This window comes from Rattus norvegicus, chromosome X (genome assembly GCF_036323735.1).
Source record: "Rattus norvegicus strain BN/NHsdMcwi chromosome X, GRCr8, whole genome shotgun sequence".
Lineage (NCBI taxonomy): Eukaryota > Metazoa > Chordata > Mammalia > Rodentia > Muridae > Rattus > Rattus norvegicus.
This window is the reverse complement of record NC_086039.1, coordinates 107,515,758-107,804,115: the sequence shown is the minus strand read 5'-3', so window position 1 is coordinate 107,804,115 and position 288,358 is coordinate 107,515,758. Positions and strand designations below refer to the sequence as shown.

The following is a 288,358-nucleotide window of genomic DNA, read 5'->3' as shown; positions in this document are numbered from 1 at the left end:
TTTTTTTTTTTTTTTTTTTTTTTTTTGCTTTGAAAAACTGGTTTACTTGACCAGGCTTCAATTACACAGTAAGAATGCATGCTTCATGTTTCATGCCGTGGAATCCACAGTCAGATTCATGGCTCACATTGGGATTGAGCTGTATGTTTTTCTGATGCATAAGTCTATATAGATGCTGATGCTGTACATCATTTTTTATTTAGCTATGTGTAAGGCATGTTCTTAATTAGTGATTGATGGGGAAGGGCCAAGCCCATTTTGGGTAGTGCCATCCCTGGTTTTGAAGGCATGAAGTGGTCATGGGAAGCAGCTGAGGCTTGGCACCGTGGTAGGCCATTGGTGACGAGGCAGTATTGAAGGGGTCAGGCAGAGAAATTGAGGTTTGGCAACATGAAGAGAACCTATGAGACACTATTGGTGAGAGGGCAGTCCACTAGAGCAGAGAACCCCAGCAATGTGGGCGATTTCAGTGCCATGGGATGACCATCAAGGACAGCAGCAGTTGAGTGGAGACAGCTGGAGCCTCGAAGACAAGCTGTGTGCTGTAGAGTGTATGCAGTGCAAGTGACCCAAGCCTCTTGGGGGAACCCAAAAGATGGTGAGTGGATACTAGACATTAGAAATTGTGCTGTTTGTACAATTGAAGTTTGCTTTTGCTTTTATTTCTTTGACACTGTGCCTTGATTCTTCTCTCTTGAAGTAAGAAGGTATTTGACAACAATATCAACCAACAACCCCCCCCCAGAACTCCCAGGGACTAAATCACCAACCAAAAAGTACACATGGAGGGACCCATGGCTCCAGCCACATATGTAGCAGAGGATGGCATTGTTGGTCATCAGTGGGAGAAGACCTTGGTCCTGTGAAGGCTTGATGCCCCAGTGTAGGGGAATGCCAGGGCTGGGAGGCAGGAGGGAGTGGGTGGGTGAGTGGGTGGGTGGGGGAGCACCCTCATAAAATCAAGGGGAAGGAGGACAGGATAGGGGGTTTCCACAGGAGAAACCAGGAAAGGGGATAACATTTGAAATGTAAATAAAGAAAATATCTAATTTTTTTTTAAAAGCACCTCTGCATGACCTCTGCATCGGCTCCTGCCTCTACATTCCTGTCCTGTTTGAGTCCCTGCCCTGACTTCCTTCAATGGTGAACAGCATTAAGGAAGTATAACTCAAATAAACCCTTTTCTCCCCACATTGCTTTCTGTCATAGTGTTTCACTGCAGCAGTAGAAACCCTGACTAATACAGAGAGGAAAGGGTTTATTTTGCTCATAGTTCCATATTAGCAAGGGCAGGAGCTGATACAGAAGCCATGGAGGAGTGTTGTTTGCTGGCTTGCTCTGCCTGTTTTCTTATCTCATAATGGAGTAGACACTTCCTCATCAATTACCTACTAAGAAAATGTCCTGCAGGCTTGCCTACAGCCCAATATTGTGAAGCATTTTCTCAACTGAGGGTCCCTCCTCTCTGGTTCAAATTGACATAAACCTAGCCAGTACATATTATAATCTCAAATTTTTTTTAAAGTAGAATTTGGGCTAAGGAGATGGCTCAGTGGTTAAAGTGCATAAGCATGACAACCTCTCCACAGAGGCCCCACAGAAAGCCTTGTGGATATGCTGGGGAGGCAGAAACAAGATGATCCCTGAAGCTTGCAGACAGGCAACTAACCTAATCAGGAAATTCAGGCCAGTGAGAGATCATGTCTCAAAAATAACATATATGTCTTTAAAGGAACAATATCCAAGGCATATCTCTGTCCTCTGAATGCATATATATGTGGGCATACACTCACACATGTATACACACACAATATTTATTTATCCAAGGAATGCAATATTAGTAATGATGTGAAAACATGTTAATGTAAATTGACAAAATCTAAATTGGAACAAAATTCATATCAGTCTGATTTCACCGTTAATAATCTCTTTAATTTTTATATAAGATGGATAATTGAGTGGATTCCTTTTAGACTCCTGAATCTCAAACTTGTCCCAGAAACCCTGAAAACATTTTGGGTTATGACAACCAAGAAAAAAAGAGAGGAGCAAAAGGAATAAAAAATAAAAAGGAATCAGCACGGTCATAAATTAAATGAGGAACATTGTAGCACATTTTACAAATAGTAAAAGGACCCTAAGAAAGTAGCATGAATATTTGCATGACAGCAAATGAGAACAGTTAGCTAAAATATTAGGAAGCAAAAATGAATAAAAACACTGAATAATAAATAAAATGAAACATGGACACTAATAATTAGAGGCCCCGAATAGGCAATCAAATCATTTCCCAAATTTGGTACATTATTACTACCGATAATGTAAAGAAGAAATAACATGGGTATTTCTCAAATTCTTTAATAAGGAAGAAAGTATGAAACACATTCTAATTCAGTCTAGGAAACCAGAGTTACTCTGATACTGGGGCCAAGTGAAGGTATCAGGAAAAGAAAGCAATATTGCATAAATGTACATATGAGAATCACAGCATAGTTACCAGCAAGTGTAACCCAGCAGGATACAAACAGGATTTGTATCTGAGTCAAAAAGAATTTACCACAGAAATAGAAGGATGGTTCATTGTTCAAAAACTGATCAGTACAAAACACCATTAATATGAGAAGAAAAGGCAGGGTGTGGTGGAATTAAAGGATTCCAGCACTCAGAAGACAGAGTCAGGCAGATTTCTGAGATTAAGGCCAGCCTAATCTATATACTGAGTTCCAGGACAGCCAGGTAAGATGTTGTCTCAATAAAGCTAAATAAATAAATAAATAAATAAATAAATAAATAAATAAATAAAGTGGGAAAAGAAAAGCAAAAACACCACATAGCTATCTCCATTGATACAGAAAGAGCTGGACATTATCGATCAATCTTTCTACATGAATAAGAAAAACAATATGCAAAGTAAGAATGAAGAGAACTTCACAGCATTATGGTCATTCATGATCAAATCACACCTACCATGATATTGAGTGTTAAATGTTTTCTTCTGTTTTATTTATTTTTTCATACAATGTATTTTAATCGTATTCTTTTCCCTCCTCAACTCTTCCCAGATCCTTCCAACTTCTTTATTAACCCAACTTCTCCTTTTTTTAAATTAAAAGTTTTTTTTAAAAAAGAATGGGGGCTGCTCAGATTTAAAGGCACTACTTTCCTTCACATCCACACCACATGGGTCACAACCACCTCTAATTCAAGATCCTCAGGGATCCAAACTTTCTAGCCTTTCTGGACACCTGCACAGACCGCAAAACACACATACACATATTTGAAAATAATAAAACCAATTCTAATGTAACACATTAATTAACAAAAATGCTTCCTTTCATCAGTTCTATTTTAAAATATATTGAATATTCTAGTCATTACAAGTAGGCAATAAAACTAATTAACAGGGTTTAAATTTTTAAAACCTAAAATTCAATTTTACTCTATGTGTGGGTAAAATGGATCTTAGATATGCAAGATTCTAAGTGGAAGAATAGTGCCCCCAATATGTGAATTTGTTTATCATAGTTTTCCATCTTGGACATGAAAATCAAAAATTTCTTCCTCATCCCAGTCAGAATAAACACTACCAAGAAACGAACCTCATGAGTACTAGAAAGTGAGGAGGGTATGCGGAGGGTACACAGCGCCAATGAGCATGTAAATTAGAATAGCCACTATGGGAATAACTGGAGAAATTACTACATGCAAATTAGAAAAATATTTTTGTAAATCTTACCTGTCTAATTTCTGGATCTATGCTCCCAAAAGAACACAAATCATTGTACAATGGAGGGAACTGCACATCTACAGTTACTGGCAATTTTCACAAAATCAAGATATACCTTGAAGTCTAAAAGTATGTGGATAGCTCTCTGCTCCCAGACCCGGTGAGAGAGAGACCCAACCGCCTGGTCAGGTGGGCACTCCTGAGGCTGCAGAGCGGAAGAGACCACCAACACTGCTCACCCCTACCTACATCCCTGGCCCAAGAGGAAACTGTATAAGGCCTCTGGGCTCCCGTGGGGGAGGGCCCAGGAGCGGCAGGACCCCTGCCTGAGACACCGCCGGACCCTGAAAGAAACAGACCGGATAAACAGTTCTCTGCACCCAAATCCCGTGGGAGGGAGAGCTAAACCTTCAGAGAGGCAGACAAGCCTGGGAAACCAGAAGAGACTGCTCCCTGCACACACATCTCGGACGCCAGAGGAAAAAGCCAAAGACCATCTGAAACCCTGGTGCACTGAAGCTCCCGGAAGGGGCGGCACAGGTCTTCCTGGTTGCTGCCGCTACAGAGAGCCCGTGGGCAGCACCCCACGAGCGAACTTGAGGCTCAGGACCACAGGTAAGACCAAATTTTCTGCTGCAAGAAAGCTGCCTGGTGACCTCAAGACACAGGCCCACAGGAACAGCTGAAGACCTGTAGAGAGGAAAAACTACACGCCCGAAAGCAGAACACTCTGTCCCCATAACTGACTGAAAGAGAGGAAAACAGGTCTACAGCACTCCTGACACACAGGCTTATATGACAGTCTAGCCGCTGTCAGAAATAGCAGAACAAAGTAACCCTAGAGATAATCTGATGGCGAGAGGCAAGCGCAGGGACACAAGCAACAGAAACCAAGACTACATGGCATCATCAGAGCCCAATTCTCCCATCAAAACAAACATGGAATATCCAAACACACCAGAAAAGCAAGATCTAGTTTCAAAATCATATTTGATCATGATGCTGGAGGACTTCAAGAAAGACATGAAGAACTCCCTTAGAGAACAAGTAGAAGCCTACAGAGAGGAATCGCAAAAATGCCTGAAAGAATCGCAAAAATCCCTGAAAGAATTCAAGGAAAACATAAATAAACAAGTAGAAGCCCATAGAGAGGAGACACAAAAATCCCTGAAAGAATTCCAGGAAAACACAATCAAACAGTTGAAGGAATTAAAAATGGAAATAGAAGCAATCAAGAAAGAACACATGGAAACAACCCTGGATATAGAAAACCAAAAGAAGAGACAAGGAGCTGTAGATACAAGCTTCACCAACAGAATACAAGAGATGGAAGAGAGAATCTCAGGAGCAGAAGATTCCATAGAAATCATTGACTCAACTGTCAAAGATAATGTAAAGCGGAAAAAGCTACTGGTCCAAAACATACAGGAAATCCAGGACTCAATGAGAAGATCAAACCTAAGGATAATAGGTATAGAAGAGAGTGAAGACTCCCAGCTCAAAGGACCAGTAAATATCTTCAACAAAATCATAGAAGAAAACTTCCCTAACCTAAAAAAAGAGATACCCATAGAAATACAAGAAGCCTACAGAACTCCAAATAGATTGGACCAGAAAAGAAACACCTCCCGTCACATAATTGTCAAAACACCAAACGCACAAAATAAAGAAAGAATATTAAAAGCAGTAAGGGAAAAAGGTCAAGTAACATATAAAGGGAGACCTATCAGAATCACACCAGACTTCTCGCCAGAAACTATGAAGGCCAGAAGATCCTGGACTGATGTCATACAGACCCTAAGAGAACACAAATGCCAGCCCAGGTTACTGTATCCAGCAAAACTCTCAATTAACATTGATGGAGAAACCAAGATATTCCATGACAAAACCAAATTTACACAATATCTTTCTACAAATCCAGCACTACAAAGGATAATAAATGGTAAAGCCCAACATAAGGAGGCAAGCTATACCCTAGAAGAAGCAAGAAACTAATCGTCTTGGCAACAAAACAAAGAGAATGAAAGCACACAAACATAACCTCACATCCAAATATGAACATAAAGGGAAACAATAATCACTATTCCTTAATATCTCTCAATATCAATGGCCTCAACTCCCCAATAAAAAGACATAGATTAACAAACTGGATACGCAACGAGGACCCTGCATTCTGCTGCCTACAGGAAACACACCTCAGAGACAAAGACAGACACTACCTCAGAGTGAAAGGCTGGAAAACAACTTTCCAAGCAAATGGTCAGAAGAAGCAAGCTGGAGTAGCCATTCTAATATCAAATAAAATCAATTTCCAACTAAAAGTCATCAAAAAAGATAAGGAAGGACACTTCATATTCATCAAAGGAAAAATCCACCAAGATGAACTCTCAATCCTAAATATCTATGCCCCAAATACAAGGGCACCTACATACGTAAAAGAAACCTTACTAAAGCTCAAAACACACATTGCACCTCACACAATAATAGTGGGAGATTTCAACACCCCACTCTCATCAATGGACAGATCATGGAAACAGAAATTAAACAGTGATGTAGACAGACTAAGAGAAGTCATGAGCCAAATGGACTTAACGGATATTTATAGAACATTCTATCCTAAAGCAAAAGGATATACCTTCTTCTCAGCTCCTCATGGTACTTTCGCCAAAATTGACCATATAATTGGTCAAAAAGCGGGCCTCAACAGGTACAGAAAGATAGAAATAATCCCTTGCGTGCTATCGGACCACCACGGCCTAAAACTGGTCTTCAATAACAATAAGGGAAGAATGCCCACATATACGTGGAAATTGAACAATGCTCTACTCAATGATAACCTGGTCAAGGAAGAAATAAAGAAAGAAATTAAAAACTTTTTAGAATTTAATGAAAATGAAGATACAACATACCCAAACTTATGGGACACAATGAAAGCTGTGCTAAGAGGAAAAGTCATAGCGCTGAGTGCCTGCAGAAAGAAACAGGAAAGAGCTTGACAGCACACCTAAAAGCTCTAGAACAAAAAGAAGCAAATACACCCAGGAGGAGTAGAAGGCAGGAAAGAATCAATCTCAGAGCTGAAATCAACCAAGTAGAAACAAAAAGGACCATAGAAAGAATCAACAGAACCAAAAGTTGGTTCTTTGAGAAAATCAACAAGATAGATAAACCCTTAGCCAGACTAACGAGAGGACCCAGAGAGTGCGTCCAAATTAACAAAATCAGAAATGAAAAGGGAGACATAACTACAGATTCAGAGGAAATTCAAAAAATCATCAGATCTTACTATAAAAACCTATATTCAACAAAATTTGAAAATCTTCAGGAAATGGACAATTTCCTAGACAGATACCAGGTATCGAAGTTAAATCAGGAACAGATAAACCAGTTACACAACCCCATAACTCCTAAGGAAATAGAAGCAGTCATTAAAGGTCTCCCAACCAAAAAGAGCCCAGGTCCAGACGGGTTTAGTGCAGAATTCTATCAAACCTTCATAGAAGACCTCATACCAATATTATCCAAACTATTCCACAAAATTGAAACAGATGGAGCACTACCGAATTCCTTCTACGAAGCCACAATTACTCTTATACCTAAACCACACAAAGACCCAACAAAGAAAGAGAACTTCAGACCAATTTCCCTTATGAATATCGACGCAAAAACACTCAATAAAATTCTGGCAAACCGAATTCAAGAGCACATCAAAACAATCATCCACCATGATCAAGTAGGCTTCATCCCAGGCATGCAGGGATGGTTTAATATACGGAAAACCATCAACGTGATCCATTATATAAACAAACTGAAGGAACAGAACCACATGATCATTTCATTAGATGCTGAGAAAGCATTTGACAAAATTCAACACCCCTTCATGATAAAAGTCCTGGAAAGAATAGGAATTCAAGGCCCATACCTAAACATAGTAAAAGCCATATACAGCAAACCAGTTGCTAACATTAAACTAAATGGAGAGAAACTTGAAGCAATCCCACTAAAATCCGGGACTAGACAAGGCTGCCCACTCTCTCCCTACTTATTCAATATAGTTCTTGAAGTTCTAGCCAGAGCAATCAGACAACAAAAGGAGATCAAGGGGATACAGATCGGAAAAGAAGAGGTCAAAATATCACTATTTGCAGATGACATGATAGTATATTTAAGTGATCCCAAAAGTTCCACCAGAGAACTACTAAAGCTGATAAACAACTTCAGCAAAGTGGCTGGGTATAAAATTAACTCAAATAAATCAGTTGCCTTCCTCTATACAAAAGAGAAACAAGCCGAGAAAGAAATTAGGGAAAAGACACCCTTCATAATAGACCCAAATAATATAAAGTACCTCGGTGTGACTTTAACCAAGCAAGTAAAAGATCTGTACAATAAGAACTTCAAGACACTGAGGAAAGAAATTGAAGAAGACCTCAGAAGATGGAAAGATCTCCCATGCTCATGGATTGGCAGGATTAATATAGTAAAAATGGCCATTTTACCAAAAGCAATCTACAGATTCAATGCAATCCCCATCAAAATACCAATCCAATTCTTCAAAGAGTTAGACAGAACAATTTGCAAATTCATCTGGAATAACAAAAAACCCAGAATAGCTAAAGCTATCCTCAACAATAAAAGGACTTCAGGGGGAATCACTATCCCTGAACTCAAGCAGTATTACAGAGCAATAGTGATAAAAACTGCATGGTATTGGTACAGAGACAGACAGATAGACCAATGGAATAGAATTGAAGACCCAGAAATGAACCCACACACCTGTGGTCACTTAATTTTTGACAAAGGAGTCAAAACCATCCAATGGAAAAAAGATAGCATTTTCAGCAAATGGTGCTGGTTCAACTGGAGGGCAACATGTAGAAGAATGCAGATCGATCCATGCTTATCACCCTGTACAAAGCTTAAGTCCAAGTGGATCAAGGACCTCCACATCAAACCAGACACACTCAAACTAATAGAAGAAAAACTAGGGAAGCTTCTGGAACACATGGGCACTGGAAAAAATTTCCTGAACAAAACACCAATGGCTTATGCTCTAAGATCAAGAATCGACAAATGGGATCTCATAAAACTGCAAAGCTTCTGTAAGGCAAAGGACACTGTGGTTAGGACAAAATGGCAACCAACAGATTGGGAAAAGATCTTTACCAATTCTACAACAGATAGAGGCCTTATATCCAAAATATACAAAGAACTCAAGAAGTTAGACCGCAGGGAAACAAATAACCCTATTAAAAAATGGGGTTCAGAGCTAAACAAAGAATTCACAGCTGAGCAATGCCGAATGGCTGAGAAACACCTAAAGAAATGTTCAACATCTTTAGTCATAAGGGAAATGCAAATCAAAACAACCCTGAGATTTCACCTCACACCAGTGCCATTGGCTAAGATCAAAAACTCAGGTGACAGCAGATGCTGGCGAGGATGTGGAGAAAGAGGAACACTCCTCCATTGTTGGTGGGATTGCAGACTGGTAAAACCATTCTGGAAATCAGTCTGGAGATTCCTCAGAAAATTGGACATTGAACTGCCTGAGGATCCAGCTATACCTCTCTTGGGCATATACCCAAAAGATGCTTCAACATATAAAAGAGACACGTGCTCCACTATGTTCATCGCAGCCTTATTTATAATAGCCAGAAGCTGGAAAGAACCCAGATGCCCTTCAACAGAGGAATGGATACAGAAAATGTGGTACATCTACACAATGGAATACTACTCAGCTATCAAAAACAACGAGTCTATGAAATTCGTAGGCAAATGGTTGGAACTGGAAAATATCATCCTGAGTGAGCTAACCCAATCACAGAAAGACATACATGGTATGCACTCATTGATAAGTGGCTATTAGCCCAAATGCTTGAATTACCCTAGATCCCTAGAACAAACGAAACTCAAGACGGATGATCAAAATGTGAATGCTTCACTCCTTCTTTAAATGAGGAAAAAGAATACCCTTGGCAGGGAAGGGAGAGGCAAAGATTAAAACAGAGACTGAAGGAACACCCATTCAGAGCCTGCCCCACAGGTGGCCCATACATATACAGCCACCCAATTAGACAAGATGGATGAAGCAAAGAAGTGCAGACCGACAGGAGCCGGATGTAGATCGCTCCTGAGAGACACAGCCAGAATACAGCAAATACAGAGGCGAATGCCAGCAGCAAACCACTGAACTGAGAATAGGTCCCCTGTTGAAGGAATCAGAGAAAGAACTGGAAGAGCTTGAAGGGGCTCGAGACCCCAAAAGTACAACAATGCCAAGCAACCAGAGCTTCCAGGGACTAAGCCACTACCTAAAGACTATACATGGACTGACCCTGGACTCTGACCCCATAGGTAGCAATGAATATCCTAGTAAGAGCACCAGTGGAAGGGGAAGCCCTGGGTCCTGCTAAGACTGAACCCCCAGTGAACTAGTCTATGGGGGAGGGCGGCAATGGGGGGAGGGTTGGGAGGGGAACACCCATAAGGAAGGGGAGGGGGGAGGGGGATGTTTGCCCGGAAACCGGGAAAGGGAATAACACTCGAAATGTATATAAGAAATACTCAAGTTAATTAAAAAAAAAAAAAGTATGTGGATAAAAATGTGAGATACACACACACACACACACACACACACACACACACACACACAATTGCACCATGAAAGCAGAGAAATGTAACTAAGTTTTTAAAGGTCTGCTTCTTTTTTCAGATCTGAAAATGTTTTTATTTTTTAGAAAATGGATTCCACGAAGGTTAAAAAGCAATACCAGAAGGCATGGGTGCAGAACTAGATGTATGTAGTCATTCAAAGCATCCAAGTAAGAATATGGCAATATAAATATCCAAAATGCACCTCTTAGGTTTTCAAAACAAAACGATTAAGTAATTCCTAACTAGTGAGCAGTACAGCATTTCGTAGACAGGAGAAACAGTTAACAGTAAAATCTTGAAAGCCTTTTCCTTGGTTAGTTACATGTAGACATTTTGGCTTTCATCAAACTCCTTTAAACATGGATAACAGTATTACACAGGTCCACTGTTAAAACAGACAACATGTTGCAAATTACTTGTGGTATAATATGTTCCAATAAAACTTAGGAAATAAAGACGTCAAGTTGGCTTTGGACTAAGTTTAATAGTGATCTCCTCTGCTGACAACTTCTTTTTTTTTCTTTTTTTCCCCTCCATCTTTATTAACTTGGGCATTTCTTATTTACATTTCAATTGTTATTTCCTTTCCCAGTTTCAGGCCAACATCCCCTAACCCCTCCCCCTTCCCTTCTATATGGGTTCCCCTCCCCATCCTTCCCCTTTACCACCCTCACCCCAACAGTCTAGTTCACTGGGGGTTCAGTCTTGACAGGACCCAGGGCTTCCCCTTCCACTGGTGCTCTTACTAGGATATTCATTGCTACCTATAAGGTCAGAGTCCAGGGTCAGTCCATGTATAGTCTTTAGGTAGTGGCTTAGTCCCTGGAAGCTCTGGTTGCTTGGCATTGTTGTACATATGGGGTCTCGAGCCCCTTCAAGCTCTTCCAGTTCTTTCTCTGATTCCTTCAACGGGGGTCCTATTCTCAGTTCAGTGGTTTGCTGCTGGCATTCGCCTCTGTATTTGCTGTATTCTGGCTGTGTCTCTCAGGAGCGATCTACATCCGGCTCCTGTCAGCCTGCACTTCTTTGCTTCATCCATCTTGTCTAATTGGATGGCTGTATATATGGGCCACATGTGGGGCAGGCTCTGAATGGGTGTTCCTTCTGTGTCTGTTTTAATCTTTGCCTCTCTATTCCCTGACAAGGGTATTCTTGTTCCCCTTTTAAAGAAGGAGTGAAGCATTCACATTTTGATCATCTGTCTTGAGTTTCATTTGTTCTAGGCATCTAGGGTAATTCAAGCATTTGGGCTAATAGCCACTTATCAATGAGTGCATACCATGTGTGTTTTACTGTGATTGGGTTACCTCACTCAAGATGATATTTTCCAGTTCCATCCACTTGCCTATGGATTTCATAAAGTCATTGTTTTTGATAGCAGAGTAATATTCCATTGTGTAGATGTACCACATTTTCTGTATCCATCCCTCTGTTGAAGGGCATCTGGGTTCTTTCCAGCTTCTGGCTATTATAAATAAGGCTGCTATGAACATAGTGGAGCACGTGTCTTTGTTATATGTAGGGGGATCTTTTGGGTATATGCCCAAGAGAGGTATAGCTGGGTCCTCAGGTAGTGCAATGTCCAATTTTCTGAGGAACCTCCAGACTGATTTCCAGAATGGTTATACCAGTCTGCAATCCCACCAACAATGGAGGAGTGTTCCTCTTTCTCCGCATCCTCGCCAGCATCTGCTGTCACCTGAGTTTTTGATCTTAGCCATTCTGACTGGTGTGAGGTGAAATCTCAGGGTTGTTTTGATTTGCATTTCCCTTATGAATAAAGATGTTGAACATTTCTTTAGGTGTTTCTCAGCCATTCGTTATTCCTCAGCTGTGAATTCTTTGTTTATTTCTGAACCCCATTTTTTAATAGGGTTATTTGCTGACAACTTCTTTACAGGTTGGGCGCAGCAGTATGATAGGTGCAAACACTTGCTGTGTATGATCCTTTAATGTCACAGAGTGGTGGATATGGATCCACAATGCCCAAGTCACTCAGATTCTTCAGAGCCACTAATGATTCAGCCACCTTCAGCAGAAGGCAAGGGCACCAATGTTTTCGTTGATGACATTTAACAAATGTTTTGTTCTTGGAAGTCTTATTGGCACATACCCCACATCAAAATTTTTTATGTAGTGTGATCATTCCATGTGGTCATGAATCACGCCCTTCCCTGTGCTATCAAAGATCTCAATGGCATACACTTCTCCTTCCTCCATTCGTGTAGCTTCCCCTCCTTTCACAATGGGCACTGTTTCTCCAGCGTGAATTCTATATGACCCAATTGAATGTCCACTTAGGTTACATATGGTTTTCACTTGATATGCCCTCCCATCTATTTCTACTTCATAGGAATCCATAACTTCTTTTTTTTTTTTTTTGGTCTTTTTTTCGGAGCTGGGGACCGAACCCAGGGCCTTGTGCTTCCTAGGCAAGCGCTCTACCACTGAGCTAAATCCCCAGCCCCAGAATCCATAACTTCTTGAATGGCCTCACTGACATCATAGAGATGAACGTCAATCCCAGCACACTTTGTTCCAGTATTAGTGGCATTTTTTACAGCTTTTAATAATATGTCATATTTGGGATTAAAAATAACAGTAATAGCACAATTGATTATTCTACCACTTATATGCATTCCAAAGTTGATCTTACAGATGTTGTTGTACTGTAAGACTGTCGTGTCACCAGCATTGGGAGTGTAATGTGCAGCACAGTTGATGAGAGAACACACAGTGGGAAAGGCCAGGCCTGCATTTAACCCATTCTCCTTTATGAGCTTTCGGGAACAGTCTTACAACTTCTCACATATTTCTAGCATTGTCATCCCAGGCTTGATCCAGCTCATGACATATTTCCTAACTTGCTGCTGTGCTTCCACAGCTTCTCAAGTCACTCCTAATCTCCTCACTAGCCTGATCTAGCACCTTTTTCTCTTCACTTGTGGTTCTCCAAGCAGCTGTCCACCCATCTTGGGTGGGTGGGTATTCACACTCTTGTCCTTTGGGAAATACACCATTAAGATACAGATCACATATTGGAACTGAGGGAAGGTTTGTTTGAACTCTTGGTCCTCTCTTCTTCTTTTTCTTCTTCTTCCCAGTTGCACCATCAACATCAACATCTCCATCATCTTTCTCTTTCTCCTCCAGTGCTTGTCTCTCCAACTGTTTTGCTACTTCATCCACCGAGGTTCCTAATTCTTTATCAAGTTCTTGTTGCCCTGCTGACACAGCCCCTTTGACCTTCTTCTTCTTCCGTCTTTTCTTCTTGGAGGCTTAATTGGCTGTGCTGGAGGTTCCCTCTCCCCTGTCGTCTGGATCCAGGTCACCATTCAGGTGGCCTCCAAAGGACACTGCCTCCTCCATGCCTGCTATGTTGCCCAAGAGGTAAAGGGACAAAAAGAGGGAGTGAGAATGAGCAGTGAGGGCCTGCTCCTTCTTCACCTTCCTCCACCAGCGATGCCGGAAGCCATGCTCGATGCAAGGTCTGCTTTTAATGATGTTTAACCCACCACGTACAAAGGTAGCAGAAAAGAAATGATATGGGGTAAGTGGACCTATTTAGAAAGGTTCATTGGAGCAAATTCTATCTGTATTGTCAGGAAATTAGCAGTTCAGTTCACAGGAGTCAGCAGCTGCAGCTCCAACCATTTACAAACACTTCAACAATGCACCAGCATTCCAGTTTGGTAGAGTCAGGATAGCAAACACAAATCAGCAGAGGTGACACTACCTAGCAGAGACAGTCAGGCCTCAGTCTCAGCATGAGTCAGCAGGGAGGATCAAGAGGAACTCCAGGAGAAGTTCTCAGCTATGCCTCTTTCAGGGAAGCCAAGATCAAAGAAGATGCTAGACCAATCAGTGTTGCACAGCCAGCTCTATAAACAAGCCTAGCTCAGGCTCTTATTACTGTCCATTGAGTCCTATTTATACTTGCTCCAATCATCACATGTCCTCCATGGGTCTTGCCTCAGCAGTGTCTTGCCTAATCACACACATCTGTTTTAGCTAACGTCACTCTGCCAATCAGCTCAAGTCCGAGGAAGCAGGAAGAAACTGCAGCAAACCACCAGAAGTTTTGGGTGTGTTTCTTTCTATGATGTCCCAAGAAATGCTGCTTAACTACTGCAATGTACAGTGGACCAATTAGTGAAGAATCCTTCAAAGAGAGGAGAGGGACAGAGAAAGTGGGGAGGAGATCAGAGAGCACAAAAGGGGTGATTATTGGCAATGTAAACTAGGAAAGTCCATTCTTTTGTATAATCCTTTACTAACTAATAGTGATTAATGGATGTTGGGGAGATCAAAAGGTCTCTTATGCTGCTGCACAGTAGGGCAACTATAGATAACAGCAATATATTGCCTATTTAAAAATGAAGTATATTTAAGGTTTCACCAGAAAAAAAATGAGAAAGTCTTAAAGAATTAGACATGTTTATCATGACTGGATTATTATATAACCTATTTCTACCATACTACATATAGTATGGTACATATTAAGATACACAGATTTTATGCTTTTATGTAAGGTGAGAGTACATTTTTTTTAGACAGAAGAACGCCCATTTGTCCTCTGACACCAACAATGTAAAAACAAACTCTTAAATCTGAGGCCACTTGTGTCCTGAGAGCAAAACAGTCCATAGTTATACATTTGACTGTGGCTTTTTTTGGTGTTCTTATTTGAAAGTGGCCAACCAATGTCATAGCATGCAGGTACACTACAATGCCAACAAGCCTTTCCGTTACAGTCACCTGGAGGCTACTTCTGTACTTTTGCCACCCCCCTCTCGCGCCTCCTGCACTCCCCTGACCTGTGTATCTCTCGTGCTGTGTCCACCTCTTTTAGGACTCTACCCTATGTGGCTTGTGTGGCAAAACTGGGGGAGGTGAAGGACGAGACTGGACCACGAATCCCTTGGAGAAGCTTTGGAGCCTTTGAAGTTGCAGGTCATCGTATTCGGTGTCATGAGTTTCGCTGAAATGGTCACGAACAATTTTTAATACTGTTAACACATGCAAATGGCCATTCTCTTTCTGGTGTGAGTTTGGGGGTTGCTAATATTGTATTATGTTTTCTCATGCTAAAAGCCTGTGTCCCTCCAGCTACAAGCTGTCCCTAAGGGACTTGGGGGAAAGCAAGCTAGTCCCCATATTGAAACACTTTACAGCAGATTCATTGCCATTAGAGAATCAGAAGACAATGCGGCCTTCCAGGGAACTACACCACAGCCTGAGAAGACTGGTCACTCATCGAGTTTGTGACTTGGGCATGACTATTTTTCAACCAATGAGCTTAGAGCTCTTGAGCCAGCCTTTGGTAACTTGAAGTTTCCGCCAACTGTCACAGCATATCCGGTGTTTTCCTTATCTTCTCCACCTCCAGGTGAGGACATAGTCTCAGAAGTTCTTTTTGTACTCCCTGCACAGACTCCGTTGCCCAAAAAAATTCCTTTTGAGACATGAGGCCCCCACCTCTGCCCTTCCCAGAATACCCTGGGCCAACACCGTGCCCCACAATCCCCAGCGCTGGGTTAGAGAAGGGTGCTGCTCTTCTGTAACCTACTGTTGGCTTCAGCTTTAGTGCAACCCCCGCTGTACCACCAACTGACTGGACATGGCCTTCACCAGCAATCAAGACTCAGCTGTAGGTGGCTTATGCAGCAGAGCAAATATTGATGGAGACTTGAACCTGAGGGAAGAATACCTCATAGTAGTTCTGTTGTCCCTTGAATGGCTTGTCTTTGTAGGATTTCTAGGTTTCCTGACATGCCAATTTGGCTTGCAAAATATTTGGAAAAAAGAGGAAGGGCAGGAGGTTGATGGCCTTGTCATGGTACAGAAGCCCCCCCGTCAATGGAAATCTGCAGCAGGAAGATGAGGTAAATGAAGATGAATTGCATAACTATGCAGAAGATGATGGATTTGAGTTCAATTTCCATAAGGACTTCTATGAGGATTTTGACTTCATGGAGTATTTGACCGAAGAGGACAGCGAAGAGGAGGAGGAAAAAGAGGAGGACGAGGAAGATAGCATCGATGATGACAACGATGGCTATGGTGACCACGTCTGTGATGATGACAATGATGACGACAATGACGACTCAGGAACTGCAAGTGTCTGTGAGTTATGGTGATATTTTGGACCCCATTCTAGATTGATAGAATTTGTTTTTCACTGTTATCTGATAGACAGACCTTATTCTTATTATGGTTTAGCACCACAAATATCACGTGGTAGGCAGAACGGGAAGATGACTCACAGTAGAGGGAATCCCGGGCTCCCATGTAAGACTCCGCAGACAGGGCAGCATCAGAGAAGGCAGAACAGCGGACTGCCTAGATTGAGGGGAGGTGGGGGACAGACCTGCAGGTGGCTGGAAGCAGCTAATCCAGGTTTGAACAACTGCAGGGTCAGAGTGGCTCTCAATTCCTCTACCCTTGCTCCTGCTTGTATGGTTCACATAAAATCCAGGCTCAGAACTTGTTAATCCTGATCAAGTGATAGTCCAGGCCCTGGAAATTTTGGGGCCTACTGTGCCCAAGTAGAAGCTCAATTTAAGAAAGACCCTCTAGTATGGAGAAAAAGCATGTCTTTTAACTAACCACTGTGATAAACCCATGAAAAATACACCTAGAGTGCTTAAATCTTTAAGGATTGAGAAACTGCAAATTTAAGGTGATTTTTCTTCTTTAACTTTACAGCAAATGAACTTTCTTCCTCTTCTTTTTTACCCTCCTTCCTTTCTTCCTTCCTTTCTTTCTCCTTCCTTCCTTTCTTTCTATTTACATTTCAGAGCCTCACATTGATAAGCGCATGTGGTACCACTGAGGTATATCTTCAGATTTTTAAATTTTTGCTTTTTAGTAGCTTATATATGTACACACATAAGAGGCCAGAGGACAATCTTGAATGTTGACTCAATTACCATCTATCTTTTCATGTTTTTGTGACAGTGTCTCTCACTGACTTTGAATTTGCAAATTAGGCCCAGATGACTGGGCAGCCATCCCATGTGATCCAATCTTCTGTACCTGCCTGACCTTAGGATTACCAGTGACAGCACCAGGCACCCCCTTTTTGTCTGTACTGGGTAAACAATCTTTCACAGCTTTTTTCATTCTATTGAAAGAATTTCTTGTTTTGTTGCCCCATCTAGCCTTGAACTCATGGCAATCCTCCTGCCTCAGCCTCAGGTGTATAGTTTTTACATGAAGCTCTGCTAAGAGTATACAAAATGGAATCAGACAATTTGATTCTGGCTCTCTTTCTTTCTATGGTCCAGGAATAACAATAATCCTAGTGCTGGGAAAGATGGTGAGATTGGTCACCGTGAAAACTTACCCAAAAAAGTGAGAGCAATAGAAATATTGTAGGAGCTACTAAGAAGGATTCAGGCAGTCTTTCATTTCTCCTCACATTTCTAGTCTTCAGGTTTTGCTGTTAATACATTCCTGAGTGAGGAAGTTAAGTATACGCTGTCTTATTTCTTTCGTGGTCTTGACGTTCTGGATTCACATTCACTGGTCACCGATGAAGCAATTGCATATGAAACCTCAAATAAGGCCTTTGAAGGAACTGAAGATGAGGAACCATGGGGAAAGAATAAAACTGGAGACTTGGAAGCATGGCCTTACAGTGACTGGGACCACAAGGACTACTACTTCCCTGAGGAATGCAGGTATAGGCTTAAAGCTCTTAGTGTTAATTAACCACTTCGGACATACCCCTATTGTTCAGAGATTTCATGTTTTAAAGTATTCTGTTATAGTTTAATAACAGTTTGAAGTTAATAATGTATTTATATACGGAAGTCAATATATTTTATGTCTTTTATTCCCGATGGCAAGCCCTTTATCTTATAGCTCTAAGACTACTACAGGTGGGGATTAATTAGCCCTAGTAAGGAAGACCAATAGAGAAAGATCACCAAGGGAAGCTTGGCCTTTGTTTCTTGGCCATAGAAATATAGTCTTTCATACTAACAATACTTGGGAAGGAGTGATTGTTCACAAAATACTGAAAAGTTAAGGGATTCAGGTGAGACTGCAGTTCATGATAAATGTATATTAGTTTAGCTGAGATTTTTATAGTTCATGGAATAGTCAAATAAAATTAGGTTGTTTCTTTTTTTTTTTACTACTGAATTAGGAATTGAGTCTTATATCCCCTCTATTCACCTCTGTCTGCCTTGCTCATTTTTAGTGTTTCTATTAAGAAACATTTGATGGCATAAAAATATTACTTGTTAGCAGCCACATTTTTATTCTAAAGACAGTGAAACTGAGGTCCTGGGAGTTTGAGGGAATATATATGGTTTGTTTACTGATCATAGGCCAAAAGCTTTATTCAGAGTGGGCTCTAAGAGAAACAAATGAATATTTGTAATGATGAACAGAAGGGCAATGAAGTTGATGTGACAGATGCCCTCAAGTGGTTTTTTACTTTTTATATTCTAGAAGGTTATATAATTTCATGCAGGTATACAGAATACTTGGGATACATTCCTCACATACTCCTCCAGCCTCTCCCTTGTCCCCCCTTCCCCTTTCCAGAATTCGTTCATTTTCTTTCCAATATGGTTTTATAAAGCCTTCCAAGTCTTAAGTACTCTGATAGTAAGGGTCTGTTTCACAAGAAGGAAATTTTTTCCTTACTGAGTGACCATAGTTATACCAGAACTGATAAGATTTAGAAGTCAGCAGTGTCTTTTGATGGCATAAAAATATTGCTTGTATCTCATTTCTTCCTACAGTCACAAAGCCTAGAAGAAAGAAATGTGTGCAGAAAGAGAAAAAATATTTTTCATTAATTTTCCTGGGTTGGATAGCCCAGAAGATTGACATTGTTCTACAGTTCATCGCAGAAAAGTGCTGTCAGCTGACATCCACCTTTGCACTAGCTTTTCAGAGATGCTCATGTTAAAAATAAAAAAGTTTGTTTGCATTGCATAAGCTCTAGAGCGTTTATGTGAACAACACCGAGTCAAATTTATTTTTAATATCTCTTCTTTCTAGTTTGGCCTCACCTGGCTGGCACTAAAATGAATTGTTTTCCACTCTTGACAGTGAGAAATGAAAGTCTAGTTCTCAATGCATTTCACTGAACAAAAAAACAAAAAAACAAAAAAAAAAAACCACCTAGCTTACCGGACCCAGAGTGATCTAATAATGAGTTGGTGTGAACTGCTAGCAGCAGCAGCTGGAAATTTGATAGAAATATACACTCTTGGGCTCCACTGCAGACCTGCTGAATCATAGATCCTTAAGGCAGACCTTCATGCGGGTTTCCTAAGTGCTCCGGATCTCTGCGGAGCAAACACACTGTGAGCAGTGTATCTGTTCTGAGATGCTTCCTTTCTACTGAACAGAGTACAGATGTGCTTTTATGATCTAGAATATGCACTGTTCCTATTGATGTGCCCCTATCAGATGCTTGCATATGAAATATACAAACAGGCATAGCAAGCAGCATTTTTATATATTTATAGTGAATCGCCATAAATCACTATGCACTTAAAATGAAAGGCATATACACATGGCATACTACAAATGTGGCATTTAGAAAATATATGTGAAATAGATCAATATGTTATTTAGGATAATGATTGAAACTTATGGAGAGAAGGGAAGAAGAATTCAACTAAAGGCATTCATATGCACTTCAATTCTACTGGTAATAATTGTATCTTCTTAGGGTGGGTGGTGTGTCCATGGATATAGCAGACTCTGGGAAGTACACATACAGGTATGTCTTTGTGACACAACTAAACTCAGATGCAAAACGTGGGTATTCCTGTTAAGAGTGGGGATTCTGAGAACAGACCTCTTGGATTTGAAGTACAGCCCTACATCTTCATCTGTTTTGTTTTGCTTTGTTTTGGCAACAGGGTCTCACTGTATATCCTTGGGTAGCCTATCCTTCGCTGGCTTGGAACTCACTATGTGGACCAGGCTATCCTCAAACTTACAACCATCCACCTTCTTCTGCCTCCCAAGAGCTGAGTTTAAGGATATGCATCACCATTCTTGGCCTACAGCTCTATGCCCTACCAGATGGTAAAAATTAGAGCAAATATTTAACCTCTGTATGCCTGGCTTCTCATATACAGTTTGTTTATAATAATTGTCCAACTATAGTTGAAGAGGTAAATGGGAAAAATTTAAGTGTTTAGGTACAGTGTCTAGAAAATAGCACAGTAGTTATAAAAACATGGCTCAATATATTAAACAGTTCCCTAACACTTCATAAAACATGGACGAGTTGGCCAAATTCTCCCATTCCAATCTAAGTCAATTAGGTTATGAGGAAGGAGCACATTCGAATTGCTATACCTTAGACTGAGGGCTTTAATGCAACTTGTTAACTAGCTAATACCAGTTGTTTTAAGTTGAGGTCTATTCTAGTCTTTCTTGACATAATTCCTGGAGTAACTCAGTAGAGGTTTACTTGGGCTATGGTTACAAGGAGGCAATCCATCATAACAGCACGGAAGGGAGAGCTAACATGAATTGGTATGGTAGCAGGAGCATTTGAAGGATTTCAAATGGTGGTCGGGCAAGAAAGCAGCTTGGACTGGAAGTGGGACCAGATCACAATCCTCAATGTCAACCCTCAGGAAACCCATTTCTTCCAACCAGGTCCTATCTCCTAAGGATTTCACACACTCCCTGAAAAGCACTACCACCTCGAGACCAAGTATTCAAATACATGAGCCTGTCAGAGGCATTTCACATCCAAAACGTAACAGAGCTTTTGTTCTAAACATGTTCTATGGGAGCAGCTGGAGCCTGGGAGCAGCCAGATCAGGGACACCCTCACTGCCACCACTGCCCCCCACCACTGGCACTACACCACTGTTGTGCACCACTGCCACTGCTGACCAGAGACTGCCGAGCCAGGTCCATGTGCCACCACCCACTCTGGACACAGACTATCCAGTTATGGATGAAAATGAGCTGGTAAAGAAGGCCAAGCTGGCCAAGCAGGCAGAACGATACAATGGCATGGCAGCCTGCATGAAGTCTGTCACTGAGCAAGGAGCCGAGCTGTCTTATGAGGAGAGGAACCTTCTGTTTGTTGCTTATAAAACTTGTAGGAGCCTGTAGGTCATCTTGGAGTGTTGTCTCAAGTATTGAGCAGAAGACTGAGGGTGCTGAGAAAAAGCAGCAGATGGCTAGAGAATACAGAGAGAAGACTGAGATAGAGCTGAGGGACATCTGCAATTGTGTACTGTCTCTTTTGGAAAAGTCCTTGATCTCCAATTCGTCACAACCAGAAAACAGTCTTCTCCTTATATTTTTGGTTGTGAGCCTAGCCTTTAACAGCTGAGCCATCTCTCCAGCCCAAGTCTCCTTGAAAATGAAGGGTGACTACTAATGTTACTTGGCCTAGTAGTTACTTGTTGCTGGTGATGACAAGAAAGGAATTGTGGACTAGTCACAGCAAGCATACCAAGAAGCATTTACAACCAGCAAAAAGCAGATGCAGCTGACATACCCCATCAGACTGGGTCTGACCCTCAATTTCTCTGTTTTCTACAATGAGCTCCTAAACTTCCCAGAGAAAGTCTGCTCTCGCAAAAACAGCTTTCGATAAAGCCATTGCTTCAGAGTCATACAAAGACAGCAAACTAATAATGCAGTTACTGAGAGACAACTGGACACTGTGAACATCAGATACCCAAGGAGACGAAGCAGAAGCAGGAGAAGGAGGGGAAAATTAACCGGCCTTCCAACCTTTGTCTGCCTCAGTCTAAAAGTTACAAAGTAGACCATTTGTCATCATGCTGTCCAGCAGATAGTTTTTTGCTTACGATTTATCACAGGTCTACATTACATCTATTTGAATTTTTATATTTCCTATGTGGTTTTTATGTTTTAATATTAGGGGAGTAGAGCCAGTTAACTTTATGGAGTTACTCCTTTTCATCTTGAGGTGGCCAATATGGGATGTTGAATTTTTACATGAGTTACACATGTCTGGCATAGTACCTTTGGTATGTTGTGGCTTCAGAAGGGCCAGTGTTAAAATTGCTTCCATGTCTAAGTAAAGAAAACTGCCTACATATTGGTGTGTGCTGGGGGGAATTAACAGGATAATGGGTTCCAGTCATGAGTGTAGTCTGTGTGGGTACTGTAAGGCTTGGAACACTTGGGAAGCTGTGACACAAACATCCTGTGGATGCGCACTAGGATGTGTCTGCATGCACACCCTTGACCACAGCTCCAGAAGTTGTCTCTAGACAAAGTTGTGACCCAATTTACTCTGATAAATGGAGAAATGTCCTGCGCTCGACTTTCCGCCGGCAAGAAGCACGCGAGACATAGAAATTCTTGCTATGACTGATACTTTATTCCTATCTCATGGAGAAGCCCCGAGCGCCGGCCAGGTGCGCCTATTTAACCCTCGAGCATGCATCCACACCTGATTGGTTGCTTACTCATGATCTCATCAGGCACGCCCCGGAATGGGCAAAGACCTGGCAGGAAGGCACTCTTGCACATGCGCACAGTTAACTACCTGAAAGGGGGGGCCGGCTGGCGCGGCGAAGGTTGGAGCCATCTTGCAATGGCGGAGTCTATCCTGACCTACCACGTGGGGCGCAGTGGAAGACAGCGCCAACTAGTGGTTGCGAATGTTATTGCGGCCCTCTACAGAGAAACGGTTCATATTCCATTATTTATAAGGTTACCTGTTGTTTGCTTTCATTACTTTTGCTACACCAAGTAAAGATGCAGTACAAACAAGTTGCTTCGTGTTCCCCACTCCATACATATGAAGCATAGCAGTAAACAAAATCCCATGGATTTAACTTTTTTAAAGTGTTTCTTTCTTTTCTTCTTTTTTTGCTTTTGTGATTTTTTTCTTTTCTTTTTTTTTTTTTTTGATACTTGCCTAACATGTATGTGCTGTAAAAACAGTTAACAGGGAAATAACTTGAGATGACACCTAGCTTTGTTTTAATGTCTTACGAAGTTTTAGTGAACAATCCAAGCATAATTGTTAAGAATACATGTATTAAAGTTCATGTAAGTGGAATAAAAAGCATGATCTATGGATGCTGTCTATTCTAGAACCATACAGGGAAACAGAAATGTAGCCATTTAAGGTGGGTTTTGAAAACAGCTAGCCACACCTTACTAAATTACCTCTTGTAAAAACATGAATGACCCTCAAACTTTTATCTCTAATTCTAACTTTGTAATTTTACTTTTCAGTCATGATCCCTATAGAAGCATATATCTTTCTGGGAAAAATTTGAATTAAAAGATCATTTACAAAGGTGTGGCCAAGGCTTAACAAAACCATCAAGGTTTCCCAGAGCTTTTTAACTGCTGGAGCCATTTATGTGTTCCCTTGGTTGAAAGGAACACTATTAAGAGGGAAAAATCGGGGTTGGGGATTTAGCTCAGTGGTAGAGCGCTTGCCTAGGAAGCGCAAGGCCCTGGGTTCGGTCCCCAGCTCCGAAAAATAGAACAAAAAAAAAAGAGGGAAAAATCACTAGACTCTAAAGGAAAATGGTGGCTTCCAGATAGAAGTCAGGAGAATCATTAGATGGGTACCATGAACCTTTGGAAAACTGAAGGCAAGTAGCCAGGGAAAAACACACTCTATCCTTGGTTTCTTCTGACCCCTTACCCTTATCTCATGATTGGTTGGAAGCACTGGATGATGGGGGCACATTAAAGCAGTCCATAGAGGCTGGCTCAGAGTAGAGAAATGGTAATGTAGAAGGGGCTGTGGAAGCCATTCAGCACAGATACCCTGGTTAAGGGTTGGATATACACATTGGAAGTTCCCAGAAAAGTTTAGTCCTGTTGTGAATTTGATAAAAGCTGCAGACTCTCAAAGCAACAACAACAACAACAACAACAACAACAACAACAACAAAATAGGACTAAATATAAAGAAGTGACTTTCATATAACTTTGTATGGTAGTTTCCTCCCCGGTGGCTTCTCCAGAGTGTACCTGTAGGAGCTCCATAGATGTCACATTAAGAACCACTCACAACAGACAGCAGTATATGGGGAATACATGGCATCCTTCCACCGTTATTTCCTTAGCTTTTGCCCTAACTTTATTTCCTGTAACTTAGTCATCCTGGCGTGAAGCTAACACCTTTGACCAACTGTAAGTGAAGCAATCACACTCATTCTTTCCTCAGCTATGCTCAATCTTAGCTATAGTGTTGAGTCTGAGGAGCAGACTGAAATTGCTGCCTTGGCCATGTGATAATGTGTTGCTTAGCAACGCTGGCTGGCAGACTTCTGGAGCCTTTCAGCAGAGAAAATTGGTTTTAAAAGTGCGTGGGTGTGTGGTGGTGGTGGTGATTCAGAGACTAAGGAGAGATTTAGGTAATAAATAAACTATGATAATATAATAGTTTAAAGGCAAAGGACAATGAAGAGGAGTCTGAGAATGTGCTCTAAGAGAAACTCAGTTGAAGAAAGGGGAAGTGGGTAAAGTGAAATTGCCAGAGGTAGTGAGGGGTGATGGCGTCCATGGAGGCAACTGTATTTTGCCAGATCCCTTCTTAGATAGCCATTCTGCTACCTCTATTTCACACCGAAAGTCATGCAGCCTCTTTTTCTAATTAATATTTTTCTTGGAAGTAAAAACCCCTCAATTTTAGCAGCAGAAAGAAGCGGTGACCACTTCTTAAGCACTACGGTACCCATACCATTACTCAGGCCAGTCAAGAGCGTTTTACTATAACTACAATAACTTATTTCTTGAGCATAGCTCTTGACATCTGCCAGGTTCTTTTAGCCACACAATTAAAGCCCTGTTGTTTTTTTTTTTTTGTTGTTGTTGTTGTTCGTTTGAAATCATTCACTGTCAGTGTTAAGAGGAGATTTATATTGTAAGAATTTCTGATGATCATTTGCCTGTAAATAGGCAAAGATGGGGTATTCTCACTTCCCATTTAGCAGCCATTTAACTCTCCTGTGCTGTCCCAAGCCACTTTCAGCAAAAGGCCTATCAATCAAAAAGCTAGCCATACTACCCTTCTACTACCAGCAGTCCTGAACACGTCAAATCTGCTTTGAGACAACAGTCAAACAATTATATCAGAGTGCCCAGGGTCCTGGAAACAGACATATATAGGACAGTTTGAAAGAGATTCTACTATACTTTTTTTTCAATCACATGTCTTGATGAACCTTTTCCACCTCGGTGGAAGTGGCATTCCTTACTTCACCTGGTAAAGGGATGTCCATGTTTCGTGACAATGCTGTGGCTTGTACAAAACACAAGCCATAATGTTTGCTATTGATACAAAATAAATGGTTGTGGCTGGTCAAATAAATTGCTGTATTTGTTCCAAACTGATCTTCTGGGCCAAATAAATGGGCTGCTTGGGTTCATTCTATCTATGGGGAACACAGGCCTGAACCACCTCTAGGGTGTAGCACCATCAGGTCTAATAAAGACTTCTCTCCAATGGTCTTTGCTTGCTTTACAGTAGCACGAGCTAGGCTGGTAACCACAAGGACAGCCACAAAGACCATGACTTTAAATAGCAGGTCGGCTTTAGACAGTGATATTGGTCAATATGTAATAGTTTGACTGCTGAAAAGGACCAACCTAGGGATGTATCTGGATAGCTGATGAGGTTGCAAATACCCGGCACGAACCCCATTGTATGAGCACCTTGCATACTACCCAATGGCTTAACAACCAAACACTGACCTCTGGGCAGCAACACCAGCTTTGACAGTGGCTTGATCCCATGGGTGTCACAAAAGTTCAATAGCACAGGCACCTAATGAGCCATCCAGTGACTTGACAGATTTATGCAGGCAGGGGACACTGACTGGCATCATGCAATGATTCGGCACCACCTGGTTTCTGGGTGCCAGGCTTCTCAGTGCCAAGTGGTAGTAGTCACCAAGGGACAGTGGAAGAAGTGGCAGCCCACAGAGGTTTAGTCCTAGCTACTAGTGCCCACAGGCTGAAATCTAGCCTGCAGCTGCCGGTGTGATACCAACTTTAGAAGGCCTCCCCAGAAATCCTTTCGATGCAGCAGCATCCCACCACCAACAGAAAGGGATCCCTGTGGTTGGGTGATCCCAGTGATATGCAGCACTCTGTTCCTGAAAAATGTCCCCAGGTGCCCTGATTTGTGAGCAGCACTGGGTGCTCCAGCTTCACTCAGGCTCCAAATTGCTTTCATGAAACATGCAAGGAGCCCAAGTCCATGCAGTGAGTTCTGGCCACCGGAGGTGCAGTTGCACAGTTCAGTTCAAGGGAGGAAGTAGAGTGGGAGAGAAGGGAGGACACACAGCAGAGAACTAATAAAAGGCTATAAGAAGCCACATAAGAGAATCTGCAGGCGTGTTCACAAAAAAAAAAAAAAGTTCCAAAATGTTGTCAGAGTCTTTGATAAAGAGTCCCAGACCCCTGGGTTGAGAACTGTCACACTGGAGAATGTTAAGAGCCAAATGACCCAGTCCCCAAGCCCTTCATCTGAATTGTACCTTTAGTGCAACTTGTCCCTTTGACCTATCGCTGCTGTCAAGCACTGAGAGGAACAAAAGTTGCGAGAGACCAGCATTTGAAGGGCTTCTTACCTACTCAGAATTTCTATACAGCTAGAGTGAGGGATCTCTCAGCTGATTGCTGAGCCTTTCACAGCTGCCATCTCAGGACCACCTGCCCACAGTGGAAAGGGAAGATAATGACTCTCCTTCCTCTAGAATCCATCAGTCGCTAATAGTTGAGCAGAGAGGCCTCATAAACCCCTCTCCAATCTATGGCTGGTCATTAACATGTTCAGTCTTCTATAGGCCCAGTGCAAACAACTGTGGCTTCTGGAAGTTCCTGGTAGCAGTGGCTGGGTTGTACCCAGAAGATAGCATTTCCCCATCCATAGCCCCATCTCCAGGCTTACATTCTTTTCACCTGTTCTTGTGTGATCTCCAGGAGCCTAAGGGGAGCAGCTTCATACCTACCTATTGTGTAGCTGACAGTTCTTAAACTGGATGTATGTATAATATAAAATCTGGCAACCATGAACGGCTTTTGGCTCTGCAAAGATAAAAATAAATACAAAATCATCTATAATGAATCTAGCTTGTTTCTGGCAGCACTCACCCATGCCCCCCCCCCCCCAGTCTTGGTTCTAAATACACACCATATAGCTACAGGCATACCAGCCTGAATGTGCTGATCTCTTTTGAATACACAGCATGCACACATGGCACTGTGCATGCCAAGCTTCCCACACAGCAACAAATGCTTCCTGAAACACTATGACTTCGATTCAAGAGTATGGTGCCGCAAATTGCAGTGTTTTCTTTTAAACAACATACACAATATTTTTGCTTCTATAATAAATGTAAGAGTTTGATTACAGAGACTAAAGTCTTTTAGCATTTCCCTGCCATTTCTTAACAAGCAATTATCAAAGTAGTATGTCTTTGAATTGCTTTCTATTAGCATATATGCTTTAAAAATTGTTTCAGTTGCCACTTTGAGTTTCATTTAAACGTTAAGTAAAATTTTGCTTGGCATGACCACAGAATTCCCAACAATGTCTGAAATGACCTTATACATACTTCTGCCACTTTACATAATGAATTCACCTGAAATAGCCTTCTTACCACAGACAATTATAAAATCAAAATATAGATTAATTCTGAAAAAACTTTGAAGATGCTGTAAGTTCTGCTGTATCAAACATTCAGCCAAGATTCATTTCTTTCTGTAAAAATAAACAACCATGTCCATTTCATTAGCATCAAAATATGCCTTCATCTCCCTTTGCTTTCATCTTTGATAAAGGGTAAAATTGTAAGTGTATCAAAGAATCGTTTTAAAATAAAATTATCTCTGATTTATTATCAGTAAGTATTTTATTTATATACCTACTTCATGTTCATACATAACCAGAGTTATATAAAAAATAAAACCTTAAAAGGAGAAAGTTCCAGAGTCCCTGCTAGAGCCCAAGTGTCTGATCAAAGATATCAAAGATAGCCATGTGTCACAATGAGACCCTCATACCAGCATTCTCCTCCTCGTGAAATCCCTTCTACCTTCTAGGGAAAAAAAGCATTTTCCACAAATTTCTCCACATAGGATAGCACTTGGTTTTGTAATGTGTAAAAATGGCTTAGCCAAAATATGTTTCCCACAATTTCATGTGGCAGAAGATGCTCATTTTATAGCTCATAAAATTTGTCATGTAACTCTTAGCTTATGTTGCTATAAGGAAGTAGTCAGTCCTAGGATTACCCCCATCTTCCTCCAAATGATAGTGTAGATTTCTAATTTCTAGATCAGCATACACACTAATTTACATAGAAAAAGGACCTAAACTGACCCCCCAAACACCCAAGGATGATCAATAACATAGTCAAAGTGGAAAAGGGTTCAGTTCATCTTGTGAACTCTAGAACATGTCTGAGAATCTCATCTGTCATGCACTTCCCCAACCTAAATTAACTTTCCTTTCTATGTTGTGTGACCTGTGGATTTTAAAGATCCAATACCAGCTTTACAGAGTCTGATTAACAAGTTCTTCCAATGTAAAGTCCTTAAAGCAAAGCAATCGATAAACCATCCCTTTGCAGTGCTGTTTCTCTGATAGACTTGAATGTCAGCTTCTGGATGATACGGGGGAAGCTAAGATTCCATCCTGGGGTTCTTAGTCTCAGAGGTAAATTAAGAATAGACTCAGATAGAAGATTGCAGACAACATTAATAGACTTTAAAAGAAAAGAACCGAGCGCATGCAAGCTGTACATCTCAGCAGCTGTTTGGAGAACAATAATGAAAGAAAGAAAAAAAATAGAAGATGGTATGGAGGTCAAAGTCATAGTCAGATAAACAGTTACATAGTGGGGAGGGGAGAAATATAGACTAAGAGTAAGGGGACCCTAGTGTTGAGATTATAGGCATGAGCTAAAACATCTAATTCATCAGGTCATGATTATTGCTTCTTCATCTGTGTATCCATGTTTTAAGTCATTCAGTAACTGTTGATTTTGCTGAGCAAATATTATGTGCCCAGAGCTATGGTAAATGGTAGATAAGTAGCCTCAAATATCGGTTAAGTTTTATTTTCTGTTTGACCTAAGCTAGTGTCACCTGGGATTTGCCTCTATCAGATTGGCCTGTAGGCAAGTTTGTGGGCACATTTTCTAGATTTACGATTATTGTGGAAGGGTTCAGCACACTGGGGACAGTGCCGCCCCTGGTCAAGGTGGGCCTGGGTTTTATAGGTAAAGCAGGGTAAGGAATCCATGAAGAGCAAGCCAGTAAGCGGTGTTCATCCAAGGTCTCTGCTTTTGTTCCTGCTTCCAGGTTGGGTCCCTGCCTTAAGTTCCTGTCCAGACTTCCATCTGTGATAGACTATATAGTATAAACTGAAATAAACTCTTTCCATCCCCAAGCTGCTTTTAGTCATGTTTATCACAGCAACAGAAAAGCAAACTAGAACAGCATCCAAAATAGCAACCTGACTTCCCTAGTCATTCTCTCCAAACCCTCAGAGCTCAGAAGTAAGTGTCCTTTGTTGATCTTGGGCATCTTTAGCTCCTAGAATCTGTCTGCTAGCTTCCGTTCATTGTGATTGCTGATCTTCATTGTCTACTTGATCGGATTCAGAACCACTAGAAGACAGTCCTAGTGTGTCTGTGAGGGCATTTCCTGAGATGTTTAACTGAGGTGTCAAGACCTGCCCTGAGTGAAAATACTTTAGATCCCACCATCCCAAGGGCTGGGACCTAAAACTAAATAAAAAGGGGAACCAGAGCTGAGCACCCGCATTCATTTTCTGTGGTTGCTGATAACGAATGCAGTGATCTTCTGCTCCTATTACAATGCCTTCTCCACCACGGTGAATTGTATCCCATGTTACAATGTGAGCCCAAGCACCTTCCTTTAATTACCAGTGTTAGCAATGTTACTATCTTGTTGTTACGAGTAGCTTCAACAACGAGAAAAACAATAGGCATCTCAAATGTAGGTATCCCATCCAGGGCTGTGATGTGGGTACCCAAAGGAAGAAAGAGAAACCCTAAGAATTTGAGAAGCCAGTTTTTTCTTACCTTACCTCACAGGTTTGACCATGACTAAGACAGGAGGATCTGTAGGAATTCCAGCCAGCCTTGGGTATATAGTGATTCCTAGACTACCCTAGCCCAAAGAGTAAGCTCGTACTGCTCACATATAACCCTCAAATCCTAAAAATAAAAATAGTGCTTCTCACTGGGAACCTAGTTTTCATTCACAAGAAACTATAGGGCTCATCAAAGTTACTAGTTAGAAGGCTCTTTGGTGAAAATTGAGAGCAAAAACTACTACTTTCTAAGAAGCAAAGAGGGGAAAGGACAGTTAACCCTTCCAACGATTCGCTACTTTACTTTGTTCGGCCTTGATTTTGAACATATTATGTATCAAATTCTCAAATACATCTATCTCAATTTTAAGTGATGAAAATGATACAAAAGATTTGTATCTTTAAGTGCAATTCAAAGAGATCAACTCCTATCTCTGAAATGATGTTACAGCTCTAACTATTGACAGAATTTACACGCAGACAGAATCTTACAGAGTCTAATCAAGAGAGCAGCAGAGCCAGAATCTAAATTCCAGCTACCATTCACTAGATGTGAGATGTTGGACCATCCATTTTTCTTTGCTCTGTAGTTCTATGGTCTATAAAATTTGATAGGAGATCAAGCTAGTAACATACCTAGAATAGTTACTGATGGAAAAGAGATGAGGAAAAACTGTATTTATTACACATCTAAGAGGAATAAGGTCAAATTTGCTGGGCATGCTTACAGAGAGACTGTATGAATTTGTAGTAAAAACTTTATGGAGAGATCACAATGTTTTTGTGAGCTTACCATTGAAGTCCTTTCCAATCTTTAGTTTTGTAATTGTATGAAACGCAAGAAGTAGAAAATGCAGAAACAATTGCTGTTGCTTGAGATCACGGTGTGAACAGTGGAGGTCTAAATTCCCAATAAGGGCTTTTTGGAATCCTGCCAAAGGTAGAGTACATGTCACCTGAGCGACTATGGAGACAACGCACAGTGGTATGTCTGATTTCAGAGCGCATCGTCCCCTCTACTGCCCGTTGCTGCCATATTGGCCTCCTGCCTTGGCTGTGCATGATCTTCTACAGATCAAAGGTGCTGAAGTGCCTGCATCTTTATTTTTTTCCTTAACACAGTCACTTGGGGCTCCCAATCCCGGTCTCTCCTCCTTTTGTGGTTTTAAAACACTTTGCTTTCATTTGGGGAGAAGACTTCTGAAGTTCACCGTGTTCCTTGATTATGTAGTCTTTCAAGCATGGTTTACAGATGCCACTTTCAGCTTGTCCTCCAAGTTTATCCAGGTTTGGTGCCACAATGCTCCTTCCCACTGTCCTCTCTACTCTGCTACTCCAGTTCAAGCTTCCATTACAGATCTACAATTCAGCTGTCTCCTCTCTGTCCTTCCGGTCAGGCCTGCGATAGAGCTGGCTTCATGGAGCCATTGAAGTTTTCATGTGCAGCCCTAGAATACAGATATTCAGTAATCCCTCTACCAGAATCTCATCTTTTCAAAGCAAAGACGGTGCACTTTTCTCCCAAGGTCACTTGTAAGAGCTGTAATTTTATGTCAATGTATGGCTCTTCCTGTGCTCAGACCACATAGTGGCTTTTGCTAGAATTCTGTGTGCTTCTATCTCATTTCCCAAAGAGTCTGAAAGCTTTAGTAGTTCTCTCATCAGTACCTGCAGTCTGATTCTCATTCTCTCTCTCTTTCTTTCTTTCTTTCTTTTTTTCTTTCTTTCTTTCTTTCTCTCTCTCTCTCTTTCTCTCTGACACACACACACACACACACACATTTCCTCCCCCCCCCCCCCGCTTCTTGCGACAATTCTCCTGTCTTACCCTCCCTAGTGCCAGAATTGTAGGCAGGAACTAAAACCCCAGGTTAGACTTTTTAAAGCAAACATTTTTTCCAGGTATGATTTAGCACTTGAATCTCTACCCATTTTTAATAAATAAAGCAACATGAGGTGGCTGTGTTTGGCCTGTGTTGCAAACTAATATTGACATTTAACAGCTTAAAACAGACGAGAGTATAGTTATTTAGTTCCGCCCACTCTTATATAAGGAGTGCAGTCTATAAAAGGATTGCCTTATTGCTGTTTTTAAAAGGTCAGATTCAATGTTGCTTAAACTTCTTACTTGATTCGTTCTGTAGTTTGTGGGTTTAGCAGACTTAACGTTGGCTTGCTCTTGAGAACTTTGTAATTTTAAAGAAATGAATAATTCTCTAGGACACTCTTCAGAATGTGGACCCATTAAATCCCTTAAATGTATAGGTTGTACTGGTTTGGAATGCACTGGTGAATATAGGATTTGTTTAGGTAGGGTTCATTTTCAGTAACTCACCAAGCTCTTCTGATACCTACTCCTCTTGATATTGTCTGTGAGAACATTGTTTCCTACAATTAATTGCTTCCCCTACATGTTCTGTGTTGGGTTAAAGTAGAAGATGCCTTGGTGGGCAAACAGCAACCAAGGTTATGTTTAATAATACTAAGGTGACTTACATTGGACAAAGTACATTGAGAACAACATGCACAAAGATTTGAGTTCATAAACCTATTAAAAAACTTACTGCATCCAGGAAAGGTTTGCTGTAAACTTACAAATTCTATTTAGGTGTCAGCAATGAAAATGAAATCAGATTGGGCCATCTTATGTTCACTCGATTAAAAACAAGCTCATTAAAAGAGGTTCTTTTCACGGAAATGCATTATTTTTCCACTCTGTTTATGCAGAACTTCACTTCGTGTCTATTGAAATAATTGAAAATGCTTGTTGCAGCTTGAGGACATGTCTGGAACTTGAATTGCAAAATCACCAAACGATCATCCTATCCTGGCATCTCAGAATAATTCAATCTTCAAAGCAGCTTTGAAAAACAACTATAAGCGACTTCTTTCTTCAGTAATAAGGAGAAGCAATGGTCAAAGACCCAGAGGTCTGAAGTGCTTGGATTTGAATCCCAGCCCTGTTTCTTGTTACGGATTAATTGTGTGATCTAAAGCAAGTTACCGGACCGTTCTGTGCCTCACTTGTTTCATTTCCACAGTGAGATAATAGGACTTCATTACATGGTAAAATATGTTAATATGTGAATACACCTAAATCTACTGAGCCCACAATTGATTTAAAAATATTGGAAGTTATGGGACCATTTTTTTTTCTATGCAGTTGGAGAATGAGAATGGAAAGGGCTTACTGGAGCATGGCTGGATCTATAGTCTCTGGATGAGTTACGTGACTCTGGTTGGGAAGGACAGGGGCAGAATATGGATATATAAGGGTTGGAAAATGCAGTCTAGGGAGAGTGAGTGTCTGGGATACGTCTCAAAGACATCTGTCCCTGCTGGCACATCATGGAGATCAGTAAATTGAGGGGAAAAGCCATTTTTTACACAGACAAGGAGAATTTAGAATCCCAAGAAGTGAGCAAAGCACTAAGCTCAATCAAAGCTAATTCATTTTAATACTATTTGCCCTCTTAATATAGATGTAGTTGTTTACAAAACAACCAACCTCTCACCATAGTTTTACCTTGGCAGTTACAAAGCATAGTCACCAGTAGAGCTAATAACAGAGAGAAACCTGAGTCATGAGGGGCCACCCTGTCACCTTACTTTGTAAGTTCTGATTGAAATTTGGTGTCTTGTTGCAACCTCTAAAATTAAATGTATTTTGTTCAAAGCCCTCAGTCCACACCATACAAAGTAATCATGCCTTCTCTTTACCTTTTGGTCTTACTCATAGGCAGTGGATCTGAGGAGTTGCCTTCCTGTGCATTCATAACTTCACGTTAACAATTTTGTTTCATATATTCATGTGACTAGCTCATTCAAAGTAGAGCCCAAGACAAAATTCAGGAGCTCTAATTTGCTAAAGTGAGGGATAAGTACACTTGGAACAATTGTTCCTTGGAAAGCTGGTGACAAATTTATTGAATACATCACATTGGCTTGAATAAAGCTTAATTGTATGTCCCTCCTTTGTAGTTGGATCCTGAATACAAAATGAGTGTTGCTGCTGTCTTCTGGACATGACATGACTGCCACACTCATAAATTCACAGCAGCTGTGCTTACCTGCACACAATGCATGTGACCTACTCAAAGTTCTACCATGGGTGGGGGAGGGGATCATGAAGCTCCAACCCTAGCTGAAGAACTCGATGTCCAGGGAAGGGGAAGGGGCATTTTCCTCAGTGAGAAGTTTCGGTGTTCCAGTAAACAACAGCAGACCCATGTTTACATAAGCAACCCTAAAGTAACAAGAACAACATGAAAAAGAGGGACTTGCTTGGAAGAAGGGCTCAGAGGGAGTGGGAGCAACAGTGGAATCCAAGTGTAATGGGGCGAACCTTATCAAAATGCATTATTCACATGTGTGAAATTATGGAAGAGTAAATTAAAATATTAAAACCAGGGGCTTCACAATGCACAATGGGAGATGCTGCCCCATCCACCTTTGTGAGAAGCAGAGAGTTCTAGGGGTCTTTCAGTGCATGGCACTCCCCAGCCTTCTGAGCAGGTGAACTGTGCAGAACCCAGTGTCCCTCCATCTAGCCTTATAAACAATATTTATTAGCAGAACAGCATTTGCCAGGCAGGTTGCCATGCACAGCTAGACACATGTTCTACCCTGGGGATGTGATAATTTAGCACAAGTAGCGATGATGAAAGCAGCATAGCACATTCAGTACACTGCTGCTGGAGAAACGAGAGGGGCTCCTAAACCCAGTGGCACAAGAAAATTGGTTGGCTGGGTAGGGCTGGAAATAGGTGGTAATCTCGACACTTTCGTATTTTTCCTCAACCCCAAGAAAACCTTTAGGAAGCAAGTCCTATTTTCAGAGAAAAGTAGAAATCTAACTACTTTTCAGTTCCTTTGCTTCTTTTGGTCTAACCCCCACACCCCCACTCAAGGTCACCATTGCTTCTGAGGTAGACTATGAAAGTGGTCTCCTAACTGGCCTCCTCACTTCTGGAATATACTTTTGTGGTCAATATAGATCACTGGTTTTGACTCTGTTTAAACCTTAGTTGTCACAAGCTTTGTTCTATGAGAGATGGTAAAAAGCTAGATTGCTTTCCCCACATACCTTCATGGCTTAATTCAATACACACTTTAGCTTTGAAAGGTTAAAAAAAAAATTCATGGCATTGCTATGAATGAATGAGGGGGAGTTCATAATTTCTAGAATTTCTGGGTTCTAAGTAGTGAGTGTGCATTTGGAAGCCTTTGTTCCTTTCTTTTTTTTTTTTTTTTTTTTTACTCAGTAGCATCACTAGTTTATTCTCAACTCACCAAAAACTTGTATTGTATTTTACTCTACCTTACTTCCCCATATAATCAACAGTAAAGAAGACAATCCTGTAACCTGGAACAAATGTTGCCTTTTTACCTGTGTAATTTGCCACTTTAGATTTCCTGATTACAAAGTGATACATCTTATGAGCTCACTTTTTCTGTCAGTTAATTTTTGGTACTAAGAAAGTATGTGGGAAAGCCTGAATTCTACTGCTGTTTCTGTTTACTTTGATGAGTTTTCATTATTCTATTATAAATATTTTTTTATTAACTTGAGTATTTCTTATATACATTTCGAGTGTTATTCCCTTTCCCGGTTTCCGGGCAAACATCCCCCTCCCCCCTCCCCTTCCTTATGGGTGTTCCCCTCCCAACCCTCCCCCCATTGCCGCCCTCCCCCCATAGACTAGTTCACTGGGGGTTCAGTCTTAGCAGGACCCAGGGCTTCCCCTTCCACTGGTGCTCTTACTAGGATATTCATTGCTACCTATGGGGTCAGAGTCCAGGGTCAGTCCATGTATAGTCTTTAGGTAGTGGCTTAGTCCCTGGAAGCTCTGGTTGCTTGGCATTGTTGTACTTTTGGGGTCTCGAGCCCCTTCAAGCTCTTCCAGTTCTTTCTCTGATTCCTTCAATAGGGGACCTATTCTCAGTTCAGTGGTTTGCTGCTGGCATTCGCCTCTGTATTTGCTGTATTCTGGCTGTGTCTCTCAGGAGCGATCTACATCCGGCTCCTGTCGGTCTGCACTTTTTTGCTTCATCCATCTTGTCTAATTGGGTGGCTGTATATGTATGGGCCACATGTGGGGCAGGCTCTGAATGGGTGTTCCTTAAGTCTCTGTTTTAATCTTTGCCTCTCCCTTCCCTGCCAAGGGTATTCTTTTTCCTCATTTAAAGAAGGAGTGAAGCATTCACATTTTGATCATCCGTCTTGAGTTTCGTTTGTTCTAGGGATCTAGGGTAATTCAAGCATTTGGGCTAATAGCCACTTATCAATGAGTGCATACCATGTATGTCTTTCTGTGATTGGGTTAGCTCACTCAGGATGATATTTTCCAGTTCCAACCATTTGCCTACGAATTTCATAAAGTCGTTGTTTTTGATAGCTGAGTAATATTCCATTGTGTAGATGTACCACATTTTCTGTATCCATTCCTCTGTTGAAGGGCATCTGGGTTCTTTCCATTTTCTGGCTATTATAAATAAGGCTGCGATGAACATAGTGGAGCACGTGTCTCTTTTATATGTTGAGGCATCTTTTGGGTATATGCCCAAGAGAGGTATAGTCATTAAAGGTCTCCCAACCAAAAAGAGCCCAGGTCCAGACGGGTTTAGTGCAGAATTCTATCAAACCTTCATAGAAGACCTCATACCAATATTATCCAAACTATTCCACAAAATTGAAACAGATGGAGCCCTACCGAATTCCTTCTATGAAGCCACAATTACTCTTATACCTAAACCACACAAAGACACAACAAAGAAAGAGAACTTCAGACCAATTTCCCTTATGAATATCGACGCAAAAATACTCAATAAAATTCTGGCAAACCGAATTCAAGAGCACATCAAAACAATCATCCACCATGATCAAGTAGGCTTCATCCCAGGCATGCAGGGATGGTTTAATATAAGGAAAACCATCAACGTGATCCATTATATAAACAAACTGAAAGAACAGAACCACATGATCATTTCATTAGATGCTGAGAAAGCATTTGACAAAATTCAACACCCCTTCATGATAAAAGTCCTGGAAAGAATAGGAATTCAAGGCCCATACCTAAACATAGTAAAAGCCATATACAGCAAACCAGTTGCTAACATTAAACTAAATGGAGAGAAACTTGAAGCAATCCCACTAAAATCAGGGACTAGACAAGGCTGCCCACTCTCTCCCTACTTATTCAATATAGTTCTTGAAGTTCTAGCCAGAGCAATCAGACAACAAAAGGAGATCAAAGGGATACAGATCGGAAAAGAAGAGGTCAAAATATCACTATTTGCAGATGACATGATAGTATATTTAAGTGATCCCAAAAGTTCCACCAGAGAACTACTAAAGCTGATAAACAACTTCAGCAAAGTGGCTGGGTATAAAATTAACTCAAATAAATCAGTTGCCTTCGTCTATACAAAAGAGAAACAAGCCGAGAAAGAAATTAGGGAAACGACACCCTTCATAATAGACCCAAATAATATAAAGTACCTCGGTGTGACTTTAACCAAGCAAGTAAAAGATCTGTACAATAAGAACTTTGTTCCTTTCTGCATCAGCAATGATGAAGGTCTCGGGGTACAATTCCTGGTTTTGTGGCCAATAAAAGACCACAGTGCATCTGTTTAGCTTATAGAGATGGAGGTGTGGTCTTACAGATGAAACTCCCAGGCTGTAGAGTAGCAGTGTATGCGCAGAGCCCGTGCCCTCCTTACACTTCCCACTCTGGACTATACCAGTTCCTACTTATTATTTGAGGAAAAGGGTTTCAGTATCACTGCAAGAACTTCATTCCTCTTTTCTATGTCAAGGGGTTTCTGGTCTATGATACTAGTCCACATTCTACTGACTACTAGGGATAAAAGAAATCTTTATAAAATCAAAACATATATTTAAAAAATTGATGTGTATGGACAAATACATGTATGTAGTTGCCCAAAGACGTCAGAAGAGGACATCAGATCTTCCGAAGGTGACATCCGAAATGGTTGTATGCTACCTTATGTTGGTGCTGGGAACTGAACTCTGGTCATCTGCAAAAGCAACCAAAACCTTAACCAAAGAACCATCTCTGTAGTACCAAAGAACTCTTTTGGAACTGGAAACTGGGTTCTATATCTTTGAACAAGGAGATTCACTGACCTTTTGTGCTGCTTATGGTTAAAGTCAACCATCATAACTTCCTTCCCACCTTTTCTTAGCATGCTTCAGTGAAGTTCCACCTGCCTTCTCACCATAAATCCTCATGCTCGGCTCCCTTGCTTCCTTCTGTTCAGTCTGGACCCCAGTCTGTGGAATGCTGCCATGAACATGTAAGGTGAATCCTCCCATCTCAATAAACCCATTTCTAGCAACCCCTTCACTGATATGACAAGAGATTTGAATTAAGTGATTCTTAGTCCCATAAACATCAATTATCAGATACCACGTGTCCATACTGCCAAGGGAGGGGGGGTAAGTGACTACAGGTAGAAATCTTTGAATCTGGAGTCAGGCATGGTGGCACACTCTTTTAATCCCAGCCTTCAGGATGCAGAGGCAGGAGACTCTAGAGCTGAAGGCCAGTAAGATCTACGTAATGAATTTCAAGATAGCCAGGAGTATTTAGAGAGACCCTGTCTCAAAATAACAAGCAAAAATTGAGAGTCAAAATAAGCCTCTTTCTACATTTAAGTTGTTCACTGTAAACATTTTTGGTAGCAGTTGAAATCTGACTAGTAACAATGCTACTAGTTAACATTCTGAAATAGAAACCAAAAAAGTTCTATTTCCAATAGTATCAAAAGATCTAGAAATAGTTTTAGCCCAAAGGATGAGTAATGTCAGTAATAAAGATTATAAAGTGTGGATGAGAGAAATTGATGAGGACATTCGCGAAGGAAAATAGAAAAGCACAGCATGTTCCCAGACAGGAAAAATCAATACTGTTAAAATGTCCAGAACGCCTATGATAGCTGTGAATTCCCTATAATCCCCACAAAACACCAGTTACACAGATCAACAAGAATGATTCTAAAATGTGTATAGAGTACTAACCAGCAACAAAAATTATGCACTGAACAGTTAAAGACCTCTTGAACACAAATGGTGGAACAGGCACCATAATATACCACAAAGGATGATGTTGAGATTAAAACAGTCACACAGACAACTGAAAAAAATACAGATGAAGGCAGTAAATCTATGTATCTCCAATCAGGTAATGGTCCACAATGTCCCAAGAAGACACAAAAAGAAAGAAGAGTCATATCAATGAATGATGTCAATAAATCTAAATATCAGCATGATGATATAAGCAATTTGTAATATTTTCAATATCACTGTGGAAATCACCATTGTCATTCGGAAGGATAAATGTTGTGCCTTAAAGATGTTAAACATGATGCTGGATACATGCCCCGGCAGTTAGGAGTGCATAGTGCTCTTTTAGTTTGGTCTCAGTACACACACAGGACAGCTCGCACCCATCTGTAACTCGAGCTCCAGGGAGTCTCACACCCTTTTCTAGCCTTTGTATACACTTGTGCACATGTGCATAACTCTGTGCCCCCACATACACATAATTAAAAAAAAAAACTTTTTTCGAAGAAAAGTAATTGTGTGGGGAGACAGTATGCTAAATCTGAGTTAAACATTACATAATGTACATGTGTGTCTTCATAACACAGAGTGCCTAATAAATATGTACATGATTGTGTGCTTATATATTTAAAATTAAACTCAACTAAAGTAAGGGAGTACTTCTCACTGGGGGGGGGGGGGCATGTGTTACCATACAGGGTATGTCCTGCAAACTTCCAGGAGCTACCATTTAGAATTTATGAAAGACCCTTATTTTTGCTTCTGGGAATAACACCAGAGTCTGAGAGTGCCCAAACTCCAGGCATTAGTACCCTGCTGTAAGGCCTAGTTCCCTCAGCTGCTAAGATCTGAGAATAGCAGTTGTAGTTCATCTATGCATTAAAAATCTCCTTTTTTTGAAAGGAGGGATTCTCTACTCTCTACGCTTGTACCCTTGAGCTTCTGAGAAAAATTCCTTCTGTAAAAATCAACCCACCTTGCCTGTATTCAGGGAAATTATTGTAGATTCGGTCAAGAGGTCTTTTTTAAATAAATCAGGACAGCTGAGGCCCTCTGGTGGCTACATATAGTAACAGCAGCCTTTCAAAATGAGCTCTTCTAGAAAGAAACCTGATAGAGAGAGAAGCAGGTAGGTTATGTCTCACAGCCAGGAAATTGAGTCAGATAAATCTTCCCTTCTGTCAGAGTTATTCTATTCAAATAGGCACTATTATCACATTCATATTTCATGTGATGAAGCTGATAATCGGACACTGTGGCGCTAGCTCTTCAGATGTGTGGTTAAATGCTATCTGTGGTATGCAAGTCCCTATAACACATACCTTAGACTTACTAGTACATTTTCTTAGCCCCAGCCTTTCTGTGGCAAGGGAGGAAAACACTTCTAGAACGTGGTGCATATGTGAAATGGTCAATTTTTTTTCGTAGTCTCTGGGAGAGAACTATGACCTATAAAAATGGGGAGTCCCTGACAAAATTTAGACAAGCACTGGGAAAAGAGTCAGGATCTATTCCTTCAGAGACAGTGAGCTTTTGAAAATGTTAGCAACATAGTAAAACAGATGAAAATGGTTAGGTCTTAAGCCCGGATTAATGGCTAAAGTGTGTTAAGTACATATCAAAGCAGAGTCTGGTCGTGAGGTTATGGCTGGCATATCCCACTCCCTACCCCTACCCTAAACTTGTCCAGTCCTGGGCCTGGGTTGCCCTTCTCTATATAAAGCAGCCATTTTGATTTCTTGGTCCTTTTGGTCTACCCTTTACCCTCTTGATCAGTGTCTTCTCTCCCCTCCCCCATCTCCTCACATCGCCCAGCTCAGTGTGGTCATATCCACACTGGACTCGCCCAGATGTTCCTGTCTCTGGCCATGCTCTCCCTTTTATCTATAATAAACCTCCTCCTCCCTTTTATCTATAATAAACCTCCTCCTCCACTATACCTAGGCGCAGTCATGTCCTCTCCTTTTTATTTACTTATCTTTCACTCAAAAAGCACATAACAGTTTCATTGTTAGACAATTAGGATAGTTTGTTTTCAGTCAACACACACACACATACACACACACACACACAAACACAGAGAGAGAGAGAGAGAGACAGAGACAGACAGAGAGAGAGAGAGAGAGAGAGAGAGAGAGAGAGAGAGAGAGAGAGATGGGGGGATTCTGCCTTCTCCATGTCTTCTCTTTGAGACAGTTTTCATCTAATATTAAACAAAAATATTTGTGTGTGCACATGATGTGTCTCTCTGTGCATGCATGCATGTGTAGATGTGTGTGTGCTATGTATGTAACACAGCAACATGTGTGAAAGTCAGAGTACAACTCCGTGAAATCAGTTGACTTGAACACAGTTTGAAATGTTGGCTTATGGCTGTTTTATTTACAGATACCTAAAATAATTGTCTTTCAAAACAGAAGAATGCCTGATGTAGTTTGAGGGGGGAAAAAAACCCCTTGAAATTCTCTTTGAAAAATCAAAGAGAGCTGCTTTCAGCTTAGATTGCTGCCTGAAAATTTGAGATTCAGGGGATTAAAGAGCCCACAAAATAACAAATGACATGGAGCAGAGTGGCCATTCTGAAGTGGCCATTGAGTGTTTGTACGAAAACCTCTCCATAGTAAAGAGCTCCCTCTCTCAAGTGAGACTATTGCATTTTTCGCTTCTTATCCAAATATAAAACTCTGTGGGAACTAGACATCAGTTGAGCATAGAGACTCCAGGAAAGTGAGTAACATGGTCAAGACTGAAGTTGTGAAGTTGTAGGAAGGCATCATGGAAACCATAAGAGCATAAGAATTATAAGGTGGTAAGAATAAGAATAATATGAGCTGGGCATGGTGGCACATGCCCATAGTATAAACACTCGGAAAGTTGGGCTAGGACAATCAGCTTGGGGTGTGTGTGTGTGTGTGTGTGTGTGTGTGTGTGTGTGTGTGTGTGTGTGTGTGTGTATTCATGCTGCAAAGTGTATGTGAAGGTCAGAGGGCTACCCTCAGGTATTTCTTCTCTGCTGTTAGTATGTGCAACCCTCAAAGCATGTTCCTTTATCCACTGAGCCTAAGGAAGCAGTAGCACTACCCGGAGATTCTACCATGTAATTGTTATTATGCTTAGGACTTGAGGTTCCTTGGACTTCCTTGGTAGTGGGGCAGCTAGCCAATGAATTCATACAAGGGTGGGTGGGCTCACCGCTCTTCCAAGGAGGAGGCCACCCAGAGTCAGAGCCGAAAACAGCTACAGATCTAAAAGATATGATACTCATGTGGCCCTTGAGCTACAACTTCTGTTCCTCTTGTGCAGATGCTACAGAAATTACAGCCCAGTTTCAGAACTCGCTTTTCTGGAGTCAGCAAATGCCTTTAGGGAAAAGAAGGTTTCAGGGCTGGAGTTTTCTGGCTTTTATTATTTAGTTCCATTTAACGACTTCTTAGTTTTTAATGCATTTCTTTTTATACTTTGTCTAGTTTTTAGTTATATTCACTGCAACAGTTTATCCAAATTAGCTAGCCTGAGACTTCAAAGGCAATTCCTGTGGTGTTCAGCGAACCTCTGTCTTTTCTGGAGTATCTCTCCTTTCTAGTTGCTTCTCCACAAAGCTGCTAAAGTCTCTTTCTAAGATACCACTAAGAAATGCCATGTTCAAGGAACGTGTAGAAATCTTTAAAAGTGTGCTTTTAGCTTTAAAATGGAAATCAAATTCTTCATTTTGGGTGGTTGGACCACTAACTCCCTTTCCTGCTATATTGGTCCACATAATAAACATTTCCCATGTGTGGAATGTGTGACTCTGGCTAGCTCAGATAGTGTTTCCTGTCTTGCCTCTGAATGATTTTTATTTGTTGTCTGTCTTAACTCCAACTTACTCATTAAATTTTAGTGCCCATTGTCTGTGCAAGAATGAGGTCAGAACGCAGACGGGAGAACTCCTGTACCAGTTCTCTTTTTTTTTTACACCATAAATCAAGACTCAGATATGTCTATTCAATTTGGATATCCTAATAAATTAACTAGACAAAAGCTGAACTCCTACAAATTATACTGGCATGTTTGTATTTCTCTCTGTGTTTGAGGCCATTTGCTATGTGAATTTGGGCTACGAAGTTTTGAAATTGAATTTATCCTTGTCATCTATTTTGGGGCAATCTTCATTGTTACGAGGGCACTTGAGAGTAAAAAAAGGGGGGCTTCAGTTAGGTTTTTCTAATAAATGTGGGTCTGATTATGGAATGTGATTTCAGGAGGCTTGGAACAGCCTGGTTTCAAACAAATCTACCCCCACCTGCTGGAGGTTTCATGAAATACTAGCCAAAGATGAGTTTGACTGAAGTACACATAGTAATTTTGAAGTCTGCTGTTTAGAAATCTTGAGCCAATCTTTTTTTTTTCCTTCTCTAGGCCTCAGTTTTCTCCATGTGTGTAACTCGGGTACTTAGGAAAATGACTTAAAAACTTTTCCACTTGTAACAGACAAGGCTTCTGTGTTCAGTGATGCCTGCATGACCAGGAACCAGGAACATTAGAGACAGGGCTGCCTAATTCATTCTTGTGTGGAAAAGCACAGTGGGAGTAGCTTGTGGCTGCAGCTACAGAAGCATAAGGCTGTTCACTGACGTCTGGGAGAATCAGGAATCAGACAAAGGGAGATGCTGGAGTTCTACTCATTTTCTTCTCTGGAACTCGAGGCCAAGGGATCCTGTCACTCACATTCTTGGGAGGTCTTTCCGCATCAGTTAAGGAGCCTCTCTAGAAATTAATTCAAAGTGTGCTTAATTAACACCCCTGGCCATTTGTGTATATGACATGTTTTATTTTTAAATTCTGTGTGTATAGGGGTATAAGCACATGAATGCGGGTGTCTCCAAAGGCCAGAGGTATAGTGTTACCCTGGGGCTGCGGTTTGTAGGTGATTGTGAGCTGTCTAACACGGTCACCAGGAACCTTACACAAGTCCTCTGGAAAAGCAGTATGTGCTTTTAACCAGGAAGCCATGTTGCCATCCTTCGTAGGCATTTCTTATTCCAAATAAACTGACAATTAAAATTGGCCATCAAAGCAGGGCACAGTCAAGCCTAATTACTCCACCCACTACTGAGCAAAAAGGAGAGAACATGTTACTGTTCAAACAGTTGAGCTAACAGGAAACAAACATTAAGTCCACTAGGATTTCAAGCCTTCCACACACATGCTTTAGGAGGTTGAACGATAGTGAACACTATTGGTCTCTAGTGTTCATCATTCATTTATGCAAGGCTCTGGAAAGGCCCCTTTCTGAATTGCTTTGCGATTGGGGGAGAAAAAAAAGAAAGAAGAGAAAACAGATTTTAGAATTAAGGGGATCTCTTCATCCTCTGCTCCATGAGGCAAGAGTCACAGTAGTGGCAAGAGCCTTCTAGTTTGTGACCTGTAACCCTTCCAGAGGCACCGAGTGGTGTGTTTCCTAACTGTTTACATTTCCTCAACGAGAGCCCCCAAGAAAGGGAGTGTTATAAACAAAGAAAGCTGAATTGTGGTGGACTCTTTAGGTTCCTTTGTAAGTCAGTCTCACTGGCCTCTGTGTCTGTCTGCCTTAGTGTTTTCTATGTGATGTCACTCTGGAATGCTGCAATGCATGTTAGGCTCAATGACCTAGGAACTGTATTTAAGTCTTAAAATATATATATATATATATATATTTTTTTTTTTTTTTGAGATGTTCATGCAGGTAGCCAGTAGAATATGATCATACATACTCCTGTCCCCCCTCAACTACTTCCATACACCCCTAAACAAGAATGCGTTCATACTTTTAATAATACCGTCTAGCTAGTGCTGCTCATGTGTGCATGGGTGTGGGGCCATCCGCTGGAGTACAGGAAACCTACCAATAGCCACATCCTACATAAAAAACAATCCTTCCTCCCCCAACAACTGGGAAGGAGAGGCTACCTGAACCTTGGGGAGGGTGCCCTCAGAGTTTTGTAGTTCATGACATCATCTACTTCCTCCTTGGAACTATAAAATACTTGCGTAATCCATTTATAGAGGAAACCATGTTTATCTAAGCTCATGTTGTTAACGTGAGTGAGTTTGTGTTTGTAGAGCATATGGTCTTTTGTGTTGCTTCATAATAAACTGTTGGGTTTTTTTTTCAATATATTTTTAGTGACAGATAAAAATGCCAGACTTTCCCACGTGATGGGGCTAGAAGAGCAGAACATTAGAATGCCCAGGATTGCTAGGTACTTTCTTGAAGAACCTATCTATTGACCTTTGCCTTCCCCCACTCGCTCTACAGTGTTAGTAAAGAACTTTGACTTCAGTTTTGCACCTCCTGGAAAAAAGATAAAGTTTCATCCCGGCGGCGACCATAATCATTGAACTTACTCTACAGTTCTCCAAGTTTTGTCTTGGGGATGTACACTTGGGGTAAAAAATAAAAGCAGTATAAGAAATTTTAAATTTCAGAAGACTCTTAGGCTCTTGGAGCCCAATTTCTGTCCAGATGGAGAATTCCTGCTGAGTGAAATCCTTGCCATAAAACCCTTTGGTAAGCTTCCCTAACTTCCTCCCACCCCCTGCGGTGGCAAAATGCTTAGATTTGCTAGAACCCCAGGGAGCTGGGAATGGCTATAAGAGGCATGCCTCCTGGCCCCACAAAGTGCTCTGGATTTCAGTAAGTAGATGGAGACATGATTTTGAAATAATTGCACTCCTTTTAAGCACAAGAAACAAATTGGCAAGGGCACATGCTGTTCCAACAGAAAAGCATCTCATAATTCTGCAGAACAGCACAAGGCACCCTCAGTAGCTTATCCCCATCTGAGCCTTCTAGTGGGCAAGGGGCTGGAGCTTTGAGAAAAATACTGAAATCTAAAGGAGAAGAGAGCAATGGAATATATTTATGCAGCTAGGCAGTAACAAGTGCCATCTACCACTTTGTGTGATTTCAGGAAACCCACCAAACAGGTTAGTCTGTCCCGGTTCAGGTTGAGTAAAGCCAGGCACTGTTTCTTGTCATTGTGTACCTAGTTGCTACTTGAAGGGGATGGGGTGACCCAGATGCACTTTCACCAAGTTGACATGTCCTGGGGTTATTTTGTGCAACTGGATGGATGAATGCTTCTTGCTGCACCCTGACTCTTTGAGATACCCAGACTTCCCGGCTCATTCTCTCAGTGCTCTTTCCTTCTGGTGACTCTGTGGAGTAGTTTTTGTCCTCCAGCTAGGTTCCTTGCACTTGGTGCTAGCTACATAGTTCTTTCCATGTTGTTCCCAGTCCTAGGTTATGGGGCCATATGCTCCCTGAGGCCCTAGGCACCTGAGGCATACTTAGAGATGTGTTCTTTAGACCTGACTGATTGTGAACAGTGTAAACCCTACTTCAACCTCAAATTTCCACTTTGGCCTTATTCTTTGACTATTCTTGGTTGTCAACTTCAGTATATCTGCAATTAACCAAAACTAAAATGGTTAGGGATAGCCACCAGGGACTTTTCCTTAATTAAATCTTAACAGTGGTAAGACTTACATCCAATCTGGGTCTTTGAGGTGGGGTAATACACCTTTAATTAGGACCATTCTGTCTGGCAATGCCAGCCTACATAGAAGAAGAAACCTTTTATTCTTTGTCTGCTTGCCCTCACTCACTGTCAAGCCTGTTTCTTCACTGGCATTAGAGGCTACTTCTTTGGGATTCCAGCCTAGACTAAAGACCAGTTGAGACATCCAGCTTTGTGGATTCAACAGCTTTTCTTTCCCATATACCTTTTGTTCCTCTAGAGCAATGGTTCTCAACCTTCCTACTGCTGTGACCCTTTAATACAGTTGCTCATGTTGTGGTGACTCCAGCCATAAAATTGTTTCCTTGCTACTTCATACTGTAATTTTACTATGATTAGAACTATCATAATATAAATATCTGATGCAGGGTATCTGATATGTGACTACCAGGCGGAGAACCGCTGCTCTCAAGAACCCTGACCAATACAGATCTCTACTTCTTTGGAATATCCTTTTCCAGACTTCTTCTGTTAGTAGACAGACCAGCCAGGATGTCTTGTGTAGGGAGGACTAGCAACAACTTGGAAGCGTGGTGGGGAACTGTCCAAGGGATATACTTCCTGTCTGTCAGTCCCCAGAGGGGTTTGGAGTGAGAGTACTAGTGCCAATTTCAGACAGTCTTGGGCTTTAGCCCAATTTTCATTACACTACAACTGTTATGTTTTTACCCCAGAGTCCCAGGATCTATCCCTTGGGACCAAAGTGCTAGACAGTTTTCTTGTCCCTTATTCTGGACTCTGAATGTGTAAGATGGGGTTGTGATATGATGCTTAGGGTTACCATGAGCTATGAAGACCTCTGGGGTTTGAAACTGTCAAATGTCATAATCACAAGTTCCCTTCCAGCTCTGCTCCTGGATAAGTTCCCCTTGCCAAGGAGTCTTCCTCATCAAATTGACCAGGTATATTTTCTTTGATCTTAGTCTTGGTTTCAGTGCTCTGGCAGCCCACGGAATTATTCAAGCAAATAATCATATCCTGAACTGTAAGGCAGCCCCACTTAAATTTCTTTCTTTATAAGAGTTGCTGTGGTCATGGTGCCTTTTCACAGCAATAGAAGCCCTAGCTAAGATATGACGGCTATATAGGATAGTGCATGATCATCATGAAGTCTGGTCAGCTTTATGTGCCTGCTCCATTGCTAACTAAATTATTTCATAATAGACGAGGTTACCTGAAATGAAATTACCAACTGTTGGTGGGCACATGTTTTGACTTATATGGCACTTTCTTGTCTTTATTGTATGTTGAATTGAAATTAATTAGACCCTACTGTGACATGCCATCATGCTTGGCCTAAATTTGACACATGGCCTCTGAGGCTCTTACCTGTAAAGGCATAGACAACACGTTCCTTCTTTTCCCTGTTTCTTTTTTAAAATAATGTTTATGGATTTATTTTATGTACATGAATGTTTTACTTGCATTATGCGCATACCTAGTGCCCACAGATGCCAGAAGAAGGCACTGGGTCTCTTGAAATTGGAGTTACAGATGTTGTAAGCTGCCGTGTGGGTGCTGGGAATCAAAACCAGGTCCTTTGCAAAGCAGCAAGTGCTCTTAATCTTTGAGCCATCTCTTCCACTCTATTCCTTTGTTACAAATTTAAAATATGTCATTTTGAATTATGCATATATGCATGTCTGTGTGTGGATCTACACAAGTACAAACATCAAAACAGGTTGTTGGAACTCATGAAATTGGAGATTGCAGGTGCTTGTGAGCTACCCAGCATGAACCTTTGCAAGAAGAATATAGGCTCTTTAACTGGCAAGCCATTTCTCTAGCCTCCAGGCAATACATTTCTTTGCCTGCCATTGAGTGAATCCTGATTACTGTGATTCCGACTCCTGATCTTCAGTAGATATCTACTGGGTCTAACCTTAGGTCCATGGCTGACTGCCTTTTGTTAGATTTCTGTAAAAGGAGGTATTACCTTAGGGAGAATTAACCATAGCATTTTGGTTTTCTAATAGTTGTTCAGATAAAAGTAGTGGTGTTTCCGATCTGCTGCGCTTGTGCTTCCTGGTTCACTCTTATGCACACTCTTCTGGTACCAGGGCTATTGAAGTTCGTATCCAAGATGACTTGTGATCCAAGTACTAATAAGAAAAGAACAGAGAAAAACAAATTTGGTAATAAATTTATCTTCCTGTGAAAACCAATTCTGTTCAGTGCACTTTGTGTTTTTGTGTTTTCACTAGTAAGTGAAAGGGTTAATCTTCAAAACAGCTTAATGGATTCCACGTAAGCCATAGATAAATGACCTGTCTAGATCTGGACCCTACCTTGGAAAAGTTAGTTGTCATTCCATGGAGGATACAGTTACGAAAAGCAGACTATTACAAACCTAATAATACTTGTTCTACAACTACCCAGAAAGTCTGTACCAGGTTTAATTGACTGGAGACAAACACCAAAGCCACAAATTTATTGACTAGAAATACCATATTATAAGATATCATAGAGGAATCTTTACTTAATTTTTCATAGCACGGCCCTAGAAGGAGGTGGCTTCAGTTCATTGACCTGAGTTCAAGACCCAGCAACATTTCACTATATTACTCCACTCCCTAGCTCCTGTTAGAACAATCCTAGTTCTAGGGAAAACATCCATGGCATCCCTGAGGCACAGCAATGTGGTTAAACCAAGCACTTAAACCTCTCAGAGCACCCACTGTAGGGAAGGCTTCTAATCCTGAAGATACCGATGTGAGGCCCATGGATGAGGACATATATAAGAATAGGCAGGGTAAAGAAGCTGTCTACCCTGTGAAAGATAGCCAATAACTAATGACCAAGAAGAAATGAAAGAAAGTAACAAATCAGAATCTATGAGGAAATGAACCTTGCAATAAAACCCAAAGTTCAAGATTTTATCTAACTGGAAACCCAAAATTTGCTAAAATACAACAAAACATACATTTTTAAATGTGTACGACAAAGCGATCAAGCATGTTTTCTTTTCTTCTTCTACAGCCTGGTTTCATTAATGAGCATCTGCTAAGATACATCAACTGGCTTTAATCAACATTGAATCTAAATTAACTGTATCTGGGGGATCTCTCTAAATTGAAACACGATCCTTTTCTATAATATTATGCAAGCTACTAAACATAATTTACAGGGAAAATAGTTATATTTTACGTTAATCTTCAGAACTATTGTCTAAAATCTTTGTGTCCATAATACATATTATCTTAAAATATCCCACAGTGGGTAGACACTTGTTCTCAATCAATAATAAATTAAAATTAGGTCCTGACAAATTGCTTAACAAGGCCACATGAACTCCCAATTAAAACAGTTGATATGGCCAAAAGTAAATTAAAACCAATACCTTCAAGGACTAAAACCTGTTATATAAGATTCAATGAGAGCAAAGAAGTTATTAACCCCATTTAATAGTGCAGTTCATAATTCTGTTCTTAATCCTAAAATAAATGAATTGTGTCTCATGGTTTATTATAGCAACCTCAAATCTTATAGTTCCATCCCTTAAAATCTTTGAATCCAATATTATATAGATTACTGGATCCATTCAACATGCGCATGGAAATATCTTCCCATTGTCTATTTGGCTAGTGTATTCTGTTCACTTACTATATAGACAGTCTTGCAGCTATAGGTTGTCTTCACCTCTAAATGGAAATGCTAGCCACATATCATGGTTTCCCATAGACTCTCTCAGTGGTTCTCTAATTGCACAGTCTTTGCTGGGCATGATCATAATTGTATCCAATCCCCTCCAGGGGCTGCTATGAAATGGCATGAATGTCATCCTCCTCCAAAAACACTTGTTTGACCTACTCATTAAGTATTCTCAGAGAGAAAGTGTTTATCATTGCCCTGAACATAATGCAGGGTCGTGCCACTGCTGGTAAACTCCTTAAACTAAGCTAGTAAAGCAAGGGGTGTTGCATTCCTGCCCTGTAGAAAACCCGATCTTGATCTTATTGCCCATCATGTAAATACAAACCAACATCTTTTGCTTCTGAGGTTCTGAGGCCAATAGAGTCCTCATTAACCATTTTTAACCTCACTGACTTCACCATTACAAATTGGCTCATCTTCAGTGGGTCTCCCTCCAGCAAAATTTATCTCAGATATATATAATCAAAGTGAGTAGATGTTCTATTAATGTATCCAAATTAGTCTTCTCTGATAGAAACTTGGGTGTCCTTCGCCCATGACCCCAGGGGTTTCTTGGCCATCCATGACTGTTGACTGTGGACTTCCAATAGAGGAAACTATTCTTCTCTGCCCTATGTTGTATAGTAACAATGATAGTCTATATATGAATGTGTCACATCACAGATATCTGTACTTGTATAGTAATATATTTATGGTATATTTGTCTTCTAAATGGTTCCTGTGTGTTATGAACTAATGAATTTTAAACTATTTACCAAGATATGGGTTAGTCTTGTCATAACATTTTAATCAGTCATCAGTATGCAACTTTATTGTATATTTGTTTCTTTATAAAATACCTTTTAAAATGTGTTTTATTGCAAGGCAGTGGTGGCACATGCCTTTAGTCCCACGATGTGGAAAGCAGAGGCAGGCAGATCTACATGAGTTCGAGGCTATCCAGACAAAGCAAGTTCTGGGACAGCATGGGCTACACAGAGAAAAAAAAAACCCTATCTCAAAAAACATGTTTTCTTTGAGCTAGAGAGATAGTTTAGTAGTTAAAAATATACTTGTTGTTCTTCCAGAGGACTTGCATTCAGATCCCAGCACCTACATAGGAGAGCTCACGATTGCCTGAAATTCAAACACCAGGGGATTTGACACTTTTTGAGTCTCTAAAGGCACCTGCACACATATGGCAGACACTCACCATAATATGCATACATTCAAATAAGCATTTCGGAAACATACATTATTCATTCACCTCCAGGTCGTAGTCACACACTGTTGTTTTATTGTCATTGAACCTATGGGTAACAGCATTATGACACATCTGAGATATTGTTATATGTGAAGGTGATAACAACCTTTTCTTGTGCTTCACAGATGTACATATTTTACCTTCCAAAGACTTGGCTTCCAGGTTCTCCCAGTATCCCTCAGTCTCTGTCTGGCATACACTGCCCCACAACCCTGAACTTTCCAGCCCTTTCCTCATAGGCTCCTCCCTATATAATCCAAACATTTTGATCTCTCTCTCTCTCTCTCTCTTTGATCTCTCTCTCTCTCTCTCTCTCTCTCTCTCTCTCTCTCTCTCTCCCTCCCTCCCTCCCTCCCTACCCCCCTCCTATTCATCTTCTCCTTCTCCTCCTCTTTTGTCTGCATTGGGTTCCCCTTTCTCTCCCTCCCCTACCCGTGCCCTCTTTTCCCATGGCAACTTCCCTGGCCTTAGTCCTTGGGGTCAGTGAACTCACTCAGGTGTAGCTTCCCAATAAACCTGCCTATAATATAATCTAATCTGGCTTGAAGTGGCTAATTTCACCGATGGTGGAGAAATAACCTATCAACTATCACTGTGCATATGGAGAATTTCAAGCAGTAAAATAAAATCATTAACAAAAGCCATGGAAAGTGGCCAAAATCCAAATATGAACAGGTGTCTCCTGCGTGCTCTGTGCCTGTGCTGCTCTAATCACCTCTGATCCATCCCATGGGGTTAGAGTTTGTACAAAGGAGAGGAACATCCAGCTATACTGTCCCAGGCCCTTTGACTCCTCCTTATTAAGTAGACCAAGCATAGTTTCTCCTTATCCTGAATGAAATTGCAGCCTGTAGTCTTATATAAGTAATAGAATAATCCTGACACATTTTTTTCTCTCCAAGAAATAAGGTGCCTTATTTTCTTGGTATCACAAAATGTGCCTTTCCCCTGCAGAGGTGGACTGTTCATTGTGTTCCTGAGGACATCATATGTCTCAATGTGGTATGCCCCAGAGCTGAAGGTGCCATTGGTTTTGTTTGCCCTGGACTGGATAGCAAGTGCTGGTGGGTGATGGGAAGTAAGCAGAGTAGTGCAGTATGATGAGTAATGCACAAAATCTTCAATTGTTAATGATTTTATTTTACAGGAGGAGGTACATGTTTGAGTCTGGACTTTGACTTTTAATGGGGGAGGTAGCAGTTTTTAGACTGGGTTCTTGAGCTAAGTGAGAAGACAAGAGATTGGAGCACAAACAGACTTTTCTCAGTGCTCTATGTTTTTGACTTTGGCTATAATGTGACTTGCTGCTTCAAGTTCTTACCATTTTGATAAACTGGACCCTGAAATTGTGAACCAAATAGAGCCTTTTCTCTCTTAAATTGTTTTGATCAGTGTGGTATGCAGTTGGGGATCCAGCTGTGGTTCCTTGTCTTCCTTTTCCTCTCTCAGGGTGTCCAGAGCCCACCGCATACCGAGCTGGAAGGATGAAGTGGAGTCTGGAATGGGTAGGGTTTTGCAGGAACCCAGTCTGGCTAGGGAGTGAGTGTAGGGAGAGGGGAGTGGTGGTGGTGGTGGAGGAGGAAGGCTTTCTGCCATGGTCTTCTATGAAATAGCTCTCTTAAGACAATCTTATACATATACACACATACACTTTGGAGAATGGAAAGGAGTTCTCAGGGTAAATGAAAATCATTGGCTTGAGTTTCCAAGTTCTGTGAATGCATGGAGAGGCATTCCAGGAATCCCGGGTACCTGCTGAGTGGGTTCTGGTGGGGGGGTGTTGTTGTAGGTCTGCAAAGGACTACTCAATCGTCCCCTGGTAGAGGCAGTGGAGGGTCAGGCTCCTCAGACAATGGAAGCTCTGCTGGCAAAGGGAGTCCTGTTTTATGCAAAGCTGAGAAGAGCTATCCAGTCATATTCTGCAACCTTAATTAGCATTAGCAGGATTTCACCTACAGCTGGGCAAGTATTTTCTCATAACAAGAGGATACTGAAGCAAGGCCTTCAAGTACTCTGGAATATTTGTGTGTGTGTGTGTGTGTGTGTGTGTGTGTGTGTGTGTGTGTGTGTGTGTGCGCGCGCACGCGCGCATGTGTTGCTTTGGAGAGAGAGAGAGAGAGAGAGAGACAGAGACAGAGACAGAGACAGAGACAGAGAGAGAGAGAATATCTATGTTAGGTGTCCCACCTAATCATCCTCTGTTCTATTTCTTGACACAGATTATCTCACTGAACCTTTGGTTTATGGATTTGGCCAAGCTAGCTGGCCAGCAAACTCTCAGATTCACTTGGCTTCAAGGTCCCAACAGGATTACAGGCAAATACAATAACCATGCCTGGATTTTACACGCATGTTGGGGATTCAAACTCAGGTCTTCACATTTTACCATAAGAGACCTTTTACCCTTTGAACCATCTCCCCAAACTCCTTGCTTCTTTGGATTAAAAATAAAATGTTATGTTAAAGATAATGAGGAACCTGTTCATATAAGGCACACCAACATGAACCAAGAACAAAATAGGTAGTTGGACAAGGTTAGAGCAGATTTTCCAGGTCTGCAGTTATATAGGAGACTTTTAGTGATCTCTCTCTCCCCTTCCCTCCATCCCTCCTTCTCCCTCCCTCTCTCTCTGAGACCTTGGCAGCATATTAAATAAATTGTGCCTCCTAGTAATGCTCAGGGCCTATTCTCATTCACAAGCTGCTCTTTGGGAGAAAACAGTACTCATAATAAACTTGAATATTTGGAGTGCATAAATCAGAACTCAGAATAAACCAGTTCCCTGGCACTATCACTGGGTATGCACATACGACATTATCTATGACATTTTCAGCCTAGAAACCATTGATCAGTAAATGCTAATTCACTGAAAGCATGTCTTTGTGAAGACAGTCCTCAACCTCAAGAATCTAAAATCCCTTTACTGAATAAACATCATCCATTTCTGCTATGTGAGCAAGATGCTCTTTCTGCATCTTAGGCCACATATTCAACCCTGCGAAGAGATGTGCTAGAAGAAGGCTTAGATGGAATTGACACCTCATACAGTTAAGATAAGGCTAGGGCCATGTGGCTTTGAGCAGAGAACATAAACAGTATGGCTCAACTCAGGTCACTTTACAGTGGGCTACTTTTCTTAAACAAATCAGGTGCCCCTGGAAATAAGATCCCACTAATTTGGAGAACTTGTTCTTTTTGATTTCATGTTGTGCTCTTTAGGGAGTTGAGAGTTTCTCTGAGGCTCCTACCTGGCTGCTCCTCCCCTTTTACTTTTTAAGACTGTGTGCTCCTGTAGTGGCTAGCCCTGGTGCTGTTTGTATTCTGATGCTAATTCCACTTCCCCTGGTAGCGAGGCCTGGGACAATGAGTCAATCACGAACTCAGGTGACTTCCTGAGAACCTTCACTGACCAATCACTGGGTGAGGAGTAGGCAGGACTTCCAGGTCAGAGACCGGAAGAGAGGAGGCAGGAAAACGTGACGGTTTTTAGAGAGGGAGGGTGGAGAAGACGAGATGTAGTGAACAAGACCCCCACCCCCGTTTAAATGGTGGATCCATTAGGATTTGCCACTGGAGGATCTATCTAACTATGGCTTGCAAATTAGGATATAAGTTGTTGTTGAGCCCCGCGATTGTTACCTGTTGATTCTAAACTAAGTTTGTGTCTTTTCCTTCACGCAGGGACTCAACTTTTGAGTTCCAGAGAAAGGTATGGTGGCGGGGCACCCTAGCCAGCCACGGGAATTGGGAGGATGCGTGGGGCTAGCATGGTAGCGACCCGCCATGAGAACTTAGCTAGTCGGGTGGAGAGATTTCAGAGCACTCCAGGCCCCGCCCACCAGTGTCCTGAGGTGATAGCGTGGGTGCTTGGAGGCCACGGAGGCAGCGAGACCACTGGGACCGGAGAGTAGCCTGAGTTAACGTGGGATGGTGCATTTTTTCCCACAACATCCCTCAACACCACATCCTGTCTGGTAATGTGCACCAATCACTGTTTTTTGTCAGGAAAGAGGCATGTGTGGGAACACCAATTCTTCCTGCTAGCTGTTGCTTCTAGCTGCGGCAGCAATGGAAGGGAGAAGTAAAAAGGCAAGCTTATGCCTGACTGGGCTGGTCTATGTGTCTGCAGGAGGAGGCCTTTGGAAGTTTATGCTTGAGATGTTGCTATTTTCTGAGCAGTAATAGGGCATTTCCTGATGACTTGTGACTCTCATGTTAAAGTAAAAGCAAGGCTGCAAATGAGGCTGTGGTTCATGAGATTTCGACAGGTGCTGACACTATACGGTTTCCAACTGAAAGCCGATTTCAAGTCTTCTATCAGCCAGAGACTTGAGGCCATCGAGCTGACACAGTAAAGCATTTCACTCAACCTGACCAGCTGCACTCCCCAGGCACCTCTGCACCTGCAGACAGTGGAGCACACCCAGACATATGGTCTCTAGGCCTTTTGCTTCACCCCTAGAATTTCTCCCATACCTCTGCTTTCATACGTACAGGTCTTTAGCATTTTCTCTTCTCCTTGTGAAGGTACCAAGCCAAAAGCTTGTGTGTAAACGGAACATGCAGACCTAGGTATGTAGGGTACTGTTCTGAAGGTAGAGGTTTCCGCTCCATTTGTTCTGTGCTATAGGACAGGCCCTTGGGCTCACAGTTTTTCACACCCTAGAACAACCACTGACTGCTCAATGCTTAATGAGCTGCTATTTGGTGGGAACTTAGATGCTGCTGCTAAGAGTGGTAGAGATGATGGAGGCAAGGTTTGTAAAGTTTCAGAGGGAAGTGTAAGAGTTCCTTAAATACTATCAGGTATGTCTGACGTTTTGAGCAGTAAGAATCTACGTTTCAGATCAAACAGGGTTAAGAATTTGTTGTGGTCAACAAAAGACCAGATCCATTAAAGTGAAACCTTGGAAATGCTGGTTAGCTAGAGCTGAAGAATTAGCAGGGGTTAAAAGAGGCCAGCCATCATTGAGAGCTGTCATCCTGAAGGATTTCCATCATGTCAGCACAAAGAAACTGTGTGTGTGGGTGGGTGGTTAGGCTGCATTTCATGGGGGCAGCCAAAGTTCATAATATGTAATAGTCTCCCAGGTGATATTGCTTTTGAAGGCATGAAGGTGTCATGGAGATCAGCTGAGACTTGGAAAGTGAAGCCTCCACAGCAATGAAAATCCCAGAACTGAAGGGGTCATTGAGAGAGGCTGAGACCTGGTAGCAAGCGACAAGTTCACAGTTCCCCAGAGTCCAGGAGAAGTTAGCGAAAGTGTGACCCAGTTGCAGGTGTTACTAGGTGCTTTTATTTTTCAAATGCAATAACAGTATGTCAGTACCATGGGATAACCAAGAATAGTAGCAGCTGCAGAGTGGAGCTAGCCTGAGCCTAGAAAATCCTAAGTGAATCCTGGATGCCTGACATTGAGCTGCTTTTTAAAAATACTGTTGGGCTTTAGTTTTGCTTTATCACCATAAGACAATGCAGACGTTTCTCCATCTTGTATCCTTGTTGAAGCCATTTCAGGTTTAACAGAAAATCCCATGGAATATTACTCAACTCTATTCTAGGAAACCAAGGTCAAGATGCCATAGCTAACTCAGTTTCTGTTAACTTGCCTGCTTGTTGCAAACCACTCCCTCTAGGGCGTGTATATATTAGCTTGTTAAACTGCCTGCCTGGGTAGAACCCCCTCTGGATAACTGCTTATCTTAGCTTGTTAAACTGTGTGCTTCTGTGAAGCCCCCTTGCAGCTGCCTAGCCAGATGCCAGGATGTGGTTTTTGCCTTCGAAATCCCCATGCTGTCTCTACATTCAGGGTTATACTGAGGTTGAGTATCCGAGTGCACCAGCTAGCTGGAATAGACTTTCAACTGACCGTAAACTGTACCTGAGTGGTCAGTTCTGGTGGGCTCCCCATTAACAATGATTTTGCCCTGGTTACTTCTGTCCGATCCAAGAAAAACTGGGGACAGATGGCTAACTATGACGCCTATTAGCATACCAGGCTCCCTTAGCACCCATGGCTCCTCAGAGTTCCTTTCCCACTGACCTAAACCTCCCCAGTCCGTGATCCATGCTTAGTCTAGTCCTCCCTCCCTGCTCTGGACTATTCCGGATGCCTCTGGTCCTATTCTTACTCACATCTACAGTAAAAACCTTCTCTTCAACCATACCTTCCTTTCATTCAATTTCCCCTTGGAATAACAGAGTATTTACTTTTATTTTGGTTTTACAAGAGACCACAATAAAAGACCCTGGAATTTTGATATTTGGCTATTTTATAGAGGCAAACTTTGAAAGAGACTTTGTACGCTTTAAGGAGATTGAACTTTTAAGCTGTTTAAATGTGTAAAGACTGGAGCACTTTTAAAACCTGGAATGTTTCACATTGTGGTATTATTACTACTATTGAGATTTTAGGGGTGATAAAGAATGGAAATGTATTTGTATGTCAAGTTGAAATATGTCAATGGATTAAATTGTCCTGGCTAGTTTTTGTCAACTTGACCCAAGCTTGACCCATTTGGAATAGAGCACCTCACCTGAGAAAATGTTCCCACCAGATTAGCCTGCAGTGTACTGTTTTGATTCTTGTGTAGTGTACTGTTTGTAGTTCTCTGTGTGTAGTGCCATCCCTAGGATGGTGGTCCTGGGTGCTGTAAGAGAGCAGGCTGAGCAAGCTTTGGGGAACAAGCCAGTGAGCACCATTTCTCCATGGCTTCTGTATCAGCTCTTGCCTCCAGGTTCCTGTATTGAACTCCTACCCAGAATTATTTCACCTTGCTTGGAGACCACAGGCCAATGCCTTGGTGATTGTCCTTGTCATGTTCAAATAGAATTGAGAAGACGGGATGGACCAATGGGTAGTGGAACAGGGAGGGGAGGAAGAAGTGGAGCTGGAATAAGAAAGAGAACTGGGTTGTTACAAGCTCTGAAAAGCAGCTCCCCTAGGCTTCACTTCTAGTCCTTGGTATGACAGAAAACACTACAATTTTGTAGAGTGAGGGATGCTTCATGTACCTACCCTTTCAGCACTGGCACTTTGATGGATGGCAGGGAAGAAATTGTTCTTGTATTGCCCTCTTAAGTTCCTCGGGGAGAACTGTACTATTAGACTGAAGCCATCCTTCCAAAGATGACATCTAGGTAATTTATCTGGAGGTTTCCATTCAATTATCCCATTACTGATGTGGGAATACTTTCGTTATTAGCTAGCACAGAAGGTGTGTACTCTTGTTAAGAGAGTAGCTTTAATGCCCACATTCAGAGTCTGAAGGTCTGGAGAAGTGCATGTCATTTCAGCTTCCATTTGCTCCTTCATCTGAGAGCCTTTAAGCCAGGGCCGTGTGTTTGAACTTTAAGGTCACCAGAGCTCCACCAAAAGGGACCACAGAGTTCTTTCTTAAATGACACAAAATGATCTATGATAAGAAGCCTGACCTTGGGATTGGGAGAGGAGCGCTGGCAATTTAGTCTCACTTATTAACTGCCAAACATAGCTACAATTCTGTAAAGCCATCTAAGGTGCCTCCAAAGTTATCAAGACCTGTGTTGCGGGAAACCCTTGTAACTAGATAGCACTTCTCGAGCATTTGTTTACAATAACCCTGAATACTGAAATCTGGTTTTCCCCCTCACATAGAGAAGCATTAACTTCACAGGACTCACTCAGACACTCATGTCCAATTGCACTTGCTTTCTGAAGCACTGTACTTGAAATAACCCATTTGTGTCTGTAGCTCAGCTTCTGACGGTCAGCCTGCAGTGAAGCCAGCAGGCAGTCATGAGAATCATGCAAATTTCCATAGCAGCAGTATGATGAAATACACAGCGAAGAATGGCTTGGCTTTAGACCTAGTGATAGTCACTTTGAACTGTCAAAAAAAAATAATAAATATGCACTGTGAATTCGCTTTATGGCTTTATGCATTTTAAAATCTGTGGTCATATCTTGAGACCTATCACTGAAAAGCAGTATCACTGAAAGGCAATAACACTGGAAGAACAACTTCTAAAGGAAGGATCACTCAGATTCGATTCCTAGATATTCAGTCACACTCGCATATGGAAACTACAACACACAGGAACAATAGTCATAGATTCACTTACATATGAACACATATACTCACATACTTGCACAAGTCATTCCATATTGATTTTCAAATGAATATGTTCATTTTAGTTTAAATATATGAACATGTACATGTCAAGATACATGTACTAACAAGCTTTTTTATATGCACAGATATTTGCTCAATGTATTTGAATTAAACATGCACACAAAAATTATAGTTATGTGAAAATGCCCATACAAATACCCAATTTTTTCATTCATGCATACAAAACACTCAAACACTCATATGCACATGAAGGTATAACATACTTACATATTTGCAAATTAACTCACAATTTTACCCACTCTTCTGATCCCTTCATTCCACTTAAAATTGTGCATTGTCACACTCACACAGATGAGCTGCATACAGTTTTGAAAATACTTTACTTACATTTATAGAGTGCCTATAAGAAGTCAGAAAGGTGCATTGGAACTAGAATTACAGGTGACTGTGGGCTACCATGTGAGTGGTAGGAATTGAACCCAGGTCATCTGCAAAGGCAAGCTCCTTTTTTTTTTCTTTTCTTTTTTTTTTTCGGAGCTGGGGACCGAACCCAGGGCCTTGCGCTTGCTAGGCAAGCACTCTACCACTGAGCTAAATCCCCAACCCCCAGGCAAGCTCCTTTAATCCCCTTCACAACTCTCTAGCTTTGAGCTTGTTTATACATCAATGCATAAAGAAACACTTAGAATATCTATGCATGTCTGAGATGAATGAACATACTCACGTATCACCCAAAAAACTATGCTTACAAGTCAATTCACAGAAACATACATAAATAAAACATGAATGCTCCTATTTTTATCCACACATGCTTGCACTCACAGAAAACTGATCACTAACACATAAAACATACTAAATATTAATATATAAGGCACAAGAAAATCCTCATGCAATCTCTGAATGAAACGCTGGTCTGAATTTTCATCCATATATTATTAGACTTACACTGCTACTGTGTATTCCTTCACACATGTAAGCTGGTTAATGTACAAATATATCAGTAATTTGGGCATGTACCCACCCAATATTTACTATTTACTCACAACCATACATTCACATCTATATTTGCCACCACAATTCTTTTGAATCAAGAACATATTTACATGCACAGGAGAATTTGTGTAGGGAAGTTTATATATTCATAAGTTTTTATGTTTATAACTACACACATATACATATTGGAATTTTAAGACACAGAACAATGCACATTTACTCAGAAACATGATCGTGACTGCATATTAACACACAGTACTGTTCATTCACATAATCATTCATCCATAAACATTCACACCACTTCTATGTTTATTCCCTTTCCACATACACATATTGTGTGCTTAAACATGCTGTTGTTTACATTTACTTACTAATATAATTGTACACAAACCAGCTTACACATTTATCCACAAATAAGCACATACTAGGATCAATATACATGATTAGAAACTGACTCACACACATACATTGACTCAAATATGATCACATATTAACAATACACAAAACATGTTAATGCTTACTCATAGACAAAAATAGCCAAATCTATGTTTATATATTCATTCATATACACACCTCCATAATCACACTACACCCATTCATACTGGAACAGACCCACTTATTTTACAGCATGAACATTAGTCTATAAAAGATACAAAGGACTTCTGCATATTTTGTTGTTTTCTTTTTCACAGCAAGCTGGAAAGCTTTAGTGCAAAAGCTGGCTGGCACCAAACTCAAATTTTACACACTCAGTTGTTTTAAATATATTCAAAATAAGCAGATTTTTAGTTACCGACTGCCTGATTTGCATTCCTAACAAAACTGCACCCGACAGCTGTTACCCATAGATAAGTTAAAGTCTACAGTTATAAAAGCCCCCAATTACACTTCCGTGCTTTTGCATTCCTTGACCCAGAGACTTCTCATCCTGTTGCCAAATTCCATCATGGAGACATCTAGGTCCACTCTCTGATCTCCTGAAAGGTCTTTGATTACATAGGATATCCACCTCATGTAAAGCTGTCAAAGTGTCCTCTAAGTCAATATCCTTGCATGCTATTACCACCTTAGACTAGGTCCTATCTTTTGCCTCCATCAGCCCTAAATCCCTTAAAGTCAGCACAAGTGGTGCTGAGGAAAGGAGAGAATTTTGGTGTTAATCAGGAAATTAATCAGCCAGCAGAACAATCAATTCACCGATTTCTCCTAGGTGGTGTTATATGGTTGGGAATCAACATTTGGAATGCTTCCAGGTCAGCTCGGCATTGCTCCATGCTAGCAACTTTGGATTTGCTATGGCCTCCTCCTGTGCCTCATTAGCCTAATGAGGCAGCAGCACTGGCATTTTAGGGAAGCAATGCTACTGCAACTGATTGGGAGTCAGAGACATGGAGCTTCAAGAGAATGTCAGCCTGCCCTGTGGGCCCAAATAGAGAAAAGGAAGGGCTGTGAACCTCTGAACTGACAGTAGGCTATTCTTGACTCCCTGAATAGTTGTAGAGAAGACGTGGTTTTTTTCCCTAGGGATTGCAGTGGCATGTAAATAAGACAACAAAGCGCTTTGTCAGGCTAAAGCTTCTCTTTAATCATAGTCTGGAGAGAGATTTGTATAAACAGTTGGTGTCACCTTGTTGTTGTCTAATTGGGATTTGCTGTGTCAAGAAGGCATCACTCTAAGGATCCTTGGGCTAAGTCAGTGACTAAATAAAAGAAAATTTATATTTTTGTCCCTCTCAGCCTTCTGAATTAAGTCATTTATCCTATTGAACATGTGCTCTAAACCACCAGACCTATTCTGGGCTTTGCTAGGTGTGGTATGTAACTAAAGGGTTGCCAGATAGGAGGTAGGAATCCAAGAGCCTGAAGGTGTTAAAGACAGTGGAAAGGATTCTGATGCCCTTCAGAAGCAAGGGCAGTAAAGTATAACTATGGTGTGGATGAAAACAATTTGCCCTCCACTTTCTTGGGCCACTTAAACCAGAACATGCAAACATGAACAGCCAAAGATGTGAGGCTGTATCTTGAGTGGAGGAGGAAATATGTTTTCTTTTGCTGAGACCAAATCTGTCCTTAAGGACCTAGCTTCAGTGCCTGATGAACTTCCTGGCTTATCAGCTATATAGAAGGTACCTGTTGGGATGCAAGCTTCACCTAACAGAGACTAAAATGGAATAATGCACTGCTATCATATAACATGAAAAGAGATATCAGTCCTAGAAGATTCCACACAACAGAGAAAGTAGGAGTCAGAGAATTTGGACACTGAGACACACACACACACACACACACACACACACACACACACACACACGTTGATGTGAATTTTTATGTCTAAGCAGGGTTCACATCCTATGTTAGGCCTCCTAACAGCTCTCAAAAAGACAGACAATGGAAAATGTTAGCTTCCCATTGGCTGAGATATTGGGAATGGGCTTATTAAGTCAATAGATGTATACACCATGGTAAATTGGCAAGTATGGAGAATGCTGAAATTGAGCTGAGTCCACTCAGTTGTTTCTCTGGGGCTTCCCAACAACTATAATCCTTTCTTTCTGGCAGTGATGCCTAATGCTAAACAAGTCAAGAAATCACAGTGCCCTGGATTTAGCAGACTTATGGAAGACCAATCAAAGGCTTCTGGTTAATTTACAAACATGGCCTGCAACAATAAACACTTGATTCACTTCTAATCTTTATTGGCCCTATATACTGTGTTACCCACGTCTTCTGCTTTTCCGTGGGTACCAGAGCAATAAAGAGGCACTAGCTCACTGGTTCTCAACCCTCCTAATGATGAGACTCTTTAATACAGCTGTGGTGACCCCGAACCACAAAATTATTTTCATAGCTACTTCATAACTGTAATTTTGCTACTGTTTTACACTGGAATTGCAACCCCAAAAGGGGCTGTGACTCACATGTTGAGAACTGCTGCAGACAAAGTGATCTAGTTCTCACTTTGACTATTCCAGTAATCCTCAGCAATAATCAGTTCTACTACGACTCCAAGGCTGCCTGCCTGGATCCTCTGGACCAAATGGACAAGTAATCTTGAACCCTCAGACACAGCCAGATGACACTTTTTCTAGAGAAACCAACCTCAGGAGACATATTGGGCACTTACTCTTTACCAAGGAAGATCCAATGGCCCTGTGACTGATACTCCTATTACCTCCCAAGTCATGGAAGAGCTCCCCATTCATTTAGATTAACAGCAGAGGCCTCTTCATTAAAATGGAAATGATATCTACTGGATCGAAGAGAACTCAGTCCTAATTGACTGTCACAAGTACATGAGAAAATATGCATGGACTCTGCTATTGTGCTGAACTTGCCAACCCCTCCCAGCAAAAAGGTTCTGCCTTTGGCAACACTCAGAAAGAAAAGCAATGGTCTCTTACCTATAGTCCTTGCACAGGGTATAAAGAAACAATCCTCTTAGGTCTATTAAAGAAAACCCTCAAAAATTCCAGTTTGGAGAACTTAGGAGGCTAAGGCAGAAGAACTGCGTCAACCTTAACATCAGCCCGGAGGTTTTATACTGGTAAATTGTTATGCTGTTTGAGCTCATTGAGATACTGGCCCTGAGAGTTTCGACTGTGGCTCTCTATGCCCAAGCATGTTTATGTCAAATGGCTTCTGAAGCCTGGTGTCAGGAGATGGGCTGGCGCCTCTAAGTCTGTGACAAGGAAGAGAGAGATGAGTAGAGCAGCCTAAGTGTGAAGATACTGTGCTTCTGAGAAGAGCAAACTTTCCCATGGGTCTTAGCTCTGTTTTCCCCTGTGGTGGGAGAGTGCTTGCAGTGGTGTGGGGAAAAGGAGCTGAGCTTCAGACAGGATGCAAAATCTAAGGCAGGACTTCCAGCTGCCTGACATTCCCTACTCAGTTTCTTCTGGGTGTCATGAGGGCTTGATTTCTTGACGTTATTTTATTTGTTGTTTTACTTAGGCGCCTGCCTCCGCTGTGCTCTGCCCATACACCAAATCCCTCTATTGAGTGCTCCAGCTGGTCATCTTAAAGGGAACTCTTCATTTGATTCCTGCTGTTTTGAGGCTCCTGCTTGATTATGTTTTGTACTCTTTCTATGTAGTATTTTATGTTGGCTGGTTATATATTTAATAAACTGGCTCATTCATAACAAAGTGTGGCTATTGTATGGACTGCAGAGAATCACTACCTAAAGGGAAATAGGCCAGTCAGGGAGACATAGAAAACTGTGTTTACAAAAGCAAACACATAATCAAGAAAGAAAAGAAAATCGTATATGAATGTGTAATTCATGAAAATAAGGTAAAATTGACAATTTACCTGGAAAATGTACAAATGTAACCGCATCAGTAATGTAAAGCCACATTGAAATAATGAAAAGGGCCTGGAGAGATGGCTCAGTTGTTAAGAGCCCTTGTTACTCTTCCAGAGAATCTGGATTTGGTTCCCAGTACCAACATGGTACCTCACAGCCATCTGTAACAGCATTTCTAGGGGATTCTACACTGTCTTCTGACACCTGTGCGTGCTGCTCATACAGGGTACACATACATACTTGCAGCAAAAACACTCATACAAATACAATACAAACAAACCTTAAAATAATAAAAACAGGAGTGAGGAACTAATTTCCGTTATTAGCATGTATGTCTATACTATTGCAAGCCTTTCACACCCTCATGTTTGTTTACTCATAGGATCATGTGAACAAATTTGCTCACTCACAATGAACATGCTTTCAAAGTCATAGAGCAGACAGACTTACACACACACACACACACACACACACACACACACACTCAAGCTACTATGATCACAAACATGTTCACAGTGTATTAGTAATTTTTCCTCAGTGCTGTGATAAAACATTTCACAAAGGCAAAGAGAGAGAGAGAGAGAGAGAGAGAGAGAGAGAGAGAGAAGCAGTCTGTATTTTGGCTCAGTGTGAGAAGCAAGGATGGTTTCGCTGGTCACACTGCATCTGTAGTCCGGAGCAGAGCCTGAAGGCTGCTGCTTGACTCTCATTGTCTTTTTCTATTCCACCTAGCACCCCATAAAATGCTGCCCACATCTAGAAACACCCTTCCAGGTCTGTGCAGAGACTTGTCTGCTAGGTAAGTCTAGATCCCAGCAAGACTATAATTATTAACTAGTTTACATGATTATTGTACACAACTTGAATTATTCAACTTTCAGAAACCATTCACATACTCATACATATACATACACTCAGTAATACATAGACAGTTGTCATATATGTACAAACAATTTCAGGCATGCTACCAAAACACACATTCATTTAGGAACATGCTCCCAAATTCATTTCCACACAGAACAAACCTATATTCTTGTCAAAACACATAAGTACTCACTCAAACACTCCCTGACTAACACTCTGTCACCTCTGATAATTTTTAGGTGTAGTTGTTAGGAAATCTTAGTTTGTCACTCAGATATGGTTTCCCTTTTATCTAAGACAGAAACATATACCATGGTGGCTGTACTTGCCTGTCAATCCATGCACCCAGTAGTATGAGCTGAAATTTAAGGCCAGCCTGGTGTGTAAGACCTTGTCTCAAAAAGGAAACATAATTTACACACATACCATTATTGAGTCAGGTATCATTGCACATGACTGTCATCCCAGCATTTGGGAAGGTAAAGCAGGAAGACCAGAAATTTGAGCCCAGCCTGGGCTACTGAGTTTTAGACAGTCCTGAGATACATGGGGAGACACTGAGTTAAATTTAAGGAAAGAAAGAAAATAAAAACACATGAACAGAACACATATCCTTGTTTATATGTGAATGCTTTACATACAGAAGAAATTGTACTTTGAGGGGTCTCTTAATTTGATTTTTACCTGAATTTTAAAATTACGTGTGTGTCTGGATAGATGGCTCAGAGGTTAAGAGCACTAGCTGCTCTTCCAGAGGTCCTGAGTTCAAATCCCAGCAACCACATGGTGGCTCACAACCACCTGTAATGGGATCTGATGCCCTCTTCAGTCTGTGAGCCATCTCTCCGGCCTTCATATGTCCCTTTTAAGGTGAAGTTTTTTTCTTGGGAAAATAGCTATTTTGACTAGTTTTATGGTTTATGTTTATATATATGTATATATAATATGTATATTATATATAATGTATGTATATGGTTCAGTGCTGCTTCAATGTGGTAAGCTCAATATAATATACACACATAGAGTTTGGGTAGCAAAAAAAAAATCAGGTCTAATTTATTTATTGCTGGTAGAAAACTGAGATTAATTCCATGAATTTTCAGTTTCAAATAACTATGCCATATCACCTATAAAATGATCTAACCTAAATGAGAACTAACCTTTAGGAAGAAATATATGCAAGTGAAACATGATAAAACATACTAAAGATACGAAAATCACTATCAGTCCTGAAAGCATTTTACAAAGTGGGTTGGGGCCAGGAGAGAGATGGCTGAGCAGTGAAGAACACAAACTAGTCTTGCAGGGATAATCCAGGCTGGACTTTGAGCACCCATTACTGGGCTCCCAACCAACCTTCTGTAACTCCAGTACCAGGGAATCTAATGGCTGTTTCTGAACCCCGCACTCACTATGCAGACAAACCCTCAAACACATAAAAATCAATAAAATTCTTTAAAGTGTGTGTAAAAAAACTAATGCTAAAATTCTCCTGAACTGTGCAAATACAGAAATAGGAACATTTACTAAATTACTACAAAGTAATTTCATAAAATGTTTCTATGTCTGAAAGAGCTTCTGCCTCCTTTTATGAAATATAGTTTTGTTGAAGCTGTAAAATTACAAAGCTCACAAATTTAGGAAGATCAAATAGCTATGAATTATAACTAGAAGCCAAGGAACACCAGGCGTAGTGGCACAATCCTGTCTTCATGGCTATTCTGGAGGCTAAGGCAAGAGAATCACACATTTGTGAGTCGTCTGGTCTTTAGAGTAAGCTCGTGGGCAACCTAACTAACTTAATAAAACTTTGTATCAAAATAAAAAATATAGGCTGAGTATTTATCTCAGTGGCAAAGCATTTATCTAGCAAGTGTAAGGCTCTTAGTTTAATCAGAAAAAAAAGGAAACCTTGCTAAATTTCCCTGGGCTTATTACCCTGGATCAAGCTTCCTCTGTCTATTCTATATTACTGTCCACTCTTGACAAATGTAAGTGCAAAATTACACAAATTCCACCGATTTGAGTCTTGATCCCTGGAGATTCTTGCACCATATAAAATTTACACTAATTTGTACACTTTTATTTCGATAATCTATGTGTTGTTGAGAGTGTGTCTGTTAGCCACGAAACCAACGTGCGTTGAGACGTCTTTTCTTCCCTACAGCTCCTCTGCATAAAGGCAAATCTGTTCCATTTGTTACAAGCTACCTCTGCTGGACCTGGTGGGACAAGTCTAATCACAGCTACTCAGATGGCTAAAGCTGGAGGATGGCACATTTTTGGGCAGCTGGCTAGAGTGAGTTCCAGGCCAGTCTGGAAACAACGAGACCCTGATGAAGCTCAATGGAATAATAGCACATGCCTGACATGAATGAAGCCTTCCATTCAATTTTCTGGACTGTGAAAAACATTTGCTCTCCCTAGAATGCACCTGTCTTCTATAAGCCAAATACTCGATCCTCACTACTCTCTCCTAGATTCCCATCATGCACCACAGTTTATAACTCCAACCACATCCATTCTTTCCCCAGTTGGCACTCAAGCATCATTAACATTACCTTGTTCTTTCCTACCTTGTGTGTTCATATCCGTAACAACCTAACTGACGGACCTGGCCTCCTCCTGATTACTTTCTACCACACCTTACACTTCTACTAAGATATTACACTTCTCAAAAGCTGCTGACCTACTTTATTTTGCTAACTGTAAAACAGGGGAATCTGGTTAAGAATTGGCCTTCAGAGATTCCGTTTACTTATGTTCCCTTTTTAAAAATTCCCCATAATAAAATATTTGGAATCCTACCCTCTAAGACTCTCCATCATGATGCCAAGCACGAGAGGATAAATTTAACTATAAACATTTTCAGTTTTTTTTAAACCACTAATGTTTTCACAAGTGAAAAAACTGAAGTCATACACCTCACTGCCTGGAAGACAGGAAACTGTCCCTCCCTGGGGTAACCAATTCTCAAAGTTAATAAAGGCCCCACCAAAGCATGCCTTTTAATACATAAATTAACCAAGCAGTAAGTTCTCTCTTCCTTTCTTTGACTTACATCCTAGGAGGAAATATTCCTCTGCCCTAGTCATCCCAGAGCCAGGTACCAGATAAATGCGAAACTATTGAAAATAAACAATGCAGAGCTTGGGCTGGGGATTTAGCTCAGTGGTAGAGCGCTTACCTAGGAAGCGCAAGGCCCTGGGTTCGGTCCCCAGCTCCGAAAAAAAGAACCAAAAAAAAAAAAAAAAAAAAAACAATGCAGAGCTTTTCAACCTCCATCCGCTACTTTTCTTGTAAAAAACTCAAGTGAAATTCTTAACCTAAGAGCTCTTTCCTTCCTGTCTTCTGCCTGTTGACAACTTTAATGTCTTTCCTAGGTACTCCAGCATCGCCTGGCATGTATAACAGGATCTCCTTTACTTATGAAGGGCTTTTAAAGATTTATTTTATTTTGTGCCGTAGAAATGGCTCAGTGGTTAAGAGCACTTGGTAAAGTCCTTCCAGAGGACCTGAGTTCAATTCAGGGCACCCAAGTCTAGCTGCTCATGATGATTTGCTTTCTTTTATGCGAATGAGAGTTTACCTTCTTGTGTGTTTTGTGTACCATGTGTGTGCCTAGTTACTGTAGAGGAGGAAGACAAATACTGGGTCCCCTGGAAGTAGAGTTACAGCAGCTTCTGAGATACCTACCGCATGGTAGGTGGGAAGCGAACCCAGGTCCTTTGCAGGTGAAGCAAGGACTCTTAAAATGTTGAGCCATCTCTTCAGCTTCAAACATTATGAAATTTAAGGGTGACTGTTAAGAATATAGACATTCTTGCCCTCAAATATAGTCCCTGTATCTGGGGTCTATGTATGCTGCCCTAGTAGACCAAGGCCCCAGCATCCAAGAAGTATTCAGGATCCTCTCCATTGATTCAGTCCAAATGCTAAGATAGCAACCTCTAAGAATATGCTCCCTTATTTAAGAGGTTGGGCCCCTGCTATCATTAAGGTACTTAGAAAACAACAAACCACATCAAGGCAAAGAGAACAAGCTCCCGTATTTCCCAGAGCCAATAATCTAAGACCTGCCAATAGGGCCAACTTCTTAAACATGTCATCATTTCCCCTAAAAACATTAAAGAGTAAGGATTAAACCTTAAACACACAGGCCTTTGGTATATACTTCAGATTCAAATTATAGCAACACAATGGGAATGGCAGTTATGAATTCAATAACATCACAAAGGAAGAGCTGCCTGTTATGTCTAAAAGGAACCTCAAAATGACAAGTCTTGTGCTCAGTTCAGGCTGCAGTACAGGACTGCTTTGTTAACTTTTATCATTCCTCAGGAATCTGTAAAAGGATTCTCTCTTCCAGGAAAAGCCACTTCCTTATTGACCATAGCACGCAAAAGTCTCTGGGCTGTGAGTCCCTCCCCCATCACCTACACTTCCAGGCTATTTCAGTTCACAGGATTCCTTCATCTCACTTTGCAGCTAGCAGCTTTATTTTTTTTTTTTGAACCCAGGAAGTTTTTTCCCACTGCTGCTTTTTCTCTGCCCGTGACAGTGCCCCTCTCCTCTGCCCCACAGAGGGAGCCCTAGCTGCTTTGTACTTCCCCAAACTGCTAACTCTTCTGTGTCTCACATCCCTAATAAAAACCTTCTTACCTATGGATTGGTCACTTTGGTAGATTTTCTGCTCCCTTGCTCACACTGCCTAGATTTAAATTTTTCTGGTTACTATAAGATAGATTTTAGCTTTATCAAAGAGGAGAAAGATGTCAGGGATTCTAAAAGTTCCAGTCTCTAAAGACACTGATGGATGCTAAAGTTAAGGAACATCTATACAAAAACCAGACGATTGTCGAGCACTTCAAACACTTCCTTAAAATAAAAATGAAGTGCAGTTGGACTAGAAGATACACACAAATTCATGTGTAATCTGAATCCTTTAGAAGTTCACCTTCTATGGAGTGAAGAAATAATCATATATAAAAATTAATATAAACTATGATATGAAATGTACTGCTATTTAACATGTGAAATGCTATTGAAGGTGATAAGCAGTAATCTAGGCAGCCTTAACTAAATGTAGAGGCTAGATTTCTTTTCAAGTACATGATCCTTACCTTCTCAAATCCTTTACTCTGGTCAACTGCGTCACTCATTTTCCTGAGGCTGGCTTCTTAAGCAGACTTCTCTTACATTTCTTCTTTAATTTAGAAAAGGTTCCAAGCCTGTAAAAAAAAAGTAGGGAGAATATTATAACCATGAGCTCATTATCCACCCTAACAGCACATTTATAAAAAGAATTAAAATTCACTTTGCATGTCCCCAGGTGAATTCTACCCTTTGTTCCACAAATCTTAACCACTGTCTTTCATATGGTGCTTTATCCTTTTCATAATTCTTTCTGAATGTTTGTAATACACATATATTTGCTCATAAACACATGCATATTTATGCACACATTAAATGATACAAACAATATTCACAAGGAATTATGAAAAAGATAAACATTATATAAAGAAGGATACACGCAAGCGTGTTTTGAGTGTGTCCATGCCTTTCATTACAAATGTAGTAGATTGTTTTAGTTTTTCTATTCTCTGTATTTCATGGTCATCACCCAATCTTTGTACCTTTGCAAGACATTGCAGAAGTTCCTCCATCTTGTAATCTTATTGAGACTACTTCAGTTTTAACTGAACTTTTATCTCCTTGATGGAGAATTCTAGGGGAAAACATCTAACTCTATTCTGGGAACCTGAGGTCAAGACACCCAGCTAACTTAGTTTCTGCTAAACAGCCTGCTTGAACTGAACCCTCTCCAGATAACTGCTTATCTCAGCTTTTGTTAAACTGCTAGCTTGTGCATAAACCTCTCTCTGCAGCTACATAATGAAATACTGAGGACATGGCTTTTGCCATTAAAAGCCTCTTGCTCTAAATGCTTATGGCTACACTTGGGTCCTTAAATATCTACCTGAGTGTAACCCCTGCTGACTAGAATTAAGATTTCCAAGTGCTTATGAACCATGTCCTAATAGTCATCGCTGGGGCCTCCCCTAACACCTTAATGATTTAAATGGTTTATTACAGATATATGCTATCACAGGTATATACTATAGGGGCAAGAATTAGACTCCCTAGATGTGATCAAAGACCATTTACATATATAACGTTAAGATGAAGTAATAGGGGATAAAGATGGACCCTTCATTCACTGACTGGCACCCCAATAAAGAAGAGTCCTAGAGACAGAGATCCAAAGCAAAACACTATATGAGGATGGAGAAAAAGATTAGAATGTTACATTTGCAACCCAACTGTTGCCAAAAATTGGTGTCAACCTCCACAAGTCAGCATAGCGAGAGGAAAAGACAAGATTCCTCTTACCACCTCCAGAAAGAATCAATTCTGCTAACAACATAATCGTAGATTTACAACTTTCAAAACTCTAAGCAAATGAATGAACATCTATCATTTGAAGCTACCCAGCTCATAATTGTGTTACAGCTGCCCTGGGAAATAAGCAACATCCTTTCAGCAGGTCTGCACTTGCTGGTGACAAGCCATTCCACCAGGGAAGGAAGATGTAGTGGGTTGAACTGCCTTGGCTTATGGCAGCAAGGAAGCAAAAGCAGAAGTGGTCAGCGTTCTGATATCTCCTTCAAGGGCGCGTCTCAAATGTACTAACATCTTTTCAAAAATGTCCCACTTACTATTCATTCCATCACCTCCCAACTGGTCTAACAAACCGCAACATCTCAGCCCTTAGTTAATATTCAAATCACAAGCACAACACCTACCAAGTTAATGAAGGCTGGCTCTGCATAGCCTTTCCCCCTGTTGCTGCAAACCAGTGGTGCTCCAAGGTTCAAGTGTTCAGAGCACTTAAGAAATCTCGACTGAAAGTCCACTTTAAGGATCTCTGACTCAATACGTCTAGAGTAGAGTCTGAGAATATACACTTCTAGCAAACTTCCAGCTGCTCCTGCTGCTGCTGCTTCATACTTACCCATCAGCATTAGCTTAGTGTCCTGGTAAGCTAGCTGCTTTTCCTTTGCAAGATGAGGCAAAAGCACAGAGATATTTAAAAATGTGGATTGATGTTAACATGAAACAACTGTAGTGTATGCAAGTCAAACTTTTATTTTTAACATGAACAAAAGTAATCCTATGTATCTATATAAAAGTTCATCATGTAGTCAGATGTCTGTTGGTGATATCTGTGTATAATGAACTTTAGAACAAAATTAATTTTATGGACTACTAAAAATTAGACAATGAATGGAAAAAAAAACCACTTCTTCTTCCTCCATCCATTTCTTTCTTCTGGGCTTTGCAACTGTAGGAGGAAATAAGAGATAAGCAACACTTGTATTTCCTTAGAATGTACTCCTGACACTCTTGTCAATTCTATGTATTACCATTGTCTCTCAATATTTCCCTGCTGTTTCCCTAACAGATCCTTAGGTATTAGAGTATTCAAATTTCCCTGCTGTTTCCCTAACAGATCCTTAGGTATTAGAGTATTCATGAGTTTGGTAGCTTCCATAATCTGATTATATTGACCTCACTATCCTACTGGTAACCACTCGTCAAGGCCTGGTGTTCCTTTCTGACTGATTCTCAAAGAACAAATTTTCTTATGGTTATATACCAACCACACACATTCCCTAAGCCTCCCAGTTACTCCACTATCATCTCCTCAAAATGAGACTTTCATCTTTTTAAAAAAGACTTTAAGAAATTTAAAAATTAAAATCGAATTACAATTTTAATCTCATTTTAAATGAAAAACTAAAGTTAAAGAAATTAAATGAAGGGGTTGGGGATTTAGCTCAGTAGTAGAGCGCTTGCCTAGCAAGCGCAAGGCCATGGGTTCAGTCCAGTCCTCAGCTCAAAAAAAAAAAAAAAATTAAAAGATGAAGAAAATTTTAAGAGATTTTCATCTCTTTAAAATCACAGATCTCGAAATGGAAAAAAACCAGAAACAAAAAGAGAGAAAGATGAACATGAAGATATAATGGCTGATTCCCAATTCAGTATAAACAAAATCTATTTTTTTAGTTTCATGTCATTTGAAATATTAAAGTTAGGCTGATAATTTACATATGAACCACAGCATGTGAAATTTCTTCAAACACTTAATTTGCCAGCTGTTATCACCTGTTTCAAAGGTACTATAAGAACAATATGTGATACTATGTGATTTCCATGGCCACATTTCACTGCATGATCCTTTACTGGTCTCCACTACTAAGTCTAACAACTTCTCATCTGTACTAAGTAATCTAGTTACAATCTAAGGGACAAGCATCTAGATACTATTAACTCTTGTTTAACTTATGGCTATTAAACTGCTTACTGTATTAGTCTAATATTTAGTAATACAAAAAATTTACAAATGTTTAGCTAACCAATAGTATTTTTAAACAGATGATGCTCTTAGCTACAGGAATGTTAGGAATGGTTAGTTAGTAAAGCCAGTACCTGCATCCCTAAGATTAGGGGCCATCTGCAAAGTCCAGATTATTTTTAGGATCTCCATCCAGGTTTTCAATTTCATCGTCATCATCATCGTCATCATCTTCTTCCTCCTCCTCCTCCTCTTCCTCCATTGCAACCTCTTCATCAGCATTTTCACACCCACAGCACATGGTTGCCTTAGAGTGCACTGGTATAGACATTAGGAAATTAGGGTGCTGTAAGAAATAAATCACCTTACATTTCATTTCGTTCTTCCTTAAATGAGAGTCAGGAAAACCTGGAGAATATGAATATGTGAGAAAGAGTATTTTAGCAATGCTGTGGTCCCAAGTGACAGCCTAAAAAAAAACAAAACAAAAAAACCTTCACTTTAACCAAGCAAGTAAAAGATCTGTACAATAAGAACTTCAAGACTCTGAAGAAAGAAATTGAAGAAGTCCTCAGAAGATGGAAAGATCTCCCATGCTCATGGATTGGCAGGATTAATATAGTAAAAATGGCCATCCTACCAAAAGCGATCTACAGATTCAATGCAATCCCCATCAAAATACCAATCCAATTCTTCAAAGAGTTAGACAGAACAATTTGCAAATTCATCTGGAATAACAAAAAACCCAGGATAGCTAAAACTATCCTCAACAATAAAAGGACTTCAGGGGGAATCACTATCCCTGAACTCAAGCAGTATTACAGAGCAATAGTGATAAAAACTGCATGGTATTGGTACAGAGACAGACAGATAGACCAATGGAATAGAATTGAAGACCCAGAAATGAACCCACACACCTATGGTCACTTGATTTTTGACAAAGGAGCCAAAACCATCCAATGGAAAAAAGATAGCATTTTCAGCAAATGGTGCTGGTTCAACTGGAGGTCAACATGTAGAAGAATTCAGATCGATCCATGCTTATCACCCTGTACAAAGCTTAAGTCCAAGTAGATCAAGGACCTCCACATCAAACCAGACACACTCAAACTAATAGAAGAAAAACTAGGGAAGCATCTGGAACACATGGGCACTGGAAAAAATTTCCTGAACAAAACACCAATGGCTTATGCTCTAAGATCAAGAATCGACAAATGGGATCTCATAAAACTGCAAAGCTTCTGTAAGGCAAAGGACACTGTGGTTAGGACAAAACGGCAACCAACAGATTGGGAAAAGATCTTTACCAATCCTACAACAGATAGAGGCCTTATATCCAAAATATACAAAGAACTCAAGAAGTTAGACCGCAGGGAGACAAATAACCCTATTAAAAAATGGGGTTCAGAGCTAAACAAACAATTCACAGCTGAGGAATGCCGAATGGCTGAGAAACACCTAAAGAAATGTTCAACATCTTTAATCATAAGGGAAATGCAAATCAAAACAACCCTGAGATTTCACCTCACACCAGTGAGAATGGCTAAGATCAAAAACTCAGGTGACAGCAGATGCTGGCGAGGATGCTGAGAAAGAGGAACACTCCTCCATTGTTGGTGGGATTGCAGACTGGTAAAACCATTCTGGAAATCAGTCTGGAGGTACCTCAGAAAATTGGACATTGAACTACTTGAGGATCCAGCTATACCTCTCTTGGGCATATACCCAAAAGATGCCCCAACATATAAAAAAGACACGTGCTCCACTATGTTCATCGCAGCCTTATTTATAATAAATAGCCAGAAGCTGGAAAGAACCCAGATGCCCTTCAACAGAGGGATGGAAACAGAAAATGTGGTACATCTACACAATGGAATATTACTCAGCTATCAAAAACAACGAGTTTATGAAATTCGTAGGCAAATGGTTGGACCTGGAAAATATCATCCTGAGTGAGCTAACCCAATCACAGAAAGACATACATGGTATGCACTCATTGATAAGTGGCTATTAGCCCAAATGCTTGAATTACCCTAGATGCCTAGAACAAATGAAACTCAAGACGGATGATCAAAATGTGAATGCTTCACTCCTTCTTTAAAAGGGGAACAAGAATACCCTTGGCAGGGAAGAGAGAGGCAAAGATTAAAACAGAGACTGAAGGAACACCCATTCAGAGTCTGCCCCACATGTGGCCCATAAATATGTAGCCACCCAATTAGACAAGATGGATGAAGCAAAGAAGTGCAGACTGACAGGAGCCGGATGTAGATCGCTCCTGAGAGACACAGCCAGAATACAGCAAATACAGAGGCGAATGCCAGCAGCAAACCACTGAACTGAGAACAGGACCCCCGTTGAAGGAATCAGAGAAAGAACTGGAAGAGCTAGAAGGGGCTCGAGACCCCTTATGAACAACAAAGCCAAGCAACTAGAGCTTCCAGGGACTAAGCCACTACCTAAAGACTATACATGGACTGAACCTGGACTCTGACCTCATAGGTAGCAAAGAATATCCTAGTAAGAGCACCAGTGGAAGGGGAAGCCCTGGGTCCTGCTAAGACTGAACCCCCAGTGAACTAGACTGTTGGGGGGAGGGCAGCAATGGGGGGAGGGTTGGGAGGGGAACACCCATAAGGAAGGGGAGGGGGAGGATGTTTGCCCGGAAACCGGGAAAGGGAATAACACTCGAAATGTATATAAGAAATACTCAAGTTAATAAAAAAAAAAAAAAAACAAAAAACTTTCACAGGACCGATTTTTCCATTTCTCACCTCTAGGGTCTCAAAATCCCTAATCTGTTTGTTATAGTTTTTAGGGGAATAGCACTAAATGCTAATTTGTCCCCAAAATAAAACACTGGTCACTAGTTTTCAGACTCTCCCACTTTGGGCAAGCTCTGAGCATGGCCTACAAATATGTAAAAGCAGCAGCAAGGATGAAGAACTTTAACACTCTCTCTCTCAGTACCTAGGGTTACAGGCGCCATTTGGCTGGGTTCCAACTATCAGAACCTGGCCTTATCATAATCCAGCCTTTCCTGCTAACTTTGGGATTTTGCTCTTTTTCTTGCCTCCATGCTGCTGAAGGACCTCCCATTTCCAGTGCACAGGATATCATAAGGCCTGGGGGCAAAGGGCAGGATGGAAGGCCAAAAGGGTATGTGAAATGAAGATCAAAAGGGTAGAGGGCACAGGGGAAAGGGAAAGGAGGAGTGGGAGGAGGGAGAAGCAAGAGAGGGGACGAGGGGAGATAGAAGAGAAGCCGATAAGGGAGAAAGGGGGAAAGGGAAGAGGTAAGAGCACAGTGGGAAAGGGAATTGAGGGAGAACAGAAAGTGGGCATGAAGATAAGAGGGTAATGGAGGAGGTAGGGTGAGAAAGGGGGAGGAAGCAAAGGGAAGAGGGGACAGAAAGGAAGGGGAAGATAGATAGGAAGAGGGACACATAGGGGAGAGTGAAAGGGAAGAGGGACTAGGGAGGTGTGGAGAGATAGACAGGGAAAGGCAAGAAAGAGTGAAGGGAAGCATGGAAACTGGGGTTAGGGGAGGAAGTACAGCAGGCAGGGGAGAGCAGTGAGATGGAAGGGGTAAGGGAAGCAGGGAGTGGGAGGGGCTAAGAGGAGAAAGACGGTTGACAGGCTGGAGAAAGGAAGGATGGGAAAGAGAGGTGGGAAGGGAGACAGGGAGCTAGGAGCAGGGAAGGAAATGGGAGCAGTGTTCTGAAAGGTACACAAAGGCGAACAGTGAGGGAGAGGGGATCCTGGAAAAGAAGGGCATTAAAAAGTTAGCATCGAGGAGAGGAAAGCTGCATGACTGTGAGCAGGGAGAGGAAAGGGAAGAAAGGAGGGGTACCTGGGGCAGGGACAAGAAAGGCAAAGGGAAACTCGGAGGGGGGGTAGGGGATCCTGGAGAACAAAGTTTAAGGGGGTGGGAGTGAGGGGGAGAAGGGAGAGGTAAATAGCAAAACGGTGAGTAGGAAGGTGGAGGGGAGCCAGGGAAGGAAAGGCACAAAAAGGCCAACAGGGGAGAGCAGCGAGCAGGGAGAGGTAAGGCTGCTAAAATGGAGCAAGGATGGGGAGGAGGGTAGGGAGAGGGAACACAACGGGGCTAGGAAAGGTACACAAAGGGAAACAGGGAGCGGGAGGGAGTCCTGTAAAGGAAAGGTACAAAAAGGGGAGCAGGGTGGAGGAGGGGAGCGCAGGAAAATGGGAATAGGGAGGGGGAGGAGGGAAGTGCTAAAATGTAAGTGCAGTGGGGGAGAGGGGCAGGGAAAGGTAAGGCGCTAAAAGGGAAACAGGGAGGGAGAGGGACTCAGGGAAAGAAAAGGTGCGAAAAGGGGAACAGGAAGAGGAGGGTTTCTGGGAGAGGAACAAATGGGGAAGCTTGAAGGGGGAGGAGATCAGGGAAAGAAAAGGCGCGAAAAGGGGGAACCAGAAGGCCGGAAGGGGAGGGTTTCAGGGAGCAGGAAGGGGAGGGTTTCAGGGAGCAGGCAGCAGGCGTGAAAAGTCGAGCAGAGGGGGAGGGGAGCAAGGAGAGAAAAGGGGAAAGGGGGAGGATGGACTGAAGTTAGAGACTAGCTAGGCAGGAAAAGGAAGGACAGGAGCAAGGAGAAGGGGGATGGGAGGAGGCAGCTAAGGACAAGTTAGAGAGGAAAGGGGATAGACATGGGCAGGAGAGATAGGAATCGCTTCCAGGAATGACCCCAACTGCAATGTAGTCTTTACTACAGATGTGGGTAAAGAATACACCCCACCTGAATCTAGAGTAACGACCACAGGTTAACTCACCTGTACAGGTACCTAAGTCAAAGACGCAGGTAGCTCCAGCACTCATTTCCATGCCCATCTCATCTTCTGATTCATCATCCATTAGGTTCTCCAATTCCTCATCATCATCATCGTCATAGAAGTCATCGTCGTCGCCATCTTCATCGTCTTCATCCTCATCGAGAGGGGACCTGCACTTGCTTTGCCTGGCAATCCAGGCCACATCCCTTTCATACTGCTCCTCATAAATGGCATCTACGATTAACTGGAACGCCAGAAAACCTGTCGTGGCGACAATTAAGATAAGCCACTCCAGATAAGGCATAACTTCTTCCAGGGAGTGCCGGTCGAATAAATTGGACCTATTTCCATCACCTTCACCACCTGAGCCATTGTGAGCCTTGTCTGGCTTATTGTTATCAGACATGGCACAAAAGAACACCAACTGGGAGCTGTACTAAGTGAAGATAACTGCAGAGAGTCGCAAGCGAGAAACCCACCCCTTCGACCTGCTCAGGGCTATGGCGATTACACAATGCATGCTGGGAGAGCAAAGGTGGGGGGTCCTCCCTCCTTCCTCCGGAAGACTTCTGTACTCAGCACGGGGAAGGGGGGAGGGGTAGGGCGGAGTGAACTCTGGACTACTTTTTTACGCGGAAGGGTACAAATTTGAACACCAATGATATTCTAGAGTTGGCAGAACTGGCAAAAATTCCTACCTAAGGCTCACAACCCCCCACGAGAACATTAAGCTCATTGGCTGAGAAATTAACATCCGGAGAACTCGCACACCCAATGAGTGATCAGGATCTTCACACATCTAGCCTCTTTTTGAGTCTCGGGTTCCTTCCATTCTACCGTGGCAACAGAGCTGTTGAATAGTGTTACTGCACCGCAGATTCTTTGGTACAGAGATCGGCCTGTTTTGCCTAGTCTCCTAGGGACAACTTGTAACAGAAGGGCTTTTAACATGAGAAAACATAGCGATATGTTATTACCAATCCCCAAACTCACACCAGAAAGAGAATGGCCATTTGCATGTGTTAACAGTATTAAAAATTGTTCGTGACCATTTCAGCGAAACTCATGACACCGAATATACGATGGCCTGCAACTTCAAAGGCTCCAAAGCTTCTCCAAGGGATTCGTGGTCCAGTCTCGTCCTTCACCTCCACCAGTTTTGCCACACAAGCCACATAGGGTAGAGTCCTAAAAGAGGTGGACACAGCACGAGAGATACACAGGTCAGGGGAGTGCAGGAGGCGCGAGAGGGGGGTGGCAAAAGTACAGAAGTAGCCTCCAGGTGACTGTAACGGAAAGGCTTGTTGGCATTGTAGTGTACCTGCATGCTATGACATTGGTTGGCCACTTTCAAATAAGAACACCAAAAAAAGCCACAGTCAAATGTATAACTATGGACTGTTTTGCTCTCAGGACACAAGTGGCCTCAGATTTAAGAGTTTGTTTTTACTGTACATATTAATGACGTACTATGTTTAATATAGTACATGTATACATGTTTTCTTTCAAACACATGGTAGATTGTGAGTGTGTGCGTGTGTGTGTGTGTGTCTGTGTCTGTGTCTGTGTCTGTGTGCGCGCACGCGCGCGCACGCGCGCGTGTTTAGGAGATTCATGATGGAGGAAAAAAAAGTGACAGACGTTTTTAAAAAAAAGGAGATTCATGAAACCAGAAAGAGAAACATGCCATGGTTGACAAAAATTTTTGTTTTTGTTGTTTTTTTTTTTTTTTGAGACAATTTCTCAGTACAGCATTGGTTGTTCTGGAACTCAAGTCTACAGACCAAGCATGCCTTGAACTCAGATATACCTGCTTGCCTCTGCCTCCTGAGTGCCGAGATTAAAGGCATGCACCACCCACAATCCCTGTGTGGGTGTCAAAATCTGAAATGGGAAAGAGAAAGTCTGTAAGACATAAAAACAGCAGTGGGCTAGTGAAGAAATAGGAAGGGGGCAAGACAGAGGTAAATGGGGCCTCTGGGGCAGAAAGTCAGAGAGGAAGACAAATATGATCAAAATATGAATGGAAAACACTTAATATACTGCATTACAAACCTAAGAAAAAAGCAGAATGGTGGTGGTGTAAGCCTTTAATCCCACCATGCAGGAGGCAGAGGCAGGTGAATCTCTGAGCACTAGGGCAACCTAGTCTACAGGTGGACTTCCAGTTCTCCTGAGGCTACACAGCTGAGGCTACACAGATAAACCCTGTCTCATGAAAAGAAATGATAATGATGACAAAGACATGAAAAGAAATGATAATGATGACAAAGACGACGACCAGGACGATGTTGATGTAAAGTGAAAGCCAGGAGAATAGTACTTGGAGTTGCCTGACATATCTTCCAGGGGAAAAAGGTCAGAAAAGAGATTCCGATGCCAGGGTAATCCTGGAATATTGCTTACCAGATAATCTCTGAGGAGATTTGATACTTGAAGGGAGCTACATCTGAGTTTGCTCTTAATTTGTCTGTTTTATTTATATTCATTATAATATTTATTTATTTTCCTTTGGGTAGTTTTAAGCCCAGCTTCTCATTTTTAATCTTTTAATTTTGAATTTTTGTTTAGAGATACCCCTCCCCCACTTATGCTCCTCTTATCAGAGTAACAATTAGCCAGAGTGGCCTCATACTCAATAGCAAAATAAGATAGTCTTAAACCCCCAATCCTCCTACTTCCCAACTGTTGAATACAGGCGTGCACACAAGGCTAGAATTATTAAATGTATAAATGCATTTATTATGTTATCATAAGTAAGGTAAATTTTAGAAATAGAATTTGTCAAAGCAGAGAAAGAGTATTACGTTGCTCCAAATAGCATATATCATTTATATACATAATCATAATTAAATTGTTTACTTTTTTAAGTGTGGTTACCTACAGTTATTAGTTTCCCTCTGAATGCCACAGAGGAGAATTAGTTGTATTTTTTGATTCTTCACAATGCATTTTAAAATTTTTATTTTCTATTGCATCTTTTACTCATTGTCAATGAATTTGTACAAGTTTGTGTCTGAAGCCACAATAACACACCTGGCATTAGGGGTGGGCCTGAAGCATTAGTCCCTGAACTGACACCTGGCATTGACCTAGAGCACAGGGTCAAAAACCTGACAGTGCTGTATTGAGCACTAAGTGTTTGTAATCACTGGATCTGGGAAGACTCTGGGTTCCAGGTACATGCTTGACGACTAAGATGCAGGCTTCAGCCTGAAAAATAAGTCAAGCCGATAGAGGTCCAAAGAACTAAACAGTGTGCAGGTGTATCCACTACGAATGGCCTGGCCCTGCAAGAGAACTTCAGCATGACTATGAATATTATTCTAATATTATGGATAGCCTGTCAGCTAAGACTATTGCTCTTCAATATCTAGTTCGTTGAGTAGGTTCAATTTAAAGAGTGGTTTGATTTGTATTATTTTGAATTTTTGAGATCTTCATGTGGTTTTGTGTGTGTTTATTGTGTACAGATAAACATGTGGAAGTATTGCATGCATGTGCTTACCTGTGCATTCGTGTGTGTGTGTGTGTGTGTGTGTGTGTGTGTGTGTGTGTACCTGTGTTGTGCATATATGGAAGACAGCCTCACACAACTTTAAGCATCATTCCACAGGAGCTATTTATCTTTCCTCTCACCTGGGGTCTCTTACTGGCCTGGAACCTATAAAATTGGGTAGAGTCTGTGACTCCTGAACCCCGGTGAGTCTCGGACTATCCTTCAGTGGTAGTACGAGCATGTCCCACCATGCCTAACTTTTTTTAAGGTTGATTTTAGGGATTGAACTTCAATTTTCATGCTTGCAAGGGAAGACTATTATTGACCACGCCACCTTGCTACCCTTCATTATTGAAGATTTTCTTTATTTATGACTATCATAAATTGTATTTTATTTTAGACGGTACCCAGGATAAACAATCAGGAAAAAAATAAGATTAAATAAAAAGGGGTGCATGGATCAGACTGTGGTTTCTGAGAGTAGAAACATCCACATCTTTTTAACAGTTTAGTTTTTATATACACCAAAGGTAGTGTGAGCATGCTCAAAAGATCCAGCGCCTTGTGATATGCTAATTTTGCGAGGATAACAGATGTGTTTGGAATGGACCTATAGTCAGAAAGTCTGCATGTATCAGAAAAGGATCCTGACCAGTAATGTCAGAAATGCTGAGGACCAAATGCATGTTTGAGAGCCCTTGATACATAGTCTTACTCAGAAAATGATACATACAAAGATAACAGTGGGATAAAATGAGAGCATACACCTTGAACACATTATGAGAACTCCGTGTCACAAGGCAAGGAAATGTTCCAGTCCCGAAGCCCATTTCTATACTGCTATGTATAGCCCTACAGACTATGAGTTTTGTCACAAATTTATATTGACAGATTTTCAAATGATCACTAATGTTATGTTCCTAGGATAAAAACCACTTATTGTGAGTGTGCCTGCATACATGCCTGTGTGTAACTGGGTGCATGCATAAATGCCTGTATATGTTTGTGCACGCATTTCTCTCTCTCTCTCTCTCTCTCTCTCTCTCTCTCTCTCTCTCTCTCTGTGTGTGTGTGTGTGTGTGTGTGTGTGTGTGTGTGTGTGTGTGTGTGTGTGTTTGGGATCCATCTGTGGTTCCTTATTTTCCGTTTCCTCCCTCAGGGTGTCCAGGCATTGGGTGCACATCAGGCTGAAAGGATGAAGCAGAGTCTGGAACAGGTGGGGTCTGCAGGATCCTGGACCAGCTTGTAGTGAGTACAGGCTGGGGGTGTATAGTATGGGGGAGGGGGTGGATGGAAGAGGTGGGAGTGGTGGGGTGAGGAGAGGTGGGGTGTGTGGGAGTGTGGGGGTAAGGCCTTTCCAGTGAGGGAATTATTGGCATTTTCCTACTTCCCTATATACAAAATAATCTTAAACTTTTCAGCATTGTATTCTCAGACATATATATTATTTAACACCTAGGGAATTTTTTGTTTCAGCTTTTGTCTAAGTGTCAATGAAGAGAATGGATAAAAAATACAGCATAATATTATTTGGACAGCAGGGGAATGGGGATCCGTTCATTTGTGTTAATGTATGCATCTGGAAGATATTATGTTACATGAAGTAAGCCATGTAGTGAAAAAAGACACATATTGTATGATAGTAATAGAATCTATTAAAAATAAAGTATAAGCTATGAAACACAAAACCAAAAAACCCAAAACAAATGACTTCAAAGTAGGAGAAAATAGAAGCATTGAGGCAGCAACATGTCTCAGTTGGTAAAGACATTTGCCACAAAGTCTGAAAATGTAAATCTGATTACTGGGATACTTGTGATGGAAGGAGAATATTAACTTCTGCATATTGTCCTCTGACTTCTATATGTTCACATAGTATCTACACACACACACACACACACACACACACACAGAGGGGAGGGTTAAAACAAAGAAGGAAATAGAGGTTAGCCATTATTGGCCAAACAGGAGGAATATACTCAAGAAATATATTGCACAATGTAATGACTATGACTATAGTTAACAATAAAGCTTTTACATGCTGATCGCCAGTGGAACCAGCACTATTTGTTGAAAATGTTGTCCTTTTTTCCACTGGATGGTTTTAGCTCCATTGTCAAAGATCAAGTGACCATAGGTGTCCTTCAACAGAGGAATGGATACAGAAAACGTGATACATCTACACAATGGAGTATTACTCAGACATTAAAAACAATGACTTCATGAAATTCTTAGGCAAATGAATGGAACTAGAAAATATCATCCTGAGGTAACCCAGTCAGAAATACACACATGGCATGCACTCACTGATAAGTGACTATTAGCCAAAATTCTCGAATTACCCAAGATACAATCCTCAGACCACATGAAGCTCAAGAAGGATGACCAAAGTGCGGATGCTTCAGTCCTTCTTAAAGGGGGGAACAAAAATATTCACAGAGGGAAATATGGATACAAAGTGTGGAGCTGAGGCTGAAGGAAAGGCCATCCAGTGACTGCCCCACCTGGGGGATCCATCCCATCATATACAGACACCAAACCCAGAGAATATTGCTGATGCCAAGAAGTGCATGCTGATATAGCTGTCTCCTGACAGGCTCTGGCAGAGCCTGTCAAATACAGAGTCTCGAAACCAACCATTGAACTGGGAACAGGGTACCTGTTGGAGGAGTTAGAAAAAGGATTGAAAGAGATGAAGAGGTTTGCAACCCCATAAGAATAACAATATCAACCAACCAGACCTTCCAAAGCTCCCAGGGATCAAACCACCAACCAAAGAGTACACATGCAGGGACCCATGGCTCCATCTGCATATGTAGCAGAGGATGGCACTGTCAGGCACTAATAGGAGGGGAGGCATTTGGTCTTGGGAAGGCTTGATGCCCCAGTGTAGGGGAATGTCAGGGCGAGGAGGCAGGAGTGGGTGGGTGGGTGGGGGAGCACCCTCATAGAAGCAAGGGGTGGGGGAGATGGGATAGGGGGTTTCTGAAGGAGAAACCGGGAAAGGGGCTAACCTTTGAAATGTAAATAAAGAAAATATCCAATAGAAAAAAATAAAGGACTTAGTATTGCAGAGGAGATGATAAACCATTTTTGTTATGTTAAAAATAACCATAATGCTTCATCCCTGGAAATTGCTAAGAGTAGATTTTAAGATTTCCCAAGTAAAAAGTGATGTTTTAAGCTAATTAATGCATTAATTGGATCAATTTGACCAGTGTATACCCATTTCAAAGTATCATATTTACATGATAAATATATACTTTTATTTTGGTTTGATGACAAATTATTTAAAAGGAAATTAAAAGCCTGAAGGTTGAATGGACAGACAATAATACATTGATGGGCACTAAGACTTACCTAGAGAATTCAGACAGAAATTTGGTTTACATTAGCCATGAACAACACTAAAGCTAAAAAAAAATCTCAATAGAACATTAAAATTAATAAAATACTTAGGAATAAATGTATCAAACAACCCAATGTACATCCACTAATGAACAATATACTTATTGAATCAGCTTTGTAAAGTTAATATGTCCTTGCATGGCATTGGACATATAACACAGAGACATAAGCTACATATGCTGTGTTTTGATTCATGAGAAATATTAACAAGTAACAAGTGTGCATAGTTAGAAAAAATGCTAGGAAAAGGGATTGAAAGTGGGCACAAGAGATAATTTTGAGATACCAGAACTGTTATAAAATTGGGTAGAATGTGATATTTGCATGAGTGTAACTTTAATAAGACTATAATTAAAGTGAAATGTTGTTAATTTTAATTCAATATATGCTAGAATTATCTTTTATGAATGATGATTTTTCTGCAGCTGTGGTATTCTGAGAGTCAACAGGCGATCTCAGAGGAAAGATAATGATATTCTCACATACTACCTAGATTCGATGTCCTCATTAGTGTCATGTCCAAGTCCAAGTGCCTAATGTATTCTGTTCTGTCTCACCCATTCATTAGTGTTAGCACTGCGAGTCATGTGTGAGCCAATTAGCTATGATGCAAGCTTATGATACATTTAAGTTGTCATAGAAAGAATGTGTTACTCTTGCAGAAAAAATATCATCTGTTGCTATTAAGTGTTTACACATGGTTTAGGGGGCTATATTGAGTTTCAGATCCCTTTTGCTACATGTACATATTGTTTTCTAGTTCTCAAACAAAGGCAGAAACTGTTAGTGGTGCAAGAAAAAAATCAGAGTGATTGATTATCCTTTTTGTCTATTGAACACATCATATTCACATACCACTCCCACCGTCTTTCTCTGTGTGTGAGGTGCATGTGCATCTGAATGTTGTAGGGGCATGTGTATATGAGTGCTGTGTGTGTATGAATATATGTAGAAGTTAGAGTTCAGCTTTGGATGCCATCCTTGATCACTGGCTACCTTATGTTTTTCTAATACTGTCTCTTACCGAACTTAGGGCCTTCCACCTGGCTAAACTGGATAGTCAGCAAGCCTGAAGGATCCTCCCGTTTTCACCTTCCTAATACTGAGATACTAATGCTTGTTGCCATATCTACATTTTAATGTGCATTCTGAAAATCGAAAGTCAGATCCGTATGTTTGCACTGCAAAGCACTCTGACCTATTGAGTCACCTTGCCTAGCTATCCTTTAGAAAAACAAACCCCCTAGTGATTATTGTTTAAGGATTACTGACGTAATCTTTTCAACACTAATCTATGTGCGCATGTGTTCACTCTGAGGATTTATATGTATGTTGCAGTCTGCAATGAATGATAATGCCGAGGTGATTATTATTCTGACATTCTGGTTTTTATGATAACAGGGGAATGCTATAGCATGCCCAATTCTATAGCAGTCCTATTGAAAGCCTACAATTGCTTTGATTGCATGTATGTGTGTGGGTGTGTTTGAAGAGTTTATATTTTATTGAAGAAATTGTGTTGATGATCTCCTTTGCTTCAGAGAAATGGTTAGCTCCCCATGGGTAAAGCTTGAAGTATTTGAGTCACCAGTTACTCATTCATTTCTCTTGTCTGTGTGCCTTAAAATAGCCAGGCATTTGAGTGTGGAACGCTCTTTAGGCTGTGACATTTTTCAATTGGATTCAATTGATAGACACAGAATAAAATTTGTAACTGAAATTAGAAAGAACATTGAAGTACTCTCATTTCAGAAATAAGAGATCATTCTTATACTGATTTATTTTAATGTGCTTTCATTTTACTAAAATGAATTTATTTTATTTAATAAATATACTAAATACTTATCGATGCTTAGAATACTTTTAGTTTAACAGTAAGTACTCAGATTCTCCCTTTAATTTGACTATTACTTGTTGGGATAAAACTGAAATATTTTCAGAGACCTAAAAATTTGTCTTTTACATGAAATATATATATGTATATATATATATAACTATTAAATTTTACTATTAATATACAAGGCTAATCCAAGTATTCATGCTGTATCCGTAAGGGGCCAAAATTGCCGGAATAATTTTATTATTAAAGTCAATTGTGATTTGTCCTTTTATTACTAAAGCATTATCTTTCTTTACAAATTTTAGGGGAATTTATATTTTTACAAGTCTTATTACAAGAAACCTCAAGATAAAAGTTTCAAATATCTATTGGAGTCCAGGAATAAAATTGAGAAAAACATTTTTCATGTAACTATTATTAAGAATCATGTTCTTATTTAGGGAGAACTCTATAGTTAACTTATTTTTTTTTGCTCTAGGCACAGGTTAACTAACACCTGGGTGGAGAATATCAAGATATGGCATCCAAATGAACACTTTTTACAAGTTATGTAAATGAAACGTATGCTTTCTTTAGTTATTCTCTTTACAGTGTAAATGGTAGAGAATAGATCTTTATTTTTGTTAGAGACATGGAAATGTAAAACTCATTATTTGTACATTTGGCTTTTTGATGGAAAAAAATAGAAACCATTTAATTTATTGCTCCTCAATTTGGACAGGTGAATAGTCATTGTTTGTAGTTTTTTGAGGGATTAGAGGAAGAACTTAATAAGCCTGAGTTGCTTAAGCTATGCCCTTTTTCTTATTGATGCTTGGCTGGTTCTTGGTAGATAACCTCTGAACTCCTCAATTATTCTCTCTGATACATTTGTTTCTGTATTTCTTAGCCTTTGAACCATTCCAGTTTTGTTGGATTGCTTACACTGATTCTATCAATGGGACTTGGTATGAGTGACAGTTTCTTTCCTGGAAAGGGGACTAGAATCTCAGTCATAAGTGATATTCCTGGACTTCAAGGATCAGATGACTATCCCTGGCTCTTATACATCATTTCTAATAAAATGAGATGTGTTCACGTGTGACTTCTCTGGGAAAATTGGAAGCTTGAACCTGGCTTCTCTTGCACCTAACTTTATTCATGTCTCCTCCTTGGTGGTAATGATTTGCATTTGTTTAATATAATGAATCATAACTTCGTGTAGTATGAAAGCTTCCTTGAAGTCTTTGGGTTCTTCAGATACATCTCTGACCTTAAGTATCGTCTTAATGATACTAATCCTGGAGCAGAATTGGGATTTTTCAGAATGTCCCTAGCACACTCGGTGAGAGAGTGCCTTCTTGCCGCAAAAGGAAAGCTATATACACCCGCAACATTTCAATAATAAGGTGTGAACAGTTCTGGTATCAGTTGACATCCCAACATGCACAGGGAAAGTCTCACAGGACACCATACCTAGATGACTAAAACATGGGCAATTAGCTACTGCTGAGAGAGGGAGTATTACTGTTTCCCTAGAAACGTACATAGCCAGGCAACATTGAACAGATTCATCAGGTTGTGTTAGGTATTTCTGTGTGTGTGTGTGTGTGTGTGTGTGTGTGTGTGTGTGTGTAACAATATATATATATATATATATATGTAACAAAAATGTTTAAGGAAGAAGAGGCAATGATTTTGTATGGGACAGAGGGTTGAACATAGGTAGGGTAGGATGAAATAGACGTAGCGAAATGGTGTAATTATATTTTAAATCTTAAAAATTAAAAATCAGAACATGGTGAGTTCATTGTTGAGAAGTGGACAAGAGTGACAAAGGGTAAGGATAAGCTTCCAGTGCCCGGATAGCTACCAGGCCACTCATTGTATGAGACAGATGTTGTTATGTGGTCAGTTGATGGAGGTAAAAGTTACATGATTAGAGTCAATTAAAAATTGATTCACGGTAGTTGATGATCTGGATACAAAAGGAAATGCAAAATATTGAATAAACAGTCTCAAAATACAAACTCTTAGTTATTTTTATCCATGATAGATAAAGCAAAGGGGAGGAACCTAGTAGTTCACTTCACCCAGTCTGATCAGAATCGTTATCAAAGGCACAGATTATATTAGAAAACAGATGGCACTCTGTGGTCACCAAGAAGGTACTCCCTGTGGTAGGTGGAAGCAAATCAGGAAGTCATGGAAGTGAAACGATACGATGTGAAGTAGCTGCTTCCTTTGGAAAATCAAAATCATTTGATTCCCAAAGAACCCTGCGCACAAATAGATTGTGAGGATGAACAGTCTCTTTGGTTTTAAATATTATAGAGCTACTGCTTAACATTGTGGTATATGATGTAAACATACATCAAATTCTTCCTGAGGGACAAGCCAATCTTGAAGACTGAATGAAAGATACTTTATAGTTCATTTGCCCTGAAAATAGAAATGAGTTTTTCACCTTCTTTGAAAGCTGCCTGGAGACACTGGAGAGATGACCTAGCAGTTCAAAGCACTTGTTGCTATTGCAGAGAATGACTACGTTCCAAGCACCCAAACAGCAGTTTACAACCATCTGTGACACCGATTTAAGGGGACCTGATAACCTTTTCTAAAGTTCCATGGGCACAAGGCATGCATGTGGCACACAGGCTTACATGCAGGCCAAACATTGATAAACATAACAAAAGTCCTAAAAATGATAACTGGAAGTGCCCATCAGGATGAAGCAGCTGATGTGTGGAATATAGCATCCATGCTGGATTGGCTTTACAAAGACTAAATGTTTACCCAATTTATACCTCTCAGCAAGTTCAGAGTAAATGCTGTCATTTCGTGACACATTTTGCATACTTACTCCATTCAATCTTGCAAAAATCAAGCAGTGCTTTAAGAAGCTGAATCAAATTGTTTAATTCAATTTCCTCCAGGGGTCTCACAGATGCTACAGAAATGATAATGATTTGCTTTAAAAATAGATAAAAATAAAATGGAATTGTCAAGAGATTACTCCAGTGAAGTGGGAATCTTGAAATAGTTATTAAGGAATGGGTTGAATAAACCAGCAGCGATAGGATTGACACTATTGTATTGGGAGCATATGAGGATATAATTACTGTTGAAATTAAGGTTAATGTTTTGATGAAAATTGAAATGTTTGAGCAGGTTTTTATGTGAAGTAGCTGTATCTTCTTTGTATGTAATACTGAAGTGAATCTCATGTCTCGAGTGAGACACTTTTATCTATCCAGTGTAGGAATACACAGAATTTTCCTGAGCCAACCCTGGTTCAGTAACAAAATATGTTAAATAGGAACCTATAGAATCTACTTGGGATTTCAATTAAAAGTGATAACGAACATAATTCCTAGTGGAGAAAAATAGGTAATTGCTTTAATTAATGATGTGAGAGTATTGCCTCCAGTAAATTCTTGGTGTGCTAGTGCTGTGGGGATAGTGACAAGGCTCATGGAGGCTAACAACAAACAAAGCTACATTATCTGTACATGTATGTATATATCCCCCATGACCAACTGCTCCTCACTGCTCTTGCCTTCCTGCTGAAACCATTTTCCTTTCCAGCAGGTCCCTTCCTACTTAGACCCGTGCTTGCAGGAGCGTGGGTGGGGGATTCTTTGAGCAAGGGTAACTTCATAGTGAATATGCTACCACCTTTGCTCCCAGTCTGGCCACACTATCAGCCCCCATCCAGCTTCCCTTTTGCTCTATCCGCCTTTAGCTCCTGGAAGTGACTGAGCTACCAGCTTCCTTTGAATCCTCAGACAAAACCCACACACCCAGTTTGTTCTTTTACAACTTGCCTTCCTGGCATAATTGCTGGGCACTGATTATCTCCCACCTGGAGAAGTGTGTCCTTACCAATTTATTACTCAGTCTCTCCAACTGCCCTAAACTTCAGGGGCTAGTCAGACCTAGCCCTTGTCAAACATTCCTGGCCACCCACCTGTAGTAGTGGCCACAGGCCCAAGCTCCTCCTGAGACTTCACATGGTTGCTGTGTTCTCCCTCCAAAGCATAGCAGAAACTCCTTTCCCCATCCTTGAGTCTGCCTTTGTGTAGATAACCTCTGTTGCTGTGAGGTCATGGGTGCACCAACTATGTTGTTTCCAGAACTATTTCTATTTCCCAGATCAAGTCTCTTATATTCTTTGACCCCTCTTCCATGATGTTACCTGTGCCTTGAAGGGGTGACATCAATTCTTTGTTTAGGGAGGAACATTTATTAGTCATGGAGTGTCAGCACTTTCAGCAGTTAGGATTCTGGGCAATTATTTTTGCTTGTCACTACTCATAAAACAATAGCTATCATTTTTTTTCCTTCATGTGGGAAAGATCCCAATTTACAATGATATTCTTATTCTTATTCAAGGTCATTCAGATTCATTTAACTTACTCAGAACCTGCTTAAGGATGACTTGGATTTGATGCAGGTATGAACTGTAATAGTATGTTACATTGAGGATGTCAAGATCCTATCAGCAGATGAAGAGCAAAATACCTGAACTTATCCAAGTGGATTGCTGACACAAAGGCTGGCTGAAATAGCCAGTAAAAATTAAAGAGCATATAAAGAAGATATTTTAGGAATAACATGAATGGCGAGCACTGATAATATGTTACACCTGCAACTAAAATTAAAGTACTATTGTTGCCTACCCTTAGAAATTAGTAGCTTGCTCTTTTAGGTTTTTGAGGATGTATAATGCATATGTGAGAATTCTGTTAACTCCAATCCTAATAAAACACAAGAAGGTAGTGTTTGAATGGAGGCCTGAACAATAATAATAACCCAAATCTGATTTACAATACTTGATTATTCAACAATTATTTTGGATTCCTGTGATCCACAATAATGGTATTGCTTGCATTAATTGCAGGTGAGAACTAATAGCAAAGGCCAAGGAAGGAACACTGCCTAGCAAGGACTGCTAGAATTTTGGAACCTAAATGTTTACAGATACAGCAGTATATTATATATTGTTGAGAAAATTGTTCATAATTAGTACTTAGTAAAGCTTCCATTAAGTCTGGGAAACAACATAATCTGGAAAGCATTATTTAAAATATTGTGAATAATGTCTTATAAGGAAGGACTGTTCAGAAGATCACCATAATACAATGGAGGAACATGCTAATTTATACAAACACATTCTATAGGAATAATGCAGAGGACATTATAGTCAGTATTAGATATGTGTCCTTTCCGTATTGGTCCAACTTTAAAATCACCTGGGCATATGCCATACTCTATTGTCACATGGACGTTTCTCTGAGCGAAGCTCTTAACTGTCTAATAAACACAGCCTTGGATTATGAATTATATTTCTAAAGTAGATGGGGGAATATTCCATTTGGAAGAATTAACTATAATTACTGTTGAAAAAATTGACTCCAGAAGGTTAACAACATTTTTATTAATTTTATATTCAGTTAATAAGAATAAGCTATATACATGCACACACACATTTAGATAGATTTCAATACATACACAAAACAAACAAACCTTTTTATAAAAAGAAAATGGGAATGTAAGTGATCTGTGATGTTAAGAGGTGGGAATTCTGGGACTTATTACACTTATCCTGTACCTTGGAATGTCCCTCAGAAACCAAGAGGCAGCGGAACCTTTAAGAAGTGCGGCTTAGTGGAAACTTTTAGATTATAGATGTTATATGTTTTCTAAGGGGGTTGTTGGGCTATTGCCTTTTCATCTTTCTCTTTTAGGTCTGGTGATGATGGAGATGGGCTTCCCTAGCCACATACTGTCACTCTGATAGGCTCATAATCATAGAGTCAAATGATCTCATTTGGACCCGCTAAAACTGTCAAAATACAGCTCTTTTTTTATATTTTTGGTTGTGAGCCTAGCCTTTAACGGCTGAGCCATCACTCCAGCCCAGCTCTTTTTTTAAAAGCAATTTATCTGGGGTATTAGTTACACCAATAGAACACTGACTAACATAGTTTGAGTAAAATCAAGTAAAGCATCCATGAGAGGATGCTAGAAGTTTCTTTTAAAAAATAGGGGTAGAGAGCACAAATGTGAAATACATAGACATTTTCCATAGTTTTTGCCTCCTTAGGATTCTGCCAACAAGAAGGCTATCAGTAGAACTAATAAATCTTCTTGTCTAAAAGTTTAACGAACCCTCTTTTACTAATAAATTTGCCTGCATCCAGGATTTTATTCTAGTAATGAAAAGCTAGCTTACTAATATGCTCAGAATACCCAGAGGGGAATGCCCCATATAGAGATGGCACACTAACCATATCAGACAATTATCAGTATCTCTAGGAGCCTATAAATAGTTCCTGACAGGAGCACTTACTGTGGGCTACATCTTGCATATTCAATAAGAAAGGCAAGTTCTAAAAATGCTGTATTGATTTTTCTAATACATCCTCAGAGACCTTCAGACAGTGTGAGGGTTGTTGGCATTTTTAAAAAGGTTAATAAGTAGAAATATACATATTTTCCTTTTGTTTTGAAAAGTGTTTGTAAAAAGAAATAGACGTGGCCTTTTATTAAGTTAAAAACCAGAGCAGAAGATGCTACACTGATTTAGACCACTGAGTTATAATTCTTCAGGCCAATGATCAGTCTTTATAAACCATATGGTTCAACAGTAGCGAAAGAGAGCACATCAACAAGTCATATCATATCTTTATTGTCCTTAGAAAAGTGATTTGATAGCATATTTGAGTGGGCAAAGAAAGTTTATTAAAGGGAATGAAGAGACAGGTGAAAAACACACCTTCACACACACACACACGCGCGCGCACACACACACACACACACGTACACACATGTGTGTATTCATGTTTAACAGGTGAGGATTCTCTAAATTAGGTCAATATTTTTGTATTTCTAGAAGATTTTGAAAAGGTTACAGGTGTGTGTGTGTGTCTGTATGTGTGTATTGCGTGCCTGTATATGTGTATATGTTTATATATGTGTGTATGTTTATATATGTGTGTACGTGTGTCTGTATGTGTTCATGTCTCTATGTGTGTATTTGTGTAGATGTGTGTGTCTGTATGAATGTGTGTGTGTGTGTGTGTGTGTGTGTTTTGTGTTTTCATCCCAATCTATTTTCCCTATCTATCTCCATGGGCTAGAACCAAGGTTGCAATCACAGTTGCCAGTACCAGGGGTATCCCTCAGCAAGATACTAACTCTATTGACCTTTAACTCTCTGCCAGTATTGTTAAGACTTCCTGAGATAGTTTTCCCCTTCATGCCTTCTGCCAAAATTAAACGTGACAGAATACAGCTGTATTTATTACGCATTTAAAAAGTCCACTCGTTCTCCCTTCACCTGGTATTAGTCTATCTGAAAGAATTAATTGAGTTTCTCCTCTATTAACTGTTGATAATAAGGACTTGCTAGAGAAACTGGACCAGCACAGTGACTGAAATTAATATCTTTTTCAAAGGAAAGCATGCAAACCTGGTTTGTGTCCTGTGGCCACACAAAATGGCAACTAGTCATGCCTGAATGGAGCACTGGTGATGTGATGATATCTTTTCTTTTTAACATAATATTTTTATTGATTATTTAGGAATTTCACATAATGCACCCTGATGACTCTTACCTCCCACTTTTCCCCAAGTCTACCCCCATCCTTGTGGCCTCTCCCAAAAATGATTCAGGCAAAAAAAATCCAATTTGTGTTGTCCATTGGAGCATTGTCAACCTCCTGGTGGCCAGTCCCTTGCAGAAAGATGGGTCCTTCCCCAACCCCACTCCCTCAGTACCCTCATATTGTGGAGAGCTATACTTCAGCATCCTCGTTACAGTTTTTAAAAGTTCTCTTCAATGGCTTCTGCCTAGGTGGTTATTTTTGGGCAGAAGGAGGTCATCACGGAAGCCTTCTATGTCTCTCAGTCAACTGTGGGTCTGCAGTCATCTATAACACTGCGAAAGAAGCTTCCTTGTCCTTTACGGTCAGCAGGAGCACAGATCATGGAATTCTACATGGTGTCTGGCAACAGCAGGGAGTATGGACATCTACCAGGCCTCCAGCATCAACATGTGCCATGGATCTTAGCATGGTCTCTGGTGGTAATACTGGCCATGGACATGAACAGGGTCCCCAGTGCCAGCCTGGACCACAGACATCAACGTGGCTTCAGAGAAAATCAAAGACCTTAGTCATAGCATGGCTTTTAGTGGTAACATGGTTCATGCACATCAATGCAGCCCCGAAGTCCAGGAGGACCATGAATCCAGGCATGCCCCCCAGAGACAGCATGGATTACAGATATCAGCGTGGCTCTCAGGCTAGTCTCTGATGGCAGTACAGATCACAGGTATCAACATGACCCTCTTCAGCAGCATGGGCCATGAACACAGGCAGTGGTCATCAACATTGCCTTTGGGACAACAGGGGTCATGGACTCCAACAAGATTGCCTTTGGTAGCATTATGGACCATGGACATCAACAGACTTTGGGGGGCATCACAGGCTACTCACATCTACGTGGCCCCTTGGCAGCATCATGGTTCAGGGGCATTATCATGGCTTCATGCAGCCGCACAGACTACAGACATCCACTTAGATTTCAGTGCTCACATGGGCCATAGACATCTATGCAGCTGCTGGTTATAGCACTGCCATGGATGCAAACCTACCCAGACATTTCCATGGCCTTCAGTGGTAACACAGGCTACACAGAACATGGAAACCACAACAGGACACAGACCCAGACATGACCACCAGCAGCAGCCAGGGCCACAAACATCAACATGGCCTCAGGCAGTAGCCACAAAGTCTAACCCCAAATCTTTATAAACTTTCATGAAAAGTTACTAACTAATTAGAAAAAACATCCTACATTAGATTTCTTTCCAAAATGAAGTGTTCACATGGTAAGTGCAACTTAACTTAGGGAATGTTCCAAGTTGGAAAATCATTAGGTAAATACCACAAATAATAGTGATATTCATGACCAAATTTATTGGGATACTGACTTAAAGACTTACGAATGTAGAATACTGACTTGAATGAACTGCTATAGGAAGGGCTTCGTTAACCATCTATAGGCGAGCTTTTGTGTTAAATAGTTTTACATAGGCTTATTACAAGTTAGAAATAATACTAAGTCTAGGGGGAAACCAGTAATTAAATAAGAGCAAAATATTACATATATACTTTCTTGGTAGGATAATGATGCCTTTTTTGTGACATCTGTATTCATTTGTGCTTATATTTTTTACATATATTGTTATTAATCCTTGTAAAATTTTATAAAATATGTTTTGATCATTTTCACTCTTGTGTACTTATAGATTCTTGGCCCAACAATGGCCCAGTTCTTTTAAGTTCTTAATTGAAACTTAAAAAATTATGTATGTACTGTTTTGCCTATATGCTTGACTATGCATGTGACACATTGTGTGCCTGTTGCCAAAGCAGGCCAAAGGGAGCACAGGATAACCAGGAACCAGTCTTCCAGGTAGTTGCTGGGTATTGTATCCAGGACCTTGGGATGACCACACAGTGTTCTTACCCACAGAGCAAACTCTGAAACCTGCAGTTTGATTTGACAATTATAATATGTTTTAAAAGTACAGAATGGTATCCAATTTCTGGCCATTAGTTATCAGCAGTGAAGGTATTGTTGTATATGCTCACTGGCCATTGATTTGTTGTATCCCTATTTGGAACTGAGGAGGCACAAAAGGCCCATTTTGTGTTCCCCATGCATCCTGGGACAAATGTTACATATGCATGTAATTATCTGGAGGCAAATTAAATGCTCACAATTACAGGCTCGGATCTCCCTCCTATAGACCAGATGTGGCTCCTGTAAGCAGAGATTACCTTCAATTTTTGACCCAGGTACTTATTTCTAAATCCCAGGTGAACCAAGGTGTCCCTTTTGTCCTCCAACCAAAGATAACATGGAGGCAATGTTGATATTTTGTGTGCCTCAGAAAAGTGGAGTGAGAGACAGGGAGGCTGAAGAAAACACTTATCTCCATTCTCCCCTGAAGTAGCAGAGCCATGCTTAATCCCTAATTGCCAATCGAAATTTTTTCTGGTGGGAAAAGTGCAGGTCCTAATTCTTCCAGACCCACCCCCACTTAAAAATAAGGATATCAGAATAACAGTTGTAGGTTCTCCTCCTGAGGCTTATGACTCGTGTTCTCATAGGTTCTTGAACAAACAATAGTGGAGTTCCGGGGAGCTGAACTGCTACTAAGCACTGAGGAGAAGCTGAGAGGCAGGATGGCGCTGGTGGACCCACCTCGTTTTCTGTCTACAGACAAAGGCTGGTAAGTATTATACACAAGTATACACCACGCGTGATGGGAAAGTATTGTTGACTCTGTTTACATACAAGGTGCTGTCCTGGGCTGGGTTTCCCGTGTATCCCATGAAGAAGGTGGTAGAACCTCCTGTGTGGTAGTTACTTTTCTCAGTGATGTGAGCAAATACTTGACAAACTGAAAGCATCAGCAGCTGAGGTACTCCCCAACAGTTAGTGAAAAGGAGAGGCCATGATTTGAGGAGGATGGGGAGGGGTACGGGGAAGGTTTTGAGGAGGAATGGGCAGGGAGAATTACAGTGATTAAATTATAATCTCAAGAATAAAAGATTACGATAAGAGAGGAAAGAGATTCATCCTCCCTGGGAGTACAGAAGAATTCTATACACTGTGGTAATGAAGTCACAGCAGAAGGAGCAGCAAGGTCTATGCTGCAGCAGGGGAACAAAGAAGTGTGCACAGCTGGCTTTTCCCTACTCCTCCTCCTCTCCCTCCTCCTTCCCCTCCCCTTGCTCCTACTCCTCCTACCCCTTCTCCTCCTACTCCTCTTCCCCCTTCACCTCTTCCTCCTACCCTTTCTCCTACTCCCCCTTCCCCTACTCCTCCTCCTCCTTTTCCACCTTTCTCCTACTCCTACTCCTCCTCTTCCTTCCCCTTCTCCTCCTTCCCCTTCCTCTGCTCCTCCTCCTTCTCCTCCTCCTCTTCCAATTTCTACTCCTCCTCCTCGTCCTTCTTCTCCTTACACTTACATTCTTCTTTTTCTCCCTCTGTATTTTTTGGACACTGTTGTCTTACTAGACAGGGTCTCTTAATCTGTAGCCTTGGCTGGCCTAGAACTCAGTGTGAACCCTGTCTAGTCTTGAACTCATAACAATCTTCCTCTCAACTTCATGGCTGATGGAGTTACAGGTATGAGTCACCAAGTAGTCACACAGGGCCTGTTTGCTCCTTTCTTGTGTTTTTTTTTTTTTTTACTGGAAAGAGGTGATAAAGTACTTCATGTCAGCCTGGTAGGCAACATGGTCACTATGTAGCAAAGGCTGGCCCAGAACTCTCCATCCCTCTGCTTTCTTTTGCCAATCTTTAGAATTACCACGTTTCATGAGGCCAACCTACTCTCTCCCTAATCATTCAGACTTGGACTGCATCCAACAGTAAGTGCCTTTCACACTCAAGAGTTGCTCCCCTGTCCCACCCCCCAGTTAAACATCTCTCAAAACATTCTCCAGACACCCAGTGACTCACTAATGCCAGAGGCAACTTTTAATTCAATCAAACTGACAGAGTTCTCCATCATAGGCAAGAGAGGAATAACTAGGACAATCGTCTCTGCTCTTGAAATCTGGGAGAAGTGGTTCTTAAGTCTACACTGAATATACTCATGAACACAGATGCCTGCCTCCCTGCCTGGTGCTAGTACTGTAAGGATAAAATTAATGCCATGGATAAGAATTTTCCACCTTGTAACTCAGGCTATGACAATTTGTCCATCCACTGCCTCACTGATTTGTGTCAGGATCTGCACAGCCCAGCAGTGAGCAGAGCGAACTGGATCTGCTGTGTTTGATAGGCCATTGCCACGTTTCCCCTGACAAGTTAGTCAGGAGGAGATAGGTTCTGCTTGGCCAGTGGTGACAAACAACAGACGTCCCTTGTCCCAGTAATCACTGAGGCACGGAATAAAGGGAATGTCATACATTACGTTTTGTATTTCTTTGGCATCCTCGGATCTGAGTGTGGGCTATGTCAACCATCAGCACCAAGTCAGAGCTTAGCAATGCTGTTATCATTTTACTCTCAATCAGGGAGAATGTTGGGGGCAAGTCCTTCCCAGGAATGAATTTGAAGGGCTATAGGAGCGTATGGGCAATTCTAAACTGACTTTATATAGTGTCTGAAAAGTCTTGTCTCATAAAAGGCCACAAAATACATATAACTCCTGTATTCCTTTGTGTGGTGCCTCATATCTTGACTCGGTACTGCTCATATCTTGCCTTGGTACTGCTCAAGTCTTGCCTTGGTACTGCTCATGTCTTGACTCCGTACTGCTCATATCTTGCTTTGGTACTGCTCATGTCTTGACTCAATACTGCTCATATTTTGCCTTGGTACTGCTCAAGTCTTGACTCAGTACTGCTCATATCTTGACTTGGTACTGCTCAAGTCTTGACTCAGTACTGCTCCTATCTTGACTCGGTACTTCTCCTATCTTGACTCGGTTCTGCCTTATGTTTGACAGCTGAGTAATGATTCTTTCCCTGAGAAGGAATTGCACAGACCCCTCAACCTGTACTCACAGTGCCCTAATGGAGGAAACACACAGCAGATTGGTGTTTATGCCGGCTCTTTATGAGGCTGTGCTCTGAGAACTGGATCAGATGTGTTTAGAGGAGCAAACTTTTAAACAATGAATCAATTACAGACCTACAGGGAGTCAGTGATGTTATTGTGTCTCTGTGAGTCTCTTTTTGACAATTGGCTTATGAGTTTTCAGATGCAGGAGCTTGCTTCTTCTTGTGTGGGAGAGAGACTCTGGCAGCTCCTGCTGAAAGCAGCCTGAAAAGGCTGAGTCACCATCAGTGTTTTCCCTTGCTTGATTTTCTGAGTCAAGGTGAGAGAACTACAATGTTCAGGAGCCTTTGAGTGTCTGCTTTCATGGATCAGATCTTTCTAAACATCTATATGTTTATCCTTTATCCCCACAAGGGTTTATTTTCTTTTCCTGTAGCATGTATAAAATGTCAGAAGGCTCGGGTGTATCCACTAGCAGAGTGCTTGCCTAGCATGTGTGAGTCCCTAGATTCATTCTTCATTCATGAAGAATACTACCAAATTGCAGCATGTCACTGAAATTACAGTAGGTATAATAATCCTCACGACAGGTTCAGAAACCACTCATTCTTAATGTTCCACTGGAGAATGTGGCACACTTATCAGTGGTACACCAGATAGGATTTATTCCTATCTTCTTAAAATAATAAATTTTAAAACATTACTTTAAAATTACATATTTGTCATTAATACTTTCTTGGAAAGGATAAAATCAGTTTCCCCAATGATGTGTCTCTGCATATATCAAATGCTCTAACCTAAGGCATAGTTAGCTAACACCAAAGGGACTGGATGATTTTTGTGTACTTTTAGATTTGTTTTGATGTTTTTTGTTCTACTAAGATTCTTTTTAAGTGTGCTTGTATTTTTATTTCTTTTTGGACAGCAGAGAGAAAGAACATGAAGTTTGGTAGATACAGATCTAGGCAGTATGGGAAAGAATATGACCAAAATATATTGTATAACAAAATTAATTAAAAAATTACGGTAAGCAGACTCAGTGGGTTTAAGGACAGCACATAGGCGTTCGAGGCAATTGTGGTGCAATGATTGGGGAGGAATTTGGTGAAAGTGAATGGAGTGAAGGTTTGCTAAAACGCACTGTAGTAGGGCATTTTTACAATGTTCTCATGTAATGTATAATGTACCTTGTTCACAAGTCCCCCTTTATACTCTTATTCTCCTTCTACAACCACAAAACCCTTCTTACTGAATCATTCCTCATCTATTTTCATGTCTTTTCTGTGGCCTGCTGCATTTGCTTTCAGTTGCATGAACATAGGTGGATAAACTTAAAGGTGACTGTATCACCAGGAAATATGATTCTCTCCCCACCCCAGTAGCCATTAACTGGCTGTTCTTCAGGGATGCTTAAGGCATGAGCCTCTCCCTTATCTATGATGGAATGATGGTGGCTCCACAGCTAACTACTATGACTGTGTGTTCATGAGCACAATAGTTACATGATATCTTGAATACAATAATTCACAGCACTCCTTCCTGAAATACCTATATGGCCACTTTGCATTGGAATTTGTTTCCTAACAGAGGTTTCTGAGAGCAATATTATCTCTACACAGAGGGTACTTCCCTTCAAATAGAATTATTCAAATTGTGTTCCTAACTTGCCTATTGCTTTTTAAAAAAAGTCGTACATTTCCCCCAATTTTTCAACTCCGCCATAATACTGGCAGTATATAAAAATAGAAATTGAGGATCACTAAGCTCCAATACATTTCTATTAGGGAATAAACCGTGACAATCCAAATAGCACACTCAATTCATTTGTTGACTTACGTTGTAAAAGATTGGATGTTAAAACATTTGTGAATTTTGTTGTTAGCCCTCTTCCTTAGAATATTCCAATCATTGTATTTATTTATTCTGCCATTGTAGTGTATGACTTTGGAAAGTAGAGTTCTGTGTGTTTTCTAGTCACTGAATTAGACCTTTCTATGACATTTCTGTGCTTGTAGCATTATAGGTTTCTTGGGAAAGGATCTTTTGTCTTAGTTTTCATGAATGCCACCAGCTGTTCTTAGTGATAGGATTAAGACTCTCTGTCCCTTGTGGTCTGTACATAAACTATGCTACTGACAATCAGGTATTAGTGAGGACATATTTGAATATATAAATCCACTATTCCTCTCATGTTCTGCTGCCTCATCTTGGCTTCTCATGTCACCATTTTTCCTTTGGCTGCTGCTTCAGTTTGATCGCGAATGTTATAGGGAGAGTGGAGCCGATAACAGGTCCCTTCCTGCATCTTTTTTGCTACTGTTGCCATCTCAACCAAGGTGCTCTCTGCACCAGGCCAGTGCTGTTTAATTGAGAACCTGAAAGAAAGATCAAAAGCATTTCTTCGGACTGTGGTGCTATTTGCTGCATTAAAAAAAAATCTCTATATAAAGAGTGGTACAAAATTTTTAACATGTCTGTATGTTTTATAAGTTTACGCTTAAATTTTATTTTATCTACCATCATAATATTTCTACTTATGTATTTCCTTTCCATTGTGACTCCAAATTTTTGGCCTACCTCCATATGGTTTCTGGAAATTAGGTTCCAAGGCATTGGTAAACAATGCCCAAGTTTACTTTTGTGGTATTATAAAATATTAATCAAAACCAGTTTGTTTGGAGAATGAGTTTATTTGGCTATAAGCCCATCACTGGGGGAAGCCAAGGGAGAAACTCAAGGCATGAACATAAAGCAGAAAGAAACACAGAGAGGCTGCTTATAATGACTTGTTCCCACTTTTTTTTCTTGGATATTTTTTATGTACATTTCAAATGTTATCGCCTTTCCTGGTTTCCCATCCATAAGCCGCCATCCCATACCCCTGCGCCTTAGTCTATGAGGATGTTCCCACACACATCCACCTACCCCTTCCTGCCTCCTCACCCTGATATTCCCCTACACTGGTGGGTCCAGCCTTGGAAGGACCAAGGGCTTATCTTTACAATGGTGCCCAATAAGGCCATCCTCTGTTACATGTGCAGCTTGAGTCATGGGTCAGTCCATGTATAGTCTTTCGATGGTGGTTTAGTCCTTGGGAGCTCTGGTTGGTTGATGTTGTTGTTTTTATGGGGTTGCAAGCCCCTTCAGCTCCTTGAACTCTTTCTCTAAATCCTCCAATGGGGACCCCGTTCTCAGTTCTCTGGCTGGCTGCTAACATTCACTTCTGTATTTGTCAGGCTCTGGCAGAACCTCTCAGGAGACAGCTCATGTCAGCATGCACTTCTTAGCTTCATCAATATTGTCTATGTTTGGTGGCTGTATGCATATGGGCTGGATCCTCAGGTGGGACAGGCTCTGAATGGCCCTACATTCAGTCTCTGTTCCCACTTCTTTCGTACATCTACCCTTCTTATAGAGTCAGGGCCTACCTTGTAGGCTTGGCACTTCCCACAGTGGGCGGGGCCTCCTATACCAATTAGTAATCAAGAAAATCCCCTGTGGACATGCCCGCAGGCCAGTCTCATGGATACCCTTCTTTCATGGAGATTTTCTCTTCCTAGGTGTGTCCAGGTTTTATCAGGTTGACCAAAAAGCCAACTAGCAAAACAAACATTTTGAAATAGGCCAATGTGCTCTGTACTGAAATAGAGAGTTGTTCTTCGTTATTAGGTAAGAGTGGGACACTGAACACAAGAAGTGCATTGTAACTATTTTGGAAGTTAGAGTTGGTATTCTTCCCTGTGGGTCCATATGTTATTTAATTTGGAGAAGACACCATAGAGAATGGTCTTCTAGGTGTACATTTTAACAAAAACTCTGGCTTCCCATTCAAATGCATTGTGATTTAAGACAAAATAAAGTAATATGTGGAAAGAAATTAACTGAATTTGTGCATGACTTTTTTAGGAACAGAGGAGACAGAACCTCTCATTCATCCCTGACTTAATCATGGGGGAGTTAACAGTTTGTTTTTGAATAATGGAACAAAGGCAAGAACTGTGCATATGAAGATTTGATGTCAGTCAGTCTCAAATCACCAAAACCAGGAGAAATTATTTATGTTGCTGGTATGTGCCAGGGGTCTCATGGACTGTCAATCATTATTCCCAAAATTCATTTCCTAATCCCTTAGTCTTTCCAGTCATATACATATGTACATATACATATATATACATACACACTATACACATACACCTACATATACATATATCATGTCCCCTTTGGGGATCACATAGCAGACATCTTGAATATCAGATATTCACATTATGATTCATCACAGTAGCAAAATTACAATTCTGAAGCAGCCATGAAATCACTTTATGGTTGTGGTTCACTGCAACATGAGGAACTATATCATAGGGTCACAGCATTAGGAAGGTTGAGAAATACTGCTTTAATACGATAGCTAGCAGCTTCAGTGAAAGTGGAAAATGTATTTAGTAAACGGAATTTCCAAAAAGAGTTGTCCATTACCCCATTGTAAGTGGTGACAGACTCTAAACTTCCCTCTTAAGATCAAAACAAGATGTCGATATTTGCTACTTCTTTAATAGTTTAAATAGTGTTTACTATGAGTGTGTGTCTTCCAGTACCGTCAGAAGCTCCACTCATAAAATCTCACCAACATAACTGCCCAAATAGAAGGTAGACAAGGATGACACCAATGGACATGCCACAGTAGACTGGGAAAATTCCACAAGGCCTCAGCTCTCCACAGATAACTGCAGGCAACTGAGATAAGCAAGAATCAGGAAGGAGCACACCATTAGTTTGTCCAGTGCTCAGTGGTATGCCCTGTAAACACACATATGAGTAGCATACAGGCAGAATGGGCTATATTTAAGAATATATATGTAAATGCACATATGCATGCAGTATTAATGAAAAAGAAGAGACCATGATTTTGAAAGAGAGCAAGGAGGAGCACATGGGAAGGTTTGGAAGGAAGAAAGAGAAAAGAGAAATGTAATTATACTATAATCTCAAAAATTATTAAAAACCATATATGAACTCAAAGGGAGATTTCTACGGCTTTTGCTAGACAGTTTATGGCATTTAGTTGGAGCACTATTTCTCCAAATAGCATATTTCATTTAAACCATTTATAGACATATATACATGCACTTAAATATATTATCCATATTAAATATATATTTAAGTAAAATGATACGTTTCCTTGGGGCATCTTCAATCATTCTTTGTGCTCTTTCCCTTCTTCTCTCTCTGTACTGCCTTCTTTGCCTCTTCAGTTAGAGTTCCCTGTTGCATGTAGCTTTGCTACCCTGCCTAAGCTCCAGAAAGAGGCTGTGCTACCAGCCCCCACCCAGCTTTCCTTGAATCCATGGAGAACAGATACAGACACCCACAGTTGTTCAATTTCAACTTGCCTTTTGACACAATTGCTGGGTATTACTTATCTCCCACCTGGAAAAGTGTGTCCTTATTAGTGTTCTTATCTCTGCACCTCTCTACCTGCCCTAAACTGTAGTTGCTGAGTTACATGTAGTCCCTGATCACCTGCCTGTGGGAGTGGCCTGTGTGGCCACTCCATTTGAGATCTCACTTGCCTAGTCATCCTTTCTCTATCAGAAGGATCATGAACTCTGCTTTCCTTTCTTTGTGTTTCTCTGCTTGCCTCCAGGGACGTAGAAGTCATCCCATCTATCTCTTCCTCCCAGCAATTGGCTGTGGCTTCTTTAGTGACAGATCAAGAACCAATTGGGGAACAGGACAATAACATCAGAACCACCCCTACAGTTTCCCCCACTTTTCCCATTTCCTTTCCAGTAACATTTGTGTCCTGCTGTCCCATTATCTTAGAGATCTAACCCCATGGTCCCATTTTCACTTTCCTGGTTTCTGTGGTTAGGTTATAAAAATCACATCTAAAGTTTCACAGCTAGAATAGACAAATAGAAACTACTTCCAGGCTTTGTCCTTCTGCGCGTCTGGGTTTCCTTTTGCTGTGTCATTTTCTAGTCCCATCCATTTGTCTGTAAATTTCATCATTTTATTTTTTCTTCATAGCTTTGCAGAATTCAATCATTTTGGAAGTCCAAGAGATGCCCCCCCCCAAATAAACTATGGCCAATGTCCTTGGTTACCTATCAGAACCTGAAGGTAAGACCTATTACTTAATATACCACACACTTCAGGCAAAGGACTCAGAGGAGGCAGAATGAAACTAACCTGGAAGTTTCAACCCTGAAGACAAGTTCTCATAGAATCCAAAGGTGCTTTGTAATGTGCCATGGGAGAATAGTCAAGTTTCACAAAGCTGTATAGCCTAGGACCCATAACAATGAATAGCATGGTAAAAACATGCATAAGTAAATACCACTAAGGGTAACAAACAGCTGTCTAATGTGACTTAAGGAACATTTAATTGCATGTAATTCATGTCTTCTACTGTAAATCTATCCTTGGCTGGTAAGGTCATAGAACCTGCCAGTACCTCTCTTCTAAGCCAACATAATTGAGAACTGTCTTCTAAATACATATCCTTATCTATACAGATAAATATATCTTTTACCCCTCATTGAAACTTACAAAAATCCATAACTGGTCAAAATACAGAGAACCAGAGACCATGGAGTGCCAACCCTGCTTGATCCAGCTACTATTAAAGCGCAAGAATCATTGAGGGAGTAGGAGCAGAAAGATAAAAGCCAGAGGACCAGGGCATTTGCAACATGATAGCATCTTCTCTATATGATAAGGAGTTGCACCCACGAAATGGTAACACTATGATAATCTAAACATGACCTGCACAATGACCACACCAATTGCCACATCAGTGTGGATAGGAGACATCTCACGAAGCCTCAACTCTAATTGAAGATTCATAAGAAATTAATGGCTGTTAAGAGGGGGAGAATCAGTTTTCTACATGGATGAGACCCTGGATAGATTATTCATCCCCAAGTGGTCAGCCTCAAGCATATTTACATACAAAAATCCCTGCATGGACCCAGTAGGTTAATTTTATATATCCATGTTATGATAATAATTTAAAAAGAGAGATCATGAATTTGGGAGCCAGTGAGGGGCAAGAGGGGAACAAGAGGGAGGAAGCAGCAGAAATGGTTTAAGTATAGTAGTCATTTGTGGAATTCTCAATAAATATATAAAAAATAAAAAATAAGAATTTGAAGAGTAAAAAAATAATGAAAAGAATAAGTCACACACTTCTTATAGCATGGAATTCAATGTTAATGAATTACATTATTAATGTAATAATTATTTCAGTAATGCATTATTAATTACATTAATGATGATGAATGCAATGAAGTACAATGAAATTCAAGTTAACTGATATTTCTTGCTACAGGATCAAAACTATGCATTGCTAAGAACAGAAACTGTTTAATGAGGAAACAACACGAAAAATTGATGATATTGGCAGCTTTGTACAAGTAAGCTTCCATCCTATCATGCCAGTAAAGTCACTTGATCAAATACAATGAGAGAATTCTACACATAGAGAATCCCAGTGAGATCCCTTAACCTTAGCTCAGCAAGTCACCCTCAGCTCCCTAATCCCACATACCCATTCACCAAGTCTTCCATAAGTTATATAAATACATTCTTATGAAATTTGGCTAATGTGAAAGGGAATTTTACACACAGAAGTTTGTTTTCATAAATGTTCATGGCCTCCTCTTAGAAAATGCACTGCCAATCTCTGGCCTCCAAGTGTTATATATGTTAATAATATATAAAGATGCTGCTACCATGGCTAAAAATAGGTAACTCCAATGTCATGAGAATAGTTTAGTAAATATTATGAAATTTCTTGGGACCCTTATTCTATTGATGAACCTCACTAGCCTGTGAATTTGCAATGGAAGAAATGCTTGCAGTGAATTCTGACCTTACTATTCATTTTTGGATTGTTCGAGTTTGTATTTTAAAAATATTTTTAAATGCTGGGTAGTTTTATAAACTCAAGGACCTCTGAGAATTCGGGGATGGATTTAAACTGTTTGAGCCATGTCCATTAACCTAAACATATCAACTTGTACTGAAGCTCAAAAGGAATTGCAAAATGAGGTGACAGGGCAGCTTCATGGGATGGTTTGAGAGAATCCCCTGGTGCTTGCCAATCTTTGAAATGGATTAATCTCTTTTGTTGAAAAACATACCCTTCCCTCAAGTTACCTTTTCCACAGCTCCTGAGTGTACCTTGTTTTAGTGTTTAGTGATTCACCCTGAAGAAAGACAAATGAGAGTTCCTTCAGGTTGGTAAATGTGGTATGAGCTGGCTTTAAATGATGACTCACAAACTTCATAAAATAAGAGTATGGGCAGAACAGAAGACAGGAAGAGAGAAGTTTGTTTACTATAACTCTGTAGAGCAAAAGTTAAAATTTTGAAGGAACCTCATTCTTCCCTGTTTGGGAAAATGAAGAGATGAATATGTCTATATAACTTTTGAGGGGAGCTGTAACAGTCAAACCTTTTCAGCATTGTGGCAAACACTTGAGAAAACAGCTAGCAAGGAAGAATGATGTTTTGTGGCCCATTCTTTCAGAGGTTTGATCATGAGGTTGGCTCAGATCTATCACTACGGAAATGAGGCAAAGCTAATCCAATGAGGGTGAAAGCATGTGACTGATGGTGCTTTGGGGGAACATTGGGCTATAAGAAACAATTTATGTTTTACACAGGTTGGAGACCTGATATGAAACAAATGTTGAAGTGGAACGTCTTGGGGAGGAGGCTCTTGGTCATTACAAAGTGGCTGGCAGCAGATGTTCTGAGAATCCCCAAGGTAAACAGTGATGTAATCTGTCATATAGCTATTTCTGGCAAAATCCTACCTTTATGTGGGTTTTATATAAATGTGACCTTAAAACCATGAGGCTTAGGCTTAGTCTGAGCTTTAGTTTTAACCTTTGCCCTCCCAGCTTGCCTGTATGTCTGTTTCTAAGCCTGTGTGCCAGTTTGCATGTGCATCTATGCCAGCATGTATGTGGCCCATGTGTGTTGGCCATATGTGTGGATACCTGCAGGCCATTGTCTGCCTAGCATCCCATTCTAGGAAATAAACTGTGTCCTATCTTCATGTAGCTCCTCACAATCTCTTTGACCTTCAGCCTCCTCTGACCCTCCTACTTTCCTGGCACTGGAACATGGAACTCACAGCTGATAGCATCATGAAGACAGAAGACATTTTAGGAAGGGGCCAAGGACAAAATAATTTTCTACAAGCATGCCCACAAGTGACCCATTTCCTTCAGGTAGGCCCCATCTTTAAAATATGCAATACTTAAAATTAATTCCACCGAGTGAGGCCAAGTCCTTAACATATGTGAGTTTGGGGATCATTTTATGTTCAAACATCAACATAGGGACACACAGGCACAAGTCAGCCTTGTACTCCATTAGTTACTCCAGAACATCTGACTGGAGAATATTCCCTGATTTATCTCTGGTTTCTTGTTAAACAGGTGATCCCTTCATATACTCCCACAAACCCTCAGAAAGCAGGTTTTTAGAGGAATGCTCATAATATACTCTATGGGGTATATAGTGGAAATATGTGCACATGGATGCACACAATGGAGGTGAGCCCAGCCTCTAAAATGTGAAGTAGAGCACCTTCAATGATGTGAAGCTTCATGAGCAAACTAATTCAAGTATGAAATATAGTTCAAGCTATTATCTAGGAAAATCACCATGCAGATATGGTGATACACATAATTGCCTTATTCTTTTTCTGTGAGCAGTATAGATCCTCTGAGTCACAGGGTTGTGATTGTGAACTGTTTTGGTTGGTGGTTCTTGCCACCTGGATATGCTGACTGGACTTCTCACTATGATCTATTGCTGTGTGTATTATGTGTATTATTATTGTGTAGAAATGTCAAATCTATTACTGTGCTTTCCAGAAAGAAATGTTAAGAGGTAGTTGCTCTTTGGAAGATGGATACTTTGACACAGATCTGTGACCACCTTCCTGAATTACGTATCAGTTTTTTGTTTATTTGTCTTGAAATATTTTGATATGAAGAATCCCAACAGTTTTTACTTATGCAACTCCTGTCTGCATATCTTTGAAAATAATGTTATTTCAAATCTATTCACTCACAATAGTAACTTAAATCCATTATAATTCAATACAAAAATTATGTTATCAGAAAAAGAACTCATGGTTAATATTCATTCCTTCATGCCATTGTCATTCAGTTTAACTTACTGGATTATGACGTTTTCTAGATCATTTAAAATCGCTGAGCTTATGGAGCAGTACTTGACAGACTCAGACCTGCATATTTTTGTCCAGAATCTCTTGATCTCTTGAATATTAAGAGGTTAACTATCCCTTCCTTAAACTGGAAAATCTCATGTTGATAACATGTGATTTGCTCTGAGAGCCATCCATTCCTGTTGATTTCATATAGCTATATATTTAATCCAGTATGACCTTCAGTGACATCGATATGTAGTTTGTTGAGCTTAGTAATTCACAGGCCCATTGTATAAAGAATATTGTATTAGAGTTAGCGCAGAGAAAAACTTATGCCCAGACCCCGTGGGAAAGAGACCTCACCGCCTGGTCAGGTGGGCACTCCTGAGGCTGCAGAGCGGAAGAGACCACCAACACTGCCCACCCCTGCCCACATCCCTGGCCCAAGAGGAAACTGTATAAGGCCTCTGGGCTCCCGTGGGGGAGGGCCCAGGAGCGGCAGGACCCCTGCGCCTGAGACACCGCCAGAACCTGAAGGAAACAGACCAGATAAACAGTTCTCTGCACCCAAATCCCGTGGGAGGGAGAGCTAAACCTTCAGAGAGGCAGACAAGCCTGGGAAACCAGAAGAGACTGCTCTCTGTACATAAATCTCGGACGCCAGAGGAAAACACCAAAGGCCATCTGGAACCCTGGTGCACTGAAGCTCCCGGAAGGGGCGGCACAGGTCTTCCTGGTTGGTGCCGCTGCAGAGAGCCCGTGGGCAGCACCCCGCGAGCAAACTTGAGCCTCGGGACCACAGGTAAGATTAAGACCAACTTGTATGCTGCAAGTGACCTGCCTGGTGAACTCAAGACACAGGCCCACAGGAACAGCTGAAGACCTGTACAGAGGAAAAACTACACGCACGAAAGCAGAACACTCTGTCCCCATAACTGGCTGAAAGAAAACAGTAAAACAGGTCTACAGCACTCCTGACACACAGGCTTATAGGGACAGTCTAGCCACTGTCAGAAATAGCAGAACAAAGTAACACTAGAGATAATCTGATGGCGAGAGGCAAGTGCAGGAACCCAAGCAACAGAAACCAAGACTACATGGCACCATCGGAGCCCAATTCTCCCACCAAAACAAACATGGAATGTCCAAACACACCAGAAACGCAAGATGTAGTTTCAAAATCATATTTGATCATGATGCTGGAGGACTTCAAGAAAGACGTGAAGAACTCCCTTAGAGAACAAGTAGAAGCCTACAGAGAGGAATCACAAAAATGCCTGAAAGAATTTCAGGAAAACATAAATAAATAAGTAGAAGCCCATAGAGAGGAGACACAAAAATCCCTGAAAGAATTCCAGGAAAACATAAATTAACAAGTAGAAGCCCATAGAAAGGAGACACAAAAATCCCTGAAAGAATTCCAGGAAAACACAATCAAACAGTTGAAGGAATTAAAAATGGAAATAGAAGCAATCAAGAAAGAACACATGGAAACAACCCTGGATATAGAAAACCAAAAGAAGAGACAAGGAGCTGTAGATAAGAGCTTCAGCAACAGAATACAAGAGATGGAAGAGAGAATCTCAGGAGCAGAAGATTCCATAGAAATCATTGACTCAACTGTCAAAGATAATGTAAAGCGGAAAAAGCTACTGGTCCAAAACATACAGGAAATCCAGGACTCAATGAGAAGATCAAACCTAAGGATAATAGGTATAGAAGAGAGTGAAGACTCCCAGCTCAAAGGACCAGTAAATATCTTCAACAAAATCATAGAAGAAAACTTCCCTAACCTAAAAAAAGAGATACCCATAGGCATAAAAGAAGCCTACAGAACTCCAAATAGATTGGACCAGAAAAGAAACACCTCCCGTCACATAATAGTCAAAACACCAAATGCACAAAATAAATAAAGAATATTAAAAGCAGTAAGGGAAAAAGGTCAAGTAGCATGTAAAGGCAGACCTATCAGAATCACACCAGACTTCTCGCCAGAAACTATGAAGGCCAGAAGATCCTGGACAGATATCATACAGACCCTAAGAGAACACAAATGCCAGTCCAGGTTACTGTATCCTGCAAAACTCTCAATTAACATAGATGGAGAAACCAAGATATTCCATGACAAAACCAAATTTACACAATATCTTTCTACAAATCCAGCCCTACAAAGGATAATAAATGGTAAAGCCCAACATAAGGAGGCAAGCTATACCCTAGAAGAAGCAAGAAACTAATCATCTTGGCAACAAAACAAAGAGAATGAAAGCACACAAACATAACCTCACATCCAAATATGAATATAACGAGAAGCAATAATCACTATTCCTTAATATCTCTCAACATCAATGGCCTCAACTCCCCAATAAAAAGACATAGATTAACAAACTGGATAGGCAACGAGGACCCTGCATTCTGCTGCCTACAGGAAACACACCTCAGAGACAAAGACAGACATTACCTCAGAGTGAATGGCTGGAAAACAATTTTCCAAGCAAATGGTCAGAAGAAGCAAGCTGGAGTAGCCATTCTAATATCAAATAAAATCAATTTTCAACTAAAAGTCATCAAAAAAGATAAGGAAGGACACTTCATATTCATCAAAGGAAAAATCCACCAAGATGAACTCTCAATCCTAAATATCTATGCCCCAAATACAAGGGCACCTACATATGTAAAAGAAACCTTACTAAAGCTCAAAACACACATTGCACCTCACACAATAATAGTGGGAGATTTCAACACCCCACTCTCATCAATGGACAGATCATGGAAACAGAAATTAAACAGAGATGTAGACAGACTAAGAGAAGTCATGAGCCAAATGGACTTAACGGATATTTATAGAACATTCTATCCTAAAGCAAAAGGATATACCTTCTTCTCAGCTCCTCATGGTACTTTCTCCAAAATTGACCATATAATTGGTCAAAAAACGAGCCTCAACAGGTACAGAAAGATAGAAATAATCCCATGCGTGCTATCGGACCACCACGGCCTAAAACTGGTCTCCAATAACAATCAAGGAAGAATGCCCACATATACTTGGAAATTGAACAATGCTCTACTCAATGATAACCTGGTCAAGGAAGAAATAAAGAAAGAAATTAAAAACTTTTTAGAATTTAATGAAAATGAAGGTACAACATACCCAAACTTATGGGACACAATGAAAGCTGTACTAAGAGGAAAACTCATAGTGCTGAATGCCTGCAGAAAGAAACAGGAAAGAGCATATGTCAGCAGCTTGACAGCACACCTAAAAGCTCTAGAACAAAAAGAAGCAAATACACCCAGGAGGAGTAGAAGGCAGGAAATAATCAAACTCAGAGCTGAAATCAACCAAGTAGAAACAAAAAGGACCATAGAAAGAATCAACAGAACCAAAAGTTGGTTCTTTGAGAAAATCAACAAGATAGATAAACCCTTAGCCAGACTAACGAGAGGACACAGAGAGTGCATCCAAATTAACAAAATCAGAAATGAAAAGGGAGACATAACAACAGATTCAGAGGAAATTAAAAAAATCATCAGATCTTACTATAAAAACCTATATTCAACAAAACTTGAAAATCTTCAGGAAATGGACAATTTCCTAGACAGATACCAGGTACCGAAGTTAAATCAGGAACAGATAAACCAGTTAAACAACCCCATAACTCCTAAGGAAATAGAAGCAGTCATTAAAGGTCTCCCAACCAAAAAGAGCCCAGGTCCAGACGGGTTTAGTGCAGAATTCTATCAAACCTTCATAGAAGACCTCATACCAATATTATCCAAACTATTCCACAAAATTGAAACAGATGGATCACTACCGAATACCTTCTACAAAGCCACAATTACTCTTATACCTAAACCACACAAAGACACAACAAAGAAAGAGAACTTCAGACCAATTTCCCTTATGAATATCGACGCAAAAATACTCAACAAAATTCTGGCAAACCGAATCCAAGAGCACATCAAAACAATCATCCACCATGACCAAGTAGGCTTCATCCCAGGCATGCAGGGATGGTTTAATATACGGAAAACCATCAACGTGATCCATTATATAAACAAACTGAAAGAACAAAACCACGTGATCATTTCATTAGATGCTGAGAAAGCATTTGACAAAATTCAACACCCCTTCATGATAAAAGTCCTGGAAAGAATAGGAATTCAAGGCCCATACCTGAACATAGTAAAAGCCATATACAGCAAACCAGTTGCTAACATTAAACTAAATGGAAAGAAACTTGAAGCAATCCCACTAAAATCAGCGACTAGACAAGGCTGCCCACTCTCTCCCTACTTATTCAATATAGTTCTTGAAGTTCTAGCCAGAGCAATCAGACAACAAAAGGAGGTCAAGGGGATACAGATCAGAAAAGAAGAAGTCAAATTATCACTATTTGCAGATGATATGATAGTATATTTAAGTGATCCCAAAAGTTCCACCAGAGAACTACTTAAGCTGATAAACAACTTCAGCAAAGTGGCTGGGTATAAAATTAACTCAAATAAATCAGTTGCCTTCCTCTATACAAAAGAGAAACAAGCCGAGAAAGAAATTAGGGAAACGACACCCTTCATAATAGACCCAAATAATATAAAGTACCTCGGTGTGACTTTAACAAAGCAAGTAAAAGATCTGTACAATAAGAACTTCAAGACACTGAAGAAGGAAATTGAAGAAGACCTCAGAAGATGGAAAGATCTCCCATGCTCATGGATTGGCAGGATTAATATAGTAAAAATGGCCATTTTACCAAAAGCAATCTACAGATTCAATGCAATCCCCATCAAAATACCAATCCAATTCCTCAAAGAGTTAGACAGAACAATTTGCAAATTTATCTGGAATAACAAAAAACCCAGGATAGCTAAAGCTATCCTCAACAATAAAAGGACTTCAGGGGGAATCACTATCCCTGAACTCAAGCAGTATTACAGAGCAATAGTGATAAAAACTGCATGGTATTGGTACAGAGACAGACAGATAGACCAATGGAACAGAATTGAAGACCCAGAAATGAACCCACACACCTATGGTCACTTGATTTTTGACAAAGGAGCCAAAACCATCCAATGGAAAAAAGATAGCATTTTCAGCAAATGGTGCTGGTTCAACTGGAGGTCAACATGTAGAAGAATGCAGATCGATCCATGCTTATCACCCTGTACAAAGCTTAAGTCCAAGTGGATCAAGGACCTCCACATCAAACCAGACACACTCAAACTAATAGAAGAAAAACTAGGGAAGCATCTGGAACACATGGGCACTGGAAAAAATTTCCTAAACAAAACACCAATGGCTTACGCTGTAAGATCAAGAATCGACAAATGGGATCTCATAAAACTGCAAAGCTTCTGTAAGGCAAAGGACACTGTGGTTAGGACAAATCGGCAACCAACAGATTGGGAAAAGATCTTTACCAATCCTACAACAGATAGAGGCCTTATATCCAAAATATACAAAGAACTCAAGAAGTTAGACCGCAGGGAAACAAATAACCCTATTAAAAATGGGGTTCAGAGCTAAACAAAGAATTCACAGCTGAAGAATGCCGAATGGCTGAGAAACACCTAAAGAAATGTTCAGCATCTTTAGTCATAAGGGAAATGCAAATCAAAACAACCCTGAGATTTCACCTCACACCAGTGAGAATGGCTAAGATCAAAAACTCAGGGAACAACAGATGCTGGCGAGGATGTGGAGAAAGAGGAACACTCCTCCATTGTTGGTGGGATTGCAGACTAGTATAACCATTCTGGAAATCAGTCTGGAGGATCCTCAGAAAATTGGACATTGAACTGCCTGAGGATCCAGGTATACCTCTCTTGGGCATATACCTAAAAGATGCCCCAACATATAAAAAAGACACGTGCTCCACTATGTTCATTGCAGCCTTATTTATAATAGCCAGAATGTGGAAAGAACCCAGATGCCCTTCAACAGAGGAATGGATACAGAAAATGTGGTACATCTACACAATGGAATATTACTCAGCTATCAAAAACAACGACTTTATGAAATTCGTAGGCAAATGGTTGGAACTGGAAAATATCATCCTGAGTGAGCTAACCCAATCACAGAAAGACCTACGTGGTATGCACTCATTGATAAGTGGCTATTAGCCCAAATGCTTGAATTACCCTAGATGCCTAGAACAAATGAAACTCAAGACGGATGATCAAAATGTGAATGCTTCACTCCTTCTTTAAAAGGGGAACAAGAATACCCTTGGCAGGGAATAGAGAGGCAAAGATTAAAACAGAGACTGAAGGAACACCCATTCAGAGTCTGCCCCACATGTGGCCCATACATATACAGCCACCCAATTAGACAAGATGGATGAAGCAAAGAAGTGCAGGCCGACAGGAGCCAGATGTAGATCGCTCCTGAGAGACACAGCCAGAATACAGCAAATACAGAGGCGAATGCCAGCAGCAAACCACTGAACTGAGAATAGGACCCCCGTTGAAGGAATCAGAGAAAGAACTGGAAGAGCTTGAAGGGGCTCGAGACCCCATATGTACAACAATGCCAAGCAACCAGAGCTTCCAGGGACTAAGCCACTACCTAAAGACTATACATGGACTGACCCTGGACTCTGACCTCATAGGTAGCAATGAATATCCTAGTAAGATCACCAGTGGAAGGGGAAGCCCTGGGTCCTGCTAAGACTGAACCCCCAGTGAACTAGACTGTGGGGGGAGGGCGGCAATGGGGGGAGGGTTTGGATGGGAACACCCATAAGGAAGGGGAGGGGGGAGGGGGGAGGGGGATGTTTGCCCGGATACCAGGAAAGGGAATAACACTCGAAATGTATATAAGAAATACTCAAGTTAATAAAAAAAATAAAATGTAAAAAAAAAAGAAAGGAAACCCCCCCCCCAAAAAAAAACATATTAGAGCTGATTTTCTGTTGAAGTTTCCAAGTGAGGGTCTAGTGCCATTATCTTCGTAGCTAAAATACAAACAGGTAGTTGACAACCTAGGTAAACAGTCCAAATCAGAACTGTGTGCCACTGCTTCTGAGGACTCTTTATTTTCCTATCCTTGTATAGGACTGCCCACACAGGAATGGCATCTTAGCTTATACATAGCAGGAGGTGCCGTGTCACAATATGTCCCTAATGTGAGTGACTATGTATAACAAACTCTGGGCTTGTTTACGCTCTATCTCTGCAAACATACTGATTTGTTTTTGAAGTTTTTAATGTAGTTTTATAAATATGAGTTCTGAAAACATTATTCAGTGATGGCATGTTTTTAGTGTAACTAGTTGAGCAGATTCCCAAGTATGATATGCTCAGTTTCACCTGTTTATTACTCAAGAGCACAGTGTACTTTGTCGGGCTTGTTTATGCTCTCAGCAACCATTTTGTCCCCACAAACTTTCAAAGGAATATCTGTCCTATTGCAGCCTCAACTTTCTCTGGCCCTGGCAAAACTGCTTGTTGGTTTTTCTTCCTCTGAGGTCCACACATTTTATCTTTATATTTTTTTCTTCAAAAATACTTTTATTTGTTTCTTTGTGTACACAGGTGAGGGTGTGGAAGCCAGAGGACAACGTGATGGGGTAGGTTTCTCTCCTTCCACCACGTAGGTCCCTTGTCTGATACCCCGGTCCTCCAGCTTGGCACCAGAGAGGTTACTGATCTCCCAGGAGAAAGACTTGCCATTTCTCTCTGGTAATTTGGGCTCAAAGGTAAATCTACAGGTGCATATTTCATGTCCTTTGTTTTTCTGTAAATTATAGCAAACTATAAAACTGCTTTAGGCAAGGTATAGCAAAACTAAGAATGTCTTTTTCCCAATTCTTGCAAAAATCTAAAACAAAAATCTCCTTTGCCTGCGTCTTTCTATATATCGTCATTTTTTTATAAATGTAGGTGAACATTTGAACTCAGAGCCTGACCTTATGGCTTAGGACTCCAGTAAGATGAGGATTTATGTGAATTTCCTGGTTTCCCTGGAAAGGTAACACCAAAGGGAGAAATTTTAATGAAATTCTGGTTTCTATGGCAACCAGGATATGTCAACTTTATACTCAAGGAAGAAAGGTTTAACAAAGCTGTTTCCAGGCTAGAAAGGATAAACAGCAAAAATATGACCTAATGAGCTGTGTGTGTGTGTGTGTGTGTGTGTGTGTGTGTGTGTGTGTGTGTGTAAGTTATATTTTTTAGATATTAGAGGATGTAAACCTTACTGCTTTGTTGAATTGTCTGCAAGTTTATACCACAGAGAGTCTGAAGTTATGAGTCACCTGCTATCTTTTTCTGTTTCTATGTCCTCAGATAACTCCTACCATGCAAGAGTATTATTTTTTGAATTCCTTAAGAAATATCAAGGTTCCCGTGTCCTGCTGTTTCCCTGACTTTACAGCTCTCCACCCCCCTGTGGACCCTTTTTAGTTTGTTGGTTTCTGCTGTTGCTCCAGCTTACAGACTAACATCTCCAAGTAAGTGCTAAGAAACCCAAATAAGAGAGATATATAGCATTATTCGCAGTCTGAGTTACCTCTCTTTGTTTTACATATGTTCGATTTCCATCTATTTCCCCCAAAACTTCATTATTTCATTGTTCTTTCCAGTTGATTAGAATTCTATTGTGTATGAGTACCACAGTTTCATTATCCAGCCACCAACTGAAGGACATTTAAGTTGTTTCTCTTTTCTAGCTATTTTGACTAGAGTAGCAATGCACATGGCTGAACAGGTTTTGTGGAGTAGGGTGTCAAGTCCTTTTGGCAAGGAGTAGTATATGGGGACTTTAACTGGGAATCGAGTATGGAGAGGAGCTTTAACTAGGGAGTGAGGAGGGAGCAGAGCTCTAACTGGGGAAGCAAGAAGGCTGGCAAAACAGAAAAAGAGTGAGAGAGGAGGGATCAATAACAACTAAAGATGGTTGAAAGAGACATAGGGAATCACTTTTATATTAGAGGTACCTAATATAATATATTATTATTATTATTATTATTATTATTATTATTATTATTATTATTTCCCAGTGCTGGGATTAAAAGCATGTATCCCATGCTCAGCATATATATATACATATATGATATTTATGTTTGATATATATATATATATACATACATATATATATATATGGAAAGATCTTTGAAAAGTTGTCCAACAAGGCTACTGGGTACAGGCTTTGAGGTTTCAAAAGACTCCAAATAATAATATTTAGCTTTTAATGATTTTTTTTCAAAAAATGGAAGATGGTTAATCATGTCTGATTTTGACTTTGTCCAGGTTTTTCATTAGACTTTGATTTGTAGGAGTTTGGCTATTGTGTTTGCAGGTAGGTATGTTTAGGAGACATGTATTGGTTTCTCTCTACCCGAGTGAAAGTTACAATTGGAAATTTTGCTATTGTTCATTATTGTCTCCCTTTAAAGATTCTGCTTCTCCAGGCTCTCTCCTGGCACTAATTTGCATATCACTTTTGTGATTAGGTACACAATCAGTGATCAATGTGAATTATTAATGTAACAGTGTTTCAAAGATCTTTCCTCACATGCTCTTTTGTGTGATAGAATGTTTTCATGATAACTCTACCTTTATAAACTTACATCTGGTGTTTTATAGTTCCTGAAACTATGTCATAACCAAAGCATACACATATGTAAATGCATTTCCCTTCATAGTACTGAGGGTTAAATCATGTCTGCTTCATTGTCCACTTCCATATTTGCTCCCTTCTTGTTTACTATGTATCTCTGATCATATTTTTATACTTTTCAGGACACTGACATTTTTATGTTGGATTAATAATATATAGCATTGTCTTTCATAGGTATCTTTTATTTTACAATAGGATCTCCCTATGCAGATCAAGCAGACCTGGAATTCACAAGAGATCTGCCTGACTCTCTCTCACCAGTGCTGAGATTAAAGGCATGTATCCCATGCTCAGCATATATATATTTGTTATTTTTATTATATATATACATATATATATCAGAATTTCCCCCTTCTTTTCCTTTCTTTACTCCCTCACATGTATCCCCTTGATTTCGCTCAAATTCATGACTTCTTTTTCTTTAATTGTTCTTACACACACACACACACACACATTTACACATACATATCCTAAATATATAAATATGTTGTCAGTCTATATAATATTGCTTTAATGTGTTTGATTTCAGAGCTGACGGGCATATAATCTACATTATATATATTACATTGTTGCCTAAATTGAGTTTTAAGCTTTTAAAGTTGCATATTTTTAGTATACTAAGACCCACATTAATCTTTGACATTGATAAATAACTTCATATTGGTTTAGAATAGAGATAGTTCAGTCTGTCTCATGCATAACAGGTTGGTTGTATCTAATTCTTTGTTCTTATGATACATTACAATGCAATGGCTTATTATATTACAGTTTATCACAACAACACAAGTTTATCATTAAATTAAGAAAGAAATATGCTGTTTTCTTTCTTAATGTTAGTCACCTGAATGTTAGCAACTGCGGAGATCTCACTACTGCAAATATCAGTTACCATTACCTCTTAATCCAAAGTACTGTGTGCTTTAAAAAAAAGATTTAATTTTATTTTTATCTATGTATAGGCGTCTATGTGTGCAGGTGTCTTCAAAATACAGAAGATGTCAGTTCCCCTTGAGCTGGAGTTACAGGCAGTTGTAAGCTTCTGCTGTTGGTGCTAAGAAGGAAATCTGGGTCCTCTAGAAGAGCAGCTCGTAACTGCTAAGCCGTATCTCCAGTCCCCAGAACACGCAATTATTACAGTTACAAGCAATATTTGATACTTCCACTGTTAAAAAGTACTCCAGAGCAAAAGGTAAAAATAACTTTGAAAGAATGTTGGCCTGTAAGACTGGAGAAATAATCCTAAGTGTGATAGAGTATTGGCCTTTGAAGTAGAGATTACTCAGGATAATTCAAGAAACAAACTCCCTAAAGGTGAATTGTGAATTAGTCTAGTGATCCGGAGTACTCTGCGTTTCGTTTTCTAAGAGGAAAGTCCTTGCAAGTGTGTACTAGAAGAACAGGTTTGTTGACTCAGTTTAGTGCAACTCAGCAGCTGAGTATTGAGAATTTGGTCATTTGAATATGTACTTTTATGGTTATAGGATATAATTTGGGAAAGTGAAAAACAAACTTTTTTTTTATTCTCTAATCTTTTTTTATAGTCCAGTCGTTATCTCCTTCCTAGTCTAACCTCTGACTGTCCCACATTCTATACCTCCTCACCCAGCTCCAAGAGATTGTCCCCACCCACCTCTTTCAAGGGTTAGGTGCCTCTTCTCTCCCTGAGGCCAAACCTGACAGTCCTCTGCTCTATATGTGTCAGGGTTTCATATCAGCTGGTCTATGCTGCCTGGTTGGTGGCTCAGTGTCTGAGAAATCTCAAGAGTCCAGGTTAGTTAAGAATGCTGATCTTCCTATGGGGTGGTCCTCCTGCTCAGGATCTTCCAGACTTTCCCCAACTCAAGCACAGAGGTTCCTAGCTTCTGTCCATTGGGTGGATGTAAGTATCTGCATCTGACTCTTTCAGCTGTTTGTTGGGCCTCTCAGAGGGCAGCCATGCTAGGCTCATACCTGTAAGCATGTCATAGCATTAGTAATAATGTCAGACCTTGGAGCCTCCCCTTGAGCTGGATCCCAAGTTGGACTAGTCACTGGACCTCCTTTCCCTCAGTCTCGTCTCCATTTTTGACCCTGAAGTTCTTTTAGACAGGAGCAATTCTTGGTCAGAGTTTTTGACTGTAGGATGGCAACTCTGTCTTAGAGTTTTAGTGCTGTGAACATATATCATGACCAAGGTAATTCTTATAAGGAAAGCATCTAATTGGGGCTGGCTTACAGGTTCAGAGGTTCAGTCCATTATCACCAAGGTGGGAACATGATCCAGGCAGGCATGTTGTGGGAGGAGCTGAAAGTTCTGTATTTTCATCAAGGCTGCTAGCACAATACTGACTTCCAGGCAGCTAGGATGAGGGTCTTAAAGCCCACACCCACAGTGACACACCTATTCCAGCAAGGCAACACCTCCAAATACTACCACTCCCTGGGCCAACCATATTCAAACCATGAAAAACTCCCATTCTTCCAATTGGTGCCCTGCCTTTCTGCTGGAGGTGGACTCTATGAGTTCCCTCTCCCCACTGTAGGGCATTTCATCTAAGGTACCTCCCTTTGATACCTCACCTCTCAGGTCTCTGGAACATTCTAGAGGGTCACCTCCACCTCCTCCTCCCAAGATTGCCTGTTTCCATTCTTTCTGCTGGCCTTCAGGTTTGCATTCCTGTTTCCCCCTCCCATTACCTGATCCCATTTCACTTTACCTCTCCCTGTCCTGTCTCCCACTCAGGTCTTTCCCTCCCTCTGTCCACCATGATTGCTTTCTTCTCCCTCTCAAGTGGGACTGAGGCATCCACACTTTGGCCCTTCTGCTTGTTAACCTTCTTGAGTTCTGTGGATTATGTCCTGGTTATTCTGTACTTTTTTGGCAAGTATCCACTTATTACTGAGAACATACTGTGCATGTCCTTTTAGGTCTGAGTTATCTCACTCAGGCTATTTTCTAGTTCCATCCATTTGCCTGCAAAACTCAAGATGCCCTTGTTCTTAATAACTGAGTAGTATTCCATTGTGTAAATGAACCACAGCTATTCTTCTCTTGTGGGACATCTGGGTTGTTTCCAGCTTCTGGTGCTCACAAATAAGGCTGCTATGAACATATGCCCCTGTGGCCTGCTGGGGCATCTTTTGGGTATATCCCCAAGAGTGATATTGATGGGGCTTCAGGTAGATCTATTCCCAATTTTCTGAGAAACCTCCAGATTGATTTTCTGAGTGGTTATACCAGTTTACAATCCCACCAGCAATGGAAGAGTCTTGTTCTTTCTCCACATCCTTGCCAACATGTGCTGTCACCTGAGGTTTTAATCTTAGCCATTCTGATTGGTGTAAGGTGAAATATCAGGGTCATTTTGACTTGCATTTCTCTGGTCACTAATGACTTTGAACATTTCTTTAAGTGTTTCTCAGCCATTCGAAATTCCTCTGTTGTGAATTCTCTGTTTAGTTCTATACCCCATTTTTTTTTTGATTGGGTTGTTCGGTTTTCTTTGATGGTTAGCTTCTTGAGTTCTTTATATATTTTGAGTAATTAGCCCTTTGTAGGATGTGGGGTTAGTGAAGTTTTATTCCCCAATCTGTAGGTTGCTGTTTTGTCCTCTTGACCGTGTCCTTTGCCTTACAGAAGCTTTTCTGTTTTATGAGGTCCCATTTATCCATTCTTGATCTTAGAGTCTGAGCCATTGGAGTTGTATTTTGGGAATCCCTAGCTCCCATTCCCCGTGCCAGTGAGTTCCATGTGCTTTCCCATTTTTTTCTATTAGATTCAGTATAACTGCTTTTATGTTGAAGTCCTTGATTCACTTGGACTTGAGCTTTGTGCAAGGTGACAAATATGTATCTATTTTCATTTTTATACACACAGACTTCCAGTTATACCAGCACCATTTATTGAAGATGCATTCTTTTTCCCATTGTATATTTTTGCCTCCTTTGTCAAAGATCAAGTGTCCATAAGTATGCAGTTTTATTTCTGGGTCTCCAATGCTATTCCATTGATGAATCTGTCTGACTCTGTACCAATACCATGCAGTTTTTATCACTATTGCTCTGTAGTATAGCTTGATGTCAGGGATGGCGATTCCCCAACAAGTTCTTTTATTGCTAAATATTGTTTCACAATTCTAGGTTTTTTGTTTTTCCAGATGAATTTGAGAATTGCTCTTTCTATGTCTTGGATGAATTGTTTTGGACTTTTGATGGGAATTGTGTTAAATCTTTAGATTGCTTTTGGAAGGATGGCTATTTTTACTATGCTAATTCTACCGATCAATGAGCATGGGAGATCTCTCCATTTTCTAAGATCTTCTAAAATTTCTTTCTTGAGAGACTTGAAGTTCTTGTCATACAGATCTTTCACTTGCTTGGTTAGAGTCACACCAAGGTATTTTATATTATCTATGTGACTATTATTTATTGTGACTATTGTGAACAGTGTTGTTTCCCTAATTTATTTCTCAGCCTATTTATTATTTGTATAAGGTAAGGCTACTGATTTATTTGAGTTAATTTTATATCCAGCCACTTTGCTGAAATGGTTTATCATCTGTACAAGTAAACAGCAGGATATAGTCAAACTCAGAGCCAAAATCAACCAGATAGAAACAAAGAGAGCTATACAAAGAATCAACAAAACCAAAAGCTGGTTCTTTGAGAAAATCAACAAGATAGATAAGCCCTTAGCCAAACTAATTAAAGGGCACAGAGACAGTATTCAAATTAACAAAATCAGAAATGAAAAGGGAGACATAACAACAGAAATTGAGGAAATTAAAAAAAATTATCAGACCCTACTACAAAAGCCTATACTCAATAAAACTGGAAAATCTAGACGAAATGGTTGATTTTCTGGACAGATACTATGTATCAAAGTCAAATCAAGAACAGGTAAACTATCTAAACAGGCCCATATCCCCTAAGGAAATAGAAGAAGTAATTAAAAACCTTCCAACAACAACAACAATAACAACTAAGCCCAGGGCCAGATGGCTTTAGTACAGAATTCTACCAGACCTTCAAAGAGCTAATCCTAACACTCCTCAAACTATTCCATAAAATAGAAACAGAAGTAACACTACCTAATTCATTCTATGAAGCCACAATGACTCCGATACTTAAACTACATAAGGACCCAACCAAAAAAAGAAAACTTCAGACCAGTTTGCTTATGAATATCAATGCAAAAATGCACCATAAAATTACTGCAATCTGAATCCAAGAACACGTCAAAATCAACATTCACCACCGTCAAGTAGGCGTCTTCCCAGGGATGCAAGGTTGGGTCAATGTATGAAACAAATTTTAAAAATATTCTCAGTATAAAGCTGATGCCAGTTCTATAAAATGTCACTTAAATACTCTTTACAAAAGCATTGCTCCAATAGTGAGGACTTCTTTGATGACATATCTTTTATCAGGGAGATATATTGTAGAACAACAATGCTAACCAACTAGAGCTTCCAGGGACTAAGCCACTACCCAAAGACTATATACATGGACTGACCCTGGACTCCAACTGCATACGTAGCAGAGAATAGCTTTGTTGGGGCAGCAGTGGAAGGGGAAGCCCTTGGTCCTGCCAAAGTTGGACCCCCAGTGCAGGGGAATATGGGCTGACAGTAAGGGGGATGGATGGGGAACACCATTATGGGGGAGGGGGAGGAGAGCGGGGCTTATGGACAGGAAACTGGGAAAGGGAACAACATTTGAAATGTAAGTAAAGAAATATATCTAATAAAAAAGCAGTTTTATAAACCAATTTATTTTAATAAAGGATACTTCTGACTCATATTTTAAAAATACCTTTTAGAGATTTAGAAATTATGAACCCCAGAGCTTAAAAGAAGCTATAATAAAAAGCTAATAATTGTAGAGAAAGTGTATTGGGGTCAAAGTGGAAAAAATGAAAATTATCTCAGGAGGATGTTGTAACAAGGTTTATATCAAAAAATTATGGTATTTTAAAAGTTTTTTACTTTTGAGCTTATATAATTATAACATTTCTCCTTTGTCTTTCCTCTCTCGAAACCCTCCCATATACCTCTTTTTATTGTCCTTAAAATTCATGGCCTCTTTCTTTAATTAATTGTTAGTGGATGTATTTCTGTTTATTTATCATCTATCTCTATCTGTCTGTCTGTCTTCCAAAGTATAACCACTTGTTCACTTTATATATTGTTACTCATATATGTTTTAAGGGCTGACCATTTGTAACTAAACAAGCAATTGGTGTGCTCGTCTCTGAGGAAAAGCAACACTCCTGCTCCCAGCATGCCTCAATTGCTCATAGTTCTTTATATCAGGCTGAAGCCTTGTGGGATCTTCCCCATTCAGTTTGACATGCCCATTGGTGCTGTTTGTGTTCACCTCGTTTCTGGACAATCATGTTGATAAGACGTTATGGGTGTAGTTCCTGACATTACTAGGAGACAGTCTCATAGCAAATTTAGGGATTGTGCAAGTTTAGTAAATTAGAGATGATAGATTCTCCTCCAATAACCATGACCTCACGAGCCTTGAGTAGTTAGCAAGGTTTCCAGTTCCAGGCATGAAGGATCTCTTATCAAGTGGGCCTTATGTCAAATTAGGGAGCTGTGGGCTACTGCCAGCACTGTACCCTGTGTGTTATTGTGCCATGCTGGTCATTGATGTAGTTCATAGGCATCATAGCTAGGTAGAAGTGTTGAGTTCTTCCTTCCTGTGGAAACTTGCAGGGAACTTTCCGGTGTCATGAAGTCTAGTTCTCAGGAAGGTGGATTTCAGGTCAGTTCCAGTTCTGGAGCCTGTGGACCCTGTTTCTGAAGTGCATGGTGTCTTCAGCAATGGGGATTTATTCTCCACATCTGGGGAGTGACTAAAGGCTAAAGTAATGGGATGCATTTTTAGAGGTCTTTTGGGCAACCCTGGCCAGCGACTCAAAAAAAGATTGCTTTTCTTTCCTTTCCTTTCCTTTCCTTTCCTTTCCTTTCCTTTCCTTTCCTTTCCTTTCCTTTCCTTTCCTTTCCTTTCCTCTCCTCTCCTCTCCTTTCCTTTTTCCTTTCCTTTCCTTTCTTTTCCTTTTCATTTTCTCTTTAAATGATATAAATCATCACTTGGGAAAGGAGCTAACCACTTTGAGCTAAAATCATTTCTCCAGAGACTGTGGCTGTTACTTGGAAAATCAAAATTACTTTCTATATAATTACTTGACTCTTTCATCCTTCAGTTCGTGAGTAAATGTCATATACCCAAAGTTAACAAGAACTTTAACCTGAAAACTATTTAATTTGAAAGGCGTATTAATAAATACATTTGGTATTTTGAGATAATGTCTCAGTGTGGCCTATGCTAGAACTCACTATGTTATGCAGGTTGAAAAGTACCAGGCCTATAGATGTGAACTACTTACTACACATGCTTTGAATCAATTTCTTTATGGTCTACTATTGATTGTTATGCTCTAGATTTCAGGGTGGACAATAATTCCATTTTATAGATGCCATTTGATTTGATTCTAGACACAGATATTCAAAGTGTTTTTATACACATGATCTTTGGAGCAGTTGAATGTCTTATGGTTATTGCTAGTTTTTTTTCCTTCTTAAGCTTCCTTTGTTTGAGAAAAAATGTTTGGGATTTTTAGATGAATGGGTGGAAGTCGAAGAGATCACATTGAGAGAGATAATCCCGATCCAGAAAGGCCAGGATCTCATTTGCTCTCATCTTTGACTCCTAGTTGCAAAACTTCAAGTGTGAGTATAAAACCCCATATAAGCTCAGAAAGCCAACAAGTAAAAGGGGCCGTGGGGACTGGAAAATGGTAGTCCTATGAACTTGACGAGATGTAGAACTGCCTCAGAAGAAAGTCTGCATGAGCAATCATTTAGATCAGGTTGGCCTGTGCGTATGTCTTCAGGGAATTGTCTTAAATACTTTTAACTGATATGAGAAGGTCCAGCCTAAAACCTAAAAAACCTAAAATCCTGTGCCATCCCTTGGGTATGGGTCCTGGACTGGGCAGAAGGGAAGAAAGGGGGAACATGTGCATCAGTTGCTCATTTCTTTATGCTGAGGACATAATTTAATGTGACCCTTTCCCTCAAGCTTTTGTTGCTGTGACTTCCCTGATATAATAGACTATATCATGTTTATTTTGTCACAGGGTATTTTACTGCAGGAATGTGAAACAAAACTAGGAAGCATGGTGTTGTTAATATATATTGATACTAGTTAATATAGTATTGAATAATATAGTAATGATAATATTTAATACAGTGTTGATTAACATAGTATTGATACTATTGTGGAAAGTATGATAAATATTTGTATATCTTTAGGCCCCTTTCTATCATCCATATCTATTTCTCTGCTTATTTAGAGGAAGGAAAGAGGTATTTCTACTAGCACAATATATAAAAAAAATTCTGTAAAATTTTATTTACTTTTGTAAGGGAACAGCAAAATTATATGGTTTAGTATACATTTTTTGTGTTTGTTTTTTTCAAACACACATTGCTTTTTTTCATCAGAATTTAACCATACTATACGTGCATATTAAACTTACTGGGAAAATATGGAATTAAATATTAATATTAGCAAATATTAAATATGCATAATTTTTGATGCCAATTTGGTATTTGTTTAGAAACACATAGGTAGAATTAAAATCTAGAGACATGTAGATTCAATTATTTATAGAGAATCTCTGATTCCTGAGCTTACAATGATTAATTTATTTTTTGAATAAAAATATTAAACATAGTTTTCAACTTTTACTTAATCATTAAATAAGTAAATTAGTAAATGTGAAAACATCTTTTATACTGGAAATAGAAACATTCAAAGTATTGTATATATGTAATAGTCATAGAATACAGTCATCAATGTCAGATGTCATGTTTAACCAGGATGATGGTGTACATCTACAGTTCAAGCTGTATCAGAGGTTGACAGAGGATAACACAGTTGCGGCCAGTTTGGACAACTTGGTGAGACTCTATCTCAATGTTTTAAAAAAATTAATAAAACAATCAAGTAAATTATAAAATTACAAAATGGGTCTGAATATGTAACTCTGTGGTAGAGAGCTTACCTAGGATAGATGAGGCCTGCCATTTTCCTGGAGCCTTAGGTGTCAGGGTTGTGTTGTGGAGGTATTGTGGGGTGTTCAACACCCCACAATAACTTATTTTCTGTATTTTGACAAGTTCCAGATCTCTGTAATGGTCTCCTTTTCTGTCACAAAAAGATGCTTCTTTGGTGAAGAGCGAGAATTGCATTTATTTGTTGTATAAGGGTATTTAGAATTCAGTTAGAAATTATATTGGCCTAGGGAAATGGTAACAGTAGGTTCTCCTTCAAGATCTATGACCCTGGGGAGTTGGCAAGATTTACAATACCAAGCATGAATTTCCTGCTATCAAATAGGCCTTAAATTCAACTCAGCAGCTTTTGCTTACCCACAAAATAAATACATCATGATGGCACCATTCAGAATATCCTGCTGGGCTCATCATCATTCTTGTAGTTTATAGGGGTTATAGCTGTGAGGGAATATTAAGTTGCTTGCTTTTCCATTTGCGACTGACATAGTACCTTTAGATGCTGTGAGAGCTGGTCCTCAGAAAGAAGCTTCTAGTCAGTTCCAGTTTGACTCTTCCTGTGTCCTCAACAATAGGTTCTGGGAGGCAACAACAATAGCTTATCCATTTTGGACTTGTCTTGAACTCTGCTGAGCAACACATAGAAGGAAAGTATGTTTCTTATGCCAGCCCTGGGGATGTTGTTTTTGATAATCTATGAGACTTGGGAGGGACATTAGCACCCTGTGGAGCGTATCTCTAATTATACTACATAGATGTGTTATAAAATAATGTTTTCTATGGTTTTTAAAAGCATCCTCAGCGTCGTATATTTTTCTTTTCTCTATTTCCCTTCACATTGCCTTCCTCCCATCTCTCTAGTTTATGTCCTCTCCACTTTCCCCATGTCTTTCTCTATAGAACTTGTGCTGTACTTTCTCCTTCTGTAATGCTCCTTATACAAACCTCCTGCCATGGTCCCTTTCTACTTTCTTGGCTCTACAAATAAGGGAGAACATGCAGCATTTTCCTTTCTGTGTCTTTTTTTTTTTTACCTCACTCAATATAATGTATTTTAGTTCCACCCATTTATGTGAAAAGTTCTTGTTTTCACTTTTTTTTATTTACAGTCAAATAGAATTCCTTTGTGTATATGTACACTATTTTCATTATTCAGTTAAAAGAGGCTTAGGTTCTTTCCATTTTCTATCTGTTGTGAGTGGCAAAAAAAAAAAAGTGGCGGAGAAACACCTGTACAGTAGGATGTCTAACCCCCTTTGTTTTATTAGAATCCTCCACACTGGTTTCTAGAGTGGCTACCACAGTTGGCAATGTGACCAGTAGTGCACCAATGGTCCACTTTACCTATATTATCACTATCATTTGCTCTCAGCTGTTTTCTTGACCTTAGTCATCATGACTGGGATAAGATGAAATCTCACAGTAGTTGTAAATTCATTTCTTTAATCGCTAAGGATATTGAACACTTTTAAAGACATTCCTTAGTCATTTTTATTGTATGTATTTCCTTTGGGAACTCTTGCTTCAGGTACACAGCCATTTTTAATTGGGTCATTTATTTTTGATAACTTGTTATTTATTCATTTTATGGCTTTTCCATTCTCTGTGTAGTCTAGATTTTTATCCTTTACCAGATAGTTAGCTGGCGAAGACTCTTATCCTTTCTTAGCTTCCTCTTTATGTTCTTGGATGCACAGAAGCTTTTTAGTTATATGAAGTCCTCCTACTTGTCAATTTTGCCTTCCTTTCTCAAAGCAAGGCAGCCCTACATAGAAAGGCCTTTAGAAAACCTGTATCTTACCCATGTTTTCTTTCAGTTGTATCTGTATTTCATATTAAGTTTTTTGATCCTTTTGGAGTTGATTTTGCGGCACATGATACATATAGTTTAATTTCATTCTCATACGTATTGACATCTATTTTCACCCTCACCGTTGTCAACTATCAGATGGCTGTAATTATATGCACTCATGTATGCCTCTTCTGTTTTCAAATGATAACTTTGTTTTTTTAGTATTCTTATACAATGGGCTCTTTTATTCAAATATGTGTGCTCAGTGATAGTACCAATGTAATGAAACCCAAGTTTCTGAAAACATATGGAGATAAGACAAGGTAGTCTGGGTTACAACGCCAGGAAAAGCAGGGCTACAGTGATGACAGAGAAATTAGCACAAGTTTGTAAAACAAATGCAGAGATGTTACAAAATTCTATTTTAAAAAACATAGGTATTCTCTTTACATCCATATCACAGCCCTCCTCTTCACATCTACCCCTCACACAACCCCTTTCCCCATACCCTTCTCCTCTGAGATGCAGGAGATGTCCCTGGAGTCACCCTAAACCTGGCACATAATAGATTTTACAAACAAAGATTTTTAGGAAATCAAAGCATACCTACAGTAACCACATCGGTCCATTTACTGAAACAAACTATTTTTGTGTGACTCAGAGACAGGAAAAGAAAGGCAAGGAAAGTACTTCTCTAGATAAAGTTATAGGAGGTATGCCCCAAAGACCTGCCAACACAATGGAAATTTAAAGATGTGAAATTGGATTCCAAGTAACAGAAAGGGATAGAATGGAAGAAAGAAATATCAGAGAATAGAATGGTACAGTAATATTCCTCAGAACTATGGGAACTGCCTGTCACAGACCTTAGAAGCCATCTTGAACAGCAAAGGCTGATCTACTCAGAAACATATGTGTGCCGGGGAGGTTGAGTCTTTGACAACTTGGATGCAGTAGAAGGAAATGGATCACAACTCTTGGGGAAAATAGCCAAGTTTCAGTGAAAGGACATAATCCATTTACTTAGAGCAAAGGTGCATGAACTAATGGATTCCATTTGAATGAGCAAGGTAGAGGGAAAGCCTGGGGTTTACAGTAACTCTGCAGAGAACACAGAGACACAAAGTCATAGAAGCAAACAACAGACAAGAGGTCTGTTAGACCTGAAGCAACATATAAAGGGATGGTGATAGATTCTCTAACGACCTTCTCCCTGAGGAAGCATGGTTTACTGGCTGTTAGCGAGCCTCAGGATCTTATAACAGATTATCCGAGAGGCTGAGTTCTGTCTCTGAGGAGAGGAAGATCCCTATGTGCTACTGCTGTTGGACTATCTGTGAAGACTGGAAGCACAGGTTCCCTGGACATACACGCAGGCATCCTCACATCTTTCCTGTGCTTATGGGAACGATAGGGCAGTGCCATAAAAAATGTTTTTGTCAGAAGTAGCGTGCAGCCAGTAAAGGAAAGCAGGATGGGAAGTGCAGTTTCCCTGTTAGGGCTCCATTGCCCCGTGGCATTATCACTGAACAAACTGAAAGAGTCAGGGGTCAAGTAGAGAGGGTGACGTGGGAGGCAGACACAGCATCTGAGGAATGCTGAACGAATCTATCAGATAACCTTTTCTTCCGAGAACCATCTGGTTCTCATTAAGCATATTTAGTACATAGCCAACAGGACAATGCGTTCTTACCACCATCCACCAGAATATCTGCTGAACAGGAAGAGCCTCTGCTAGGAATCCTGTACTTTATGCCACAAGCTTAGGAAAGTCACACACAGAGCTCAGTTTAAGCCTGATAAACTCACAGCATGGTGTCTTTTTTTAAAAATGAACTTAGGTTTTCAAAATGATAAATCATAACGTATTGGAAAGCAGACGGTTACAGCAAGAATTCTCCAAATATTTGGGTACCTAATGTTTTGCAAGCCCTAATATTTTACAATAATGCTCAATAAATGATAAACAGAGTATTGTCTGGCTGCCACGTGTTTTATTTTTTCCCTAACTGAATAGATTGGAGCCCAGTGGCAATATTCTTTTTTATCTTTATATCTTTTTCTTAGCGGCCTTGGCTGTTTTATCAGGTATTATGGAAAAGCTAAGCAAATACGAAGGAGACTATATCATTTTCAAAAAGTGAATAAGTCCTAGCTGCCGCACTACTAGAAAGTATGCCAGCTTCTGGTGTGTACCATTAATTAAAAGGTGTTTCATAACCTGACATAAGGATTATCATGCCTACTGAAATGTCAGTGACTTATGATTCGATTTAGTTGCATTCTTCATTAATGAGGAATGAATCTAAGGTCACACACAAGGTAGGCAACCAGTGAACCACTGGATCCACAACAGCCTCATGACACATCCTTAAATGTTTGTTCAGAGACCTCTGATCCATGAAAGCAGACACGCAAAGGCTCCTGAACATTGTAGTCCTCTCACCTTGACTCAGAAAATCAAGCAAGGGAAAACACTGATGGTGACTCAGCCTTTTCAGGCTGCTTTCAGCAGGAGCTGCCAGAGTCTCTCTCCCACACAAGAAGAAGCAAGCTCCTGCATCTGAAAACTCATAAGTCAATTGCCAAACAGAGACTCACACAGACACAATAACATCACTGACTCCCTGTAGGTCTGTAATTGATTCATTGTTTTAAAGTTTGCTCCTCTAAACACATCTGATCCAGTTCTCAGAGCACAGCCTCATAAAGAGCCGGCATAAACACCAACCTGCTGTGTGTTTCCTCCATTAGGGCACTGTGAGTACAGGTTGAGGGGTCTGTGCAATTCCTTCTCAGGGACAGAATCATTACTCAGCTGTCAAACATAAGGGCAGAACCGAGTCAAGATAGGAGAAGTACAAGAAGTCAAGATAGGAGCAGTACTGAGTCAAGACTTGAGCAGTACCAAGTCAAGATATGAGCAGTACTGAGTCAAGACTTGAGCAGTACCAAGGCAAAATATGAGCAGTATTGAGTCAAGACTTGAGCAGTACCAAAGCAAGATATGAGCAGTACGGAGTCAAGACATGAGCAGTACCAAGGCAAGACTTGAGCAGTACGGAGTCAAGACATGAGCAGTACCAAGGCAAGACTTGAGCAGTACCAAGGCAAGATATGAGCAGTACCGAGTCAAGATATGAGGCACCACACAAAGGAATACAGGAGTTATATGTATGTTGTGGCCTTTTATGAGACAAGACTTTTCAGACACTATATAAAGTCAGTTTAGAATTGCCCATACGCTCCTATAGCCCTTCAAATTCATTCCTGGGAAGGACTTGCCCCCAACATTCTCCCTGATTGAGAGTAAAATGATAACAGCATTGCTAAGCTCTGACTTGGTGCTGATGGTTGACATAGCCCACACTCAGATCCGAGGATGCCAAAGAAATACAAAATGTAATGTATGACATTCCCTTTATTCCGTGCCTCAGTGATTACTGGGACAAGGGACGTCTGTTGTTTGTCACCACTGGCCAAGCAGAACCTATCTCCTCCTGACTAACTTGTCAGGGGAAACGTGGCAATGGCCTATCAAACACAGCAGATCCAGTTCGCTCTGCTCACTGCTGGGCTGTGCAGATCCTGACACAAATCAGTGAGGCAGTGGATGGACAAATTGTCATAGCCTGAGTTACAAGGTGGAAAATTCTTATCCATGGCATTAATTTTATCCTTACAGTACTAGCACCAGGCAGGGAGGCAGGCATCTGTGTTCATGAGTATATTCAGTGTAGACTTAAGAACCACTTCTCCCAGATTTCAAGAGCAGAGACGATTGTCCTAGTTATTCCTCTCTTGCCTATGATGGAGAACTCTGTCAGTTTGATTGAATTAAAAGTTGCCTCTGGCATTAGTGAGTCACTGGGTGTCTGGAGAATGTTTTGAGAGATGTTTAACTGGGGGGTGGGACAGGGGAGCAACTCTTGAGTGTGAAAGGCACTTACTGTTGGATGCAGTCCAAGTCTGAATGATTAGGGAGAGAGTAGGTTGGCCTCATGAAACGTGGTAATTCTAAAGATTGGCAAAAGAAAGCAGAGGGATGGAGAGTTCTGGGCCAGCCTTTGCTACATAGTGACCATGTTGCCTACCAGGCTGACATGAAGTACTTTATCACCTCTTTCCAGTAAAAAAAAAAAAAAAACACACACACACACACACACACAAGAAAGGAGCAAACAGGCCCATACCTGTAACTCCATCAGCCATGAAGTTGAGAGGAAGATTGCTATGAGTTCAAGACTAGACAGGGTTCACACTGAGTTCTAGGCCAGCCAAGGCTACAGATTAAGAGACCCTGTCTAGTAAGACAACAGTGTCCAAAAAATACAGAGGGAGAAAAAGAAGAATGTAAGTGTAAGGAGAAGAAGGACGAGGAGGAGGAGTAGAAATTGGAAGAGGAGGAGGAGAAGGAGGAGGAGCAGAGGAAGGGGAAGGAGGAGAAGGGGAAGGAAGAGGAGGAGTAGGAGTAGGAGAAAGGTGGAAAAGGAGGAGGAGGAGTAGGGGAAGGGGGAGTAGGAGAAGGGGTAGGAGGAAGAGGTGAAGGGGGAAGAGGAGTAGGAGGAGAAGGGGTAGGAGGAGTAGGAGCAAGGGGAGGGGAAGGAGGAGGGAGAGGAGGAGGAGTAGGGAAAAGCCAGCTGTGCACACTTCTTTGTTCCCCTGCTGCAGCATAGACCTTGCTGCTCCTTCTACTGTGACTTCATTACCACAGTGTATAGAATTCTTCTGTACTCCCAGGGAGGATGAATCTCTTTCCTCTCTTATCGTAATCTTTTATTCTTGAGATTATAATTTAATCACTGTAATTCTCCCTGCCCATTCCTCCTCACAACCTCCCCCATACCCCTCCCCATCCTCCTCAAATCATGGCCTCTCCTTTTCACTAACTGTTGGGGAGTACCTCAGCTGCTGATGCTTTCAGTTTGTCAAGTATTTGCTCACATCACTAAGAAAAGTAACTACCACACAGGAGATTCTACCACCTTCTTCGTGGGATACACGGGAAACCCAGCCCAGGACAGCACCTTGTATGCAAACAGAGTCTACAATACTTTCCCATCACGCGTGGTGTATACTTGTGTACAATACTTACCAGCCTTTGTCTGTAGACAGAAAACGAGGTGGGTCCACCAGCGCCATCCTGCCTCTCAGCTTCTCCTCAGTGCTTAGTGGTGCAGCTTCCTGGGTAACCTTTCCCTCCAGAGAACCATTTGGAATGGCAATTGGGGATTAAGCATGGCTCTGCTACTTCAGGGGAGAATGGAGATAAGTGTTTACCTCAGCCTCTCTCTCTGTCTTTCACTCTGCTTTTCTGAGACACACAAAATATCAACATTTCCTCCATGTTATCTTTGGTTGGAGGACAGAAAGGACACCTTGGTTTACCTGGGATTTAGAAATAAGTACCTGGTCAAAAATTGAAGGTAATCTCTGCTTACAGGAGCCACATCTGGTCTATAGGTGGGAGCATCCGAGCCTGTAATTGTGAGCATTTAATTTGCCTGCAGATAATTACATGCATATGTAACATTTGTCCCAGCATGCATGGGGAACACAAAATGGGCCTTTTGTGCCTCCTCAGTTCTAAATAGGGAAACAGCAAATCAATGGCCAGTGAGCATATACAACAATACCTTCACTGCTGATAACTAATAACTTGGATACCATTCTGGATGTTCTGTAGTGCAATGCTGAAAAATCTGAAACCTGTTCCCTAATACTTGTCTAGAGTCTTAAGAATCCCTGTGGGGAATGAATTTGCCAGGCTTCACGTTTATTACAGGTCAGAATTGAGGAACTCCAATCTCTATTTTTTATACATAACTGAATCAGATACTCAACATTTCTTAAAAATTCATTATGCATTCATTCTTTTAAAACTTTATCTTCTAATACCTCTGTGTTTTATTGTAAATTATTACTCAATCTTTTTAAATTACTATTTTCTTCTGAAAAATCAAACAATGATAAATATTGCAGTTAGAGTTTTCAAATTAATTGAAATCAATCATAGACCTTGGACCACTGAATAGCCTCGTTTCTATGTACCTTTATTATGTACATAGAAAAATCTTCATTTTTGGTGTGGTATTTTGAATGAAAATGCCCTCCCTGTAGGCTCTTGCATTTGAATACTTAGTCATCAAAGAGTGGTTCTACTTGAAACGAATTAGGTGATGTGGCCTTTTGAGAGTATGTGTGGCCTTATTGGGGGAAGTGTGTCACTAGAGGTGGGCTTTGAGATTTCAAAAGCCCAAGCTGTGTCCTATGTCTGTCTTCATTTCCTGATGCCTGCTAATTTGGATGTAGGACTCTTAAGCTACTTCTCCCCCCTCACCTACCCGCCGTGTCATCCTGTGAGCCACCATGCTCCCTGATATATGATCTAATGGACTAAACCAGTGAAAGTGTGAGGAAGCCCCAATTAAATGTCTGCCTTTATAAGAGTTTCTGTGATCATGGTGTTTTCACAGCACTAGAGTACTCACAAGACATTTGGTAAGAGATACAGAGTTTTGGCGAAGCTTAATGAGAATCTTCCTCTAATGTCATTTTATTCCTGCCCTGAGATTTCGTACTACTGTTCATTCTTTCATTTACTTGTTTGTACATTTGGCCTTTACTTTATTCATTGCATAGACTGAAAATTAATTTTGCTAGGCATATTTTGAAGTGTAGACATATGACTGCATGCTTATACTATCCTATTATATCTCACATTTTACTAAGTTAATATCATCTACATGAATATGCAGAGTTATAAATAAAAAACACAGATAGCTTGAAGTATTTGTGTACACAAATAGATGACAAGGGAAATACACCCATGGAATGACAGGACAGTTCCATTTTAAAAAATTCATTTATTTACGTATTCATTTTGCATACTAATATCAGCCACCCCTCCCAGTACCCACTCATGCAGATCCTTGCCCATTCCTCCCTCCTCATGCTCCTCTGTCACATCGAGTTCTGAGAGACAAGGTGAATCCTCTCCACCGGAAGCCAGACAAGACAGCCCAGTTAGAGGAATGGGATCCACAGGCAGGCAGGCAATGGATTCAGGGACAGTTCCATTTAAAAAAAAAACTTAAAATACTCCCTCTTTCTTTCTCTCTTTATTTGTGTATGTGTTGTGGCTTACGAAAGTGGAAGAAGATCCTGAGGAGGTAGTGATCTTAAGAGAGAAGGCAAAGGGAGAAATAGAAAGGCTAATGGAACACAGGCGAGAATGACGTTAAATCAGAATGGGGCCCCTATTAACAGACATCCCCACAGATGGAAGATTATTATTGTCATTTTTTCCCTATAGTTCATATCATTTAAATCATTATTTTTACTATATAATCTTTGGCAAGTTAAGAATGGCCACATGAAATTTATGCTTCATGTGAGCAAGTACATTTCTTTATTATAATTAATACACAGTTCATAATGATATCACGTGATTAAGAAATATGCAGACTATGACACTAGAAGCCTGTACCCACCTCAGAATAAGGGAAAGGCACTTGAGAAATAGCAGCCACAGGAACATTGGAACCAGTCACTTTTTTTCTGCAGTCAGAAAACTTAACCTTTTATGTCAGAGCTATACTCTTTCTACCAGCAAAACCAGCATTCTTCATTGAGGAATCACAGCTAAGAGAATTCTGTACAAACAGACCCTATTGAAATGAGTCTTATCTTCCTTCATCCAGCCCACATACTGGTTACCTTTCCAGAACTGTTTCGCTCTGTTTAAATATAAAAACAGTTAAGGTTTTTTTTTTTTTTGTCACTTCCTTCAGTCTTTGTTTCTTTATCAAACTTTTGATAATGATTTTGGCCTCGGATTTCTAAGACAGCTTAGGGAGAATTTAGGGCTTTATTAACATTTTCGTTTTTCCTCAGTAGTCACCATTTTGTTAGGGGAATTTTAAAACCAGAATGCCACAATGTTAAATTTTACTGCAAACATTCTTAAAATTAGAAATTTCATCTAACACCTTTTACATTTTCCAAAAGTATATTCCGATTCCAGCCAGAGTCCAATGTCGAGAGTCAAAGGCTAATTAGGCTTGCCCTGCACAGGTGTGGGATTATTTTAGGACACAGAAGCAGGGGAAATGGCTGAGTAACTGACAGCTCTGCGGCCTACATTTCTTCTCATGAATGGCCAGTGTTCCCAAGTTACTCAGCTAGAACAGGGCTTGGGACATGAGGGAAGGGATCAAAATCAGATTTGCCAACAAAATATTCCACTGACTCAAACAAGGAAAGGCAGAAACATGGATATATATTCTTCGTCTCTCTCTTTGTCTCTGTGTGTCTCTCTGTCTCTTTGTCTTTCTCTGAGTTTGTCTGTCTGCTTTGTCTCTGTCTCTCTGTCTCTGTCTCTCTCTGTCTCTGTCTCTCTCTCTCTGTGTCTCTGTCTCTGTCTCTCTCTCTCTCTCTTTCTCTCTCTTTCGGTGATCATTAGATACCAAAAAGTTGTTTTAGATGCTTAATAATATCCTTGCAAACTGGTTTTACCTCTTGACATTAGAGAGCATAACCTAGTTGTCATAGCAACCAGAGAGGAAAAAAATAGAGTTACATTAGCTTTCCATTGAAATTAAGAAGTACAAATTCATCCTCAGAATAATAGAACAGATCATATTGTCATTTCCCAAAACATTTCTTGGAATGAAATAAAATGCTCTATAAACAATGGGATTAGTGTGAAAGAAAGGCTGGTTAACCCTCCTTTCAGTCCCTCCAAACCTGGACTCAGTCAATCTCTGTTTCAGATCATGGTAGAATCTGAAATAACTGATTTCAGTGTTGAAAAGAATCTCAGAATTAATACATCTGTTTCAGAACCCACAATAACCCATTCGCAGGAATGTAAGGACGCTCACAAGATTAACACATTCTTTCTATGGCATGTGAAATTCATCCTGTGGGTCAGGAATTTCCATCACAGCTCAGTGATTCACATATGACTCATGATGCCAAAGCTAAATAAATGGATAAGGTAGAAACTTAAAAAGTTAGAATTTGGGCATTCATGGTAATTATGTGCTTTGTTTAATATGTGAGAATGAGATTTCCTCTTTTCTGGTATCTTTGTTGGTAATGGACCATTTGCTGATAGGAATGACCAGGAGTATAATGATGCTATATTTTAGGGATATTTGCTAATTAAGGAACAATAAAGAAGAGAAAGCTTAGTATTAGTCCTCCTGATACAGTATTTGGGCCACTAATTGCTGAAAACTTGTCTGGGCTAAGTATCTTGGTGCATTGTTAGCTAAATCTTAATGAAATGATATGATTACAATGATTTCAGAAAAGATAAACTGACATCTAAGTATATGACAAAATGGTGTAAATTCACTTCCTTCTTTCTTCTCCTCCTTCTCTTCCTCCTCTTCCTAAATACCACCGACATAATTCAAGAATTAATCATCAAAGGACTCCGAAGTGGATGGATGAAATTGTCAGTTCAAGGAAATGAAGACACCACCACTGTGAGTTCCTCAGAATTATCTGATGTGTATTCATTCTTGCCTCAGTTCTAAAAATTCCTATATCCAGGAAGTACCAATAAGTATAGAAGATGAATAAAAATGTAAGGGAAGTTTTGTCTTTTTGGCCAAAGGAAACTAGACAAACAGGAAACACAACAAAGACGTAGTGGGGCAATGTCTCTGACCCAGTGTCATCGGACAGACAGGAGGAGGCACCTTCTAAGATCAGTGGGAATTTAGTGGAGACAGAACACAGTGAGCGAGGTAACACTGGCCAGAGTTCTGAGCACTTATCTGTCACTGAAGATCAAGATCACAAAGATTGCCTGAGACCTTCAAGTTAGGCCCAAATAGAGAGGCTGCCTATTGAAACTAAATGTCACTTATATGTTAAAGAATGTCCAAACATGATGTTTAAAATATCTAGGCTTAGAATACAGCAAATACAGAGGCGAATGCCAGCAGCAAACCACTGAACTGAGAACAGGACCCCCGTTGAAGGAATCAGAAAAAGAACTGGAAGAGCTTGAAGGGGCTCGAGACCCCATATGTACAACAATGCCAAGCAACCAGAGCTTCCAGGGACTAAGCCACTACCTAAAGACTATACATGGACTGACCCTGGACTCTGACCTCATAGGTAGCAATGAATATCCTAGTAAGAGCACCAGTGGAAGGGGAAGCCCTGGGTCCTGCTAAGACTGAACCCCCAGTGAACTAGACTGTTGGGGGGAGGGCGGCAATGTGAGGAGGATGGGGAGGGGAACACCCATAAAGAAGGGGAGGGGGAAAAATAAAAAAAAATAAAAAAAAGAAGGGGAGGGGGGCGGGTTAGGGGGATGTTGGCCCGTAAACCGGGAAAGGGAATAACACTCGAAATGTAAATAAGAAATACTCAAGTTAATAAAAAAATTAAAAAAATATCTAGGCTTGAGTCAAGAATCAGTCTGGAAGACAAGAATGGTAGTACATAACTATTGTCTCAGAATTTGGTATGCTTGGTAGAAGAGTCACATGTTTGAGGTCAGATTAAGATACTTAGTAAGACTCTGTCTCAAAATAGAAATGACAACAAGAAAAAAAATCACTTTTCATACCAAGATCCATAGCAAATAATTAGAATAAGCTAAGTGAAAAAAGCCACAGACAAAAAGTTAAATCTTATATGCTCTCACTTTTATAACAAAGTTGTTCTCATGGAAACAGTAGCTTTCTTACAAAGGGATAAGGGCTGAGATAAAGGGAGAAATATTTGTCAAAGGGTGAAAAAGATTAGATTATACTATGAAGATGTTCTGCGGATCTTATGGGCAGAGTGGGTGTTGATGGCTATGTTAATCTGTAGTAATTTTTAATTGATGTATATTTGTACCTTTTATATCTACAATGTTTTTTTATTTTTTAATTCAATTTTTTTCACAAAATGGATAAGATACATCACTGTGCTCTGATACAAGAGAGCTTATGAAAAAGGTAAATATGATCTTATAATTTTAGGAGCTTGCCAGTCCATAAAAAAATGATGAAACCTACGTGTACTATAGATTATCTTTTCATAGGCAAGTGCTTACAGCAATGATATGGTAGAATTTCTTTTACACAATGACATTTTGGCATGTTTATGATGACTACAGAAACTTACTACGCAAACACTCATTGTTTTTAGTAGTACATGGTTATTCACGTTATAACTTTATTTCTTGGAAACAATAAAAGATACTCTTGTAAGAATCACAGAAGCAGCACGAACCTATTTTAAACATTCTTAAATCCACAGGGTGTAGCAGGCAGGTTTGTAAATATCCAAATATGTGCATGTAGTGGCTAATGGTTAACCTTAAGACTAATTCATTCCTCAGGGATCATTCACCTTGCTTTTTGAGACAGGATCTTTTGGTAGGGATTTTACCAAGCAAGCTGGGTTGACTGGCCAGTGAGCCCAAGAACCCACCTGGCTCTGCCTCCCCAATACAAATACAGGTTACAATGCTTGGCTTTTTCACATACGATCTGAGGTTGGAGCTCAGGCACTTTGATGTGCAAGGCAAACACTTACTAACTGAAAAAATGCTTTGACATTCCTTTCCTTGAGAATAAAATGGGGGAAGAAAACAAAGACAGACACTGCATCCTTTGTATTTTATGACAAGAGATGGTTATTGGTAGTATTGCAAAATGGTCAGTTGAATTTCAATTTCAAACATACAAAAGACATTCAATAAGATATGCTCACATTAAAATCTGTTAATCCTTGCACTCAAAGATCAGGGAATGTGTTGAAAGCAGGAAAAGAATGATTAGAAGAGCCAGAGGACTAGGGTGATTGCTGTGAAATAATGTCTTTTGGACACAACAAGGAGGTGGCACCCATGAACTTCCAATGATATAGTTACCTGCATAAGAATATATCAGTAAACAGTCCAGTATAAACTGAGGAAGGGCACAAAAGGGCCCACCCTTAGTTGGAGAGCTATAGGCAGTCTATGGCTGCTGAGGGAGGAAGACTCAGTTTTCTTCAGAGGACATGACCCCTCATAGGTTGCCATGCCCAAGTTATACCTATACTCAGATATGGCCAGCACTAATTGGACCCAGTACAGGATATTATATATAATATAATAATATATTACTACATAATATATTATATATAATAATGTTTAATATATAGCATATAAAATATATAATATATAATTAACATATAATACATATTGTGTGTATGTATGTGTGTGCACATGTGCATGTAACTTAGAGAAGAAAAGGACAGGAATTTGGGATTTGAGAGCAGTGTATGGGGGATACAGAATGAGTTGAGGAGGAAGGACGAGTGGATATAATGAAAATATATGAAATTATCAATAAAAGAAATTAAAAATGTGGTATGTCTGAAATTCAATTTTACTTGGGTATCTTATATTTTTTCTCTCTCATTGGGGTCATCCATAGCTGTGCATATTAATCAGAAAGATAGCTAGGAATATGTGTGAGGCTCAAATCCCAGCTTTGCCATTTAGGAGCTGCATTATTCTCAGCGAATCCCCACTGTTTCTTATTCTTTGTTGTTTCACTTACAGGCTTTTTAAAAAAATATTTCATAGAGAATCTTTTCAATTTAATAGGCACTTTAAACTGTCCTCTCTAGAAAACTCACGATCAATCAACAACAATTCTATAGGCCAACACAATTTTTTTATTCTCTTTCATCTATTCAACACGCAAAAAGTCTTTTATTATTCTCATTTATCCATTCTTTCGTACCTGATAGACTGGAGATTTCATGAAGTCCCTGTGATTTTAAATGACTAAGAAATAAGGTCTGGAGTCCAGAATCTAATGGTGCATCTTTGATGACAAAGATCCTTTATAATGAGAAACTTGTAGGTATATGAACTGGCTGTGTGATTGTTTCATCATCTATTAATATCTCTATGCTCTGCTCAAATATTTGTCATGAGATTCTTTATCATATTAATTACTAATAATGCATCTGAGGGGGTAGAATAAAATAATAGGGAGTCTAAAATAAAATGAAATGTAAGTCAAGTGATCAACTTAAATGGACTTAAATATGTTAATATATAAAGATAAACTAATCAGATGAAAAATTAGATTATGTATCAAAGTTGTAAAATTATATCATTTCTATTTTATATACACAGCAAGTAATAAATATACTATATTTTTCTCTAAGGACTTTGAGACATATATATATATATATATAGCTACAGAAGATCTCATATACAAAATAGATAAAATTAATTTAATAAGAAATAAGTTAAGAGAAAGGGTATCCAGATGATGTTGAATAGAGACAATTAAAGTATTACAATCAAAATTATGGAATTTAACTAGAAGAATACATTTCTATTTGACTCACACACATAAATAATATTCTTTGAAAAGCAATCAAGAGCTATGAAATATGTATATTGAGAATATATCTAAGTGAGTGACAAGTCAGTATTAACACAATGCTAAAGAGAATTCCTGAAGAATACTTTTCATTAAGAATTTAACACGTGCATATAATGGATTTTGATCAAATCTATTCCACATTCTGTTCTCTCCAATTACTCCCATATCTCCTTAATATTTTGCCCCCCCCAACTCCATGTGCTCTGTACCAAATGGTCAGCCCTGACAACATACATACAAGTTATATTATAAGGACCAAACAAATTGTATTTAGGAATTGTCTTAGGGTTTCTGTTGCTGTGAAGAATCACCATGACTAAAAAGCAAGTGAGGAGGCTTACACGTCCCTATCACTGTTCATCATCAAATGAAGTCAGGACAGGAACCCTAACATGGCAGGAACCTGGAGGGAGGAGCTGATGCAGAGGCCAAGAAAGAGATTTTGCTTATTGGCTTGCTCCCCATGGCTTGCCTGGTCTACTTTCTTATAGAATCCAGGACTACCTGCCCAGGGATGGCCCCACCTACAACGGGCTGGGCTCTCCCCCATTGATCATTAATTAAGAAAATGCATTAAAGCTAGATCTTATAGAGGCATTTTCTCAGTAGAGGTTCTCTCCTTCCAGATAACTCTAGTTGGTGTGCCAAGTTGACATAAGACTAGCCAGTACAGGAATATGTCTACACACACACACACACACACACACACACACACACACACACACACACACACACACAGAGAGAGAGAGAGAGACAGACAGACATAGACACATACACAGAGAAACACACAGACATACAGAAACACACAGTCGCAAAGACACACACACACAAAGACACACACACACACACACACACACACACACACACACCCCAATAATCCATGGCTAAAAGGGCAGGGATTTTAAAGAAAGAGAACAAACAGGGGCATAGGGAAGGCTTGAAGGGAAGAAAGGCAAAGGAGAAATGATGCAGTTATATTATAATCACGGAAATAAAATCAAATTAAGTCTTTAAGAACGTACATTTTACATTGATCACTGCAGCTATTCATTGAGAAATCACACATAGCTAAAAATGTAGGTCAAATAAAAATGTCAAAACTAATAGAATTACATAGAGATAATAATACATTCAAATTGGTAAAAATGCACTGAAATGTAAAATATAGAATTTGAGGGTTTTAAATAACAAAGTAAATGAAGTGAATAGAACAATGTATTCTAGAAAAAAATTGTGCTGATTAAGAGGCTGATGAGATGGCTCAGCAGATAAGACCACATACTGTCCCTTACAGAATTTTGTTCCCACCACCCACCTAGGGCGGTATACAACCTCTTGTAAGTCTAGCTTCAGGGGACCTGATGCCCCTCCAGGTCCTACAGGCACTTTCTCTCCCAAGGACTAACACTTCATCCTTTATATGCACACAAATAAAAAGAAAACTTTCAAAGAAGGCACAGAGACAACTTGTTCTGCCACAAGATAGTGTAAGAAAAAATTTCCAGGACCCAGTGTAGAAAAAAAAAAAAGAGGAGGAAGTAACAATCAAAGTCAAAACAAAATTTAAAAGGCTCAAAAGGGGGGCTGGGGATTTAGCTCAGTGGTAGAGCGCTTACCTAGGAAGCGCAAGGCCCTGGGTTCGGTCCCCAGCTCCGAAAAAAAGAACCAAAAAAAAAAAAAAGGCTCAAAAGGCTCAAAGTGTCTTCCAAAATTGATGCAGAATGTCAGGCAACACACTCAAGAAATGATATTGTAAAGTCAAATGGACAAGTATGGTAGGAATAAAGAAATGCAGTGTGATACACGACACTCTCAGAAACACAGCGTGTGGATCAGAGTAGAGTAAGGAAAGCAGACTACACACTGTAAGATTGTTTAAATAGAGAGACTTGGTTAAACAGGCTTGGAATGCCTAAATGGACGTACAGAAGTGATGGACACCTTGGTAGACAGGGAAAGGTAAACTTTCTTTTTACCCCCGAAGCAGGGAAAACAAAGGAAAGACTGTATGTTAAGTGCTCTAAGGGGGTAATTTCCCCCCTCAAGAAAATGCTTAGTACTCTGAGGAAAGGAGGCTTCCTACTGGTACTTTTAAAATATTTATTTATTTACTTATAGGCCAAATGCTACTCCTCCCAGTTCCCCGTCTCAGAGTCTCTACCGCCATTCCCCGTCCTCTCCTCTGAGAGGGTAGCCCCCAAGAGCATCTCCCTGCCCTGGAACTTAAAGTCTCTGCAAGACTAGGTGCATCCTCTCCCACATGGCAGCCCTGTTGGGGAACAGATTGCACAGTAAGGCTACAGCTTTAGGGACTCTCTGCTCTAGTTGTTAGGGGACATTGGGACTGAGCTGCACATTTGCTATGTGTGAAGGGCCTCAGTCCAGACCCTGTAGGCTCTTTGGTAATTCAGTCTCTGAGAGCTACCAGGGATCCAGATTAGTTGACTCTGGTGGTCTCCCTGTGCAGTTTCTATCCCCTTCAGGGACTTCAGTCCTTTCCCCAACTCTTCCATAAGAGACCCTGACCTCTGTCCAATGTGTGGCTGTAGGTGTCTGCATCTGTCTCAGTCAGCTGCTTGGTAGAGCCTCTCAGAGGACAGTCATACTAGACTCCTGTCTGCAAGCATAACAGAGTGTCATTAATAGTGTCAGAGATTGGTTTTACACGTGGGATGGGTTTCAAGTTGGGCCTATTGTTTCTCAGAAGATTGGAAATAGTTCTATCTAAAGACCCAGCTATACTGCTTCTAGGCATATACCAAAAGATGCTCCACCACACCACAAGACCTCCTAGAGAGACTCAGAGCAGGTAAATCAAGGTCAAACTCTTATTTCTGTGCAGTGTGGAGCATCGTGTCTAGTGTGAAGCCTCTAAATCTCAGAATGTAGATCTCATCAATGTAGATCCTGACTTCTGAGGAAGGGTGATCTTACTGAAGTAGTGCACACAGCTTCCTCAGTAGACATAATTCAGTACCTTGGAAACCCCTGAAGGGAAGAAACTATGAAGAAAGTCAGGGGGTATGATCTTCTCTGTGTCCCTCTCTTTTTCCTTCTGAATTTCCTTTTCACTCCCTTCTTTCCTCCTTACTGATCTCCTTCCCTGCTTCCCTTTCTCAACATTCTTTTTTCTAATCTTCCAACTGTTTGTGAATTACCAGAGACTTTATAAATTAGAACAGGAAATTCGATCATCTCTGTGTGTGTCATGTCAGCTTCCTAATGCCACAGGCTAATTGTCCTCCCCCCCCTTTTCTGTCCTTACTATTTCAAATCAAGAAATAAGGAGGTAGTTTGAAATTCGCTATTTATAACATTAAATTGACTGATTTTACAATGGCTAACAAAATTGCTTTAGTCATTCTGATGAGAGTAATACAATAGTGGAATACAAATTTGGGACTTATATTCTACTAGACTTTATACCAAGTAGAGGCTTTGCATGTGCCTGAAAGAAAAAAAATCCAGGCAACAAACCTTTCACAGGATTCTCCCTAGCAACACAGAGGCCAATTGGCAGAAAATTATTCTTGTAATGAATTCGATAACTATTAGCCTCCACACAAATTACAAGCTATGTCTCTAAATCATTCATTCCAAATGGCACAGTATTTGGAAAACTGAGGCTGTATATACATATATCTCCTAAATATAGCCAAGTTATTGCATTATAATATAGGAGCCACTTAAAATATTCTGGCATAATAATTATTTTAGCTATTCAGTTACCTTTTGAGCTCTAGATGATGCTTGTGAAAGCTTTTTGTAACCACAGTGGGTAATTGATATTCAGTTGGCTCAATAATGAGTGTGTAGAGAAATTTAGGCAGTTGTATAAAATCAGAAGGCCTCTAAAAGTGAGATAAAATGTGGAGACTGTGCAGTATGAAATAACTGATTTTAGTTTTTAAACTTTACATAGAGGTTTGGGGAATATGTGGGGGGGTGGGTATTGCAGATGTAGGATAGTGGTGGTTAGAACATGAATTTGGATAAGGCAGAATTTTGTCATGTTAGAAAACAGATTCTGCATTTAGTCCTACAGCCTACTGAATGTGTAGAGAAACTTAGATCTCCTTCAGTTGTCTTATTGTGTTGTCTGACACTTCAGTGACTAGATTGAATAGGTAGATATGCAAAGCATGAACAACTTTTTACATTTTTTAAGTCCTGATTTTCATGGATTTGCTGTGATTTTTCCCTCTTTTTGATGTTGGCTATATGCTTGATATTAATTATTTTTATAATGTTTAGGTATATCCATTGTATCCACAATTTCTCCAGAACTTTAATAGTAAAAGTGTTGGATTTTGTCAAAGGCCTTTTTTTTTGCATCTAATAAAATGACCATGTGGGATTTTTTTCTTTCAGTTTGTTTACATAGTGAATTACATTGATGGATTTTTTGTGTACTGACCCATTCCTGCATCTCTGGAATGAAGCCTACTTGATCATGGTGGATGCGTTTTATGGATTTGGTTTTCAAGAATTTTATTGATTTAATTTTGCATATGTATTCCGAGAGAAAATGGTCTGTTGAGTTATTATGTGGTTTGGATATCAGAGTAACAGTGGCCTCAAAATGAATTGGGCAATGTTCCTTTTCCTTGTGTTTTGTGGAGTACAGGTTTTCAAATTATGTCCTCATAATTCTTTAGATTTCCTTGGTATCTGTTGTTATTTCCCTCCTTTCATTCATAATTTTATTAATTTGGATATTCTATCTCAGTGCTTCAAATTGCACCTAATCCCTCTGGAAGAGCAGCCAGTGTTCCTAATCTCTGAGCCATCTCTCCAGCTCCCAGGAAATCAAATATAATAAGGAAAATTGTGTAAAGCAGATTCTGCTCCCTTACACAAGTGGTCATCGTTCAGTGTATTGGAGAACTATATAGTATGAAACACTAAATAAAAACAAAGTCTTGGTCTCAGTTTATATAAGCTGGGGCACTGTTCTCACCTTCAGACTTGGGTTCTAATGGGAATGCTATACCATCCTTTCTTCAGGATTTCAGACTTTGGGACATGGACTTCAATTGCACCAACAGATTTCCTAGGTTTCTGACTTATCTACATCAAGTCTTGGAATTTTCCCTCTTAATTCTGTGAGACAATTCCTTATCTAAAGGTGTGCTCTCTCTCTCTCTCTCTCTCTCTCTTTGTGTGTGTGTGTGTGTGTGTGCATGTGGTGTGTGTGTTATAAGAAACAATGAAATACCATAGATGTTGATAATGAAAATTATCTTTCACTTATTATATTTTATATAAATAATTGTGTTCATATAGGCATCTAAATATTACTTTTCAATATCTGTTTGGAGATAGGAAGTGGTATAATGGATATAACTAAATTGATATCCTAGAACCACAACATATTATAAGCAAAATACTAATGCTTTTTAAAAATAGATTTTTTCATACAATATATTCTGATTGTAGTTCCTCCTCCCTGAAGTCCTACAAGGCTATCCCAAGCTCCCAAACTCCCCCCTCCAAATCCACATACCTACTCATACAAAAAACAAAAGAAGAAAATAAAATGAGAAAATATAAACATAGACAAACCTGAATAGGACAAAAGAAAACAAAAAATGAACAGAAATCAAGCTTTAAGGTACACATATAGACACAGAGACACTCACATTGGCAAACGCAGAAATTCCATGAAAAACACAAAATTTGGAACCCCACTATATAAGCAAAAGACCTATAGGATAACAACAATAACAAAAATACCATCGAGTTCATTTTGTGTTGTCCATCTACTGGGCATGGGGTCTGACCAAATAATTGTTTGTATACCCAGTGAGACTCTGTTAGATAACAATAATTTTTCTTTTATGAGAAGTGGTTATCAATTGGATATTATGTGGAGGTTAGGCATGGAGGCTTCTATCTACCTCTACTTTTAGCAGTGGAACCCCATTTGGCTTGGAAGCCTTGTGTATGCTGCCACTGTCTCTGTGAGTTCATATGTGCATTAGTTCTGCTGTACTTAGAAGGGCTTGTTTACATGGTGTCCTCCCCCTCTGGATATTATAATCTTGCTGCCCTTTCTTCTGAAGGGTTCCCTGAGGCCCGAGGGGAGGGATTTGATGGTGACATCTGATTTAGGACCAAGTGTTCCAAGGTTTCTCAATCTCTGTACATTGTCCAGCTGTGAATCTCTGTTATGGAAGGAATCTTTCTGATGATGGCTGACCAGGACACATATCTATAAGCATAATGTCATTAGGAAATAGTAATATTTGGTTTCATCTCATAGAATGGGGGTTAAACCCACTCAAGGATTGATCAGTTAGTCCCACAAGCGTTGTGCCACTATCGCAATAGCACTTCCTGTATGCTAGCCACCATTGTAGATTGGAGATTATGTAGCTGGGTTGATTTATACCTTTTTCCTTTGGTAGCATGCAGAGTACCCTCCGGTACCCTGAACACTAGTCAGCAAGGTGGAGGCTCTTTGGAGGCACCAGCTTATTTTCTCCATATTCAATGAGTTGTGTAGGTGTTGTCCAGCAAATATCAGCCTTGGCACTAGCCAAGGGTCTTCCCATGAGTCTTCTTTGACCAAAACCTCAATGAAACATAAACCATTCTTAGAACTGGAGTCTTTATTTGGTGACAAGAACTGTTCAGTTGGGGCTCCAACTCTCCAGTTATTTTGTGATTCTATATAGATCATCATTATGTGTCTATATTTTAGGAAGCCTTTTCTGTACTAGGTTTCCATAGACCCCCAAATGGATTGTAGCCTGCTTATGGCAACAATGGACGTGACTGAGCAAGTGTCTCTATAGTAGTATGTAGAGTCCTTTGGGTATATGATCTTGAGATACATCTATCTACCTAGAGTTCTGGAAAACAACTACACTGATTTCCAAAGTGGCCAGAATTTTGAACTCCAACCAGCAATGACAAAGTATTCCTCTTACTCCACATCCTGGCCAATATAAGCTGTGTTTTGATTTATTTACCATGGCCATTCTGACCAGTTTAAGATGAAATTTCAAAGTAGTTTTTATTTGCATTTTCCTGTAGACTAATGATGTTGATCATTTATTTAAGGGATTCTCAACCATTTATATTACCTCTTTTGAAATTAATCTACTTAGATGTATATTCCACTTTTTAAAAATTGGGATTTTTCATGTCCATCATATATTTTAGATATTAGTCCTCTATTGGAAGTAGAGTTGGCAAAAACATTTTTCCATTCAGTAGGCTGCTGCTTTGTCTGGGTAATAGTGTCCTTTGTCCTACAGAAGCATTTCAGTTTCATGAGGTCCCATGTACTGTTGATCTTAGTGCCTGTACTATTGGTGTTCCATTCAGAAAGTTGTTTCCTGTGCTAATGAGTTCAAAACCATTCCCTACTTCCTCTCTTATCAGATTCAGTGCATATGGTCTCATGTTGAGATTTTTGATCCATTTGGGGTTGAGTTTTGTGTTTTCCATAGGTATGTATGTATTTGCATTAGTCTACATGCAACCATCCAGTTTGACCAGCCCAATTTGTTGAAGATGCTATTTTTTTCCAGTGTATATTTCTGGCCTCTTTATAAAAATCAGATGCATGGCTAAAGGAAACAAAGGGGGTAGGATTCAGTCTTAGGAAGAAGGAAATACTGACTTATGACAATGAGACTGAACTTACATGGCATTCATTATCTTAAGTGAAACACAACAAAAACAAATATGTGTTCTGAAATATATAGAGAGGCCAGAAGTAGTTAAACACACAGAAGGAGACTAGAAAAGCTGTTACTACAGATCTAGTGGGGGAAATAAAGAGATGTAGGTCAAACTTTCAGTTATAAGATAAATAAATCCTGAGGTCTACTGTGCAGAATATTTATCATCGTTAAAAGTAATATTATGTGTACTTTGAATTAAGAACAAATATTTCTATTGCTAAAATATTTTATCCCTTTTATTTTTATTTTTTAGTTTGCATTCAAAATATTGGACTTCATGATGGTATTTTATAAATGAATGCCTTTATCATATTTGGGCTCTAAGATGTTGTCCTTGTTACTCTTACCCAATCTGATAGCCTCCTTCTTACCCACCACAGATGCTATATACAAGAATTTTTGCATCTGTGTTTACAGGGGAAATTGGTCTAGTAATTCTTTCTTTGTTGGGTCTTTATGTAGTTTAGGTATCCTGGTAACTGTGAACTTGTAAAACAAATTGGGTAATGTTCCTTATGTTTCTGTTTTGTGGAGTAATTTGAGGATTATTGACATTAACTCTTCTTTAAAAGTCTGGTAGAATTCTATGCTAAGACAATCTGGCCTTGGGCTGTTTTTGTTTGGGAGACTTTTAATGACTGCTTCTATTTCACTGGGGTTATAGGTCTGTAGAAATTGCTTATTTGGTCTTGATTTAAATTTGGTAACTGGTACATGTCAAAAATTATTCATTTCTTTTAGATTTTTGAATTTGGCAGAGCATAGATTTTTTAAGCATGCCTGTATGATTCACTGAATTTCCTTCCTTGTGTCTGTTGTTATGCCCCTGCTTTTAATTTTAATTTTCTTAATTTAGATCTTCACACCTTGCTTTTTAATTTGGACAAGGGTATGTCAATCTTAGTGATGTTCTCCTATATCAACTCTACATTTCATTAATTTTTTATATTTTTGTTTCAGTTTTTTTAATTAAAACCCAAGTTTAATTATTTCTTGTCATCTACTCTTTTGGGAATTATTTCTTCTTTTTCTAGATTTTTTAAGTGTGCCATTGTTGCTCATAAAAAAGCTCTCCAATTTTTTTACTTCATGCTATGAACTTGCCTCTTAGAACTACCTTCTTTGTTTCCCTTAACTTTGCGTATTCTGTGTTTGCATTTTCTCCTAGTTCTAGGCAAGATTTAATTTCTTAATTTTCTCATGATCCATTTTTATTCATTAGTGAGTTGTTCAGTTTCCATGAATTTGTAAGTTTTCTGTTGTTTCTATTGTTGTTGATATTCAATTTTAATCTGTGGTGGTCACACAGGATCCAGGGTGTTATTTCTGTTTTCTTGTGTCTGTTGAGACTTCCTTTGTGTCCAAATATGTGGTCAGTTTTATAGCTCCATGAGCTCAGCAGTTCCATGAGCTGCTGAGATGAAGGTATACTCTTTTGTATTTGGGTAGAATATTCTGTTAACTTCATTTAGTTTATTATGCCAGTTAGCTCCAGCATTTCTCTTGAGGACCTGTCTATTGGGGAGAGTGAATTATTGAAGTCTCCCACTATCATTGTGTAAGGGTCAATATTTGATTGAAACTATAGTAGTGTTGCTTTTAATGAACTTGGGTGCATTTGTATTTTGTGCATAGATGTTTAGAATTGCAATATCTTAGTGGATTTGATGAGTATATACTATCCTTCCCTATCTCTTGGGATTAGTTTTGTTTTGAAGTCTAGTTTGTCAGATATTAAAATAGCTACATCAGTTTGTTCCTTAGGTCTATTTACTTGCAATATCTTTTCTTCCCTTTTAGCCTGTGCTAGTGTCTGTCCTTGATGTTATGGTGTGTTCCTTGGATGCCCCAGAAGGATGGTTACTATTTTGCATTCACTCTGCTAGTTTGTATATTTTATTGGTAGAATTGAGATCACTGATGTTGAGAGATATCAATGAGCATTTCTGTTGATTCCTGTTATTTTGTTGTTGTGATATGGGTTTCACCCCCTCTTGATTTGCTGGTCTGAGATTTTTTACTCTTTGTATTTTCTTGAGTGTGATTTACCTCTTCAGGTTGAGGTTTTCCTTATAGTGCCATCTGTACAGCTGGATTTGTAATTAGGCAATGCTTAAATCTGGTTTTATTATGGGATATCTTTGATTTTCAATCTTTGTGGTTGACAGTTTTGCTGGGTGTAGTAAATTTGGCTGAGGGCCACACCTTCTAACAGGTGCCACCCTTTGGGCCAAGCATATAGAAACCATCACAGTGATTTTCACTGTCTGTTCCATTCTTCAATTCTAATTCCCTAGTCTTATTATTTACATTAGCAGCTTATATAGAATGAGTAGTTATTCAGATAATTTTCAGGGGGTATACAATACAATACAATGACCTGACATGACAACAATAAAATTATAAAGGTGGGGCTTTTATGGGATACTTAAAAGATAAAGGGGGAAATTATTACATGTCTAGAGTTTGAAATGGGAAGCCCTTAAGTTATGGCTCAAGGAGAAGGGGATGCCCAACATTCTGAGAGAGTACAGACATTTTTCTTTTTGCTATACTTCATGTCACACACAAAATTTTATTAAAAAGCATTATGAAATTAAGTGTTCACCCTAAAATTATAGAATACCTAGAAATAGGTTGGAGGCCATCTCTGTGGCCAGTTTTTTTCTAGGATCTGATAATAAAAGCATGGGTCATAACAGAAAAAATAGATAAACTTCACATTGCCAAAATTACATGTGTCTTCCTCAAGGGACAGTGTTAAAAGAATGAAAAAACAAGGGACAGAAAAACTATTTTGAAATCTTAACTTATAAAATTTCTCAATTTGCCCATAATTTCCATCTCAGGCCTTATGTAGATGCCCTATGAATTTTGCTCAATTTCCACAGTCAGCAGCAGAGTCGGGGAAATGTTCTTATTTCATATTTCCAAGAAACTTGCAAACATACACATAGCATAGTCCACAAAGAACCTCCATTGTACCAGAACTGAATTTCTGTATTTAGACCTGGAAGCAAATAACCATGGCTGCCACAAGATGCCAGAAATTGTGCTAAGTAAAGATGTATAAAATATTGTCCATTATTTAGGAGCAACCTCAGTTCATGCTAATTATATTTCATGTAATTCTATGTAAACAACCATTTCACGTTCTAATTTTAAAAGAGGATTTAAAAGCATTATTTTGTGTAATTTATCTTTGTGCTTGTGCTTGTTAGTTTTGTCAAGTTTCTAGAGTCACCTGGGAGGAAGGAACCTTTATTGAAGAATTGCTTGCATCAGATTGGTCTGTGTGTGTGTGTGTGTGTGTGTGTGTGTGTGTGTGTGTGTGTGTGTGTGTGTGTTGGGGGGCGTTTTCTTGATCTATGGTTGATGTAGAATGGTGCTCCAAACTGTGGGCAGTGACATCCTGAGAAGGTGGTCCTACTTTATATACGAAAACAAGATAGCCAGGCATGGTAGCACATGCCTTTAATCTCAGACTCAAGAGGCAATGGTAAGTGGATGCTTTGTGAGTTCAAGGCCAGGCTGGTCTACATAGTTCTAGGTCAGCCAGGACCGCATAATGAAATTTTTGTCTAAAAAGAGAGAGAAAGCAAGCTGAGTAAGTCATGGAGAGTCATATAGTGAGCAGCACACATCCTCATCTCTGTAGCAGTTTCTCCCTCCATGTTCCTGGCTTGTCTTCCTGTTTTGTTACCTCACATGATAGTGATGTGGAAGTGAAAGCGAAACAAATCCTTTATTCCCCAAGTTGCTTTTGGTCATGGATTTTATCGCAAGACTAGAGAAGCAAAGTAGGAGGGCTCCTTAAAACGAAAAATAACACGAAGTACTTCTGCGTTGGCTAGTTTTATATTTACTTGACACAAGCTAGAAGTGGGCTCCTTAGTTGAGGAAAATTTCCAGCAGACTGACGCATGGGCAAGCCAGTTGTGCATTTTCTTATTTAGAGATCCATGTGGTAGGGCCTAGCTGATTTTGAGTGGTACCAGCCCTGGGCCAATAAATGGTCCCGGATGCCATAGGAATGCAGACTGACCAAGCCAGGGGAGCAAGCTGTTAAGTGGCCTCCATGTCTCTGCATCAGTTTCTGCCTCTAGGTTTCTGTCTTGAGATGCTGCTCAGGCTTCCCTAGATGATGGACTACAAAGTGTAATATGAAATAAAACCCTTTCCTTTGCAAGTTGCTTTTGGCCATGATATTTTATCACAGCAATAGAAACAGAGAGCCAGCTTCCTTGCAATATATTGGCATATTTATTGAAAAGGGACATATAAAATGCATCTGAAAGTAATCACTGTCAAATGGGGTTTATTAATATGTATGTCATCCTTTTGAAATATTGGATTCTGTGATTTTTAATTTACTCACAATGTTGCACAAACCGCCACTATCAATTTTTAAGTACAAAAATAATTTCATAGCCAATTATAGTCAGACACCTGTTTCTTCTTGTGTATCATCTATCTTCCTATTAATCTATGTAAAACTTTTGGTCTTTTGATATTAGACTCTTTTTTATTGTGATTACTGTTGTTTTGATACTATTCTTATTATTCCTAGTATTAATTCTTCTCTCATATATCTTGATCACCATTCCTCCTTGTTCCCCTCCTCCTAGTCCCTCCCTGCACCTGCTTTCTCCCCCAGATCCACTACTCCTCCTGTTTACCTGCTCAGTGAAGAGCAGTCCATCCAGTGATATCAACTGAACATAGCATAACAAAATTCAGTAAGACTAGGACCAAACCCTAATACTAAAACTGTCTGAGACAACCCTGTAAGAGGAAGAGGGTCCCAAGAACAGATAAAAAGGGACAGAGACATCACTTCATTGTGACTAACTGTCAGAGTGTCCCACTGTTAGGAATCCACAAGAACAAATTATCTTTTGCTCAACATCTTTCTGACTTCTCTCCCCTCCAAACAATAAAACCCCTGGAGCTCCTATTCTCTTCTCTACTTCTATGAGATCAATTATTATCCTATTATACATATGAGTGAAATCACTCATTGTTTACTTTTATGGTCTATGTGAGCATGTGTGTGGGGGTGGGGTGGAGTTTGGAACTTTTGGAAACCAGAGGTAGAATTAGTTTGTCTTCTTCATTTTTATTTTTGCCACCTTCATTTTTGAGACCAGGTTTCTCATTGACCCCGAAACTCATGGCTTTGGGTAGATAAATAGCCACCAAGTCCACTTGTCTATGCATCCTCAGCCTTGAAATCACAGATATTCACCAGCACACAGCATTTTATGTGGAGACTGGGCGTCAAACTCAGGTCTTCATACTTTTGTGGCACATCATAGCAAGGTCTTTTCTAATGGAATATTATATTACCCCAACCCCTTTGTCCCCAGAGCTGTTTTTCTGTTTGTTTTGCTCACCAAGGAACAAAATTGACAACAGCCTCTCAAGGAAAATGACACAGAATTGACAATGTAGTCTTAGGGTTATTGTGTGTTTGAGACAAAATTCTGCTATGCAGCCAGGCTGATCTCAAACTTACCATCCTCCTGGTTCAGCTTAATGAGTTCCTCACCATGATCAGCTTTAAGTAATTTTTAATTTTCAAAATTTGAAATATTGTCCAAAGTATCAGAAATTGGATGACTCTTAAAATTATTTTTTACATTTATTGTAGAATGTGTCTATTGTATTTAGTTTTAACTTTTTCCTTCTTTGTGAGATTAACATAAATGATTTGTTATTCATATTTCTTTGATCAGAACTAATTAAAAGATAAGATGTGGGATCAGTTTTTCCCTGGTAATCTAGAGTTAAAGTCCTTTACTCCTGCCTAAACTAGATAGATTTATTAAAACAGCTTCCGAGTTTGCTGGAAAATCGACGCCTTCACCAAGTTCCAGCACAAGACAGGTCTACATTAATTTATGGCCTAGAGAAAGCCAGAATGAATATTCACCATGCACAACCACAACCAAAGGAAAAAAGAAAGAGTTGATAACATCATATGTAATTTTCCCCCTAAGTTTATAAAGCCTGCCAACCATTCTCTAGAGGAAGGGAGGACTATGAAGAGAGATGAGATCAAAAGTATTACTCTCAATTCAGACCTTTCTTCCACAGACAAGGAAACTAGGGATTATTAGTTGATTGTTATCATCATCATCATCATCATCATCGATCATTTGTCTTTTTATTAATTTATTTTATTATATTTATTAATTTTATATTTATCATATATTAATTATATTTATTAATTGTTTTATTAATTTATTTATTTTATGTATATGAGTGCACTGTAGCTGTCTTCAGACACACCAGAAGAGGGCATCAGATCCCATTACAGATGGTTGTGAACCACCATGTGGTTGCTGGGAATTGAACTCAGGACCTCTGGAAGAGCAGTCAGTGCTCTTAACCGCTGAGCCATCTCTCCAGCCCCTCTTTAATCTTTTTTTTTTTTACAGTCCAGTCATTATCCCTTTCCCAGTCCTCCCTCTGACAGTACCTTATCCCATTCCTCCCCACACCCCACCCCTGTCTCCAAGAGGATGTCCCCACCCCCAACCCCCACCCCACCAAACCTCCTGTATCAGCTGGTATATGCTGCCTGGCTGGTGGCTCAGCATCTGAGAGATCTCATCCAGGTTAGTTGAGACTGCTGGTCTTCCCATGGGACTGCCCTCCTCCTTGGCTTCTTCTAGCTTTCTCCTAATTCAACCACAGAGGTCCCAGCTTCACTCCATTAGTAATTATCTGTATCTATCTCATAGTTTCTATTCCAATACTCCTCCAGGCCTTTGTTCTTCAAACATATGTGACTTAACTGTGAATTAACCAGATGGGAAAGCAAGAATGTAGTTATATATTCTCTGGCTGGATCTTATTGGAGATAGCTTTCTTTCTGCATATTTCAACTTTTTACTTTGCTTTTTTGAGTCTTTTCTTTTTCTGGCAGTAAAGTCATGAATTGAGTAAACTGTTTGGCCTCTGTGCTCTCTCCTAAGCTAGGTTCCCCAGATAAATGTGAGCCAGATGCCCATTCACAAACACAGTCTTACAGTCTCTAAACTGAATATTGTATGTGCCATGTGTTTGTTCTGAGTTTTGTTTTTTTATCATCCAAAGTTTATCTATGTTGTGTAATAGCATGTGCCAGTGATTCTAAAAATGCTAGATCACATAAAATGACATCAATATGGAGATGCCTCAAATGTGGGTGACATCTCTGTCCCTCTGATAAATTCCAAATGAAGGAATCAATTCCAAGGGAATTAATAAAACCCATTTTTGCTCTTGTTCCAAATTTAATTAAAACCCTAAAAGCACACATCATATTTACTTGCTTTCTCTAATGTTGCCAAAGTGCTCCAGATTCTTGGATTCCATCAACTTAATTCAGGTGCTACATTCTAGAAAACCTTTTACTAGAGTTAGTATGTGATGTCAGTGGCTCAGAAATCATAGATGTCAAGTGACAACTTTCTCACAGGCAAGTAAAGAGCAGGACTTAAGAGATTTGGTTTAGATAGTATTCCTTCATTTAATTTGTTTAACTAATATCTGCTCATACGTTTTTGAAAATAAATGTACAGATTTTAAGATACTTGTCCTGTGCCAAGCTTTTATCTTGGAACACAAAGAAGGTGTTGGCAAAGGTCATAGTAACAATTGTATGGTATTTGATGAAAGGGGATATGATGTTTAACTGGTCACCTTGGACAGACTGAGAATCACTAAGACACAAACCTCTTAGTGAACTCTATAGTAAGTGAACTGTTGTCTGAAGAGCCACCCTTACTATAGGCAGCACCATTTCCAGGGTGTGACGTCCAGATTGAGTAAAAAGGGCAATGAGGGCTGAGTATCAGAATTCATCTTTTTTCTTCCTCACCGTGTCTACAGTGTGACTAGCTCCCTCAAGCTCCCACTGCCTTGACTTCTCTGACAAGGTGGACTGGACCCTTGAACTAAGAGCAAAAATAGACCTTCTTTCTGTTGCTTTACTCAGGAATTTTGGCAGAGCAACGTATAGTATCTAATACTGGAGCATACATGAATACAACTATAGTTTCACTATTATCAAAGATGTAATGCAGAATCATGAATGTTAGAAGGAAAATTCCATTTCCATAGGTCCATTATGGAGCCATATTATGCAAACATCTGTAGATTAGTTAAGAAGACCCATTTATCAATGTATTGCCTTATTTTCCTTTGGTTAATTTGGATATTTTGTAGACTCAGTGAAGGCAGGCAAATTATTTTGTTTATTGTTATTATGTGTAAGGAGAAGCATGCGTGTTTCATGGTATACATGTAGAGGTCAGAATATAACTTTCCCAAATCCTTTACCTCTTTCCACAGTGGAATATGGGGGAAATTTCGATTCATAAGGCTTTCCCAGCAAGTATTTTCGCCCACTCCTGACTGGTTTCTGATCTTAGAAATCTTGCAGTTTTTCATCACTCTGTGTGATGTGCTGTTACTTATGGGTTTTCCTTAGATTCCTTATCGCATTGAGGAAATTATTTTCAACTCTCATATTGCTTTTTAAAACAAAACAAATTAATCATATTACAGTTCTGTATCTCAAAAGTATGATATGTGTCTTGCTGTACTAAATAAAGGTATTGCACTATTTCATTCTCTTCTGTAGACTGTGGATGGAAAACCAGTTTCCTGTCATTTCCTGAATTCTTATTTAGCTTCTCTTTCCTTCATTTTCAAACCAGAAATAACAGGTAGAGTCTTTTTTTACATTGCATCACTCCAAACTCCTCTTTGGTCTTTTAAACTTTTTGTCTCAGATTTATTAAGATCCAGCAGAAGCAGAAATAGGACATATTTCACTATATACATGTGTATGGTTAAATGAATAGTCACCTATTCATGACATCTAATGGTCACTAATCTTTGTGATAACAATATTAATATTTTGGCATTTAGCAGTGTTAAAGCATATAATACATGACATAACTGTTATACAGTGAATCTCCAGAATGCATTAATCCTCTATATCTGAAAAGTTGGGACCTTTCACAAAGAAATTACACCTGAGTACCTTGCCTCCATCCTCGACAACTGCCATTCTCTTTTGCTATGTGTTCAACCTTTAAAACAACAACAAAGAAACAAAACAAAAAACCAAAAATCTTCACTACATATGTTGCTAATGTAAATTGTACTTATTCTGCCACACTCTGCTTACTTTTCATAGTGCAGTGGCCAAGCCAACAGGTTCATCTATGCTGTTTTAAAAGAGTTTCTTCCATTTTTTAAAAAAATTTCTTCCTTTTTAAAGGTTGAATAGTATCATTTTTTTTTATGGCTGATGACCATAGTGACACACACACACACACACACACACACACACACACACACACACACACTTCTCTCACACACACCATATCATCTTTTCACTATCTACTCATCTTTCAAGAGATTCCTTTTTTAGAAAGTATTTTTAGAATGATTATTTTATTTTGTATGCATCTTTGGTTTGCATGTGTGTATGCACTCCATGTGTATCTCCGAAATCTGGTGCCTGCAGAAGCCAGAGGAAGGCATTAGATCCCTGAAACCAGAGCTATGGTTGCTTGTAAACCACCAGGTAGGTGTTGGAAATCAAACCTGGTTTCTCTGCAAGAACAACCAGTGCTCTAAACAGCTTAGCCATTCAGCCTCCTTTGAGATACACTGAAGTTAATTGTTTGCTATAATAAATCATACTTCAGTGAATATAGATGTGTAGATATCTGTCTCTTTGAGGCAGTGATTTTGTTTTCCTTGCTTATACACTAAGATATAGGACTGCTAGATCATAGGGTAATCTGTTTGCAGTTATTTAGGATAATTAATGAAAACTAAAGGTTTTCTTTCATTCATACTTGCATCAGAACACATTATCTCTTGTTCCTTGGGATGTAACTAACCTATGCTATGTGATGCTAAATGTTTAACTTTTTGTTGACTTAATGATGAGCCACATGTTGAATATATATATGTAAATGTATATGTATATGTAATGCATATATGTATATGTATGCATGTAAATGTATATATGTATATATGATGTATATGCCATTTCGCCATTTCTGTGTCTTCTTTTGATAAATGCATATACAGGCACTCTGGCTAAGTTCCTTTAGCTTTCTTTATGTACTGAATACTAACACTTAGCAGATATGTACTTTACAAATATTTTATTCCATGGACTCTCTCTGAACTCTTTTGATTCCTTCCATTGGAGTGTATTATTAGATTGTGGTGTATTTGATTTTAATCTCGAAAGGCTGTTGGAAATCATCAGATGATTTTTCCCCACCTTTTGATTTTTTTCCTTTTAGTCCATTAATGGGTGTATTACATTGCTTTTTGAAAATTCTTTTATTTTCTTGGATATTTTACGTATTTGCTTTTCAAATATTATCCCTTTTCCCTCTCTCCCCCTGCTTCTATGAGGATTCTCCCACTCCCACCACAGCCAATTCCCAGCTCAACGAACACCCTGGCATTCCCCGACATTGGAGAAACGAACCTTCACAGGACCAAGGGCTTCTCCTCCTATTGATGCTGGACAATGCCATCCTCTGCTACATATGCAGCTGGAGCCATGGGTCCTTCCATGTGTACTCATTGGTTGGTGGTTTAGTCCCCGGGAGCTCTGGATGTTCTGGTTGGTTGATATTGATGTTCTTCCTATGGTGTTGCAAACCCCTTCAGCTCCTTCAATCTTTTCTCTGACTCCTCCATTAGGGTTCTGGTGCTCAGTCCAATGGTTAGCTACAAGCACCCTCGTCTGTATCAGTAAGATTCTGGAAGAGCCTCTCAGGAGACATCCATATCTCGCTCCTGTCAGCAAACACTTATTGGCATTAGCAATAGTGACTGGGTTTGGTGAATGCATATGGGATAGATCCCCAGGTGGGACAGTCTCGGGATGCCCTTTTCTTCAGTCCCTGCTCCACTTTTTGTCCCTGTATTTCCTCCCATGAGTATTTTGTTCTATCTAAGAAAGACTGAAGCATCCACATTTTGGTTTTCCTTCTTCTTGAGCTTCATATGATCTCTGAATTATTTCTTCAGTAGTTTGAGCTTTTGGGCTAATATCCACTTATCAGTGAGTGCATACCATGTGTGTATGTGTGTGTGTGTGTGTGTGTGTGTGTGTGTGTGTGTTTGTGATTGGGTTACCTCACTCAGGATGATATTTTCTAGTTCCATCCATTTGCCTACGAATTTCATGAAGTCATTGTTTTTGATAGCTGAGTAATATTCCATTGTGTAGATGTACCACATTTTCTGTATCCATTCCTCTGTTGAAGGGCATCTGGGTTCTTTCCAGCTACTGGCTATTATAAATAAGGCTGCTATGAACATAGTGGAGCACGTGTCTTTGTTATATGTTGGGGCATCTTTTGGGTATATGCCCAGGAGTGGTATAGCTGGGTCCTCAAGTAGTACGGTGTCCAATTTTCTGAGGAACCTCCAGACTGATTTCCAGAGTGGTTGTACCAGTCTGCAGTCCCACCAACAATGGAGGAGTGTTCATCTTTCTCCACATCCTCACCAGCATCTGCTGTCAACTGAGTTTCTTATATTAGTCATTCTGGCTGGTATCAGGTAGAATCTTAGAGTGGTTTTGATTTGCATTTCCCTGATGACTAAGGATGTTGAACATTTCTTTAGGTGCTTCTCAGGCATTTGGTATTCCTCAGTTGAGAATGCTTTGTTTAGCTCTGTACCCCATTTTTTAATCGGGTTGTTCAGCTCTCTGGAGTCTAACTTCTTGAGCTCTTTGTATATTTTGGATTTTAGCCCTATATCAGATAAAGAATTGGTAAAGGTCTTTTCCTAATCTGTTGGTTGCCGTTTTGTCCTAACAACAGTGTCTTTTGCCTTCCAGAAGCTTTGCAATTTTATGAGGTCCCATTTGTCCATTGTTGATCTCAGAGCATAAGCAAGCCATTAGTGTTTTTTTTTTTTCAGGAAATTTTCCCAGTGCCCATGTGTTCGAGATTCTTCCCCAATTTTTCTTCTATTAGTTTGAGTGTATCTGGTTTGATGTGGAGGTCCTTGATCCACTTGGACTTAAGCTTGTACAGGGCAATAAGAATGGATCAATTTGCATTCTTCTACATGCTGACCTCCAGTTGAACCAGAACCATTTGCTGAAAATGCTATCTTTTTTCCATTGGATGGTTTGGCTCCTTTGTCAAAAATCAAGTAACATAGGTGTGTGGGTTCATTTCTGGGTCTTCAGTTCTGTTCCATTGATCTACCTGCCTGTCTCTGTACCATACCATAGAGTTTTAATCTCTATTGCTCTGTAATATTGCTTGAGGTCAGAAATGGTGATTTCCCCAGAAGTTCTTTTATTGTTAAGAATAGTTTTCACTATCCTGGGTTTTTTGCCTTTCCAGATGAATTTGAGAATTGTTCTTTCTAACTCTGTGAAGAATTGAGTTGGAATGTTGATGGGGATTGCATTGCATCTGTTGATTACTTTTGCAAGATGGCCATTTTTTAATATATTAATCCTATCAATCCATGAGCATGGGAGATCTTTCCATCTTCTGAGATCTTTGATTTCTTTCTTCAGAGACTTGAAGTTCTTGTCATATAGATTTTCACTTGCTTGGTTAGAGTCACACCGAGGTATTTTATATTATTTGAGTATATTGTCAAGGGTGTCATTTCCCTTCTTTCTTTCTCAGCCTGTTTATCCTTTGAGTAGAGGAAGGCTACTGATGTGTTTGAGTTAATTTTATACCCAGCCACTTTGCTGAAGTTGTTTATCAGGCTTAGTAGTTCTCTGGTGGGATTTTTGGGGTCACTTAAATACACTATCATATCATCTACAAATAGCGATATTTTGACTTCCTCCTTTCCATTTGCATCCCCTTTTTGACCTTCTTTCATTGTCTGATTGCTCTGGCTAGGACTTCGAGTACTATAATGAGTAAGTAGGGAGAGAGTGGGCAGCCTTGTCCAGTCTCTGAATTTATTTGGATTACTTCAAGTTTCTCTCCATTTAGTTTGATGATAGCTACTGGTTTGCCATAAATTACTTTCACTATGTTTAGGTATGGGCCTTGAATTCCTGATCTTTCCATGACTTTTAACATGGGGTATTGAATTTTATCAAATGCTTTCTAGGCTTTTGTAACAGGATCTAATGAATTTTTGAATTTCCTTGGTTTCTTTATCATATCTGCCTTTTCCTTTCTGATTTTGTTAATTTGGGTATTGTTTCTGTGTCCTCTGGTGTTAATACTGAGAATTAGGTTACAATGAATCCAGGACTGTTTTGATTTTCAGTTTACCTTAGTGATGTATTGTCACCTCATAATAAGAAGGGTGTGGTGGAGCAAACCTGTTCCCTTAATTACCAGGACATAAAAAGTAGAGGAAGTGGAAAAATTGGGTCCCATTATAGTCTTCTAAGACCTGTGTCCAATGACCTGAGTACCTTCTAGTGTATATACTATTCATAGTTTTCTACCACTTCCAAACTATCCCAAGATAGGGCCTAAGCATTTAATATATGAACCTTTGTAAAATATTACATATACAAACATAATCTTATATAGTTTCTATATATCTTGAGAATTTTCACATCTATAAAGGACTAGTATATCATTTTTTGTTTGTTATTTTTTTCTGGCTTTGGATTGCAGTGAAAATGGCCTTATCACATGTGCAGTGAATTTCCTTTTTGATAAGTACTATTTATAAGTACAGGAATTTTAAAAGGACAATTGTTTTTATTTTTAAAATATACATATTAATATATATACATATGTGTATATATATAAAGACTTAGTTATTGTATTTATATGATTACATTGTAGCTGTCTTCAGACACACCAGAAGAGGGCATCAGATCTCATTACAGATGGTTGTGAGCCACCATGTGATTTCTGGGATTTGAACTCAGAACCCTGGAAGAGCAGTCAGCACTCTTAAACACTGAGCCATCTCTCCAGTCCCCTATTATATATACTAAAAGAGTATAAAATGATAGGATGCATATGGCTCCTGCCTCACAACTTTTTGGGACAGTGCATGAGTAATATATACTCATAGAAATCATATTTTATATTTTGAAACTTTACCTTCTCCTAGGATAATGTTATATGGCAAAATCCTCTCAGTGCTGGAAAGTAGCAGTGAACCATAGCTCTTACCTACCTGATATGACAGGAACCAGATGGTATGCAAGAGTGGCTTGCATTGCTATGTTACGATACATGGTAAATAAGGGACATGAAATGTACATCCAAATTACAATATTTCCAGGTTTCATCAGTTTTAACAGGACAATAACTCTGTTACTCTCAGAGAAACATCTCTACATTTGTATATTAAAGTGCTTACTCTAATGAGACAAATTAATATACACATCTCACATAATTACCTACTTTTCCTCACTGTAGTGAGGTCAGTGATAGTCTATTCATCTCACAAATAATACTGAATACACTATTATTAATTGTCGTTGTTGTGGTGGACCTCTTGTTTCTTTCTTCCACTCTAACTCTGTAACCACAACCAACACAATTGACAACCAAGTCAGTCCAGCTCTCCTTTCCCTTCCCAGGGTTGCTGTTGTGAATTGTATTTGATTGTTTAATGATTTTTTATTGTTTATTTTTATAAAGGGTAATGCATTATATGTTTTATCATGATGTCATTGAAGTCTTTTTCTTTTCTACAAGTCTTGTAAGGAAGGTTTGTGCTTTGACAATTTTTTAAAGTCTTTAAAAGCAATGAAAAGATAGAAAAGGAAAAAAGACCAGGAGGGTAAGGATTCCTCTCATAGTATGGTCCACTGACTCTCATTGTACTGCTCCATTTATTCATGTTACCAATAACTCAAGCTTAGGTTTTGCTACTTGAAACTTTATGATCAAGCAGAAGTAAAGACTTGAGTCTGATCTTTGTGTGTGTGCGTGTGTGTGCGTGTGTGTGCGTGTGTGTGTGTGTGTGTGAGAGAGAGAGAGAGAGAGAGAGAGAGAGAGAGAGAGAGAGATCTAGCCTCATGTAAATCGGCATCTTCTAGGGTCTGAAGCATAACAAGTGAAAGCACTTTATTTTTCTCAGTCTTGCCTCATCTCCTTTTGGTGGGGGGGGTCTGGTAATTAGTCTGTTGGGATATTTTATAATGATTTTTTATCTGTATTGGTGTTTTGCCTGTACATGTTACTACACGTGTGTAGTGCCCTCAAAGGCCACTAGAGGGCACTAGATGCCCTGGAACAAGTTACACATGGTAGTAAGCCCTTGTGTATGCTAGAAAGCAAATCCTGGGTCCTCTGCAAGTGCAGCAGGGCCTTTTAACCCTTAGCTATCTCTTCAGTCTCAGTCCATCATTTCTGTCACCAATCAGTGGGTTGTTTGTGTTTAATGCTGCTGGCAAATGTTACTAGGGGGCTATCCAATCCTAAAGCTCTAAGGGAGGGAATTAAAAGCAAATCCACCATGGATTTGCCACAGAGAACGAAATGTACAACCTCCACTCCCCCTTCTGCTCTCTCTTTCATAAAGAGTAGCACTGTTAATGACATTCTTGTAGTATTATCAGTCATGTGCATGGACATCTCAAGGTCAGCTCTGACCTGGGGATTAAGGGACCGTAGATAAGTAAGCAATAATAAGTCAATAATCTAGAACGATGCAGCAGCTTCCTTTTTTCTGTATGGACTCCCTTGGTGGTAATATATAGATTCTGCATCTCTATTAATTATGGTTTAAAACAAGCCTTCACAAAATGACTACCTTAACCATTTTCAAATGTAGAGTTCATTATTATGAAGTACATTCATGCTGTGAAACACATCTCCAGAAAATTTTAATCTGGCTAAAGTGTAATTCTGTTAATAAATATGGCTTGGCTCAGCCCGCAAAAGGTACCTTGTCAGGTTCCACATAGTGGAAGGAGCCCACTGAACCCAGCACCTTGTCTTTCGACCTCTGGACGCATGCTGTGACACATGGGTACTGACTGCTCCGGCCCGCAGGCCCAACAGAAAATCACAACATAAAATGCAAGAAAGAAATCAGAGAAACAAACCACCTGCCTCCTTCCCCATCTGAGCCTCTGTCACTTTCAGTCTTCACTTACAAGGATGAATCCTTTAGATTGCATGTGTATGGGCAGAATCAGCCTCTGGTTTACGCTGTCTTGAAATCCATCATTCTTTTTTGGCATGTGACAGAGGAGTGTATTCTTTTTATGGTCGAACAATGTTCTAGTCAATATGTTTTCAGCATTATTTTAGAGTATATTCCTTGTTCTTATTAAATCATTAACGTGCTGAACAATTTCGGACAAGTACTTCAGAGAATAGCTCCAAGGTCAGTGCACTGCTCTCATAAGGGGTCCTTGCATTTTACTGTGTCCTAAGAATTTCCTTGAGACAAGTAGAGGAGGAAGACTGGAAGTGATGATCCTTACTCTGTGTAGGCCAAGGCTAATGTGTGATTGGGCCTCATGTCTCTTCAGACAATTAAAGATTAAAAAAATAAACATTTAAACCGGAAAAATCTAGAGCGGGAAGATGTTTGTACTGTGTGTGTGTTTGTGTTCTGACGAAAGCACAGTTTGTTTTTTGGCCATTGCATAGTCAGGCACATTGGAATTACATTAATTTACTTTTACTTTAGAAGTAGTTTTTATAGTTTAGCCAAACTTTCTAAAACATACTTTTGGCCAGTTTTTATTAATTTGGGCTAATTATAGTGGCTCTGGTGGTTGCACAAATCTACCATCCCTAATCAGAGTACTATCAGTCTTTCCTGCTTATTTCTTAACACTGCTTTGGCCTGTGGGGCTGTGCTATGAGCTCCATGACTGTTCCTTTTAAATAAGTATGGTCTAGAGCAGTGATTCTGAGCCCATGGGTCTCAACCCTTTTGGGGGCTGCATATCAGATACTCTGCATATCAGATATTATAATTTTTAACAGGAGCAAAATTTCAGCAATGAAATAACTTTATGGTTGGGGGTCACTACAACAGGAGGAACTGTATTAAAGGGTTGCAGCATTAGGACAGTTGAGAAAAACTGAACTAGAGAGAATTTTTACTGGAATATAACTGCTTCCATGTGTGATCTCACTAGAAACTAATTATAAAGGACAAGAACAAACATATATGTTTATGGAGCTAGAAAAAAATGCATGTGGCTATTTTCATGCTTTTGTTTATATATTTAGCTATATTCACTATCTAGATAAAGTTAAAATACTTTATAAGCCGGTGGTGGTGTACACCTTTAATCCCAGCACTCAGCTGACAGAAACAGGTTAGTTTGAGACCAGCCTGATCTACATAGTGAGTTCCAGGACAGCAAGAGCTACATAGAGAGATTCTTGTTCAAAAACAAAAAACAAAACAAAACAAAAATAAAATGCTTATAAGAATTGGGATAAAACATGCTTCTTATTAATGTCATAATGAAATGTGGTAGTTATAGGATTATCCTCAATTAATGAATATATATTTCTTGTTTACTGTTCGTATTTGTAGCAGGAAAATGGGAGAGTGGGGGCCTGAAGGTGAGGTAGACTGAAGTCTCTTGCAATAGCCAAATTTTTTTCAGTGCATCAGACAATTTATACTCTGTGGGTTAATAAGAATCACAGGAAAAAGACTTGTTTTTCCATAGAGACACGTGAATAACAACAGCAGAAATAAACTCACCCCTATCAGCTACACCTGGGAGGTGCATGAAATCTCATTCCAAGAACGATCCTGTGTTTTGAAGAAACTGAGTTCACTCTTGGTTTTCTTGGCATTTTCTCACAAGCACTCAGAATTCCCCTTCCACGACTCCATTCTTGGACTGTGTTTCTACAGTTTCTTATTTGAGATATTTATTAACATAAAGGTTTATATAATGTTAATATAAGAATGTATTAATGAATTTAGAGATTTGAGGGAACAGGTCTGAGAGGGTTACAAGATTAATTCTATATGTGTATGGTAATATGTGTCCTGTCAGTTTATGTGTTCCTGGGATTAAACATCATGACCAAAAGACTTAGGGAGGGAAGGCTTTATTTGGTTTATATTTCCCTGTCACAGTTCATTATTGAGAAAGTCAGGGCAGGAACCCATGTTGGGTCAGTGGTAGGAATCATGGGGAAATGCTGCCTACAGGGCTTGCTCTCTCTCCATAGCTTGCTCAGTGTGCTTTCTTAGATACTCCAGGAACACCTGCCCAGGGCTGGCACTGCCCATATTGGGATGGACCTTTCCAAATCAATTAATTATAGAAACTTGCCTACAGACCAGTCTGGTGGAGGCAATATCTTGGGATCTCCTCTTCCTGTGTGTGACGCTGACAAAAATTAACCAACATGTGCTATGTTTGTATGTGTATGAGGTGCCCTTGTGTAAGTGTTGACTGTAAAGCTGTTTTGTCCATTAAATGTGGATGAGTTAGTACTTTATGGTTTGTATAAAATATTCCTTTGAAGTTCAGCTATAAGGTGATAGATTATGTTAAAGTTTTGATGGCTGTCCTGGATCTCATAATCCTTCCCATTAAAAAAAACAAAAACTAAAACAGCCATGCATGACACCATTATGATCGTGGGATACTGGTTGTTTACATTTAGGGGGAACATTTTATGAGTCTTAACTAAGTGGTCTTGAAATGTTACATTTATAATTTCGGTATAGAAACCCTTAAAGGAGTTTCTGATTTCACACTGATTGGTAGATTATGAGAATCCCCATTTGAGATGATAAGCTTGTTGACAAGAGTTGTTTTGATTTAATTTACCATGTACAATCAATAAAAATTATGCGTTATTGATTAACTAAAAATGACTGGTTAATGTTCATAGAGAATGATCCTATATGATTAAAAATTAGTGAATTACAGACTTTACAAATGTTTATGTATGTGCTTAGATGGATGAGAAGTAAATCTTCATTTTATCTTTAGTCATGTGTATGTGTGTATGTCATATATGTTTAGGTACCTGTGGAGAAGAGAACATTAGATACCTTGAAGCTAGAGTTATAGATTGCTGTGAACTGCCAAAAAAGGGTGTTGGCAACTGAACTCAGGTCCTCTGAAAAAGCAGCAAGTGCTCTTAACCACTGAGCCATCTCTCCAGCTCCAGGAATAAATTTTAATGTCTAGTTAAACGTGTGTCATGTATGTTTAAACATGTATAATACTAGTGCTTTTACTACATAGCGTAGGTTAGCTTCAAACTTACTCTGTAGTACCAGCAGACTTGAATTCATGGTCATCCTGCCTGCCTCTGAAATGTTAGGCTTATAGGTTTGCAACACCCTACCTGGATTACTAGTTCATTGCTAGTAAGTTAAGGATGTACTGCACATTATACACAGGCTTCCATCATAATGTATTAATACTTCCACAGATTTAAAACAACTTGTTTGCTTCACAGAAGCATCAGGGCATAGCTGAACCATATTTTAGCTTTTAGATGCTGTTGATAAAGCTTTTGGCTTCTTTGACTCCTATGGAGATCATTTCTCACCTTTTTTCCATTTCTGAGACTAAACTATTAGCTGTAAGTGCTCTTCAGTTGATTAGATTATTTTCAAATGGGCTCATGGGTGGTGGAAGGATGGTAACAATAAGGACATACAGGGACAAAATTTGTCCATTAATGAAGGGTGCCATTGTTGGTTTCTGATTCATTTAAATGTCGTATCAGCTACAAGAACTCAGATTATTGGCTTATTAGAGAGAAACATACTTCATTGTGCTCAAATTAGAGAACTATGATGTAGGAATGACTGCAAGAAAAAAGACTGAGACTTTAAGTGTGACTGACACACCCCTTATTTCACAGGGATAGATTATAAGATAGTCTAAGGTATAGGAAATCATTTGACTTGACATGGGGAGGTGGAAGTGGGAATCTGTGGGTACATAGTTATTTGGATCTCCTAGATAAGATCAATTTAAGAGGCATAGAATTGGAGACAGGAAGCTAAGGCTATCAGTAATTTTATAGTAGTGGTAAACTCTTTTCTATTTGAGAAGGCCCAAGTGTTTCAAATTCCTCCAAAGGACATGGTCAAGATTGACACAGCAATAGCAAAAACATACTTCTCATACCAACTTCTTAGTTAACTGTTGTGGTAAGACACTTGCTGTGATAAATACATACTCTATTGTTGAAAGACACTGATTTTTTCCTTTCCCCATTTACCGTTTAATTCCATGTAGGAATTATAACATGTTCTATATTAGATAATCTTCGGCATCATTTTTGCTTCATGTTTTGTAGTAATATATTGAATTTTGCTGGGCCTGTTAGTTTTGATGCTTTAAATTTTTTAAAATGATATTAGAATTCTTTGGATATTCTACACTAATAGTTACTTGGTGTCCTGAAACTTGCAGATCTTTTATATTAATTTGTGATTTATTACTGTTGAGTCTTTTAATTGAATTGTTTATCATTATGTGAGTAATTGTGACCTTTAAAGTGTTACCTTTAAAAACTGTGTCTTGTTTCAGGCTTTAAATATCTTTATCATTTCTTTCAGAATTTCATGCAGTATATTTTCATTCATTCACTGTATTTTAGTCATAACCATATCCACCAACTCCTCTCAGACCTCCCCATTACCTTCCTACTCACTCAACTTCTTATTTTGACAAGGCAGTCACTCTTAACTCTTTGAGTCCCATTTGTGCAGCCTAAATACTCTTGAGGATGGGGGCTGGCCCTGGAGTGTGATTGATCTGCCAGAAGTCACACCCTCAAAGAAAACTGATTTTCTTCTTCCTGGCAACAATTAGATGCCAACAGTTCCTTAACTAGAGGTGAAAATTCATGCCTACTGGCTTGAGTTCTGTAATGGGATTTTTGTGTGGTTTGAGCTTTTGAAGATGTTGTGCATGCCAATACTTAAGTGTGTGTTTAAAACATCTTATGTGTCTAGAAAACACTGTTTTCATATAGTCACTCATTACCTCTCTTATAGTCTTTTCTCCTCTCCTTCCAAGACGATCTCAGAGCCTTGAGGCAAGCAGTGTAATAAGGATGTTTATGGGTTTCTTTAAATTTTATTTATTTGTTTTAAATTTATTTTTACTACTTTTAATTATATGTATGGTCGTGTGTCTGCTTCTGGTATGTGAACATGAAGACAAGTGCTTGAGGAGGGCGGGACATCACACATCCTGGATGTGGTATCACAGGCAGCTGAGAACCTCCAGAAGTGGATGCTGGGAACCAAACTCAGATCTTCCGCAAGAGGAGCAAGTGCTGTTACACACTGAGCTCTCTCTCCAGTCCTTACGCTTTTGTTCCATAGTCTCATACAAGCACACAATGTGTATTGATCAAATTTCCTCCCTTTTCTCTCCTCCCCCTCCTCTTCAGCATTTTCCCTCTGAATCTCATGCGCTCTTATTTTTGATACACTGACTTCACTAAGTACTGCTTGTATAGACATGGATGTAGAAGCACCTTCAAGGGGATGAATGGCTCTCAGGAGCATTATCTCTGAAGAAAACTCACTCTCCACAAGTAGCCATCAACATCAATAGCGTCTCAGCCAGAGTGGAACTTTAGGAACAGCTAGGGTGACTAGTTTGATCTTTTTTTTTTTTTTTTGGTTCTTTTTTTCGGAGCTGGGGACTGAACCCAGGGCCTTGCGCTTCCTAGGCAAGTGCTCTACCACTGAGCTAAATCCCCAACCCCGACTAGTTTGATCTTACGTAGGCCTTGTGTATGCAGCCACTGCCAATGAGAGTTTGTGTGTACAATGGTGCTATCATAACTGGCAAATAGTTTTTCACAGCGTATGTCCACTGCCTCTGGCTCTCACAACCCTTCTATTCTGTATTTTTGATTTAGTGTCAATATTAGGATAGTCAGCAGTAGATAATTGTTGGGAATAATAATAAGAGATTAGAGATAGCTAATTAATAAGCATTATTACAAGGCTCACAAAATTGAAAGAATCAAAGTTTAAGATTAAATTTATATTAGCATTGATTATTTTTAAGGTAAGAAACACAGGTTATATAAATGCCACTAGCTGAAGCACACAGTGTGTATAAAAATATTACAGGAGTGCAGTATAATATTTGAGGCCTTTGCATTCCCTTGCCACTGACTTGCACTCCCTCATCCAGGGCAATTTCTACTCCTGAAAGCTTCTTTCTTGGTATTACTTACAGACAGCATTTATTTAGCTATCCATGTTGTGGCTCTGCTGTAGCTTTTCTCTGTTCAGGTACATGGATACTTGCCATTGCTTTAGTTTCCCTCTGTATTCAGTGAAGGAGCATGCTGTAGAGATTTATGATGTGCGAGCTATCGAACACAGCATGCAACCTTGGGATGTAGCAGAGCTAGAGCATCGAAGTTTGTGTAAGCCTGCACTGTCATTTTCAAAATGATGAATGTGCCTGGTAACATATTTTCAAGAGCATATCTTCATTGTTAAATGATTTATGTATCAGATTTTTAAAATCCACCCATCCAACTATAAACATCTTGGTTGAACTGTATGTTTTTCATTACACCCAGTATTCTCAAAGAATTAACTTTGAGAATTTTTTTTCCACCATGTCTATTGCTTCCGTGAATTGCCTTGTCATTGATGTTCCCTAGTCAAGCTTCAGAGAGCCTACTCAAACAAGTCCATTCCGTCTCCATTATTCCTGAAAATTGACATCATAAATGTGTATAATGTATCACTTAATGTCCTTTGGTACTGGCTGATTCTGTCACCCTCTCCAAACAAGTGTATTAAATAAGAGGAAAATGTGGAGGCACTCATTCAATAAGAAATACAACTTAATTTTCATTAAAGAGAGCTTCTGTAAGGTGAAGGGCATGGGAAAGAAAACTAGTCCCTTCTCCCAGTAGAAGACAAACATTAAGCTGATACAGTCATTACACTGAGTATGTATGGTATCCCAAATGAGGTTCAGATGAACCACACAAACAGCTGAAAATGTGGTTAGGCCTAAGCATTGATTTTTTTATATGAGCATTAGCTTTGCTAACATTTATTTTTTATTAAAAGCTCACATCAATTTAGGATTACCAATTCACTGGCTTTGGTTTTTAACTATGCATTGTCTGTATTTAACCATATATAAATATATTCTTATTTAACCTAAAAGAGGATATTTCTCTGGCTCATTGCTAAATTTCCAGCTGCTTGAACACCTACTTTCAGCAGTTTCAAATTACTGCTAGTGTCCGGCTGAAAGTTCAGATGATTTTAGATATTCAAGATTCTCGTGTTTGCTGGGCAAGATGGTGCATACATGAAGAACAGTGAGATCGTATGTTCACAGTGAGTCTGAAATACATTTTGAGTTCCAGGCCAGTGTTGATTGTGTGAAAACGTGCCTCAAAATGTTTAGCATTTCCATCTTTATGGAATTCCGTGTCTCAGCATTCCATTCTTTCCTTGTTTGGATGCAGACACACAGATGTATAACCCTTTGAATACTGTACATGATCTTCATGCAGTTTGGCAAACCCCTAAGTAAAATCTGGTTTTGAAATTGAGTGTTCTTCTTTTAACTGGAGATGAGGGTCACCTTTAAACAATAGCTAGGGGTAGATGACAAAACAGGCTTTTCCCTCAGATTAAAATCTTATGCTGAGGGTCCATCTTGGAACAAATTTACAGCTTGCAACAGCCATAAGAGCTGCAGCAGCCACATAGTCTAGGAGCACTGTGAAGAAGTTAAGTTCATTGTTTTCCACAGACCAAATACCAGTTGATGACCCATGCAAAGGGCAGAGGTGTCTCAGTTCAGGATATGGCAAAAGAAAAATGACATCTCGAAAGGGACCGAGTGCCTCGGTCTTTACATCAGAATACCCAACCATTAACTAATGTGAGGAAATCTGAGGCTCTCATTTTCAAATACAGGCAATCTATAACCTTAATACTAAGAGATAAAAGTGTATGAGAGTCTTTTGGTGGTGGTGGTGGTGGTGGCGGCACACATCTTTAATCCCAGCACTCAGGAGGCAGAGGCAGGCAGATCTCTCTGGTCTACAGAGTGAGTTCCAGGACAGCCAGAGCTACACAGAGAAACCCTGTCTCTAAACACAACTTCAACAAATATATTAGAACACAGATTTAGGATTACAGAAATAGTTTCCCAGGAATACTGAAGGGGCAATATGTTGGAACCTGAGGGACACAGTATTATGGTGTAAATATAATGCATTTTCCCAGATCAAAGAGTCGACATACTGTGTGGTATGGTGTGTCATAATGCACTCTTCAAAGCTATATGGAAATTATGGGGGTTGACAGATTATGCATAATAAAGGAAGTTTTGGGTGGGGTCTAAAAATAGTTTTGTTAAGACACAAAGCATAAATAATCTGGAAGATTTTTTAAAACAATACAAATTCAATCCTGAAAGTGGGCATTTATTTAGAATGACAACTTATAACAAGAGTTAAATGATGACAACACTTACAAGTTTTAAATGAATTGTGTGTGCATGTAGATATATATGCTTGTACATATATTCATTTACACAAACACCACAATGTCTCTATATATCTAAAGTGAAATGAACATCTAAAGTGAAAGATATGAGAGCTTTATTATAAATCAAATACCAAAATTCTGCAAATTGTACATAAACACAGAGCTGTGTGAGATGAACACAAAAGAGCCCAAGAGTGAAAGTTGCCTCACTCTGTGAGGTAAAAATGGAGATAGGTTTGTGTTAAGCCCTTAGTACACCTTTTCACATTAATTTTTTTTAAATATACTAGCTTTTCTAAGATTTAGTCTTATAAAAAAAATCTTGTTTCAAGTTACAAGAACGACTAATTTTGTATACATAACCATATACAGAATAACGGCCACATGTAGCAAGTAAAGAACTTTTGCTGTAACATTTTTCCAATTTCCCAGATACTGGTCCATCTAGTATGTTGGAATGATTAACCAGTTGGCAATTATGTTACTGGAACCAATTGGAACCGTTCTAGAAATAAGCCAGATGCTAAAGCTTGCTTGGTTGGAGACAAATGACTTTATATTCGGAGAAAGGACTGAACACAGTGCTTGCTTTTCTTACTTTATATCAAACTAGAAGGATATGAAGCAGCAACCCTGGACTGTAGGGTGGCTAGACTGTTGACACGCTCATTTTAACTGTCTTCTACATGTACTCAAATTGCTATATTATGATCTACTCATGATAATGAAGATAGCCAGAAGTTTATCTGTTTTAGAAATTATTCAGCACTGAACGACAGACACTCCTCAAACTAGAATTTCAGAGAAGTGTACAATGAACAATCATTTTCTGCATGCTGAGGTGTTATAAACATACGTACACTCAGATAGATTACATGTGGATAACCCATTTACTTTTTAATTTTAGATTGTTTTCTTGCAGAAGCAATTGTGGTTAGTTGTATATATGTGGCAAATTTTAATCTATCTTTGGTTCTATGATTTAGAGATATTTTTTCCCAAAAATAAATAGGCATGGCAGGAAAAATAAATTGGCTATCTTAAGAGAAAAGTCAGTACTTTATAAAAAAATTGACCAAAAAAATATATAACTGGTATTTGTTTTAGACATCTCTTCTAATTCTCTTGCTTAAAATCTAACACCAGTGCAGTTTTATTGAACTGAATGTACATAATGTATTTACCTATACAGCAAAGACACCAAAATATCATAAAACAAAGTAACAGTTCCCCCTAAAGTTGCCTAAGAATTATGCATTCCAAAATATATTAGAAAAACTGCTAAAAATATACTGATAAAGCTGAATCTGAAAAAGCACAAGAAAATAAAGGTGGATGTATTGGTATTTGCGGATCACATGGATCTTCAAAAAATAAAAGAACTTAGAATTCAAGGACCCTCCCTTCATTTTCAGCAAATATTTATGCATTGGAACTTTTAGAAGATTACTTTTCCAAAGTTTCATCTAGTTTCCATTTTGGTTTCAACTCTTGGCATAATTAACGACCTTCATTTGGTAATGACCTCCGCCTCTTTTCAAATAGGATTTTGGAATCATATAATTCTCTCTCCCTATAGCCAAGGGATGGTCCCTTTAGATACTTTGCCTCCGCTGCTTCATAATCTAAGCCATCAACTGCAGAAATTGAGCAAATAATTGCTTCGGGTAGAAGAACTTCCAAGACAAACTTAATTTTGTCATCTTTTATCAGAGTCAGCATCTTCTGGTCAATTTGCTTATAAATTTCTTGTAGATATTTCACCACTTCATCCAGTTGATCTTCGTCTTCAAAGTAGGTTTCAATACAGGGTGTGAAACTCTTTGCATTCAGAAATGATTTCAGCCACTTGGATTTTTTTGTGCCCTTTAAAATTCCCAGGAGGTGGTCCTCAGTTCCTTTTGCATTGACAATGAAATCTACAAGGTTCTTGTTAGCTCGGTCCCGAGCAGGCTTCATGCGATCAGGGAGAATTTTCCGGAAAGATACTCTCTTGGCGTGAGATGCCACAGGCAATTGCTCCCCCGCGTCTTCATTGTATAGCTTTGGAAATATATTTCTGAACGTATCTTGTTTGATGATTTTCCTGACCGGGTAACTGATGTCAGCAGCGTAATACTCAAAGAATGAACCAGTAAAAGAACCACAGCCTAGTCTAACTCGGTAGTCACAAATCAGCGACACGCACCAATCAATGCTCTCCTTGTACTCCTCCCTGGCTTTCTCCACTAGTGCCTGTTTCTCTTTACAGTCATATTTTTTCAGCCTTCTCAAAGATACTCTAACGCCTCTCTTTTGAGGATTCATGTCTGCCTCAACCAAAAGCACACTCGCTTTCCTCTCTTTCCGCCTGATGCTTTTGATCACTGCTGGCCAAAATGGGTATTTTTGATATTTAAACCACACTATCATGCCGGTTTCAAATGCACGTGTCTCATAACGGAGGATGAAACGTGGAAGGTCTTCATCGTCGTCCTCATCATCATTTTCTAACGCAGCCGCACAGGCAGGATTTAGAGACAAAAGCTTGCCAGAAGCTCGGGCTTCTTCCTCAAGATCTTCTAAATCCAGTCTCTGGAGTAGTAGATCACTGTTGACTGTATCACGGGCAGGAAGGGAAACCTGATAGTCCCCTGAGCACCCTGCAGTGGATGTCTCAGCACCTACATCTGATTCCACAGTAGACTGACTTTGGCTGCCATAGGAACCTGGATTCTGATTTGATGGGCCCTCTCCAGGATCTTCCATGTTATTCTCTGAGACAATAAAGCATTCAGAGGAAACAGCCGGGGCATCTGGGAGGATGTCTTGGGACTCCTCTTTGGGTACAGCGAGATCTTCTGATGAGGGGACAAACTTTTCTTCTTTAATAAATTCGCTTTCTTCTTTGAGCGATAAATTCACAGACATGATCGCCGAGATGTCAATCTTTTTCTTTTCTTCTTTTTTATCATCATCATCTGAAAAGGAAGGGTACGTTTGGCAGCAGCTTAAGTTTTCTGACTTCATTTCCACTTCACTTGGCATGTTCTCACTGGTTGTGTGCACCTGCAACTTCTCGTCGGAGAGGGAATCATCACTCTCGGAGCACAGCAACATGGAAGCCGAGTCTTCCTGGAGGTTGCTTTCGAGTTTCCGGAACTTTTTATGAGGAGGCGAATCAGGCGGCTGCTGTGGCACATTTTCAGATGCTGTAGCCATATGTTGCTCTTCTGCCATGCTTTCGTGGCTCTGATTTGTTCTTTCTTCCACGATTTCCAGTGCCATTTTCAGTGATCTTTCATAGGCAGTTTCCTCCGTAGGTGTAAAGCTGACCTCTGACTGCACTGTTAGAGAGGACATAATGGCTTCGACAGCAGATTTGGTTAGGACTTTTGTGTCTTTGCTTTCCACGGTAATTTTCTCATCCAGTGAAAGTATTTCAACTTCTACAGACAATGTCTTTTTCCTCTTACTGTCTGAAGGACTTTCAGACCTATCTAAAACTTTGGCTGGCCATAATTGGTCTTTCCAACTACATAGGACATATTCACCATCCATTATGATTTAGATTAATGTGCCAAGTAGTTAGTATTACAGACAAAGAGATTGGCTAGCCTTGTGGCTGCAAATACAAGTGCTATCAAAACACCAGTCTTAGTAACGTTTCTTTTTGATTTAGAACCACAAAGAGTTTATAGCTTATGTGCACCGTTTTCTTCCACAGATATGTCCCCAGGATACTTGAACATGTTGTTTGAATAAGAGAACTCTGGAAGATACTGAAATAGGGAAAACACTATTAACAAATGAAAGTATCTTGCTGAAGTACAAGTCAAACTAATGTACTTGAAAGAGACAAACTGAAAAGATAAGAGAGGTCTCTCGTTGCAGTTTTATGAATAAGGAGATAATACCAGGAAATAAACTTGCGCACTAATCCCAATTAAAGAACTCATAATGTTGCTGAAGAATATGTATCAGTAGTAGTTGTATGCTAGGGAATTTATTTATGTTACTGGATACTTCAATACTCTCACATTCCTGGTATTTCTCCTGTGGTACTGAATCTTCAAATTTAGGATTCATGAGGACCATATGGGGGGCCTCACTGAATTTTCAGCTCCATTCTCAAAGTCTTATTCAGAAGTTCAAAAATGAGCTAAAAGGAATGTAATTCTTCTACGTGGTTAAATGCTTCCAACGTTTCCTTAACACTAAAAGGCAATGTGTGAGTTGAACATATGCCTTTACTTCAAACTCTTAACTGAATTATGTTAATACAAAAGTTACTTTGAAACTCAAATGCTACAGATGCAAAGCAGGAAGCGAAATCAAGTACCCTTTAAGGCCTCAGCATGTTTTCAAACGTATAGCATTTCCTGAAACAGGGAGAGTCTTACTTACCTCTGTTTGGTACACTGGTAGGTAGTCTGGCTGTGTGACCCTCACGCCAGCTGACTTCCAAACAGGTCTTTCACCCTGTGGGGCACGTATGTAGTTACGCTGCCTTTCTGGAGTCACTCCAATCTCAAGACACCTCTGCTATTAACCGAGGTTGTACAAAAGGAAGACAGGAAATCCAATCAATAAAGGGAAGAAGTGTTAAAACAAACAAACAAACAAACAAACCCTGCCTACCCAAACTAGCAGGCATGCCTTTGTGCAATACAGGGAGGAGATGAGACATAGTCATTAATGCAGATGTCATATTTGTTTTCTCCTGTGTTCTCTCAAGATGAAATATTCTTTACCATTCACGCTGAAATGGATCTCACTCTAGAGAAGTGGGAGGTGAGGCATGAGGAGAGGAAGGTAACAAATTAGCTTGTGTCTCCTATGAATCACAATATAGATTTTCTGATAGAATCTACCCATTAATCTTCATATGGATTCCTTGGTTAAAAGTGCAGTTGTTTTCAATGAAATGAGTTATGTGGCATGCGGTGTCTCATAGTCTTAATAATTAAAGAAAAAACAGTATCACTGTTTTGTTTTCCTGCTTCATAAAAATGGTCCTCTGAGGGAAATTCAGGCTTTCTGGTGCTTTAGCCATCTTGTGACCAGTACCAGAATGGCAGCCTGTTGGTGATATATAGGCAGGGCCTTAACACAAGATCTGTCTTAGGGAAGAAGGATAGAAGCTGCACTAGAAATTTGAGAGCATTTTTGGGTTTTGAGAATTCTTTATGCTAAACATAAGCACTAAGGGCTAAGGATGTGGCTCAGTGTTTGCTTGGCACACTTAAGCTCCTGGGTTCGAGTCTTAGTACCAAATGAAGATTTAGGAACATTAAATAAGACATTTAAGGGTTTATAGTACAGGGTAGAAATAGGGTAATGTTTTTACCACAGCATTTCTTCTGATCCAGAAGCTTATTGAATTAAAATGATTCAAAATACATATGCATATAGAAGTTACGTACAACCTAACACAAATTTCGACCATTAATATTTTCCTTCTACAATTTTGCTTACATAGATAGAGGAATGAATGCCCATTTCAAACCAGGTTCATGAACCCCACTCTACAGTATGGTTTGAACATAATTCTATATAAATAAGTGTTTTCCACATGAGTTTACATAACTTACTAAATTAGGCTTTTCCCAAGCGTGTAATATTTTATCTCTATGTTTCCCTGAAGATGTAAAAAACAATAAAAATGAATTACTACTTTAAATTATAGACTGTTAAAGCAGTCCCTGATTCTTTAACTATATAGATTATATGTATTTCTGTTAGAATACACATAAATTTTTCAGATTTAGTTGCATACATTATACTAACACACATATATTGAGATAGCATATGTAATTGTTGTTCTCTCTTTACCATGTACTTTCTCCTCAGAAACTTTCAAATTATTTCAGGTGGAGGCTAATGTTTTCTATTTATCAGACACATAATACTACAGAGCGTGCATGTATCATGCCATATAATAGTCTTTAAATGGCTTACAGGAATAAACTAAATATTTTGTTTTATCTGTACACTTAGATGATGCAGAAAATGATTTTTGGCAACTAGGGCTCTACGCATGACCTGAAATAATGAATTGCAAGAAGGACACACAGAGTTATAATCAGAACAGCATCCATACTACTTATGTGACCAAGTCTAGGAAAATTTCCACTACTGGAAAAAAATTAAGTATGGTTGTGGAAGTATATGTACATGAGTTTTTTGAATGTTTATATTTAAAGAAAATGGGTAGCTGTTCGAGCTTCATTTCTTTCAGTTATACAAATAATCACATGGTCAGCTAGTCTTTTGATATTGAAATTGGTTACACATTAAAATTAGCAGCTTGACTACCCCAAAATGCTGAATGCTAACACAGAAGTTTCTGTCACATTTTTCCAACCATATACATATACATGCATATATTGTGTCCATGTCTTCTCTCAATTGCACATTTGAGACCCTTCCGGGTACTCATATGTATGTAACATAGCCATACTTTTCAGTGTATTCCAATTAGCAGATGTATGACCACACTGTTTTTGAATACTTCTATCAGTTGTATTTCTGTGTAAATGAATAAATGTCTGAAACTTCATAGAATAACAGAACACCTCGTAATATCAACAAGGTCTGCCAAGTTAGGAAATTAGCATGAACAGCCATGCTGCCCTGAAGCCTTAATTTAGAGGCTGTAATCTGATCACCCTTTCTACTCTGTGGACTTAAAAAACCTTGGGAGATACAAAAGTTCCAGAGGATTAATGTCCTCAAAATGCTACCAATTCTCTTAAAATCACAAACCATTCCTTCCACCCCAAGATCATCCTTCCTCTCTCCTTATTTTTATCCCAGAGCTCCGAGAAGTTACTAGAAAATAAATTTAAGTCAGACATTACCTTGAAGCTTCTTGTCAGCTGCAGCCTGCTAAAATGCAGCTCCTCCCCCGAGGCTGGCAAGCCAGAACTCACAGGCGCTGCTCAAAGAAGGCTCGGCCTCCACGGTGACGCAGAGCTGAAGGCCACTCCCTGAATTACAGGAGAGACAATTGCCAAGAAAAACCGCTGAAGTGTGGAGCTGAGGAAATGCTCCCCTTTAAAGAACTTTACAGTGTAATAGGAGCAAGGGTCTGGGTAATTCACATTCAAACCCTGGGGGTGGACGATTTCTTGAGGAGGTTGCAAAACACTTTATCTCATAGTAAGAAAACCCCAGTTTGAATATTTCTTACATAGTTTAAGTAGCCTTCTTGGCCATCCTATGTCTATAGGTGATTCTTTTCTTTTTACTAGTACTGGGAAATGATGGGCTTCATTCTGAACGTTTTTATGCACATATCATATGCTTTGTTCCTACTTATCCTCCATTGCCTTACCTTGTTCCCACTCCCACTCTCACTGGTTCCTTTCCTCTTCTCAAGCATACCCCCACACTTGCACCACAATATACCCACACCCCACACACTCCACTTAGGATAAGAACACAACAAACGAAGAAAACCATAAACCAAATTCCCAGATGAAGACAGATACAAAATTTCTAAAAAATAATAATAATAAATACTTGCGGGGTTGGGGATTTAGCTCAGTGGTAGAGCACTTGCCTAGCAAGCGCAAGGCCCTGGGTTCGGTCCCCAGCTCCGAAAAAAAAATAAATAAATACTTGCAAGCCAAATATATATATATAGCTCGGAATTCCATGCTGCTAAATGTCTTTTAAAGTAGAATGAGAAAGATATTGATTGGGATGGAACAACAATTTTACATTATTTTCAATAAGATTTTTTTTCTTTTCTGTCCCCAAAAACATGGTATACCTCTACTTTGACTCAGTTCTTCTCTTACATTCTTCAGGAAAGCCTTCAGCGATTGCTTCATATACATGTTTACTTCTGACTAGAAGGTGAAAAAAATCATTTCTTTGGAACGAAGCTAGCCATTTCTGTGTATCCCAGTCTGTAACAGTAAGTTGTTTTTTCTAGTACTTTCTGTTTTGTTTCACGCTTGGGAAATTCAATGCTGGGAGACTTTGTTTTTATTTTGCATGTCCTTTGTTCCTCAGAATATCTCTATGGTAATTTTAAATTAGAAAGCCAGTTTAAGTATAATTATACTTAAATTACAATTGATAACTTGAGAAGTGAGATATTTTGTTTGCCTCAGTATAACACATTATATGGCATTATTCATACAGTATACATATTAAATGTATGTTTTTTAAATCACATTTATATAACCTTTAGTGTCAGGGTAATAAATACTAATAGACTAATAAAGGTCTTCTCTAGGCTGGGATTTTGTTGGTGGTGCTAATAAATAAATTACACAATGTTTGTGGTAGTCACAAATCTCACACATTCACTTCCCAAACAGTTTTAAAGTAGGTCATCGAGTCACCAGAAAGGAGAATGCTCTGTTTTAGGCCATCACTAAGGGACCCAAACTTCTTCCGTCCTACGGCTTTACTATCTTCTTGAGCCTGGAATCCTTTGGTTACATAAGTTGTGTCTGGTTAGATATCTGAAAGGGATGTTGGACAGTCTTGTGGACAGTTTTAAGGGCTAGTTCTAGCAAATACCACCACTGGCCTGTGGCCTCTAACCAGAACTCAGGTGTTGAGTGGAAACTACAGTAGCGCCTAGGGAATGTAGTTTCCTTGTGATTCCGGAGGAAAATGAAGAGTTTGCTGTAGAACTCTCTCTGCCACAGGAAGGCTTTTTTATTTGTCTCACTGCATATCTGTGAAGCTTTTAAAGGCAATGGCACCAAAACAGGATAAACTACGAGCCTGGATGCACTACCTCACTTTCCCTGTTTTTCATGTTCACTAGAAGTTGACCACAATAGATAGGTACACTTTGGAAAGCTATTTTGAGCTAAGAAATGAAGTAGAAAAATGATGTAACTCACTAGAAATGGACGATTGATCATAAGCCCCTAAGTGGACTACCATATTTTGATATCAACTTATGGAACAACTTATATCTTAGCTATATCCCTGTATTTCCCTGCCTGTCTTTAGAATAGCAGCACAAAAATAGATGATTTTCTAATAACCAAAAAAATCATTCTTATAGAATACTAATTATTATTTAATCTAAAGAGGATTCCTGGGCTGAGATATGATATATGACTTTATTTAATTGAAAAGAATTATTTGATTATATACCTTATATCATTTTACCTACTCATTTGAATGTCCAAGTGCACATAAAATAGTTATTACACTTCCAAACTATACTTTCCTGTCTATTTTCCATAGCATGCACAACTTAGCCAATCTTAGACAAATTCCATGGACTTGTTTTTACCTTTACCATTTTTCAGAAGGATGAGAAGAATGATAACTGCTAATGAAAAAGGCTAAAATTGTACTTTATTATTATGAAGTAGATGGTGTAAAATAATATATAATATCTATCACTTTTACATGCCTTGTAACTCACTATTAGCCAGGTATTAACTCATTGGATCCTACTTAAAAATTACTAGTATTAATATTAAGGATACATGCCAGTGATTTCTTACCACATGCCAAGCATTCTTGTTAGCAAGGTTCTACATATCCCTCAAAGTTTATGTTTTGGAAATTTAAATCCTTAGTGCATAAGTGTTAAGAGATGAGAGACTTTTATGAGTTGATTAAAACTCCAGTGAATCTCCTAATATCAGATTGCAGGAGTGGTTTAGTCATTGTGGAGATGGGTTCCAGAAAAAGGTGATGAACTTCGTTCCTTCTTACTTTCTCTCCTGTTTTTTTCTTTCACTATATGCTACTCTTTGTGGCCTTATGATATAATAAGAAGTCCCATGGCAGATATGGTTCCCCAGTTTTTGAAAATTTCAGCTTGCAAAACTGTGAGCTAAATATCTGCCCATTGCGGAGAAATTTCTTGGTCTCGAGTACCCTGTTATAATAGACTAAAGCAGTGAGCATTTTTGGCATTTTCATTTTGTAAATAAGGCATTAGAGAGATCATGGAATGTTTATAAAAATGTTCACAGTGTTTTGGCACAGGGCATTTGGACCTAGGTACTCTGACTCCAGAGTTCATGTTTGTAATCACCAAGACACAGTGCAAATCCCTCATTGTAAATAAAAAATGGTCTATACCTGCAGGTGGGATGAACAGCTGTGCAATATAATGAATCTTAATGAATTATGTGCTTAGAGTCACTGAATCTTAAAAAGAAAATTATTGTCCCTGATTCTGCATCTAGCCTGCCGCCTCCTTTTCTCCTCTCCCATCCTTTCCTACTTCTCCACCATTTGGCTAAAACAGTCTCATATATAATCATGGTAGTAAGTGACAATTCCTCATATTTGGCAAATTATGCTAATTGCAAACAAGGTACAGCCTTCACATAAGGGGAAGATACTTCACAATGGAGTGGGCCACTTAGAATCTGGACACTATAGGATTTAATATTTATGGTACTTCCAAAATAATAGGACAGTAATAGTGAAAAAATTAGCAGTGCTGATGTTCCAGAAGTTATAAAATGATAGCACAAGAGCTCTCTGCTCCCAAACCCCGTGGGAGAGAGACCTCACCGCCTGATCAGTTGGGCACTCCTGAGGCTGCAGAGCGGAGGAGACCACCAACACTGCCCACCCCTGCCCACATCCCTGGCCCAAGAGGCAACTGTATAAGGCCTCTGGGTTCCCGTAGGGGAGGGCCCGGGAGCGGCAGGACCCCTGCGCCTGAGACACTGCCGGAACCTGAAGGAAACAGACCGGATAAACAGTTCTCTGCACCCAAATCCCGAGGGAGGGAGAGCTGAACCTTCAGAGAGGCGGACACGCCTGGGAAACCAGAAGAGACTGCACTCTGTGCACATCCAGGCGCCAGAGGAAAACACCAAACGCCATCTGGAACCCTGGTGCACGGAGGCTCCCGGAAAGAGCGGCGCAGATCTTCCCGGTTGCTGCCACAGCGGAGAGGACTTAGGCAGTACCCCACGAGCAAACTTGAGCCTTGGAACTGCAGGTAGGACCAACTTTTCCCTTGCAACTCAGGACACACAGAGGCAAAATTCCTCTAAGGCCGGGCACTTCCTGTGTTTATCGGAAGTCCCACACCAGCAGATCCCGGACCGCAGCAGCTCTCTGCTCCCAAACCCCGTGGGAGAGAGACCCCACCGCCTGATCAGGTGGGCACTCCTGAGGCTGCAGAGCGGAGGAGACCACCAACACTGCCCACCCCTGCCCACATCCCTGGCCCAAGAGGCAACTGTATAAGGCCTCTGGGTTCCCGTAGGGGACGGCCCGGGAGCGGCAGGACCCCTGCGCCTGAGACACTGCCGGAACCTGAAGGAAACAGACCGGATAAACAGTTCTCTGCACCCAAATCCCGTGGGAGGGAGAGCTGAACCTTCAGAGAGGTGGACACGCCTGGGAAACCAGAAGAGACTGCACTCTGTGCACATCCAGGCGCCAGAGGAAAACACCGAACGTCATCTGAAACCCTGGTGCACGGAGGCTCCCGGAAGGAGCGGCACAGATTTTCCCGGTTGCTGCCACAGCAGAGAGGACTTAGGCAGTACCCCACGAGCAAACTTGAGCCTTGGAACCACAGGTAGGACCAATTTTTCCCCTGCAAGAAACCTGCCTGGTGAACTCAAGACACAGGCCCACAGGAACAGCTGAAGACCTGTAGAGAGGAAAAACTACACGCCCGAAAGCAGAACACTCTGTCCCCATAACTGGCTGAAAGAAAACAGGAAAACAGGTCTACAGCACTCCTGACACACAGGTTATAGGACAGTCTAGCCACAGTCAGAAATAGCAGAACAAAGTAACACTAGAGATAATCTGATGGCGAGAGGCAAGCACAGGAACCCAAGCAACAGAAACCAAGACTACATGGCATCATCGGAGCCCAATCCTCCCACCAAAGCAAACACGGAATATCCAAACACACCAGAAAAGCAAGACCTAGTTTCAAAATCATATTTGATCATGATTCTGGAGGACTTCAAGAAAGACATGAAGAACTCCCTTAGAGAACAAGTAGAAGCCTACAGAGAGGAATCGCAAAAATCCCTGAAAGAATTCCAGGAAAACACAATCAAACAGTTGAAGGAATTAAAAATGGAAATAGAAGCAATCAAGAAAGAACACATGGAAACAACCCTGGACATAGAAAATCAAAAGAAAAGACAAGGAGCTGTAGATACAAGCTTCACCAACAGAATTCAAGAGATGGAAGAGAGAATCTCGGGAGCAGAAGATTCCATAGAAATCATTGACTCAACTGTCAAAGATAATGTAAAGCGGAAAAAGCTACTGGTCCAAAACATACAGGAAATCCAGGACTCAATGAGAAGATCAAACCTAAGGATAATAGGTATAGAAGAGAGTGAAGACTCCCAGCTCAAAGGACCAGTAAATATCTTCAACAAAATCATAGAAGAAAACTTCCCTAACCTAAAAAAAGAGATACCCATAGGCATACAAGAAGCCTACAGAACTCCAAATAGATTGGACCAGAAAAGAAACACCTCCCGTCACATAATTGTCAAAACACCAAACGCACAAAATAAAGAAAAAATATTAAAAGCAGTAAGGGAAAAAGGTCAAGTAACATATAAAGGGAGACCTATCAGAATCACACCAGACTTTTTGCCAGAAACTATGAAGGCCAGAAGATCCTGGACAGATGTCATACAGACCCTAAGAGAACACAAATGCCAGCCCAGGTTACTGTATCCTGCAAAACTCTCAATTAACATAGATGGAGAAACCAAGATATTCCATGACAAAACCAAATTTACACAATATCTTTCTACAAATCCAGCACTACAAAGGATAATAAAGGGTAAAGCCCAACATAAGGAGGCAAGCTATACCCTAGAAGCAAGAAACTAATCATCTTGGCAACAAAACAAAGAGAATGAAAGCACACAATCATAACCTCACTTCCAAATATGAATATAACGGGAAGCAATAATCACTATTCCTTAATATCTCTCAATATCAATGGCCTCAACTCCCCAATAAAAAGACATAGATTAACAAACTGGATACGCAACGAGGACCCTGCATTCTGCTGCCTACAGGAAACACACCTCAGAGACAAAGACAGACATTACCTCAGAGTGAAAGGCTGGAAAACAATTTTCCAAGCAAATGGTCAGAAGAAGAAAGCTGGAGTAGCCATTCTAATATCAAATAAAATCAATTTTCAACTAAAAGTCATCAAAAAAGATAAGGAAGGACACTTCATATTCATCAAAGGAAAAATCCACCAAGATGAAGTCTCAATCCTAAATATCTATGCCCCATATACAAGGGCACCTACATATGTAAAAGAAACCTTACTAAAGCTCAAAACACACATTGCACCTCACACAATAATAGTGGGAGATTTCAACACCCCACTCTCATCAATGGACAGATCATGGAAACAGAAATTAAACAGAGATGTAGACAGACTAAGAGAAGTCATGAGCCAAATGGACTTAATGGATATTTATAGAACATTCTATCCTAAAGCAAAAGGATATACCTTCTTCTCAGCTCCTCATGGTACTTTCTCCAAAATTGACCATATAATTGGTCAAAAAACGGGCCTCAACAGGTACAGAAAGATAGAAATAATCCCATGCGTGCTATCGGACCACCACGGCCTAAAACTGGTCTTCAATAACAATAAGGGAAGAATGCCCACATATACGTGGAAATTGAACAATGCTCTACTCAATGATAACCTGGTCAAGGAAGAAATAAAGAAAGAAATTAAAAACTTTTTAGAATTTAATGAAAATGAAGGTACAACATACCCAAACTTATGGGACACAATGAAAGCTGTGCTAAGAGGAAAACTCATAGCGCTGAGTGCCTGCAGAAAGAAACAGGAAAGAGCATATGTCAGCAGCTTGACAGCACACCTAAAAGCTCTAGAACAAAAAGAAGCAAATACACCCAGGAGGAGTAGAAGGCAGGAAATAATCAAACTCAGAGCTGAAATCAACCAAGTAGAAACAAAAAGGACCATAGAAAGAATCAACAGAACCAAAAGTTGGTTCTTTGAGAAAATCAACAAGATAGATAAACCCTTAGCCAGACTAACGAGAGGACACAGAGAGTGCGTCCAAATTAACAAAATCAGAAATGAAAAGGGAGACATAACTACAGATTCAGAGGAAATTCAAAAAATCATCAGATCTTACTATAAAAACCTATATTCAACAAAACTTGAAAATCTTCAGGAAATGGACAATTTCCTAGACAGATACCAGGTATCGAAGTTAAATCAGGAACAGATAAACCAGTTAAACAACCCCATAACTCCTAAGGAAATAGAAGCAGTCATTAAAGGTCTCCCAACCAAAAAGAGCCCAGGTCCAGACGGGTTTAGTGCAGAATTCTATCAAACCTTCATAGAAGACCTTATACCAATATTTTCCAAACTATTCCACAAAATTGAAACAGATGGAGCCCTACCGAATTCCTTCTATGAAGCCACAATTACTCTTATACCTAAACCACACAAAGACCCAACAAAGAAAGAGAACTTCAGACCAATTTCCCTTATGAATATCGACGCAAAAATACTCAATAAAATTCTGGCAAACCGAATTCAAGAGCACATCAAAACAATCATCCACCATGATCAAGTAGGCTTCATCCCAGGCATGCAGGGATGGTTTAATATAAGGAAAACCATCAACGTGATCCATCATATAAACAAACTGAAAGAACAGAACCACATGATCATTTCATTAGATGCTGAGAAAGCATTTGACAAAATTCAACACCCCTTCATGATAAAAGTCCTGGAAAGAATAGGTATTCAAGGCCCATACCTAAACATAGTAAAAGCCATATACAGCAAACCAGTTGCTAACATTAAACTAAATGGAGAGAAACTTGAAGCAATCCCACTAAAATCAGGGACTAGACAAGGCTGCCCACTCTCTCCCTACTTATTCAATATAGTTCTTGAAGTTCTAGCCAGAGCAATCAGACAACAAAAGGAGATCAAGGGGATACAGATCGGAAAAGAAGAGGTCAAAATATCACTATTTGCAGACGACATGATAGTATATTTAAGTGATCCCAAAAGTTCCACCAGAGAACTACTAAAGCTGATAAACAACTTCAGCAAAGTGGCTGGGTATAAAATTAACTCAAATAAATCAGTTGCCTTCCTCTATACAAAAGAGAAACAAGCCGAGAAAGAAATTAGGGAAATGACACCCTTCATAATAGACCCAAATAATATAAAGTACCTCGGTGTGACTTTAACCAAGCAAGTAAAAGATCTGTACAATAAGAACTTCAAGACACTGAGGAAAGAAATTGAAGAAGACCTCAGAAGATGGAAAGATCTCCCATGCTCATGGATTGGCAGGATTAATATAGTAAAAATGGCCATTTTACCAAAAGCAATCTACAGATTCAATGCAATCCCCATCAAAATACCAATCCAATTCTTCAAAGAGTTAGACAGAACAATTTGCAAATTCATCTGGAATAACAAAAAACCCAGGATAGCTAAAGCTATCCTCAACAATAAGAGGACTTCAGGGGGAATCACTATCCCTGAACTCAAGCAGTATTACAGAGCAATAGTGATAAAAACTGCATGGTATTGGTACAGACACAGACAGATAGACCAATGGAATAGAATTGAAGACCCAGAAATGAACCCACACACCTATGGTCACTTGATTTTTGACAAAGGAGCCAAAACCATCCAATGGAAAAAAGATAGCATTTTCAGCAAATGGTGCTGGTTCAACTGGAGGGCAACATGTAGAAGAATGCAGATCGATCCATGCTTATCACCCTGTACAAAGCTTAAGTCCAAGTGGATCAAGGACCTCCACATCAAACCAGACACACTCAAACTAATAGAAGAAAAACTAGGGAAGCATCTGGAACACATGGGCACTGGAAAAAATTTCCTGAACAAAACACCAATAGCTTATGCTCTAAGATCAAGAATCGACAAATGGGATCTCATAAAACTGCAAAGCTTCTGTAAGGCAAAGGACACTGTGGTTAGGACAAAACGGCAACCAACAGATTGGGAAAAGATCTTTACCAATCCTATAACAGATAGAGGCCTTATATCCAAAATATACAAAGAACTCAAGAAGTTAGACCGCAGGGAAACAAATAACCCTATTAAAAAATGGGGTTCAGAGCTAAACAAAGAATTCACAGCTGAGGAATGCCGAATGGCTGAGAAACACCTAAAGAAATGTTCAACATCTTTAGTCATAAGGGAAATGCAAATCAAAACAACCCTGAGATTTCACCTCACACCAGTGCGATTGGCTAAGATCAAAAACTCAGGTGACAGCAGATGCTGGGGAGGATGTGGAGAAAGAGGAACACTCCTCCATTGTTGGTGGGATTGCAGACTGGTAAAACCATTCTGGAAATCAGTCTGGAGGTTCCTCAGAAAATTGGACATTGAACTGCCTGAGGATCCAGCCATACCTCTCTTGGGCATATACCCAAAAGATGCCTCAACATATAAAAGAGACACGTGCTCCACTATGTTCATCGCAGCCTTATTTATAATAGCCAGAAAATGGAAAGAACCCAGATGCCCTTCAACAGAGGAATGGATACAGAAAATGTGGTACATCTACACAATGGAATATTACTCAGCTATCAAAAACAACGAGTTTATGAAATTCGTAGGCAAATGGTTGGAACTGGAAAATATCATCCTGAGTGAGCTAACCCACTCACAGAAAGACATACATGGTATGCACTCATTGATAAGTGGCTATTAGCCCAAATGCTTGAATTACCCTAGATCCCTAGAACAAAGGAAACTCAAGACGGATGATCAAAATGTGAATGCTTCACTCCTTCTTTAAATGAGGAAAAAGAATACCCTTGGCAGGGAAGGGAGAGGCAAAGATTAAAACAGAGACTGAAGGAACACCCATTCAGAGCCTGCCCCACAGGTGGCCCATACATATACAGCCACCCAATTAGACAAGATGGATGAAGCAAAGAAGTGCAGACCGACAGGAGCCGGATGTAGATCGCTCCTGAGAGACACAGCCAGAATACAGCAAATACAGAGGCGAATGCCAGCAGCAAACCACTGAACTGAGAATAGGTCCCCCGTTGAAGGAATCAGAGAAAGAACTGGAAGAGCTTGAAGGTGCTCGAGACCCCAAAAGTACAACAATGTCAAGCAACCAGAGCTTCCAGGGACTAAGCCACTACCTAAAGACTATACATGGACTGACCCTGGACTCTGTCCCCATAGGTAGCAATGAATATCCTAGTAAGAGCACCAGTGGAAGGGGAAGCCCTGGGTCCTGCTAAGACTGAACCCCCAGTGAACTAGACTATGCGGGGAGGGTGGCAATGGGGGGAGGTTTGGGAGGGGAACACCCATAAGGAAGGGGAGGGGGGAGGGTGATGTTTGTCCGGAAACGGGGAAAGGGAATAACACTTGAAATGTATATAAGAAATACTCAAGTTAATAAAAAAAAATGATAGCACAAGAAAATCATGGAGGAGGTGATACAATACAGTCTTTAGATTGTGGTGGTGGTTCACCAGGAGTGGAGCTGTTTTAGAAGGATTAGGAAGCATAGCCTTGTTGGAGGAAGTATGTCAATGAAGAAAGGCTTTGAGGCTCTCTCTCTCCTGTGTGTGTGTGTGTGTGTGTGTGTGTGTGTGTGTGTGTGTGTGTGTGTGTGTGTGTGTGTGTTCATACACATGTGTGTGCCTTATGGTATATGGTCAGCATAGCTGCCTTCCATATGTCACTCAGATATTCAAATTTGAGGTTACCTACCATGGAGAAAGGAAAGAGTGCTGAGAATGGTCTAACTTTCAAGGGCCAGGTCCTAAGATGCCTCCCAACATTGAGGCTGCTCAGGACACTACTTCCTGTGTCATCATGAAACTAGTACTTAATAATGACAGCTGTGCAAAAGGGAGGGCATGGGCATGAAAATAGACAGTCTCCCTTCTGGTGGTACAAGTATATTGGGGCTGATGACATTTTAGGGTAAACAGTTGTGCAGAAAAAGTCGTGTAGTGCATCAGCCTTTACTTAAAAACCCAATAATGCAAGCCAGTAAGAATAAGATGACAAAATACAAGGAACACCATCGAACATAGTCTTATGACACTGACATTTGCCTGATATTGCCAATAACACAATAAAAAGTACAGAAAACCACAGACTACTTACTACTCTCTCTTAAAAACACAGATGCAGAAATCCTCATCAAATGCCACTGCTCAAAGCAATGGCGTAGATAAAAGATATATCGTGATCAAGTGAAATTCATACTTGGGAATGTAAAGATTGTTCAGCATTCCCAAATCTGTCAATTCAACTTACCACGCTAGAGGACTGAAAATGATGAAAACATCGTAGTAACTGAGGCAGAGTATCTGCCAATATCCCAGATATTCAGGAAAGAAAAATGATCCCATTATAAAACACATCAATCTTCCTCAATCAGATCACCAACATCTACAAAAGCCCCACAGTCATTACATTTGGTGGTGATACACGAAATGCCTTTCTGCTAAAACCAGAAACACAGTAAATATATTTGCTTTTACCATTTCTAATCAACATTGGATTAGAGGCCTCAGTGAATTGAGTAAGACCCGAAAACCAATTGTGTATGTCTTGGAAAGGTAAAAGTAAAATTGCATTTTAGATGACATGAATGAACTATAAAGAGAATTCTAATGAATCAACCAATCTAGAGTTGACTGTTTTTCTAAACAAAGATTAACAACAAAGATTTAAAGCTTAACTTTTAAAACTCTATGTATAATTTTATTTTAAAAATACAAGAAGCGGGGCTCGGAGGCAGCTTTGTTCATGAAGTGTTTGCATTTGCAAGCACTCCGATCTGAATTGGATCCCCATGACCCATATTTAAAAAGCCAGGTGTTGTGGTTTGTGCTTGTAACCCAGTACTTGGATGGCAGACACAGATGGATTCCCCAGAGCTCGCTGGCCAGCCACACTTACCCACTTGGCAAGTTTCAGGTCAAGGAGAGACTCCATCTCAAAAAAGAAAAACTTAGGGCAAGAACAAGTGTGTTGGAAACTTTAATATGCTGATGCAAATAATTAAGTTTTATAAACAGGGATATATGTAACATGTGAATTGACAGAAACACTAATTTTAGGGTGTATCTCTCCATATATATCTATTGTCACTATAACTTAAATAAAAATTCCAGCAGACCTTTTGTGGAAGTTGAAAGAATAACTCTGAAATATGTTTGGAGAAGTAGAGGAGCCAGAATGACACTGAGTAGGAAATAGAAAAGGTGGAAGACTCACATTATCTGAGCTCAAGACTATGGTAATGAAGATTCTATACTATTGATGTAAGGTTGACATATATAGCCAACAGGTCACAAATAAACTAGTAAATAATGCCTATCAGTTTTTGAAAAGTTCTTTTCAATACATTTTACTGGAACACTTTAAGCATATTTTTTATATCATGACCCCTTAGGTAGGACTATAAACAAAATCATTCAAAATGTGTCATGAGCCAGTTATATGAAATCAAATTTCTATAAAGCCAAATCTATAAAATACTAGGAGAATGTCTTTGAACACCTGGATGAGCCAAAGTTTTATTAGAAAATAAAAAGCCAGAAAAAAACCATGAAGCATTAAAAAATAGTAAAATTTGGCTTGAAGTTTTTTTCAAAACTAAAATGAAAAAAATCAGAGTTGTAGAAAATATGTGCAAAACATATATTTCTTATAGACTATGTCCAGGATATACAATTGTTCTTAGAATTTACTAAGACTAACATCTCAAAATAGGTACACAATTTGCAATTAAAGGCATGAAAATATGTTCATTACCACTAGTAAATACTTACAAGGAAATGATAATGAGGCATCATTAACACCTTTATAATAATGGCTGGTATTAAAGAGACTAAACATTGACAAGAGAGATTTCAGAAAATGATGCAGAGTAGCTCATATATTGAAAAAATATCAAACATAACTTTAGAAATAGCCCAGAAGTTGTTAATGTAGTTAAGCATTCTTAATCCTTCAAAGCCAATAATTCCACTCTGAAGTATTTATTCAAGAGAAGGTAACCACCCCCCTGTCTGGCAAGGGTCTGCTTTGAATTCTTTAACTACTTTAGCCATAATCATTAAATCCCTTAATGAATAGTTACACAAATTATAGAATATCCATATCATTCAATACTCCTTATACATAAAAATATTGCATGTATAAATAGAATACTATCTATCTGTTGATGAATATGGTGAAAAATGCTAGAATCAAAAGATTACTTTATTGTTCCATGTACATAACATCTCAGGAAAAGAAAGTCCACAGAGACAGAAGTACGTTGCTGATTGTCAGGAAGTAGGATAGAGACAGTACATGAGCTACAATGAGGTCTGAATGTCATATTGGAGTTAACAAAACATTCCATCACCCTATTGTATTGCTTTGAGACTAAGTTTGTTAAAGCTCATCAATATGTACAGTTATAAAAGAGTGAATTTAACTATGCAAAGTATGCCTCGATAAATGTGAGTCTTCAAAAGAAGAGAGCATCCGCCAACTAGAATATAACCCATAAAATCAATTACATTTTACTCTGATAGTAATGAGAATACACGGAGTTTGAGTTTTTCTTTAGATTAACTGACTACCAAAGAAGGCTGTGTGTACCAAAAGTAAGAATTAAAATATCCTTTTAAGGGCTTGAGACCTCATATGAACAATGCCAACCAATCAGAGCTTCCAGTGACTAAGCCACTACCCAAAGACTATACATGGACTGACCCTGGGCTCCAACTTCATAGGTAGCAATGAATATCCTAGTAAGAGCACCAGTGGAAGGGGAAGCCCTTGGTCCTGCTAAGACTGAACCCCCAGTGAACGTGATTGTTAGGGGGAGGGCGGTAATGGGGGGGGAGGATGGGGAGGGGAAGCCCATATAGAAGGGGAGGGTGAGGGGTTAGGGGGATGTTGGCATGGAAACTGGGAAGGGGAATAACATTTGAAATGTAAATAAGAAATACCCAATTTAATAAAGATGGAAAAAATATCCTTTTAAATACAGAACAAAACCTGTTCTCTATTAAATTATTTTAATTTCCAATAATATTTTATTACTGTGTTAATTTTTAAAGCATTTGGGAGGCTTCCAAGACATGTAACTTTTGATATGATTATGTAAGCCTTGTAAGCGTTCATGCCTTTGATGGCAAGCTCTTCCTTTGAGTTAGCAAAATACAAATGTCAAAAAAAAACTTGAAGATGCTAGTATCCTACAGCTTACGAAACTTACTCTCTTTGGCTCAGCTTTAATTATCCTGAAGGCCTTCCATGCCAGTCAAATATATAGCTGTAAGGAGAGAGAAGAGGTAAGAAAGATGGGGAAAAAGAGTAGTCAAATTCTATGACTCAAGATGGGAGAGCTGGTTACTCATGTATTCCCCTAGAAAAGCAGCTTCATAATCCCGAAGAGATAGCTTACCTACATTATACATATCAGTATTTTTGTGCATTATAATATGCTCAAAGACCATTGTGAAGTCAATGTACACTATTAAAGACATTGTTAAAATAATCTTAGACCTTCAAAGGACATGCAAACTATTCAGTGACCCTTAGCATTGAGGTACACATAACACAGTATTCCAATGTAGTATATCATTGCCAGGGAGAAAAAACTCAATAATCTTTGATCAAATGTATGTAGCATGACACAAAAGCTTTAAAAAAGAGAGAACAAAAACTAAGCAGATCTGCATACCATCATGACTATGGAAATCTACAGAATGCCAATAGAGAGGATCTCAGTGTGAAGGCTGTGGATTGTGTAATGAGAAACCTTTTAAAGAATAAAATCCAAGAAAAGGACACCAGGGCCTCAGAACACATCATCATAACACATATATAAACAAAGCTCTATTATATGCCCAGACTATTAGACGGTGCTGTTCCTCACTGAAGGAACAGACTGAAAGACCTGTCTAGAATCCACTACTGGAAACTTGAAGAAATGTGTTCCTCATAACTCTGCGGCATCTATAGGGAAAAATCTAGGAAGGACCAGACTTATTCTTATCACCCTGATTCTAATATTTTGCTGAGGCCATAAGAGAGACAGTAGACCAAATATCTAAATACCAATTTTCTCAGGCAGGTGCTATGGCAAGGTGCTTCGATAGAATATTTAAAGCATGGGTTTGGAACCCAGTTCTAACTGTATTAGCAGACTGAATGGGCAACTTGTACTGTCTGATATTAAAACATATTCCACATCATAAATACCTTTTAGAGATCAGCAGCAGCCTAAGTGAACAACACCAGGTACACACTGACCAAGAAGAAGGTGATAAAAAAGTGTTCAGTATAAACCACAGAAGGTCTAAATATGGACATGCCTCATTAGTACATCTAGATTTAGGCAAGGAATCATTCAGTAAGCTTTTAATCATTCACAAAAGCCTTTAGGTTCCAGGAGTTTATGTTTGATTACCTGGCTTAACCAGAGAAGCGATCATTTTAGATGCCTGTGTAGGTGCTTCTAAAAACTTACAATGAGCTTAAATAAAGGGCCAGGGAACTATCTCAGTCAGTAATATGTTTGCCATATGTGGAGATCTGAGCTTGTGCCTGAAATCTCAGTTCTGGAAAGGTAGACAGAAGATCCTTGGACCTAACCAATCTAGCCAAGTCAAGGGAACTGCAGGCTCAGTAAGATATCTTACCTCCAAACATGTGAGGAGCATATAAATACACCCGAGCATGTGCCACCCCCACGAACATATACATAATCCAATAAAAAAGCTTGAGAAAGTAATTAGAATGTATAAAACTAGAAGATGGCTGTTTATCAAAAGAGTTGGGGAGGGCAGAGGAATGTTTCAGCGGTCTGTAATGCTCGCTGCTCTTTCAGCTAACCAGAGTTCATTTTCCAGCACACCACCAGGAGGCTCACAGCTGCCTAGAACTCCAGCTCTAGGAAATCCAACACCCCTTTTCTGGCCTCCATAGACACACACACACACACACACACACACACACACACACACAAATAAATCTTTAAAACTTAAGAAAAAGTTACAGGCACTAGGTCAAGATATACAACTGTGGCTTGGAAGATTATTTAAATTATTTTACGAAGGTACTTTTATAACGTCCTAGGACATAGTCCTTATTGCAGTCACTGTATGAAGGGAGTGAGTATGTGTGCTGTTGACAAGTGGGACACAGGCAAGGGGAGCAGGGAGTCCATCAGGGACACCATTTCCATTATTACTTTAGTAGTCTTGGGGCTTTCACAGTTTAGTCTAGGGATTGCTCTTTTAACTTGGGTAAGTTGCCAGAGCTCTTTATCTACCCCTATCAACCAGATAGAATTCAGCGTCTGTGTCTCCTCCGCTGGCCCAGATAACATAGTAACCTATCATTAAGAGGATGACAGTCAGAGGTTTGGAAAGACTGACATAGCTACTTATTGTCATGATGCTTTCCAAGGTTTTCTTGTGAGGCATACAGTTGGCTTGGACAGGACTTCCAAAAGTAGCTATCATTGTGAACATTTTTTCTAATATCATTGTAGAGTTTTAACATGCATTTTCCTCAACTTAGAATCATATACAGAGGAACTCATTAGACTTTGAAAACATCACAGTTAACAGCATTTCAGTTGTTCTGTGGACATACTAGGATACACACACACACACACACACACACACACACACACACACAGCCCTCTCTCTCACTCCAGAATCACTAGTAGAGATGGCTGTGGTTCCATATAATTCCAGCACTAAGGAAGCAGAGACAGGCAGAGGGCTGTAAATTCTAAGCCAATCTAGTCTACGTAGCCAGTATCAGGCTGGCCTGGACTATAGAGACCTTATCTCAAAAAAACAAACCACAGGGGGCTGGAGGAATGGTTAAATGCACCGGCTGCTTTTTCAGAGGTCCTGGGCTTGAATCCCAGCAGCTACGTGGTGGTTCACAAACCATTTTACCTCTTGTACCAGAGCATCATCACCTTCCTTTGTCTTCAAGGGTATTGCACGTAGGTGTCGCACATACAAACCCCATACACACAAAAAAGAAGCAAACAAACAAAAAGAGCACTGGCAGCAGTGCACTGGACCAAACAGCTCTGTTTCCTGTCATGATCACATGACTGAAAGTTGTCTTGATTCTCACTCCAGCTGAGTTCCAGCGGAGCCTTTACTCTGCTGGATATGTCTACATTTGCATTGCCTTTTGGGGACTCAAAATGGCTCACAGGACACTGCCTGTATCACTTGCAAATGGGATATTAATGGAGCCTGTGCCAAAAGGGAAACAGCATTTTGAGTAATTTGAAAGCTGTGGCTCACTGCTGCTACCCTGTATTGATTAGAAAGTTGAGTGGTCCTACATACTACAAGTTTAGGAAAAGAAATACAGATTGAAAGCATTACTTCTACTGAGGTCCAGTGTTTTCTGAACCATAATAAAGTAGAAGGAAAACAAATCAAATCATTGGCCACGGAGAACCACCTGTACTTATTTCTTTACCAGAATTACAACGTGTGATCTTTTAATTTGTTATGCTATGACTACTGAACCAGAAACCAAAGAAGCCAAATCTTCAACATCATGTTTTTCATATGAAATGTTTTATGAAATGGGAAGGCCCTTACCCCCTGTCACATGACCCGCATTGGCCCTGTGATCCAGCTGTGTTGATTCTCACTCCAGCTGCTTTCCCAACAGAGCCTTGACTCTGCTGGGCACGTCTGCAATTGCACTGGCTTTCTAGTGCTCTGATGGATCACAGGTACGCTGCAAATGTGCTATTAACTGAGGTGGTGCCAAAAAGGAACAGAGAATCAAACTAATAAAATGGGTTTTAGAAATCATAAATAAACTTCCCCATCAAAACTCTTGTACTCATGCCATTTTGCTAGCAAACATTACCAGGCAGAGACAGAAGAGAATGGAAATAACAGAGCTTTCTGTCTACTATGAACCAATCCGTATGAACTCCATTTTAAGTGTTTAGAGTCCTCACATCAGTTTTGGATGGGGCTTTGTCTTCCTTACACACAGACTTTTTCAAATGAATTCCCATTATATACTACATGCTGTCTTGCACTTTTCTAATACAAAATGTGTTTCTCTGTTTTGTTTGCTCACTTCATAAAAAACACTTGTCTGGAGAAAAATTAGGCTATCTGGTAAGCGCCCTCTTGTGTCCAGAAGCAGAACTATCATGCCCTTGGAGAAGAGTGGGAACTATATCTTGCCAGTCAGCAGCTTAGGCTTCTAGAATATACCAGGCTGAAAAACCAGAGCTTTATTATGCATTGCAGAAAAGGTGGAATCCAAATGTCTCTACCTACAAAAGTCTTTACTATAAATTTCATGTTTACTGAAAATATCAAATATGGGAAAGCTACAAAAAAGTATAATTTTAGAAAGACTAACTACTAAAAATTGCCTGTATACTTTACATATTCATATATACACACATGATTCCGTACTATTACAAACCAGCTTTTCTTGTTTGTTTTGGTTCTTTGAATCAGGGGTGCTGTTTGGCAACCCAGGTTGATCTGGAAATCACTTTGCAGTCTCAAGCGAACTTTAAAACTCAAAGCAATCCTCCTGCCTTAGGCTCTTGAATACTTGGATTACAGATATAAGACACCATACCTGATGGTTTGGTTCATAATAATGCACTGTTTCAAATTCTATCCCTCCACCCTCCAACTTTGAAGCATGTTATATCAAGTTTTTTTTTTTCAATATTACTAGAAAATGACTAAATGCAGGTCAGAGATGATTTTAAATCCAGCACATTTGTTCATGCCTACATTCTCATCGTTCATTAGGCTGAGGCGTGAGGATTGCCATGCACTAGCCTAGAATTGCATAGTTCCAGGGGAGGCTGGTTTATACAGAACTTGTCTCAAACAAAACAAAACAGAACAAAACAAACCAACAGAAAGAGGCTATAAAACAGAGATGGTAAGACTGCTTCTACCCCATCACATACAAATTCCATTAGAAAATCAACACTCCTTTTTCCTGATTTTGGTGACACACACTTTGTTAATCATAGTTTTTCTGCTTAAATGACTTAAAACACTGAGGCCATTCTAAACTTCCTTTTCTTCCACTGACTTCTACTTTGCAGACAGCTTTTCAAATCACTACAGCTTCACTTTTATTTGGCAGCTATGAAACATTCCATAGGATTGAAGTATCGTGCTGCATAATACTTTTAAAACTGCTTAGAGAATTAAACCAAGTCCCCTATCTCACTTTTAAACTGAGATAACACAGAAAAACATAATGGTTCTTACAGATCACTGTTTTCTCTACCTGTGGCCTGAGAGGAGTCCTCACCAGCAGGAAACACCCAGGGTTGTAAGTCTACACAACTTGGCTCCTTGTTTGACTGGGTCCAGGAAAAAAATCCTCTTTCAGCAAAAGCAAAGGGTTATGAGAGCTCGTATCTCTGTGGGTACTTATGTATGTGTCTGTGAGTGTGTGTGTGAGTGCTCAAGTGTGTTTGAGATAACATAGTCTGCTGTCTCAGCATCATTTTGCTTTCCAATTATAAAAAAAAATTATCCAGGAATAAAGCAATTCTGAAAATGCTGGGAACAGTTCACATAAAAAGAAAAGGTTTTGCTTCACTTCTGCCAACACCAACTATACCCAAACAGTGGGAGACTCAAGGAGTCTAGTTTCCCGCCCCCGCCCCCGTTAGGAAAAGGCGCATTTTTTTTACAAGTGATATCACTCCACAGCGTATCTAAATCTCGTTCCAAGCTCATGTACCTTTCTATATCATTCATTTAATGTTTGCGTTTTCTGCCAGTTATTTTTTTTTGGCAGAATGCAAATGTTTAAAACAAAATCCGATTTAAAAAAAAAAAAAACTACCAGAGACACAAACATGGAATGCCACGTAAGAAAATGAACATGAACGGCATGCCTCACTGAAGTCTTATTTTAGAAGCTGCAATCTGATCACCTCTCCCCACACTACGGACTTTCAAATTATCCGAAAACCCCAAATTCCTAAAGATTAATTCCATCCGAGTTACGACAAATCTATCAAAACATTATTGCGTTCCCACCTCTCCCAGGCAATACTCTCTATTTTCTTTCTCCACCTTCCCACCAAAACGCGAAGAAATTGCCAGAAAATAACGGGCTTTAAGACAGCCATTACCTCCTAGCTCCTAGTCTGCTGCTGCCGCCGCCGCCTGAGAAGTGCAACCCCTCCCCCAGGACGAGCGCTGCTGCGCGCTTCCCACCAGCAGGCATAAGCTCCGCCCCTTCTCGTGCTGGGGGCTGCAGGGAAGAGCCCCTGGGGAGGGGCGAAAGCCAACTCAGACTCAGACTTGTTACAGTCTGCAAAGGAAAAACATGGGCTTTTTTTTTTTAAGCTAGAAAGCAGAAAGGCAACATGTGTCCTTTACTTTGCATTCAAAGCATCAGGGCAGATGATTCCCTCCCTGAAAAAAATGCAGAAATATCTTTAACATATATTAAAGACCTAGATAAGAATATCTTTTGCAACACACAAAATGTTTTGTTTTGCCTATTCTGCCACTTTATTTCTGCAAACTAAATTGAGGTCCAGCTGCTCAAAATGTCTTAAAAATATTTGCCATGGCCCGCTTAGTGATTGAGGTGAATTAATAATACCTTATTAGGGGGAAATTAAGTCTTTGAAAGGTTAGTTTTCCTGGTCCTGATGTTGTTATATTATGCTCCCTCCACCACTTGCTGTGGTGTGTGTGTGTGTTTGTGTGTGTGTGTGTGTGTGTGTGTGTGTGTGTTTCCGCATGCGCCCATGTGCGTGCGTGCCTGTGTGCGTGGTGTTTGAGTGTGTGTGATGTTTCTGTGTGTGCATATATAATTAGGTCTTATTCATCCTTCTAAAACTTTCACACATTTTAGTCATTTCTAAATATGAAACACTAATTAAATTCTTTGAAGAAATGTGTATGTGAATATACTGAAACCAAGGAGGGAGACCTTATAGTAAAAAATAGTACGCCAAAATGGGAAAACTTGACAAACTTGGTACAAGTTTGTTTTCAAGGCAAAATATCTCTCTTCTAAAGTGGGTGCTGCGCGCCTTACACCTATAATCCCAGCATTGGGGAAACTGAGGCAGGTAGCTGGGGGGGCAGTAAGGGAGCTTAGGCTACAGAGTGAAAATCTGGACTAGAGAGTAAGCACCTACCTCAAACACTAAACTAACAAAACCCACCGAAAAATGAGACGAAACATCAACCTTCAAGGCAGCCTAAGGTAGCTCTTACATGTTAATTAGAAATAAACAGCAGAGTAAAAATAAATGGACAAAGGACAAAAGGACATTAATAGGTTATGAAATTCTAGGGGAATGCTCTGCTTCCTTGTAAGCAGGTCCATGCCGAGCCGTTCCAAATATGTTTGTCCCTGTACTGCTAAAAGCCTCAAACCAATTTGGCAGTATTTACTTAAATTTGGTGCTTTCTTATAAGGCCCACTTGACTTTTACCATTATCGGTGTTCTGCAATTTACCATTGTACTAGAGCTTACTTACACTTTGGCGTCTCTGTCCCCGTCCCCGTCCCCGTCCAACTCCGTTTTCTATCAGTTTATTCAGTGGCGTTCTTTAAAACCCAAACACTCAACATAAAAATAGAGGGCCATACGAAATATATCCACTGACTTTAATCATGAAAAAGATGCAAATGTAACTAAGACTTTAGTCATTTTTTAAAGCTCAGTTTGACTGAAAAGCAGCAAAGAAACTGTAAAATCAACAGTTGGTAAGATTACAAGGGGGTAGAATCACAGTCCTGCTATAAACCCAGAAAAGGTTTAACAATCAATTTAAAGTCAAAGGAAGTCTGTCTGCTTACAATATGCTTTCTCTCCCCATCACCATTCTCTCCCTATCCCTGCACCAGGGTGCAGTGTGCCTGTTTGCTAGAATGCGAGGTGATATTGTTTACTCTTAGATTTTGAGGAAATCAGTGACTGTAATCTGAAACTGAGTGTGGTTCAACATCACAACCCTGGTGCTGAAGACACTAGCAAGATGCTGCCACCCTTAATATTGTCTCTGTCTTAGCATATTTTGGTGCACCATGCCTTTGTGCTGACCATAACTGGCATAAATCACAACATCCTCCTAACCTTAGAGCCCGTATGGCAAGCTGAAGCTTGGTGGTCAGTTTGCTTTCAGAGCTACCTGTTCCTGTGATAACAACACTGAATGCCATAAACTTAGGCAGGGAAAGGCTCATTTCACTCTGCTTTATTAATGATTAGCCATCCCTTCTTCCTGAGCTTTAACTCTGATGTGGTAGTTCCTAGGGAGAGCTTTATCTTACCCACACTGCCTGGGGATAACACTTCTGAGGTTTACATCCCTTAAGATAATGCTATGCTATGTTTAAAACCAAAAATTCTAAGCTATTATAAGATCCCATTAATTAACAGAGAGAACAGGTAACATGAATAATCTCCTGACAATTTTAACAATGATGAACAGAGAAAACAGAGCGGGACCGTTAGCAAGACTCTTCCTGTAATAAACAAACGGGAACAAGAAGAAAAAAAAAACTGTTTGCACTGGGAACTCCACAGAAAGAAGCCATCATTCTTCCAGAGATCCTAAGCAGAAAGGTCAGACAATGTCAAAGTGATTCTGTATCCGCTTTGGAAACGGAATAGAGGGTTTGTTGGTGAGGTGGCGGTCTCTGTCGGTAGGCTCCAATGTCAGGATTTGCAATGGTACAGGGGAGCACTACGGTAATGTTTTTCAAATAGGAAGTCAGATTGTGGCTTTGAAATCTTTATTACCTTTCTTCCCACACAAATTTAGGTTGTCATCTCCACACCCCAGATAGCCTGTTCAAAGAGGAGTGAGTCACACGGACCTCTAATGTTAAACCTAGGTTGTTCAATATCAAACAGTAACCACAATTTCATGATGTGATAATAAAAAAGTGCAGCCCCCTGTAGTGTTTTCCAAGAAGCCTTATCTTATTAGCCTGGTTTTCATTTCCCTGAAAATTCACAAGGTAGCTTAAAGAAAATATTTTCAATGAGTGAGAACCGGGTTAGATTAAAACATAACCCCAAAGAAAGGGGACTAGATAAAAAGCTTACTCAGACAAGTAGAAAGGTGGGTGGACAATGAGAGTGGAGACAGGGTGCTGGTCAGAAAAGCAAACAGAATCAGAAGAAGGCAGGATGGACAAGACCAGGAAGGACTAAGATAACAGAAACCGGATCCCTTATCTTTAGCCTTTTTCTTCTGTTGTAAAAGAAGAAAGGGAATCGAGTAGGAGGGTCTTTGGCACTGTGGGGGACATTATTTGTATTCCAGGATGACTGGAGACTTCTGGGCATCTCTTGGTTCTACTGGAGAATGGTAGGTTTTAATGATTTCTGAGCTGCTGCTGCTGCTGCTGTCCCATTTATCCAAGATAATTGAAGAAAATCTCGTGGACAAAAGACAGAGGACTCAACTTCAACAACACAGCACAAACTCTGGAGTCGGGAGATTGGTGATGGTTGCCAGAGAAGAAGTGAGTGCCTTAAGCCACTATGAATACTATGCAGGAAAGCACACAGATTTCCTTCTAAGGAAAGCCTTGGGGCCTTTAAGCAGATCTTAAGAAACCCTAGTAACTGTGCCTGTGGTATGTGGAGATAACAACCTACAGCAGTTCTCAAGGACTCGCTATTCCGGTTTACAGGCCGGCTTTGGGATGGCCAGTACCATGACTTCTCTTTAAAACAGGAGGGGCTTTCTCAAACTTTCATTCCACAGCTCCTGGCTTCCAAATAGGGAGCCAAATAAGCTGTACCCCAAATTTTCAACTGAAACCTGCTCTGAAACAAAGGCAGTTTTCAATTTAAAATACTACAGATCCACAATAAATGAACCTTTGCGATCTCAAAATGTTTTAAATGTAAGAAGTCTGATGAAACCGGAAGTGTCTTACCCTCTGTCACAGGCTCTCTGGTAGTCTGACACTATGGTCCAGCTGTTTTGAGTCACACTTTAGCTGTTTGCCCAGCAGAGCCCTCACCCTTCTGGGTCCTTGTACGGCTGCACTGCTTTTCTGGTCACAAGTGGTACCAAAGGCAGGACTAGGCAAAAGGAAGACAGAAAATAAAGTCAATAAAGTGACAAATGCAGAGAAACTGCCTGTCCACACTCTGGCTGTCATGAGGCACAGGAATGCACATCCCTTGGAGTCTCATGATAGGCTCATTTTCCCGCTTATTCATATACGTTGCAATGGTTTTTAGAACAACCCTGGATTTGTTTCATGGTGAAAGACTCTCCATCCAGAAAATTATGAGGTAGAGACATAAAAGAAGGGACCCAACAGTTTCCTTGCTTGCTCTGTTAGCTGCATTCTATCAATCTACTTTGGGTTTTGTTGTCACTCTGGGTACATTGTAAATTCTCACAGCACTCACTCTCTTTGTATGGAGTTTTCATACTATATACAACAGATATTTTCAATCACATCCTGTGCAAATGTGTTGTCTGCTAAGACAAAACAATTCATTTGTTTGTCCACTTTATAAAAATGATTGCCTGGAAAACATTTAGGAGACCTGGGAAGTGCCATCTTTTGACCAACACTAGAACTGCAGACAATCAGTTGAGGGACAGTGGGAGCAACTATTGGTTTTCTCGAGTTTCCAGAATTATCATTCTCAGCTTAAACATCTCCTTCCTCTGTCATCTCTCTGGCTTTCTCTCTGTTTCTCTCTATCTCTCTTTGTCTGTCTCAGTCTCTCTCTGTCTCGCCATCTTTCTGTCTCTGTCTCTCGGTGTTCTGTACAAAAACAGGATCACAAACTTCTCATTCTAGGGTTTAGGTTATAAAATATCCAATGCTTATTATTTTAGACTTGTATTACAATAGTGATCAAAATATGACAGTTTGCTTGACCTATTACTATATGTTTTATACTTATAATTGAATATTTTTGAAATTGTCTATTCCTCAATAATATACTTGGCATTTACATATCAATAATTTCCGCATTATCATTGGTGAACTATTTTAAAGACTTCCATATCTCTAGATTTTAAATTTTCTCCTAATGAAAACTCAAATATGCTATTTTTAAACTGAAGATATGTATATAAGTTGAAATATTTTTCTCCCTAACTGATTACATTCCCAATTAAAAAAATTACCATTTGTATATTCATTTTTCTCTTATACCCATTCTATTAACATACAATACTCTTTTTTGTAAATGATTTGAGAGTATAATATACAGAAGTTTCTGAAACGTCCTTAATTTTAGCGTGACCCTTAAACCTATTATCATCACATTTAGAGTTATTTCACTTTTTTTTATTAAGTGTGTGTGTGTGTGACTGAGGTGGTGCATGTGTAGTTGCTCAGTATACACGTCCTGGTGAAGGTCAGAGGTAAAGTCAATTTTCTCCTTCCATCTCCACATGGATTCTACCCACTGAGCCATCTGGCCAGGCCATAGGCACTTTGTTCTTTGTACAACTAAATAATGTTCAATGATAGCCTGCATATTATCTCCTGTATACTGAACATTTTCTAAATACTTTCTCAAGAGTATATAACTATCTCCTCTTTGAAGCAGTCTGGACTATAGCGGAACTGGCTGAATTTTAAGCAAGCACAGGGAATTGGGTAAGCAGCCTTCTCAGATCCACAGGAAGATCCAGCTGTAGCTTAAGACAATGGAATGCATGTGGGCATCTGTTCAAGCACCTGTAACAAAACAAATTATTCCCCTTCGCCTCCATTTTTATATCTGAGTGCAAAAGTCCTTACATGAAAGTCTCTAATGAAACCCTGAGTGCTCAGTATGCTCTGCCTGAGTTGTTTACTACTTTTGATTGTATTATTTCACCACATGTACACTTGAATGCACTTCTTGAAATTACATGTATTCAGTCCTCATAGACAGTTCCCAAGTAGCTTTTCCCCCTGTCGTTTGAAATTCTCTCTTCAGTTAATTTAGGCCGATGGAGTACCTACATCCTCAGTGAAACATGAAAACACATCGGGCACTACCTTTGATGTTCTTTGATATGAGGCATCCTTTATTATTAGATGTACCATTTATTCTGTTTATTGTAATGACTGTTTATTGCTTTTATGATCGCTCAGGGTTTGGTTTTGAGACAAGGCCTAGTGTAGCCTCCACTAAGTATTGGAAGCTGGCTTTTAACTGCTGATCACCACCCCACCTCCCAAGCACTGGGAATCCAGGCTTTTACCACCCCCATGCCAGCCTCTCACTCTTACCTTTTATATTTTTATACCATTCAGGACTCATCCTCTTGATAGGTAAGCAGAGATGTAGAAAGAGATCATCTTTTACATATTATTAAAAATTTGAATCTTTTAAAACACTGAGTTTCTTTGACAAATAACCACATTTCGAGCTCCCTGAAGCACTTGAATTTGCAAATTATACTTTATTGTATTCTATTAATCAGAATTCACCAAAAACATTAGTATCTGTGGCAAACACAACACATAGTAAGCTGAAAGCCAGCATCCCAAAGACTTTAAATTTTCATTTACGACATCAAAACTTTTCTTTCAAAATACAAAAGATTAATTCGCGAAGATTTTTCTAGACATTTACCATAGCCACCACAGCTTTTTGACTGAAATACCAAATGATCCATTCAAAAGTTAGTGTTTGCGACCTCGTGAAGAATTATTTTTCCTCAGGTGTAATATGATCGCCACCCCTCTCCCATTGGACTTTTAAAAGAACAATCTGGAATACAAAGCTCAGTTATCATTTCTCTTATAGAGGCGACCCGCACAAAGCGACACCTCTTTTTCTTACTTTCACCCCTCAGCCCCGACTTTTCTCACCTTTCACACCGAAATCTTCTACAAATCTCCAAAAACACCTACTTCCAGGACAGGCCTGAAGACGCAGCCTCTGGAGCCCGCCGCCGCCGCAGCCACCGCCGCCGCAGCCGCTGCCGCCACTTGGCCACCGCGGCTCTCCCTTAAGCAGTCTGAACCTCACGAAAAAATGTGTATCCCATGCGAGCCCCGAGCGAGTGGCCGCCCGCGCCTCAGGAGCCTGTATAAGAGCAGCTCCACCCCGCCCACTGAGGGCGTTCTTGACTTCTTCTCCGCCCCCGGATGCTCCGCCTCTTCTTGCGGGAAAGGGGGAGAACAGGAGGGCTCCCTTGCTCTGGGGAAAAAAATACTAAAACCAATGCATGGCACAAGCAAGTTTCCTTTTAAAGATTTTGGTACAGTGTGGGTCCCGAATATACCTTCAATTTCCGTCCAAATACATGAGTGACTCCCGATGGAAAAGAAAAAATAAAGAGGCAGCTGTTATTTTCATATAATAATGATGTAGTTAAAATAGTCCTCACGGTTTTTGCCTGTTCCTTGTTTTTTTTTTTTTTCTTTCATTTTTGTAGTTGTTGTTGTTGTTTTGCTGGCCATCTTTTGTGTTTGTTTCTCTCCCCCTTCTCTCTGTTCCTCCTTCTCTCCTCCTTCCCCACCCTCATTTTTTCTCTTGTATGAGTTTGAGATTCTTGATACATCATAGACCGATCTTAAATTCATTATCTCCCTGTCCTACTCTCACCAGTGTGGTTACAGGTGACTTGACTACATTAGTTAATTAGGTAATTTCTAAAGAAAATCCATCCGTGTCTGATTATACTGAAATTAGAAAGAAATATATGCATCAACAATAAGACCAGTCAGTAAGGGCGAAGGCCTTTTATTCTCTAAAGGGAATGAGAGAGAAAGAAAGATCCTGGAGTTGGGTAGGTGGGGAGATCTAAGAGGGCTTGGGAGAGAGGAAAACTAGAGCAGAATATGTTGTATGAAAAATGCATTTTCAGTAAAAAGTATAAAATATAATAAGGCTCCCTGAAGCATGGTGGTGTATATTTTGCAAGCAATCACTACACTAGGGAGATCCATGATGTCTGTACAGTGAGAGACTTTCTAAAGAAGCCGTTAAGACCATTATAAGCCAAATTCAACAATCACCAAGAAGTAGACATATGCTTTGCAATGTAAATCATCAGATAAAAATACCCCAAGCTCTTTTTTAATTTTCAGGTAGAGGGAGAGAGAATGGATGTCAGAAGTTATCATCTGAACCTCACACACATAATCCTGTGGCACACACACACATACACACACACCCCCAAAAAATAACAATAAATATTTTCAATTTTTTTTGAACATTTAGTATTTGCTGTGGTGGTGGTGGTGGTGGTGGTGGTGGTGGTGGTGGTGGTGGTGGTGGTGTGTGTGTGTGTGTGTGAATGTGAGTGTGTGTCCTTTCCGTGGCTCATATGTGGAATTCACAGGACAATCTTAGAGAGTTTTCTCCTTCTGCTATGGGATTTGAACTCAGATTATCAGGCTTCAACAGCAAGCAGTGCTACCTACTGGATCACTTTGTTGGTTCCAGTCTGACCAGCATCCCTGTGTGTATACTGTTAGCTATGGAGTTTTCCATAGATGCTCTGTAACAAAAAAATCCATTTCACTTCTCAGATTTATTGTTTTAAGCGAGCGCCTTCATCAGATATCTTGCCAACTGTAAATCTATGTTTTGTGTATGGTGAAATGCTAAAGATCCACTGACACAGTAAACTTCACATCATGCTACTGTGAAAGCAGAGAACACATTCCTGCAAGATGTTCTCTGACCTCCATGTACATCAGGTGTCATCCTTTCCCCGGACTGCCAGATAAACTGAAGCATAATGAAATTTAAGAAATAGTTTCTGTTCATGGGAACCTGGGAAAGTGTCAGAGCAGTTCTCCTAATGGGTATCAAGGACATAGTGCGAAGAAGCATTGTTGACTAAAATCAGAGAACTGATAAACTTTGTTTTTGAAAATCACAAGACCTTGACAGATAATACTATTTAGAACAAAGGGGTTCTTTTCTGAAGAGGTGCCTTGTTTTAAAGCTCTTATTGAAACTATTTTTTTCTTTTAAGTTAAGTGTTTAGGGGCTGGAGAGATGGCTCAGTGGTTAAGAGCATAGACTGCTTTTACAGAGGTCCTGAGTTCAATTTCCAGAACCCACATGGTGGTTCACAACCATCTGTAATGGGATGTGATGACCTCTTCTGGTGTGTCTGAAGACAGTGACAGTGTACTCACATACATAAAATAAATCTTTAAGAAAATAAATTAAGTGTTTAAAAAAAACTAAACATCAATACAGGTGATACTGTAAATACCAATATTGGTAAGGAAAAAAGTGTCAGGTTCATACAATGGTGATAACAGGAATCTTGGAATTTGTGACTAATATTTTTGAAGCCGTTTGACACCATTGCCAAAGGCTAAATATCAGAGAGGTAAATGGAAAACAGGTTAAAGATTTCAGAAGCAAAAGGACATTTGTACATCATAGAGAAGAAATGGCCTCCACTAAAGCTCTTACTTTTCCACAGAGTACATAAGACCATCCAATACAGAACATAGGCTGTAAACATGAGTTTATTTTCTTTTCATTGTTATTTGTTTTATAAACTTCGATTTATATATGTTTAAATTTCTATAATTAAATATTACTATTTCATAGAATTACATATTTGATAAAAGTCAAATTGTTTGGGGATGAGTTTCGAAATTCTTTAGAGCCAAGCAAGGCAAATACATGAAAACATAGGCCTTGTAGTCAATGGAAGTCTTCTCGTTTGTCTTCTCCTGTATTTGCAAGGTTTGGGGTCATCATCGCAGAACGAATAATCTAAATTTCCTAGTTACTCAGTTCACTCCTCAGAAAGGCTAAAATTTTCCATTAAGTGCTTAAGGTAAGGGTAAATTGAACCTCAATATGCCAAGTCTTGAGAAAGATTTGTTTGTTAAAAACTTCAAATAATACAATAAGGTATATAGGGTATAAAATTATTCCATTTGTAATGTAATATTAGAAGGCCAAAATTATTCATATTTATTGCTGGTTCTATTTTTTTAATACCAGACTAAATTTAATTTCTGAGTTCTTCAAGTATATTTAAAGCCTTGAATATAAAGTGAAATTTTTTGTATCTAGAAAATTTCCAAGAGTGTAAAAACTTATAAACACATAGCATCAAGTATATTGAGTCACATAGAAACAATCATACATACACCTTTATTAACAGCATTTCCTTTTAGAAGCCCAAGTTAAAATCATTATTTTATATGTATTGTCTTCTATATTAAGATAATAATAGCTTAATATTTATATTTAGGGGCTAGAGAGATGGCTTGGTATTTAAGAGCAGTTATTTTTCTTCTGGAAGATTGAGGTTCAGTTCCCAGCACCGTCATGGTGGCTCACAATTATCTTTGACTTTAATCACAGGAGACAGGTACTCTCTCCTGGCTTCCATGCATGCCCATGATGCACAGACATACATGCAGGCAAAACACCCATACACATACAAATAAATTAATTGAAATTTATTTAAACCTGTACTTAAGTGTGTCTGTGTTTATATGTCTATATGTTTCAATACATTAATAAGGTAATGTAAAATATATTTTAATGACAATGGGATAAGAGGGTTCAAATTAAAGTGAAAATAATCTTAGAATATATAATTTATTCTCATGAGATCATATTTATTTTTCTTTTTCTCATCTTAATGGATGAAATATTTGACCTCTTCCATGTGTTTAAATTTTAAATGTACCAAATTTAACATATATCCTTTAATGTTAACATATGCAAATAGATTCATTTCACAAAAAGTTAAAATTTTGTTTTTGTGCTTCATTCTGTCACGTTTATCTTCATATTGTCACCACAGGCCACAAATAAAACTGCTCCTTTCTCCCATCTGATTACTAGCCAGGGCCAGCACTGCTCAGCTTCCAGGGTCAGGCACATTCAGGGTGATACGGCCATAAACATCTAGTCTATTCTCTATGTTGTCTGTGTTCACATTATTTGAGTAGTCACTTTCCTTTAATAATCTCTCTTATTCTCTTCCTTCTGATCTGACCCAAATTTAGAATCGTAAAATTATCAAGGTGTTTGCTTACATGTGAAATATCTTTGCCAGTTTCCAGATGGCTAGAAATTAATTTAAAAATCTCTCTCCTTATGAAAAGACAAATAAAAATACTTCAGCATACTTTTTGTGTTCTATATTTTATAATTAGGTTCAGTGTACTAAAATTCTCCAATCTTTTTATATGTTGTGAAGAATACCAAATCAGAAAGAGAAAATCAATTTATCCTAGATTAATTTTATATAGCTAAAGTTATTCGTATACATATATTTCAGTGCTTGCTGTGTTTGTTGGAATAGATAGAAATATGTTCTTATTAATGAACACAGAAAGGTACACTAACATTTGCAAATAGATATATAAGATTTCATTTCAAGGGAATATTATTTTGATTGTTAATTATATCTATTGCTATACCCTGTGGAAAGATTTAAAAACTTCTTAGAGATTTATAAGCAGAATCCCTAAGAAATTCTGATGTTTAAATACAACAGTTATTGTCAAGATATTTAATCAAGGGTCATGTCTAGACCTATATGTCTTAGATACAGTAAGACAATGATATATTTATGTCTTATATCCAATAAGTCAGTCAATTCTCCTCATTTCTCACATGCTTAATCACTTTAATAATTCAATCGGTGCATGTCTATTTTGCACACCTACCTACGTGGTTTTGGGTACCTGTCACAATCTGCATGACAAGGGCTGGCATCATGGGACAAAAAGACATAAGAGAGCCTTAGAATCAAAATAAAATAGAATAAACAAAGTTTCCGAGATTCAGATTTTCCCAGACCATTGCACAGGAGTCAATTGTTAAATTCAAGATAAATGTAAGAAAAATGAGTTACTTGAGACTGAGGGAGAGCAGACTGAAAGGAACACTAATCTTGTGGTTCTGACCAGCCATTGGGGGATGTTTTCCATTTTGTCCTTGATATTTTTATTCTGACGTTGGTGTGCACGTTTTTTATCTTAAAACTTCCCTCTCTCTGTTTTCATTTTATTGTAGTTCTCTAGAGTCACAGAGATGCAAAATCTCTCTCTGTCTCTGTCTCTGTCTCTGTCTCTGTCTCTGTCTCTGTCTCTCTCTCTCTCTCTTGAAGTTGTCTGAAATTCAAGTAATTACCTAAAAATGTATGGAAAGTGTATTGTATGGCCCATGTCACTAAATATTACAACATACCAGATTAAAACCCCCAGAGATTATGCAATTATTAGCCAATCAAAATCCAGAAACAAAATTTCATTTTTTCACATTAGTAAATTTTAATGTAAGAAAACATTTAAATAGAAATTTTCAGGAGACTAGTAAGCATAATCATGATGGTTAAGTAGGTAGGAGACTATCCATATTAGGTCATTACTATTTTTTTATGTTGGAAGTGAACCATATGAGAAGATGTTGACATATTTGATTATAGCCACTACACATTTCTTAGGTCTGCCACTTATTCATTGTACAAGTTCATTCCTTAATAAAATATGTGCAGATGTAATATGTACCTTAAGAGTTAACAATGTCAGAACATTACCTGAAGTTAATTTTTTTTTTTTTGCTATAGCCATAGCTATAGCTATAAATGTCTTTCTGTGCAAGCCAAGCTTCCCTGGAACATACTATGAAGCACAAGCTAATTTAGAAGTCACAGTAACCCTCTTCATTCATGATTGAAACTGTGGGGATTACAGATGTGAACCAGCAACCTGGCCTAGAAAGGCTACGTCTGTGGGTCTCTAAGTCTATGTCTTTTTCTTTTTCTTTCTTTTTTTTTTCCAGAGCTGGGGACCGAACCCAGGGCCTTGCGGTTGCTAGGCAAGTGCTCTACCACTGAGCTAAATCTCCAACCCCCTATGTCTTTTTCTTGTGCCTCTTCTTGGTCTCTTTTTCTTCTGCTTGTTTGTCTTATCCTATTCTGATGTATTAGGGGTTTTTTTTGTTTTATATTATATTATTTTATGTTGTATTATATTATATCTCTTGGGAGCCTATTTGTTATTTTTTTATTGAGACACAGAAATGGAGTGGATCCAGATGGGAGGAAGGGTGGGGAGAAACTGGGAGGAGTAGAGGGAGGGGAAACCATAATCAGGATTATTACATAAGAAAAAATGTATTTTCAATAAATGGAAAAATAAATGGGACAGTATGAGATCTTCAAAAAAGAATAAATCCAATTCCCTGGTATGAAAGCAAACTTCAGGGTAGATGTCAGGTATAGGACTGTTGGATTCAGGACATGGAAGCTAGCAGTATTGCTGGGTCCAGTGGACTTTCAAAGAGGTTGTACTAATTCCCAGTTCCATGTGTTATGTTAGAGTCCCCCGCCCCCCCCCATGTTCTACATCCCCAACACTTGCTAATGTCAAACTTTAAAATTGTTGCCAAGCCAATGGGTGTAAAATGACATGTCTATGTTTGAATCTGTAATTCTCTGCTTACAAATGAGAGAGATAGGAGTGTGTTTGCTTTATTTATTGGCCATTTCCCTTTACTTTTTAAAAAGTTAGTCACGGGTTTATTTGCCAGTGACAATATAAGTTTGGTTCATGTGTAGGAAATCTTTATATATTCTGTGTACAGATCCTTTGTCAGACTGTGGCCTATCTGGTGTCTCCCAACAAACAGGATTGATCTACTTGGTAATTTCTCTTGACAATTTTTTCTAGATATTGAACACAGAGGGACAAAAGAAATAACCATAAAATGAGTAAGTACAAACTTTGTAGAAATCATAACTTTAATAATAATAAAAACAAGCCTATGTCTAGGTAGCCCCCCCCACACACATACGATTTTTATATGTTCAATCAAACAATGACTTAAGGGCTTGCAACCCTATAAAAACCACCAGAGCTTCCAGGGACTAAGCCACTACCTAAAGACTATACATGGACTGACCCAGGGCTCCAAATGCATATGTAGCAGAGAATAGCCTGGTAAGAGCACCAGTGGAAGGGGAAGCCCTTGGTCCTGCCAAGGTTGGACCCCCCAATATAGGAGAATATGGGGGAGGGTGGCAATAAGCGGGGGTTGATGGGGATGGGAACACCCTTATAGAAGGGGAGAGGGAGGGGTTAGTTAGGGGGCCGATGGACAGGAAACCGGGATAGGGAAAAACATTTGAAATGTAAATAAGAAATACCCAATTAAAAAAGAGAGAGAAAAAGAGAAAAAAAATGCTTCTTAGGGAAAGAGATCAAAAGAAAGCTGTGGCTAAACTAAGGAATGTGAAAGCTTTGGATTCTGCATCTCTGAAATAGCCTCCCCTACCCTGGCTCTGCCTCGATTGATTGTCTATAAACTTTGTTTCATGCTTTCTTCTTAGGTGTTCTCATTACACAGCATTCTTGTGGATGAAAATGTTTTAGCTCAAGTGTTAACCTTTGCTACTTGACTGCACTGTTTTTATCTAACAGTCTGCATGTACTGTACTGCCCAATCTTCTTTAGTCACAGCTGCCAAGAACACTATGTGTTCAAGACTTTGTGAAAGGATGATTTCTTAATGACTACACGAACCTACCTTTTAATGTAAGCATTCCTAGTTGCCAAATTTCTAGTCATTCTATTTCAATGTTTCAATACAGTTTCTTTTCTGGAATACTCTTTGAAATTTATACATGCATGTGTGTGTTCCGAGGCTACTGAAATAATAAAGTATGGCGGTGCAAGGGGTAAATTTTATCTAGCTCAAAGATGTATGGGGTGTTATAACAAACCCTAAGTCCCAGGCCAATAGCCAACACTGGCTCGGAACAGAGAATAGGAGCATCAGAATGCACACTGACTAAATGTGAAGCCACTTTAAGTGCAAGAACAAGGAAAAGTTGGCAGCTGAGCTCTTGGAAACCAAGAAAAGCAACCAAGAAAATCCAGGTAGTTAATGTATCACTTCCAGAGCTGAATGGGTCCAGCTGAATCCCAGTCAAATATGCATAAAAGGCCAGATGAATTCCCAAAAGAACCCTCCAAACATGGTTCACTGGGATCCAAGTTTGAGTTGGTTATGTTTGGTAGTGTTGTTCTTCAACATGGATGCTAAAACTCGTACACTGCAAGTGGGTAGTACACCTGTGAGTTAGACTGCTCTGGGGCATTGTATAACACAAATTTTATTTTAAATATGATTTACATTCCTGAAAAGCTAATAAGCGCAACAGCATAGTGCATTGCATAGGTAATTGGCAAACAAAAGCAATAGATGGCTCTTGCTATACTCTGAGGTCACACAGATAGTGGCAAACTGCTCTTGTTGGAATGACCAAGGACATCGTAAGATCTCATGTTTGCTCATTTCGGGGATTCTAAAGCAAGGAACCATGTGATATTCCCTTGAGGACTCATAGCACTAGGGCCAGGCATTCTACATTACTTATTTTCCTTTTTGAATTTGAATAGATGTGGCCATCACTTTCTGACGAGGATGTACAAGACCCTATTCACAAGGCCTTCAGTTTAGATATTTATATAATGTTATCCTTCATGTACCACACATGACCTGTTAGTCAGAACATCCCACTCTTGACCCTAATTGTAACATCTTATGCTCCATGAATTTTATAGACTTAAGTTTCATCTTCTTTAATATATGACTCATCCGAAATCTATTTGTTAGAAATGATAGAGCAATTAAATCAGTACTGTTGTCCATGTAAAATTCAGTCATGTGTGAATTTCAAGGAAGCTTCTGCAAGGGCAGTGTAAGAAAACTAATACTATCATATATGAAGTCATGCTTAAATCACATATAAAAGGGGTGTGCAAGACTAACTGACTTAGCTATGTACAAGAAGCAAATGAAGGTATATCCCAGATGGCAGGGAAGGGGAAAAAAAGCCCAATTAATTAAAAAGGCTGGTTTGAGGTTATTTGTGGCTCACTGGGGTGTATGTTAGGTTTCAAGTGTGGGACAATTGGCTGAGGTACCTACTTAACATATCAAAGCAGATGCTGGCTTCCAGGTTCTCCCAGCACCTCTCACTTTCTATCTGTTACAGGTTCCTCCTGGCTGGCTTACCCTGCCCCCTACAATAAATTTCTCCAGGCTCAGCCTCTGGGTTTCCCTTCCCAATTGCTCTTCCCTATAAAATCCAGCCATTTTGGATACTCGGTCTTTTCATCTATCCTCTTTTTTGGGCCTCCTGGTTGCTGCACCTGGTTCCGCCATCTCCTCACGTGGCTAAGGATCCTGTCCACTCTGGACTCTCCCACATGTCTCTGCCTCTGGCTTTACTCTCCCTTTTATCCACAATAAACTTTCTCTTCCGCCATTCCTAGGGGCAGTCATGTCCTTTCCTTTTTATTTCTTCTTTTCATTCATCTGGTACCAAAACCTGGGACCAGTCATGTTCAGTTTACCTTTTTCACTCACGCTACAATTTGGTAAAATCATCGGCTTGCCTTTAATACCTTCTCCTCTCCTAAAATGGTGTTTTTTGGGAAGTATTCACAACTTAATGATCTCCTCTTTAAACTGCCTTATCTTTCCTGCTGAAAGGTGACATTTTGAATGGGCACTATTTGGGGATCTTAAGGTAAGGACAAGGCACAGAGGAAAAACCCACAAAGCAATGCTATCTGCCAAAGAAGGCAATAGCCAATGAAAATGTAGTACAAATGAGAGTAAATAGGAAAGAATGGGATTATACAGAGTACACCCCAAACTTAAACTGAGCTTAAAAGGGAGCTCTGAGGGTCACCTAATACCTAAAACTAATAGATTCCCCTTATTGATATTTATTTTAAGACACATGCATGCACATTTACACGCATATGTGTGAGAAAATACAGATATTACTGTCCTCAATGTCAAAGCAAAGAAGTACCCTAAAGTTGTAAGAACACAAACATGACCTTCCATTGCTTCTCTGAGACAGTCAGGGCTATGCAGATGCCTCGGCTGCCAGAGCATTTATGAGTTCCCACCACAGCTCCTGCCTTTCTCCCAGAGCAGGATCACAGGAGCTCATGTTTCTACTGAGGAAATCACACTCCATTAAGGAGCAGTCGATTCTTCCTGGACCCTGCTGCCACAGTTCTCACTGAAAGGAGAGAGGAATGGAGGGGAGAGACAGACAGACAGACAGACAGACAGACAGACAGACAGACAGACGGGACAGGACAGGACAATATGGATTGAAGTAAATCAGAAAAAAATAACTTCCCTCTTTCTGCCAACTCCCAATCTCAAAATGATTAAATTTCCCATTGAAATGATTTGACAGAGCGGGAAAGGGGCTCTGAGCAAGACAGTCTTTGTCACTTAGAACACAGAAGCCTGTGAGAAAAATGGAAAGCAACAGAGAAAACAGAATTAGAAGTCAGCTGGCTGGAGTCCTTCTGCTCAACTCACATAGAAAGCATGAGTAGGCGAGGACAAGCTCTTCTAGTGTTGGCAGTCCCAGGCCTTTGAGTACACAAGGCCTAATTACTTACAGCTCCAAGCAAGGGGATCCAGGGGCCTGTTGTCCTAGACTTTAGCAGGCAGAGATTTATGGCTCTAGGCAAGAGGGTTGGAGGTTTATTGCTCTGGGCTTTAACCACAGGAACCCTAGCATTTGGCTACAGTTTTAATCCTTAGGTTCTAACAGCAGCAAGAAGCAGCAGCAGCAAGCAGCAAGGAGCAAGGAGCAAGCAGTGCTTGATATGCTTAAAGTTCCTGGATGGGTCTGAGATATTGGAAACTTCATCCCTGATAGCAGTGGCTCTCAACCTTCTTAATGCTGCGACCCTTTAATACAGGTCATGTCACGGTGACCTTCCAATCATACAATTATTTTTGTTGCTACTTCATATCTATAATTTTGCTACTGTTATGAATTATAACATAAATATTTGATAGGCAGAATATCTGATATACAACCTCTGTGAAATAATCATTCCAACCCCAAGGGGGTTGCAACCCACAGCTGGTTGAGAACCACTGCTTTACAGTGACTAGTGTTGCCGCTCTTAACAGTGTCCAGCTCCCTGGATTGGGACTCTTCCAGGGAACAGGCACCATAGTTCCTTACCCTTGGCTCTTTACAGCCTTTGGTATTACTTTTTTCAACTGCTGAGACCAAAAAACAAAACAAAACAACAACAACAAAACCAAAGTTCCATCTTCATATCAGGCAAAATGTATTTAATCCATCTTTCTCTCCTCTTAGTCTTTTCCCTCTACCAATTCTGTGCCGACGTCTGAAGTCTGAGCTTACCCTGAGACTCAATTCAGTCTCCTATTTGTGAGCTCTTACAAATTTTAAAAGACTTATATTACTTACTTTCCAAGATGTCTCCTGTATTTATATCTAAATTTAGCAATTTCAAATAGAGGTACTTTGCATACAGTGATTTCTCAAAGAAGCTCTTTAGAAGATTTGCCATTAAAGACTCGCATTAAACAGAAATTCTAGCTTACTAGAATTACCACGAGGCTTACTTTGCTGTCAGTGTGGCTAGACCACAACACATAGATGTTTGGTTAACCATTCTTCTACATGTTTCTGTGAAGGTAAGCTTAAGATTTTCTACCAGGAGACTTTGAATAAAGTATTGTTGTAGGTCTTCTCTAGGAAATTGAAAGCAGCAGAAAACAAAAAGAAAAAAAAAAGACCTTTACCTAAGAAGAAGAGATTGGCCATGAATTGCAACAGAGGCTCTTACTTGAGTCTCTATCCTGCATATTTTGAAACTTGCTACTTTACATGATGACATGAGCTGATCTATCTGTCTGTATGTCTGTGCGTTTGTCTCTCTGTGTCTATCTGTGCTGTGTTTGCATTTGTCTGTCTGTGTGTATCTGTTTCTCTGAAAACTCTAATACATCAGAACATTTGTATTGAAGCGCGTTAATACTGTGCTGGCTAGGGTTTCTGTCGCTGTGATGAAACACCATGACCAAAGCAAATTAGGGAGGAAAGGGTTTATTTGGCTTATACTTCCACAGCAATGTTTATCATCAAAGAAGTTCAGCACAGGAACGCAAACAGGGCAGGAACCTGGAGGTAGAAGCTGATACAGAGACATGGAGGGGGTGCAGCTCACTGGTTTGTCCCTCATGGCTTGCTCGGCCTGCTTTCTTATAGAACCCAGGATGACCAGCCTGGTGATGGCACCACCCACAAAGAGCTGAACCCTCATCACTAATTCAAGCTTGTGTGCTGACAATACCTCTTCTGGAGGTATTTTCTCAGTTGAGCCTCTCTCCTTTCACATGACTATGGTTTGTAGTCCTAACCATCACACCAGATACTGGTATATTACCATATTTACAGTACTCCCAACCATTGTTCATCCCTTCAGATATTCTGTGCTAATTCGCAGAATACATTTTCAAACTTTTTACCCTATATTGATTAAGTTCATTCGTCTACCTCAAAAACAGAACAGTAAGATTAATTGCATCCTGGGTTTTACTTTGACGTGAAACACCCATCTTGACAAATTTTTACATAACTTTCGATATATAGACTTTTTTAAAGCAAGGATATAGGGGTTGGGGATTTAGCTCAGTGGTAGAGCCCTGGGTTCGGTCCTCAGCTCAAAAAAAAAAAAAAAAAAAAGCAAGGATATAATTTTGTCTCTTATGGCTAGACCATTTGAAATTGTGTCCATTTATTTCTACAATATTTTTATGTTCGAATTTAAATGCCTGTGTGATAATATTAAGAGGAGATGTCATTTTGGAAATTGAATACGTCGAAAGCTCTCTACTATAGAAATGGTGCTGGTGTTTTTATAAAGGAGGTTTTGTTTACTATTGGATATTAGTGCTACACATAGCTACACATCAGAAATGCTTCATACTGCAGCAGGCTGCAGTTAACACAGAAATCCATAACTGGCCAAGGTACAGAGATTAAATGAGTGTAGAATGTTCAGCCCTAAACGGTACAGGTTCATTACACTCAGCAAGGCTCAGAAAATGTCAAAGAATAGAGTTAGAGAGCTGGGGAGGGGGCCCAGAAGTTAAGAGAGCTTGCAGCTTCTCCAGAGGATCTAGTTCCAACATCTGAACTGCTCACAACTCTGCAACTCCAGTTGTAGGGGATCTGCTGCCCTCTTCTGGCTTCCTCGGGAACTACCTACACGTGGCGCACAGACCTACATACAAAACACCCCTACAAATAAAAGAGCAGAGACAGAAGGAGTATAAGAGCGAGAGGATGGTAATAGGGCATCAAAAAGATGTCTTCTGGCCATGACTTAACCATTACACGAATGAATTCACTGAGTCTGTGGCTATTTGCATAAGACCTATGGAGGATTGGACAGTCAACACCTAATCATGGAAGATGGTGGGGAGATCTGTGAGACCACTCCTCCTGAAGGGACTATTCACATTTAATGGTTGGTCGAGGAGGGGTGTCATGTTCTTCAGTGGTGTAGCCACTGCTAAGTGCCTTAGCTCCAGCAAATAATCCCACGCTCAGATAAGAAATTGATTAAATTCACTGGGTCACATACAAAAAGAAAGTATGGGAAAGCAGCACTGGAATGGGTTTCAATGTGCAAGGGGAGGCCTTGTGGGGGGAACAGAGTGAGGAAAATTATTCATTATATAAATGTATGAAACTGTCAAGCAATAAAAACCTTAAAAATAAGTAAAGATTCAAACCAATGTAAAATTTAAAAACAAACAAGCAAACAAACGGGTTTCACAGAGGAACTTGACATTTCTACCTATTTTGTTGTACAAAAATACTACATTCCTTTTCTACCTTCTATATAAGAATGCAATCAGAAGATGCAAGCCCTCAGCAGACACTAGATTTCTCTCTCTCTCTCTCTCTCTCTCTCTCTCTCTCTCTCTCTCTCTCTGTCTCTTGCTCGCTCTCGCTCTCTCACTCTCTGTGTGTCTATCTCCATCTCTCTGTCTGTCTCTCTGTCTCTCTGTCTCTCTCTCTCTCTCTCTGTGTGTGTGTGTGTGTGTGTGAGAGAGAGAGAGAGAGAGAGAGAGAGAGAGACAGAGAGAGACAGAGAGAGAGAGAGAGAGGATCTCAGTATGTGTCTCACTAACTCACTATGTAGACCAGACTGATCTCAAACTCACAGAAAGCCACCTGCCTGTGCTCCCATGTGCTGTGATTAATGGCATGTGGCACTTTGCCTAGCAAAACCTTAGTTTGTTTATTTGATTGTTTGTTTGGGGTAGGGTCTTAATGTAGCTGAGGCTGCTTTACATGTAGTCTCTTGCTTGTACCTCCTGAGTGCTTGGAGTGCAGCCACATACCAGTTTTTTATGAGATGTTGAGGGTTAAACTGAGGACTGCCTGCTTGCAAGGCAAGAACTCTATCAACCGAGCTATGTCCCCGCCCCTTATTGGTGTTTTAATCAGAATTGTGAGGAAGAACTTCATATTATCTAGAAGTTATACTGCAGGTTGAGTCAAAGAAACTATCTTAGTGTTTCATTGCTTGCTTTGTAAGAACAGCCTTAATGAAGTACGATTGACATTTAATAAATAAGCTGCGTATACTTATTGGATATATTGTAATGCTGTGAATTCTGACATATGTGAATGACTTAAATGACCACCACAATCAAAATCATGAACTCTCCCACATCCTAAGAACACCCTCTTGAGTTTTTCTCTCCATTTATTTGCTTTCTGTCACTACACAGATGCTCACCCTCCAAAGTTATATATGTGCATTTGTACAGTGAACAATTTTCCTCAGCACTCTTTACTCATAGAGATTAATTTTCAGATTAATTACTGTTGTTATTTGTACTAATAGTGCATGCCTTCTGAATTACTATTGAGTACTACATTAAATGAGTATGCTGCAGTTTTTCATACATGTAAGTTCTAATTCCAGGTTTTGGAATTACAAGTAAAGCTGTTACAAATATTCATAGGCAAATCTGTGATGTCTGAACACCATTTTTCTTTCTTTAGGATAAATACCTCAGTAGAATGAATGGATCACCTGGTAGTTTTATATGTGACATTTTAAGAAACTGTAAGGCTCTTTTCACTGTAATCACCATAATTTGAATTATCATTAGAGGGTCAGCTCTTCAGATCTCCATGAATGGATGGTACACAGTATGAATCTATGCTATTAAATATACCGTATCTCTGATTTATATCTCTTAATTATTAATGGTTTTAGATATCATATATACTTCTTTGTCTTATATGCTCACATGTCATTTGTAAACCTTTTTCTGTATTATTTCATTAACATATTTCCCAGTGTTGACCCTTAAATATTACCCATTAGCAAATATACAAAACTACAGACTCAGACTTAGGACATATTTCCGAGGGGCATGTGGTGTTTCAATACATAACCAAAATTGTACAATGTTTATTATGTCAGGATAAACACATCAAACTTTTCAAACATAATTTCTTAATGGTAAAAATATTATAATCTCTTCTCTTTTGAAATACATAGCATGCTATCATTATCTATAGTCATTCTACTGAGCAGTGGCACACCATAATTTCTTATCTCCACCTAAATATATCATCATACATTGTTCAACCTCTTTCTCACCCACTCCTTATTCTTCCCAGCCTCTCATTACCAGCATCATTTTCTATAAAATTGATGTTTTTATAGTCCAGATGTGAATGAGATCATGTGCTACATGTCTTTCTGTGCCTAGATTATTTAATGATTTCGAACCTCATCCATGTTGCTATAGAAGCTATGCTTTCATTTTCTTCTTAATAGCTGGAGATTATTCTATTGTATGTACCAGTGACTGTGTTCATTGGGAGAGCAGCTTATTAAGCCCAGAACTCAGGTGAAGCCTGGGAAGTGAAACACTGGGCAGAAGTTAGTGGTCTCATCTCCGAACAAGTCACTGCAGATGGGCCTTCTTCAGAAGCCCACCCATCAATCACATTTCTGGGTATCCCTTGTGGCTTGTTGTAGAGGATTGGAGCCAATGAGTAGGATGGACCAACTGCCTTATAATTGTTGCTAAGGCATGTCTATCCTACACAGTAAGAAGTGAGCCCCATGAAAATTTAGGGACTTGCATCTTTGATGCATTTTCTAGGTGATCATGAGTCTATAATGTGTTGAAATGATTTCATTTAAGGAAATTTTAAGTTTTATCTGCACCTATTACCAGGCATGATACTCCTGAATGTACATTTCTTTTACTTTTTAAATTTTATTTTGGATATTTTATGTTTTACGTTTCAAATGTTGTCCCTTTCCCACCCCTCCTATACCCATCTCCCTTTTTTTGTGATCATGCTTCCACTCCCACCCACACACTCCAACCTCAATGCCCAGGTATTCCCCTACATTGGGAAAACAAGCCTTCAAAGGGCCAAAGGCTTTTCTTCCTATTGATGCCAGACAATGCTATCCTCTGCCACATATGTGGCTGGAGTCATGGGTCCCTCATGTGTACTCATTGGTTGGTGGTTTAGTCCCTGGGGCTCTGGGGGGTTTGGTTAGTTAATATTGTTGTTCTTCCTATAGGGTTGCAAACCCCTTCAGCTCTTTCAGTCTTTTCTCTAACTCCTGCACTGGGGTCTGCTTGTTCAGACCAATAGTTAGCTGCAAGCATCCTCATCTCTATCAGTAAGGCTCTGGCAGAGCCTCTCAGGAGACACCCATATCTGGTTCCTGTCAGCAAGCACTTCTTGGCATCACCAACAGTGTCTGGGTTTGGTGCCTGCATATGGAATGGATCCCCAGGTGGGGCAGACCCTGAATGGCCTTTTCTTCAGTCCCTGCTCCACTCTTTGCCTCTGTATTTTCTCCCATGAGTATTTTGGTCTCCCTTCTAAGAAAGACTGAAGTGTCTACAATTTAGTCGTCCTTCTTCTTGAGCTTCATGTAGTTTGTGAATTGTGTCTTGGCTATTCTAAGCTTTTGGGATAAAATCTACTTATCAGTGAGTGAATTCTTCTGTGCCTGGGTTACCTCACACAGGATGATGTTTTCTAGTTCCATCCATTTACCTAAGAAATTCATGTGTAGTATTCCATTGTGTAATTGTACAAAATTTTCTGTATCCATTCTTCTTTTGATGGATATCTGGGTCGTATCCAGCTTCTGGCTATTATTAATAATGCTGCTATAAACATAGTGGAGCATGTGTCTTTGTTATATGTTGGAGTATCTTTTCGGTATATGCCCAGGAGAGGTATAGCTGGGTCCTCAGGTAGTGCAATGTCCAATTTTCTGAGGAACCTGCAGACTGATTTCCAGAATGGTTGTACCAGTCTGCAATCCCACCAACAATGGAGGAGTGTTCCTCTTTCTCCACGTCCTCGCCAGCATCTGCTGTCACCTGAGTTTTTGATCTTAGCCATTCTCACTGGTGTGAGGTGAAATCTCAGGGTTGTTTTGATTTGCATTTCCCCTATGACTAAAGATGTTGAACATTTCTTTAGGTGTTTCTCAGCCATTCGGCATTCCTCAGCTGTGAATTCATATTTAGTTCTGAACCACATTTTTTAATAGGGTTATTTGTCTCCCTGCGGTCTAACTTCTTGAGTTCTTTGTATATTTTGGATATAAGGCCTCTATCTGTTGTAGGATTGGTAAAGATCTTTTCCCAATCTGTTGGTTGCCGTTTTGTCCTAACCACAGTGTCCTTTGCCTTACAGAAGCTTTGCAGTTTTATGAGATCCCATTTGTCGATTCTTGATCTTAGAGCATAAGCCATTGGTATTCTGTTCAGGAAATTTTCCCCAGTGCCCATGTGTTTGAGATTCTTCCCCACTTTTTCTTCTATTAGTTTGAGTGTATCTGGCTTTATGTGCAGGTCCTTGATCCACTTGGACTTAAACTTTGTACAGGGTGATAAGAATGGATTGATTTCCATTCTTTTACAGGCTGACCTCCAGTTTAGCCAGTACCATTTGTTGAAAATGCTGTCTTTTTCCCACTGGATGGTTTTAGCTACTTTGTCAAAGATCAAGTGATCATAGGTGCATGGGTTCATTTCTGGACCTTCAATTCTACTTCATTGATGTACCTGTCTGTCTCTGTACCAATACCATATAGTTTTTATCACTATTGCTCTGTAATATAACTTGAAGTTAGGGATGGTTATTCCCCCAGAAGTTATTTTATTCTTGAGGATAGTTTTCTTTTTTGGGTTTTTTGTTATGCTAAATGAATTTGCAAATTGCTCATTCTAACTCTATGAAGAATTGAGTTGGAATTTTGGTGGGGATTGCAATGAATCTATAGATTGTTTTTGGCATGATGGTCATTTTTACTATATTAATACTGCCAATTCGTGAGCATGGGAGATCTTTCTGTCTTGTGACATCTTCTTCAACTACTTTCTTCAGAGACATGAAGTTCTTGTCATACAGAGTCACACCAAGATATTTTACATTATTTGGGACCATTGTGAAGGGTGTTATTTCCTTAATTTTTTCTCAGCCTGTTTATCCTTTGAGTAGAGGAAGGCTACTATTTTGTTTGAGTTAATATTATACCCAGCCACTTTGCTGACGTTGTTTACAAGATTTAGGAGCTCTCTGGTGGAACTTTTGGGGTCACTTAAGTATACTATCATATCTTCTGCAAATAGTGATATTTTGATTTCTTCCTTTCCAATTTGTATCACTTTGACCTCCTTTTGTTGTCTGATTGCTCTGACTAGGACTTCGAGAACTATACTGAATAGGTAGGGAGAGAGTGGGCAGCTTTGTCTACTCCCTGATTTTAGTGGGATTGCTTCAAGTTTCTATCCATTTAGTTTGATGTTGGCTAGTGGTTTGCTATATATTGCTTTTACAATGTTTTGGTATGGGCCTTGAATTCCTGTTCTTTCCAGGACTTTTATCATGAAGGAATATTGAATTTTGACAAGTGCTTATTCAGCATCTAATGAGATGATCATGCATTTTTTCCCTCTGAGTTTGTTTACATAGTGGATTACGTTGATGGATTTCCATATATTGATCCATCCCTGTAGGATGATGTCACAGGTGAGGCAGGTACAGGATAGAAGGAGGCCTGTCATTGGAGGAGAAGGAAGGATGGGCAGGAGAGAAGTTTTAAGGAAAAGGAGGAGACTAAGGGAGAGAGTAGGGGAAGGGGAGACGGAGAGAGGGGAGAAGCCGTGGCAGGACAAGATGGCAGGTGATGTTAAGATTCTGCTCTGTGTATTTACAGGTTGTTATTAATGTTCTCAAGGGATGGATGGTACCAGACTTTGTATGTTTAAGTGGGCAATTATATCTTACCAATTGAGTCAAAGATTATTGTGTTGTGTGTTCTTTTATGTGAGGGTTTGAGTGTAGAAACGTGTGCAGCTGGGATGTGTTTCCTCCAAGATATCTAGCAGATATCTTGGGCACCTCAGTACAGAGCTAGCAGGGTAAAAGACACTGTTACTCTTTATTATTTTTATATTTTTACAACAACACATCCCTGCGTCCCTGAGATGAAGCCTACCTGATTTGGTAAATGATTGTTTTGATGTGTTCTTGAATTCAGTTTGTGAGTATTTTATTGAGTAATTTTGCATCGATAGTCACAAGGGAAATTGGTCTTAAGTTCTCTTTCTTTGTTGAGTCTTTGTGTGGTTTAGATATAAGACTAATTGTGGTTTCATATAAGGAATTTGGTAGTGCTTTTTCTGTTTCGATTTTGTGGAACAGTTTGGACAGTATTGGTATGAGGTCTTCTATAAAGGTCTGATAAAATTCTGCACTAAACCCTAGGCTTTTATTGGTTGGGAGACTTTTAATGACTGCTTCTATTTCTTTGGGAGTAATAGGATTGTTTAGATTGTTTATCTGACACAGATTTAACTTTGGTACATGGTATCTGTCTAGAAAATTGTCCATTTCTTCCACATTTTCCAATTTTGTTGAGCATAGGATTTTGCAGTAGGATCTGAGGGTTTTGAATTTCCTCAATTTCTGATGTTATGTCTGTCTTTTCATATCTAATTTTATTAATTTGGATAATAATTTCTCTGTGCTCTCTGGTTAGTCTGACAAAAGGTTTATCTATCTTGTTGATTTTCTCAAAGAAACAGCTTCTGGTTTTGTTGCTTCTTAGTATAGTTCTTTTTGTTTCTACTTGGTTGATTTTAGCACTGAGTTTGATTATTTCCTGCCTTCTACTCCTCTTGAATGTATTTGCTTCTTTTTTCTCTAGAGCTTTTAGGTGTGCTGTCAAGCTGCTGATATGCTCTCTCCTGTTTCTTTTTGGAGGCACTCAGAGCTATGAGTTTTCCTCTTAGCACAGCTTTCATTGTGTCCCATAAATTTGGGTATGTTGTACCTTCATTTTCATTACATTCTTAGAAAGTCTTTAATTTCTTTATTTCTTCCTTGACCAATTTATCATTGAGTAGAGCCTTGTTGAACTTCCATGTGTATGTGGACTTTCTGTTGTTTTTGTTGTCATTGAAGACCAGCCATCCTGAGATTCCACCTCACACCAGTCAGAATAGCTGAGGTAAAAAAACTCAGGTGACAACAGATGCTGTCGAGGATGTAGAGAAAGAGGAACATTCCTCCCTTGTTGGTAGGATTGTGAACTGGTACACCTTCTCTGGAAATCACTTTGGAGGTTCCTCAGAAAGTTAGACATTGCACTACCTGAGGTCCCAGCTATACCTCTCTTGGGCATATACCAAAAAATGCTCCCACATACAACAAAGACACATGCTCCACTATGTTCATAGCAGCCTTATTCATAATAGCCAGGAGCTGGAAAGAACCCAGATTTCCTTTAACATAGGAATGGATACAGAAAATGTGGTTCATCTAAACAATGGAATACTACTCAGCTATCAAAAACAATGACTTCATGAAATTCATAGGCAAATGGATGGAACTGGAAAATATCATCTGAGTGAGGTAATCAAATTACAAAAAAAACCACACATAGTATGCACTCACTGATAAGTGGATATTAGTCTAAAAGCTCGAATTACCCAAGATACAATCAATCCACAGACTATATGAAGCTCAAGGTGAAGGACAACCAAAGTGCAGATGCTTCAGTCCTTCTTAGAAGGGGTAACAAAATTATTCATGGGAGGAAATATGGAGACAAAGTTTGGAGCAGAGACTTAAGGAATGGCCATTCAGAACCTGCCCCACATGGGAATAAAGCATATATACACACACACACACACATACACCAAAGTTACACAATATTGATTAAGCCAAGAAGTGAATGCTGACAGGAGCCTGATATAGCTGTCTCCTGAGATGCTCAGCCAAAACATGACAAATACAGAGGCAAATGCTAGCAGCAAAACATTGAACTGAGAAAAAGTTTCTTTTCTGGTCCAATCTATTTGGAGTTCTATATGCTTCTTGTATGCTTATTGGCATCTCTTTGTTTAGGTTAGGGAAGTTTTCTTCTATGATTTTGTTGAAGATATTTACTGGTCCTTTGAGCTGGGAATCTTCACTCTCTTCTATACCTATTATCCTTAGGTTTGATCTTCTCATTGTGTCCTGGATTTCCTGGATGTTTTGGTTTAGGAGCTTTTTATGTTTTGCATTTTCTTTGATGGTTGTGTCAATTTTTTTTTCTTTTTTCTTGGATATTTATTTATTTACATTTCAAATGTTATTCCATTTCTCAGTTTCCTGTCCATAACCCCCCTTTTCCCTCCCCCTTGCCTTCTTCTATAAGGGTTATCCCCTCCCCATCCAACCCCTCTTACCACACCCCTGACATTTCCTTGCACTGGGGGTCCAACCTTGGCAGGACCAAGGGCTTCTCCTTCTACTGGTGCCCAACAAGGCTATTCTCTGCTACATATGCATTTGGAGTCATGTGTCAGTCCATGTATAGTCTTTGGGGAGTGGTTTAGTCCCTGGAAGCTCTGGTTGGTTGGCATTGTTGCCCTGTTGGAGGAATTAGAGAAAGGACTGAAAGAACTGAAGGGGCTTGCAACCCCATAAGAACAATGCCAACAGTGTTGATGTTTTCTATGCTATCCTCTTCCCATCAGATTCTCTCCTCTACCTCTTGCATTCTGTTGGCAATCCTTGCATCTATTATTCCTGATCTCTTTCCCATGTTTTCTATCTCCAGGGTTGTCTCTCTTTGTTATTTCTTTATTGTTATTATTTCCATTTTTATATCCTGGATGATTGTGTTCCATTCTTTCACTTTTTGGTTGATTTTTGTGTCTCCTCTTTAAGGGCTTAAACCTGTTTACCTTTGTTGTCCTGTATTTCTTTAAGGGAGTTATTTATGTCTTCCTTAATGTCTTCTAACATCTACATGAGTTGTGATTTTAAATCAACATCTTGCTTTTCTAGTGTGTTGTGGTATCCAGGGCTTATTGTGGTGGGGGATCTGGCTTCAGATGATGGGTCAAGTGGCCTTGGTTTCTCTTTCTTAGGTTCTTCCCTTTACCTCTCGCCTTCTGCTTACCTCTGGTGTTAGCTGATCTTGCTGTCTTTGATAGTGGCTTGACCTTCCTGTAAGCCTATGTGTCAGCAGTAATGGGAGACCAGCTCTCTCCTTGTGGGATCTGGGTATAGAGAACTGTGGCATAGGGTCAGCTGAGGGTGCTGACAGAAACTAGAAGGATCCTGTCCCAGACTGATATTTGATTCCTATGTCATGAGGACATGGGCGGGTCCCTCAGAGCAGGTGGTCTTACCTGTGGTCTTAGGTGTGTCAGCACTCCTGGGAGACCAGCTTTCTCACTGTGGGATCTGAGTACAGAGAGTTGTCGCACAGGGTCAGCTCTGGGCACAGGCCAGAAGCAGAAGGATCCTGTCCCAGACTTCTCCTTGGTTCCTGTGTCCTGAGGGCTCAGTGAGGGTTCCTCTTGGGCCAGGAATGTGAGGAGAAATGGTGGTTTCACCTGTGTTCTCAGGTATGTCAATATTCTGAGAAACCAGATTTCTTCCAGTAGGATCTGGGTACAGAGAGCTGTGACACAAGCTCAGCACTAGGCCACATTGCTTTTTTTTTTTTTTTAAATCTCATTTCAGTCTGTATATAACAAGTAATAAAGCAAATAAGGTAGTAACAGTTCAAGTCCAAGGCTTATCATAGGAAGCAAGATGTCATTTGCAAAGTTTGTGTTGAACCTAAGAAGCTCTCAATAGGTATGCCTGATTCAGCTGATGACAAGTAGCCTCCATGTAACTAACTTCATGTGGGAAAAGAGCAGGAGCCTTGAGTCAAATAAAATATATGTCAAAAGGTCAACTATGTGTTAGAGAGGATGGATGTGTTTGGAAGTGTACAAAGGATTAGAATGCTTGGTTCTAGCCTTGTTCACAGTAGAGTTGTAGGTCCATGTCCTACAGAAACAGGGATTATGAGACCATTGTGAGGATTCCCTTTCCATCAACCCAAAAGACCAGATTTCAATTTATAATATGTATGTCTTTTCTTTTAAAATTTGACATACACACGCACACACACACACACACACACACACACACACACACACACACACACTTACAATTAGGTTTATTATGGTGTTTTCAAACAAAATTTGCTTTTGTTCATCCCCACCTCTTCTTATACCCACTTGTGCCATCTATGCCTCTTCAAGTTATTATATATGTTCTTTTGCCTTTTACTTTCTTTTATCCTCTTCTTACAGAACTTGTTCACATTTTATAGCTTATACCCATGGCATGCTCGCTCTCTCTCTCTCTCTCTCTCTCTCTCTCTCTCGCTCTCTCTCTCTCTCTCTCTCTCTCTCTCTCTCTCTCGTACACAAACAATATGCACAAGCACAATAATCTTGGATCCATAGGTGTTGTTCTCTTATTTAGCTTGCTAAAATATTTAAAATAGTAAGGCTTACATTAACAGGCACATATTAAAAATGGTTGAACAATAGTTTACCCTACATGTCTAGAGATCTGGTGACTCCAAGGCTGCCCTCTGGTAAGCCCTACATATTCTTTTCTATTGTTACACGACAATTTAAAAATTATCTTTCTCTATAAATAATCAGTAAAGTACTTTCTAATCCAAATGTAATAGGGTATGACTGTAATCCCAGCATTGGGAGGTGGAGCCTGAATGGACAGAAATTCACTGTCATCCTCAGCTACATTGTGAACTTAAGACAAGCCTGGGCTCCATGAGACCCTGTTTCAAAAACAACCAACCAACCAACCAACCATACAAACAAATTCAATCAGACAACTGAACAAACAAACCAACAGGAAAAACCAATACCAGGACTCAGCATTTAACTACTGTCCTCACCATTCCTTCATGCCCATAGGCTATACAGCTTCCTGATTGGCTACCCTTTGTTTTTGTTCCCCAGCAGATGTGCCATGCCCAGTTCTCCCAGGCACTTTCAATAACCATGTTTTTAAATGAAGATAGCCACATTTCTTATTAAACTCCATGCCTGCACTTCCTAAGACCTCTAGCTTACCAAGCATACAGAGTACACCTCTCTCATATTTCCTAGGGCATGCATAAAAATCCCCACCTGGCTTTACCTAGACCTCATCCCATACATTCCTTAGGTTCTTAAGGCTGTACCCACACATGAGGTAAGACTCATTTAAGATAGCTGGTCCAATTACATTCCCAAATCAGCTGCCTCCAAACTAAGAGCCTCTAGAAGTCCCCAGCCCACAGGATCAACGCAAGGTAACTGTTTTGCTGGACCGCACCCCTATGATTCTCTAAGTCTGTCCAGATTAACATCTGGCTTTCCTATACTGTCAAGACACTCATGCTTCCTGATAATAGACCTGTGCTCCCTTAAGCTTTGCTCCCTTGGAAATTTTGCAAGATACTCTGTCCTCTGAACCACCTAGATACTCTTTGTCCACAAGGCCTTGGTAAGAGACCAGTTCTTCCTCCAAGCTTCATTTTTTGGGACTCTCTCAAACTTTTTTTTTATTAACTTGAGTTCTCTCAAACTTTCTAGTCTAACACCATACATGAGGACTATGGACTAGAAGGGTGAATTTTCATATTAGATGACATAATCAACAAGATAACCCCAGGTGCCCAGATCATGTCTCCAAAACACAAGCATCATGAAAAATCAAGACAATATGTTTCCCACAAAGAGCATCAATCTTATAGTAAATGTCCCTAAACAGAACAACCCAAGAGGAAACCCAAGGCATAGATAGAACTCCAAAGAATAAATAAAACAGGCACGGGATTTCAAGGAATTCCAAGAGGGCACAAATAATTGCATGGGCTTTAAAAAGGAATGAATAAGCACATGATTGAACAACAACAAAACACAATCAAATGACTGAATAAAAATATAAGGACAAATCAGAGAGGCTTCCATTGGCAGCCGATGGAGCAGATGCAGACAGCTACAGTCAAACATTAGGAAGAGAAAGAAAGCCCAAATTGGAGATCTCCTTTGGTTTCTGCCCCTTAGAGCTTGGGGAATCCCAAGAGAGGGAAGAAAGACTGTAAGAGTTCGAGGGATCAAGGACACCAGGAGGACATGGACCACAGAATCAACTATGCAGGGCTCATAGGGGCTCACAGAGACTGAAACAGGAATCATGGAGCCTGCATGGATCTGTACTAGGTCCTCTGCAGATATGTTATGTTTATGTAGCTTGGATTTTGTTTTACTCCACACAGTGGCAGTGGGGGTATCTCTCACTCTGTTGTCTGCTCTTGGGATTGCTTTCCTCCTACTGTGCTGCTTTCTCCAGCCTTGATATGAAGGTTTGTGCTTAATCTCATTGTAAATTGCTATGCAGTATTTGGTTGATATCGTGGGAGACCTGCTATTTTCTGAATGGAAATGTTGGAGGAGTGGATCTGGGTGGGATGGAATGTTAGAGATTGAGAACTTGGAGGAGTGGAGGGATGGGAAACTGTAGTTAGGATGTCTTGAAAACAATAAATAAATAAATAAATAAATAAATAAATAAATAAATAAATAAATAAATAAAAAATAGAAAGGCAATTCATGATATTAATATTGAATTTAATAACAAGTTGAAAATACTGAAGTAAAACAAAGCTGAGATGTATCTGGAAATAAGGAACTCAGTAAGTCAAATATTCAGTGAAAAAAAGGTTTGAAGACAAGTTAAACAAATTATTTGACTTGTTCTTCTCGTAGTTTCATATTGTTTAGTTTTTTCTCTCCTTGCTTTACTGAGATCTTTATGCACTATTTTAAATAGGAATGGTAAAAGAAGTCAGCCCTGTCATGGGTCTGATTTTAGTGAGATAAACTTTTTCTCCATTTAGAATTGTATTGATTAGAGGTTTGTCATAGTCTTTCTATGTCTAGATATGACCTTCCCAGTCCCATATTGGATCAGCCCGTTCAAGAAAATTATAAATTAAAAAAATTCATGTGCACTTTATGTAGGAAATTATGTATAGCATGAAAAGGTCCAATGCATGAAAAATAGGTAGAGAAGGAAGATAGTTTCAAACCCTGGCACAAAGCCTCAGAGATGTTAGAGAAGAAAATTTCCCAAGTCTAAGAAAAGAGAAGCTCATTTAGGTATGATAGGCACTGAGCACATCAGATGGACAGGAAAAGAAAAGAAGTTCTCATTTTATAGTTTATATATATATATATATATATATATATATATATATATATATATATATACACACACACACACACACACACACAGAGAGAGAGAGAGAGAGAGAGAGAGAGAGAGAGAGAGAGAGAGAGAGAGAGAGAGAGAGAGAAAAGACAAGGTATTGAAAGCAGCAAGAAAGAAGGCACAAGTAACATATAAAGGCAGGTCAATCGTGACAGCTGCTTTCCCAGTCGAAACTCTGAAAGCCAGGAGAGTTTAGAGCATTTCTAAAGGAACATAGATACCAACCTAAACCACAGTAATTGACAAAATTATCCATCAGAATAGAAGGATAAATGAAAAACTTTCTATAATAAAAACAGACTAAAAGAATTTATGACCGTTAAAACATCACTACAAAGACTACCAGAAAGAGTAATTTGGACTGAAGAGAAAGAAAGATGGTCACGTATAAGAGGCTGTTGATGGAAGATAAATGATTGCCAGGGCAATCATTATTCAAATTAAGAATAAGAAAAAATACCACAAAGGTCAACGAAATAACAAAATAATATACATTTCTCTAATAATTGTGAATATCAGTGGCCCAATTTTCCAATGAAAATATGCACTTTGGCTAAGTGGATCAGAAAACAGGAGTCAACATTTTGCTATCCACACAAAGTGCACTTCAAATTCAAGGATAGACACTACCTTATAGTGGAGGGGTTGGAAAATATACTCCACTCAAATGAAACTAGGAAGCAGGCAGGGATCCCTGTTCTAATATCTCACAAAATAGATTTATTATTTGTTTCCTTTTTCTGACAATAGGTTTTCCATACTATATTCTGAGTATGTTTCTTCTCCATTTCCTCCTAGATTCTCCCCACCCCCGAGCACACACAAACCATGCACATTCTTCCTCTTATTAGAAAACAAGTAGGCATCTGCAAGTAAAAGAAGATAAATACATAAAACAGAAACAAAATAAACAGGATAGAACAAAGCAGACAGAAAAGAGGAGTCAAATAAAAAGCACAAGAATCACATACAAACACAGAGAAACACATATTTGCACACATAGAAATCCCATGAAAACACAAAATCAGAAACCATAATATATAAGCAAAAGACTTGTAAGCTAAAAAGACCAAGCATTTTAGATACATAAACCCAATACCATTGAGTTGTTTTGTTTCATGTCGGCCATCTACTTCTGGGCATGGGTCCTTCCCTTAAGTGTGATTTATATACATAGTGAGACTCTTTTGGATAAAACAATTTTTTTCATTTGTGAGTGCTTATCAATTGGAGATAGATTCTGGGCTAGGGATGGGGCTTGTGTTCACTTCTCGCTCAGTGCTGTGACCTTACCTGGGTCATATCCCTACCAGATCTTTTAATCTTTTCACCTCCTCTCCTCAGGGTTCCCTAATTCCAGAGGACATGGATTTGATGGAGAATATCCTGTTTAAGAATGAGTATTCCAAGGTGTCTTAATCTCTGCACATTGTCCAGTTTTGGGGTTTTGTATTTGTTCCCATCTACTCTGGGAGGAAGCTTCCCTGATGTGTGAATAAGACATTGATCTGTGCATACAGCGGAATGTTCTTATGAGTCACTCTATGGCTATGTTCCTTCAGCAGAACAGTAGTATTCTTTCCTCAGGCCCATGGTCTATCTAGTTTCATGTCCTTGGCCACCTGAGTAGTGTTATGCATGGATTTCATCTCAGGCAATGGGCCTTAAATCCAAGCAGATAGTGGTTGGTTACTCCCACAACTTTTGTACCACTGTTGAACCCTCATGTCTTGCTGGCTGGTCACCTCTGTAGATTACAGGGTTTGTAGCTGGACTGGTGTTCACCTTTCTCCTTTAGTATCAATAAGAGTATCTCTCAGTACTATGAACACCAGTCAGTAGGGATGAAGGCTCTAGGTAGGTAGTAAGCCCTAGGTAGTCTAAACTTCTTTGTTCAATGAATTTGTAGGCAGTGTCTTTAGGATCAGAGCTTTATCATCAATTTGTGGAGAACAACCAATAACTTTAGAAATAGCCTAGGAGATTTGGGAGTTTTCATGGTTCTCTGTTGTCCAGCATTTCAATTAGATGTACCCAACTGGAGGTTTCATTTGGTGCTGAGAGATATCTAGTTGCAGCTTTGTCTCTCCCATTTGGTGACTGACTCGATTTAGATTTATTTTACATGTGTATATATATATTTTTAAAAACCTTCTGCTGTATTCGGTTTCCCTATGATGCATGGAATGGCATTTAGCTTTAGTTGTCCTTCTACATATTCCCTCCCAAACTCCTCTCTTTCCCTGACTTGATCCTCACCTCCCCTGCACCTCCATCCATACATAACTATTATATTTTTCCTTCCTAGGGAGATCTGTTCTTTACCCCCCCCCACTCCCTTGCTCTATGATAAACCTCTGTGGTTTTATGGAAAGTAATAGCTTACTTATTATTATCTACATATAAACTAATACATGCTATATTTGTCTTTTTGGGTCTGGGTTACCTTACTTAAAATATCGTTTTCTGTCTGTATACATTTACCTGAAAATTTCATGATTTCATTTTTTAAAAACAGTAGTGTATCATTTTATATATGTATCATATTTTTTCTGTAACCATTCATCCAATGATGTATATCTGTTTCCAATTTCTAACTATTATGAATAGAGTAGCAATAAACGTTGATGAGCAAGTGTCTCTGTAACAGGATATAGAATCCCTTACATACATGTCTAAAGGTGGTATAACTAGATCTAGAGGTAGATTTATTATCAGCTTCAGGAGGAACTACTATACTGATTTCTATAGTGGCTAGACTTCAATCCAAAGCTAACCAATGATGCTCACTTAATCCTGATTAAAAGAACAGTCCATCAAAAGGATATTTCAATGATTACCATATGCATGCACAAAACTTGTTTGCACCCAACTTCATAAATCAGATACTAGGGAATATTAAAAATTTGTGAGCCTTGGGGCTGGAGAGATGGCTCAGTGGTTAAGAGCACCCGACTACTCTTCCAGAGGTCCTGAGTTCAATTCCCAGCAACCACATGGTGGCTCACAACCATCTGTAAAGAGATCTGATGCCCTCTTCTGGCGTGTCTGAAGACAGCTACAGTGTACTTATATATAATAAATGAATAAATCTTTAAAAAAAATTTATGAGCCTTAATATGCATGTTTGGACTTGCTACTTAGTATGAATATTGAGAACGGACTTACAGTGTGTCTCTGTGCCATCTGCCTGCCATAAATGTCAAATTCCTGATAATATGTACTATGTAGCTCATATTATCTTCAGTTTTTATGAGTGTATAGTTGCATTTATTTATGGTGTACAGTTTCATAGGTTGGCACATGTATTTACATAATATTTCCTGATGAATTCAAAGTAATTCACACCATCAAATCAAACATTTGAATTTGTATGGATTGGAACCTTAAAACCTTTCTCCTTTAGTTTTTAAAATATGTAACTTTTTTTAAGAGTATAATTACCCCTTTGTGCTATATAGCACTATAATGAATTCTCCCTATTTATGTTTTAGTGATTATTACCCCATCACTGATAGTGTGTTTTCAAATGTCAACGTTGGTGACCAAAAATGGAATCCTGTGTGCTTTTAGTTAAATCTTTCAGTAAACTTTGCTTTTGTAGGAAATGTTTATCACATATCTACCAAGTGGAAAACAATGGTAGGCGCTTTAAGAAAGATACAGAAGGGGTTGGGGATTTAGCTCAGTGGTAGAGCGCTTGCCTACCAAGCCCAAGGCCCTGGGTTCGGTCCCCAGCTCCGAAAAAAAGAAAAAAGAAAAAAAAAAGATAGATACAGAAGTAAAACTTGGAAAAGTTCCTAACAATTTAGAAACTTGTCTTCTACAGACATATAGGTATGCATGCAGACAGTGCTACTTAATGTTGCAAGATGAGATTATGTTTCCATAGAATACACCAGAAGGAATTACAGCAAATAAATGCCTAAAAAGCTTCAAGTAGTCCCCAGCTCCGGGGGGGGGAAAAAAAAAAGCTTCAAGTACCAGTACAAGGCTTTCCACCCTCAAAATCCTGCAATTCCTTCTCAGAGCCTCTAGTCACATCCAATTACACTTTCTTCCTAAAGCCGATTCCAGCTGAGCCTTCTTTACATTTCCTCTTCGAAACACTGCTCATCTACACAAAGGTGTATGTAGTGAGCGCTTACATCTTTGTCCCCATGAGCTAACCTAACAGGTACACTGTGATACAAGTCCACAGTGTATACCTCTAACTTCTACCCGCTTTCCTAAAAAAATAGATCTAGCAATAGGTATTTTGATTCTCATAGATTTTCTGTATGCTTCATAAGCATGCATCACACACATTCACTTTGTTTACATGCATATATATATATACATATGTACAATTATTACTTTACATTCTTAAACTTCATATATGTCCATTAACTAGTCCCCCCCCCACTATATCATCCAATATTTGTGCTTTTAGGCCTCTCAGAACTTGTTTCTCCCTGCATCAACCACCCTCATCTAGCATCCGGTATTGTGCTATTTATTTTAAAGGGCCTCAATTCAGCAATGCAATGCTGTTCCAACTGTAGTGACACATTACTCAAAATCAGCATTCCCCAAACTGTAGATATGAAGACTAAAGGTGTTTAGAAGCTACCAGATCAATGAGAATTTATTATTTAGTAAATCTTGCATAGTGCTACTATTCTCATTGCTAATACCCAGGTTCTGTTGCTGTTGCTGCTGCTGCTCCAGGAGTTCAAGGGTCTCATCTTGCTTCCAGACAAACTGGATCACTTGACAGTTTCTGTGCCTAAAATTCAGACTATGGTAGGCCTCCACATCTATTTTTATAAATAGTTAAAACTTACAATGCAATTTATTGAAAGTGTAATAAGAGGACTTAGAAGAGTTAAAAGTGATCCGCTTCACAATGACTGGTAAGCTGAAAGAAAATGAACGCAACACCAACTTGAGTTAGTATTGATACAAAAAGAGCACTAACTAACCCATTCATTCATTTGAAATGCTTTTATTTTTGATTTAATGATTAAACAGAGGGGGGAGTTTTCAGTGTATATATGTGTGGATGAAGAATTTTAGAATAGGATGATCATTAATTTGTCGTGTGTTAATGAATGTTAGATGATCTCCAATCCACAGGGAACCAATGTATTGATTCTGTCTTCATCCATAGCTTCCTTCGCCCTCAATCTGTAGGAAGAATAAGAGATAAGAATGACCACTTTTTAATTCTTAAGAAAGTTAGTTTATCCTATGTTTCAACAAAAGTATTGAAGTATTGAACATATTTCCATTTTGTAACTTAAATACTGTATACCAGGACACACTTATATTACCTAATGTCTTCAGGCAGCTGACCATGAAAGGTTCTCTAATACCATAAAGGCTTAGTTTTCTAGTGATACTATAACCTTGTAAAGATACAAATAAGTTATTCTATGTTAAAAGATTCTGTCTGCTAATAAACCATACTTAATGAACCTTGGGGTAAATTTTGGGGTGTTAAACAGGGCAGCCATAGTGGAGGTAGCTCCTTTTATTTATTATGCATACACCCTCCCAATTCTATGCTTCCTTTGCCAGGTTCTGGACTTCTCCATTCTCCCTAGAGTCCTTCCCTGTCCTGAATCTGTGAGCTCCCAGAGACTGACCTTTACTACTCCTCTTGTCTCTGGTAAACAGGAAGTGGTCATTAATAGCATATATACACATTTTGTTCCTATCATGAGGTATTTAAGAAAACAAAATTTCTCTATAGAGATCTAAACCCACATAGGTGAACTCACAGGCATGAAGGATAATCTCCTCCCCACGATCTTCATCGTTATCTTCCCCTTCCCCTTCCTTCTCCTCCTCATCCTCTTCGTATTCATAGTCATCGTCATCATCTTCTTCGTCATCATCGTCTTCCTCCTCTTCTTCGTTTTTGTAGTCCTGTTGATTTTCATCTTTCCTCTGATCTTCATCATCATTTTCTTGGTCACCGTTCCAGATATACCAATCTTCTTCAACATCAGGCCAGACCTCTTCGATTTCAGGCCACATATCCTGGACAGCGGGCCAGACCTCTTCCACATGTGGCCAGACCTCCTCAACATCAGGCCATATCTCCTCCTGCCCACACTCTTCCTCAGTAATGGCTCTCACCACTGCCTGCGAAACCAGAAATGCTGCGGTTCCATCGATGTCATCCGCAGCTTCTTCGATTGGCAGCACGTGCAGGACAATTTGCCTGGCGTCGTGCCCCATCTCACCACCTTCTCGCTCTTGGTCAGGTAATCCAGGTTCCTGCTCTGCAACAGCAGACATGACACAAAATACCTGCCAGGAAAGATCTTACACAGTAACTTCGAGCTTTGAAGGTGGTGGTTAGGATGGGGCGTTGTTAGGGTGACTGCCACCCAGAAGACGGAGGATGTTGGTCAGAAATACCTCCTGGAAAGCAGTGAGAGCAGTAGAGAAGATTTTCCACTGGTGAGCTGATGGAGTTGGTACGTATGGAGTACCTAAAAAGGGAGGGAGAGACAGCAGTCAGCGGAGAACTAGACAGCACTTGGAGGAGCAGCCTACCGAGGCGGGCCTCAAGATGGCTGTAGACCAGGAACTAGTAGGCGGAACCTTGATGAGTAATAATACTCCTTTTCATACGTCACTAGAGCTGTAAGCTCATTTGCTGAGACAAAGTGATTGACATATGTTGTGTCCAATGAGCTATAAAAAGGTCCTTAAGGTGGTTGGGGATTTAGCTCAGTGGTAGAGCGCTTGCCTAGGAAGCGCTCGGCCCCGGGTTCGGTCCCCAGCTCTGAAAAAAAGAACCAAAAAAAAAAAAAAAGTTCTAGGGACTTCTGAGAATCATTTTTTTTCCGTTGTGGCATTACTATCTTGGGATACCTTTTAAGGTGATAGAAAACATCTTTTAAATTTAATATTGCCATAAAATGATAGTTTGTCAACATGAATGAGCATATCTGACTTATTTCTACTTTGCATGAGTTATAAAACAATTGTAGAAGCGGCTGGAGAGATGGGTCACAATAGTGCTGATTACTCTTCCAGAGGACTAAAGTTCAAATCCCAGCACCCACATGGTGGTAAACAACCATTTATAACTCCAGTTCCAATGGATCTGGTATTCATGTTCTCTTGCGTTTTGTACACATGTGACATTCATGTAAGGGAAAGCACATATACACATATAAAATCAAAATAAATCTAAAAAAAATTAAAAGTCAGGGAGACAGAAAACTTGAAATATTGAAATGATTACAATCAGAACAAAGAGTTGAAAGTGAAAAAAAGTTAAAACAGAACCTGGAAAGCATTTAGTTCACATTGCCAAAAGCAAACAAAAAAGGACAGAAAGCCATGTCAGAAATCAAAAGGATGAATTAATCAAACTAAGATCTCCTGGTTCATCCTTTTCCAGATAGACAAGAATAAATAAGTATAAAGTATAAATTTTGTTCTTTGTAGAAATCAAATGCCTTTCTATACTTAGAGCTGTTATCTTTAAACATAAAAATATATATCAACAATGGAAAAAGGGGACCTGAATGTGAGAGATATCAAGATACATGGGATGGGCTAGAAATGGGGGGAATGATGTGATTATGTTTTCATTTCAAGTAATAAATAATTATTTGAAAAAATAATCAAGACAGAATAACAGTGAGAGGGATATAGAAACAAAGACTAAAGTTAAGACTTCAGAACTAGCTAAACAGAAGACCCAGTCTGATCTCTTCAAAAACGTGCTTGTTTGGGAAATTACTTGATTCACTGCTGTGATCTGCATGTTTCTTCCTCCACCAAAGCTCATATATAAGATTAATTCTCAATACAACGATATTGACGATCACATTGGTAGGTTATAAGATTATAATAGCTCCCCTGTAATGAAAGTTTATGGCCTTATATTGGTTCCCTCTTGAAAATGGAGCAGATTTACCTTTTTTAAAAATAGTATATTCGTTTCTTTTTTTAATTGGATTTTTTATTTACCTTTCAAATGTTATTCTTTTTCCTGGTTTCCCAGACATAAGCCCCCTATCCCATCCCCGTCCACTTCTATAAGGGTGTTCCTCTCCCTATCCACTTCCCCCTTCCAGCACCCCCACTGACATTCCCCTACACTGGGGGTCCAACCTTGGCAAGACCAAGGAATTTTTCCTTCCATTGGTGCCCAACAAGGCCATCCTCTGCTACATATGCAGTTGGGACTATGGGTCAGATCATACATAGTCTTTGGGTAGTGGTTTAGTCCCTGGTAGCTCTGGTTGGTTGGCATTGGTCTTATGGGGTTGCAAGTTCCTTCAGCTCTTCAATCCTTTCTCTAATTCCTCTAATGGGGACTCCATTCTCATTTCAATGGTTTGCTGCTAGGATTTGCCTCTGTATTTGACATGCTCAAGGTATAGCTGTGTCCTCTGATAGTGCAATGTCCAGTTTTCTGAGGAACCTCCAGACTGATTTCCAGACTGGTCCCACCAACAATAGAGGAATGTTCCTCTCTCTCCACACCCTTGCCAGCATCGATTGTCCTGAGTTTTTTATCTTAGCAATTCTATATTCCTAAGCTGAGAAGTCTTTGTTTATCTCTTTCCCCTTCTTAGTCAGGGTTCTCTAGAGTCACAGAACTTATGGGTAGTCTCATATAGTAAGAGAATTGGATGATGACTTACAGTCTGTAGTCCAACTCCCCAACAATGATCAGCAGCAGCTGTGAGTCCAACGATTTAGCAGTGACTCTGTCCCACAAGTCAGGCAGGAAAAGAGAGCCTCTTCCTTCTTCCAAAGACCTTATCTAAGTCTCTAGCAGAAGGTGTGTCCCAGATTAAAGGTGTGTATCACAATTGGGTCTGGGAATTGCTTTGCCCCAGGTGACCTTGAACTCAGATCTCTTTGCCTTAAGCTCCTGGGATTCAAAGCCATTTTGCCTCAAGGTCTCCATGCTAAGATCCAGGTCAGAAACTTATATCTCCAAGTCTCAAGATCAGGATCAAAGTTGATCCTTCTAATTCTGGATTATAGTTCATTCCAGATATAGTCACGTTGACAGGCAGGAAAGCTACTACAATCCACCCCTTGTCAACTTGACACAAATAATAGCTCATGTCCACATGAAACAATTAACAAGGTCATGAATATGCTTAAGATGATATACCTATTCCTCAGACAATTGCAAATGCATTTGTAAATTTACAAAGGGGCAATGTCCCTTGGGAATTCTTTTAGTGTAGAAACTTAAATACCAATTGATGTTAAAGAAATCGGGAGAAAGACAAATGTGTTCTTAACAAAATAAAACAGAAGTGGCATTCATATTACTTTATAATCCTCATTTCTGGAACTGGTCACATGGCCTTAGCTGGTATTTATAACTACCTTCCTCTACTACCCATTCTGTATCTCCTCCACCCTCTGCAAGCACCTCAGCAGGTCTTGGCTCTTTTCCTGGAAGAGTGACCCATACCTTCATTCCTGATGGCTGTGTCCTTGGCCATCCTGCTTCGATTGGGCTGTTGCAGTTTCCCATTGACTTTAATCACAGGACATGGTAGTACCAAGAGATGCCTTAAGGGATCTTCTGCAACCCAGACATAATCCTTCTGACCTCCATTGTGGAGACACAATCCAGTTTGCCCATGGTAATCTAGATATATCACCCCTCCTAACACTGCTACTCCTTTCTTAGCCTGTTGGTTTAAGGACATTAGAAGCCCAAAATGACCAGAAACCCAAAGTGATCTGTCTTCTGCACTGGCCAGATAGGAGAGTTAAAGGGAGATGTGGTGGGAACCATCACCCCTGCATCTTTCAAGTCCTTGATAGTGGCAGTAATTTATGCAATTCCTCTAGGAATACACTACTGTTTTTTACTCACTATTTTCTTTAGCAAAGGCAGCTCTAAAGGCTTCCATTTAGCCTGTCCAACCATAATAGCCCTCACTTCACAGGTCAGGGACCCGGTGTGAGAATTCTGCCAACTTCCAAGTAGATCTATACCAATTATACATTCTGGAACTGGGAAAATGACCACAGGATGTGTTCGGGGATCTACTGGACCTACTGTTAGTCAGACATCAGTAAACTCCATTAATCCCCTGTCCTCCATAAGCCCCTATTTTAATTGGAGGGCCACAATGTTTCTTGGGGTCTCCTGGAATCAGCTTCAATTCAGAACCAGTATCCAATAGAACCTGGGAAGTGTGATTATTTCCTTTTCCCCAATGTACAGTTACCCTAGTGAAAGGCCATAGGTCCCTCTGAGGAAGAACTGGAGAAAGGCTAACAGCAAAACTTTTAGGTGTCTTATCAAGATCCTTTCTCAGGGGAACCTGGCCACCCATTCATTCAAGGGGTTCTATGTCTGCAAACTGGCTCAAGTCTGGAAACTGATTCACCAGCTGAGATTGCCTTTTGCCACGATCCAATGTAGCCTTTCTTTCACTTGTTTTTCACCTCTCCTGTGCTGGCCATTATGCGCTATGTCATTATAAACATTTTGTCTATGCTGTCCATTATAATCACCTGGTCTCTGGCGATTCAAAGCTGCCACCTGGCCCTTGTTATGTCAGGGCACAATTAAACCCATTGCAGTTAATTCATCTAATTGAACAGCAGCACCTCCAACCCTAAGGTCTGGCACAAAGAAAAGTGTAAAGACAAAACCCTTCAAATGTGCTGGTACCCTTCTCACCAGTTTGCATCTTAAAGAATTTGTGAAGGGCCTATCTTCTGGTCCTTCCCATTGTGGAGGAGTGGGTTTTACACAACGTATCCACTCTAGCGTTGCAATTTCCCTGAGCCTTAAAATCCCTTCATCAACACTAAGCCAAGGGATATCAGGCACCTCCAACTCCTTTTCAGTAGCCATCGTTGGATAAATGCTTCAGCCAGCCATTCAAACAAACTTCTGATACCTTTTTTAACTGTGCAAGCTTCCATATTAAACCTAGAATCTCCACTCAGAGGGCCCATGTCAATAAACCCAGCCTGATCTCATTTTATGTTCCTTCCACCATTATCCCACACCCTTAAAATTCATTCCCACACACAGTCCCCAGACTTCTGCTTGAATGAATTCGCAAACTCATTAAGCTCCTTAGTAGTATAGCACATTTCCTCATGGACTATACTTTCTACCTGTCCTCTAGGGGCCTGTTTTGCCTTGAGTCTAGTTACGGGTCTAGAAGAAACTATTGTTGGGCCTTGAGAAACATCAACATTGTCTTGTCTGGCATTTTCTTTGAAAGTCACTGCTAGGGGTTGGGGATTTAGCTCAGTGGTAGAGCGCTTGCCTAGCAAGTGTAAAGGCCCTGGGTTTGGTCCCCAGCTCCGAAAAAAAAAAAAAGAAAAAAAAAGTCACTGCTAGTTTATCAGACTCTTGAGGGATTCATTTCTTCATGTGAAAGAGGCATTATTTCAAGAGGTGGGGCTGAGTGTACTACTTCCTCTGGCGGGGTAAGCCATTGAGAATCTGAAGATTCAAAATTCTCAACTTCAACAGAGTCCTCCCACACATCCTCATCATAAGTTATAGGACCCTGTTCTTTGCCAATTAATGCCCTTCCTTTAACTGCTGCCACCCTCTGAGGCCGAGACTTGAATTTTTGCTGTAATTTGGCCAACCTTATGAGGGCTTCAGTCTGATTTTCTGCAACTCAGAGGTCTACGGCTGCTAAAGAGTAGATTCTCTTCCAGGGCACACTTAGAAACCTTTCGATTGTTTACTTGCTTCTGGAGCCGTTCGATCTCATCAGACAGCTCATTCTTTTCCTTCATCTATTTTTCCAGAGATACTAAGAGCAACAAGCCAGCAAAATCATTTTCTGATTTACTCCCCAAGTTGTGGAATGTTTTGTACACTGCATCACCTAATTCATGAAGATAATCAATGGCGCTAGTTTCTTTAAGTTAGAAATATAGTTTCAACCACAACTCTTTAATATTTCCTGAGCTCCCAGGAGAGAGAGCATCTGGGGAGGTTTCAGTAGTTGAAAGTTCTGGTAAATTATTAAACTCCAGATTCTTAAAACATTCATCTTTATATATTTGCTCCTCTAGAACCACTTCTGGTAACAAGTCAGGGTTCTCTAGTCACAGAACTTATAGGTAGTCTCTATATAATAAGAAAGTGGTTGTTGACTTACCGTCTGTAGTCCAATGATTTAGCAGTGGCTCTGTCCCAAGAGGCAGGCAGGCAAAAAAAGGGAGCCTCTCCCTTCTTCCAATGTCCTTATGTAAGTCTCCAGCAGAAGGTGTGTCCCAGATTAAAGGTGTGTACCACTACGCCTGGGTCTGGGACTTCCTTTGTCCCAGGTCACCTTGAACTCGGAGATCCCTTTGCCTTAAGCTCCCGGGATTCATAGCCACTTTGCCTCAAGGTCTCCATACTAAGATCCAGGTCAGAAACCTGTATCTCTAAGCATTAAGGTCAGGATCAAAGGTGAGCCTTCCATTTCTGGATTATAGTTCATTCCAAATATGGTCAAGTTGACAACCAGGAATAGCCACTACAATCCCATTTTTAATAGGGTTATTTGTCTCCCTGCGGTCTAACTTCTTGAGCTCTTTGTATATTTTGGATATAAGCCCTCTATCGGATGTAGGACTGGTAAAGATCTTTTCCCAATCTGTTGGTTGCCGTTTTGTCCTTTGGTTCCGGCCATCTGAGCAGAGCAGAGCAGAGCATGGACTCTCTTTCATGGGGTCAGCCTCAAGTTAAATCAGACATCAGTTGGGAACTCCTACAAGTTCTGTACCAGTATTACCCCAGCACATCTTGCAGATAGGGCAGATTATACATTAACGATTTTGTGGTTGGCTTGACGTCCAGGATTTTTTTTTTCTTTCCATAGCTTGCACAGTACCTTCCGATGCCAAAGAGATTGGATTATAGGAGTAAACAGGCTCCATGTAAGCACCAGCTTAATCTTTCTATGTTCAATTAGCTGTGTGGATGTTGTTCTCTGGCAACGGGGCCAACACTGTCAGTTTTCAGAGAGTGACTCTCTGTCTAAGCATCAGCCTGGGTTGTTTAGAAATATTTCACAAAACTCCTGTGGCCAACAACTCAACAAAAGGAAATCCAGTCCCACCACTGGAGACCATGCCTTGTGACAAAAGATGGCCACTGCTGACTCGATATCATAATTACTAGTCCTCACTAGGGTCATCAGTAGAGATTCCAGGAAGTTTCCACTGCACTAGACTTCCACGCTATCCCCCAATACCCCCAATTCCAGCTGTCTCTACTACATTGTCTACCACCCCTGCACCTCCTCCTGCTCCCATGCTCACTGGCCCCCAGTCCACCTGCAAAATCTCTTTAATTTTCCATTCCCAGGGAGATCCATGTGTTTGCCACCTAGAGCCCTTCTCTTTTCCTAACCTCTCCCAGACTATGAATTGTAGCTTAATTATCATTTACTAAACAGCTAAAATATACTAACAAGTGAATATATACCATATTTATCGTTCTGGGTCTGGGTTATATCACTTGTGATGATATTTTTCTAGTTCTATTTACCTGCTAATTTCATGGGTTTTTTTATGTGCTTAAATTTACAAAACTCTTGTTTTTTCCATTTTTTAACATTGTGTATTTCTTATTTACATTTCAAATGTTATTCCCTTCCCCAGTTTCCTGTCCATAAGCCCCCTAACTCCAACCCCTACCCTTCTATAAGGGTGTTCCCCTCCCCATCCACCCACCCTTATCGCACCTCCTCAACAATCCCCTACACTGGGGGATCCAACGTTGGCAGGATCACAGGCTTCTCCTTCCATTGGTGCCCAACAAGGCCATCCTTTGCTAAATATGCAGTTGGAGCCATGGGTCAGTCCATGTATAATCTTAGGGTAGTGGTTTAGTCACTGGAAGCTCTGGTTGTTTGGCATTGTTGTTCTTATGGGGTTGCAAGCCCTTTAAGCTCTTTAAATCCTTTCTCTAATTCCTCCAATGGAGGTCCCGTTCAGTTGTTTCCTGCTAGCATTTGCCTCTGGCCTCTGTATTTGACATGTTCTGGCTGTGTATCTCAGGAGAGATCTATATCTGGTTCCTGTCAGCATACACTTCTTAGCTTCATCCAACGTATCTAGTTTTGGTGGCTGTATATATGTGGGCCACATGTAGAGCAGGTTCTGAATGGCCATTCCTTTAGTCTCTGCTCCAAACTTTGCCTCCCTATACCCTTCTATGGGTATTTTTGTTCCTCTTTTTAATAAGGAGTAAAGCATCCCCATTTTGGTCATCATTCTTGAGTTTCATGTGGTCCGTGGATTACATCTTGGGTAATTCGAGCTTCTGGGCTAATATCCACTTATCCGTGAGTGTATACCATGTGTGCTTTTCTGTGATTGGGTTACCTCACTCAGGATAATATTTTCTAGTTCCATCAATTTGCCTATGAATTTCATGAAGTCATTATTTTTGATAGCTGAGTAGTATTCCATTGTGTAGATATACTACATTTTCTGTATCCATTCCTCTGTTGAAGGATATCTGGGTTCTTTCCAGCTTCTGGCTATTATAAATAAGACTGATATGAACATAGTGGAGCATGTGTCTCTGTTGTATGTTGGAGTAACTTTAGGGTATATGCCCAGGAGAGGTATAACTGGGTCCTTAGATAGTGGAATGCCCAATTTTCTGAGGAACCTCCAGACTGATTTCCAGAATGATTGTACCAGTCTGCAATCCCACCAACAATGGAGGAGTGTTCCTCTTTCTCCACATCCTTGCCAGCATCTGCTGTCACCTGAGTTTTTGATCTTAGCCATTCTCACTGGTGTGAGGTGAAATCTCAGGTTTATTTTGATTTGCATTTCCCTTATGACTAAAGATGTTGAACATTTCTTTAGGTTTTTCTCAGCCATTCGGCATTCCTCAGCTGTGAATTCTTTGTTTAGCTCTGAACCCCATTTTTAATAGGGTTATTTGTCTCCCTGTGGTCTAACTTCTTTTTTTTTTTTCTTTTTTCGGAGCTGAGGACCGAACCCAGGGCCTTGAGCTTGCTAGGCAAGCACTCTACCACTGAGCTAAATCCCAAACCCCGTGGTCTAACTTCTTGAGTTCTTTGTATATTTTGGATATAAGCCCTCTATCAGTTGTAGGATTGGTAAGGATCTTTTCCCAATCTGTTGGTTTTCGTTTTGTCCTAAGAACAGTGTCCTTTGCCTTACAGAAGCTTTGCAGTTTTATGAGATCCCATTTGTCAATTCTTGATCTTAGAGCATAAGCCATTGGTGTTTTGTTAAGGAAATTTTCTCCAGTGCCCAATGTGTTCGAGATTCTTCCTCACTTTTTCTTGTATTAGTTTGAGTGTATCTGGTTTGATGTGGAGGTCCTTGATCCACTTGGACTTAAGCTTTGTACAGGGTGATAAGCATGGATCGATCTGCATTCTTCTACATGCTGACCTCCAGTTGAACCAGCACCATTTGCTGAAAATGCTATCTATCTTTTTTCCATTGGATGGTTTTGACTCCTTTGTCAAAAATCAAGTGACCGGGTTCGGTCCCCAGCTCCGAAAAAAAAAAAAAAAAAAAAAGAACCAAAAATCAAGTGACCATAGGTGTGTTACTGGCCCTTTAATTTGGGAGTCTTCACTCTCTTCTATGCCTATTATCCTTAGGTTTGATCTTCTCATTTTGTCCTGGATTTCTTGTATGTTTTGGGCTAGCAGATTTTTCTGTTTTACATTATCTTTGATGGTTGTGTTGATGTTTTCTATGGTATCTTCTACTCCTGAAGTTCTCTCTTCTATTTCTTGTATGCCTTTGGTGATGCTCACATCTATGACTCTTGATCTCTTCCCTAGGTTTTCTATCTCCAGGGTTGTCTCCCTTTGTGCTTTCTTGTTTCCATTTCCATTTTTAAATGGTTGATGGTTTTCTTCGATTCCTTCTCCTGTTTGGTTGTGTTTTCCTGCAATTCTTTAAGGGATTTTTGTGTTTCCTCTTTAAGCGCTTCTAGTTGTTTACTTGTGTTGTCTTGCATTTCCTTAAGGGAGTTATTTATGACCTTCTTAAAGTCCTCCATCGTCATGATAAAATGTGATTTTAAATCTAAATCTTGCTTTTCCAGTGTTTGCATCAGAACTGGAGTCTGATGTTGCCAAGTAGTCTTGGTTTCTGTTGCTTGGGTTCCTGTTTGTGCCTCTAGCCATCAGGTTGTGTCTGTTGTTAGCTTGTCTTGCTGTTTCTGATGGTGGCTTGACCCTCCTATAGGCCTGTGTGATAGCAGTACTAGACATGTTTTCCCGTTTTCTTTCAGCTGGTTATGGGAACTGAGTGTTCTGCTCAGGTGTGTAGTAGCTCCTGGTGGCTGGCTTCCAACTTTCAGGGAGGGCAGCAGTCAGAAGGGTCCTGCCCCTACTGCTGCTAGGTCCCTGTGCACTCAGGGCACAGATGATACTAGCCGGTTTACTCTTGAGTTGGGAATGTGGGCAGAGAGTAGTCTCCTCTGTTTTCTCAGGAGTGTCTGTACTTCTGATGGTCTAGCTCTCCCCACCATGGGATTTGGGTGCAGGGAGCTGTTTGACCGGTTCAGTTCAGATCTGAGCGCAGACCTGGTCTGGGGACTCCTGCAGCTCACTGTTCCTATATTCCTGTGTCCAGGCGCACTATGCAGTTTCCTTCTGGTCCAGGGATGTGGGCAAAGGTGGGCAGAAGTGGCAGTCTGTAGTGCAGTCTCAGGATTGTCCACACTTTTGGGTGTTCAGCAATCTGTCCAATGGGATTTGGGAGCAGGAAGCTGTGGAATGGCATCAGAACAATTCCAGGCACAACCAGAAACCAGAAGTGCTCTGTCTCAGAGGACTTCTGCCTTTGTGTCTTGAGTCCACCTGGCAGGTCACTTGGAGCAGAAAAGTTGATCTTACTTCTGTTCTCAGGCATGTAGGCGGTTTTCAGCTCTCGACGAAGGCAGCAACCAGAAGGGTCCTGCCCCTGACTGCTCCTAGGTCTCTGTGCACAGAGGGCACAGATGACACTAGGTGATTCCCTCTGGAGTCAGCAATGTGGTCAGAGGGTAGTCGCCTTTGGTTTCTCAGGAGTGTCCGCACTTCTGGGTGTTCAGCTCTCTCTCCTACGGGATTTGGGAGCATGGAGCTATGGGATGGGATGAAGTTGTCTTTGTTTATTTTTTTAAACAGCTGAGCACTATGACTACTCCATTTTGCAAATGTACCACATTTTCTTTATCCATTCCTTGGTCAAGGACTATCTAGATGGTTTCCAGTTTCTGGCTATTATGAATAAAACCTAAAGCTGCCATGATCAGAGTTGATCAAGTGTTCTTGTGGTAGAATAGAGCATCCATTTGGGTATGCCCAGAAGTGATATAGCTGGGTCTCGAGGTATATCAATTCCCAGTTTTCTGAAAAAAAAAAAAAGAAACAAAACAAAACAAAAATCCAAACCAAAACAAAACAAAACCCCCCCAAAAATAAAAAAACAAAAACCTGTTATATTGATTTCCAACATGACTGAACAATTTTTTCTCCAGTCAGCCATGGAGGAATATTTTCCTTGCTTTACATCTATGCCAGCCTGAGCTGTCACCTTTGTTATCTTAGTCATTCTGAGGGCTGTAAGATGCAGTCTCAGGGTTGTTTTGATTTGGATTTCCCGATGGCTAAGGATGGTGAACATTTCTTTAGGCCTTTTAGGGCATTTGAGATTCTTCTATTGAAATTTTTCTGTTTAGATTTTGTCTTAATCACGGTTTGTATTCCTGCATAAAACATCATGACCAAGAAGCAGGTTGGGGAGGAAAGGGTTTATTCAGCTTACACTTCCACATTGCTGTTCATCACCAAAGGACAAGTCAGGACACCAACTCACACAGGGCAGGAACTTGGAGTCAAGAGCTGATGCAAAGGTGCTGTTTACTGGCTTGCTCAGCTCGCTTTCTTATAGAACCCAAGACCACTACCACAGGGATGGCACCACTCACAATGTTCTTGGCCATCCCCCATTGATCACTAATTGAGGAAATGCCTTACATCTGGATCTCATTTAGGTATTTCCTCAAGGGAGGCTGCTTTCTGTGTAGTAACTCCAGCTTTTGTCTAGTTAAGACACAACAACACCCAGTACAAATCTGTACCCCATTTTTAATTGGATTATTTGTTTTTGATATCTATTTTGTTGAGTTCTTTATATATTTTGGATATTAGCCCTCTGTCAGATGTGGAGTTGACAAAAATCTCTTCCTATTCTGTAGGCTGCCATTATGTCCAATTGTTGGTATCCTTCGCCTTACAGAAACTTTTCAGTTTCCTGAGGTGCCATTTATGAATTGCTGATCTTAGTGCCTGTGCTGTCAGTATTCTGCTCAGAACGTCATCTCCTTTACCAATGCATTCCATGCTATCCTCCACTTTCTCTTCTATCAGGTGCAGTATATTTTGGTTTTTCTCTTGAGGTCTTTGAGTAACTTGGACTTGAGTTTGTGGAGGGTGACAAATATGGCTCTATTTGCATTCTTCTACATGCTGACATCCAGTTAGACCAACACCAATTGTTGAAGATGCTTTTCCATTGTGTATTTCTGGCTTCTTCATAAAAAATAAGAAACAGGTGCCCACAGGTGTGTGGATTTATATATTTGCTTTCAATTCAGTCCCAATGATCAATGTGTCTCTGTTTATGCCAATGCTATATGATTTTTATTCTTATAATGCTGTAGTAAATCATGAAATCTGGCATGATTGTATCTCCAACAATTCTTTTACTATACAGGATTGTTTTAGCTATCCTGTTTTGTTTTTTGTTTTTGCTTTTTGCCCATATGGAGTTAACTCTTGTCCTTTCTTGTTTTTTTAATGTTGGAATTTTGATGGGGATTGCATATTGCTTTTGGTAAGATGACCATTTTTACTATGTTAATTCTACTGATCTGTGAGCACTGGCGATCTTTCTATCTTCTGATACCTTCTTCAATTTCTATATTCAAAGACTTGAAATTTTTATAATATAGTGTTTCACTAGCTTTCAGTGAGAATTACCCCAAGACATTTTATATTATTTGAGGCTATTTGAAGGGTGTTATTTCCCTGATTCCTTTCTCAATCCATGTATCATGTTTTTATAGGCAGGCTACTGATTGTATAGAGTTTATTTTGTAACCAGCCACTTTGCTGAAAGTGTTTTTTTTTTTTTTTTTTTTTTTTAGGTTTAGAAGTTTCCTGATGGAAATTTTAAGGTCATTTTGAATACTATCAAATCATCTGCAAATAACAGTGTTTTGACTTCTTTTTGTTCAAATTTGTATCCCCTTGATCTATGTCAATTGTCTTATCGTTCTAGCTAAAATTTCAAATAAAATATTGAATAGATTTGGAGAGAATGGGCAACATTATTCTTGATTTTAGTTGAATTGCTTGAGTTTCTCTCCACATAATTCCATGTTGGCTAAAAGTTTACCATAAGTGTTCCTTATCATGTTCAGGTATGTCCCTTGTAGTCCTAATCTCTCCTAGACTTTATCATGCAAAGGTGTTGTTTTTGTCAAAGGCCTTTTCTGCATCCATTGAAATGATCACGTGGATTTGCATTTCATTTTGTTTATATGGTGGACTACATTTACTGACTTTTCAATGTTGAACCATCGCTGCATCTCTGGAATGAAGCCTAGTCGATCATGGTGGATGTATTCTTAGATGTAGTTTGCAACTATTTTCTTGATTATGTTTATCTATGTTAATGAGGGAAATTGATCTGTAATTCTCTTTGTTGATTCCTTATGTGTCTAGGTATCAGGGTCAACTGTGCCCTCATAAAATGAATTGTGAAATGTTCCTCCTTTTTTTTGTGGAATAATTTTAGGACCATTCACATTAACTCTTATTTGAAAGTATGGAAGAATTCTTCACCAAAATTGGCCCTGAACTTCTTTTTGGCTGGAACATTTTAATGACTGCCTCTATTTAACTAGGAGTTATAGGTCTATTTAAATAGTTTATCTGTTCTTGTTTAACTTTGTTAGGTGGTACCTATCAAGAAAATGATCTATTTATTTTACATTTTCCAATTTTGTAGAGTACAGGTTTTTAAAATATATCCTAATGATTCTTGTGATTTCCTCAATGTCATTATGTCTCCCTTTTCATTTATGATTTTATTAATTTGAATATTCTCTCTCTGTTTTAGTTAGTTGGATAAAAGTTTGTCTTATTGATCTCAAAGAACCAACACTTCGTTTCATTGATTTTTTTGTATTATTCTCTTTGTTTCTATTTTATTGATATTAGCCCCCAGTTTATTTCTTGCCATCTTCTCCTCTTGAGTGTGTGTATTTCTAGAGCTTTCAGTGTGCTGTTAGGTTGCTAGTATGACATGTCTTCAATTTTTTTTATGTAGGCACTTAGTGCTATGAACATTCCTCTTAGCAAAGATTTTATTTTGTCCTACAAGTTTGGGTATGTAGTATATTCATTTTCATTGAGTTATAGAAAGTCTATAATTTCTTCCTTTATTTCTGTCATGACCCGGTAGTCAATCAATAGACAGTTGTTCAGTTTCCATGAATTTGTATACTTTCTGTTGTACTGGTATTGTTGATACCCAACTTTAATCTATAGTGATCTGATATGATGCAGGGAGTTATTTTAATTTTCTTGTATTTATTGAAACTTTGTTTCCTAGTATATGGTCAATTTTGGAGAAAATTCTGCGAGGCACTTGAGAAGACGGTACATTCTTTCATTTTGTGTAGAATGTTCTATAAATATCTGTTAGATTAATTTGGTTTGTGGTATCAGTTAGCTCCAGGACTTCTCTGTTCAGTTTTTCTCTGGATGACGTGTCCAATGGTGAGTGTGATACATTGAAGTCTCCCATTATCATTGTGCGAATGTCAATATGTGATTTAAGTGGCATTCCTCTTACAAACATGAGCAACCCGTGTTTGAGGTATAGATATTAATAATTAAATTGTCATCCTGGTGCCCTTTTCCTTTGATGAGTATGTAGTGTTCTTCCTCATCCCTTTTGTTTATTTTTGGTTTGAAGTCTGTTTGTTAGCGACATTTGCTTGGAATGTCTTTTTCCAACCCTCTACCCTGAGGTAATGTCTATTGTCTTAGTTAGGGTTTCTGTTGTTGCAACAAAAATACCATTGGGGAGGAAAGGGTTTATTTGTTTTATATTTCGAGATCATAGTAAATCACTGGAGGCAGTCAGGATGAGAATTTAAGCAGAGCTAGAACCTGGAGGCAGGAGTTGATGGAGAGGCCATGGAGGAGTACTGCTTACTGCTTTGCTTCACATGGCTTGCTCAACCTGTTTTCATATAGAACCTAGGACTACTAGCCCAGGGATGACACCACCCTGGGCCTTAGAGCTGGATCTCATAGAGGCATCTCCTAAACTGAGGCTCCTTCCTCTCATAAGTCTAGCTTTTGTCAAGTTGACACACAAAACCAGCCAGTACATCTATCCTTGATATTGAGTAGTGTTTCTATTTTAAATTCAACTTCACTTTTTACTTATTCACTTTACATTCCACTTGCTGCCACCCTCCTGCTCACCCCTCCCATAGTCCTTCCTCCATCCCCCTCTCCCCTTCTCCTCTGAGTATATAGGCCCTTCCTCTGGGTATCTCCCTCTCTGACTCTGGTACTTAAAGTCTCTGCAAGGCTAGGCACTTCTTCTCCCACTGAGACCACACAAGGCAGCCCAGGTAGTAGAACATAACCCACATTAAGGCAACAGCTTTTGGGATAGCCCCATTCCAGTTATTTGGTACCCACATGAAGGCCAAGCAGCACATCTGCTACATATGAGTAGGGGGGACAAGGTTCAGCACGAATATGTGCTTTGGTTGCTGGTTCAGACTCTGAGAATCCCAGGGTCCAGGTTAGTTAACTCTGCTGGTCTTCTTTTGGAGTTCCTACTCCTTTCAGGGTCTGCAATCTTCCCTCCTATTTTTCCATAAGAGTCCCAAAGCTCCATCAACTATTTGGCTGTGGGTGTCTGCATCTGTCTGAGTCAGCTGCTGGGTGGAGTCTCTCAGAAGACAACATGATCCTGTCTGCAAGCATAACAGAGTATTATTAATAAGTTTACAGATTGATACTTGCCCATCAAATGGATCTCAGGTTGGGCCAGTTATTGGTTGGCCATTCCCTCGGTTTCATCTCCATCCCCTGTGACTCTATTTCTTGTAGACAGGACAACTTTTTAGATTGAAAGTTTTGTGGGTGAGTTGGTGTCTCTATTGCTCCACTGTGGTTCCTGCCTGGCTACAAAAGGTGACCTCTTTAGGTTCCCTATCCCCAATGTAATGAGTCACAGTTAAGGTCACTGCCAATGATTCTTGGGTGCCTCCCTTATCCCAAGGTCTCTATCTCATCCAGGAGATGCTCGCTGCCTCCTCATCCCCATCAGTTTCAGATTTCCATGCATTTTCATGGCCATCTAGCCATCCTTCCCCACACCTGATCCTGAATCCCTATTTCCCTCTGCACCTCCCTCCCTCCCAGCTCCCTCTCTCCATCTGCCTCTTAAGATTATTTTATTTTATTCCCTCTTCTAAGTGAGATTCAAATTTCTTGCTTGGGCCTGCCTTCTTGATTAGCATCTTTGGATCTGTGAAATGTAATGTGGTACCGATATTTTATGGCTAATATCCACTTATAAGTGAGTACATACCATGCATGTCCTTTTGGGATGGGCTACGTCCATCAAGATGGTGTTGTTAAGTTCCATTCATTTGGCTGCAAAATTCATCATACCTTCATAATTAATAGCTGAATATCATTCAATTGTGTAGATGTATCACATTTTCTTTATTCATTCTTCAGTTGAGGGACATCTAGGTTGTTTTAAGTCTCTAGATATTATGAATAAGGGTGCTATGAACATAGGTGAACAAGTGTCTTCATGTGATGTTGGAGCATTATTTGCCTATATACCCAGGAGTGGTATAGCTGTGTCTGGAGGTAGAGCCCTTCCCAGGTTTCTGAGAAAATGCCAAATTGATTTCCGAAGTGGTTGTATAAGTTTGTACTCCCACTAGCAATGAAGAAGTGTTCCCCTTGCTCCATATCTTTGCCAGCGTGTGCTGTCTCTTGAGTTTATCTTAGTCATTCTGATGGGTGTAAGATGGAGACTTAGAGTTGTTCTGATTTGCATTTCTGATGACTCAGGGCTTTGAGCATTTCTTTAAGGGCTTTTCAGCCATTCCAGATTCCTCTGTTGAGAATTCTCTGTTTAGCTACTTTTAAAAAACAAGTTGATTGGATTTTTGGTGTCTAACTTTTTGAGTTCTTTGTAAATTTTGGAATTAGGTCTCTGTCAGATGTACATCCTTTCCCAATCTGTTGGTTGCCAATATGTCCTATTGACAGTGTCCTTTGCCTTACACAGAAGCCTTGCAGTTTCATGAAGTCCCATTTACCAGTTGTTGATCTTACAGCCAGAGCCATTTGGTGTTCTGTTCAGGAAATTGTACCAATGTGTTCAAGGATATTTGCAATTTTCTCTTCTATGAGATTTAGTGTATCTTGTATTATGTTGAGGTCCTTGATCCACTTGGACTTGAGTTTTGTGCAGGGTAGTAAATATGGATCTATTTTCATTTTTCGACATGTAGGAATCCAGTTAGTCCAGCACCACTTATTGAAGATGCTTTCTTTTTTTCCATTGTATATTTCTGACTTCTTTGTCAAAGATCAAGTGTGTGTAAGGATGTGGTTTTATTTCTGGATCTTCAATTCTATTCCATTGATCAACCTGTCTGTCTCTGCAGTTTTTATCACTATTGCTCTGTAATATAGCTTGAGGTCAGGGATGGTGATTCCCCCAGAAGTTTTTATTGTTGAGGATATTTTTTGCTATCCTGGATTCTTTGCCTTTCCAGATGAATCTGAGATTGCCCTTTCTAACTCTGTGAATAATTGAGTTGGAATTTTAATGGGGATTGCATTGAATCTGTAGATTGCTTTTGGCAAGATGGCCATTTTTACTATATTAATCCTGCCAATTCGTGAGCATGTGTGATCTCTCCATTTTCTGAGATCTTCAATTTCTTCAGAGACTTGAAGTTCTTGTCATACAGATCTTTCACATGCCTGGTTAGAGTCCAACCAAGGTATTTTATATTATTTGTGACTATTTTGAAGGATGTCATTTCTCTAATTTCTTTCTGTGCCTGTTTATCCTTTGAATAGAGGATGTTTTGGGTTATGAACTTTTCGCATTTTCCCTTCTCTTCCACAGTTCTGTCTATGTTTTCTATGGTATCTTCTGCCCCTGAGATTCTTTCTTCTATCTCTTGTATTCTCTTGGTGATATTTGCATGTATGACTCTTGATCTCTTTCCTAGGTTTTCTATATTCAGGGTTTTCTCTCTGTGATTTCTTTCTTTCTTTAACATTTTGTCACTTTATTTATTTAAAGATATATACAGAATAAAATACCCTCAATCTGGTAAACATTTATAAAAGATACTGTGAATTATAGTTTGAAAAGTGTCTTATGTAGGCACATATATTATTCACTTGTTTCTTAGCTGATGACATCATTTGGTGAAGTTGAAGAAATTCTAATAATGGTCATAGCTGAATAAAATTGATGCCTGGTTGTGGGACCTTGGAAGACATACTTCTCTTGGGTATTTCTGAATTTCAAAGTAAGTGACAAATATTATAAGACAACATCCCATTGAGATTGTGGCATGATCATTTGTGGATGCTTTAGACAGATTTACAAGATGAGCTAGTTACAAAAAGAAGAGTATAAATATTTTAAAAATGTTCAATGGAGGCAATGAAAACGTAAGAGTGAAGACATGAGGGTAGAGATCAAGGTGCACTAGAAACTCTAGAATATTTCATATAAGAGGAGCTCAGGGCATCTACTGAGAAAACCAAAGACAATAAATGCATCCAGCCAAAGACAGAAGATGTGTGGGTTACAAATGACAAAGCCAGAGTGGTAGAGATACACAACCCTATTAGAGTTCACATCACAATACTATATGCCCAGATGCTGGTCATGGAGATACAGGATTCCATATTTGCTATGTTGGATTATATACTTGCTTTGGTGTAAATCTTTATTTTTCTCTGGCTATTCTCTGTTGATGTGAAAGTATTTAGTGTGTCATTATATCTTAGAAATGTGTACTGTGTTTTGAATTTACAAGAGCCTACACTATCTGCCTTAAGTCTCATAAGAAACTTGGAATTCAAACAATCTTAAAATTTAAACAATCTTGGAACCTTTAATTCATTGGGTACCCTGGAGGGTGGATTAAATGCATTTTACATTGTGAGATGGCAATGACCCCTGGAGAACCACGGGTGGAATGTTATACTTTGAATAACAAAATGTTCTACACAAGCTTTTATGGAATATGTTTGTTCCTAAATGTTTGCACTATTTTTTTTAAATCAAATTGGAAGCAAGCTTTATTAAACACTGGCCAGGGTGATGGACACTGCCCAGGTCCACACCCGGGGCTCCAAGAATGGCATCAGTTTATGTGAGTCAGGCGCTTTTAAAGGCAAACCCCACAAGGCTAGGCACTTCCTGCATTTGTCCAATCAGGGACAAGCATACATCCCGGTGTGCTTCCTGCCTACATACTTCCTACTGACATGTGATCAAGTACATCCCGCACAGTTTGGGCAACCAACCTTGTTTGCAGAATGTTTGCACTATTTTTAAAAATGAAGAAAGCAGTAGAAATTGGATACAGCTATAGGAGGTAGGTCACTAGGGAAGACAGGTAGGTCACTAGGTAGACACTTGTGGGTATCTTGATCCTCATCCTTTTACATACTTACCTGCTTTTGTGAACTCTGAATTGAGAATGCATTTTGCCCTTGTTCCTGCCACCATGGTGTCCTGATCACAATCATGGGATGGAAGTGAATGTTCATTGAACCCTCTGAAACTGTGAGACAAAATAGACTTTTCTATTTTGAAGCTCTTCCCTCATGTGTTTTGAACAGTAATGGGAAAGTAAATAATCCAAAAACTAATTCATGGGTATATTTTATCTATGGTGTATCTCAGGTTTTTAAAATAATTTTGCTTAATCTAACATCCGTAATCTGTAGACAACATATTAGGAAACTGCATTCTAATATACTGTGCTATATAACTACATATACTCTTAGAAAAATGTTCTAGCAAGATAAGCAGTGTCCATAGTAATATACAACATGATTACCTCTCATCAAGATACATTAACCAGGAGTCTGAGAAGAGTGGGAGGAGGTGGCAGCCTTGGGAAGATGCTGCTCTTTTGTATAAATTGCAGTTGATTAGGGATCATTTCTCAGACTCAAGTTAGAAGCAAGAGTTCAGATAAGTGAGGCCAACATTGCTGCCTTGAAGAAGGGGAGAATAGATTTATCAGGAGTGAAAAAGAAGAGCTTGCTCAGAGTCAAAGAGAATAATAAAAAGTCCAGCACTAGGGCTCCTTCTCCTAACAAATGCAAGGACTGCTGTGATAAGAAGTCCAAGGATCAATCTAAAGATAAAGGGGCCACTAAAGAGTCCAGTGAAAAGGATCTTGGCAGAGATAAGATGCAGAATTTCTTTTCTGGCCCAATCTGTTTGGAGTTCTGTAGGCTTCTTGTATGTTCATGTGTATCTCTTTCTTTAGGTTAGGGACGTTTTCTTCTATAATTTTGTTGAAGATATTTACTGGCCCTTTAATTTGGGAATCTTTCCTCTCTTTTATACCTATTATTCTTAGGTTTGGCCTTCTCATTGTGTCATGGATTTCCTGGATGTTTTGGGTTAGGAGTTTTTTGCGTTTTGCATTTTCTTTTACTATTACTATTAATACTAGTAATACTAATATTACTATTTACTGTGTGACTTTTATGTGAGGGTTTGAGTGTAGGAAAGTGTGCGGCTGGGCTGTGTTTCCGCCAAGATATCTAGCAGATATCATGGGGCACCGAGGTACAAAGTTAGCAGGGTAAAAGACACCATTACTCTTTTCTATTTTATATATTTTTACAACAACAGATGGCGAGCCAAGGTGATAGGCAAGAATCCACTAGTAATCCTGAGAGTTGAGAGAAAGTTTTTATTTTCTAAGTAAGAGGAGGCCGGCGCCATGTTTAGTCATGTGATATCTTAAGTGCGGGGGGGGGGGGGGGCCCCCCGCGGGGCGGCGGGGGGGGGGTGTGATTCAAACAAAGAAAAGGGGAAGTAGCCTGGCCTAGCAGGCTGTAGGTCCCCTGCTGTGTGAGAAGTAATGGCAGATCAGAGAGTTAGAGATTAAAAGCTGATTTTTAAAGAAAGTTGTTTAGAAAGTCTTTCAGGATACTCATATTCTTTTTAACGTGGGCTCCACGGGAATTTTGGGTTGAAATCCTAGTTAGACAAGCTACTTCTTAATTACAGGTATTATTAAAAGGTGATTGAGTTTGTTTTTAGAAAGAAGAGAGTAAAGAGATTACCTGAATCAGGTGGGGATTTTCATCCGCGGTTCAGAACTTAGGGAAAAATTAGTCACTACCTCCAAGTAGAGAGTTGTGATGAAATGTCTGTAACACCAAGGAGAGTGAATGCAGGCATATATTTTAGAAGTTATTAAGGTTAAAGAAAAATCTGTGGCTCCGGGTAGAGAGCTTAACAGATGGATATATTTTGGGTTAAATTCCTGAGTTTTAAGTTGTTTATTGGTATTAGAATTGATAGAAGGTGTTTAAGTTTGTTTTAAGGAGAGTAAAGAGATTACCCGAATCATGTGGTGATTTTCATCTATGGTTCAGAACTTAGATAGGGAAAAATTGGTCACTAACTCCAAGTAGAGAGTTGTGATTAATGTCTGGAACACCAGGGAGAGTGAATGCAGGCATATATTATAGAAGTTATTAAGGTTAAAGAAAAATCTGTGGCTCCGGGTAGAGAGTTTGACAGATTGAGATATTTTGGGCTAAAGTCCTGGTTTGATATGTTGCTTATTGATATTGGAATTGATAAAAGGTGTTTAGTTTGTTTTATAAATTATCCTGCTAAAGGACATATGGCTTGTTGATGCCAGCTAGCGAGGGTTTGTGGTTACTTTTGATATCTACCACCACAAGAAGCTCGGATTCTCTTAACGTGAGCTCCACGGGAATTTTGGGTTAATTTCCTGATATCATAGAATACAAAAGCCTATCAGGCTCATTGTTTAGCTTACTTCCTTTTTAAAAAAATTGTTTAGTCTTCATGATGGGTGTGACTTTTAGTTTTATGGTTATATTATTACTCTGGGAGAGTGCAAGATACAAGCTTTTCTGGTTTCAGACTAAGGAACACAGTATTTTGGGAGAAAGATTTTTGTCTTTGTGATTTAAAAAGTGTGGTTAGGCTCTGGAAACCTCGCAGAGTCATACTGATCAGATTTGATAGAGGTAGACCGCCTGAAAAAATTTATTCAGGAGAATCAAACAAAAAGATATCTCGATTCTAAACTTTTTCTTGAGAGTTGTATTTTACAGAGTGTGACTACTTGGAATCCTGGTCTCAATGACTTTCAGCTGGGTCCAGTCAGGACACATCCTGCTTCAGCATTTGCTTTATTTTTCCTACTCCCTACCCCCAAGGATATCTCAACGCCCCTGTACAGCTTGAAGACGTTATGGAGGAGTCATCACCCCAATTCCCTGGACTTTGGGGGGCTGAAAATGGTTATTATAAAGTTGTTTTTATGAGGAATTTAAAATTGGTTGTAATTTAACAGGGAGGAATTAGCTAGATTGAATTGTACAGTCATAATCTCATTTGGTAACTAAGCTTAAATCGTATCTTTGCTTTGGTATAGAATTTATTTGTCAAAAGAGTTTAAAAGTACAAGGTTTAGAGCCAGTCCTTCTATTGATGTCATTACAAACTTCTGAATTGATTACACAGGTGAGTTAATGGCCAAATAGCAAACATATTGCTGACTTTGTGAGAGAACTTTCAAGATATTATTAAGATATAAAGACAACAGTCCAGATTGCCTTATATAGGTAGATGGTTTTCAAAAACGTCAGAAGTCCACAAAATTTGAGATTTAAAGTTCTTTATCATTTGTTGAGACATACCTGCTCCTAACAGTTCTCCTTTGGTGGATTTAATGAAGAATGTGAACATCCCTACCTCCAGGTGAGGCAATACTTTGTGACTAGGCAGCCACTAGACAAATCTGCATGTTTCATCTGCAGACTAATACTGTCCAGAAAAGGACACATTATGCAGAATAGTTGACTGATAAACTCTGCCAAGACAGGGTGATCAGCCCTTCCAAATCTGCATTTCTAGAGTCTGTCAGTTGATTTTGGGCCAGAAGGCTGAAGACTTGAGCTCACATGTTGCTAACCGGGGACTGTGCTAGTGGAGATTTGTCTCTACAGCCTCTCAGTTCTGGAAGCCGTGTTAGGCTTCCTATGTGTGTAGATATTTAGTCATTCCCAGATTTCTGACGGGTTGAAGACATTATAGTCTCATAGCCTATCAGGCTGTATAACTCTAAATATACATATTTTATTGGATAGTTATCAGGTAGTATACAAGCTAGCCAAGATATAATACATATTTTAAGCCTTTCTTAAGCTGGAATGGATAACTAAATGTTCTGTTTAACTGATATAGTGATGGACTGGGTGTTGAGTATATCAATATACAATTATTGCTTTATAAATTATAGAATGGTAATTGTACTCAATATATAAATGAAAAGGCTTTTTAACTGGACAAAAAGGGTGAAAGGTTGTGGTTTGCCCTGAAGTTACTGTATTTTGATGCTAATTCCACTGCCCCAAGGACAGTTGCCTAGTCACTACTCAGGACTCAGGTGACTTCACCAGAACCACCTCTCCATTGATTTTGTAAAGTACAGGTGAGAGGCAGGTACAGGACAGAAGGAGGCCTGTCATTGGAGGAGAAGGAAGGATGGGCTGGAGAGAAGTTTGAAGGAAGAGGAGGAGACTAAGGGAGAGAGGAGGAGAAGGAGAGATGGAGAGAGGGGAGAAGCCATGGCAGGTGATGTTAAGATTCTGTTTTGTGTATTTATAGGTTGTTATTAATGTTCTCAAGGGATGGATGGTACTGGGCTTTGTATGTTTAAGTGGGCAATTATATCTTACCAATTGGATCTAAGATTACTGTGTTGTGTGTTCTTTTACGTGAGGGTTTGAGTGTAGGAAAGTGTGCGGCTGGGCTGTGTTTCCACCAAGATATCTAGCAGATATCATGGGGCACCGCGGTACAAAGTTAGCAGGGTAAAAGACACCAATACTCATTTTTATTTCTATATTTTTACAACAACATGTGTCAATGTATTCTATGTTATCTTCTGCCTCTGAGATTCTCTCTTCAATCTCTTGTATTCTATTGATGATGCTTGATCTCTTTCCTAGGTTTTCTATCTCCAGGATTGTCTCTCTTTGTGATTTTTTTTTATAAGGAACAACATTTATTTGGGACTGGCTTATAGGTTCAGAGGTTCAGTTCATTATCATCAAGGCAGGAGCAGGCATGGGGCAGGAGGAACTGACTTCCACATCTTCACCTGAAGGAAGCCAGAAACCGACTGAGCATCCCCAGGCAGCTAGGAGGAGGGTCTCCAAGCCCACCCCAACAGTGACACACTTTCTCCAACAAGGCCACACCTTCTAATCTTGCCTTTCCCTGGGCCAAGAATAAGGAAACCATCACATTCCACTCCTTGGCCTCCATAGGCTTGTTTCAGCACATGAGTCTATGGAGACCATACCTAAACAGAGTATAATAAAAAAGTATATTTCGTCTAACTTTCAAAGTCCCCATAGTCTATAGCAGTATCAACAATGTTAAAAGTCCAAAGTTCAAAGTCTCTTCTGAGATCTATCTAATCACTTAACTGTAATCCCTGAATTAAGACAGGCAACCAGCTGGGCAAACTTCAAACTCTGCCATCTCCATGTCTGATGCCAAAGCAGTCTCCATATCTTTAACTTCTTTTTCATCTTTGTTGTCTACAACAAACTTCTTTCTCCTGAGCTGCTCCACTTCCTGTTAGCAGATTTCCTCAGCAGATAGCCTGTGACTCTGGCATTTTTAACATCTTTGGGTCTCCAAGGCAGCTTCAATGTTACAGCTTGTTTCAATGTCTGAGATCTACACCTGATCCTCCACAGGACGGGCTTCACTTCTCCAGCTCTGCCCTCTGTAGCAGTTTAGCTTCAGGTTGATCCACACTCCACTGTTGCTGTTGTTCTTGGTGATCATCCCATGGTACTGGTGTCTCCAATACCCTGGGGTCTTCCATTGCATCTAGGCTTTACCAATAGCCTCTCACAGGCTCTCTTCATGGTGCCAACCCTCAACTCCTTTGCCTGACCCCTTCAGTCCTGGGTCATCAATTGCAACTAAGGGTTCACCTTCACCAGTGGCCTTCCACGGCTTCTCACAGTGCCCGACCTCAGCTGCTTTTCATGACCTTCAAAACCAGCACCACCTGCTTGACTCTTACACATTACCAAGTCCAGCCACAGCATGAGGTACAACCTTGGCATCTCTGGAACACAGCTCTTAAAATACACTTCCCAGAAGATTTCACCTCAGTGATGCTGATCTCTTTCTTAGCTCCAGCTATCCAGCATCAGTTGTCACCTTCTCCACTTGAATATAAAGCCAGAGACACATGGCTGAAGCTGCTGAGTTCTGCTGCTTGCAGGAGCTGGAACATGGCCCCCTTGATCTATTACACTATCACCAGCTCCTTCACTGCCAAAAAGCTTGGGGGTCCTGGATCTTGCTCTGTAGATTGACTTTGAATTTAGAGATCTGTATGCCTGTCTCCTAGGATTAAAGGTGTGTACTTAGTTGCCTGCTACTAAGCTGGGTGGGATCTTGCCCCAAGGTCATTACTCCCTTAATTCAATTTAATATCCTTGAACACAGGACTCAGCTCCATTTCACTTCTGGGTGTTCCTTTGATACTCAAACCATATATTTTGTATTTTTCCTTTCTCAACCTCTCTTTTTTCATTATAATGCTCTTCATAAAGAGTAAATTTTAGTAATCACACAACAGAATTTACACCACGCTGTTTTAAGACTTCCTTTTTTAAAGCAATTAATGGGAGTCTTTTCACCTTAGCCTCAGGCAGACTCTTCAGACAAGGGCAGAATCAACCACGTGCTTTACCAAAAATACCACAAAAACAGCCTTAGGCCACATACTGAAATTCTTCACTGAACCATCTTGGGCTAAGTCTGAACAGTTCAAATTACTCTCAATAAGGAGGACTTCCTTCCGAATTCCTACAAGATAGTCCATTAAGCCCCATTTAAAGCATCCCACTGCTTTCCAAATCCAAAGTCCCAAAATCCACATTCTTCCAAACAAAAGCATGGTCAAGCCTATTACAACAATACCCCAGGCCCTGGTACCAACTTCTGTCTTAGGGTTTTATTGCTGTGAACAGACACCATGATCAATAGTAAGTTTTATAAAGGACAACATTTAATTGGAGCTGGCTTACAAGATCAGAGGTTCAGTCCATTATTATCAAGGCAGGAACATGGCAGCATCACAACATCCAGGCAGGAATGGTGTGGGAGGACCTGAGTTCTACATCTTCACCCAAAGGAAGCCAGGAATAGACTCTCTTTGTGATTTCTTTATTGTTTCTATTTCCACTTTCAGATCCTGGATGGTTTTTTCAATTCCTTCTCCTGTTTGGTTGTGTTTTCCTGTAATTCTTTAAGGGATTTTTGTGTTTCCTCTTTAAGGGCTTCTACTTGTTTACCTGTGTTGACCTGTATTTCTTTAAGGGAGTTATTTGTGTCCTTAAAGTCGTCTAACATCAACATAAGATGTGATTTAAATCAGATTCTTGCTTTTCCAGTGTGTTGGGCTATCCAGGACTTGCTGTGGTGGGAGAACTGGGTTCTGAAGCTATCAAGTGGCTTTGGTTTCTTGCTTACCTTCTTATACTTGCCTTTCGCCATCTGGTTATCTTTGGTGTTAGCTGGTCTTGCTGTCTTTGACAGTGGCCTGACTCTTGTGTAAATCTGTGTGTGAGCACTCCTGGGAGACAAGCTCTCTCCAGGGGATGGGGGTAGGGGGGCAGGGTTGGGGATTCTGGGCACAGAGAGCTGTGGCACAGGGTCAGCTCTGAGTGCAGAGAGAAACCTGAAGGATCCTGTCCCAGACTGCTCCTTGGCTTCTGCATCCAGAGAGCTCCAAGTGGGTCCTTCTGTGCAGAATTTGTAGTCCTACCTGTGGTCTCAGGTGTGTCGGCACTCCTGGGAGAACAGCTCTCTCCCAGTGGGATCCCGGCACTTCTTGTGTCTTTTTATATGGGAATTGAGTCCATTGATGTTGAGAGATATTAATTACCAGTGATTATACATTCATTGCATTTTGATATTGATAGTGTTGTGTGTTTGCATGTGTTTTCCATTTTTCGTTGGTGTGGAATTTCTTATTTTCTGCATTTTCTTGGATGTCGTTGCTCTCTTTTGGCTGACATATTTCTTCTAGTATTTTCTGTAGGGCTGGGCTAGTGGATTGATACTTTTGAATTTGGATTTGTCTTGAAATATCTTGTTTTCTCCATTTGTGGTGATCAAGAGTTTTGCTGGATATGGTAGTCTATGTTAGCACCTGCAGGTTTTTAGAGGTTGTAGCATATCTGTCCAGGCATTTCCAAATTTTAAAGTCTCTGTTGAGATATCAGGTGAAATTCTGACAGGTCTGCCTTTGTATGTTACCCTGCATTTTCCTTTGCCACTTTTAATATACTTTCTTTGTTCTGTAGATTTTGTGTTTTGTTAATTATGTCCCAGGATTTTCATTTCTGATCCAGTTAATTGGTGTCCTTTTATTATAGTTGGATATTTTTATTTACATTTCAAGTGTTATTACATTTCCCAGTTTCCTGTTCATAAGCCCCCTATCAATCCCTCTCCCTTCTTCTACAGGGCTGTTCCCTATCCTCAACAACCCTCAATTCTTGCCTACCCAGCCTGACATTCCCCTATACAGGAGTGGGGGGCGGTCCAGCTTTGGTAGGACCAAGGGCTTCTCCTCACATTGGTGCCCAACAAGGCCATCCTCTGCTGCATATGCAGCTGGAGTCATGGGTTTGTTCTTTGGGTAGTAGTTTAGTCCCTGGGAGCTCTGGTTGGTTAGTATTGTTGTTCTTATGGGGTTGCAAGCTCCTTCAGCTCCTTCAAACCTCTCTCTAACTCCTCCAATGGGGACCCTGTTCTCAGTTCAATGGTTGGCTCCAAGCATTCAACTCTGTATATGTCATGCTCTGGCAGATCCTCTCAGGAGACAGCTATATCATACTCCTGTCAGCATGCACTACTAGGCATCAGCAATATTGTCTGGGTTTGGTGGCTGTATGTCTAGGGGCTGGATCCCCAGGTGGGGCAGACAATGAATGACCATTCCTTTAGTCTCTGCTTTAAACTCTGTATTCATATCTCCTCCTATGAATATTTTGGCTTCCCCTTTGAAAAAGGACTGAAGTGTCTGAACTTTGGTCATCCTGCTTGAGCCTCATGTGGTCTTTGGATTGTACCTTGGGTTATCTGAGTGTTTGGGCTAATATCCACTTATCAGTGAGTGCATATCATGTGTGACATTTTGTGATTTGGGTTACTTCATTCAGGATGATATTTTCTAGTTCCATTCATTTGCCTATGAATTTCATGAAGTCACTGTTTTTTTTTTGGTTTATTTATTTATTTATTTTTTTATTTTATTTTATTTTTTATTAACTTGAGTATTTCTTACATACATTTCGAGTGTTATTCCCTTTCCCGGTTTCCGGGCAAACATCCCCCTCCCCCCTCCCCTTCCTTATGGGTGTTCCCCTCCCCATCCTCCCCCCATTGCCGCCCTCCCCCCAACAGTCTAGTTCACTGGGGGTTCAGTCTTAGCAGGACCCAGGGCTTCCCCTTACACTGGTGCTCTTACTAGGATGTTCTTTGCTACCTATGAGGTCAGAGTCCAGGGTCAGTCCATGTATAGTCTTTAGGTAGTGGCTTAGTCCCTGGAAGCTCTGGTTGCTTGGCATTGTTGTACATATGGGGTCTCGAGCCCCTTCAAACTCTTCCAGTTCTTCAACAATGGCTTATGCTCTAAGATCAAGAATCGATAAATGGGACCTCATAAAATTGCAAGGCTTCTGTAAGACAAAGGACGCTGTCATTAGGACAAAACAGCAACCAACAAATTGGGAAAAGATCTTTACCAATCTACACTGATAGAGTGCTAATATCCAAAATATAAAAAGGAACTCAAGAAGTTAGACTCCAAAGAGCCAAGTAACCCTATTAAAAATGGGGTACAGGGCTGAACAAAGAATTCTCAGCGGAGGAATAGCAAATGGATGAGAAGTACATCAAGAAGTGTTGAACATCCTTAGTCATCAGGGAAATGCAAACAAAACAACCCTGAGATTCCACCTCACACCAGTGAGAATGGCTAAGATCAAAAACTCAGATGACAGCAAATGCTGGTGAGGATGTGGAGAAAGAGGAACACTCCTCCATTGTTGGTGGGATTGCAGACTGGTACAACCACTCAGGAAATCAGTCTGGAGGTTCCTCAGAAAATTGGATATTCCACTACCTGAGGACCCAGCTATACCTCTCTTGGACATATACCCACATGATGCTCCAACATACGACAAGGACACATGCTCTACTATGTTCATATCATCCTTATTTATAATAACCAGAAGCTGGAAAGAACCCAGATGTCCTTCAACAGAGGAATAGACACAGAAAATGTGGTACATCTACACAATGGAGTACTACTCAGCTATCAAAAACAATGACTTCAAAATTCATAGGCAAATAGAAGGAACTAGAAAATATCCTGAGTGAAGTAACCCAATCACAAGAAAACATGCATGGTGTGCACTCACTGATAAGTAGATATTAGCCCAAAAGCTCAAATTACCCAAGATACATTCTACCAACCACAAGAAACTCAAGAAGGACAACCAAAATGTGGATACTTCAGTCCTTCTTAAAAGGGGGAACAAAAATATTCATAGGAGGGGATATGGAGACAAAGCTTGGAGCAGAGACTGAACAAATGGCCATTCAGAGCCCACCTTGCCTGTTATACAGTCCATATATATACAGCCACCAAAACTAGATAATATTGATGAAGTCAAGAAGTGCATGCTGATAGGAGTCTAACTGTCTCCTGAGATACTCAGCCAGAGCATGTCAAATACAGAGGAGAACGCTAGCAGCAAACCATTGAACTGAGAATGAGGTCCCTGTTGGAGGAATTAGAGAAAGGATTGAAGGAGCAGACCCAGAGCTCCAGCTGCATATGTAGCAGAGAATAGCTTTGTTGGGCACCAATGGGAGAAGAAGCCCTTGGTCCTGCCAAGGCTGGACCCCCAGTGCAGGGGATTATTGGGGGGCAGAAAGGAGGAATGTTTGGCGAGGGGGAACACCCTTATAGAAGAAAGGGAGGGGGATGGGATAGGGGGCTTATGGCTGGGAAACTGGGAAAGAAAATAACATTGAAATGTAAATAAAAATATCCAATAAAAATCATTTAAAAAAAAAAACTCTTCCAGTTCTTTCTCTGATTCCTTCAACGGGGGTCCTATTCTCAGTTCAGTGGTTTGCTGCTGGCATTTGCCTCTGTGTTTGCTGTATTCTGGCTGTGTCTCTCAGGAGCGATCTACATCCGGCTCCTGTCGGCCTGCACTTCTTTGCTTCATCCATCTTGTCTAATTGGGTGGCTGTATAAGTATGGGCCACATGTGGGGCAGGCTCTGAATGGGTGTTCCTTCAGTCTCTGATTTAATCTTTGCCTCTCTATTCCCTGCCAAGGGTATTCTTGTTCCCCTTTTAAAGAAGGAGTGAAGCATTCACATTTTGATCATCTGTCTTGAGTTTCATTTGTTCTAGGCATCTAGGGTAATTCAAGAATTTGGGCTAATAGCCACTTATCAATGAGTGCATACCATGTGTGTTTTTCTGTGATTCGGTTACCTCACTCAGGATGATATTTTCCAGTTCCAACCATTTGGCTATGAATTTCATAAAGTCATTGTTTTTGATAGCTGAGTAATATTCCATTGTGTAGATGTACCACATTTTCTGTATCCATTCCTCTGTTGAAGGGCATCTGGGTTCTTTCCAGCTTCTGGCTATTATAAATAAGGCTGCGATGAACACAGTGGAGCACGTGTCTTTTTTATATGTTGGGGCATCTTTTGGGTATATGCCCAGGAGAGGTATAGCGGGTCCTCAGGTAGTTCAATGTCCAATTTTCTGAGGAACCTCCAGACTGATTTCCAGAATGGTTGTACCAGTCTGCAATCCCACCAACAATGGAGGAGTGTTCCTCTTTCTCCACATCCTCTCCAGCATTTGCTGTCACCTGAGTTTTTGATCTTAGCCATTCTCACTGGTGTGAGGTGAAATCTCAGGGTTATTTTGATTTGCATTTCCCTTATGACTAAAGATGTTGAACATTTCTTTAGGTTTTTCTCAGCCATTCGGCATTCCTCAGCTGTGAATTCTTTGTTTAGCTCTGAACCCCATTTTTTAATAGGGTTATTTGTCTCCCTGCGGTCTAACTTCTTGAGTTCTTTGTATATTTTGGATACAAGGCCTCTATGTATTGTAGGATTGGTAAAGATCTTTTCCCAATCTGTTGGTTGCCGTTTTGTCCTAACCACAGTGTCCTTTGCCTTACAGAAGCTTTGCAGTTTTATGAGATCCCATTTGTCGATTCTTGATCTTAGAGCGTAAGCCATTGGTGTTTTGTTAAGGAAATTTTTTCCAGTGCCCATGTGTTCCAGATGCTTCCCTAGTATTTCTTCTATTACTTTGAGTGTATCTGGTTTGATGTGGAGGTCCTTGATCCACTTGGACTTAAGCTTTGTACAGGGTGATAAGCATGGATCGATCTGCATTCTTCTACACGTTGACCTCCAGTTGAACCAGCACCATTTGCTGAAAATGCTATCTTTTTTCCATTGGATGGTTTTGGCTCCTTTGTCAAAAATCAAGTGACCAAGGTGTGTGGGTTCATTTCTGGGTCTTCAATTCTGTTCCATTGGTCTATCTGTCTGTCTCTGTACCAATACCATGCAGTTTTTATCACTATTGCTCTGTAATATTGCTTGAGTTCAGGGATAGTGATTCCCCCTGAAGTCCTTTTATTGTTGAGGATAGTTTTAGCTATCCTGGGTTTTTTGTTATTCCAGGTGAATTTGCAAATTGTTCTGTCTAACTCTTTGAAGAATTGGATTGGTATTTTGATGGGGATTGCATTGAATCTGTAGATCACTTTTGGTAAAATGGCCATTTTTACTATATTAATCCTGTCAATCCATGAGCATGGGAGATCTTTCCATCTTCTGAGGTCTTCTTCAATTTCTTTCTTCAGAGTCTTGAAGTTCTTATTGTACAAATCTTTTACTTGCTTGGTTAAAGTCACACCGAGGTACTTTATATTATTTGGGTCTATTATGAAGGGTGTCGTTTCCCTAATTTCTTTCTCGGCTTGTTTCTCTTTTGTGTAGAGGAAGGCTACTGATTTATTTGAGTTAATTTTATACCCAGCCACTTTGCTGAAGTTGTCTATCAGCTTTAGTAGTTCTCTGGTGGAACTTTTGGGATCACTTAAATATACTATCATACCATCTGCAAATAGTGATATTTTGACTTCCTCTTTTCTGATCTGTATCCCCTTGACCTCCTTTTGTTGTCTGATTGCTCTGGCTAGAACTTCAAGAACTATATTGAATAAGAAGGGAGAGAGTGGGCAGCCTTGTCTAGTCCCTGATTTTAGTGGGATTGCTTCAAGTTTCTCTCCATTTAGTTTAATGTTAGCAACTGGTTTGCTGTATATGGCTTTTACTATGTTTAGGTATGGGCCTTGAATTCCTATTCTTTCCAGGACTTTTATCATGAAGGGGTGTTGAATTTTGTCAAATGCTTTCTCAGCATCTAATGAAATGATCATGTGGTTTTGTTCTTTCAGTTTGTTTATATAATGGATCACGTTGATGGTTTTCCGTATATTAAACCATCCCTGCATGCCTGGGATGAAGCCTACTTGATCATGGTGGATGATTGTTTTGATGTGCTCTTGGATTCGGTTTGCCAGAATTTTATTGAGTATTTTTGTGTCGATTTTCATAAGAGAAATTGGTCTGAAGTTCTCTTTCTTTGTTGTGTCTTTGTGTGGTTTAGGTATAAGAGTAATTGTGGATTCATAGAAGGAATTCGGTAGTGCTCCATCTGTTTCAATTTTGTGGAATAGTTTGGATAATATTGGTATGAGGTCTTCTATGAAGGTCTGATAGAATTCTGCACTAAACCCGTCTGGACCTGGGCTCTTTTTGGTTGGGAGACCTTTAATGACTGCTTCTATTTCCTTAGGAGTTATGGGGTTGTTTAACTGGTTTATCTGTTCCTGATTTAACTTCGGTACCTGGTGTCTGTCTAGGAAATTGTCCATTTCCTGCAGATTTTCAAGTTTTGTTGAATATAGGCTTTTATAGTAAGATCTGATGATTTTTTGAATTTCTTCTGAATCTGTAGTTATGTCTCCCTTTTCATTTCTGATTTTGTTAATTTGGACACACTCTCTGTGTCCTCTCGTTAGTCTGGCTATGGGTTTATCTATCTTGTTGATTTTTTCAAAGAACCAACTTTTGGTTCTGTTGATTCTTTCTATGGTCCTTTTTGTTTCTACTTGGTTGATTTCTGCTCTGAGTTTGATTATTTCCTGCCTTCTACTCCTCCTGGGTGTATTTGCTTCTTTTTGTTCTAGAGCTTTTAGGTGTGCTGTCAAGCTGCTGACATATGCTCTTTCCTGTTTCTTTCTGCAGGCACTCAGCGCTATGAGTTTTCCTCTTAGCACAGCTTTCATTGTGTCCCATAAGTTTGGGTATGTTGTACCTTCATTTTCATTAAATTCTAAAAAGTCTTTAATTTCTTTCTTTATTTCTTCCTTGACCAGATTATCATTGAGTAGAGCATTGTTCAATTTCCATGTATATGTGGGCATTCTTCCCTTATTGAACACCAGTTTAAGGCCGTGGTGGTCCCATAGCACCCATGGGATTATTTCTATCTTTCTGTACCTGTTGAGTCCCATATTTTGACCAATTATATGGTCAATTTTGGAGAAAGTACCATGAGGAGCTGAGAAGAAGGTATATCCTTTTGTTTTAGGATAGAATCTTCTATAAATATCTGTTAATTCCATTTGGCTCATGACTTCTCTTAGTCTGTCTATGTCTCTGTTTAATTTCTGTTTCCATGATCTGTCCATTGATGAGAGTGGGGTGTTGAAGTCTCCTACTATTATTGTGTGAGGTGCAATGTGTGTTTTGAGCTTTAGTAAGGTTTCTTTTACATATCATTTTTTATTTTCACCTCAACAGCAATAGGCAATGGACCCTGCCAGGAAACTTGGTAGGGTAGACCAGGTTTGAGTCCCAGGAAACTACCACCTAAGATGGTAGGCAGCTCCCTGCTCCCTGTCAGATTCCTGGCCTGGAACTAGTGCCACATAAGAAAATGTGACCTATGATCACACAGGACATAGTTCTCCATGCTAATGAGGTACCTAAAGGCCATGATGGTTTAGCCAATAAGCTCCCATTCCCGAACATTCCTCCTAGCTAAAGGTATTTAATGTCTGCCCACCCTGAGAAGTTGGCACACATGCATCTTCCAAGATGAACAACCAATAAACAACTTGGAACCAAGAACTGTGTCTGTCAGCTACCACAGCCATGGCGAGCATGGAACAGGCCTTTGCTTATGGAGCCTCTGTCTAAATCCCCTGTAGAACCTCTCTGCACTTCTAGACAACCCACCACCAAGCTAAGGACAATCACGGATATGCTCAACTGGAGCTCCCAGTCCTACCCTCAGGCTAGATGCTGTCCTAGCCTGCAAATCCTCAACAGTCCTGGCCATGCCTATTGACCTCTAACTCTTTGTTCTTGATTCCTCTATGTGGTCCCCAGTAATGACTGGGTGCCCTGGAGAGCAGGGAATATAAGCTTTGGCTTTCTTATATCTCAGACTGCATTTTCCCACCCAGGAGTGGCACTGGGCATGTTCCTGAAGTCCAGCCCAGATGAGCAGCTTCATGGGATAAGCACAGTCAAGCTCCCAGCATTTCACCTCCCCAAAGACCAGGCCTAGCAGCAGAGCAAAATGCAGTCCCACATTAACTTTCGACCTGAATATTCACATTATAGTACCAACCCTTAGTTGCGAACAGCCAAGTCAGTATTCTTAGATGGGTTGTGGCTCTGCAGAAGACCAAGTGTTTCTGTGGTGGTTTCTGTGATTAGCATTATCCACCTATGCAAAGTACCTCTATTCAACCTCCTCCTAAAAATGTATATAAAGGGGCTGGAGAGATGGCTCAGTGGTTAGTAACATTGACTGCTTCTCCAGAGGTCCTGAGTTCAATTCCCAGCAACCACATGGTAGTTTACAACCATCTGTAATGGGATCTGGCACCCTCTTCTGGTGTGTCTGACGACAGCTACAGTGTACTCATATACACATAATAATGAATAAAAATCTTTTAAAAAGTGAAACATTTTTAAAAATAAAAACAAAAATATGTATATATTATATTAATTATATTATATATGTTATATTTTATTTTGGGGGTTGGTTTGGTTTTGGCTGTTGTTCTTTAAAATTTGGGGTTGTTTAACTGGTTTATCTGTTCCTGATTTAACTTCGGTACCTGGTATCTGTCTAGGAAATTGTCCATTTCCTGAAGATTTTCAAGTTTTGTTGAATATAGGTTTTTATAGTAAGATCTGATGATTTTTTGAATTTCCTCTGAATCTGTTGTTATGTCTCCCTTTTCATTTCTGATTTTGTTAATTTGGACGCACTCTCTGTGTCCTCTCGTTAGTCTGGCTAAGGGTTTATCTATCTTGTTGATTTTTTCAAAGAACCAACTTTTGGTTCTGTTGATTCTTTCTATGGTCCTTTTTGTTTCTACTTGGTTGATTTCTGCTCTGAGTTTGATTATTTCCTGCCTTCTACTCCGCCTGGGTGTATTTGCTTCTTTTTGTTCTAGAGCTTTTAGGTGTGCTGTCAAGCTGCTGACATATGCTCTTTCCTGTTTCTTTCTGCAGGCACTCAGCGCTATGAGTTTTCCTCTTAGCACAGCTTTCATTGTGTCCCATAAGTTTGGGTATGTTGTACCTTCATTTTCATTAAATTCTAAAAAGTTTTTAATTTCTTTCTTTATTTCTTCCTTGACCAGGTTATCATTGAGTAGAGCATTGTTCAATTTCCAAGTATATGTGGGCATTCTTCCTTGATTGTTATTGGAGACCAGTTTTAGGCCATGGTGGTCCGATAGCACGCATGGGATTATTTCTATCTTTCTGTACCTGTTGAGGCCCGTTTTTTGACCAATTATATGGTCAATTTTGGAGAAAGTACCATGAGGAGCTGAGAAGAAGGTATATCCTTTTGCTTTAGGATAGAATGTTCTATAAATATCCGTTAAGTCCATTTGGCTCATGACTTCTCTTAGTCTGTCTACATCTCTGTTTAATTTCTGTTTCCATGATCTGTCCATTGATGAGAGTGGGGTGTTGAAATCTCCCACTATTATTGTGTGAGGTGCAATGTGTGTTTTGAGCTTTAGTAAGGTTTCTTTTACATATGTAGGTGCCCTTGTATTTGGGGCATAGATATTTAGGATTGAGAGTTCATCTTGGTGGATTTTTCCTTTGATGAATATGAAGTGTCCTTCCTTATCTTTTTTGATGACTTTTAGTTGAAAATTGATTTTATTTGATATTAGAATGGCTACTCCAGCTTGCTTCTTCTGACCATTTGCTTGGAAAGTTGTTTTCCAGCCTTTCACTCTGAGGTAGTGTCTGTCTTTGTCTCTGAGGTGTGTTTCCTGTAGGCAGCAGAATGCAGGGTCCTCATTGCGTATCCAGTTTGTTAATCTATGTCTTTTTATTGGGGAGTTGAGGCCATTGATGTTGAGAGATATTAAGGAATAGTGATTATTGCTTCCTGTTATATTCATATTTGGATGTGAGGTTATGTTTGTGTGCTTTTCTTCTCTTTGTTTTGTTGCCAAGATGATTAGTTTCTTGCTTCTTCTAGGGTATAGCTTGCCTCCTTATGTTGGGCTTTACCCTTTATTATCCTTTGTTGTTCTGGATTTGTAGAAAGATGTTGTGTAAATTTGGTTTTGTCATGGAATATCTTGGTTTCTCCATCTATGTTAATTGAGAGTTTTGCAGGATACAGTAACCTGGGCTGGCATTTGTGTTCTCTTAGGGTCTGTATGACATCTGTCCAGGATCTTCTGGCCTTCATAGTTTCTGGCGAAAAGTCTTGTGTGATTCTGATAGGTCTGCCTTTATATGTTACTTGACCTTTTTCCCTTACTGCTTTTAATATTCTTTCTTTATTTTGTGTGTTTGGTGTTTTGACTATTATGTGACTGGAGGTGTTTCTTTTCTGGTCCAATCTATTTGGAGTTCTGTAGGCTTCTTGTATGCCTATGGGTATCTCTTTTTTTAGGTTAGGGAATTTTTCTTCTATGATTTTGTTGAAGATATTTACTGGTCCTTTGAGCTGGGAGTCTTCACTCTCTTCTATACCTATTATCCTTAGGTTTGATCTTCTCATTGTGTCCTGGATTTCCTGTATGTTTTGGACCAGTAGCTTTTACCCCCTTCACATTATCTTTGACAGTTGAGTCAATGATTTCTATGGAATCTTCTGCTCCTGAGATTCTCTCTTCCATCTCTTGTATTCTGTTGGTGAAGTTCATATCTACTGCTCCTTGTCTCTTCTTTTGGTTTTCTATATCCAGGGTTGTTTCCATGTGTTCTTTCTTGATTGCTTCTATTTCCATTTTTAATTCCTTCAACTGTTTGATTGTCTTTTCCTGGAATTCTTTCAGGGATTTTGTGATTCCTCTATGTAGGCTTCTACTTGTTTATTAATGTTTTCCTCTGTTTCTCTAAGGGAGTTCTTCACATCTTTCTTGAAGTCCTCCAGCATCATGATCAAATATGATTTTGAAACTAGATCTTGCTTTTCTGGTGTGTTTGGATATTCCGTGTTTGTTTTGGTGGGAGAATTGGGCTCCGATGATGCCATGTAGTCTTGGTTTGTGTTACTTGGGTTCCTGCGCTTGCCTTTCGCCATCAGATTATCTCTAGTGTTACTTTGTTCTGCTATTTCTGACAGTGGCTAGACTGTCCTATAAACCTGTGTGTCAGGAGTGCTGTAGACCTGTTTTCCTGTTTTCTTTCAGCCAGTTATGGGGACAGAGTGTTCTGCTGTCGGGCGTGTAGTTTTTCCTATCTACAGGTCTTCAGCTGTTCCTGTGGGCCTGTGTCTTGAGTTCCCCAGGCAGGTCACTTGCAGTAGAAAATTTGGTCTTACCTGTGGTCCCGAGGTTCAAGTTTTCTCGTGGGGTGTTGCTTATGAGCTCCCCATGGCAGCAGCCAGCAGGAAGATCTGCGCTGCCCGTTCTGGGAGCTTCCGTGCACGAGGGTTCCAGGTGGCGTTTGGTGTTTTCCTCTGGAGTCAGTAATGTGTGCAGAGTGCAGTCTCTTCTGGTTTCCCAGGCATGTCTGCCTCTCTGAAGGTTTAGCTCTCCCTCCCACGGGATTTGGGTGCAGAGAACTGTTTATCTGGTCTGTCCCTTCAGGTTCTGGCGGTGTCTCAGGCGTAGGGGTCCTGCTGCTCCTGGGCCCTCCTCTACGGGAACCCAGAGGTCTTATACAGTTTCTTTTTGGGCCAGGGATGTGGGCAGGGGTGGGCAGTGTTGGTGGTCTCTTCTGGTTTCTGGGCCTCAGGAGTGCCCACCTGACCAGGCGGTGAGGTCTCTCTCCCACGGGGTCTGGGAGCAGAGAGCTGCTGCAGGCTGGGATCCGCGGGTTTGGGACTCCCGGTAAACACAGGAAGTGCCTGGTCCTAGAGGAATTTTGCCTCTGTGTGTCCTGAGTTCACCAGGCAGGTCTCTTGCAGCAGAAAAGTTGGTCTTACCTGTGGTCCCGAGGCTCAAGTTCGCTCGTGGAGTGCTGCCTATGATCTCTCCGCGGCGGCAGCCCTCAGTCTCGAAGTCACTGTTTTTGATAGCTGAGTAATACTCCATTGTGTAAATGTGTCAAATTATTTATCAACATCTAATGAAATGATTGTGTGTTTTTTCTTTGAGATTTTTTAATATACTAGATTACATTGTTGATGGATTTCCATATATTGAACCATCCCTACATCCCTTGGACGAAGCTTACTTAATCATAGTGGATGATCGTTTTGATGTGATTTGGTATTCAGTTTGCAAAATTTTTTTGAATATTTTTGAGTTGATAGTCATAAGGGAAATTGGTCTGAAGTTCTTTTCCTTTGTTGGGTCTTTGTGTGGTTTAGGTATCAGCATAATTGTGGCTTCATAGAAGGAATTGGGTCATGCTCTGTGTGTTTCTATTTTGTGAAATAGTTTGGACAGTATTGATATGAGGTCTTCTATGAAGGTCTGATAGAATTCTGCACTCAACCCATCTGGTCCTGGGATCTTTTTGGTTGGGAGACTTTTAATAACTGCTTCTATCTTTTTAGGAGTTATGGGACTGTTTAGATGGTTTATCTGATCTTGATTTAACTTTGGTACCTGGTATTTTTCTAGAAAATTGTCTATTTCATTCAGATTTTCCAGTTGTGTTGAATATAGGCTTTTGTAGTAGGATCTGATGATTTTTTTAATTACCTCAGATTCTAGTGTTATGGCTACCTTTTCATTTATGATTTTGTTAATTTGAATACTGTCTCTGTGCCCTCTGGTTACTCTGGCTAAGTGTTTATATATCTTCTTGATTTTCTCAAAGAATCAGCGCCTGGTTTTGTTGGTTCTTTGTACAGTTCTTTTTTGTTTCTACTTGGTTGATTTCGGGCATTAGTTTGATTTTTTCCTGCCTTTTACTCCTCTTGGGTGTCTTTGCTTCTTTTTGTTCCACAGCTTTTAGGTGTGCTGTCAAGCTGCTGATATATGCTCTCTCTTGTTACTTTTTGGAGGCACTCAGAGGTATGAGTTTTCCTCTTAGCACTGCTTTCATTGTGTCCCATAAATTTGGGTATGTTGTGCTTTAATTTTCATTAAATTCTAAGAAGTCTTTAATTTCTTTCTTTATTTCTTCCTTGACCAAGTTATCATTGAGTAGAGCATTGTTCAGCTTCCATATATATGTGGGTATTCTGTCACTTTTGCTGTTATTGAAGACCAGCATTAGTCCATGGTGATCTGATAGGGTGCATGGGATTATTTCTATCTTCCTGTATCTGTTGAGGCCTGTTTTGTGATCCATTACATGGTCAATTTTGGAGAAGTCACCATGAGGTGCTGAGAAGAATATGTATCCTTTTGTTTTAGGATGAGATGTTCTATAAATATCTGTTAAGTCCATTTGGTTCATAACTTCTGTTAGTTTCTCTATGTGTCTGTTTAATTTCTGTTTCCATGATCTGTTCATTGACGAGAGTAGGGTGTTGAAATCTCTTACTATTGTTATGTAAGGTGCAATGTGTGATTTGAACTTTAGTAAGGTTTCTTTTATGAATGTAGGTGTCCTAGCATTTGGAGCATAGATACTTAGGATTGAGAGTTCACCTTGGTGGATTTTTCCTTTGATGAATATAAAGTGTTATTCCTTATCTTTTTTGATGACTTTTGTTTGAAAGTCACTTTTATTTGACATTAGAATGCCTACTCCAGCTTGTTTCTTGGGACCGTTTGCTTGGAAAATTATTTTCTAGCAAAATTTTCAGAAAATTATTACTCTGAGGTAGTATCTGTCCTTGTATCTGGGGTGTGTTTCCTTTATGCAGCAAAATGCTGGGTCCTTTTTATGTATCCAGTCTACTAGTCTGTCTTTTTATCAGGTCATTGAGTCCATTGATGCTAAGAGATACCAAGGAATAGTGATTGTTGCTTCCTGTTATTTTCATTGTTGGAGGTAGAATTATGTTTGTGTGCCCCTCTTCTTTTGGTTCATTGGAAGGAGATTACTTTCTTGCCTTTTCTAGGATGTCTTTTCCCTCTTTGTGTTGGAGTTTTCCATTTATTATCCTTTGTAGGGCTGGATTTGTGGAAAGATATTGTGTAAATTTGGTCTCTTCATCTATGGTAATACAGAGTTTTGTTGGATATAGTAGCCTAGGCTGGCCTTTGTTTTCTCTTAGAGTCTGTATGATATCTGCTCAGGATCTTCTAGCTTTAGTAGGCTCTATTGAGAAGTCTGGTGTAATTCTGATAGGTCTGCCCTTATCTAATATTTGACCTTTTTCTTTACGGCCTTTAATATTCTTTCTTTATTTAGTACATTTGGTGTTTTGACTATTATGTGACAGGAGGAATTTCTTTTCTGGTCCAATCTATTTGGAGTTCTGTAGGCTTTTTTCTATGCTTATCTATGCTTATGGGCATCTCTTTCTTTAGGTTCGGGAAGTTTTCTTCTATAATTTTGTTGAAGATATTTACTGGCTCTTTAAGTTGGGAGTCTTCACTCTCTTTTATACCTATTATCCTTAGGTTTGATCTTCTCATTGTGTCCTGGATGTCCTGGATATTTTGGGCTAGGAGCTTTTTGCGTTGTACATTATCTTTCACAGTTGTGTCGATGTTTTCCATGGTTATCTTCTGCCCCTGAGATTCTCTCTTCTATCTCTTGTATTCTGTTGGTGATGCTTGCATGTATGACTCCTGATCTCTTCCCTAGGTTTTCTACCTCTATGGTTGTCTCCCTTTGTGCTTTCTTTATTGTTTCTATTTTCATTTTTAAATGGCGGATTTTTTTTTTCGATTCCTTCACCTGTTTGTTTGTGTTGTCCTGTAATTCTTTAAGGGATTTTTGTCTTTACTCTTTAAGGGATTCTAGATGTTTACTTGTGTTGTCCTGTATTTCTTTAAGGGATTTACTTATGTCATTCTTAAAGTTCTCCATCATCATCACAAAGTGTGATTTTATATCCAAAGCTTACTTTTCTGTTGTGTTTGGATATCCAGTATTTGCTTTGGTGGGAGACCTGGGCTCTGATGATGCCAAGTAGGCTTGGTTTCTGTTGCTTAAGTTCCTGTGCTTGCCTCTTGCCATCAGGTTGTCTAGCTATTTTTGCTGTCTCAGACAGTGGCTAGACCTTCCTGTAGGACTCTGTGTTAGAACTCCTGTAGACTTGTTTTCTTTCAGCCAGATCTGGGAACAGAGAACTATGCTCCCAGGTATGTAGGCACTCCTGGTGACTGGCTTTCAGTTCTTGGTGCAGGCTGAAACCTGAAGGGTCATGCCCCTGACTGCTCCCAGGTCCCTGTACTCAGTGGGCACAGATGGCACTAGGGAATTTCTTCTTGGAAATGGTAATGTGTGCAGAGAGTAGTCTCCTCTGAGTTCTCAGGAGTGTCTGCACTTCTGAAGATCCAGCTCTCTCTCTCTCTCTCTCTCTCTCTCTCTCTCTCTCTCTCTCTCTCTCTGGGTGCATAGGGCTGTGTGACCAATTAGTTCAGTTCCAGCCCCAGGCAGGACCCAGCAGGTCCCTGCCACTGACTGCTCCTATATTCCTGTATCCAGAGGTACTATGCAGTTTTCTCTTGGGCCAGGTATATGGGAGAGGTGGGCAGAAGTGGCAGACTGTCCTGTGGTCTCAGGATTGTCCAACCTTCTGGGTGTTCAGCTCTCTCCCCCAGGGGATTTGGGTGCTGCTTCCCATTATTCTTAGGTTAGGTCTTTACATAGCATCCCAGATTTCCTGGATGTTTTGTGTCAGGAGTTTCTTCACTTTAATATTTCCTTTGATGCATCAGTTTCTTCTATTGTATCTTCTATGCCTGAGATTTCCTCTTACATCTCCTGTGTTCTGTTGATGATGCATCTGTTGTTCCTGTTCTCCTCCCTAGGTTTTCCATCTCTAGGATTCCCTCAGTTTGTATTTTCTTTATTGCTTCTATTTCTACTTTCAGGTCTACCAGTTTAATTCCTTCACCTGTTTAATTGTACTTTCTTGTATGTCTTTAAAGGTTTATTTGTTTTCTCTGTAAAGCCCTCTATCTTCTTTGTAAGATTGTATTTAATGCTATTTTGTTGTGTATTCGTTTTGTTAGGATATACAGTGCTTGCTGTAATATGGTATCTGTACTTTGGAGGTGTCATTGCCCTGTCTCTTATTGATTGGATTCTTTCAAAGGCTTTTTAGCCCTTTGGATTATGTGGGTCACTGGATGTTCTTGTAGTAGGTATTGGGAGGGGTATGAACCTCAATGGTCCTGATGTAGCAGGCCTCCTTGGACTCTATGGTTCTGAATGGGCAGTTATGTATGTTTCAGGAGTCTCTAGTCCAATGAAGATGGATACAGAAGTGGCAGGAGAATGGATGTCCCCTTGGAATGGCAAGATGTTCAGTGCACCTTGACTTGGTCTAGAGGGCTAAGAGCAGGGAAGATGGGTGGGGGAAGGGAAGCTTACCTGTATGATTCAGGAGTCTGATGGAAGTAGAGGAGGGGAGTCCCCCTTGGCTAGCAGTGCAAGTTGTGTTTCTTGTATGCAGCAGAAGGATGGATCCTATTTTTGCAAACATCTGGTTAGTTTGTGTCTTTTTTTGGGGGGGGGGATTGAAACAGTTGATATTGACAGATATCAATGATCAATGAGTGTTAATTTCTGTTATTCTCTTGTTGGTGGTGGTGGTGTGTTTGTGTATCTGTGTCTGTGTGCCTCCCTTCTTTTGATTTTGGTCATGTGAGACTATTTCCTGTGTTTTCATGAGTGTAGTTAACCTACTTGGTTTTGAGTTTTCCTTCTAGTACCTTCCTTAGCGCTGGATTTGTTGATAGATGTTGTTTATGGAATGTCTTATTTTCTCCATCTATGATTACAAATTTTCCTGGCTACCATATTCTGGGCTAGCATCTGTGGTCCCTTAGAGTCTGTAGCACATGTGCCCAAGTCCCTTTAGACTCTCCATTGAGAATGAGGTGTAATTCTAATAGGTCTGCCTTTATATGTTATTTGGTCTTTTCTCCTTGCAGCTTTTCATTTTGTATGTTTAGTGTTTTGATTATTATGTGATGAGGGGACTTTATTTTCTGGTCCAATCTTCTTGGTGTTCTATATGCTTCTTGTTAGAAATAAGCATCAAAATCCTGAACAAATCACACCATGCAGCAGGCCTCACATGGGAGGTTTATTGGGAGAGGCTCAGAGGTGGCCTCTGGGAGAGGGTGGAAGGAAAGAGAAGAGGAAGCCGGGAGGACGTGAGTGAAGTGGAGGGGGATATAAGGTATGAGCAAAGGGATAGATGCAGGAGGGACACAATCTTGTCTCCTTACAGGTTCCCTGAAAGATGGATATAAAGATGCCTGATTGCTGTGAAGTGACTTCTAGCTGTCCACAGATGCTGTGCTGAATGCTAACATTACCTTTAAAAGTATCTCCTTCTTTAGGTTGAGGAAATGTTTGATGGTTTTGTTGAAGAGATTTCCTGAGCCTCTGAGCTGGGATTCTCCTTCCTCTATTCCTATTATTATTAGGTCTTTGTCTTCATAGTATCCCAGATTTTCTGTAAGTTTTATGTCAGGAAACTTTTAAACTTAACATTTTATTTGACAGACATGCTTTTCTCTTATTGTATCTTCAGTGCCTGACTTTGTCTCTTCTAGTTTTCGTATTTTGTTGGTGAAGATTTTTTTCTGTAGCTCTTCGTTGCTTTTCTAATTAATCTCATTTCCAGAATCCCCTCAGTTTATATTCTCTTTATTGCTTCTATTTTCATTTTTAAATCTTGAGCAGTTTTATTTGTTTCCTTCAACTTTTTTCTTTGCTTCTTTGAATGGATTTATTAATTTCCTCCAATTGTTTGTGTTTTTCAGGATTCTTTAGGGGA

At 39.8% G+C, this 288,358-nt stretch overlaps 3 protein-coding genes, 2 long non-coding RNA genes and 2 pseudogenes across 14 annotated transcripts; 3 read left to right on the top strand and 4 right to left on the bottom strand.

The window, feature by feature from the left end:
- Positions 1–12,259: 12,259 nt before the first annotated feature.
- Metap2-ps2 (methionyl aminopeptidase 2, pseudogene 2) lies at positions 12,260–15,783 on the bottom strand (annotated as a pseudogene).
- Positions 15,784–21,331: 5,548 nt separating this feature from the next.
- Positions 21,332–22,113, top strand: Ywhaz-ps2 (tyrosine 3-monooxygenase/tryptophan 5-monooxygenase activation protein, zeta, pseudogene 2; annotated as a pseudogene).
- A 51,279-nt stretch (positions 22,114–73,392) lies between these two features.
- Positions 73,393–80,014, bottom strand: Trap1a (tumor rejection antigen P1A). Of its 2 annotated transcripts, XM_063280301.1 has the most exons (3): positions 79,413–80,014; positions 74,760–74,943; positions 73,393–73,611 (listed from the first exon to the last, which is right to left on the bottom strand). In XM_063280301.1, the coding sequence occupies exons 1-2, from the start codon at positions 79,816–79,818 to the stop codon at positions 74,774–74,776; spliced, it is 576 nt and encodes a 191-aa protein (XP_063136371.1). In that variant the 5' UTR covers positions 79,819–80,014; the 3' UTR covers positions 73,393–73,611; positions 74,760–74,773. The 2 variants fall into 2 exon arrangements, with proteins under 2 accessions (XP_063136371.1, NP_001395801.1); NM_001408872.1 differs by lacking the exon at positions 73,393–73,611 and having other exon boundaries at positions 74,763–74,943; positions 79,413–79,974.
- A 241-nt stretch (positions 80,015–80,255) lies between these two features.
- LOC103690886 (uncharacterized) lies at positions 80,256–120,894 on the top strand. 2 transcript variants are annotated; one of them, XR_010061342.1, is made up of 11 exons: positions 80,256–80,635; positions 84,071–84,127; positions 98,326–98,447; positions 104,639–104,799; positions 106,760–106,852; positions 108,063–108,147; positions 109,402–109,505; positions 109,831–109,974; positions 118,461–118,624; positions 119,214–119,377; positions 120,742–120,890. It is a non-coding gene; the product is annotated as an uncharacterized LOC103690886 (long non-coding RNA). The 2 variants fall into 2 exon arrangements; XR_010061343.1 differs by lacking the exon at positions 108,063–108,147 and having other exon boundaries at positions 120,742–120,894.
- Positions 120,895–121,506: 612 nt separating this feature from the next.
- Positions 121,507–189,481, top strand: LOC108349242 (uncharacterized). The gene is made up of 5 exons (XR_001842751.3): positions 121,507–121,735; positions 128,159–128,267; positions 129,423–129,503; positions 140,836–140,906; positions 184,777–189,481. It is a non-coding gene; the product is annotated as an uncharacterized LOC108349242 (long non-coding RNA).
- On the bottom strand, positions 176,901–211,054 carry Pwwp3b (PWWP domain containing 3B). 8 transcript variants are annotated; one of them, XM_006257305.5, is made up of 5 exons: positions 210,831–211,054; positions 207,930–208,077; positions 183,823–183,951; positions 181,367–181,504; positions 176,901–180,741 (listed from the first exon to the last, which is right to left on the bottom strand). In XM_006257305.5, exon 5 carries the CDS (start codon positions 180,518–180,520, stop codon positions 178,481–178,483), a length of 2,040 nt encoding a protein of 679 aa, XP_006257367.1. In that variant the 5' UTR covers positions 180,521–180,741; positions 181,367–181,504; positions 183,823–183,951; positions 207,930–208,077; positions 210,831–211,054; the 3' UTR covers positions 176,901–178,480. The 8 variants fall into 8 exon arrangements, with proteins under 8 accessions (XP_006257367.1, XP_006257363.1, XP_063136326.1 ...); XM_006257301.4 differs by having other exon boundaries at positions 181,367–181,501; positions 210,831–211,032; XM_063280256.1 differs by lacking the exons at positions 207,930–208,077; positions 210,831–211,054 and adding exons at positions 198,226–198,282; positions 204,142–207,907.
- Positions 211,055–242,456: 31,402 nt separating this feature from the next.
- LOC102551064 (glutamic acid-rich protein-like) lies at positions 242,457–244,052 on the bottom strand. The gene is made up of 2 exons (NM_001409168.1): positions 243,247–244,052; positions 242,457–242,650 (listed from the first exon to the last, which is right to left on the bottom strand). Exons 1-2 carry the CDS (start codon positions 243,767–243,769, stop codon positions 242,646–242,648), a joined length of 528 nt encoding a protein of 175 aa, NP_001396097.1. The 5' UTR covers positions 243,770–244,052; the 3' UTR covers positions 242,457–242,645.
- Positions 244,053–288,358: the final 44,306 nt, after the last annotated feature.

Coding starts and splice junctions, on each gene's coding strand:
- Pwwp3b (XM_006257305.5), bottom strand. CDS start 180,520: ATGGATGGTGAATATGTCCTATGTAGTTGGAAAGACCAATTATGGCCA.
- LOC102551064 (NM_001409168.1), bottom strand. CDS start 243,769: ATGTCTGCTGTTGCAGAGCAGGAACCTGGATTACCTGACCAAGAGCGA.
- Trap1a (XM_063280301.1), bottom strand. CDS start 79,818: ATGTCTGATAACAATAAGCCAGACAAGGCTCACAATGGCTCAGGTGGT. Junction 74,944..79,412: donor TGACTTAGGTACCTGTACAG/GTGAGTTAACCT, acceptor TGTCTATACCAG/TGCACTCTAAGGCAACCATG.